The sequence below is a fragment of the Apiospora phragmitis genome (assembly GCF_038363925.1).
Source record: "Apiospora phragmitis strain CBS 135458 chromosome Unknown utg000006l:1.0-5683423.0:1.0-5690449.0, whole genome shotgun sequence".
Lineage (NCBI taxonomy): Eukaryota > Fungi > Ascomycota > Sordariomycetes > Amphisphaeriales > Apiosporaceae > Apiospora > Apiospora phragmitis.
This window is the reverse complement of record NW_027117404.1, coordinates 3,386,662-3,626,287: the sequence shown is the minus strand read 5'-3', so window position 1 is coordinate 3,626,287 and position 239,626 is coordinate 3,386,662. Positions and strand designations below refer to the sequence as shown.

Here is a 239,626-nt window from a genome sequence, read left to right as displayed (position 1 = left end):
ATTTGATATGTACATACCACGACCTATGCAGGGCAATATTCTGCGACATGGCGAATGACAGATAAGGAGCTTGGAGCTCCGACCGATTACTGATTACTCCAGGGCCTTTCCCCCCACGTTGGGTTGGCAAGCTCTGGAGCTCGAGCTTGAGCTTCCGGGGAGATGCTAGTTCCCATTAGAGTACTCCGTACTCCGTAGACCTTTGCAAAGACCTCTTGACGGCCCCGCAATATCCGGCCAACCTGGGTCACTTAGTAAGCAAAAAGACCCCATCAACGGCGCGGCTCGTCTTCTCCAATATAGCGGTTACGGGAACCGGATGACGAGCACAGTTGTCAGCCTCCGCCTCTCAAACAAAAAAACACATTCGTTGCGGAATTTCATTTGACAGCTGAAGTGGATCGCAAATGTGGCCATGCAGAGTGGAAGAGAGTAGAGCGGAGCCTCGAAAGTACAGAAGTACATGACGTATGTAGAATTGAGCATTTTGTTGTGGGGTATAGCGCACCCCAAATCGAACAGCACACTCATTTTCATGCAGTGTAGTTTTCTTGGTACGACTGAGGTAAAGGACATCGCATATGGGCAATATGGATCGGCGACCCAAAACATGCAGAGAGGTCCTGCCAGTCTGTGTCGCAGGCTAGCCGCCCGCTCCCAAGCGGTGTATTGATTAGATTGCGTTCCAGCGTGGCCGCTGCGATTGGGCCTGCTGGGTCGCCAAGGCGGGTAGAACAAGTCGCTCGCATGGAATGAGTTCACAACTTCAGCCCTACCGACAGACACAGACCCCAATCCCCCCTCATAAGCCATCCCCATTTCCATCGTGCGTGATCGCGGCACACGGGAGGCACACGGCGACACCGACAGTCGGACTCTAGGGGAACATTGGATATGCAGCCTTAGCAAACACCCACCACCAGCCACTCACCAGAACCCCGGACCCTACATGGAGATATGTCTTGCGATGTGGATATGGAGATGTAAGATAATTAGCCAGCCAAGTCTAGGCAGAACGTGGATGGTCATATGGGGCATTTGCTAGACCGCCAGATAGGCGCAGGTCCTCAAGCCGAACGACGGAAGCGAAAATGGGCGTCGCGGTCATGTCTGGAAGCAGTCGCCGTGGGAGTCATGCTGCTGGTCACCTGGAAGTATGTTGCGATGCACCCCAGTTGCCCCCTAACCTAGTAGGTTGAAAGTCGTAAGGGCGTCGGGACACCGAAGCTAACCCCATAGCTTGTGTTCTGCAGCAGTCCCTTGGGGCATTTGTCAAATGTACGTACGGCTTGGGACCGTCCCTTTGCTCTATCAAAGTACACTGCATGAGAAGGTTTCAGCGGGTTCACCGCATGGGCCGCCATTGGATCAAGCCCACCCCTCTCTTCCCGCCCGCCGCCAGTTTGGAAGTTGACCCAGGGGGAAGGGAATGTATGTATGTATGTACATGTTGCGCTGCTTACAGGACACCGCACCTGCGAAACATGAACGAACATTGTGGGGATGGGCAATACTCAGCACTCAAGTCCCAGCCCTACAAGGACAAAAAGTGAGTGCTGATTTGATCTGACCAACTTTACCGACCCGACGGTATGTATGTCCCGTCTGTGTCTTGGTTCCTAGTCGTAAGGCACAGTACATTCGACGATCTAGAAGGGGAAAAGTACCTGCTTCAGGTACATATTACGTACTGTGCACACATGCTGTAAGATGTCAATCCCAAGGCGATGGGATCATGATAATTGGTGACGCATTTCCATTGTCTTGGGTTAATTAACCCCAGTATCGTATGTAGCTATGGACCTGTTCCAGGTTCCTTGTATAAGGGACTTTTTGTTTCCCTATCTACATCCACCTATGCTGCGGCGACCGTATGGAGTAGCAATGGCACTCTGGTGATTTGGCTTTACGTACATGCGCATCCGACGGTCGTTGACCGGAAAAGAAAAATAACAGGGATCACGTGATAGTTCGTTTTCTCCTATGACAAATGCTGGTTTCTTCTCCTATCTACATTGCGCAGCGGGCCACCAGAATAGCATAGGAGCTGCCTGTCTGCCTGTAGAAGCGTCATTCGTCTAGGTCCAGATAATGCGCGATGGTACCATAGAGGGAGGACTGGACTAATTGATGGTGGGGGCCAGAAATAGCGATTTGGAGCCGAGAACAGAAATAGAGAAACCATTTCTTTCTCTGCCAATCAGCTGCTAGTGTATGGCGAATGGCGTCTTCACAAGTGCTGACAATTTATGAGGAAGATACTACCCAGCTTGTCGAATTAGCCCGCAATGGATAGTGCCGCCTTAAACCCCCTGTCCCTTGGTACTTTCACCATCAGCCAAGACTTAATACGGTGCACGGGACGGAAATAGGACATACTGAATCGATGGCATTCTGTAAGTCGTATGGAAGGACCGGATGGTTGGTATTTGTGAATAGACTCTTCGTTTGGTCACCTAGCAACATATACTATACTATTTCTTTGGACGAGGAATCCTAAATGACACACATGCTGTGCCACAGCCATCTCAAGTGATCTTCCATACATGCTTCCATGTGCGCCAAGCACGACCCTGAATCCCTCCAAGCACGAGTGAGCGTCTCCGCTTACGTCCGGATTCGTCCGCGAAACGCAACGCTCATTAGAGAGCCATATGTCAGCTAGATATAGGTGTACCATGATTAAGCCTAGTCTCAAAGAACCGTGCAGCTTTGGCGTGATGCCCTCATGTATGCATCCCAGGCCCCAGCTTGACAAGGGGAGATCCAAATCCTCGTACTCATCAGTGTGTCGCCCAATCCTCTTTCTCGACGGCCGGGCTTCCGGTGATCAACCTGTTTATCTGAAAACACTTCCCATTTTTTGTGTGTGATTATCCTCTTGCCTTTCGCGACTGGTCGTTCGGGTCCCTCGTACACTCGAGCTGCGGGACTCCAGGATATTGCATTGTGTTCACCCATGCCACGTTCAAGGGGGGTGCGTAGGACTTCTGCATAAGCCGTTTGGCGCCATGCAACCGGCCATACAAATACCTTGGGCTTGCGACAGCTCACACAAGAGCACGCGTTTTGGTATTAGCTTCCCAGGTGTGTTGATGTTGTAAGGTGAGAACCTTAATGCGTGTCGTCGAACGGAGCACTGGGACCAATCACCCGCTCGCAAAAGGGAGTTTGTGTCTTGTCTCCCTCGTGGGTGTCATCTGGGATAAGGCAGTTGCTCGATTAGATACATCATTTTGCGAGCTTTCCCTGTCAGCAATCCGGCACCTGCATACAGAGAGACGGGGGGGCTGGGTATGAGACGGTGGCACCGGGGATTGTTGAATATGGGAAAGACCAGGCGAAGTGCGAAATATGCACACACGCCTCCAGATCACTTATATATTGCGTGCCGAACATAGATAGCCTATAAGATGCAGATACTGGGCCACACGGGACATGCAAGCCGAGTCAGCGTAGATCCATTTGTCTGGAGGTGCTGAGTATACGCCTTATCTTGAAGCGCACCCATACAAACACTCCATCCCGGAGACTACAGCCGATGTCCCAGTTGCCCCAGGTCTGGAGGCTTGAGAAAGGCCGCTGCAGCTGGCAGAGTATGGCAACGTAACGTCCGAGCCTTTAGGGCTGTTGAGGCTCCGAGACGTGTTGGAAGGGTGGATGTCGAACAGCAGAATCTAGTTCATGTCTGCGCTGTTCGGGATTTTGTAACAAGCGATAAGCCTGGGGCTGGTTTCGAAGGATTATGCTTGGGATGAGATCCGATCGACGACGACAGCGGTGCAGCGTCAGGTGATCGGCCCTCTCAATAGCCACATTCGGTAATTGTCAATAGATTGGAAGCGTGGTGTGGTGGGTGTTTGCGTGTTGTGGTGCGTGGGAGTGTGTACGAAATAATACGCTCAAGCATCCCGCTATTGGCTACTGGCCGGGGTCTACGCTTTGGATTTTCAATGCCATGCTCGTGTACGGCTTCCCAACTTTGCGTTGCCAGGGGGAAAGCCATGGGACGAGGATTCTGTCTAGACCGGCACGGATGGCAGAAAAAGGATACATCCATAGACGTCAACCGAGAGAGGCACGTTTTAGCTTGTCAAATCTATGATCAATCTCAAGTGCAAGCTAGCTTGAACTGATGGGGTCGGGCTATCCGCCGTAGAGGCCGCGGTGGCTACCCAGAAGCGAACGCCTGTGTGATCCCATCGTTTATCTGCGGGCCTCTAGCCCAACTCGACTCCTATTGATTGAAGCGGCTCCTTACCGGTCGTCCAAGTATACGGGTATTTACTTCATTTTATTGCAAGGCTGAATCAATAAACCTGCTTGTGTTTTAGCCAAGATGTCGCAACTACACACATATATTGATAACATATAATGCACTGCAATAACAGCTGCCTGAATAGCAGGAAGCGCCCAATGTAAACCTAATTTATGCATCCATATGATGATGTGTAAATATAACCTAGGTGAAGGCGAATGAAGGCCAAAAGGGGTTTCGACTGTTTGGAATGTTGGCTGGCGCAGGCGAGGTGGTGGGCAGGCTTGGCGCCCGCCGAGGCACGCCGGAACACCGGTCGCCTGCGAACGCATGCAACTCTCGCCCGCTGTAGGTAAGGTTACATCTCAGGGTACCTTATGTATTCTATTTGGATCTGGGATGGGTGCTGAATAAGGTGCAGTCCATATCACGGAGACGCCTTCGAAATTAATACCACCCAGACTGCCCCGTCGTATCTTGAGAAACCAACTTCTTCGGGACAACTGGCAGTGCTGCAGTGGGTCAAATGCGAGAGCGACAGTGGAAATCCAGGGTGGCTGACCAATCAAGTTGTTTCAAGGCCTTGGATTTGAAAAGCCAGTCTTGCACCGTGCCAGCTGCACCAAGAAACTCTGAGTAAGGAATGTTATTGTGTACTCAACTTATCTCAGTTCTAGATCCCGGCCACACAGGTTGGATGGATGCGCTAAAACAGAGGCAGTACAGATCCCTGGAGAACGTGGACTTTAACCGCACTGTCCACCCCTACCTCACAATCGGGACTGGAAACTGGGACCTCTCCCGCTGAAGAAAGGCGGTCCCGTCCATGTCCATGTTCAACAGGCTATCTGGTGTGTTGACTGGGAGGGATGTATGGATGTATGCGGTCCGATTTGCCAGCCTTATGGTCTAGTCCTAGAGCAGCTCCCCAATCGAAATGAGAATCCCCGCTGGCCCCTCAAGTGCGCTTTGTAAGAACTCTACCAAAAATAGGCCACACAACTTCCCAAGCGCATTGCAAAGTGAGACAGGAGGTCTGGGGGGTGCTGTTCTTGACGGGGCAACTGAACTGCCCATACGAAAGTTCTGTGCTCCCGTCTTCGAGAAAACAGCAATCAACCCAATGGTCAAGTAAGTCAACGGTCAGCCGGCAGCTGGGGAATCATGTCGTCGCGCGGCTCCTGTCTGTCAGACATTCATTCTAGAAGAGAACTCTTACTTCACAGATTATGCGGGCAGAGGAACAGATGGAATTCAATAGTCAATCAGTATATGGGACGAACGATACTCTCCCGCGCCCCTCCCAATTCCAATCGCGCCCCGATCAACGAGTTTGGTTGCGGGCCCCTCTCGAGATGATACCTGTACGGGAGATATCCTCTCTCATCATGATAACGTATGTGTTTTGGGCAGGGCAGTGTAAATTAGCTCGCCGATTGCCTATTCTGGGGGATCCATCGCGATATGGATGCGACGTTCAAAGAACTGGATCATCCTGAGGCCGCGAGATCCAAACTCCTGCTGCCATTGGCCGTGTAAACGACAATGCCTGCCCATTGTCTCCGTCGTCGTCGATGAGCCTTGCGAATAAGAAATGTGTGAGGGGGGGCTCTCTGGAGTCTGGTTCAGCTAGCTGGAGACAACTCCAGTCCCGCTCGAGCAAAACTTCCGGATAGGGTTAAGACGGGTTTCTATACTAAGGCACGTACGCACCGTGGGATGGGATGGGAGCAATTCGATAGATACGGCGCAGGCATCCAGCATCCAGATACCTAGCCTTATGAGCCCACCCAGGCGGGACACAGGGACCAGGGGGGGCTTGCGGTGTAGGTACGTATCTTTGGAGTTCAGAATGGGGAAACTAAGGCACCTCGCCGCTTTAGATGGTGCTTTTTACGAGCGTATTCTCCAGGGTACTTCGGAGAAAGTGGCCTAAATACTTCGCTACAAGGGGGGTGTACCTCGCTACTGGGGGTACTTGCTTGTGTGCGCACCACCACCCTGGTCCCCTCACCCATGCAGCCTGTTTGCGAGGCGCCCTTCTTGGGACCACCTTAACGTTGCAGTAGCTGCCCCCGAAAAGGCGGGCTGGCATTTGGGACCTTTTGAGTCCTGTGTGACTGTACTGCGTATGTCTGTGTGTACTTGAGCTGTGTTGGTGGTAGGGGCATGGGTTCGAGAGAGTGTGTGCCTTGCTCCAGAGCAGGTACAGTACGTATCTTCTCTGGCGACGTACCGCATGGATGCACTTGTAGCAGCAGGGGTCTTTGCACCCTTCGAATCTGCATCGGCCTTCATCATGGCTCATGGCTGAAGGAAGCTGCTCCGGCTCAGTCAGTCAGTATATGTAGAGCCTCTTTCCCCTCCACATCATTGTCCTGCTGTTGATATCCAACTTCTTCCAAGAGTCCCACGTCTAGTACCAGACCAAACACTAGGTTGTCTCTCTATATATACTATATATTTCACAGCTGTTGACTTGGAACGTTGGCTTTCACTTCCAACACCTTCCTCGACAAGCTCGACTCATGTACACCATGTCCCAATCACAATATCCAGCATATGGGGCTGTTACAGCACCCAGGCAGTACTCGGCTCAGGGCACAAGCAGCGCCTTCTCTCCCTCCGCCAACCCGGACGAAGACTGGACCAAGATTTCAGATCTTGCCGAGCGCAGGCGGATACAGAACCGAATTGCCCAGCGCAACTACAGTATGTAGCCTTCGATTCATATATGTATAAGTCCCCCACAACCGGCCGCGTCTAACCTCCTGTGCAGGGAAGAAGCTCAAGAGACGCCTGGAAGACCTCGAGAGAAGGGCCGGCACCTCTGATGGCTCCTCCACCGGCTCCGAGAAGCAATCGCAAACTCCCAGCAGGACGACCAAGAAGCAAAGCAAGAACTCAAGGTCCAACGCCGCCCCGCACAAGGCAGCCCAGCCCGGGCCGCAGTTCACACCACCCATGCATCCCGACGACAATGACCTCCTGTTCCCGCCTTCGTATGATGAGCGGGAGCGGTCGCACACGCCCCCGTACATGACTTACTCCAACTACCCTCCTCCCCCGGAAGAGATGATGCTACCGCCCTACGGCACGGCCGCGCCGTACGCGCCCATCACCACAGCCGAGGGCTACTCCAGCTACATGGCCACGACGGTGCCGTGCACACTACCGTCCATGACCCACTTCAGCGACGCTATCAAGAGGGAGAGCTACCCCGGAGAGGAGTCCTTATATCCTTCCATGAACTACGGCTACGTGCCCTCCATGGAAGTCCCTGGTCATTACGACAACTCCAACCCTCATGTGAGTCATCACCATGAATTGCGCCGTCTTCCTGCTTTGTTGCACCGAGAACCACGTAGCTGATCGGGCGTTCGTGTTGTTTGTTCCAGACACCACCACTTTCCCATTCCTTCGAACACTCGACCAACTGCTCGGATGCGGGTTACGACTACCCAACCACACCCCTCTCTATGCCAGGCTCACCTGGGATGCCTCAACACTGAGAGGGAAGGGGAGTGGGGAGAAGAGGGAGGAAGAACCAAAAGCTGCAAAGAATTAGACGTGGAGGGCGTTCTCACGCGAGCATGACTTGATGTATTACACTGTTCCCTTTTGATCTCTACTACTGGTACAGGCGCTGGAGGCGCAATTGTTTTCTGCATGATATAGGGATTGGGAAGCCCAGATGACTTTCTGGATGAAAGGGACATCGACGGGCAAGCAAGGCGAATTCTGGAGGCATTTTCACAAAACTCATTGGATGTTTTATTTTAGCTTATATCGTTCTTCCTGTTAGGAGGCTTTCTCGTTGAACATATCTTTATACTCACTCATGGCACCGATCTGATCTATTGCTATTCCTTGATCTTCATGCCCCGGTGTCCCTCTTCCGTATCCCTCCATCTACGTACCTCGGATAGAGGCTATCTCTGATCTTGCTCGCTAGCTTACTGTGTTAGCTCCAGGATGTGGGTAGTGGTAAGTACATGTTAGTGGACTGGCTCTATTTGATCTAAGCCCGAGAGGTGTGGCCCGGAGACGGACGGCAATGGCCCACCTTGCAACTAGGCAACAAGACAGGCCGACCAGGCCGCAAGGCGATCTGAGATGTAATTCGGCTGTGATGTGCCCTTCCTACTGTATGTCACGTCCTTTGAACCTAGTGCTCGTGGGTCCTTCGCAGTATAGGCGAGCCAGTCAGGAGCCCAAGGTGCTGCGAGAGGTTCCAAATGAGGCGCAGCAGCACCGAGATCCGCGACTCCTCTTCCCAAGGGCCATGCAAGAGAGACTGTGTCCACGTGTGCGTATAAGATGTGCGTATGTCCGCGCGCTTGTGTGTGTGGGGGTGGGTGGTGTGGGTGTATTGGCTGTGTATATGTCTTGCCCGCAACCCCAAAGGTACCAACCAGCCAGTAGCAAGGAGTTGGCTGGCCCAGCACTTCGTCACCATCCCGTGTTTTCTCCCCCTCTAGCGGCAGTTGGGAGTTTGTTTGGGACCAAACAGAAACACGGGGGACGGGAGAAGGCCGACTAACTAAAAGCCTAGGCGACAGATTAGGGCCAGTTTCGCTCGGCGTCATGGCATACGCCGTAAGAAGCTTGGCCAAGCCCTACGGACGGCTGGCTCGTAAGGACAAACAAGCCCATCCATCCACCGCACATTGGGAAATAAAACACCTACTACTACTACTACTACTACTACTACTATGTATGTACAATAACAACAACAACCTTGTACTGGCTGGGCTGGGCTGGGCTACCAACGCCCCACGCGCCGATGGGACGGAACTGGAAAATAATAAGCGAAACCCGCAAGATCCATCTGATAGCTAAAGTTTCTAGCATCTTGGCACGACCGAACTCGAACTCCTCGGCGACTTTCCCTACTCCTTCAATGTTCTTCTTCCCCATTGGTGACTCTGACGACCCCTGTCCCCTGTCCCCTTTTGCCAAGCCCCCGCCTGCCCACCAAGGACTAAGCCTACCGGGCTGCCGTGTAGGATTCAAATGCTGGATCGTAGGACTTGTCTGCCACGGCTCGTGGTACCATGATTCGCCTGAGAATATACAATTGCGAAATGAGATGTGCAAGGCTAATTCCTTCAGACCGCGGCGCACGCGGTAGTGACTATGTGATAGAGAAGAGAACTGGTTTGCCAACAAAATACCTACAGGAATTCGGCACAGGCGATTCCCGGAAAAGCCCCTCTCCCTCCTCAACCTCAGCTCCGAGATCTACAATACAACGCTACAGCCCAACGTGGTAACTTCGTGCGGCACAGCACATACGATAACCGGACATACACGCAGCCAGCCCGTAGGGCCTCTTGGCCCTTGTTGATAAAAGTTTCTTACTCCGTACAGGAAAATGGATCTTGGACCCCGTTCAACCTGAATCATATGACCCGACCCATATATGATTTCTTTTTTCTTTCTTTGGTGCTATTTCGGGTCGAAAAGTACGTGTGTGCAGAATTAATGTGCGTGCCTGGTCAGGAGCCCGGTCTGAGCCCCGTTAGCGATCTGGTTCTAATGAGCCCATGGACGATCGTTCCATCACCCTAACCCATGCACAGCTCCTTACCATGGAGAGCAATGTCTTGCGTCCGGAAAGGGGCACGCAGGCTGTGGGTTACGTACTTACTGTACCTGACTGGATTGATCGGCCGGCGACTGGCGATGGACACCGCTGTGCTAGGAAGGAACCGATGGCAGTCTTCAGGGCAGACTTTCAACGAACCTCATCATAGCTCAGGACTAAGTATGCCGCGGCCTCTCTATTGTCGGCCGCCATGGCGTGCGTTTGCGCCTCTACGGAATGCTTCTGGAAGGTGTAGCGAGCAAGAAGCGAAAATCGCTAAACTAATGGATTAATTGCTTGTCCGAGTAGCCATACCTGCTCGCTTGGTGGGAACCCCGAACATTAGACAAAGCAAGAAGCGAGAGTCGCTTTTTGTTGCGATCCGAGGATCGTATATCGCGCCACTCGCAGGCACCCAGTTAACGCAGCAAAAGTGAGGACGTCTGGTGTCTATCCACAGCCAACCCTACCTGGTCGTCCCTCTAGCACGAGAAAGAGTATCTCTAAGCGCAACCGCCAAGGCGCGAGACCGAAAGGGGACATAACATTCTATACATGAGACCTTGCCTGGTGACTCGACACAACCAAAAGGGATGGTAGTGTAGGCAATTAACGCAAAACCCTTCATAAATGGCGAGTAGGCGCACTCTCGAATTCAATTGGAGGAATTACAGGCTCAGATGGGTTGGGTGCGGTGTAAAAAAAGAATCTCTCACGCATCGAGAAGTGTTTCTGTATGTTCTGTTGCATTATCTTCTGTAGGGCTGAAAATGAAAATGATGTAATGCATTTTGATCCATTTTTTCTTACGGTATTCCCCGGGCTGCACAGCACCGCATTTGATCTGTGATTGATGGACTGACGGACCAGGGAACCTTTCCTAATAAAGTCAGACACCAAACGACAAGAATAGAAACATACACGCGAAAAGAAAGGGCCAACTGAGGCTATGAAAGCAGTCTAGCTACTACTCCCCAGCCCGCCTTCTGATCGCTGATCACCACTCTAACCCCCAACCTTGGGCTCGGACTCCGAGACTCTGACGTCGCTCAATCCCGTCCGTGATGAGCAACGTGACCATGACCACAGACGAGAATTGTCTGTTCCTATTTGGCGGCGATGCGTGAGTTATGTCCCACTTTCTTTCCGAGGTCGCACCACTGCACTGCACTGCCGCCCAACGCATTGGCCTATCACGGCTGCGCGTGATGTTGTTGTTATTATTGTCTGTTCGACACACGCATCACCTAGTAACAAGAATGCACTGACCCATCACCGTCATTTCCCGGGGATTAGCCCATGGACCGCCGAGGCCTGGACCGCCTCCGATGACCGCGTCCGGGGCGGCAAGAGCCAGTCCTATCTCGACTGCCCGGCCGGCGCCGACAAGGCCGTGTTCCGCGGCACGCTGGACATCACGGCGCTGGGCGGGGCCGGGTTCGCCTCGCAGCGGACCGTCGACGACGACGGCGCACACGAGCCGCCGCCGCCGCCGCCGGCAGGGCCCTGGGACGTGTCGGCGTACGACGGCCTGCGGCTCCGGGTGCTGCGGGCGGGCGGCGACGGCAAGAAGTACACGCTGACGCTCAAGGACGAGGTGCTGCCCAAGCGGCCCGACGGCCGCGACCAGAGCACCGTCAGCTGGGAGTACGACTTCATCTCGCCCAAGGACGGCGACGGCGATGATGATAGCGAGGATCGGGAGCTGTATGTCCCCTGGAGCGACTTCAAGCCCACGTACCGCGGCAAGCCGAAGCTGGATGCCCCGGAGCTGGATCTGGCGAACGTGCGGAGGATCAGCTTGATGATGCGCAGGTAAGTCGCTCTTGCTAGCCCCTGTCTTAGACTCCTCCTAGGCCTCCGCCTCTGTCCCACTGCATTAGATGGAAACCAAATCGGCTCATATTTTCCCTTCTAGCTTCTTCGGGGAGCAGGAAGGTGCCTTTCGGTTGGAGGTCGCATACATAGCGGCCTTTAAGGAAGCCTCTCGTAATGCTGCGCGGCCTACGTCTATTGCCTCCTCCTCTTCCAGCACCGGCTATCCGGAGAAGGGTGGTGATGGTGTGCGGTCTGAGCCAAAATCATGGCTGGCTTGGATGTGTGGGCTATTCAAATGAGCATAAGAGGCGTGGCAGCATCAGAGGCATTCCATGATGGCTTCCTCTATAACAGCTCTTGTAGCTGTGGAACTATGGTACTGAGTAACTAATGCCGTGGAAGGGAATATCGGGTTTTAAGACTCTTAGCATTAATAACCATGAGCTGTGAGCATGTAGTTCAAGATTCGTATACAAATTCATATACCGTGCGTCCGCGATTAGATACCAGTACATCTAGTGCCTGAAGGGCTCTGTGCTACAAGATATTGCAATATTAGATATACAGAGCTCAGGGGCTTCGAAAATATGAAGCTCTGTCACTGTTTACATACCCAAATGGGTCTCATCATTAACACACTTGATTTTCGTTCTATTGTATATTGCCCTATTTGGTGGATGTCTTTCCTGAGAGGTGATCGATCAACGGACCGGGGTAGTAGCCACATACTATTTGTCTATATCAGAGTCACTTCGTAGTGTTGAGAGCCTGTATACCACCTTCCATTGATACCTTGACAAACTATCTGACCATGTTCGGAATATGGTCCTGATAGACCATGAAGCCCGCGAATGTATTGTAAGCCTGTATGCAACCATTTCAAGGGTTTACAGTAAGCTACGTGATCTGTCTGTAGATATTTGCCCGAACATTTGTTGGATGAGTCATCGGCAGACAGACATGAAGAGTCAATTTGCTGTGTTGGCCGCAGTCAGGGAAGGACTGCTTGCTCCATATGGCCACACCCGGAGAAATCATGTTTCAGCAAGCATGTTGAATGCAAGAGAAGGGACACGAAGTCAACTTGACGTCTGTCATCGTTCAATATCCACGCTCTCCCCCTTAAGGGCAAATTCTTGCGTATGTTTGATCAAGTGACAGAAACTACCTTCCCTTTTACTGTTTACACACCCAGACTTAGGGTGCCTGCGCCGGTTTCATGAACCGATACTGTTTCACTGCTATCCAGCTGAACATATGATGAAGGTCTAGAAACCCATTTCAGAACCCTGCTTTTCATAATTAGCATGGGAAGACTGAAGCCGTGGCGGTCTGCCTCTGTGGACACAGGGAGAGCATTTGACTGTAACTGGTTGCCATAGAATATCAAGTCACATAGTGTGTTCCCGGAGGACCTGCGCATGACCAACGATGACTGAGATATCGTGTGCAATACGAATATTACTCGCATTCAACATGATATTCTGGGGGTGGTTTCACGGCTAACTTGGATAAACAGCACATGGAATACGAGCGCGAGGTCTCCGGATACCAAAGCCTTTCTACTAGACCATGGATGCGAGTGTTATTTTGACAGTCCCGCAGAGAACTGAACGCATATGCAGGATTGGATTGCAAGCTTGGACCGATATGATAAACTCGGAATCCTTCAGGGTTACGGAAGTCGTTGCGAGCACATTGATTCTGCGTCCGACAGGGTAGGGTATGTATGGTAACTCCATGACCATTGACCTTTGTGTCAGCTGAGAGAGTTGATGGTGTCTTGAGACGCTCGGCAGACAGCCACAGAACGTCAAACTGGCTATGCATGATAATCAGATATTGAGATATCCCCTTAACAACTACTTGTGCTCCATATTGATAACATTGCTTATGCTAGATTTGTCCCAATATTGGTTCATCCTCTATGATAGGGCATGGTGTGCGAACCTATGACGTATGGCTTGCCCTGATGTAAATCACCGTAGAGTATGCACACCAAGCCCAGGCTTGAATATTATCTCGACAAGAGGCTAAGAGGCAGTCTGAACTTGCTAGTTATTCTATCTATTCCATCTTCACTCAGTCAAGTAGGTATCCTACGACACCAGGCTCTGGTCCCCATAGCGTCTACAGGGTCTTGAATCCGTCCTACATGCGTATGAACACTCCACAGCTTCCTGGCGAGCACATTTCAGGGCTATCAACCACCTATCCAGGCCCTGGGATACAGTTCAATTATAGTATGATGAAGTGCACCTCCGTGCGAATCAGTTTGAGGACCCTCCCCAGCTGTACTTTCTTGACATGAGGCAAGGAAGCACACAGTGGTCACTCTTGTGATACGCCGGCAGCGGATACATTTCCGGGACTGGTGACAAGTTCTATGTAGGCCACCTGGATAAGGGGGGCTGGGCTGAAGCCGTCTTGTCCTGCACATCATGAGTCGAGATTAGCGAATGATGAGATCTGACTGCTAAGACAGAAGGCTTTGGTACTGCATATCCCTGGCTCTTTGCTAGACTCATATAGAGCTGATGTTGCTCGTTGCTGAGATGTGACTATACCAGATACAGCAAAGACTGGTAATGCAATACTTTCACATACTCACGTGCATTGTGTTGCAGCTTACACAGAGCATTATTTTGTTCGATACTGTCGCCAGCTACTACTATATAACCCGCATAGGTGCGGTGTTATCTCCGCCGTTTCAATTGAGAGGAGCTTCAGGAAATAAGGTAGATGGGCCCCACCCATAATAATGAGATTGGCAGATTGGGGGGAGAGAGAATATGCCATTTAAAACTGTTTCATGGGAAATCATGGAAGCCAAGCTCTAGCCACAATCTGGTAAGGTTAAATAGCAAGGTAATCCGTGCCCTCCAACCCAGTTTCCTGGAATGGTGGCATCTAACCACCAAATAACATGCATAATGATACACGTGTACAAGTGCTGGCTGGCACACATAACCTAGTTATGTTAAGTAGAAAATCACAGCAGGCTGAGTGCTGAGCTGAGAGATGATGCACTTGGTCCACGTCTCGGCATCTACTAGACCAACCTAGACCTCGTGCCTCTTCCTGTTCCTGTCCATTACCGCCAAACCGGTCCGTTTCTGGCCCACCGTGGGTTCATCCGTCACCGGTTTTACCCCACCTCCCCTCATTTTGCAACGTCTCCTCCAAGATCGAAGATTTGAGCAACTGAACGAGAATGCCAGCATGTCTCCGTTACATTCACAATAGGAATCCCTCCTACAGCAAGGTATGCGTACACAACGCTGATTGTCAACTAGGAGATTGTATTGGAAAGGCGACCAATCCGTGGTACTTACCTACCTGCTACTGTGAAGGGTGCTTTTGCAGATGCTAAGTACCTGATAAGAGCGTTGTTGCGCTTGGATTGGCTCATCGTGCGACTTTCTCAGGAAGGAAAAATGAAAGGCAAACACGCCTAGTAGGGCCTCCTCCTATCTTCTGTACATAGACAATTGCGACTGTCCACAGACATCGTCTGTGCGAGACGATGACAGACCAGAAGACAGATGACACACAACTGTTTCTTGGGTGCTCTCGCGCAATGGATTGTTTCTCTATCCTCAGCTTTTGTTCCACCCATAGCATGTTGTACATGTTCGTCATAATAGAACAGGGGGCAAACCACCGCATGGAAACCAAGCCATGTCGGGTTGCACTAACAGAGAGGGAGATGAAGGCGGAAGGCCGATGAAGAACCTATTTATTTGAACAATCCGATCATGGATTACTTGTCCCGCACCGGGGGGGAAATCTCCATCCAGTCTTTTCTGAATTGGACCACCAATTCGAGATCTTTCTGGGACGAAAGAAACCAATGTTGCTTGTTGCCAATGTTCTAGTGTGCCCTGCGTGTGTCTTATTGTAGCATGCAAGACGAGATGCGCGAGTTGATTGCTAATAAATGCAGGTCTCGTTCCTTTTGAGCGAGGCACACCCGGCACCTTGCAAGCAAGTCGTCAAGTTTCATGCCTGCCACTTGTTGACCAGGGGCCCAACCATTGTCGTCATGTTCCAATGTTTGTGTCTGGGAGCGTGGCCCGTCAATCCTGTCTGTCTACCAGCCCCCTCATTCTGTCACTTTTTCCCCGCCTCTCTTTCGCGCTTAACTTGGAAGTATCAACTTAGTGAGGAGTTGGAAGCAGGCCAGCAAGTCAAGTAGGCATTGCACTGTATCGAGCCACCATATTTCTTCTGCTGGCTCGGGTATCTGCAGTCGCGAACCACGGCACGACATAAGAAGTAGCAGAATCTATAGTTCAGTAGAGCCTACTGCTATTTGCAGATTGGGCATCGTCGGACTGTTGCGAGACGGATTTGCAAACTTCCATGCAATTTCCCCCATCTCGGGCAGTGTAAACTCAGTTCGTCCGCGTCGTAGGTGTATGCGTCTTCTTGATTGCCCATTCAACTGTTCGAAGCACGCTGGATCTGCTGGGCTGGGCTTAATGAATGGTCTGCACCCAATCCTCAACTAAGAGGCACTGGGCGGATTTTAAATCAGGGGCACTACCACTACCAACTGTCCTACGTTCAAACCCAGCGTTTCTGCTAATCAAAAAAGTGGACAGAAGGGATTGATTACCAGACTTGTGCCCCCCATCCGCATCCATACAACAGTCAGCGGCAACTCCTCTACCGAAGCGAAACGATTCAACAGGCCTGTGGAATCAACCGCCCATCCATCCAATCCATACCGACACGCTGCTGGCTGCGCACTGCACACTGTCAGGCTGTTGCTAGTACCTACATACCCACCGGGTTCTGTCGGGTCCAGCAACGAGTCCAGGGGAAACAGAGAGAGAGAACAGAACAAATAAAGGGAAGAGGGAAAAAAAACCAAAACAGAAAATCGGATACGACTATACGTTGATTATTACATTACATCCTTCCACAATCAACCCTGGAGCAAGCAGATCCCAGACACAAGTCCACAGCAGCGACCGACAGGGTCAGGAAGCATAGCATCACGCAAAAAAAAAGTAGAGAAGGTTGTCCTTACGCTTAGCAGGTTACAGTAGGTAAAGTTGGTAGGCATCGATCGACCTGCCTGTCTGTCACTCAATTTGGGTTTCATCCTTTGGCTTTCGGGCCTTTGAATCTCAAACGCAATGTCCAGTTCGGCCACGGATTATCAACAACAACAGCCGTCGCATCATCCACATTCACATTCAACCTCCCACTCTCATCACCGCTCCGGCCAACCGTCGCGATCCCACTCTACTCGTTCTCGCCCAACCGCCACCACCTCCTCTGCCAATCCCGGTCCAACTCCACTTCGCTCCGCGTCGACCTCCAAAGCCAACAACGCCAACTCCTCTTCTCATCAAAGGGAAAGGGAAAGAGAAAGAGAAAGGGATCACCATCATTCCCACCACAGCCGCCACACCTCCAATTCTTCTGCACGCCCCGTCCAGGACATTCTCCCCCAGCACGATTATGAGCAGAGTAACGTAGCCCAACATTCAAAGCGACCATCGAGTAAAGATCGCCGCCCCCCAACTTCTCGAAGCTCCGATCCCAAAGGCGTCCACCGTCGCAGCAGCACGAGATCCAACAACTCGGCTCATCGCAACAACCACACCGACATGGCCGGCCCTACTGCTGTAGCCAACAACGGGGGGCCTGCTGCGGTACCCCCCGTCATGCAAGCCGCAGCCGACGCTCGCGCATCCGGATCGAAACAAAGGACGACTCGCACGTCCATTCCGACACAATCTGGCAAATGGATCCTGGGCAAGACGATTGGTGCCGGTAGTATGGGCAAGGTCAAGCTTGCCAGGAAGGAAGATGGTACCGAGCAGGTTAGTCTTTCCATATACCGTCATCGCTTCTCATCAGGGCACCTATCATTAACGTGTTTATCTCTTCCAGGTTGCCTGCAAGATCATTCCAAGAGGATCTACCGAGGAGAACCACCATAGCCGAGCCGACAAGGAGCGGGCAGACCAATCCAAGGAGATTCGAACCGCCCGCGAGGCCGCCATCGTCACCCTCCTCGACCACCCCAATATCTGTGGCTTGCGTGATGTTGTCCGTACCAATTATCACTGGTACATGCTTTTCGAGTATGTCAACGGCGGCCAGATGCTCGATTACATCATTTCACACGGCAAGTTAAAGGAGAAGCAAGCAAGGAAGTTCAGCCGACAAATCGCAAGTGCTCTTGATTACTGCCATCGCAACAGTATCGTCCACCGTGACTTGAAGATCGAGAACATTCTGATTCACAAGACCGGGGACATCAAAATCATTGATTTTGGCCTGAGCAACCTGTTCGCTCCTCGCGGCCACCTGAAGACGTTCTGCGGCAGTCTTTACTTCGCTGCCCCCGAGCTCCTACAAGCTCGCGCCTATACTGGACCCGAGGTTGACGTCTGGAGCTTCGGTATTGTTCTCTACGTATTAGTATGTGGAAAGGTTCCCTTCGACGACCAGAGCATGCCTGCTCTGCACGCCAAGATCAAGAAGGGTCTCGTCGACTATCCTAACTGGCTAGGCAACGATTGCCGGCACCTTCTCTCACGCATGCTCGTTACCGACCCCAAGCAGCGAGCAACCATGTTTGAGGTGATGAATCACCCATGGATGACCAAGGGCTTCGGCGGGCCGCCCGAAAACCACCTCCCAGCGCGTGAACCACTCACGCTCTCCCTTGGAGCCCGAGGTCATCAATGCCATGACGGGCTTTAATTTTGGTCCACCCGAGGTCATCAAGGCCCAGCTCACAAGGATGATAGAGTCCGAGGAGTACGCACGGGCCGTACAGTTGTTGCAAAAGGAGAAGGAAATGCCACCGGCGCCCAAGGACGTCGAGAAGAAGAGAGGATTTGGGTTCGACTTCTATAAGAGACGCAACTCGGCTAACAGCCGAGACAACCTTACGACACCGAGCGCCGAGGCACTTGCCCTCGGTAGTGACCCTCTCAATGCCTTCAGCCCCTTGATCTCTATATACTACCTAGTCAAAGAGAAGCAGGACCGGGATAGAGTGGATATTCAACCGAAATCCCACACACCCAAGAATGTGGCCGACTCTCCTATGCCGGAAATTGTTGCACCACAGCAAGCCCATACGAACACTGCCGCGTACGAGCTGCCGGGTGAAAAGGCGACAGGCGGCAGATCTCGACCGCGTGCAAGGACACACGGTGAAGACGACGCCCCTGACGAGTTCAAGAAAGCCCAACCCTCGCCAGCTCTTCCTACCCCGCCGCCACAGCCTGACGGTCAACTGGAAGTCCCGCACAAGAAGGAGAGCACTGCTGCTGGAATTTTGCGGCGGTTTAGTACAAGGCGCCGGAAAGAGCCGGAGCGCCTGGACAAGGACCGTTCCCACCCTCCCATTGTCCATGTTCACTCGCCAGCTGAACCCTCCACCCCGCGGAAGAGCTTCAGCATCAGGAGGTCGCGCCGCGATCGCGAGGACGTTCCGAGTCGCCTGCGATCTGGCAGCAGCCAACCGCAACACCGTGAGCTTCTGAGCCCCCCTTTGTCTGCCGGCGACTCGGGTAGCAAGAAGCTTGGGCGGTCCACGAGCGTCAACTCTGGCGACTTTAGGAGACGACTTGGATCCAACAGTAGGGTCGCCAAAGACCCCCCTCCGACCAGCGGCTCGGACCAATCCGCTCCGGCTGAGAAGCTGCCTGCTGACGCCAATGCTTCTCTCAGTACGCGTGGTGCTTCTTTAAGAGCGAAATCGCTTGGACATGCTCGAAGGGAGAGCATTCAGGCAAGAAGGCAGCGGAGAGAAGGGGCCCGCGCGGCCGAGGCAGGTGTTCCCGAAGAGACAGATGCCGATGTTGGCGAAGCCAGCGGTACGTCAGCTGAACGCTTGGACGATTCTGAACTGGCCAAACCGGTATTCCTCAAGGGGCTGTTCAGTGTTTCAACGACATCTTCCAAGTCGGTGCCGGCAATACGGACAGAACTCAAGCGGGTGCTGCGAGAACTAGGAGTGGATTATACAGAAATTCGCGGAGGCTTCAGCTGTCGACACACCCCTAGTATCGATCTAAACAAAGTAGCAGATGGCCCGATGAGCCCTGGTGCCAAATCGGACAACCGAAGGCGTTTCAGCTTCGGGCTGAGGAATGAGAGGGACCGCGACGAAATCCGGGACTTGGACCGTGTTCCCAACACCCCACGCACCCCTGGCCGGCATACAGACCGGAGCGACTCGAACTCGGAAATTTCGGAGACGGAGAGCAGCCACAGGGATCCCGGTGGCTCCTCACGCCGAGTGCCCGGCGAGACAACAACGCACGTCCAGAGTGACCTGGGTGGTAGCATGGTATTGGAGTTTGAAATCTTTATTGTCAAGGTCCCTCTACTGTCTTTGCATGGTCTCCAGTTCAAGCGGATGGCGGGCAACACGTGGCAATTCAAGAACATGGCCGACCATATTCTGAAAGAGATACGCCTATGAGGTGGAGGCAAGCATTGTATGAACCAAAAGGGGAAGCGAACCCCTTAAAAAGCTCGAGGTTGTTGGACGATGCCGCCATTGATTACCTTTTTCTCTGAGCCATCCGGCCGTGGTCTTTCTGCTATGCCCGGTCCGCAGTGGGGGGCAAGTTTGGGGCAGCGGCGGACCGGTGATCGTTTTGAATACTTCTCTACTAATTCACATCTTCTTTTCAAAGGGCACACACAGCAACAGTGGGGGGGGGGTTGTCTTGAGCGGACATGTAAGGTTAGAACGAAGCCTGGGAAAAGAGAAGGGGGCTGCACGTAAGAAGAGAGGCGAGGTGTTTCATGACCTTTTAACGTTTCCTAATAGCGATTACTAAGTACTAATGTATAAGTGCACCTCAAGCTATGGAATAACATATCTATTGTCTGGCTCTGCTATATTGACGTGAACTATAACCTGGAGTATATAACGGGGCCTTTCTGGCTCTTGCTTGTCTCTAAGTAGGTTATGTACGAGGTCTAACCCGTTTCCCATGACCTTGAACGGTCAACCCCCACTTTCCAAGATCCCTGATCACACACACACACATGAAAGGTCAGGCATTTTTGCTAGCTCCCGTTATCATCAGAATGGCTATTATCTCGGATAAACTATAGCGTATTGCGTCATATCCCTGATTTCCATTAAACAATTACCATACCAGAATGTCGCGACCGCTAGGCATATGTCTTGAGCAGTCTGGACAGCCCGAGATAATAGTAGTATATAGGCCATAATGTCTGAAATTCAGGCCGGAGAGCGGAGCAACTTCTACCCTAAGGTTGATACCTATGTAGAGGGTGACGGAAGCCCACTAGCAGCCCGGCTAGCAGGTACGTACAGCAGCCGCCACAGTGCAGTGCAGCCTGCCATGAGTGAGCCATTGAAGTACCTAACCTACTGAAGTAACCACTGCTACTGCTACCACTGTCAACCTACTGGGTTACAGTAAGGTTGTCCTCCCACTCCGACAGTACCAGTCTGGTGAGTCTCAAGTCCGGACTGGCAAATCAAATCCACCCGTCCCATCATAACGCCCATGCCCTGCGTCCCTAAGGTTAGCGGCCTAGGTTAGCAGCAGCAGCAACAGTCGCAGTAGCGAGTTGGACAACAGCAAGCAGCACCAGCTGGGTTGTTTCGTTTCTCATTGAACATTGACCATCCGCTAAAAGTTGTGTCTATCGACATATCACCGTCCTGCCTACCTACTCACTTACCCTTCCACCCCTCTTACCTCTGTCGGCACTCTGATAACCTGGACAACACCGCGCAAGATCTATTGGCTTCATCTGTCCACATTCCCGCCTCTCTTCTTGCCACCTTTCGAGCCAGTCAGCAATTGGCAAGTGAGCCGCCCGCATCGCATCGCACCTCCCACCCGCACTGCTGCACCGCACGGCACCGACCGCACTTACTTTGGCATCCGACCGCAATCCCGGTGCAAAGCCTCACAGCCTTCCCCTTTTGTCGGCGGCTCTCTCTCACCTACTAAAGCCATCGAGGATCGAATAATTGGCTTGGACTGCGTGGTATGTGCACCCCGAGACCCTTCCATCATTCCTGAAGGCAGCTTTGGTTAGGCCTTATGCATTCCCTTGAATGCTAAACTTACCGTGGCTGTGGAGTATCCACCGACTGACTATTGTCACGTTTTGCTTAGCATCCCAACCAAGTCTGTCCCAAACCGACCTCTTGACTCGCTGCGCTGTTCGACAACACGCTCGCATCATTCCAACCTCATCTCGTTGCACGACTACCATGCTACCGAATCCCAGCATGTACGCCCATCATCAATACAACCCTCATGCTGAGCAGTCATGGATGCATCAGCAGCAGGGCCACCAGCAGCAACAGCAGCAGCAGCACCAGGCTCAACAGCAAGCTGCCGCCGCCGCCGCCGCCGCCGCCGCCCAGCAGGGCCACTACGGTCGCATGGCCGGCGCGCACCTCAACGTCGCTGCCGCCGGTCAGAACTCGGCCGTTCATGTCCAGGATAATGGCATGGACAACGTCTCCGAGGACAATCGCCGAACCCTCAACTACGTTGCCGACCTCCTGAACGAGAGCACACGCGAGGCTGCACTACTGGAGCTCAGCAAGAAGCGCGAGCAGGTTCCTGAGTTGGCGCTGATACTCTGGCACTCCTTTGGCGTCATGACCTCCCTCACGCAGGAGATCATTTCTGTCTACACTCTTCTCAACCCATCCCAGCTTACCGCCGCCGCTTCCAACCGCGTCTGCAACGCTTTGGCCCTCTTACAGTGTGTAGCGTCGCACAATGACACCCGAACCTTGTTCCTGAAAGGTAAGAGCTCTTCGCGCTCCTCCCTACCAGAAACGATGCTAACTAGTTTGCAGCTCATATCCCGCTCTACCTTTATCCCTTCCTGAACACGACGTCCAAATCGCGCCCTTTTGAATACTTGCGCCTCACCTCTCTCGGCGTTATCGGCGCTTTGGTGAAGAACGATTCTACCGAGGTCATCAACTTCCTCCTGACCACCGAGATCATCCCGCTATGCCTTCGCATCATGGAGACGGGGTCCGAGCTGAGCAAGACAGTCGCCATCTTCATTGTGCAGAAGATTCTACTTGATGACAACGGCCTCAACTACATCTGCGCTACCTACGAGCGATTCTACGCTGTTGGCACCGTCCTAAGCAATATGGTTGCCCAGCTCGTTGAACAACAGACTGCACGCCTCCTGAAGCACGTTGTGCGTTGCTTCTTGCGACTTAGTGATAACGCCCGAGCCCGCGAGGCCCTTCGCCAATGCCTCCCGGAGCCATTACGTGATGCCACCTTCTCTTCTGTCTTGCGCGATGACGCCGCAACCAAGCGTTGCCTGGCCCAGCTGCTTATCAATCTCTCGGATAACGTCGTTGATAACGCAGGCGCCCACCCTGGCTTGTGAATGGCCACTGCTTTTTGCCATTGGCGTCAGATCTCCAGACTGGCGGCTGGTTGTCAACTGCCAATCCACTGATGACTACCACGGCATGGCATGTGTCTGATTTTTCTTGGTATACACCGTGTCATATTGCCTTTGGCACGGATTCGACGGAGTTTTCTTTGGGATCTGCATCAGAGAGAGAGAGCCTCTATACCCTTCCTACAAACATCATATACTCGCGTTCTGCACTGTACGGCGTTTAATGGTCTTGGATTCTGGTTGTTTCGTGGAACGAAGGGGATACCCCTTATACTAGGCGCGACGGGTACGAATGTATACTTTGTATTGTATCGAGATGACAAGGGGGACTTTGGGCTTCCGGCCGGGGATGGCTCAACGGTGAATCACCCCTTTTCGCATGGAAAAACGGCGTTTCTTGTTATGATTTCGGGAAAAAGATCTGAAGCGGGAAGAGATAGGGGCAGTGGAGAGCGGGAAAAAGAGCGGGAAAAGGGAGATGTGTGTACGAGCTTTCAAGCCACTGACTTCTTGTGTCGTATGAAAAGGAAAATGTGGGCTGCGGGCTATGGGGACGCGGGCGAGAGGGGCTTAGACGTGATTTTACAATGGGAGAGGACAGTTGTTGTCATGTCTTTGGAGGTGTTACCGCAGTTTTTTTTCTTTCTCGCATCAACTTCGATTTAGGCATTGCGACGGTTGATTGGATGGCGCCTTGGGGAGGTGTAGATAGGAGTTGGCCCCTTTTGCTTTAGGTTTTCTGCTAGAAAGATGGGGAGGGAGCGGACTGGCCTCATTGTATATGAACAACGCGAAAAAAAAGCTATGCATTCTACAACTACGTACTCTATTCTTCGGAAACTCAATGTGTGGTTTGGCCAGTTGTTCGTAAAGTCGTGAAGTCATTTTACACAATAGGGCTGAGGTATACGCGTACGTTAATGGCGAAAGGGCTGCGCCCCCCAGATTATGCCGTTTTCGCTATCAAGCGCATACAAATTCGGGATAAGGCAAGTCTTATCAGATAGATCGATCTGAGCAATGGGTATAGGAAGACATTGAACCTGGTATTGTTCTTAGATAACGTATGGGTATATTGGTTGTAAATGCCTGCCTAATCTCTCTGCGCTGAGTCCTAATTAACCATCCTCGTCTCCGTCGCTATCGTCGCCAAAGATGGCCTTGAGCACCTCATCCTGTGCGCGCTTGCCCTCGAGCGCTTCGTTCACACTGGCGTCCACCTCGATTCGTTCGGGTTCAGCCGTCGTCGTCGCCATCTTCACGCCTCGTGAAAGCTCCCCTTGTTCTTGTGGCTGCTGCGCCTGCTTGAGCAATTCATCCAGCGTCATGGCTGTCCCTGCCCCTGCCATTGTCGGGGCCGCTGCTGCCGCCGCCGTGTTTGCGGAAGTGGAGTAGAACGACGGCGTAGGATCCATAGAGGAAGGCATTCTGCTACCACTACCACCAGCACCGTACATGGCCGTCTCAAACGCCGACTGCTGCGGCGGTTCAGCCTTGGGTTCGCTGCCGTTCCCGCCCTCCCGGCTGGACATGGGCCGGCGGCCGGACGTTGAACCGCTTGCACAAGAGGCGCGTCGGGTAGAAATCCGTCGTCAACCGCGTCATGGCCCCGAACATGCCAAGACTGGCCGCCTCCTCGGCTGGGTCCGCGGGCGCTTTGGCCTTGGCAGGTTTGGACAGGAGATCTGCTGTGGCCGCCCCACCGGTTTCCGCCGATGTTGACCCCGTGGCCAGTTTTGAGGACGACGAAGACGAGGACGAGATGGTGAAGCGCGATGCCATCATGCCCGACATGGGCCGGAAGATGCGCGCGACGCTGTGGAACTCGCGCAGCTCGCGGAGGTAATCCTCGGGCCGCTGCCCCGGCGCCTTGGCCGGCAGCGCGGCGGCCTTGCTGTACCCAGCCACATGCTCGAGGTAGGCGCGGTACCGGCCGCGCTTGGCGTCGTCGTCAGCGTAAGGTGTATTCCCACCGCCGGCACCACCAGAAGCGCTGCGGGTGAGGGCCGCGATGGCCGTGTCCTTCTCGAGCGCGGGCACCTGCGCGGCGAGCTCGCGCTGCTTCTCCTCGGGCGTCATGGCGTAGCCCGCGGGGATCTCGCCCAGCGCCGGCGGCAGGTTGGTCTTGCCCGAGGCGGCGGCGAGGCGCTGGCGCGCGTCGGCCGACAGGAAGTCGAAGACGGACTTGCCGGGCAGCTGGGCCTCGCCGAGGAGGGCGGCGCGGGCTTGCGGGTCGAGCTTGGAGGCCCTGGCGGCATCCGCCGTCGAGAGGTACGACGACGCGCCGTCGTTGGCTGCGGCGCTGCCTTTGGGCTTTTTGGCGGATTTCCAGTCTGCCGGGATCTGGGGTGGTGGGTATTTGACGTCGGAGTTGATCATGGACGTGAGGGTGTCCGTGTCGGTGCCGAAGCTGAAGCCGGCCAGGGGTAACCGTCCGTCGTGGCATTTCCGTAGATTCTTGCCTACTTTTGATAATGCGTCCTTTCGCGTTATTAACACAGGAGCCGAGTGCAGGCTGGGATTCACTGCTGTGGTTGCTTTCTTCTTTTTCTTCTTGTCGCCCCCTATTACCCGGTTGTACGATATTCGAGGGCCGATTTCGTAGGGGTCTTCGTCATCCGACCCCGTGTCGTTTAAGATGCCTATTCCTATCCCACCACGACTGGGTTTCGTCTTCTTCTTCCCCACTCTCGGCCGCATTAAGGGACCATCTTCGTCTTCCTCGTCAGAGCTTCCCGCGCTCGGTCCTTTCCTTGTGCCCGCCGTAGCCATGGGAGCCAGCTTGGCTTCTCCTGCGTATCCCAGGCCTTTGCGATCGAGCTTCTTGACGAAAGCAATCATTCGTACGTTCTCGGGCGCGAAGAGGTAGGTTTCCGTGGCGCCGTCGTCGGCCCTGGCAGCACCGTTCTTGTTGGCGCCTACGTCCAGTCTCGCCTTGCGGCGGATCTTGGGTCCTATGCCCTGGCCTTCTTTCCAGCCCATCCTCTTCAGGAGTTTGATGCCCATAGTCTCGCCAGAGGAGCGGAACAAATCTGCGAACCCTCCTCCGGCGCCGCGACGCATGGCGCTGTCTTGTTCCGTCGACCCGAGCCCGGCGAAGCCGGCGGCCGTCTGTAGCCTTTGCGCCTCGGCCTGGTCCGCCAGATCCTCCTCGTCCATGAAATCCTCGGGCCTCTGCTGTTCTGGCCTAGCGGCGGCGCCATCTTTGTCTTTGTTGTGGCGGTTCGTGCGGGTCGAGACGAAGGCGGTCGGGGTCCAGCCCTCCTTGGAGCCGACCGTGTTGAAGTAGCCGGCGCTGAAGCCGCCGGTGAAGGCGCCGTGCAGGCGCTTCCGCCCCGCTCGTCCCTCACCTCCTGCTTCCAGACGGGAACGTAGGAGCCATCGTCGCGTACCTCCCGGTCGAGCGGCGGCAGCGGGGTGCCGAAGTGGACGTAGGGCGAGTGCTGGGTCTGGAGGTCGGCTTCGAAGGTTGCGCGCGGGCGTTTCGTGGACATGCCGACAGACCTGACAGCTTGATTTTCTGGCACACGCAATCGGGAGAACGTAATAATTGTGGAGGGAGAAACCCAACGAGCAGTGAGATTTTGGGAGGGTCGAGATATGACGTGGTGGTCGTCGCCGGGAATGCCGTCGACAAGTCAAATATTGGTAAGGTACGGAGTACATGTAGCTCGGAAAGTTGCGATAAGCTTTCTCAAAAGTGCTTATCGCGGGACCACCCCAAGCAGCAAGTGACGTGCCTGGCCAATGCGCTATTACACCCGCGACCAGCTTCTATGTCCCCAATCTCGCCACATGCAGGAATTGCCCCAACAGAGAGAGTTCCGGCAATTAGGTCTTATATGCAGGTTTTCTCTGATATAGCCGAGGGACCTATTAACATGGACGTACGTTCGCCCGATCTTGTTGCCCTTGGCGGTGCCAAGCCCTTGGGACTCCTCGCCACCACGTATTGGGCAACTTACATAACATGGTGAATTACATAAGAAGCGATCATCGAAGTATCTGGTTTCTCCTCACCCCCATCCTCGTATTTTCTTCTGGTACACCCACTGTCCCACTGTCTTTATCATTGTCATGCAGGGACCCCAACACTCTTACTTTCCAATTTCCCTTTACCATCGACCACGATGCTTCTATGCGAGAGAGTGGTGGCTCCGACGGAGCTTCTCGAAGCCATCCTCTTGTGCATGGACATGCGTACTCTCTTGACAGCTGCGCAGAGAGTTTGCCGAAGATGGCATCATCTAATCGAGGCTTCTCCCAGCCTACAAAAGGCATTGTTCTTCGAGCCAGACAATGCAGTGATCCCCACAAACCCGCTACGGAATCCTCTGTTGGCCGAGGTCTTCACAGTGTGGTTCGACTATGATGCCTCGACGACACTAGGGGCCAATGGGAGAAACCACCACTACTATAGGAACTTCAAGGCCAGCCCGTTTGCCAAGAACTTGGACCTTGTGCTGTACAAGAATTCCAGTTGGAAACGGATGCTTGTGCAGCAGCCTGCTGTGGTGTACCTGGGAGACTGGAGGCATACTTATGGCGAGACGGGCCACGATGAGAAGTTCCTTGTGCATGATTCGTTTCCACATGGTCTACGTATGGAGAGCTTATATTTCTTGACCTTTGAGCGCATGAAGGCGGGGGAATTTGCCAGCGTACGTATGCTTTGGGACTTCAAGCGGCATCTGCGCCTATCGCGGAGCAGAGCCCCGGGCACTACCCCGGCCCCGACAGCCCAGTTGTCCGGGTGCAAGTTAACTCCCGATGTTGTGATGGAATCCAGTGTCGGGGTCGGTTGGTCGGGGGGCGACAGTATGATGGCGGATTTCATGTGCGAAAGGAGTTCACCCTGAATCGTGACCAGGGTAAGAAAGATCTGATGTTGTTATTGGAAGAGCTAGCTAAACTTGATGAAGAACTGGGTAAGATGTAGCAGGATGATCATTAAAAAAGATATGGTCAAGGGAAGAAGAGGAGGGAGGGGCACTTAGCAGATGCAAAAGTAAACCGGGCGCAAGCACCACGGTCTACTAGGACCGACACAGCACACCAGACTGTCACGCCCCCTTCTGGGTCAGGCACATTGCCTAACCCATAGACAGGCCGATGACCACTGTGGCATCGGCGGTTGTCTTCCGGGTATTTAGTTGTTTACGCTTTTCCATCACGGTCCGGAGCAGTCGGAGGGAGGACATTGGTCTCCTGTTTTCTGTTACTTTGGGTGGGATTCGAACGTGGTGTCTTTTCTGGGATCAGTGGTTTTTCTTTTCTGTTGGTGGAAGACCTCACTACCATTACACCATATGGATGATGCGTGTAATGGCAACTGCTTGCTGGTGAAAGAACAGTGAGTTATTCTGCCTTATCAAGGGGAGCTTGGGTACCTGGAAGGCGGTTGCCTGGTGGGTGACCATCTACCATACCTAGGACTCCTAAGCTTAGTGCAGCTGTTTCTACTCGGCCTAGCAACCAATTCAAGTGTGCTTGATACATGGAAGGCAACGGACGTGTCCGTTTCGATCGTAACTCTGATATCGGCACACGATCTCAACAGCTCTGCGGATTATCTAGGTAGATCTTGGTTGTCACTGAAATAAAAGCAAGGAATAAACTGTATTCGCTACTACGGGCAGGGTTGGCTATCTCGGTCGTTGTGATACGCCTGATCCCATATGCGTCGTTGCTACCACTCCTGAGCCACCCCTATGACCTCCACGAGGAACTGACCAGCATGAAATGTACCCGTTTGTCACCGCCTGACTTCTCGGCGCTTTGGTTTGGGCCGCCCATACAGTTTGTAGTCGATCATCGCATCGCCGCACTTCATACTACCATTGTGCCACCCAGTAGCCGAATATGATGTCCCGTTCTTTTGTAGGATGATGTTCTTCAGGTCCTCGCTGCCAAACACGAGCCTCTTGTACTTCGAGCTAGCCTGTTGAGATATGTCTACGAAGCAGCTGTTTGACCGCACGATACCGTCGAGATTAGTAGGCTTGGTGATGGCCCAATTCCCATGGCCGGCCCAATGGGTATCGATCCAGTTCAGGATGGTGTTGCAGTCTTTCCCTTGTGCCGACTCTGCATCCGGAGGACGAGGGCCGTCTGCCAGATTTGTGGGATCGTCACATGTGGTGACCTTAGGCCCGGCCCGGTAGTCCTTGCCATTATGGGTATAGCCCTCGTGGACTAAGACATTTTTGTCGAGTTCATCGCCCATAAGGGCTGACGAGGCAGTGAAAAGCCAAGCGTATATGAAGGCCAGATGCAATTTCATGGTTGTAGGTAGCTAGCTGTGTTGCCGATTTTGCAGTGAGGAGGATTTTATAAGGGCTACAAGACAGTATTCACTGTGGTTGCTATTAGTACACTTTTTCTATCCCACAGGAGGCGTTGCTTGCTTATATGGAAGCAAAAGGCTCTCGTATCACATAGCACTACCAGTTCGCCTTCCTTGTTCTGATCTACCATCTTTTCTATTCCTTTCTTGCTCACAAATATCCTTGCTCGTCGTGTCAGGCTACCCCCTGACAAATGTTGGGGTGTAGCCAGTAGTGATTGGGAGGAAGACAAAGAGAACTAGGTGTACTCGATAAGCTTGCCGGCCAACAGCAAACCGTCAACAATGGAACTGAACGAAAAGTCGTGTATTAAATTAGGGGCTGCTACGATACTTAGCTATGAAGGATATTCCTAGTTTGGGACAATGGCCATGGTTGTTACATCACTAGGTATGCATCAAGAGCGTTCCTAGCAAGCACCACCACTACAAAGGGGCAGCTAGTCGCATGACGCTATAGCAACCATCATCCGCTCGCTTCCGTACCAGTTTGGTCATTATGACTTGAATAAACCTGGGATCCAAAGACTAATCCAAAGTGAACTATCTGAAACCTGGGAGGAGATGCCTACTGGCAATAAAAGCCACCGATGGCCCGCGAGCTTCTATTTCCCGCTTCCCTATTATAGATACACTATAGATACATATCAAGATGAAGATCATCATTACATACTCCGTGATAGCCACCGCCCTTTTCCTACCATTCTCCCACGCCCACCCGGAGAGGATCCAAGCCCGCGCCGACGACGATACCAAGGACAACGAAGAGCACATCCCCATCGCCAAAGAATGGCTCGACAACGACAACCGGCACGTCCCGCAGTGGCGCCCAGCACCCCCAGATCCCCACACCAAGCACCTCACCCTCTGCAAGACCAAGCCGCCCGCCGTCGCGGACCTCGACCCAGCCAAGGACGCCGGCGGCGCACCGCTGCCGAGCAAGGACAACTGCGACTTACTCCTGCGGCCGCTGGGCTCTACTTGGCTGTACTTCAGCAACTGGACGCTGGAGGACGCGGGGCCCTCTCCGCCGAAGCAGCCCTGGATCCACGCCGAGGCGAGCAAGTGCGTCTTCGTGGTGACGGGCTGGCACCCGCCCAAGGACCATGGCGGCAAGAAGCTCACAGTCGAGGTGGGCAACGACGATGTGAAGAACCTGGTGCGGGAGTCGCTGGACCGCCATGCCAAAAGCGCTGATGGTGATTATGATCGCGTGGGGACGAAGGGGAGTATGGACTGTGGGGGAACCCTCGTGGAGTGGCAGCTTAGGAAGATGGAGTGCCCGATGGGTAAACATTCGACCAGCCCTACCTGGTGTACCGAAAAGTAGTCATGTTCTGTATCATCACCACCACGTAGGCCCCGAACTTACCTCAATTGACTTCCTTGCAGTCGTACAAATCAGGCATCATCTCGAGTTGTTACAAAGAAAACAGATCACATCATCCCGAAATTGCTTGTTGATAGTGATGACTACTCAGTCCATATAAGTAGCCAAGTAGTGCAGAATCTATTGTAGCTGGTCTATATGCCACGCTCATGCATTTCCGTTTTAAAATGCAATGTCTAATTCTACACCTAGTGCTCCGGCCGAGACATAGGCGCAATGACACCCTGCTTGAGCATGACCCGAGGCTTCGTCGCCGCCTGGAACGTCTGCTTGGTGACCCATTCCGGACCCATAGGCAGGCGGAGAGATCGTTCGTACTGCATCTGGTTCTCGTAGGTATGCGGCAGATGAGAAGCGAGATATTTGTCATTCTGTTACTTGCGGTCAGTATTATTGCCTTCTGGTGGGATCTCCGACAGCATGGGGAGGAAGAGCTTGCCTTTTTCGTGCGTTTCTCGTTGATGATGACGTTCTTGAGCTTATTGTCCTTGCGGTCTGTCTTCTTCACGCCGGCCTGCTTCTCTAAGAACCGTCCCTGGTGGCGCTTCTGCTCCCGCTTCGAGACGCCCTCACCAACCCAACTGCCCCAGCCTGGCATGGTCTTGTCGATGGTCTTCTCGTCTTGTTCATCCTGGAGCACGTGCTTTTCTTCTTCAAAGTCCGCGACCACATCAAGACCGCCGAATGCTTTGTCGAGAAGCTCTTGCTCGGTGAAGCGGATTGGCATATGGTTTTCACCGTCGTCGGACGCATCGTCATCACCGGCCATGGTGGTTCGCTGCTTGGTCGTTGCAGGCTTTGGCCGAGCCTTGTTGTCGGGTTCAGGAGCACGAACAACGGCACTAGCGTCGAGATCCAGCACATCGGCGCCCGAATTTGCTTTGCCCTTCTTTTGCTTCTTGGAAACTTTCTCGACTGGAGCAGCAGACCACGCACCTTGGGTGGGTTTGATGACCTGTTCTCGAGTTGCAGAAGTTGCTACGTGCGCGGCTGCGTCGTTCTTTTCAGAAAGAATCTTCCCGAGCGCCTCTGCAACTTCCTCTTGCCTTGGCTTCTTCTCCTTTCTCTTTTTCATGGCGGTGATAGTGTTACCGTCGGCATCTGTAACAGGGCCACCGAATGTCTTCCTGCCAACCACACCTTCAGGTTCAGAAGCATCAGAGTCGTGATCTGAGCCATCTTCTTCCCGGAGCTGTTTGAGTATTTGTTTAGTCAACTCATCGTTCGCCTTTTTCTTTACCGCTTCGCTCTTCTGCATGAAGGCCATGTTCATGAGTTTAGACCCAGGCCCGTCGGTGGCATTTTCGGCAGCTTCGAGTTCCCGCAGGATGCGCTTTCGGTCGTCACCCTCCTCCGAGTCTGCCGAGTAGTCCGAGTCATCGTCGTCATCGCTTCCCTTGGTAGGTCGCCCATCGACACGGCGACGCAGCTCCTCGTTTCGCCGCGCCATATCGGCGATACCCGTCCGTACATCCTCGTCCCATGCAGCACGGCCATTTTTGTTGGCCATTTTGGCCCACTTGCTTTCTCTATGCCGAGCTCCCATTCTTTCTGTAGCACGTTGTCGCTCTTGGGCTTCCCTCTCCTCTTCCGAGTCGATCTCACCAGCGGCAACTCTGACCTCGTGTTCCTTCATGTCGTCCTTCTCGCGTTGCTTCCTGTGAATACGGTGGAATGTCTTCGACTTGATCTTCTTCAGGCGCTTGGCCCTCTTGTCCTCTCGGACTTGAGTTCACGTTCTTTGCGGCGTTCAATGATATTTTGCCTTGCGAGAGCTCGTCGTTCTTCGTCGTCGTCTGTCAGATTCGATTGACCCTTCTCTGCGCTCGGGCCCAGACCACTCTGTTCCATTATACCCAGAATCGTCTGCTCTAGCTCGTTGGTGGCCGCCTTCTGGTTTATCGGGTGGATTTGCGTATTGTCGAGCTTTGCCAGGCCAGTCTCGTTCTGAGCCAAAGGAAACATGAGATGGTCTGCACGCCGGTTTTGTTTCACTGTTTCAGTCCAGCGATCGAGCATCTTGTTGGTCTGCTCGTAAGCAACGGCGCGGTCTAGGCGGCCTTGAGCTCTCCGAGCCAGAGGCACATCCAGTTTCTGTGGTTTGCTTGATCGCTTCTCCTTGGTCAAAAGCCTGACGGACTGTTTCAATTGGGGGTCATTGATACCAGTGAGGCCGAGGTCCTTCAGGTCGATCTTGGACTTGGTTTGAGCTACTACCGGCTCCTCGTCATCGTCGTCTTGCGCGACTCCAGCAAATTTCGAAACGAAGTCTTTGACGCCGGCCCCATCGATATCGTCGTCTTCCTCATCCTCGGATGAATCCTGACCAGATTCGCTTTCATCAGAACCGGAGTCCTCGTCAGAATCGTCATCTGCCGCCTCGCCCTCCGGACCGTCATCGTCGGACATGGACATATCCAGAGCTTGCGCAAGATCGATTGCGTCCGAGCCAAGAGACTCATCGTCGCTGCCATCCTCCTCCTCCTCTCCCTTCTTCTTGCAGGCCTTTGCCTTGCTTCCGCCGAACGCGTACCCATCGAATCGTTCTTCGTCGCTTTCGCCGAACGCCTCATCCGACTCGATCTCCGAATCGTCATCCTCATTGCCGGTGACGCCGACTCTCCACTCGTTGCCGCTGCTGTCGCTCCCGTACTCGATTGCCTGGCCGTCTTCGTCGCGGGTAGCGCGGCGCACTTTCCGCGGCCTCTCGTCTTCGTCGTCATCATCTTCGTCGTCGTCTTCGTCGTTTTCTACAGCCTTGCCTGGCCCAAAGTCGACGTCGAGCCCCCTGTTCCGGGGAGTCCGCTTGGTTCGTTCGGCATGGTGGTCGGATGCAATAGCGAACGCATTCATGGCCGTGGTTCTCGACTTGGCCTTGGACCTGGGTCTCTTGTTACCAGCACCCTTGGTGGGCCCGGCGGCCATCAAAGGCCGGCCATGGGCTTCGCGACCTCCCATAGTGTACTAAGTAGGTCTTTCCACTTTGTGGTAACGAGAACCAGAAACAATCCGATAGACGTCAGAGCGCAGGATGATTGACTTTGAGTTTGCTGCTCGTCGTCGTCGTAATTGCCAGTCGAATGTCGAGCTGTTGTACTACATTGAGTATACGCAGACCAGGAACTTTTAGGCGGTCTCCCAACTTTTTTTCTGCCGGCTGTGGGTGGGGTGGAAGTTTGTAGCTTTCCCACTGTAAATGGACCCCTCCATCCCTGTGTCTCCACTCTAAGCCACTATCGATTAGCCATCAGAGATTCGAAAGGCCGACGGCCGACCCACCCCTGTCAGTCATCAATTCAATTCTTCGTCGTTGCCGGTTCCGAAAGAAATCGATGCACGCGCACCCGTTGATGCGGTCTCGACATAACACCACCACCTCCATCTCCTGAACCGGCAATCAACCCCCCACACATCCGACAATATGAAACCGCGCGGCAGCAAACCCAGACAGGTTTTCCGGTATGCGAAGGCGTTCCGCAAGCTGCCGCTGACAACCAAGGACGCCAACAAGGGCTTCTACAAGGGTACGAGAACGGGCTCGATGGGTCACCACACCAAGTTCGGAGGCTATGTGATCGATTGGCAGAAGGTGCGGACGTACGTGGTGCCTCCGGGGCTCGACTTGTTCAAGGTAAGGAATACATGAAGGCACGGGGAAGACAACTGGAGTGAACGAGCGGAGATACGATCGCTTGAATTGCGCAGTGCGGAGAAAGAGAGAATGAATGAATTCGGAGGCATGCTAATTCGAGTTTGCGCAATAGTTGAGCCCGTTCGTCACCCGCAGGGTGGAGGCGACTCGCGGCGAGTACAGCGGCTATGCAAAGGGTCCCAAGAGTCCTCAGTTCTACCTCGAGCGATGGAAGGAGCAGAATGGTCTGGACTAGACGGACACAAATTACCGTGGTGAAAGCGACGACTTCAATGACCAACGGACTTCAGCACACCAGCCGTAGCAGCTCAGAACTGGATAGACCGGCCATGATACCAACATAGCTGTTTTGCTAGAAGCAAAGATGGCTATGGTGGCAGTATAGGGGGCCCTCAACTCAAGTCATGCTCCCCCTGGGAACATATACAGATGTTCTGTCGTGGGAGAGGCCCTACTGATCTACGGAGAAGTACAGGGGGAATTCACGACTCTTGTATTCATATGAATTATATGTATATCAACTTGTAGAAACACGTCTCTCAACAACGCATATCTCTATGGTCTCACAACAGTATTTACGGTATACTCAAGGTCACAGTGGACTAACGAATCTTCATATTACCATGACCGTGGTCTGCGGACCATCCATCTTGACGAGATTGACAAAGTAACTATAATTCGAACGACAGGCTATTACTAGGATGATATACGCAGTACAATCTTAGGTGGAAATCTTGAACCGAATGGGGTATCGACACGTTTACTCCTTCCCAATCCTTTCCTATTATTACATTTGAGTCCCCTCCTATCTTTCTCGGCCTCCCCTGCTGTGCATTACGGACTCACTACAACCGCCTGTACTACTGGGCTTTGGGCAGATCTTCCTGAGCAGTGATAAACGACTCCAGATGCGGCCGCTCCTGTTGAGGTGTGGCGCCACCGCCGGCCATGGCCGGCGCCATTGATCTCAAACCATTACCGGCCTTCTCTACGAGAGGCGTGGGCTCCGCGCTGGTAGCAGCCGGGGTGGCTGGACTGGTCGCACGGGGAGTCCCGGCAGTAACGGGCTCGCCCTCTTCCATATCATCGACGGCAGCTACTTTCGGGCTCATCGATCGGGGAAGCTCGTACTCCGACTTTGACGGTTGGGACCGAGCCTCTTCGCTCGCAACACTCTTTATAGCTGCGATACTTGTAGTAGACGCCACCTCAAGACTCATTGGTCGCGGACTAGCAACCCGGGATAATTGGCCGTCCACATTGGATGTAAGGGTGATCATGCTCGCGGTTTCCGCTTCCTTATGGATACTGAAAGGTACCGCGATGCCTTCTACCATCGGTCGTTTTCCTGTGGCGCCAGTCGCAGGGGCCGGTGCGTAGTCAGGGTAAGAAGTCTGTTCCCAGAAGCGCTCTCGCCTTCTCCGGGCTGTTGCCCAGCAGTGCGTTTTGCCATCAGGGAGTCGAGAGCGGTAGCGGCTTCCTGGTCATCCGTTGAGTCCTGGCTATTGTAGCGCACCATACGGCGTCTCGACGTACTCCGACTAGATGCAAGGTTCTTCCTCATAGCGGTCACCTCCTCTTGATCTTTCAATTCCGAATGGGAACGAGCACCGCTACCCTCATCCTTAGTGGCGACCTTGGTATCCGGAACCTTGTCTGCCACCTGCTCCCGGTTCTTTGTCATTTCGTCATGCTTGGATCCCCATAGAGACCACAAGGCAAGACCCATGCTCTTGCGTCTTTTGCGCCCAGCATACTCATCGCCCTTCTTCCTACGACCAGCAAGAGCGCTGGGCGGCGGTAGTTCACCATCGAAGGTCTCGTAGCCAACGATCAACTCCTTGAGCCGGCCTTTGTGAATTTTGGTTTTGGTCGATGAGAAGCGGTTGTCCCATTGCCCGCGGGTCTCGAGCCACTTCCGCACCGGCCCTTCCTTAATGATACCAACATCATTGACGTTCACCTTACAAGCTGGTAGGTCCTCTTCAGCCTCAAGTGGTCTGATTCCGCCGTGGCGACTCACCCTCTGCCGGATCATGTGATGCTTGAAGGGTGGTAATTCATCACCAGCTTTTCCAACAGCTGGACCATTGGACGTTTCGCCCGCCTCGGTTTCTGTCCTGGTGGGGACCTTATCACCATCACTGTCGGAACCAGAATTAGTAATGAACGAGATATCGTCATCGTCAAGGATGTCAATCTCTGTTTTTTGGGCTCTTGCGAGAGCCCAGGCACCAAACTGAGCGATAGACCGGTACATGAACTTTGCCGGGCGCGTAAAACTAAGAGTAGGCGCAACGTGGCACAGGTCATCCCACACTTGAAGCTGTACATCTGTCGGCTTAAAACGCGACAGCTGCTCTCTCGCAGCGGCATTCAGGAGTTCATCACGGGGCGCGTATTTCTCGGGATTGGCGCACTTGTGAGCGAGATATATTTGTTCGTCACGAAGAACCTCACCACCTCCCACCATGATGAGTAATGGCGGTAGGCCGCCAAGCGTAGGCTGCATGACTGGGCTCACAAGTGGATGCGATAGCAGATTATTGGTGGTGTACATCTAAGTATGGTCAGAAATGTGCTTGGAATATGAGGGCAGAACATGAAAGCATACCTGGATTTGTTCCTTCAGTTCAACAATCTTTCCATCGATCTCAATGGAAAGGTAAACTGGTGGTGGGTCGACATCGTCTGGTAGAGCAGAACCACCAACTGCCTCCCCGTTCGCTTGCGTCCTTAGACCATCAAGATGACCAACGTCCTCGGGAACGCCATTCGTCTCAACTGAAGCTGACTTTTTCGTCTTATTGTGGCCCGACTTGGCTTGCTTTACAACTTGTTCCTTAAGAAGGGCACGCTCTTCAGGGTTCAAGGGGGGCCAAGCCTTGGAGGGCTTGTGATGAAAACCGTGCTGAGGAATATAATCGAAAGGGGACTCCATGGCGACACTCGGAAACGAGTGTGTCAGATCAACCCAGGGGCTGATGAGAACAGCGCCCGCTGGAAGGGGAAGGCCGCGGTCTCGCAGTGTGATAAGCATGCTCATAACCATGCCACCACCTGCGGAATCGCCAGCGAAGATGATCGTGCTGGGATCTTGGAGTGTGAGCAAGTACATATACGCTGCCAAGCAGTCATGGAGGCCACATGGAAAGGGGTATTGTGGCGACAAGCGATACTTTGGCGCAAACACTCGCGCCTTCAGTTTCCTGGCATGTCGTTGCATCTGATAGCGATGCTCGTCTACAGAGCCAAAGAAGTAAGCACCGCCGTGGACATAGAGCATGACTCTTTTGCCGGGATCCTCATTCTTCTTGCGCTCGTTATAGTCCGACTTCATCTCAATCCATTCAGCAGACAGAGGGCTTTCCATTTTGCGCCATTGCCACCATTTTGTTCCGCCAACCTGTCTGATGCCATCGGGACCTAACTGATTGGTAATGGCAACAGCAGCTTCTTCAATTTTCTCCTGAGGAATCTCGACTTCGTCGACCTTGACCCATTGCGGGTGTGGTACCCATTGCGCCGTAAAGGCTTGGAGCTCCTCGACAGTATGTTGCGATGCATATGCCAGAAATGATCGTATAAGATGCAAACCCTCGTCATAGGACAGGTGGGCAGTCGGTCGTTGCTTAAGGGGTTTCCGATTAAGGTACTGCAAACGCAAGTGATACAAGTCAGCCAAGGAGCCTCGATAGACACTTGAAGTATCGAGAGATACAAGCTACAGCAGAGATCGCCCGATAAGTATTCGCCTTATGGGGGCCAGGTATGACAGACTAGCCATTCCCGATATCTCTTGGCTTCTGCGCATCTTAGGCCACAACTACAGAGAATAGGTACACAAAGGATAAAATTGGGCCAGATATGCGGGTACACCAGCGAAGACAACGTACATGAGACAAGAAAGTCGAGAGGACTGTCGGCGTCACGGCCATGCCAACCGTCGCAGTGGTGAGAGGCATGTTTGCTGATTGGGCGGCGACAGCGACACGATGTAGCAACGCGCCGGTTAGAGTAGGTAGGACAACAAAAGAGAAGGAGGTACGGGAGCTCTTGGAGGGTCCAAAGGTTAAAGAGAGAGTCGCGACATCTCAGGAGAAAATGGGACCAGTCGCCCAAATCAGACGAAACAAGGAGCAACGAAAGATGGACCACATAGCCTAGGCCAAATCAAAGGGTCTAGGTCTCGATGCGACCATACTCGAGGCCCAAGACTTGGGGAGTTTCCGCCGGAATGGCACCCCAGCGCCCAGGGCAGAGGTGATGTCATTTTAAATATTAGGTGCAATATCGGGGGAACCAGAGGAAGCTGTCTTGGTACTAGTCAGGTAGGACCAGCCATCACTAGTTGTTCGTTCGCTTAATTGATTTGGTCGCTTCCTCTGCCAATAGGAGGCCCTACCACGGTATGCGCAGATCAGATCTATTGTCTAGGTATTGTAGATACTAAATGAATGGCAGGATGTTTTATTCTTGGTACATACGTAGATATAAGCAATGATTTGATAGCGACGAGTACACAAGATAATAAGGACAAAGACCCGACATCACGGCCGAGTACTCCACCGGCCTGTAATTTTAGAGACGTGCCATCTGAAAGGGGCAACTCTCTTAATTGCGATGCCAGACGGAGCCTTGGCGAATCTTAGTGCTGGAGATTACTGCGGACTCTGGCTGCCGCCCACAACCCCACATTGCACCGACTTCCAACCCAGTGGTACCTCGCTAGCGGTGACCGGCGGCAGGAAACACAAAATTTGAGAACCGCAACACTCGAGTCTTTACTGCCCCGCGATCCAGAGCCCCTCCATCACAGCGCATTCAGAGCACCAACCCTAGCGATCGCAAATATGGCCTCGTCTCAGTCCACACCGGCAACGCCTGGTAAGTATAATCTCCATTTTGCTTTTCTTCCTGAATCAAGATACGAAGACGGCGAAACGTGTTTTGCTGACAAGTGCCCTTATTTATTTTCCGTGAGCAGAAACACGGCAAGAGAACTTCGAGCAAGCCGTCGCCCTCTCCCTCAACCTCTGGCCCGCCCTGACCCTGGCCGTGCAAAACAAATGGAGCGAGAACGCCGGCGACGACCCCAAGGACGTGCGCGCCTGGTTTGTGGGCGCCATGATTGAGCTGTTCCCGGACTTCGTCAAGCTGGCCGAGTTCGAGACGGCCCACGGTGACAAGAAGAAGAAGCCCGCCGAGCTCGAGGAGCCCGACCTCGAAGACGTCGAGGGTCGCCTGCTGCAGGTTATGGAGGACGAGTTCACCGTCGTCGTGGACGACGACTCGAGCTACGAGGTCACCCAGCAGATTGTCGGCCTGCGCGCTGCGTGTATCAAGAGCCAGCACGCGACAATCGAAGAGGTCGAGCAATTGCGACAGCGATGGGTGAGCAAGAAGGGCCAGAAGGTCGCCGTGCAACAAGGACCGGAGCAGGACCAGGAAACCGACTCGGAAGAGGACGACTCGGAAGAGGACGGGGAGGATACCAACATGGACGAAGCCCCAGCATTGGTCTCGACAGCACCAAAAGAGAAACCACAGCCCGAAATTGACGAGGACGGATTCACCAAGGTCTCGAAGAAGAAGCGATGAGCTTCTGAAAGCAAGAAATCCTCAATTGCGACAATAAGCTGCAGCTAAGAACTTGTTCTCGACCAAAATTACGTGACGGTGCTGTGTGAAGGATATACAGAGAGCTACCGCGCCACTATCCTACTTCAACCCACCAACCGGACCTGATGTCACTCCCCGACGCCATATACCATATAAACGTGTCAAAATAAGGTCATAAGCCAGAATACCGAGCTACGAGTGTTTCCAGACTAGGAGCTCTACTCCCAGTCCTCTTCGTCACTATCCTCTTCCTCGCTGTCCTCTTCCTCGCTACTATCGTCCGCCTTGCGCGGTTCCTTGGGGCTATTGGGGGCTTGACTAGGGTTGCCCGAAGCTGCTCCAACGACATCATAGCTGGTATCACTGTCTGCCTGCGACTTCTCATCGTTCGATTTGCGGGGTTCGGATGGCTTAAGGAGGTCCTTGTTTGCCACTTTACCGGCTGGCGGGTGAATAGTCGTAGATGATTCGGTCGAGGCTGGTCTCGGGGGCTTATTGGTAGACTTGCTGGGCGCAGTTGACTCGTCATCCGAGGATTCCTCTTCAGAGGACTCCTCTTCCGAGTCTTCGTCCCAGCCCACCTCCTCCTCCGCGGAAGCAGCTAGTTACAGTGTTAGGATACCAAAAATTGACGAATCATGTACAAATACGTACCCTTTAGTAGATCGCGGCGGCGTGCCTCGGCCGTTTCAATGCTGTGCCTGAGGAAATAGTATCTCTTCCAGAAATCTGCGTAGGGCACCTGGTCCGGTACCAGCTTCTCCATAGTCGCTCGGAGTTCGGGGTACTTAGCGAGGTCACTGCTGATATCTTCGGTCTTCTTCTCGGCGTCGAAATCCTGGCCCCAGGGAGTGAACTCCGTACTTGTAGGGTCCTTTGTAAAACTGTCGGTGGTGGTGTGAATGACGTGCAGCTGCGCATCGTATCTCGAGGTGTGGATAACCCGCTTGCCCGAAGCGTCCTTGCTCTCGAAGAGCACCGTGTTGTTTCCTGTCCGTTGGCGGTGGCGGGTGTGATGCTAACAGCTTCCTTGAGGAAGTCGCGGAGGTTGGCACCGAACTTGAGCAGGGCTTCGTCGGCAGCGTCTTCGGCCTGCTGGATGTCCTTGAGCCGCTTGGCGCCTTCGGCCTTCAACCTCGCGATGAGCGATTCGTTCTCCTTGATGGCCTGCTCGGAGCTCATGTCCCTGGTATCGGTAGGTGTCGCATCGGCCTCCTTGTCCTTGGCGTCTTTGTTCGCCGCCGACGCTTCGTCCTCGGCGGGTTGGCCCGTGACAACGGACAGCGACCGCGTGCGGTTGATGAGAGAGGTTCGGAGATCGGCGGCGCCACGGGCGGCATCGACGCCGAGTGAGGTCAGTTCTTGCGATGCTTCCCTGTATACGGGCTCGACCTAGATAAGTTGCAAAGAGCGGGGGGCCTGTCAGTGACGAGCTCTCAGCCCCGAGAAGGGAGTCCGGCGGTGACGTACCTGCTTGACCACATTTCCAAGGAAGCCTCCGAGTCTAGAGCCCCACGCGCTCGTGGAGATGGCTTTGTAGGCTTCCTGTAAATCTTCGTTCAAGGTGTGCTGCGGCTGCTGCGGCTGCTGCTGCTCAGGCTTCTTGTCATCGGACGAAGACGACGACGACGGCTGGGCATTATCACGCAGGGCCTCCTCGGCGATGTGATCGTATTGCAGATCCATCGCGACGAACGGTAAGGCGTTCAAAGAGGCTCTCGAGATATAAAATGGGCGTCGGTGGATAACGAGCAGAGTCTCGCAGTCGGATTAAAGCTGTCACGCGGCTGATGCAATCGAACGAGAAGAAACGATTGATAGGGGGGGGTAGTCTCAAGGGTTGGCTATCCTCGTATCCACTATTGTCGCTTTTGCATGGCCTCCTTTGGCTCAGTGTCAGGGTCGCTAAGGCTTCCTACGCCATGCCAATTACGGGGAAGCGCCTCTGCTGCTTGTGGGTTAAGAAAGCGCACCTGGCACCTCCTCTCGCCTCGTGGGCTGGAGCATTCAATAATTGATATCCATCTGCTGAATCTGCTGAATTCCATTGCTCAATAGCGCCCTCCTAGATTGGATCTATTGGATACTGCATATTTTCCAAATATATAGACATTTTCTTGCGTAAATTTTACCTTGACTGTATCATTCGACCAAATATATGGAGGTCGGTAGGGACTTGCCGATGCAGCATCTCTGAGGAAGTGCGGGACGTGCCTACCTAACGTAGCGGTCATCCCAACGTAAATGAGCAGCTGTGATGCAACCAGTAGCCCGTATATCAGCTGCAGATCGGAAATATAAACGACGCCCTGAATGTCATTCATATCCGGCTATATCTGTGTTGGGGATCCTCAAATCTGGATAGAGGTATTTAATAAGGTTATGTCTGTCGTGAACTAGTAAGTAGCAATAGCCTAGGTAGGTAGGTATTCTTTGCGTCGAGATACGATATCCTACCTAGGTACTCCGTATAAGCGTCACATTCATCATACACCAGGTGCATTGTAAGCTTTGCAAGTCTCATTGAGTCTGCGTCATGCTTGTGTATTCGTAAACATGATGTAGTGGTAGCCCGCCCAGTTTGTGTTTTACCTGTTAGACTTGAGGAGGGTCCAGAATAATGACTGCGAATACTAGGCCAAGAGGCTCCAGACCATTCATTGCCTCGCAAGATTCAGCTATGTATTCAGTTAGCTAACCTAGAAAGTGACGACAGTAGATCTGGGCAAGGCATGCTTTTGGCCGAGTACCTATTTCTTACTCGGGTTGAACCCGAGTCAACCTCAGAGGCTCGCCCTTCGGGGTTTGCTAATAACTCCGAGTCCCCAGCTGTTGAAATAGGCTGCACGGAGCTATCATGCCGATCATTCGAGCAAAGACAGTACACGTTACCCTCTGAAAGTTTGTTAATTGATGGACACCGTTTCGGACTTCAGACGAAGTATCGACAGGCCATCTTTGTGTAGGAAGTACATCGACATCCTATTTAAAACATAAAAATATCGAGGAAATACCACCGTAAAATCACGCCGACTGTTATACGTTTCAGCACGATAGAGGTATTGCAGACGTATGAAATACCTGTACAAGGGCTCTCGCACAAGGATGCGATTTAAACAAACTTTCAGGGGGTAATGTGTAAGGTTAAGCGCTTATCCCCAAAACCGGTACGGATACCACCTGCCTCAATGCATGCCGTCAGATGCAGCAGGCTGTTATTGTTGGTCACTGGAGAGTCAACTATGGCGATTTGAGGTGAGGCCTGTACTACAAGGTCTCCAAGTAACATAGTCGGTCAGACGGTGGGCGGATTCAGGAGGACTCGACTTTGGGCGATCAACTGTCCGCTCCACACTCCATGGAGTGACCTACAGTACTGTATGTATATAAAGCCTCAGGGGTGACAGGGCGCCTGCCTTTGTATAGAGAGGTATAACACGTACATTTGTACTGAGAGATAGTGGCAAAATACGAATTGAAGGTGGTCTAGAACAGGATCATCAGAGCGTATGCACTGCTGGCACCTCCTTCCGACAACGTTCCGTAGTATCGATCTACTGCATGCAATTCAAAGGGCGTTCTCGGGTTTTGATCCCCAAGTTCAAATGAGGGGCTGAGGGGTTCAAAAGTAAAGTCCTATGGTACTTATTAAGAGAGTGGGGGTGGAACTGGCAACGGGAGATCAAATCTACTTTACCTATCTTATCGTAAGGGAAAGCGGCCAATAGCCGATATCCCCGAGCGGTATTACGCCGAAGATTCCGATGGGAAAGTTGTTGCACCGGCGGCCGACCGCCTTTGAGGGGACCTCAGGGCAAAAGGAAACCTTGCATAGAAGACGGGCAATGGGCGACAGGGGTTGGTCAGTGAGGTGAGTGGTGAGCCAGGTTCTGCAGGCTGTAAGCACTAGGAGCTTGCGCCGTCTCTCATTTAGTATGTATGGGCCACACCAGCCTCTCACTGTCACGGTGACTCTTTTTAATGCAAGTCGCTTAGAAATCAGAAACGGACCTTGCCTTCTGGCCCCCTCTCTCAATTTCTTCCGTCACTGGATCAACTCTCCCGTTAGATTCCAGTCCCTGTCCCATCCATAACGTGTGCAATTCGATCCGATTCTCTCCATATTGTTGCTGTTGTTTGTTCTCTGTCAAAGGCTTTTTACCACCTGTCCAGATTGACACCCCCTTCTGAACCAAGCAGGGGCGTGGCAGCAGTGAGAGGTGAGCTAAAGGCATATTGAACCGATTGATATACACTTGTTGCCAGAGAATCAGGCAGAAAGACTCACCATCAATCGTCTTACATACCCACTTCCGACCTTCTCCCTCCACCACTACCACCACCTTTCACTGCGGACCCCTAGAGGCGACTTTCCACATCCAACCGTGCCTCCTACAACTACGTAACCTCCACGACATCGACAAATCTCGTCATAGTCTTGGAATTGCCTACACGCATTAGCTTCTTCTGACCGCTTGTATAGGCTGCGGAGGAATAGTTTCTATCGCGCCCGTCTGCCACACTTAGTGCGCTACCATTACCCAACATAAGCAACACGGACTGCCACCCGTCAGATCACCTTGTCTATTTGCTTCCTCCGACAAGGGGAAATCCAAACTGCCCGTCATCTGATATAACCATTTTTTTGCTGTATCGAGTTGATCTGAGAAGCCTTCCGGCCGAATACCGACTATAGCAATGGCCTCCACCAGTACCCAGGGCTTGCCTCACAATTTCATTCTCACCCCGCAGCAGCAGAGCCTGTTGTATCGTGCGCTTACGTCGAACCAACCGGCCAATGGCTCGCCCCCAACTAATGCTTTATCCGTGTCGCCTACTGCCTTGAATCAGAACGGTCCGTCCAAGGCAGATAGTGTGCAGGAAAGTCCATATCAGGACTACGACTACGACTTTGGCTCTGGCCCAGACAGCAGCTTCGACTTTGACTTCGCCAACGGTGCTTCTGGGCAGATGATTGGAGACTTGCCCAATCAGTCCCCCGGGACTCCAATGATAGTTCCAAGGTTACAAGCCCGGAGAATGATAGTGCGGAGAAGAGAAGCTACCCGGACGAGGATGAAGGTGATAGAGAAGAGAATGGGAATAAGAGACGTGAAAGCGAGGGCAAAGTTCCCAAGAAGCCTGGCCGCAAGCCGCTTACCAATGAGCCGAGTTCAGTGAGTAGCCCGCAATACAACTCAAAAGCTCTCTTCTCTCTTTCCATAGTATTCCCTAGTCTAACAAAAAAATCAGAAAAGGAAAGCGCAAAACCGTGCCGCTCAGCGTGCCTTTCGTGAACGCAAGGAGCAGCATCTGAAGGATCTCGAAACCAAAGTAAAAGAACTTGAGGAAGCCTCCGCAACTACGAACAACGAGAACTCCCAGCTTCGTGCCCAAGTGGAGAAGATGACCATGGAGTTGAACGAGTACAAGAAGAGGGTGGCCGTGGCTCCCACTCCTCGCCTGTCAAGTGGAACATCCCCTAAGCATCACCAGCATGAGGTTTTCGGGGCAGGTCTCGTGAATACCATGAACGATGTCAATTTCCAATTTGAATTTCCTAAGTTTGGTCTGCTTCCTGGCCCCTCGGAAGTGACCAGTCCTACCACTGGTAGCAAAGCCCCAAAGAGGACTACTTCGACATCGTCAACTACGGCGAATGGTTACGCTGGGCAGTCCTCTCCTTCTACACAGGATCAAGCTACTCCGTCCTCGACCAAGAGCCGCGAGAACTCGACAAGTCAGCCCAAAGACGCAACGTCCAAGTATTCTAGCAACTCAAACCAGTCACCTTACGAGGTTGGCGGCAATGCGTCAAGGACAAGTCTGGACTCGGCCAGCTACAGCATTGGCGGCACTGCATCGACCTCCCCCTCGTCATCGCACTCGAATGGTGGGCCCAGTTCGTCATGCGGCACCTCACCTGAGCCATTCACACAGTCACCTCTTGGCTTCAAGCCTGTGGACACGCTGACTACTATCGGAGAGGAACAACCTGCGCTCGCCGTCGATAATGGCAATCGTGAGTATCCCAAGGAAGATGTTGAAAAGCTAGAGTACTGACATAGATTCACAGATGTGGGTGGTTTTGGGTCGTTTGACTTCAGCAACTTCGACTGGTTGGCCAATCAGAATGGTGGGCAATTCGATCCGCAGCTGTTTGGAGACTACCGCGAGCCGCAGGACAACATCTTGGCCAACACCACTTTTGATGACAGCTTCTTCAACGATGCCTTTGATGCGGACTTTATCACGCCCTACAACATGGCGCCAAGCCCCAAGGTCCCGAAGAAGAACATCTGTGCCGAGATTGATGCCAGGAAGGAAGACGAGGATACCATCGTTACGACTGAAAATGGCAAACTTATGACGTGCACCAACATCTGGTTAGTAACGCCACTGCGAATGCACCATACCATGATAGATGCCGAGCTAACGCGAAACAGGGAAAAACTACAAAACTGCCCGAAGGTGCAGTCCGGTGACATTGACCTTGACGGGCTCTGCTCGGATCTCCAGAAGAAGGCCAAATGCGGCGGTACCGGAGCAGTTGTCGACGAGACTGACTTCAAAGCAGTCATGAAGAAACATCTCGGCGGTGACGAATCTCAATGTCCCGGGAACGGGAATTGATTGTTGCTTCGCGGTTTCTTCGACGTCGGGACACTTTGAATTGTTCGAGTGGGAAAAAAAAGATACCACGCATTTTTACGGAGATCTGGTTTCGTGTCAACTGGGTTGTTGGCAGGCGTCCAAGGGGTTATTTATTTGTCGGCCAAGTTGTGATGATTAGTGGAAAAGACGGAGTATATCTGAACTGAAGTCCATGGGTCAGGTTAGCCAGGTGCTCAGAATCTGAATTGACGGTTTTCCTTTCATTGGGAGGGTATACAAACGGCGCTGGGACTACTTACTATACCTACTTCTTATGTAGGGGTGAGACTCTACTCTCTGTTCTCTTGGAACATGTTTGGTGGTGTGCAGGTTGGAATTCTGAAAGCTCTACATAATAGGGTTGCAGATTAGTAGAATAGCTATAGGATATGAATGATGAGTATACTGACGAAATGTTTAAGATTGCGCCCCAGCACTTGGTGACGTTGTGTCAATGAATGCGCTCTATGCACCGAGGATGGCATGTTCCTCGGGCGGCTTAGGCTTGTCCAGCTGGCCTAGCCTCCCCCCACCTGACCTGCTAAAAGAAAAGGTCAGCGGAGATCCTTGCCTGACGCATCATTCAAATTTCCAGCCAAATCCCGTCGACTGAAGGCCAAGGTGGAGACGACCGGAGACCAGCAGCATCCAATTGACGATTGGCTTAGGCATTACCACCACATTATTTCCATGCATCACTTTCTTCTGTCCTCGTGCAAATCGGTTGACAAGTCGATTGATTTTCCTCCTCACCTCACAAACTGTTCGAGTACGCTGCATCATTTCCTTGACAATGATTTCGCCCGTATCTCTCACTCTGAATCCCTGCGTATATGTAAAAAGCCAACAAACACCCATCCAAGCTGAGACCTTCCTGTCACGACCTTTTCGCCGGCGTTGGCTGTCAAGACCAAGTTACTGTACATACTAAAGACATGGAGGATCCAACTAACAAGTTGGTTGTATGTTTGCCGACTCATGTATTACCTCTTGCCTTTCGTCCACTTTACTAAGCCGAGTCAAAACACAGGATGAATTATGCTCGCTTCTTGATGAGTCCACTATTTTGTCAATATGTAGTGATTTCCATCTTAACGACCCAGAGCAGTTCCAACTAGCTCGGGACATCCTCCTCAGCATATCACGCGATGTCGAAGCAGAGGAGGCCACCGGCTTCAACCCCAGTGGCATTGGTGCTGATGAGGTTGTTGACATCAACAAACTCAACTTGGATGACACAGATGAGGCTGCGGCCGGTGTCACCGGAAGCGACGTCAAGAGCAGTGACGGGCTCACTACTACCACGGAGAGCTCGCAGGCTCAAAGTCTATTTTCGGCTTCTTCCTCCAAGGCATCTACCCTTGATGCATCGGAAACATTTCGTGTCGGCGTTTTCGATGGGTTGAAAGACGCAGAAAAAGAGGAACAGCTTCTGTCCATGTTCACCTCGCTCAAGCCCGTGGACGTGAGGTTGGCCCTGAAGAAGAATAAAGGCGACGCTAGCCTCGCCATCGACCATTTACTGAACATAGAGTGGCTGGAGCAGACTGGTCAGCGTGTTAAGGGGGTTGATGGTTTCTACACTCCAGATGAGACTGTTCCCCAGCGCAAGCGGAAGGGCAAGAAAAAGAAGGGAGGCGTTCGAGCTCCGGAAGGGAAAAGCTCGAGCCCCAGCTCGCCGACCTCTTCGGGTGAGGGCGCAAGTCTGAACGTGGCCAATTTGGATACTCAACTGCACCATGCCCAGAATATCGAATACTTGTCTGAACGGTTTACTCAGCCCGAATCCGATGTCTCAGCCATTTATCATCATCGTGGCGAATCTATGGGAGCTTCTGTCATTCAAATTATCGATAACTATCTTGCTCTCGGTATTCAGCCCAACTTTGGGCCACAGCTGTCTGCGTTTGAAGATCAACTCAAGAAGAAGTATTCATGGATACCCGCAGAGCATTTCCCTCCCATCATAGAGCTCACACCGACACGGGGTTACGCTGAGGATATCGTCGGGATCCTGGCCAGCTACTTTGAGAAACCCGAGTATCTCAAGTATGACATTTCTTACTCGGTTGCGTCCTCGGCGGCCGATGGCGAACTCGTTTCGAGCAACGGTGTGATCGACTTGAGAATAAAGCCCGTTAGTCCGACCGGCCAGACGACCCCTCTGACTGGAAGTTTCCCGGGCAACTTGAAGTCTGCCACGGCAAGCTCACAGAGTTTAGCCGCAATGCGTGATCATTCGTACAGCTCTGCGGCTGCGGCTTTCAGGAAGGGCCGGAGCGATCCGTTGTTCAGGTTGGCCGCCGGTTACTACTCGGAACGAGCCCGAGAACAAGCGGGCGCTCAACGCAGCGCAGCTAGCATCGAAGCAGGCTACCTTGTCGAACAGAACAGTACGGCCGATAAGATCGACCTTCATGGTCTCACAGTGCAAGACGGCGTAAGCATTGCTCTGCAGTGTGTACGGAAATGGTGGGAGCGCCTAGGGGAAGATAGAGCCCGAAAAGCCCGGGACGGGTTTACCGTGGTCACTGGGATAGGGAGACATAACAGTAACGGAAAATCCAGACTTCGGACCAACGTGTGTAAGGCACTCTTGGCCGATGGCTGGAAAGTTGAAGTCCTCACGGGGCAGTTTCTCGTTACTGGTCGAAAGCGCTAGTCGAGCATAGGTCTCGTCTTGTGTGTTTTATTTTTGAAGGCAAGAAGACAGGCATAGAAGACATTGATGTTAAAACGGCAAACACGTTGGAACGGCAAAGACACCAGGCATCATAAGGCGTTTAAAGAGTCGGTTAGACGGCCTCTTCCTGGCGCGATTCTAATGGGGCGGCTGCGGGAAGGGTTATAAGATCATGATAGAAAGTGTTTACTTCTACGAGATCATGTAGACCACGGTTTTGAATAATACGAGCTTGACGGTCATACATGGCTCGTATATTCGAAACGCCATAGGCCGGCCCTAAATCAATACAACCATGACCAGAACGCGAGATTACGGGTTCGAAAATAAGGAAGGAGTCTGTCAACTGAGGAGATTGGCGGAATACGTATAGACTATCTGCACCTTCCCCGCGGGGGAAATAGTGGAGGCTGATTGGCATGGCAGCCTTGAAGGGGTATAGTGAGTCTTGTCTTATCATTATTCTGCTCTATGGAAGTGCTTGGTGCCCTTTTCCGCCAGACGGAGTACCGGTGAAATGACCGGATTGGGGTCTGACTAGCATACAACGATATGGGCAATGGACCGGGTTTGACCGTTGTGATGATTGTTGATCCAAGCCCATGGCACCATATACCCCGCTGGTCGTTGCAATGGACTGCATTGGGCGATATGTATATTACGGTTCAATGGGTACCACGGGTAGCCATAGGGTGGACAGTCTCCTTCCTTTGCCTGTACACCGAAGCTGGTAGGCATCCCAAGCTTCAGTCGGAGTCCCGTGAGTCAGGATGGCGTTGGCAATGAATTTGTCTATGCTGTTTTTCTTACTTATCTCACCCATCATCGCCATTACGTTGCCGTCCACCTATGATGTCGTATGGGACCGCCCAGGCTTGAATCATTCAGCTGATTCTATGCCCGTTGGGGGTGGTGACATTGGTCTCAACACCTGGTCGGAAAATGGTGTGTGCCAGAAGACGAAAATGCCAACTTGAACTATCGGCTGTGGTTCTAACACTGTAGCAGGAACAATATTGTTCTACGTTGCCAAGAGTGGTACTTTCGATGAGAACAATGCGCTCCTCAAACTGGGACGTGTGAGGCTCACATTCGACCCGAACCCGTTTTCTGGGGATGGCCTCTTCGAACAAAGATTGTCCATCAACGATGGTCACGTCACCTACACTGGAAAAGATAACACCACCGCCAAGATATGGGTCGATGTGTTTAACCCTGTTATCCATCTTGAGGTTGATAGCCCACAGCCACTCTCGGTTAGCCTGGCTTATGAGAATTGGCGGTTTCAGGACCGGCAGATGGTGGGCGAAGAGCGCAACCAGGGCTCATGGGGTCTGTATACCTCGAAAGTTCCGAATGGCACGATTTATGCAGATTCCGTCAACTTCCACAAAGATGGCGTTCTCATGAGCCATCGTAACGAGAAGCTTGACCTGTGGAACTTCCAGGTAGCCCAGCAGAAGCTGGAAGATTATAAGGATAAGCTGTACAATCCAATGCGTAACAACGAGGTAAACTTAATATCTCCGGGCCAGTATTGCTTCAGACCACTAACCAGGAAGTAGTTTGGACTCTGGGTGCATTCTCCCGACTTGGAACCAGGAAACGTCACATCAGGGCATTATGTTAACACCACCTTCAAGGCTTGGAACTTGGTAGCCCCTGCCCCGAAGACATCGTTCAACATCGGCATTGCACTCTACCAAAATCAGACAGCGACTCATGATGAGTGGCTGGCCCAGCTGACAGGGATAGCCGGTAGTGCGATGAGCAATTCCCAGGATGACTCCATGACTTGGTGGCACGAGTACTGGGATCGTTCCTACATCATCATCAACGAAGACGCAGGCCCTGAGGACCCAGGCTTTCAAGTCGGCAAGAACTACCAGCTGTGGCGGTACATGATGGGATGCAACGCCTTTGGAGAGTGGCCCACGAAGTTCAACGGCGGCCTGTTCACATTCGACCCGTACCTGGTGAACCCATCGCGTGCCTGGACCCCTGACCACCGACGATGGGGCGGGGACATTCACGGCACAGAATCAGAGATTGCTATACTGGCCGCTCCTTCGGACTGGCGACTTTGATGTGATGAAGGCCCAGTTCGACTTCTACAAGCGGATCACTCCCAACGCTCTGATCAGGGGCCAGCACTACCACGACATCGATGCTGCCTACTTTCTTGAGCAGGGCGACAACACTGGGCTCTCCAACGTCTTTGAGTACCATGCTCAGTGGTATGATGACGAGAACCCCATTCCTGAGACCTTCGTTCTTCCCCGACGGAGATCTCTGGAACGTGTGGCTCAGCAACCTTCAAGAAACAGCCAAGTAAGGATCAAAATCCGCAGTATCAGTCATACTACTGTGTAACACTTCACTAACACCAATATAGCGAGTTTGCCGACATGATTTTACAAGCAAACATGTACACAGGCTTGGACGTTACCCCGTACTTGGAGTTCATTGAGTATCAGCTGGCTTGGTTCGACAAATACTATCGCAAAGAAGCCAACAAGCGCTCTCCTTGGCAGCTGGATGGGTACTACGGCAACGAGACGCTGATCCTCTACCCGGCATCGGCAGCCGAAACATACAAGGAGTCATACAACCCATCATCGACAACATCAGGCCTGCGCAAGCTCATCACAGACCTCCTGGCCGTCGACCAGTACAAGATCGAGAACCGGACTCACTACCTGCGGTACCTGGCGACGGTGCCGCCGACGCCCCTCCGCGAGCAGCAGGGCCACACCTGCATCGCGCCCGCCCTGGCCTACACGCGCATCCAGAACAGCGAGACGCCGCAGCTGTACCCGGTGTTCCCATGGGGCGAGTACGGCCTGGGCCGGCCGGATCTGATGCACGCCGTCAACACGTACCGGTACGACACGGAGACGCAGGCGGGCCACGGCAACAAAGGGTGGAACCAGGACGTCATCTGGCTGGCGCGCCTGGGACTCACGGCCAACGCGACGGCCATGACCGAGGACCGGTTCCACGACAGCGACGTCTGCAAGTTCCCGGCCTTCAAGGGGCCCAACTTCGACTGGACCCCCGACTTCAACCACTACGGCGCCGCCGCCCTCGGCCTGCACGAGCAGCTCGTCCAGACCTTCGTCGGCGACGATATCCGGCTCCTGGCCGCGTGGCCGGACCGCTGGAGCGCCCGGTTCAAGGTCTGGGCGCCGCGGAATACTACTTTGGAGGGCGTGATCGAGAAGGGGAATAAGATGGGGTCGTTGGTCGTGTTGCCAGAGAGCCGGACTAAGGATGTGATATATGGTCAAGATTAGGATATCTCGCTATCAGTGCCTGTCTGTATGCAAGACTAAACCACTGATCAGTGGCATCCATCCGTACAGATTACATATTATAGTCGCTTGAGTCGTTGCCTCTGGTGCTAATGCTCATCGAGTTAGTTGAGTTCGAAATGATAGCCACCTGATGTTGTGTTCGCCAATCCTGTGAGTTTTTTACATGCAAGCTACATCAATGCTGGTGGGCATTCTCTCTGGCTGGCACGTAATGAAGATAAATAGTACCAACTCACAGCCGTTCATGATCGGACGGTATACAAGAACACGCGCGAGTGAAGCCCGAGTACAGACGCTTGCTATGCCTTTCGGATACGATGAGCGGGATTATGAACAAAGCAGTTGTTGGACTCGGCCTTTGCTGCACGGGAAAGTGCGGAGCAAACGCCGCCAGCGGCCTAGCGGAGGCGAATGCGGCACAGAATCCCCCGCATAGGTAGGGCGTGCATCATCTAGATGCAAGCTAGCCGATAGGGGTATAGGGTGGGTGTCCTTGTTTTCCATAGGGCGTTAGACGAATGCACTACCACGCTTGGATGTATCCCACATCCATCCCACCGTGAATTGCGATAATCTCACGAAAGGGCGCAACTGTATTTCGGTACTAGGCATGACAAATCATGCTTGCATGTGTGTATTAAAGCAGCATCGAAGATAGATGGGTAAAGACAAGAATCGGCGGATGATGGGATTCTTATAATACCTTCCGTCCCGACTGTGCAGAAACATGCCAGATGCTATGCCTACTCTCTCTTCTTAAGTCCGTCATAAACGTCTATCTATTGGGTGCATTCTTCTACCTCGGCACATCCTCCTCGAGCTTAGAACAAACACGCTGTAAACCAAGCAGAACTGTTCGGAGCCCACAATCCAGTTTTCTCTAGTTACTAACCCTTTTATTCTTTGGACGAAGAGCCCGGACCAGAGAAAGACATGGCCACAGCCGTGGCGTCCGGAGCAGCAGGATGGCACGCCGGCGAGCGCGCGATCCATCAGACCCTCCTCGGCGACCGTGAGCGACCGCGTGACAACCCCACCTACCACGGCCTGGAGCCCTCGTACGGGTACCGCGTGCAGAGCTCGCCCCTCGTCGCCTTCGGCGCCCTGGACCGCGACGGTCGGCCGTGGACCACCATCTGGGGCGGCGAGGCCGGGTTCTGCCGGCCCGTCGCGCAGGGCGTGCTGGGCGTCCGCGGGGCCGCGGTGGATGCGCGATTCGACCCGGTACTGGGTGCGTTATTTGGGGGCGGGACCGGTGGCGAGGAAAACGAAAGAGGGGGATTCAGGATGGCGCCCTCGCGGACCTGCAGATGGCCTTCCAGGTCACGGAGAGCTTGGGAAACTGCCCCAAGTACTTGAACAAGAAGCGCATTGTGCCTGCCACACGTTCCACGGCCCCAGCTCGTAAGTCAGGGGCGGCTGGGCTTACCCCTATCGGATGAGGCAATCGAGCTCGTCCACAAGGCGGATTTGTTCTTCATCTCGAGCAAGCATGGCGCCGCCACCAAAAAAAAACAACGGGAGCGAGGCGGAGAGCATGGACACGAACCATCGCGGCGGCCCCGCGGGCCTCGTGCGCGTGTTCCGCAACGACGCCACCACGCTGGTCTACCCGGAGTACAGCGGCAACCGGCTCTGCCAGACCCTCGGCAACCTGCAGACGGACCCCGGCGTCGGCCTCGCCGTCCCGGACTTCGCGATGGGCGACGTCCTCTACCTCACGGGCCGCGCCTCCATCCTCGTGGGCGGCGAGGTGGCCGCGTACCTGCCGCGCACGAAGCTCGCCGTCCGCATTGACGTGCTGGAAGCCCGCTTCGTGAAAGGCGGCCTGCCCTTCCGCGGCTCCGTGATAGACTACTCGCCCTACAACCCGCCGGTCCGACGTCTCGCCACCGAGAAGACCCTTGCCGGAACCACGGCGGACGAAGCCGGCCTCGGCACCGCGCGGCTCGTGGCGCAGGAGGAGATCACGCCCACGATTTCGTGCTATGTATTCCAGCTATCCTTGTCTCCCAGCAGCTCTTCTGCCTCCTCCTCTTCAACGCAAGCGCCGCCCTTGTGGCAGCCGGGGCAGCACGTCACGCTCGACTTCAGCCCGGAACTCGACCATGGCTGGAGCCACATGCGGGACGACGACCCGCAGAGCCTGAATGACGACTTCGTGCGGACTTTCACCATCAGCAGTTCCACTGGTGCGCCGCCCTCTTCCGATCCACTTGCGCCTGTTGAGTTCGAAATCACGGCCCGCCGCCACGGCCCCGCGACACGACTACTCGCCAAGTGGAACCTGCGTGTGCCGCTCGAGCGGCCGGTCCTGGGTTTTGGCGGCGAGGAGGCGTTCCGGCTGCCGGTCCTTGCGCAAGCAGCAGAAAACAGTACAGAGAAGCCTGCGCAAAGGACAACGAGTGTTTTCGTAGCAGGGGGCGTGGGGATCACGCCGCTCATGGCGTAATAAAATCATCGTCAAACTCCGGCGGTGGCGACACACTGCTGCCAGTGGTGGTTCTCTGGAGTCTACGGCGTGAGGACTTGGCGCTTGCGGTCAAGGTCGCTGAGAAGGACCCTGCGCTGGGGGGAGACGGCACCACCACGCTCTTCGTGACAGGCTCCGCCGATAGTGGCAGTGATGGACAAGCCAATGATGAAGAACATAGACTCAAAATAGCGCGGCTAGAAGAGATGGGCGTGGTCGTCAAGATGAAGCGCATGGAGCAGGACGATGTCCTCAGCGCCGCCGCTGGCGGCAAGTCTGGGGATAACAAGAGACGGTTCTTCTGCTGTACGGGGCCGGAGCTGATGAAGAGGTTGTTGGAGTGGACCGAAGGGGAAGATGTGGTGTTTGAGAGTTTTCAGTATTGACATGATAGGGTGGAAAGGGGGTAGTACGAAACTAGAAGAGAGGAAAAAGGGGCAAGTATACCACCAAACTTCTGCAATTTGGTTAAATCACTCTCTTTGAAGCAAATTGCACGCACTGGCTAGTTACTTCTATTGTCTTTTTGGTTTTGGCATGAATCTGCATCTAAGTGTGGACATTGTCCAACTGGAGCCAATACTTGCTATACGCCAGTTACAAGTTGGCTCCGGAATGCATTCGCTGTGATCCCAAATCTATCCTGGTCCATCCCATATGCGTATACAAGAAGGACGCTAACTTTTTATAAGTATCATAACAACGTCCAATCGCTTTCATCTTCGTCGGCTTGGCTATCAGCGCCATCGTGTTCATCCTCTTCATTGGTGTCATTGCTTTTCCTGTCGTGGTTGGATGCAGTGTCCAGCGCGAGTTGGTCTACGAGGATTCGGAGCTCTCTAAGTTGATCAGCAAGTACGGCGGAGTCGTCCCTGCGGCCTTCCAGACTGGTTGTTCGTTCCAAGCGGCCATGATGGTTGCTGTGCTTCTGCCCATCCAGTAATGTTCCACTGTCGGTTTCTGAAGCTCCCGAGTTCACTTGGGGGTTACCCAGCTGTTGCCGGAGGGTGTCCCGCTCCCGTATGAGTCGCTGCATGTGGGAACTAGAGTCTCTCAACAGAACATCCTGCTCCACTAACCGATCCTTGAGTCTTTTCACATCGCTGTCGGTTCCCACCCCCTGTGCTAGCGCCATCTCCCGCCCGTTGGCGCAGTTTGCCAAGGCCTGTCGCAGTTTACCTTCGTAGTCTCGCAGCGCAGGGTAGTATGTCATCAATGCGCCCGGTAGCCTCCGCGCCGGCTCTACGACATAGCTGGTGACAGCCGAGGACACCCTGGACGATAAAGCCGGGAGTAGATGCGTGTCCTGGCTGGCTAGAGTGAGCATCTGCCCCGACAAATCGAGACAGAATTGTGTGTTGGACTGGATGGCCTGGGTCAGTGCATTGATACGCTCGGCCAGGTCTTGCTGCGATTCGTCGGGGTGTAGCGGCAGACGCCTGGAGTCAATAGGTACGGCATCATCTTCGAACCGGTCAGGGGGCAGAGAAATCGACGTGTAAATTTCCGGTACCAAGGATCGGCCGTGTGGACGGCTGCTCGGCGCAGGGTTCCTTGATGTGCGGTGGTGATTGGGTTTGGATGGGGAATCATAAGGGGAAGACATATGAAACGGCCTCCGATTCCGGGATGGGAAGACTTTGCTGTGTTCGCTCGGTGCGAGCTGCGTTTGTGGTGTTTTTCGATTCGTATTGAGAGGCGCAAGGGGTGATCTCATGAACCCATGCTCGTCAGTGCTTTCTTGGGTCACCGTGGTTGACGACAGGTCCAGGTCACTGATCTGACTATCTGACAGGAGCAGGCCGGGAGCATCATCGTCACCATTGGCCGAGGATGAGGCCCTCTGGCCCAGGAAGTTATCCATGCTGGTTTGCAATATACAGAGTGGGTTCTTGGTATGGGGATCGAGTTCCGAGTCCTAATCGCGAACCTGTGACGATTGACAGGTCTCCATCCCGAAGTGTTGCCGCGAAGTCGAGCAAGAGAAAGTGCCGGATATGACGTCCATCCAGGCGAATCTTCTTGCAAAAAGGCGAGTGGTCAGTAATTGATACGGAGAAGAATCTCGGCGAGTGAGGAAAAATAAAATATGAAGCAACACGCTTTTCTCCGGGCTCAGAGTTTGACAACCACCTGGGACCGTGTAAGTTGATAGGCTTGACGCGATATGAGGGAGTTGAGGCTCACAAGTCCACACCAGATTCCCACACACCCAGCTCATGCTTTGGCGGCAACTCCAGCACAGCACATATAGCCCCTCCATGGAGAACTGGCAGTTGCGTGGTTTCCCTTTGCAAGTCGCTTCCAAGGCAATGTGATTCCCTTTGGTAGCTGTTGCCTGTTCTGCAGGTCGCTCGTTGACCGAGCTACATACGGAGGCACCAACATTTAAGGTACGCGCACACATACCTAGGGACTGCACCAATGCACCGTAGCAGGCTAGGCTGGTTTAGATAAACCAATGAACCGCAGTTTAGGATTCTGCCGCCATTGGTATACGGAATAACGCCGCTCGGACGGTCCAGTACACTTCTAAATCGGAAGCAACGCTTCAGGTTTTCAACAGCTATCCCAGCGGCCATTCCATACCAAGTACACGTGAAAGGCTTTAGCAGGCGTTTATTCCAGTGTGTAGTTGTACTACGGTTGGCCTGAGCGTTGATTAGAGACAACCTTTTCTCCTACGGCAGGTTGCAGCTTAAGGTCAGGCGGCAGAAAGTGACGTTCCCTGCTGCACGCGACAGATGTCACGGTTTGGCCATTCTTGTCAATCATGGCAGTTCCTCCAAACTTTACAGTCGTCCAACAAAGACTACCTAAAGAGAGTGAATGATAAGTGGAGATGGGCTCAATTCCTATCAGCGCTATTGGTATTCCTGATTTGAACTCATTTCTAAGTGGCACAGTAAAATCTATGAGTTCAGCGTCCGCCGTGTATACTTTATATTAGAAATATTAGTCTAGGGTCATATCGTACTATAGGGCTTGTAACAGTTCATCTCGGTGAATCAAAGGCATCTATCAGCATCCCACTCGACGTCAGCCACATGATTCAAGATAGACTTCACCGCCCTTCGTACAGAAGCATTAGACAGCCTTCGCTCCCAAGACTACCCACGCAAACACGAAACTGAGGATCCGAAGTTCGTAAGCCGCTGGAAAATGATGTACACCATTCCAAAGAGGAAGTGGCTCAAGAGAAGAATTTGATTTGGTTACTATTGTTCTGAATCACGACTTCCAGACTCTGGAATTGTGCATACATCGACTGTAGTCTACTGCCAGCGACAGCAAATGGTTCTCGTCGCGGATCATGAATACAATACAACTAACAAGTATACATGACTTCCGGTCTCCCATTCAGCCTTCTAAACGCCAATGTGCATCTCTCAGTAAATCCAAGGATACAGATCGATTCGGGTCATCTTTATCAAAAAGTTGATTTTCCACCTCCACGACGTATTCAAGGATGTCAATTGCCTCTCGGATCCGTCTGTTAGCGAGGTATGCGCTTGCGAGGGCATATTCTGACGATAATCGATCGTGATCCTTTTCGTCAAGCGTTTTTTTCCTTATTTTTACTACGTACTCGAATATCTCAATCGCCTTTTCGGTCCGTTTATAGGAAAGGTATGCGTTTGCGAGCTCGTGTTCTGACGCTAATCGATCGTGGTCCGTTTCGTCGAGCTTTGTTCTTTGTATCTCAACTATACGCTCGAATATTTGAACCGCTTCTCTGGTCCGTCTGTCGGAGAGGTATGCGCGCGCGAGCATATATTCTGAAGCTAATCGATCGGGATCCTTTTCGTCGAGTGCCGATTTCCGTACCTCGACTATATGCTCGAGTATCTTAATAGCCTCTTGGATCCGATTACCGGCGAGGTATGCGCTCGCCAGCTCGTATTCTGACGTAAGTCGAGTGTGTTCGTTTTTATCGAGTATCGTTTCCCGTATCTTCACCACTTGTTCGAGTATCTCAATCGCCTCTTGAATCCGTCTATCGTCAAGGTATGCGCTTCCAAGAGCATGGTCTGATGCTAGTCGAACGAAGTCATTCGCCAAATAGGCCTTTCTCCATCGAACAACTTCCTCAAAGCATCGTATAGTATCCTTAAAATGCCGGCCTTCATTCAAGTATATTCCAACCTGATAAAACAAATCGAATCGCTCGTCCACGTAACACGCCTCACTATTATTTAAGAGCCGGAGGGCATGAGGGAGGTATGATTGCCATACCCGGCGGTTCGCGCGGTCGGGCCAGGGGAAGACCGACCTACGACGCTGGAGAGCCCGAATCGTCGTTTCCTTCTGGCGCGATGCTTCTGTGATCCATAGCTTCACCGCTGAATGTGCTAGACTGTGCATGTCGTACATTTCGTTATCTTCCCGGACAGCGAGAAAATTATGGCTACACAGGATGTTGATCGCACGACCTGTCTTTTCCTCCCTCATCGGTTCTAAGAGGAGCGAGCGCGGGATAGCCTTTGACTCAATACACGAAAGGAACGACAGTAGATTTGCCGCATCACTATCCGTATTCTGAATCTGTTCGAACGATGCGATGTACGCCGTTGCCAGCTCTTTCGGAATTCCTTGATACACCATCGTCTTATGTAAGTCGTTCCGGTTAGTATCGCGACATAAGTCTATGTAATCCCTCATTGAAAGTTGCCCGTTGTGATTAAAATGCGCCGCAGCTTGTACAATCGCCAAGGGTAAGTATGAAATTTGTCTTAGCAATTCGATCACTAGAGCCTCATCTTCGACTAACCGCGTCCGATGGAGCGAATTCTTTCATAAACTCACGGCTTCCGATATATCCATTTCAGACAGCTGGATCACGTTACCTTGTGCTACCCGTGAGCTCACCTCGATGGACCTGGTAGTGAACAGGATGAGACCGCCCTCGCTCTCTGGAAGAAACTGGTTGATGCCTGCTGTGCCGTCGATCGATCCGAATACCGTCTTTATATCGTCCGCATTATCGATTATGAGTAGCCATCGCCCGGCCTCATCCGAGCTGAGGTACCTTCGCACTGTGTCTTTCGGGTCTTTCTCGTCGATATTTATAGGTATACGAAGCTTTTTTCGGATCTCTAGGTATGCCTGCTCAAAACTGGTGTGACTGGCGACGGATACCCAGAAGATGGAACAGTCTGGCTGATAGTCCTTCACCCAATAGGCAAACTGCAGCGCTATCTCGGTCTTGCCAGCGCCGCCAAGTCCTACGATAGCAAGCTTCTGGCAGTCTTGGTAGATAAACAGTTTCTGCTGGAGCGCCTCGAGAATCGCACTCTGCCCAGTGAAATTGCAATTTTGGAGCAGCGGTATATAGTATTGAGGTACATCACCTATACACAATTATTAGCCTAAGTCCTGAATATAAGTAACATAACTTGGCCGCGGCTTGTATATTACCCTTGGTGCTGGTTGAGCTATCTTTGGTGGTGGAGGCTTGGCTTTGGTAGGCGCGCAAAGAGTTTTCTGGAGACTCGTTTCGAAAGTATTCATTCCCAGCAAAGTAATCTATATCCGCTATCGAGTCTTTCACCACTGGTAGCATTTTATTGGGGCGTTCAAAGGACGACAGCTGTAAACCCCTTGGGTGTCGTGTGACGTCGAATGAATCCAATATTCGAGTCTATTGGCTTCTTCCCCGTCTTCCGGGAGACTCCAAGTCCCTACTGGCTTGTTCAAGTTGTCAAGGTCATGATACGGCCAGGGGAGAGCGCGGAGGGCAAACTCATGCGTGGCGGAGAACATGATCGACCAGCTCCGGGGAGTCCTTTGGTCCATGAGGCGAACACAAAGGACAACATTGGACACCCATGGACTGCACTGCGGACCAGGAAACAACATCAGCTAGCGAGTGATTCGCTAATGCATCCTGATGGTTGGCACCAACGTGGTTTTCCAGGCTTTCTCTCACTGTAAACACCACATCTTCGTCACACATAAGACATTGCCACTCAAGTGGGTGATCTATCTGGAAGTGATCCTCCCACTATTTTCGAGTGACGAAAGTGAGGTGTGGTGCAGGACAGTGCTGTGCAATACAAGTGTATGGACACAGGTCCTTGATAAGATGTTGTCTAGAATGTGTAAGCTACATTTTGCCACTTATGATCAACCAGTAAGCCGTTCAGACTTACCTCCATGCGTTGGGGTCGGTAGTCACCTCGACGGGCAAAGATTGGTAACAACAAGGACATCTAGTGACCAACCGACTTGGGGCTTCCTTTGGGGGCTTAGGGAATTCGCCTTCGGCACCGATCGAAGAGATCTGCGATGGCGCGATCTTATGGGTATTCTTTCCAGACAGTGAAAACTTCATAGATTGTGTTGCTGTTGAGGGAACTGAGAGTTCACCGATATTTTGGCTGCCTCGTTCCTTGTCTTTCGACTTGGACCTAAGTGTCAGCTTTACGGTTGGGTCCTGGGTTTCCACTCTGGTGTCAACCAACTGCTCTTCCTCCGGAGCTTCGTTTGCCTGTACTTCTTGCTCCATTTTAGCATATTGCGACCTTTTCTGGGCCAACGAAAATCGAAGCCTTCTTCTCAAATTCGCTTCAATAAGTCGAGTTTGAACCTTACTCAGTTTCGAGCTCGCAAGGTTGCTCATCCTAGAAGCCGCAAGTTTATCCAAGATCGATACAATCTCCTCGTTTGAGTGTGGTTCGTTTGTCAAGCTTGAAGCTAAGGACTCGTCTGGTTCCGAAGCATTAAGTTCCTCAAATCGAGGCTGATCCGCACTCGGGCGAAGTAGGACAATACACTCAAGATGCTGTCTTAGGTCCTGGTAGTCGATGGGATCAAAGGATTCGTCAGCTCTTCGCCGACGTGACGCTTTTCCAGTACGGCGGATCGCCATCCCAATCATTGCTAGATTCTTGATGGATGAATCGACGTTGTTGAGCGTCTTGTTCGAGCCATGATTTGTTATCTCAAATACAACGTCCTCCAGGAAATTGGCAAGCATAATCAAGACGGCTTTTATCAACTCCAAATCATGTGGTCGGTGTTGGAATCTTTTGTCCAAGGAGAGGCCAGGCTTCGCCAAAGCGCCGACGCCGTCAGCCCACAACTTGAAGTCTGCTATGCGATATTGGAGAAGCTCCGCATCGTCGTCCGAGCTACAGATACCCATGATCTGGTCAAATTTAGCGAGGCAGATCTTACTCAGATCGGAGACCCAAGACGAAAACCGGTTCTCCGCCGTAAAATCCTTGGCTGGCTCCATATTGGCTGGCTATAGCTCTGGCGTGAGGTGAGGGTTAAGGGACCAAATCATTAAGTTACAAAGAGCCATTCGTGGTCTTGTCTTGGGGAGGAGCATAGCCCAACTGGCATATGTTGCTCGGCTCAAGTCAACAAAACCTGTACAGGTATATGTAGACGAACGAAAAGTCTTCAGAGAATAAGATAGGCAAGTCTTGCAAGATAAGCGTCAAGGTCGACTCTGTACTATTGGATGCTTTCATTGAACAAGAGCGGGGTCAGCCACAGCCTATATCCATCAACGGTATCGGTTCCCTTCTATACTGTTGCACATCAGACTATCACGCTGCTCACACAGACTAGAATCGAGAAATGCCGCATCCATCTGGCTCGGCCGTACTGATGAAATGGTCCTTGCCCATATCCGGGACTCTTCTCAGGTTGTGCACTCTCTCTCCATCGCGTTTGCCTGGACATGTTCGAAAAGAAGCTGGTAATATCGCTACAAGGCTGCACCTGATCAACGAAGGTCTTAACTCTCTTCCAGCTGATCAGATCGACCCTGAAATCGAAAAATCATGCAGAAGGATTTTGGGGACTTTGGCTGGTATTTACCGTGTAAGTGAAACAAGGGAAAGACTAATATTCCAACAATGGTTTCAAGACTCACTGATAATTGAACCGCTAGCGGTCACATGATGATCACCATGTCCACCTCACGAGCGACTGTGATGCTTTATTTTCAGCTAATACCGAACCTGGAACCTCATTGCTGAAGGCCGATCGCTTGGAAGCTTTCTTCAGTCAACCGGGGAAGAGTGGCCTCAAGCGCGCTTTGGAGGAGGATTGCACGCAGCTTCACAAAGATCTTTTTGTCGACGGGAATAGCCTTCCTTTGAACATCCAGAATCGATTATCAACGGACAGACTAGACAGTTTCAGCAATGAAACCTTTAGGGCACTTGAACACCACACCAAATGCGATCCAACTCTGCATGTCGATGAGGGAGACAGCCATAGCGACCAATCGCAGTGGCATCCAACGAGAATATGCCTAGCAAAGGAAAATTCCAAAATCCCAACATTCAACTTTCTGGTATCAACGATGGATATGGCTTACTGGCAAGACTTTCTGTTAGAAATGTGTGTGTTCGGCTTATTGATTCCTACACCACTGATCCTTAACTAACGTGGGCAAGATGGTCAGATGATAACTCCAACATTGAGTCTGAACCTATATGTAACCAAAGGTTCTGCTCAATTCTGGATCTTCAGTCAAACGTTCGAATACCAGTTGCTTTGGTACCGTCTAAAGGGCTTTCGAAGTTGAGAAGATACGGCTCTCTTGAACTAGCCCCCAGGCCCGGTCGTGGGGAGTCACTCTCCAGCGTGCTCAGATATTATGACCTCAAGATCAAAGACAAGCTTGTCTTAGCATATAACATTGCACGAGCTTATATGATGTTCTACGATTCGAAACTGAAGCGTATGAAGTGGACAAGCAGCAACATATATTTTATGCCAGTGGACAATGGTGGAGGCTCTTCGCCAGCCAGCATGCCCTTACGGGCATACCTATCGTTTCCATCTGGAAAAGACGATGCCGACGAGTCGCAGGAATTTATACGGGACGAATTGATGACTCACAGCTACCCTCGCATCTTCGACCTGGGTATATTGCTTCTCGAGATAGGACTTGGTGAAACCTTCCCCACGTTGCCGTGCGTAACCTATATGTCGCGAGTGAACAGCGACCATAGGTTGGCACGAAACCGTTTCAGAGAACTAAAAAGTACTGTATGGAAGGGTTTCGAGCACAAGTCTGTTTTCGACGAAGTTGTGAGCTTTTGCGTCGAGATCAAGCCTTCAACCCTGCATGAGAGGAGCAGTCGCCAAGCCATCACAGAGAGAACATCATCAACGGTACAGGGAACAATCAGGACGGGATCCTTGAGCGGAAACGTCTGATCTTCAACAAAGCCGTCCGCCCCTGGCCTGGTTGGTGAATGAGGGATTCGGAAACCCGGACAGGACGACATTATACATCAGAAGAAGGCATGAGAATAGACCATCAAATGAGTATCGCCAGGATCAGCCAACACAGCCATTAGCGGAATTCCATGCGGGGCGTAGTACACAATCTATACAGTGGCTTTCCAACCTTTGGAGAATTGGAACGAGTGTTGTGACAAAGGGCAGCCGGCGGCCTGTCATCGCAATCCTCGACACTGGATTGGATCCGGCCTTGCTACACTCAGAGTTTGGCGAGGATGCAACAAGTCGAATTGAGTTCAAGGACTTCGTAGACGGGTCAGGCATGGTCGACAACTGTGGCCATGGAACGTTCATGATCGGGCTGGCAATGAAGTGTGCTCCTTTTGCCACAATCGTTGTGGCTCGGATTGCAGCGAACTCGAAGGAGCTAGAAGGAAGGCAGCAATCAATTGCAAAGGTTTGAGAAGATCATGATCTGTAGAGTACTGGCGTTTTCAGAGGCTTCGACTAACCAAGATGTATGAGTAGGCTATCGAATGGGCTGCGGGCGGCAAACAGAAGGCCTATATCATCTCCATGTCTTTTGGATTTCCCAGGGCGGACATAGACATAGAAAATGCCATTCAAGAAGCGAACAAAACTCGAGGAAAATCCATAATCCTGTTGGCCAGTGCTGGGAACTCAGCATCCGACGTCGAATGTTTCCCTGCCCGGCTCGATTCTGTCATGTCCATTCACGCCACCGATCCCTATGGTTACTTCCTCAAGAGCAGTTCCATACATAGCGAATACGGCCCTGTAGCCCTGGGTACCTACGGAGACAGTTTACCTAGAGAATTTCTCTCTGGCGTATGCACAAAGTACCCCAATGCAATCGAGCCCGGCTCGTCAGTCGCCACAGCAGTCGCAGCGGGGATAAGTGCCACGTTTCTTTCATACGTCGATGCTCTTCCTGCACTAGGTAGTTTCTCAATCACTGAACGTGACAGCGCGAAACTGCAGCGTGTGTGGGAAACGAGAGGTATGGAGGCCTTGTTCAAACATATGAAAGCAAGGTGCACTAATCGTCAGTTATGGGTTGATCCAATTTCGTTCTGGAGGGATTGTGGAAGCCATGATGCAAGATATCGTGCAATTTTGGGATGTATGGAGGACTTCGACCGTTTGCGATAGCAGAGATAATGTTGAATGCATGACAGGGACCCGGTAACGGGTACTCAGAGATAATCGGAAGGGTGTATGGCGGTGGACTGGATGATGATGATGGGCGCTCTTTCGGAGACATCAATAGCCGCCAACCACTACTGAATTTTGATATTAGCAAAAGTCTTAGTATATCTATGCCGTCGCTGGTAACGTCGATATGCATCACTGATGCCAGATGGACGGTTGAAAAGTCCGTTTAGCCCCCACGCTGACCGGACTGGCTTCACGACGGCCTTGATTGGGTCATGCTGTCAAGGCTGTGTCACCGGGAGTATATAGATGTTTCGCCCCAGGCACCAGCGCGGACACACAACTTGCATTTCCTATATTACATCGATCTTTAACACAGGACTTACTATCATCAGATATCCGATCCTTCATAGCACAGGATCTAATCCGTCTGATAGATCGCCATGACGCAAAGGACCTGGTTCTTGCCACCCCACTTTAGCTTCTTGCCTGACGGAGAACTGGCACTTGGAACAGTGATCTCACATCCCAGCAGGCCAACCCGTATTCTCACCGCTCTGAGAAACGATGAATTCCCTGATATCGCATTGCCCAAGTCACTACCACCACCGAGACCGACCATCGCCACAACGGCGGCTCCAAGCGATCAATAGGTGGGAGTTTCTTCGCAAAGGTCGTCGACCTAGCCTCAGCGTCTGGGAGCGCCAACCTGTCCCATAGCCAGATCAAGTCATTGGGCAAGGTGGACCTCGAAATACGAATTTTCGAGAAGGGCTTGGCCGCGGATGCTCTTCAAAAGATTGTGGAGTTAGCCCCCGTGAAAAAACACATGAAGCAGAGCTTGTTCGGCAACCGTCCTTTCTACATTGTTTCTGGGCTGCGGGTAGCGAGAGACTCCTTTGAAGTGCTCTCCGAGACTACCTCAACCGCGTCAGCCTGGCAGATATGTCCCGGCCGGCTCCAGCTGAGCCCATACCTCTCGAAGTGGGAGCCGCCGCTACTGCGAGCCGCGAGAGAAGCAGGATGGATAGCTACAATACGGCACCTGGTGTCGTGTACACGTACCAAGTCCATGTGATCCGCGTGAAGCGCCATGAAACTGAGACGACGGAGCTGTTTTCGCACAGGACGGCCTTTCTCACGGGCGAGGGTGAAGACGAAGAGGATGAGGAACCGCAGGAGATGGAGTGTGTTGGGGTCAGTGCGGACGTGATGGGGAACGATATGGAGCTTGTGGTTACGTTCGACGAGCACTCGATCGGGAATGACCAGGAAACCTGCATCGTGTTCAAGGAAGACAACTAGTTTCTTCTTTGCATATCTACCTACCTCTTGAAACCACTGGGACTCTACTGTACCGCAGACAGATGATGAAACACGGTGTTCGTCTGTCCGGCCGAGAACACACCATCAAGATATATATCCACCAGATAGTTTGATAATGGTTGTAGGAAATAACTATTAATGTGTGTGCTTATAGGATTGGCTTCTCTCACCCAGATACCATGCATACCTAATTAGGACATACTTGATACTTGTCACCAATGATGAAGGACATTGAAGGTAGGCGAACCCTCTCGTTATAGCCTTGGGTAGAAAACAAAAGCTTCAAGCACTTGAATGGAATTGACGGGGCAAGTGGAAATCATGATGGTTAGAGTGCGATTAAAAATTGCCAGATGAAATGCTTTAATTTTTAGTAATAAGAGTTCTGTTAAGAGTAAGTTACTCAAGTCAATTCGTCACCAGACAACTACAAGGTGTCATAGTATAGTGGTCAGTACAACACGTTGTGGAAACACAACTGTTCCGTGTAGACCCCGGTTCGATTCCGGGTGACGCCATGTTTTTTGAGCTTTTTGCATGCTTATACAGTTTAACCTTTCCTCAGAGAAGCACAAGCAAGTACGGAGTACCTTTTATCAAGTTCCTTTACTCAACATGCCTCTATTAAGACCAACATGGGTTTCTTAATAATGAGTATAGGACTACTACAAGTATGCACCTCTATAGTGTTCTTGGCCTTGATGCCAAAACAATAACAACACAAAAAGCTCAGTAACCTATCTCTAAAACAACACGTGACATAAACGCAAATGCAAATCCCGCAATTCGTAAGTGAGTCGTTGGCTTTACGTCTTTTGCTGCGGTGATGCATCTCTGCATAATAACTCGGCAATTGTCTGTTTATCTCACCGACATAAAAATCCCGTGGAGCAGAAGGTGAACCTTGATAGTATAATTTGAAATCACCCTAATGCCGCCGCCGACAAAAGGAAGCTTTTCCCGGTGAATGGGCTGTTCTACACGGCGAAATGCAAAAATTTCTCGTCACAGGCCACAGGAAATGGAGGACTAACACCCCGCTATCGGGGCGACTTAGGAGAGCTACCTGCATGGGATATCACTCCACTTGAAAAGCTCCGGTGCTCCTCCCGAGATACATGGCGTTTTAGCGCTTGAGCACTCACTGGACGAAGGCAATGCGCCGAGAGGTTCACGTGGGGCTTTGTTTCGCGAGCGGAGGGCAGAGAGGGGACGTTGATGGGAATGGGCAAGCGAAGGGGGAAGGACAAAGTTGTAGTTGATATGGGCGCTGAACGGCAAACGGTTGCGATTGCGTTTCTGTCGAGCAATCTGGACCAGGTAAGGAAGGCCAGGGTAGCATTGGGACGGTATAAGTTGAGTGGCTAGCTTCAACAGATTACGGGTGCTTCTGCTCCAGTTCTGCTCCAGTCGCTATACCCAGCCAACCAAGATACCGCATACTGTAGTCGACGACCCCTTCTGCTGCGCTGCCCATACCCATTGCGTCCCGTCCCCAGAAGTTTCACTCCGTTTCAAGTCTTGTCCCGGCGCAATGCCTGCCTGGATACTCCGTACACAAGGGAATAGATCATCCGTATCCGCGTCTTGCATGCCGTTCGCCCGCATTCTCTAGGGTCATACGCCTCTTTGTCTGTTTTGTATCTTAACTAGCCCAGCAGGGGTTTTTTGGCCTGGACGCCACCAAACTGCAACGGGGTTTGGGAGGGGTTTCGCTGGCAAAGCGCAACGCCTGAAGGGCACCAGATCTGCAAACAGGATACTACCGTAATAGAGCAGACGAGTGACTAATAATATATGTCTCGTGTTTATTACAAGGCATGTCCAGAGCATATCTCCAAACTAAGTTGTGTACCTAAGGTAGGCATGGCAACTCAGTGACGTCCATGATACCTAGCTAGCCTCTATGTAGCTACGGCGCAGTTACTTAACCTTAGGCCGTAGCTTACCTAGGTATCTGATGACTGCTGCTAATAAGAGTTCGGAGCTGGAACTTACGGAGATACACCACACGCCGCACAGAAGGCTTCCAGGGCTCGAAGCAGCTTGGCAGTGATCAGTGAGGCAGGAGTCGTAACACGGTGGCACGCAGACCAACAACTTCCCCAGCGGCGAGACTCCCGTCTAGAACCCTCAATCGACCATTATCCATTGTACATACAGTGCGTGCATTGCTGATCGGTGAGCTGTGGCCAAACAAAGGCGTCGACCTGCCCACTGCCCACTGTCATCCGCAAATCCGCAATCCGCCCGTGTCCGCCGCCCGCCCACTTTCGCCTGCCTGGGTTTGGACCCATCCTCCCATCCTGATTCAGGCGCTGCCCTGCTTGATAAACGATAGTCTCGCAGTCTCTCGCTCGATCCCTCTTTCAGCAGACCTGACCTTCAGTTCCCAACAGCCGAACCCAGTGGAGAGACGACTTTCCCTTTGGCCATACATTTAATACCATCCATCATTTCCCTCGAACTAGTGGACTTTTGGTGACTCTTTTGCTCATCAACCACTGTGAATCCAACACATACCTACTTACTTACCTAACCTACCTTATACTTATCTTTGCGTTGGCATATACTCTTTCCCGACCGAAGGGTTCCCGATTGATTTTGCTCAGATCTTATCTTATCATCCACCCGCCCTTCCGATCAGAAGCAAACCAAAGATTCGTCATCGCTTGCCCCTCGTTGTCCAGGTTTACAACAAACACACTACGGCTTGGCTTCACTGCTAGCCAGCGCCCTAACAATCGCTGCAAACTGCCTGCCGCACTAGGTAGACAAAACCCATCCTTTCAGAACGCCATGGCTTCTGATTCCGGCCACCACACAACAACCTCGTCATCAACAGACTCTCCCGCCTCACCAACCACCAACATGTCGCTAGAGAACTACCATTTTCCCACGAGTCGTCTACAGACGGGCCACATCGAGCCCGGCAAGACGCCCTTAGTACTCGTCGCCTGCGGCAGCTTCTCGCCCATCACCTTCCTACATCTTCGCATGTTTTCGCTTGCACACGATTTTGTCAAGAGCAACACAAATTTCACCGTCATCGGCACCTACCTTTCGCCGGTCGGCGATGCCTACAAAAAGGTTGGGCTGGCTCCTGCACACCATCGCCTACGCATGGCAGAATTGGCTCTCCAGACGAGGACACAGACCACGGATTACTTGATGGTGGACCCATGGGAGGCTATGCACTCCGAATACATGTGAGTTGATCTGCCATCTATTGCCAATCATACGATGGCCAGCTACTGACTCGACCTTGGCGGACAAAAGGCCCACTGCCAAGGTATTAGATCACTTCGAGCATGAAGTCAACAACGTCCTCGGAGGCGTTGAGAATAGTAATGGCGAAAAGCAGCCCGTTCGCGTTGCTCTTCTGGCGGGCGCAGACTTGATTCAGACAATGAGCACGCCGGGCGTGTGGAGCCAAGACGATCTTGCCCATATTTTGGGCAAGTATGGCGCCTTCGTCATCGAGCGTGCTGGTACCGATATGCAAGAGGCTATGGGGACTCCGAAGGAGTGGGAGGACAACATCTACTCGATACCCCAGGTTGTCCCGAATGAGGTCTCGTCGACAAAAATCAGACTGCTATCTAAGCGTCGCATGAACATTGACTACCTCGTACCCACTGCTGTGGTCGATTACATTAAGGAGCATGGCCTGTACCAAGATGAGGATGGTAATACCACCGCCAATCTTAAGGACAAGGCATGAGAAGACTTGCAACAGCAACGGCAAGGATAGATACCCGGTTGCTTCGCTCGATTCGAGCCGCAGAATATTCCGCAGTCACCATGGGTAACTCGTGCTTCTGCGTGGATTAGAAGGTCCCAACTTGATTTGGCGTTTCGGAGGAGAGTTTCCTTCCAATGAGCTGCATCTGGTTCGCGAGAGTAATGCCCCGCCGCCCAAAAAGGCAGAGCCCTGAAATTTATGACGAAAACTACCAAAGTCAGATGTTTGTTGGAAAGCGAACGAGACGATACTGATCTATGGGGAAATAATCAAGGCCGAGGACGGATGAGGTGCGTTGATTCGCGATCGGAGTCACATGCGCACACAAAGTTACAGCTATATTTTTCTCTAAATCCTACAGCGTGGATAGAGATGGTATGGGACAGCAGACTTGTGTAGCAGTTCTTGTAGTTTTACTTTGACCTTATCCCGGCTTTTTGACACCCCTTTGCCCGCATACAGCATGCGAAAGAACCTCACGGGCTAGCCATAGCGTTATACCAAAGCGATGATATCAATACGGGACCATTCGATCTTGATCTCACATATGTACTTATGTTATATCCAATGCCACAAGGCATTTTGAGTATAGACAATAAACAAGATGAGCGACCAGGGACATCTCATGCGTTATACCTTCTTTGACCCGTGGATGCGGAACTTGTCTGACATTGCTGGAAAGGGGCTGTGCTGGTCAAGCCAGCATAACCCCTGAATATACCGAAGAAAGCTTGTACCGTGGGGGCGGTGGACTCACGAGAACACGCTGGCGCTGGAGCTCAGCCTTCGGATTACGCACATATGTCAGGTGGCTTGTTCCTGCTCACGGCATTTTTGAGGTTTACTTTATATTCGCTACTAAGCAAGCAGACCCTCCCCCTTTACCTAGAAAGCACTATCACATACTGGTTGTATCAGGGTTCCGTTGCTTGTTGCTCAGAGTCCAAGGCCCATCCATAAATATACTAATATCTAGACTGACTTGTTTAGTCACATGTACAACCCCCAATTCGTAGGTCCCAACAAATATACGTTCTCTTCGGGCTGTGTAACCGTGCCAGTGTTCGAAGATCGGACTTGGGAGAAGATCAGCACGATATGGACAACTCAAAGACGACGCATCCAAATTGGCTAGTATTGTTCGAATAACGAGCCACGCCTCCGCTGGTCTCCATTCCATGTCTTGTGGTTTTCCACATCCGAAAAGAATGAGCACGCCTCGCCTGGCTAATGCGGAGGAATTTCGTCAGCCCTCAAGGTCTGATCAGAACGGTGTTTTACCAAGCTGCCACCGGGCCACGAAGTGTAACATTGCATACATGTAATCTTTATGTGTATTTTGATCGAAGCCCTGGCCTTAGGTGGCCAGATGCTCCGAAACCCCAGATGCTGATGATATGAGTACAAGAATATGTACATCGTGCCTATATCCTACACCATCCCGGATTCGCTGGATGAAAATGGGTTTCCATGTGTTTTTTTATACAACCAACACGATCCGCTTACTTCCTCCGCTTCGCCAGTAAGGCGGGGTGGTTCAAGTTCGCTCGTGCAGCGGTACCCAGCTTGTGCACGGTCTGCCGCCTATCCCAGACGGTCGACCTGCCCTCTATCACCGAGACGATCTCCTCGGCCACCCTGTGCGCAAACATGGCACGTCCACTGCCCTTTGACTTCTTCTTGTTGACGGCGTCCAGAATCCACTGAATTGCCACACGCCTTCGTTGCCGGGCGGGCATGGGCTCAGGAACCTCGAGCGCATTACCACCACCGGCCATTCCCTTCATGCTCCGAATCCGCAGGAGCGGCGCCACGCTGTCGATGGCCAGAGTCATGTAGAGTACCGGATCCAACGGAAGTGTGTAGGCCGGCGGTGAGCCCGGAAGGAGCGGCCGAATAGGGGATACCTTCGGTGCCGATGATGTGCGGAGGAAGTTGAGGATCAAGGACATATCCTACAAAGAAAAAAGAGTCAGCTGTCTCAGGTTCTTATTCTCGTCCTGTTGCAACCGGCAATGGCTTGGCTCTGGAATAGCAGTGCTCTTACCCTCTGGGCTTTGCTGAGCTTGCCGTCCCGCATGAGTAGTTTGGTGACCTGATCTATCACCTCGGGATATCTCTTCTGCAGATGATCTTTTTTTCCAGGTAGCGCACTAAGCTTGCCAAACTTCAGCCCTACGTCCTCGTCGTACAGATCCTCTCCGGCCGCGATCTGCTCCAGCTTTGAAATGGCGTCCGCGTTCAGCCAATTCGGCGCGAAGTGCTCGGGAGGCGGAGGTGTGTATGATCTCTCGACCGAGCTTTGGCCGGCCATCGAGGGAGGCAGCGCGCCGCCAGAGCCCGACGGGGGCTCTCTCGAGGTGGTGTCGTCGGCCAATCCTCGCCGAGCGATGTGGAAGGGCGCAGCGGTTTTCCGTTCTGCATGCTGCAGGATTGATCGTGTGCGGATGGTGAGGGAGCGACATACCCCCCAGGGACTCAGCTTGGAAGCCATCTCGTCTCCCAATGCAGTCTTATGGCATTGGCTGCGAGAAACGTCTCGATATTCGATTTCCGAGCTTTGGGGCGATACTGCCGCTCTCGAATGCGCGATGCAACAAAATTGTTCGAGGCACCGTCGGAGATCGGGCAGGTTGTTCCGCAATTGGCGGTTGAAACCTCTGGACGCAGGACGGGCTGTGTGTGATATGCACTAAAACGAGCAAATCATGCTTAGCGGGGGCTTACCCTAAGACAGCCAGCCACGATCCGTCTAACACTTGCCGCTTGGATTCTGTACCTCGGTGGACCTCGGCATGTGCTTGCAATCAGTCCAGCGTCAGATGGTTTTCGGCCGGGTTGTCGATTAACGACCAGCCAGTCAATAGCTGAAAGACAAAGGAGTTGGAGTTGGAGTTGTCTCATGAAAATGACGATCCCAAGCAAGTAAATTACTAGAGAGCCACCTTCATTCAATCTACTCGTACGTTCCGACTTCACTTATTCCTATTTAATCCAATCCGACATTTTCCTTCTCGACTTCTTCCATCAAAAACGTCATTAGCGCCATCCCGGAATAGCTCATAGCGCCCATCAAGGTAGACCTCTCGCGACTCATTGATCCGACCCATCCCAGCAAATCGTCAAGATGGTCGCCGACGCCCTCATCTACCACCCCTCGGTGTCGCACTACCTCAAGTTCGTCGCGACGACGGCGGGTCGCGACAAGCTGCTGCGCACGCTGCAGTACTTCTCGCGCTTCTACGCGTGGTACCTGCTGCGGACCAACGGCACCAAGGGCGAGATCGCGCCCTTCGACGCCATCAAGAAGCAGTTCGGCCTCGCGCGCAAGCTGATGCGCGTGGGCAAGAACGTCGAGCACTTCAAGGCCGCCGCCACCGCCGCCGACTCCAAGGCCACCATGGACCCAGTGCTCCGCTACGCCGCCGTCGGCCGCCAGCTCGGCTACGCGGGCTACCTCACCTTCGACGCTGTCACCGTGCTCGACACGCTCGGCGTCCGCAAGTGGCAGGGCGCCCCGCGCGCCCAGCGCGAGGCCTTCCGCTGCTGGGCCATGGGCCTCATGTGCAGCGTCGCCGCCCAGGTCTACACCCTGTACCGCCTGCGCGAGCGCGAGGCCAAGGTGGATAAGAAGGAGGGCGAGGGTGTCGTAGAGGCCAAGCGCATCGCCATGTAAGTTTGATATCAGTTCCCTTGCCCCATTTGATGTTTCTCTGGTTAGAAAGACATCGTACTGATTAGACTCTGCAATAGTGAGCGATCCACCAGCCAGCTTCAGCTTCTCTCCGACCTGTGCGATTTGACTATCCCCACCTCTGCTCTGGCATGGACTAGCTTCGACGATGGCTTCGTGGGCCTGGCCGGTACTGTCAGCAGTTTGATTGGCGTCTACACACAATGGAAGAAGACAGCTTGATCTGTCCCGGGTGATGGTCTGGAGATGGTCCCACCAAGAAAAGTGATGGGCTGGCTATATGATGATCGCAATCGCTAGGGAATGTTGCTTTCGAGTCACGTTGCGATCCAAACTTATGAACCAGGGGCTACGCAGAGTTGATGGCTGTTATTGACTACAGTTATGCTGTTTGTACTAGTAGATGTTTACTGCGAGGTCAGAATCCTGTTGCAAGACTCCGTACTCAAAGCCGAGGCTTGATTCAGGTCTGAAGGGGGATATGGGCGCCAATGAATTTCTTGTATGTTCAATTTGACTTGATCTGTTGTGATAACTTCAGGTCTACTTTTGCCAATTTCCTACGCTTCAAAACTTACATACATGAGCTATTGTGGTGATTTTCATACCTAGACTTAGCCATCGCATTCAACGTCTCTCCTCCACATGGAGCTCTTACCTCCTGATACCCTCGTCCTTTGAGGGTTTTAAGATGAGTTTGCCGGCAAACTCGGTCACGTTGCGAACCGGCCCGCCAAAGAACCGGCATTACCTCCGCATTAGTGGGTCAGTATGGGGTATGGGGATAAATGTTCTCGAGAAACTAATGCTCCAGCCTCCAACACAGCATCACCAAGGCAGGATGGCGTGAGAATCAGTCGAGCAGTGGATCGCGGGTCTTCAGAACCCCGCAAACCACCATTCGTTGGTTGTATACTCGGTACTTAGCTGTACTGGAACGGCCCATTCCCGATGCGGAAGCCGATGTCTGATGATCGGAAAATGGGGTATGGGTATGGGGATATAAGGCATCATGTCATGAATATATGAGCTACGGCCCTTCTCGGAGTCCACTCAACTCGCGATAGGTTTGCCATGAGAAGGCCAGAAGGAGAATACTGTGCGTGACTGTGACGATGCTTGGCTTGTTGCTCTCAACCCTCGTCCTCGTGGGTGTCCCCTTGGCATCTACGGGCTCTTCCTCCGACTTTAGCCAGCATGATCCGAACCTGACCGTTCGGACAAGGACTGGCACGTTTGTCGGTGACTACAATGACACCTATCCGGACGTCAGACAGTTTAAGTATGTTCCCTATGCCAAGGTACGAGTTTCCACGTTCCTCTTACGATCCAAGGCACTGGCTTACATACATTTAAGCCCCCTGTCGGCTCTCTCAGGTGGGCATCACCTGAGCGCCTCGACTCCTCCAGCGAGGTGATTGATAGTACCACCTATGGCCCCTCGTGCGCACAATACGTGTCAGCGATCCCGTCAGTATGGGGCCTGAACATCACGGGCAACCTGATCGTGAACTACGGGCAGAGCCTCTTCGACGGGCGGGCGGCGCAGAACTCGGCCGAGGACTGCCTGAGCCTCGCCATCTGGACGCCCGCGAATGCGAGCGGCAACGGCGGCGGCGACGAAGATGACGGGAAGAAGAAGCTGCTGCCTGTTGTCATCTACTTGACGGGCGGCGGCGACCAGACCGGCGGCGTCAACATCCCGACACAGCTGCCGTCCCAGTGGGTCCACCGCTCGCAGCGGCACATTGTCGTGACGACCAACTACCGCGTCAACATCTTCAGCAACCCGCACGCCCACGTGCTCGACGGCAACGGCAACTTCGGCCGCCAGGACCAGCGCGCGGCCGTCGAGTGGGTGGCCGAGAACATCGCGGCCTTCGGGGGCGACCCGGCGCAGATGACGCTCTGGGGCCAGTCGGCCGGCGCCATCGCCGCCGACGGGTACCTGTTCGCGTTCCCCGAGGACCCGCTCGTGCGCGCGGCCATCACGAGCTCCGGGTCTGCGCTCGTGAACTTCGGGAGCCGCGACTACGCGGGCGCCAACTTCACGTTCGTGGCCAAGTCGCTGGGCTGCGACTTCGGCGATGTTACTGAAGCCAACAAGAAGAAGGAGCTCGAGTGTATGCGCCGCGTCCCCTTCCAGCGCATCAGCAACTTCGTCGGCCAGTACCAGGACAACTCGACGCTGGTGGACCCGTCGCAGCCGCCCATCACGTTCAGCAGCCAGCCGGACGAGAAGTGGGTGTTCGCCAACTACACGCAGCGCTACCTCGACGGCCAAGTGGCCCGGATCCCCGCCATCATCGGCACCACGGCGCGCGAGGGCTCGGCGCTCGCCTACGTGCCCATGGCGAGCTACACCGAGGGCCCCTCGGAGGCGACGGTGGTCCAGGGAACCCTACGATTCGTGTGCCCCGGCCACGCGTCGAGCGTGGCGCGCGACGGCCTGGGCCTCGCGACGCACCGCTACCACTGGGCGGGCGACTTCGCCAACCTCGGGCCTGTGCCCTGGCTCGGCGCGTACCACTACTCGGACCTGTACATGGTGTTCGGGTCGTACGGCATCGCGCCCGGCGAGGTCCCGCCGCTCGAGGTCGCGACCTCGGAGGCGATGCAGGACTACTTCCTCGACTTCGTCACGGATCCGGGGTCGCTGGCGGGCAAGGGTTGGCCGCAGTACCACGCGGGCGCCGAGGGGGGTGGGACGCTGGCGCAGTTCGGTGCGCACGGGAAGGCGGTTGAGCTCGTCACTGGGGACTCAGTCGAAGGGGCTTGCCATATTCCTGGGGTGGAATACAATACAAGGCCCTGAGCATTTCCCAACAACGAAACCACCGGGCTTGATGCAATGTACACAGATAAATTTCCAGCATTGGAACATCCACGGTCTATACCGCTCGCTTTATGAAAATAAGATGTGGTATCTCAGAAAACCTCCGATCCGCTTTCTTTTCTTCAAAGAAAGATGCCCTACAGCGCTGCCCATACAAGTATGCTAACATGCGGTGTCGATAACACAAGCCCAATCTCGAAAACTAGGCCTTGACTCCGTGGGCTAGGCTCTGAAGATGGCGCCTATAATGAAGCTGTAGCGATTTTGCGTTAGTAAGCTGATGATGATCACCAAGAAGCGGATGAAGTTAGGGGGCCATAAAATGAGGTGGTGCATGGGGATCGTAAACAAGACGGACTTGAACTTACACTATCCGCCGCGGCGCCTAGCGCATGAACGCCCGTCAGCTTGAGAAACCACCCGAGCTGGATCTTCTCGATGAACAAGCTGGCGTCCTCCTCCTTCACCTCGGGGTCCAGCAGGATCTCCCTAGGGAATGCGGGCTTCACCGTCGCAGTGCGGCCGATGCCGATCAAGTCGCAACCTCCGCCGGCCAGCGCGGCCTCCATGCCCCCCCCGCGACCGGAAGCCGCCCGTGACCATCAGCGGCACGTCGCCGCCGATCTCGCTGCGCACGGCGCTGGCAAACTCGAGGAAGAAGGCCTCGCGGGCTTTGGTGCGCTCCGACTTCTTCTGGGGCTGCTTCTGCTCATCTAGTAGTTGTATATTAGTATCGCACACATACCGACCACGCAAGAAACAGAACACGAGCGACTTACAATGGGATTCTCGTACGTGCCTCCGCTGACCTCGACAAAGTCCACGCCCGCCTTGGCGATGAGCCGGAGCTGCTCCAGGCAGGCCTTCAGCTCTTCGGGCGACTGATGGTCCCCCAGTTTAGCTTGATTCCGATGCAGAACTCTGGGGGCACCGCGGCACGCATGGCCTTGATGATCTCGACGACGATCTTGGCGCGCGCGTCGGGCGAGCCGCCGTAGGCGTCAGTGCGCTTGTTCGACTTCTCGGAGAGGAACTGCGCCAGCCTGGAAGACAGATTGGGTTTTGTTAGCCCGGTCTATGCTTTCTGATCTCCCTCTCCTGCTCTTCCATGGGGCAAAACTAAAACTGACAGGCATACACATACAGAGAGAGGTAACCCGATGGAGAAGGAAAAGGAGAAATGACTACTCACAGGTAGCCATGCGCAGCATGGATCTCAGCCCCCGCAAACCCCGCCTCAGCAGCCAGCTTTGCCGTCTCAGCGAAGCGGCCCACGACAAGCCGGATCTCTTCGACGGTCATCTCGCGCGGCGTACCAAGGACGAGGGCGCCGATGAGGCGGTCCAACAAGCCCGCGCCGAAGTCGAGGGGCACGGCGCTGGGCGCGATGGACGGGGCGAAGAGCCCCCGCGCGCCGGCGTTCCTGGGCGACTGGCGGCCCGGGTGGTTGATCTGGACGACGGTCGGGGTAGCGCCGTCCGGGTTGTTGCTGCACTACCGCGCCCAGCCCTTCCAGGCCTCGAGCAGGGCGGTGCGCTCCAGCGTGTGGTTGTAGGCGTCGTTGGCCTTGTCGCCGACGTACTGGGTGTCGACGTCCACATTGCCTATACACGGCGTGAGTATTAGTAAACATATATAAGTAGTCAGCCAGACCAATGATCAGAAGAATGGAGAGTTGGTTTCAACAAAATAGGTTGTCGTTATAGGATTAGGTAAGCGATGCTATATTGGATATGTACCCGTCAGCACCAACCCCCAGCCGCCCTTCGCCCATTCGCTGTAGACGGCGTTAGTTGCCTTACTGGGAAGTGCATCCTTGTCGGCTAGTCCTTCAGCAAGGGCGACTTTGGCCAGGCGATTTGGCAGTGTATGTAAGTCCGCATCTGAGCGTCAGGGGCTTCGCTATGGCCAGGTCGGACATGATTTTGCTTGATGGAAACAATTATTCCGTATGGCCTTTGCAGATTGGACCACAACTTCTCTACCTCGCTGTCTATGTACCTCGGTTGGCTCTTTATAGAGTGGATGAGTCGGTCAATGGGGTTCGGACACTTTCCCCTGGAGCAGCCATTTGCGCCGACTGTGGGGCATCTCGAAACATGGCACATTATTTCACGAGAAGTGCAGCGCTGGCTAGTGTCTTTGACAGGCCAGCCGGAGCCCTGTAGCAAATCTTATGTATTATACTTGGCTACTTCTTCTCACGCCTAAATGCCCAAGAAGCAAGCATAGGTTAGGATAGTAGTTTACTCGGTCCAAACGAAACGCTTGTCAAGTAATTAGCTAGTTTACAGGGCGGTGGAACATGACTCCGACGAGCCAGGATGTCTCCTGGGAGAGACGACAAGACACTATGAACCACGCCGCTTACTTTAAGCAGCGGGCTTGACGTTTCTGGCCTTTCGCTTTCGGCCTATCGAGAGCAGGTCAGATCACATCCATTACTCAACATCGTTTTCATGCTACTTACATTTGGTGGTAGTGCTGGCTTGAGCCGCGGTCGTGGTAGCTGTCAGAGTAGGCTGGGCCGTCACAGGGGTCAACGGGGCCTTGGTCGAAGTGGCCAAAGTCGTTGGTGCAGGGGCAACGGTAACAGTGCTGCTGGCGACCGGTTTGGCGGCAGCAGGAGCATCGGCTGAGCCAGCGGCGCTGCCCGAACCGATGGCAGTGGTCAACTCGCCGCTCTCGATATAAACACCGGAGAAGAAACTGTAGAAGCGAATCAGTAATAAGACCCTATATGTTTAGGGCCTCTTTTGTTGCTTACATGTCCTCGTTCGAATCGGTGAAACCGCTTCTGGCCAGCTCCAGAACACCCAGGTGCCAGTCGGCACCGTTGCTAGACGTGCTCGCCTTGACCGGCGCCACCGTCTGTTTCAGGGCGTCGGAGCCCGTGGAGTGCCAGAAGCCGACGGTGCCGGCGTCGAAGTCGATCTCGTAGGCCACGTTGTGCCAGACGCCGGCCTCCCAGGGGTGTCCCACTGCGACTTGCTGTCGACGAACCAGCGCAGGGCGGGGTCCGCGTCGCCCTGCGCGCCGCTGATCCAGCCGGCCTTCATCTCGGTGAAGTGGCTCTCGAAGAAGGCGATCTGGTGCTCCCGGTTGACCGAGGGCGCGTTGGTCTCGGCGCGCTTCATGCTGAAGTGGTAGTAGACCTTGCCCTTGTTGATGGCCGCCTTGGTCTGCGGGATCAGCTCGGTCCGGCGCATGGCGTCGCCGTTCCAGAATGCCGTGTCAGTCAGCGAGATCTTGACGCCCTGCTTGGACGCGCCGTCGGCCGGGTTCTTGAAGTCCGCCGACAGGTTGACGTACTCGGCTACCTCCCCCTTACCGTGGATGTAGTACTGGTACTCGCCGACTGGGTTCGAGAAGGACCACTTGTCGAGGTCGGCCGAGGAGGCATAGTCGTTGAAACGGCCATCCCAGAGCACAGTGCCAGCCGAGACGGCACTGGCAGCGAGCAAGACGGTGCCCGAAATCTGGGAAGTGAACAACATGGTTGTAAAAAGGTTGAAAAGAGTGGAAGTGGGAGAGAGACTTGCTCTGTAAAATGAATGACAACAAGCGACTCAGCCGCCGAGATAGAAACGAGTGTATGGTAAGAAGGGAGAAGTGCGAGAGTGCGACATGGAAGCAGAATCACAAGAACTCGACTGCAACGAAGTCCTCGCCGTTCTTTTATATGGCAGACGTATCATGGCTTTGGACGTTGTGCCCCACGAGCAGTGCAATTTGGCAGTTTCAGATACAACCCAGTCGGTTGACAGCGTGGGCGAGGATGGAATGATGAAGGGATCGTCTGGGTCGACGCCGACCCTTGCAGCCCCTGCTGTCGTTTGATATAAATTGGGTGCGGGTCCCCCATAACACATGCAACGGCAAAACCCCACCCCGAGCCTCGGATCCTCCCGATCGAGCGAACTCTTGTCTTGTCTTCGACCCGGCTGGCTGGGTTGCAGACAGATGCAACTCATTATCGAGTTGTCTTATAGGGGCCTATACCAATCATTCTCTGCCAAGTGATATGACATCTCCCAATACAGCCCCTTACCTACATACTTACAAGGTCTAATCTACGCTTTACAGAGTCTCAGGAAGTGTAGGAAGTATATGGCAAGGTACAGCGTAAGATGGGACATAATAGGCACATGTTGAGGCGACTAGGCCTTCTTCTGTTCGAGTTATGAGGGATAGGGGTTCTTCAGAGCAATATCTATGGGCGGCCTGACATATTGACCCACTTCCATATCACAATTAACACTTGCTCTCGAGGACTCAAGAGAATAGACAAACGCCGAAAGATGATTGATGATGCTCTCTATATACGAGGAACTTTTAGCCGCCTATAGCAATTCAATGCAGCGGCTTAGGGCAATGACAAAAATGCAAATCTAGCGCTGTCCTCTCCGAATGGCCATCGTCACACGGTGACAGACAAGGGTAGTTGTGCCGCTGTGACACTCGAGCTGTATCTACAAGACTGTAATGGAGTTAGCAAGAGGTGGTGAAATACTTTCATGATAGGGGAAGACTTACTCTGGTAGTTGTAGTACTTCTGCTGGTTGCCCTTCTTGTTGACATTCCATTCCTGTCGTCTCGCGGCGTTGTGCTCCACCTTACGGGCGCGCTTCTCTGCACGCTTGACTTCCTTCCTCTTCTCGTCCGTCACACCAACCATGCCAATACCACCCTGATCTCGGGGGATGACTGCGCTGCTTCGGCCACGTTCTTGATGAGCGACCTGGTTGTCGCCACTGGGCTCACCGGGCTCCACAGTGCTGCCTTCAAGCGCCAGTCGCTCGGCTCTCTCCTCGGGGGTGGGATAGCTGTGCAAGTTCTGGCGGTAGTATTTCTGCAAAGACCGGTGGCCTACGGCACGCCCAGAAGGCAGATGCAAGGATGTATCGTCATGAAAGATGGCGCGATGTTTGTGAGCATGTGAATGCCAGCCATCTGGTTGGTGGTGAGCGCGAGGGTCGGTAGAGGAGTGATGGGGGTGCTTATCAAGTCGCGCATATTGCTGCAGATGACCCTCAATCGGAACAGAGGTGATTTCATCGGAATCGCATGAAGATTCCGAACTGTCCGTCTCCCAACCTTCCTCAGTTTCTGTGATCTCATCGCCGTCCTCTCCAACTGCTTTGGCTGATCGTCTGGCTCCAAGCTTAACACCGCCAGGCTGCTTATCGCCATCAACGGATTCATCATCAGACGCTTCATCGTCGGAGTAGGTGCTTCGGAAATCGTAAAACTCTCCAATCTCGAGCTGCTCGTCTTCAGTGGTGTAGGGGATTTTGCAATGCCCTTTGTCTCTCATATGCGTCTGGACCGCAAAGGCATTGCTTCTCATCTTTCCGCAATATAAGCATTCGCAGAGCTCGTGGATGCGTTCCTGCAAGTTCTCGATCAAGCCCTCAAGGTTCACTAGGTACTCCTTCTCGGGTATGAAGCAGCCGTGAATCCTCTCCATGTGAGTTACGTTCAAAGGGACGGATGGTGACTCATAGTTGCAGAACAAGCACGACTTGAGTGTGACAGTAGGGACGGGGGTCGCTGCAGTAGAAGCAGCATCGTCGGCATTTTCTGATACGCGATGTCTCTCACGTTGTGCTTGGTCGGAGGGCTGCGGGTTAGAAGGCCGCTTGACGGGTGATGGCCTCTCGTCGACAGAACGCTCATTGAGCTTGGTCTTCTTCAAGTTCTCGACAACCTCGCTGAACTCATCCTCGGCGTCGGAGTCGACATCATCTTTCTCCACAGGTAGCGGCTCCCCAAGGGAGAAGGTTGAGCTCATGACGGAGCTAGCATCGTCGCCATTGACGCTCGGCCCCTTTCGCTGCATAGCCATCTCTCTTGCTTTGTGTTTTTGACTTCCCAGATGGTTCCGGTAGGAGTTCTCACTGAAGAAGTTCTTCTGGCAAACCTCACACAGTTGTTGGAAACCGGCCTTGTCAGCTTCGGCGGTAGTGGCAGCCCTGGCTTGCAGTACCTTCTCGGTAAATACTTCAGAGGAGATGGGAGGCAGAGAAGCAACACGACGCTTTAGGTTATACCGGCTATGAGAAGACTGGTCAGTCGATGTGATCAAACCAAAGAAAGACAGGGAGAGGGGTGCAGTTATACTTACTGCCAATCACTCTTCATATGACTCTTCTGAGTGTCAGCAAACCTGAAAGCCACCTGACAAGTGTTGCAGGTGTATTGGTGAGAGGAGGATGTATCGGGCTTCTCAGCAAGACCGTTTGAAGGCCTGCTCGAAGAGATTGTGGCCATGACTGCGCGAGGATGGTACAACCAACAAAGGGTCGTAACTAATTTTAACGCGATTGTAATGGATAATGGTGTAGGTGTAGGCGAACGGAGAATCGACCCGACAATCGAGATGGAGGTACTCTATGTATGTAGACTCTGGAGACAACCGGACCGGGCGGACAAGCGCTGAGGAGGGGTTATCAGGTGCCAAGGTCGCAGTGAAGAATTTGAAGTTAAGTGTTCTTTTATTCTGGCGCACGCGACAGCAATCGCGTTGTGTACGATTGTGGTGGAGGAAGTTGAAAGGTATGCAGAAGGTGAAAGTCCGCCACCGTTAAAGTGATGATGATAGTGGACTTCGCAATGCGCTCCTTCTGGCTTCTGTCGTACGGAGTACTTGCTGCACAATTTCCGATGTTAGTGACTGGGAGGAGCCACGGGCTAGGAGAGCCAATCTGGATATTTTCTCTTACCTTTCTTTTGATGCTTCTCTTATAATCGTTTCCTAGAAATAATGAAGTTCGTGAACTTCCTGACTGGACGGGGAAAGGGCTGAAGAAAAGTTCCTCAGAGCAAATCTCCAGGGCCTCTGATGGAGGGGTTAATCGTGTGGGTGGCGTTATCTAATGTGGTGGGGGTTTTGATCGAATCTCCAGTCATCAGGCAAAATTTCAGCAGGTACGTCAGGGCATGCAAAGTCCAGGGCTGAGCGCCAAGAAGAAAAACATAGGGGAAAGATGGAGAAGGTCGGCAGTCCATTGAATAGTAATAGTAGCAGCCCGGTAGTATACATTTACACATAGAGATGCATAGGAGGTACATATACGGAGAACACATGCATGCACCATTGACTAAGCGTTGTCGGCCTATGACTCCTGCTAACGGTTCTTTTACACATCATGTATTACTCATCCTGGAAATATGTCCAATGTCCTCCATGAAGCGCCACCCCTTTGTATTCACAGCAGTTGGAGAGGTCGAGGCCCCACGGTCTCCCCCACAAAGACAAAGCAACTCATGACATGCAGTTCAACGCTCGGGATCTACTAACCTAGCACTTTCAACTGCTTCGTAAAGTAGGTAGTAAGTAGACGAACACGAGTACTGGCTTGTTCCCGTCAGCTCACTGCATCGCCAACCATGTCGCTATTGTATTACATCGAAATGGAAAATATGAACAAGCAGCATGAAACGACATGACATGGCAGGCTCCCGATCAGACTGACTTGTGAACATGTGCATGGTCACTACCATGTAGATACTCTTGCAAAAGCTGACCCGATGCGATGGGCTTTTTGTCGAATGTTGATTGATGGAGGAATGGGGGCACGCTTCATACATACTGGAGGTAGTGGCCCCCTAACGGCGACACTGCTACATTTGGCGTATGTTGGCGTATGCCGCAGGTCCCGGCCGAAACCTAGACCTAGTGGACCATCCGTCGTTAGGGACTGGGAACCATTGCCCATCATTGCGTAGCACCCAGCACTCACCTCCTACCATTCATGCATCTATCCTGTGACGAGGCTGACATACCGAGCGTATCCTTTTGAATGATGGACTCGGGCCTTTTGTCCTTCTCCAACTAGATACCATCGAGACCCGAGACCTGGTTGATGAGACGCCGTCTAGAGCTTGCAACAGAAACACCTGTTCCGCTAGCTCGAGTCAGCCCGCCCCTACTGCTAACCTAGGGCCATCAACTCCCAGGAACCCATCGACTTTCTTCAGATCGGCCGGCATTCCGTACATCTTTCAACACGATCAACACGACCACCGACACATATGCGATTTGGTGTCCTCGACCGCATCAACAACCCCCTCGCCTTTTCTTCTCCGCGCAAACGAAGGCGAGGCATTTGCCGCGCATTGGCAGCCGGATTTCCGTGCGACTCGACCTCCATGTCATGACACACGACACGACAAGGATGCCCGACTGTGCTCACGGCCATGGCAGCCTCGAAGCAGACATTCTTGCCGCCTTGTGGGAGGAGATTCCCTTTTCGCGACTGCCCGTAGATGCCCCTGCAGAGCTGAAGGAGCTGGTCATCGATATCGAGAATCCCAAGCGAGTGTATGCCATATACCGCGCCAGTCGTCGGCACAACATCCAGCTGCTGGTCGAGAAGTTCATATACCAACTCCGATACGGCTGCGATTCCGACGATTGCCCGACTTCCACCTGCTTCAGCTGCCGCACACGCCTAGCTGGCAGAGCCCCCATACGGCGCTATAGTCCGACCAGTGCCAGGACGTTGGCCATTTACCTTGCCAGCCAGGACAACCCAGAGTCTCGACTTTGTCCTAACCTACAGGGTTCAAAGGGACCAGGCGATGCGATAAAATCCTTGATCTTTGGGCCTAAGCCAGGCGTTCGTTCGCCGGAGCGTGGGCAGCCCAAACCATTCAAGCACCACAGCAGTTATCATCGTACAAATACCGTGGAAGATGAAGAGAGGCCGAAAGCGCCCTCATCTCCTTCTAGCCCCAAAACAGCGGCGTGTTCGGGGTCTGCAGTGGAAGGCAACCAGGCAGACGGCGATGCAGTACCCCGCAAATCCTATAGCGGAACGCGGTCCCCAAACAATGTCGTGTCCCGAGTGACTATCAGCGAACGACCTATACGTAAGGATTATAGGTCATTTGCTGCAAATGTCTTTGGCACTGTGGCCTTTAAGATGTTGGAGTGGCTCACGCCTCAGAATCTCGGGGCTATATCAGAAAATGCAGCTCAAGTAACCAGAAGATCGACGGCAGCTGATCCCCAAAGAGAACTCCCCCAGCCGCGTGGACATGTTGGAAGGGCAGTTCGTGCCGTCAGGATCAACTTCGGTAGATTTCGAAGAGCCCCGTTACGATAAGTCAGGCTCTCCTCGCATTCCTCCACAGAGGCCGTTGCCGCCTGATGTTCGCCAGGCTCCCGGAAATTCGCTCGATGATGGAGACAAGGATTTAGACCGGAAACATCTACCAAACGGAGCGGCTAGTAACCAGTCGACTCGGCCAGGACATTCCAAGAAGAGATCAAGTGCCAGACTTCGAACCTCCACATCAGCCCGACCTCAGATCAAGGTCACGTCTGACCACTATTCCGAGCCGCATCCCGATCAGCCCTTATCTGGACTGAAATCACCTCGGGCCACTACAGGACAACTGGATCATCTACCCAACGGGTTCTCGGTCTCGGGTCCTGTTCTCTCTCGTCAAGCATCTTCGGAAAAGTTGGAACAGGAACCCGATAGCCCGAAAGCCACCGATACCAAGTGGGGTAATTCGGATCACCATGATAGGGAGGTTAACGACGTGCATCCAGCAGGGGGCGATGCTGTCAGTGAATCGAAACCTACTCGTGGTGCTTTGATGGATTCGGAGTCTTCCGATGCGAGTAATGGTGTCATTGAGGGCGAGCCTAGCATTGATGAAACCCTACCACAGTCACTACCGATCCTGCGCAACGATACGATAGACTTCATTTGTGATGTGCTTCAGGAGGATGGGACCACGGAGACGCACCTTCTTGAGCCTCCTTCCATAGAGAATTCCCTCAGACGGAGATTTAAACCTTTGAGGCGCAAAAGGGGAGCTGACGGTGCATATCACTCTAACCTTCGACTCGAGTGGAAACTGTTCATTGAACAGAGCATCTTCAATACTTTGAGTGATCCTTACGCCATACTCGAGTCGTTCGGCGAGCGCGATACCTTACTGGACTCACAAAGCCTCTGGTACTACATGCTGCGAATGACTCGAGTTGCTCCCAGCTTGGTATTGGATAGCCTTTGGATTGCTTCATCAAGTCTATTCGCTCCTCCTAGGGCCCTACAGTCGCCTCAATCTCCAACCGCCCAAGTCTTCCCAAGGCACCCCCGACCGCTTACGAACGACCAAGCCGGTGCGGTCTTATCCGTGTGTTTCCATGCTTTGGTGGCCCTTGCGCCACTCTTGGAAGATCCAAAGCAGCTCATGGACATGTCACGCATCAGATCTCACGGTCTAACAAGGTCAGGTTCGGGAGCTATTGCGTCTCAGCCAACCGCGTTATGTCTTCAGTATGAGGATGCGTTTTCAGATGACTTGGCACTGCGATTAGCGAGGCGGCTACTAACTGCTATACCTGCGCGGAGGTACTTCGATGAACTGTTGCAATTCGATCAAGACGAGGAAGAGACTGATGGCGAGCCGGACATACTTGACACGCTCCTTTCTCACATCGAAATATCTAACAGCTTCCCTCAAACTCTTCTGGAGTTTTCTGATACCGAAAGACAAATGCACGAGAAGCGAGTTCCCGTGTTGTTGCTTGACTGGGCGAGAACCATTATGATGAGCGAGTGGGAAGGCAGACCCGAGGTTGCTGGCAATGGCCCCTTTGGCGGCGCGCTCTCACTGTTCGAGGCCATGTGTAAGTTATTTGATGCCTCCCATCGCAACATGCACCTAGACTGACAAGATACAGATTCGAAGCGGAGGTCTCTCATGCTAGCTGACGCTGCTTTCCGCACGGAATACTTCGGTGATCGGCTGGATGCCATCAACATGCCAGTCTCGTGGCTGACCTGCAACTCTACCCGCCAAAAGGTCCATTTACTAGACTACCCCTACATATTCCACCCGTCATCTCTGGTGTCCTACTTTCGTGGCATAAACTTCTCCCGTATGAGTCGGGCTTATGAGGAATCACACTCCTTACAAAGTCGGATTCGCGCGATTGTAGAGCCGGACAGCTTAGTTACCGAGCCGCATCAGCGGAATGTTCTTCAAGACCTTCTCAGAGTCCCGTCCGCCAAGTTCCTTATCTTGGACATTGGCAGGCAAACCGTCATCAGAGATGCGTTTGACCAGTTGTGGCGGAGGGAAAGAGCGCGAGCTCATGAGACCTCTCAAAGTACATATTGGCGAGGATGCCGGAGAGGAAGGCTTCGACTCGGGTGGCGTCCAGCAGGAGTTTTTCCGTCTAGCGATGGCCGAGGCGTTGAATCCGGATTTCGGCGCCTTCGCTATTGATGACAGAACCCGCATGACCTGGTTCCAACCAGGTTCTCTCCAGCCTGATTGGAAGTTCGAGCTAGTTGGTCTCCTGATCTCTCTCGCCTTGCACAACGGCTTAACGCTGCCGATCACCTTTCCCAAGGCCTTGTACAGACGACTGCTTGGCGAGCCTGTCACGGAACTCCATCACATTGCCGATGGCTGGCCAGACCTCGCCAATGGTCTTACTACACTACTCGAGTGGGACGAGAAGGACGGTGCCGTCGAAGACGTCTTCGCACGCACCTATGAATTCTCCATCTCCATGTTCGGCCAGCCCGTCTCCCGGGAAATGGACGCATCCAGCACCGCCGAGTGGCCACAGTTCTCCAGCAGCGTGCCCGCGAGCGCGAACCCCGAGGACGCGCCCCTGGTCACGGGCGACAACCGCGAGGCGTACGTGAGCGACTACATCCGCTACCTGACGGACGTGAGCGTGGCGCCGCAGTTCGCGGCCTTTGCGCGCGGGTTCCGCACGTGCCCGCACCCCAAGTCGCTGCGCCTGCTGAACGCGCCGCTGCTGCAGTCGCTCGTCGAGGGCCAACAAGAAATCGACATCGGCGAGCTCAAGCGCGCGGCCCGATACGTCGGCTGGGACGCCTCGCACCGCACCGTGCGCGACTTCTGGAGCGTCGTCCGCCGTTACGACGACGGCATGCGCCGCAAGCTGCTCGAGTTCGTCACCGCCTCGGACCGCGTCCCCGTCGGCGGCATGCGCAACATCCAGTTCGTCGTCCAGCGCAACGGCGAGGAGGAGGGCGACGGCGGACACTTGCCTACGGCTTACACCTGCTACGGCACTCTCTTGCTGCCCGAGTACCGCGACAAAGAGGCCCTGGCCGAGAGGCTGCGGATGGCGCTGGAGAACGCGCAGGGGTTCGGTTTCGCGTAAAGAGAGTTGACGGGGAAGGGCCGGAGAGGCTTGATTGGTACGTTGTACGTGGTAGTATGGAGGGTCAGCTGGAGGGAGGAACTGGAACTTGGTCGCGTGATAAGATACATAGAGGGAACAGCTTTGGAGAGCGGTGGCGATATGGCCAGACGAACTGTCCGAGTAGAATCGAAGGTGGAACAAGGGGTGGATGGGCGTACACAGCGGGGAAAGAGCGTTTAGTTTCCAGGTAAAATAAGTGTCGTGGGGAAATTTCGTTTTCCTTTACTCATATATGGACTTGCTTCTCAGCGTATTTGCTATACAAATACAGTTAAATGCGGACTGCTGCTCTTTCTGATATGTATATGTATTGCTTAAAGCAGGCAGTGCTTTTGATAAATGCGTCTCAGAGAAATATACTCTTTCCATATTATACTGTCTTTCCTGGGTCCTCTGCATCTGGCATCTTCACGTAGTAAGCTTATGGCCAGTCTCTACCAGTCTCTACTCGTCATACTGTGTCGGCATCTTTTCACGCAAGGATTCAGCAACATAGCGCATTGGATCTAGTTATACCAGGGACATCATTTGCTTTTGTCTAAGCTCTCTTCAGGTATCATGACTGTACATGTACAGTGGTAGTCTATGAGTGGTACACAAGCCCCCTCGCCGTGCCTTTAAAGCTGCGCCGCGTTGATATGACCTGCCCCCGAAGGCTTCATTACTATTTTCTATGTCGTCCTTGGTCGTGATATGGCTTAGAAATCCTCTTCGCCAGACCCGCTAACAATGACGTTGTTAACCTTAAGGACCATGCGGCATAGCTGTGTAGCCAGCTGGAGTTGCTGCTTCTTGCCAATGAGAGGGTCGATAACAAAAGACTTCTTCATGTCGTTGCTACCCTTGTTCATGCAGTCAACACCCAGCTTGCCTCGGACTTCGTCGCCACCCTTAACCTGCTGAGACTTAACCTCGGCCAGAGTTGCAATGGGGTTCATTCCGCTGTTCTCGGCCAAAGTCATGGGCACAGTATCCAGGGCTTCAGCGAAAGCGCGCATCGAGTATTGCTCCAGGCCGGGGGTCTTGACCGCCGCGTCCTCGACTGCTAGTGAGCAGGCAATTTCAGCGGCGCCCCCACCGTATACGACTCTGTTATCTCTAACCAAGTTACGCACAACACAGAGGGCGTCGTGCAGAGATCGCTTAGCCTCGTCGATTATCTGTTTGGGAGTTAGCAGTCGACCTAAGTAAAATCGGGCAACTGGAAGCAACATACCATCTTGTTGCTGCCCCTGACGAAGATGGTGACAGCGCGGGTGTTGGCACACTCCTCGATTACCAGCATTTTCTCTCTTGTTGTACCAAAGGTCATCTCGCGGACAACACCAGCGGTTCCCAGCTTCTCCGGCTTCAAGTCCTCGAATCGCGGCACTATCCTTCCGTTTGTGGCGATAGCGATAAGCTCGATCTCAGGGCCACCAACCCATCTCACTGCAGGAAGTTCATTCTGCAGCAACAAATGGTTCGCCTCGTCATCGAAACCCCACTGGCAGATGGCCAAGTTTGCACCAGCATCCTTGATCTGCTGAATCATCTCGATAAACTTTTCACGCTCGTAGCTCTGGAGCTTCTTGAACTCTTCCACCGTACCGATATCGAGTCTGTGCTTGGTCTTAGGCTTGGGCGGCTCGAAGGCGCATGTCAGAATTGCGATCTTTGCGTCTCTGACTTCGGAAGGCATCTGGGGGTGGGAGAAATCCTTGTCCACAATCACACCCTTGACAAGAAGAGTATCCTCCAGAGCACCACCAACTTTACCGTCGACCTTGATCAGCTCGAAGTCCACGTCCTTTCGCTCGAAATCGGCAACGGACAGAACAGCGTCGACAGCGATGTTGGAGAACTGGTCATGTGCCTTGGACACAATTTTGCTTCCTAAACTTGTTCGTGCCACCTTGACGAGGTTCTCTGTGTCCGTCCGGCTAAACTCGATAGTGTCTGCTATCCGGTCCAACTCAGCAACTGCTATGTCGCAGGCCTGGTCGTATCCATCGGCGATTCGGATGGGGTGGATTCCCTTGTCGATGAGCTCGGCAGCCTGTTCCAACAGCGCACCCGCAAGCACAACGACACCGGTCGTACCGTCACCGATTTCGTCGTCTTGGGATTTCGAGAGCTCGACCAAGAGCTTGGCTATATGGTTGGAGATCTCCATCTGCTGCAAGATGGTGGCTCCATCGTTTGTGACTGTGATATCGCCGTCCGGGGAAATGAGAATCTTGTCCAGGCCTCGGGGACCCAGGGATGTCTTCACGACATTTGCGACGGTTCGTGCGGCGAGAATGTGGGACTTGACGGCCTCGTTTCCGTATTGGCGCTTCTTCTTGCCCTGACTGTGCACAGGATTTCATTAGAGATGTCCTCCTTCCATGGGTAGCGGGGGGTTACTTACTCTCGAACCACGATGAAAGGTCTACCCTGCTCATCTTTCATCACCGAAGCTGCAAATGACCTCCATCAGTATTCCAGAGCGGCGTAGTGGTGTTCACACAAGAGCTCGTACCATTTGACAAATCCAGATCTGAAGCTTCATATTAGCAAAGGGTCCTCCTATGGTGGGGTAAACAGTCAGGGAGAACGTACTCATCGCCATCTTGAAGAATCCCGGGGGGCTCGCAAGAGCTCAAACAGCTGACTGTAGGATTAAGGGACACGTCAGGAACGTAGCAGGGAATTTAAACTGCTACAAGTCGTGAATCGAAGCTGTTTGAACGAGGTCCTCTCTGCCTTACGACTTGCCCGCCAAAATCTCCAAATTCTAGCGGCCCGCCCAAGATTTCCGCGGGGTCGGATTAATGATTCCCCACCTTAGGAGCTACCTGTACCAGACCTACCTCTCACCAGCTATAGGCCTTAGGCAAAGTACCTACCTTGGAACTGCTCACAACGCGCTGATCTATCTCTCCCAGGCCTACACTCATGTGTATCCGTGTTTTATAGCAATGCATTACTGTTGGTATCCCGGTCTGTTGGCTACCTAAGCTGACAAGATTCGTTTGACCAAAATGTAGGGGTGTGAATGTTTCGAGGCTCGCATTTCAAGACGCACGGACAATGAATATAAAACAGCTGGTATATTGGGTGGTTATACATTCCCTTAAAGATGTTTAGAAACGGATAGCAGACTGGTGACATCACTGGCTCTGGGCGGCTTGATCCTAGCAGATCTGGCATGGTCGTTACACTCGAACCGCCTCGGTGCTCCCCTTCTTGAGTAACACATCAACCCGGCTTGACATGATAATGCGATGCCTAAATTGTACCAAGAGCCAGAGCCGTTCCAGTATATATCTCTTGCCCTCGCTTTGTATCCTGTGAATGTACTCGTAGATTCATAGCTCTTCCGTTCTACGGAGGACGTAAGAGCACCTTTCTTATGGGTATGGCACCAAAAATGGAACCGAAGCGTGTGCTGCCTTGACAGCTGCTTGGTAAGAGATGAAATATTGATATTTGATCCTTTCTTATGGTATTTCTCGGAAAACAGAGTGAGAGATGAAGTGCACTCACTGCCTTGCCTCTTGTTGCTGATCCAAACCCTCGGAGAGCTTGAATCGACCAGACCACTGTTGTGACCAGCTCATTTGGCTCGTCATGACGGTTGCCGGACAAGCTTTGGTTGCTAAACGAACCGATCTCGATGTTGGCCAAAAGATCCAACAAGTAAAACTTACAATCCCTTTAGCTGTCTGTCGCTGGTCTTGGCTTCATGCATCGAGAGATCGTGACACGCTTCGAACAATACGGAGGAATGCCCAGCGGAGATGAGCAACAGTCACAACACCTTGGCTTTTGCTCATGTACGTGGTTGGAGAAAGTGTAGAAAAGGCCTTGGCGGAGTTCAGCCTCCATACGCCTTATACACTGGCGACACAAGCCGTCCGACGTTGAGGACCGACAGCCGAATCGATGGCTTCTAGGGCCCACCCCTGTAACCCGGGCTGATTGGGCTAGGTAAGCTTAAAAGTGCAACCATGAGTCTGAGTCGGCGGGAGCCAAGTCTTTGGCGCAGCCTCATCTATCGGCAGCTGTGGTGATAGAAGGGCGCCACACACACTTGGTTCAAAATGAGACTCTTATCCCTCTGAAGTCTAAGAAATAGTTTAGTAGTGCCGCTGTTGCAGGGATAGAAGTTGCGACAACAAAAGCACACAAACGAATAGCACACCACCCGCCTAAGTGAAGAGCTAGAATGAATCAGCAAGGCGAAAGGCAGGAGACATCCGCAACAAGCTGGTTGCCCCGGTGTCTCCGTTAAGAGAAGCATCGCCAGAATGCGACTTAATACATATATTAATTTGCCTCACAAGGCAAGAACTCCGCGTTCTTAGCCAGCTTCGATACGTCACAGTTGCGACTCCAGATGCCAACTAGAAAAGTCATGTCTGATCCGGCAAGCTCTGCCGCCCGAGCTTCGGGTGGGGTTGTGCCGGGAATGCGCCGACCTTGCGGAACGCATTGAGCTGGGACCCGGTATTCATCAACTCGTTGCTGTGCGGCTGTGCCTGAAGATGTGTACAGCAGTGTAATAGAGATCATCTCTCACTAAGCTGGCCCCTAGTGCAGTTGTCCGCCAATATGTGCACGAATATTGCATTAGAGAAAGGCAGGGTCGGGAGTGAGACATGCAGGCATGACGACGCATCCAACAGCGCAATCTTATGTGCTGGCCCGCGCTCTTTGTCGCCGCAGAATGACAGTAAGTATTAAGCGCTGTACTGTAGTATTCGGGAGTAGGAACTTTAGGGTCCGGCCAACTCGACTGTACCTGCAGATCCCAAAGATAAGGTTCTTGGCCTATGCAGGAACGGAGCTTCAAAGTCGGTGGTGACATGGCATGTCCGTGTTACACAGCAAGTAGTGGTGAAATGGACAGAAATCTACAGGTCCAACTACAATATCGAGGTATAAATAGAATCAGACATGCTGCCAGACCGAGACCAATGCTTTCCGAAGGGGCTGTGATAAATGGAACGTAGCATAACCATTTCTTGGCCTTTTCCAGTGTTCGTTCCAGTTGCCCTACGAGTAGGGCACAGCAGGCCGTGTGCCGTGTCGTGGGGGGCTTGCAGAAAGCAAAGATGAAAAGTCGAGGCCAGTTTTATTTAGACCAATTCGTTTGGCGTTGTCTTGCTACTGGGCTCATCGCTGTTTTCGGATTTATAGCCTCTGCTTGAGTCTTGTTTGTAGGTATCGCAAACGAAAGGTTACGTTACAGACAGTCTAATAACGTGGAAGAAGTGCCTTGACTCTTGCGGTCAACTACTGTAGGTACCTAAGGAATCGCACAGCCGTCAAGCCGCTGCACCGGTTCGCTGCGAGCCAGCCGATGGTGGAATGGCTACCTGCATATTTATATAACTTTGCAGATGCGGTTCGGATTTATCGTTGGTCAGTCATGGTGTCGTGTTTGGTGGTGGTAAGGCCGCTGTGCAGGCCCCAGTGCCGGATTTGCAGAATGATTTGGATCAATAAGTCCATGGTTGGATGACTGATCTGATGATTGATGCGCTGAAATCAGGCGTTGGCGGTAGTCCGGCCGCAGACCGTCAGTTTTATTGTGTTCTCACTTCTGCATCCATTCTTTCTCCGGCAGTTCGTGGCTGTGTGCCAGTCAATTGGACCCTGTGCAGCCCCAAAAGAAGCAACTTATGGGGGACAAGTAATTGGGAATCCATGGGTGCTTCGAGTAGCAATTTAACTTGCACGGCTTGCACTGACTCAATGGGCGACAATCCCAAGTACATCATCCCTGCCCTCTTCTTCTCGTGTTGACTGGCTCATACACCAAATCGTCTTCTTGTTTCTTTAACGATTACCTATCTTATTTTATTCCCGGCCGTCTCTCGTGAGCCAATGGCATGGCGAACCGTCAACAAAGGGTCCAGCACGTCAACCCAGTGCCTTACTGTACTACATACATAAGCTTACTTCGTAGGTTAACCAGTAGATACCTAGTCAATTGATATGTAGGAGGTAAGTACAAAAATCTTATTCCACCGTTCGGTAGCGTGTAGTGCATACATACCTAGCAATGGATATAATCATTATCCGTCAATAGACTATTTCCCTACCATGGTCCATTGCGCCCTCATCTGCCATCTGAACTCGATCAGACGTTGCGCCGTATTGCCAGCTCGACAGTGGATATGCTTGAGATATGGCAGTTCGTGTTATCCCTTCTGGCTGCTGGTGCTACTGCTGGTGCCCCTCCGGGCCCGTTGTTGATCTCAGACAACGACCCTAGTCCTGCCTAGTCCGCCCAGTCCCTACTTCGCTAACGTCGCCTCATTCGTGCTTGCCATGCAGCCATCCCCACATGGACCTTGCCCGTTTAGACGCCGCTTGGCCCAGTACAATCCTCTTGCAATTTCCGATATGCCACCTGCTATTCAGGACCACAGACGGTGGGGGACAAGACAGAGCCAAGAGATGATATACCCCAGTCCATGACGATCGGCCCCCTATCAGGCCATGGGGACCACCCTGCTATGGTCTTCTTATAAAGGCCTTCCTCCAGAGATGATCTCTAGCCGGCTTCCATCCTGTCGTCAATCACCGGTTCTCCCACCCACCTCACACTCTTTTGTCGAAGTATCTTCTTCCAGTCACTCCTTTATCTAGACGCAAAGTCTAGATTTCAGAAAGAAGATCAATAACCACCGGTGACCATGCGTTTCTCTTTAGCCGCACATGCCCTCTACGGCGCCTCCATCGCCCTGGCTGCCCCGACCTTTAGCCTGGATGCCAGCCTGGCAGATCTCCAGGGCCAAATCAGGATGGACTCCAGCATATCATCGAGGAGCTTGCCGCCCCTCTGAAGCTGTCGGAGACCCCGGGCGCTCACACCATCAGCCTGGCAGACTTCAAGATGATGGAACTGAACGGCACCTTCCCCCACGCCGGCCATGGAGACCACGGCGGCCAGGCCCAGTCTTCTCAGCCCGATGCTATTTCGCAGATCTCCCAGGCCAAGGTTGCGCACCAGCCTGCTCAGTCGGACAAGCCTGCTCAGCCCAGTCCTTTCCAGTCCAAGTTCGCCACCCCCGACGCTGCCCAGCAGTGCGCGAACAACCCCAACATGCGCTTCGAGTGGCGCAATTACCAGGACACGGACCGCCGTGCCTTCGTCAAGGCCATCAAGTGCCTGATGGACAAGCCCCCATCCGGCAAGTTCGAGCCTGCCAAGAACAGATACGAGGATCTGGTCCGCGTTCACCAAAACTTTTCGCCCAACATTCACAACAACAACAAGTTCCTTCTCTGGCACCGTTACTTCCTCTGGACCTTTGAGCAGGTGCTCCGCGAGGAATGCAACTTCGACCGTGCCTTCCCCTTCTGGGACGAGACCAAGGATGCTGGTCACTTCGCCGATTTTGACATGTTCTCCCCCGACTACTTCGGCAGCCTGCCCGGTCCCACCGACGGTGCCGGCACGTGCATTCGCGATGGCGTAAGTCGATAACCCTTCCCCAGATATATACATGTATGGATGCGCGGAAAACTAAGTGATCTACCAGGCCTTTGCCAACACCACCCTGCACATCGGCCCCGGCACGGGCAACAGCAAGCACTGCCTGTCCCGCGCTGTGGACGAGACTGCCACTGCCAACTGCGACAAGACCTTCGAGGACTACTGCCTATCTAAGAAGACCTACCCTGAGTTCGAGAGCTGCTGGGAGTACGGCCCTCACGGCTATGGCCACAACGGTATTGGCTCTGTTATGGGTGATGTCCTGGGCTCCGTCGGTGACCCCGCCTTCTGGATGCACCACTCCTACATCGACCGCGTCTTCCGCGTCTGGCAGAACGTCGACCCAGAGCGCCGAACCACCATCAGCGGAACCATCGCTGACGGTTCCCCGCTCACCCTGGACACCCCTGTCGTCATGGGCGGTATCCGACCTGACGCCACGGTCCGCGATGTCCTCGATACCCTGAACGGTGCGATGTGCTACCGTTACCAGTACTAAGCCGGCTAGAGATTCGGACTAGATGACGGTGGGCGTTGGTGGAGACTTTGATTAGTTCTGGAGAGACTTTGTATATATTCGAGAAGAGAGAGGTTGATAGGAAAAAGGTGTTCGCCCCCGCGGCGTTCATATGGGCCCTTATTCACTCTGTTAGCATCGGACGGATAAGCTTGCCTCGGCGGCCTGCGCGGTTTGGATATACCCCATTCGTTTACGATCCTTTGAACAAAGAAAACAGTTCTTCTGTATTTACTACTATATGTAATTCTTATACCCTACAATTCACAGCATATCCGATGCTTCTTTGCTCTTGTGATTTTTATGTGCTGCCTGTACGGAGTACACCACGGCTCATGTGTAGTTACAACGATATGGCTCTTACACGTGGATGACGGATAACAAGGGGTTCGCTTGTCAGCTTGGCGTGTTACGTTGGGGCTGTGCCACCTCACGGGCCTTCTATGAATATTGAAGTATTTCCTCCTTTGCACTTTAGGCCAGCGATGAGTGAACTCGAGATAGTACATTTCAACAACCATTGCATTGGAACGCAGTCGCGCTCATCTATGCTAGCAACCATAAGGAGACTCTCAGTGAGACAGCAACCTAAGGGAGGCAAGGCAGAAGAAAACCAGGGGGGAAGGAAAAGAAGAGGAAGAACAAGAAAAAAGGAAGCTCACCGACTTCCCGGCCCACGATGCCGTGAGCGGGCAGTGTTCAGGCACTCTTGCTTCTGCTGGGCGTACGTACATATGCACATCATTATGTAGCGAGTATGAACTAAGAGAGGTACCTGTCATCGTCCCAAGTTCTGCCGGTGCAGGGATGGATGGGGCCCCCCGAAGTTTCATATCCCTTGCTGACAACCGCGACAAGCTTTTCTGCGAGGAACACTTCGCTAGCGGGAACCACTGTCTTAGTGTCTTCAGCCACCACTGAGCTTCCTCATTCGGCTGTCGGGCCCCCCAGGCTTCCCCTGAGTCCGGGCTGGGCGTACTGTAGCTGGGAAGTTAGCCAAGCTCTCTCCGCCACGCGGCTCGTTACTTGGCATCATTACATAACGGACGCTTTGGGGTTGCAAGCAGTTGAGGTCATCGTCAAGGGGTAGGGTAGTTGTGATGTCGGAAAACATGTTTATCGCGCTATATGCCTGAGCTGATATGCATACAATTGGCGTTGTCCATATCAATTAAAATGTGTAGGCCCGGCCCGCCGGCTGCCCATGCGCTGCAGAATCTCCCGCTTTCCATCTTTACATACCTACTACCTACTTATACAATGTGAGTACCAAACTGCGAGGTCGATAGGAAGCACCAGCAAATTGGGAATCTTGCTCTGGAATTACATACATAGATACTCGGCCGTGTCTACAGCAGCTCTGGGACCATGACTATGTCTACCTGTGGACACGTGCAAACCAAGATCATTGCCATATTGCCTAGTAGTACATGTAGAATAGGGGTCGTCTGATTACAACTACATAGTACCAAAATAAAGAACCGGGAAGAGAACACGGCGCATTCCGGACCTTTGCGCATAGATCGGCATATCCTTGTAGGCAAATCATCATTAAAACAAAACCCATAGCACTACCCTATAATTAGTATCGATTTGCAAACCACATAAGGGGGATCTGGGGTCGTCGGCGACGGAATAATTGACAACGGAATAACTGGTGACGGAATACTACCGGAATTGGTAATAACCACAGCCACTCAAGGCGTGTGAACTTCTGGAGCAACAAGTAGGCTTTAGAGTGTTGCTGGTATTATTACCTAATACTATGATACCCTCCCTACAAACATCGTGGGCGAAGGCATACGCACCCAAAGGAGTGCTCAAAATGAAAATGAAATATGGCCATTCATCTTCATCTCCACCTACTCTGCATTGCATGGAGCCAGAACATGTTCGCGACTAATGAAAATCTACCTGTCTAGTCGTTTTAGGAGGTCTCATCGTGTACATTGTGATCAACTGGTTCAACCTGTTTCTTGTCATCCCGCCGGGTTTGCTATCTCCCATCACAGCCCAAGAGCGCCGTTTGCAGGTTCTGAACCATGGCGACTCGCGTCTGCCGTGTGCGACACACTCTACCCTACGTGTGTTAGTTCGGCTCTGTTATTCTAGCAAAGATACCGGGAAGGGGAAAGTTGAACATGTGCATGTTGCGTCGTACATACAGGCCGCGCTAACTCCAGATGATAATCATAACAAAACTACTATAGCAGGACGCTCAAGCCGAAGTCCTTACCGAATCCGTCTTGGGCTCGATTGCTGATATCCAACTCGCGGTACGACGTCTTCGATATCTATCTTCCGTGATACAAAAAAAACATGGTATACTTTGAAAAGCTCAATTTTATCCCCGAAATATGGAATGATTGAATGATTAATTTGCACCGAGCAAGACCAAGTTGGCTACATTCATGACAGCCATAATGAGCCAGATGAGGACCGCCAGGACGCAGACCCACCAGTCGTTGGCCAGCTTGACCACCGACCCGACGCCCCTCTGGTCCACCGCCTGCTCCTCCTCGTCCGAAGCCTGCTGCAGCCCCTGGCGGCTGCGCGACGCATAGGCAGCCATGTTGCCGTCGCTGCCCTCGCGCTCGAACCGGGCCGCGCCGGTCGGCACCGTCATGTACTTGTCGAAGCAGGTGAACCAGATGAGCGGGGCCGTGATGAAGGGCAGCACGATGCTGAGCGCGACCTGGCTGCCCGTGAGGGCGTCGTTGAGCTTCTCGCGGCCCGCCGCGCCCGCGATGATGATGCTCGGCGTGATGCTGATGCTGCGCGTGATAAGGCGCCGCAGCCACGGCTTCATCCGCCACTTGAGCGCGCCCTCGCTGACCATCTGGCCCGAGATGGTGCACACGATCCCGCCGAGACGCCCGAGAAGAGCAGCGCGAGCGCGAACACGGTGCCCGCCCCGGGGCTGATGCTCGCCGACAACAGCCGGTGGATCCCGAAGATGTCGGCTTCGAGCGCGTCCGGGTTCTGGTAGAGGCTCGCGCCCGCCACGATCAGGATCGCGCTGTTGACGAACAACGCAAAGGTAAAGAGCGAGATGGCGCACTCGGCGTACGAGTACTTCAGCGAGTGCTGGATCGCCTGGAGACTGGGTATGTAGAACGTCTTGTTGCCCATCTTCCCATCCTGCAAACTGCTAGCCGCGGAGGCCGGTTCCGAGGAAGAAGGCCATTTTGGTCGTCGTATTCTCGCAAGCGACTTTGGACGATCCCCGAGCCAAGGTAGAGAGAATGTGGCATGACCGTTGCTCCAAGAATGCCACACGCCTGGTACAAGCCTTCCGAGTCGGTAACGCTGTTGTTTGGAAGGAAGCCTTTGAAAACCTCACCAGGTGTTGTATCTCTGATGAGGGACAGTTGAACACAGAAACAGATGACCACGGCCAGAACAAGTAACATCACGAAGAACTCGAAGCCTCGCAAGCCCTTCATCGAACCTTGAGGGCGATAGAAGATCAATATGATCATCACATCTATGATTGAGATGGCGCAACCGCCTACAAGGGGCAGCTTCGGGATGAGCAGATTCAAGGCTATAGCTGTGCCAATTACCTACTTGTTTATCAGACCGCAATATACTTGCTATCAAGTCCGAAAGGGGAAAACTTACCTCGGCGATATCCGTGGCGATAATGGCCGCTTCTGCCATGAAGTATAGGAAGTAGTTGAGCCATCGCGGGAGGTGTGCGCGACATGCCTCGGCGAGATTCAACCCCGTGACAGTGCCTAGCTTGATAGAGAGACTCTGTAGGAAGATGGCAAACAAGTTGCTCATCAGAATGACGAAAAGCAACCGGAAACGATACGAAGATCCGGCAGCAATATCGGTGGCATAATTTCCAGGGTCGACTGATGATTGGTTAGCTACAGTTTAGAGATGCCTCGCTGTTTCGTGAAAGTATAAGATGGGCAGTGAAAGTATAGACAAGTGCAGCCAGCTCTGCAACAACAAGCAAGCCCGTGAGTTGGATATAAGGATCAAACTTACTATACGCGACCGACACGAGGAAACCGGGTCCGACGAACTTGGCAAATGTCACAAGTACGTGCTTGACCCGTCCTAGAGGACTCTTCTCGCTGCCGCTCTCGACGGGCAACCCTGGGGGCGGGTTGCTGTCGTGAGGAGAGGAGTCCAACACCTGGGCATCCGAAGAAACTGTCCCAGGCGACTGACCAGTGGCGCCATGCCCACCGGCCAGATTGCGTCCACCGGCCTGCTTGGCGGCGTCGCCGGCGTCCGAGAGCGACGGCTCGGCGTGGGCAATGGATTGGCCCGTGTCGCTCACCATGCTGGAGTCGGAATCCCTCTGTGCGCGGGTGTTGACGATGCCGTTGAAGTCCTGGTTGGTCGTGAGGTCATTGGAGAAGGCGTTGGGGCTCTGGTTGTGGCCTTCGCCCTCATAAGGCTCGTCTGTCCGCGAAGTCTTGTTCATGGTGTGCACCGGGGCGACGCCTGAGAAGAGCAAGGGTCAGGTGGTGGTTCGATATATACATGCGGCTTGCGACTTCTGTGTGGGTATAGGCAGTGCCAAAGCCGACTCCTTTCTGGTTGCTGGGCGAATCGGCCTCTAGCTCGAGAGAAATTTGTCTCTCAGTGTCGCATTGGCGTGGTTCTTCAGGACTCTCTTCCTTTCTAATTGAATCCACAACGACGCCGTAATCTGTAATAAAAAACCGGTATACGGACCAAAGTGAAGCAAAGAAGATAAACAGAGAACTCTCAATTGCAATGAGATATTATATATGTATAACAACACTTAAGCTTTACCAAGGAATCTGGGTGTCATTCGAGTGATTCGTCGCTGTATCTTTTGACAGGGCCCGGGGTCGGCTTGGCTCTAGAGACTCACACGAATTCCAGGCCTTTCAGCCGCTAAGGAACTAAGGAACCCCCACTACCCCGGAGTTTGCAGCCCTGGCTACGGTTTCTCCCGTAAGTTCATATACATACGGCCGCGTATGACTGGGCGTCCGCCGTCGTTTCCCATCACGCGACGATAACAAGCAACGAACAATCTCCAGACCGAGGTTGCTTATTGCCTATATCATTTCTGGTTACAGAAAGAGAGAGAAGAAAAATCAACAAATCTCGATGTATTGTTGAAGCTGCAAAGGTGTCTATTTTATATGACCAATATATACCTACACCAAGTACGTGTTAGTCTTTAGGGTGCATCGGCACATCGAATGGGAGCATGATTGAGAAAGCCAAAGATCTAAGACCGGTAGGCACTCGGGCGAAGTCAAGCAATCAGACATGGCTCTTTCACCAAGCCACGCCCCTTTCCCAGCACATATCTCAGCGATATCGGAATCTTAGAATAGAACCTGTCAGTCTTAGTTCGGTATCTAAAGCAACTTGCGAGTGTTGAACTACGATTCTGGATTATTTTCTGTCTAACCACAACACTACTCATCACTGTAAGTCGTTGGAGCAAGTAACTACTACTTAGTTAAGCTCCCCAAGTGCAACTATACGATCACGATTGTCCCCCACAAAACGCCGTGCGAAAGTATGTATTCGTTCTCTCTCCACGACTCACCGACAACCTTGTGTGCCGTGCCCCGAGCCACTGTTGCACACCATCCTTTTTTCTTCTTCTCTCTCTCCATGGCCACTTTTGCCTTGCCTTGCCTTGCATCACCAGGAGCGCTCACCCACGCCCGCGCCCGCGCCCGAGCCCGTGATTGGAAAACCGGGCCAACGAGCGCAATGATCATCATAGCGGTTTGTAAAAGACCGAAGGTACTTTTTGCAGAGCTGGCTCCGCTTAGCGCGTCTTCTTGACCTCGCCCTTGCCGCCGGCGGCCCGCTGCCGCTCCCGCTTGGCGTAGATCTCGGCGGTGAAGGGGTTCTCGTAGGCGAGGGCGACCTTGTAGACGACGTAGACCCAAGCGGTGAGGAGCAGGCCGGCGGGCTTACCGAAGAGCAGCGCGGTGCCGAGGAAGCTGCAGGTGGACCCCCAGTACATGGGCGCATCGGTGACGTTGAAGGGGAAGCCCGTGACCATGGCGTCCATGAGGATGCCGAAGTAGTCGCCCAGGAAGGTGCCCGTGATGCCCAGCGCCCAGGTCGAGCTGAGCACGAGCACGTTGCCCGTCGCTATCAAGCCGTAGGCGAACCACTTGACCGCGGGCTCCTCCAGCAGCGGGTGCGATGGCTGCGCCCGCAGGGCGCGCTCGTACAGGAAGTCGCGGAACAGGCCCAGCGAAAAGATGGTGGCGGCGAGGGCATAGCACGCGGCCTGGGCGTTGCCGCCAAACGCTTTGGTCATGAAGCGGGTGTGGTATTCTCTCCGGGCCACGATGCTGAAAGACAGGGCAGCCGCGTTAGTATTCACAACATTTTCACCAGTCGTAAATGTAAAAGAGGGCATCTATCTACACTTACTTCCAAAATAAAGGGTTGAAGGCGATAGCACAGGCCGAGACTGAGAAGGCGCGTGTTAGTATATTACATTGCCAGACCCAGCAAGCTGGGAGCTACATTGAACCAACGGGCTCCGGGGCTTATGACGTACTAAGGAGACTCTGCTGGCCGAAGTCCACCAACTGGGCTGGCTCAATCGCGAAAGGCGCCATGGTAGCAAAGTGTTGTCGATTGAAAAATTGGTCTTCAGTAATATCTGGCACGATACAGTTGACCACAACTTAAAAACGACCGAGTGAAGTACAAGTAGGTACGTTTTTCAAGGGAACCGGACTGGTGGCTTTTGTTTGTTCTCTCATGTGAGTGTGGAAAGCCGAGCTTGTCCTTTGTTCCCCGGTAGGAGCTCCATAGCGTCATTCCGCATTTACCACCCCTCCCCTCCAATAGCCTCTAAAAACCCCTCGCTACCCAGGCTTCCGTCGGTTAAGTTGCCCGAAACATGGCGGTTAACCGGTGGCTTCGGCATCCAACGCCCATTCGGCTTGCAGTGTCGCATATATATCGCACGAGAAACAAAGCCCGCATACAGAGTGCTGGACAACTTATCAACGAATAAGGCCAATGGTCCTCATCGCTGGTTGGGAAGGAGTCTTCAAAATATCATCTCAGAATTCATCGATTTATATAGGTAGTACGTTGATGGGATTTCTGAAAAAGGGAAATCCCGGGTATTTTGCTCGCCAATTCGCCATGCCCTGTCAAACAAAAAAAGAGCAAAGTACGTATCCATCATGCACCCTAATCAATACCTAGCATCGCACAGCCACCAAGGTTACCTTCGTGTTCTCGTCTTCTTGGTTGTTTGTGTTGTGTCCTCTTCCTCCTCGTCTTGGCCCTTCTTAAGGTCTTCGTCGAGACCCCACTCCTCTTTATCGTACCAATCCTCGCCGTCCGACATGTCGCGGTTGGGCCCTGAATGTGCTTCATACTTTGACCACTGGAAAACAGTTTTCCTAAGTCTGTCGGCCCGGAGTAGGCCTTCATACAACCGCTTTGCGCCGCGGCATACTTCTTCCTGCTTCTGCACCCAAAGCTGCAGAAGCCGCCGCACATCGTCCGCCTCAGCTTCTGGTATACCCAGGTCTCGATCAGGGTGAGCCGAGCGTGGCGCAATGAATATAGGATGAATAAACATCTCATCAAGCCCGTCCGAGGTCGTCGAAGTCGTACTTTCAGCCATACGATTTACATCCTTCCCATTGAGCAGAGCTTTTTGGAGAAGGTTGCCGTTACTGGAATCGCCATTCGTCACAGGTCCGCCCCGAGTATCTGACATCTTCGAGTCTGGCCGTGAGCCACCATCCTCTCCTTGGTGCGGAATTCCCGTAGGCGGCCGAGAGTCTTCGTCGGTTTCTGGTGGCCTTTTCGCATTATCGCCAACTTCGTCAGCGGCCTTGTTACCGTTGGTTTTGGGAGTGGGAGGACCATCCCCATCGACCATCGAGGTATCCGCATCTGCATCGCTCTCCTCGTTACGCGAGCCCATGCCGTCTTTGTTCGCGGACGGTGTCTCTCCATCTACTGAGGGCTGTCCATTTGTGCTTGCCCCGCCTAGTGCTCTTTCCAGCATCAGCTGCGCGGTCTCGGAAGATACCGAAGCTTTAGACGTGCCGTTGGTGAGGTAGTCGTCGCGATACATATCGAGATCGTTGGGCCCAATCATGAGCTCACAGGGAACCCACACATGGTCGCCCGTGAGTTTGGTAAGGAGATGTTTCACTTTCCATAGCGCTGCATTTTCCTTATGCATTATGTTGCAAGCTTGTGTTGTGAGATCGGTTAATGTCTTGGAGGTATAAGGGCGAGAAAGCGTCGGGTGTGAGGAGAGATCGGTCACTGAGGTAAGAGGTGCGAGTATAGCTGTGAGGGTCGACATTAGTGACACGCTGGTTACACGCGAGGACTTAGGTCGACGAACTTTCTAGCCTTACGCTAGCATAAGGATTGAATTGAAATGCCGAGGCCATTATTTCTTGCATTCGCTCTTCGTAATCTTCGTCGTCGCTTTCAGGCTCGTAGCCTTCTTCGTCGACCAAGGGTGGGTTTCGGTTAATGATGGCCCTTTCGTAGCCGCCATGGTTGACAATCTAAAGGCAGGTGATTAGAGGCATGCGGTGATGAGGCACTCCTGACAGGGACTTACCTCTCTGTAGACTTCAGGGCCGGATGGGGGCGCGAGCTGGCCTTCGTGAACAAATCTAGCACGCTTCTTTAACTTCTGGCCTCGGTTGCCATGGTGGTCAATTTCTTCGTCTGAGTCGGATTCTGCAGGGCGTACCGGAGCGCATTAGCCACTGGCTTCCGAAGGTGTTGATCGGTGCATTATTTACCATATGCTTTCCGCTTGATCGCCTTCTTCATCGCTATAACAGTCTCGGCGAAGAGAACCTGCTGGGAGGAGGCCATGGTAAGCAGCGATGCGGCCGATACCGCGATACACAATCGGATCGCTACTTGGACAAGACGGCTACGCTGGGGCCAATCTGTGTAATAGCCGTCGAAAAGCTAGAGTCGCGGTAACAATAGAGGCTCGACGGAATCGTAGTTCGTCGGGGGGGGGGGTGGTGAAGAAACGATCGGTCGCTGCAACACCTGATTTTCTCGTCGGCTAAGGAAGGAATAAGAAGCAACAGGTTTTCGGAGCTTCTACGAGGAAACAGGATCGGAGATGCTGTTTATTTGAACTAGGTAAGTCTAACAGGGTGAGAATAGGCATGAATGTATAAGAGGCACCATTTCTTTCGAAGTCAACAAGAGCGGATTGAAAGGCATTTGGAGGGTGAACGAGAGGCGATCCGAGGCGGGAGAGAGGGTGGCAGACTTTCGTAATAGGCTGGGAACAAGGCTGCGCTGCGCCGGTGCTGCTAATACAGATGATCAAATGGGTTTAATGTGCCTTTCCCGGAAAAAGGTACCTGGGAGGTAAGCGCATGGGAGCTGCAGCGCCAGACCAGCGCCAGACCACTGTCAAACAACCGATAAAAGATAAGGGTGAGCCGCCCCATAATTGTGAAAACGCTCCCGACTTCGCGCCTTCAATTCGACATGCTGACATGATAACCTTAGGTACAGTGCTAAAAGAGGCACTGGGCACCCCAAACCCAGAGATAAGAGGGGCACACCTGTAGCTGCCCTGGATCTCGGTCGCTGCATCCGCCGAGACGCCGGCCAACTAACTCCCTGCGACTTGTGAGGTCACTTGCTGCATGAAGGTAGGTATCTCAAGTTGTTGATAATGCATCGATCAATAACGACTTCCTGTATGCCGGAAAAGTAGATTTGGAGCCGTACTTGACATATATATTGACTGTACGTTGTGTTCATGGGTGACTGCATTTACATATGTTTGTATGTTGGTATAGTGGGCAGATCACTGAAAATTAAAGTCTTGGGGTGCTAGGTACCCAAAAACACCAATTCGAGATGCAAGCTGATTGTTGCTGAACCGCCTCAGTGACCACCTATCCTCGACGTTCCCAAACCCTCCCATTCCACCATGACCGGCAAGTCTTCCATGCGAAGCGCGACAAGAAAAGAGTGAAGCAATGGATGACTATCCCGCCGGGAGTCTCGACCATAATGCCCCGTTGCTGGTTGTATCGGGGCTGGGCACTGGTGCAACGAAACCCTTGCTCGCTGACCCAGACTTGAAGGAGCGAGGCACCCTGATACGATCAGAGTTACCTTTAATAGACGGTCGCGAGGCCAAGGCGATATTGCATTGCATTCAGGAGGCGGATGCGACCAGCTGGCCATGGAACCCGACCGAGACCACCAAGAAGTACAGGTTCAAGATCAAGACGATCGGCAGGGTATGTCATATATGAAGCCTTCCACCCAGCCTCAGAGCTCGGAAACCTAACTAGGTATTAGGAATTCCTTCTCCCGCCGCGACGCGCACGTCTACCGGAAGACTACGAGGCCCCTCTATCGCCCCCTGTCTTGCATTCGCCCTTCTCTCCGCTCAGCCCAGGCTCGACGTTGTACCCGGACGGTCTTATAGATGCTAGGTGGCTAGCGAAGCACCAGGAGTTTATCCCAAGCATATGCTTGTCCTTCTACAGTCTGACATCGGATCCTTCGTTGGCCACTCTCAACGATAATCAGTTGAAGACCGACATCAACGCTGTCAAGCATGCCCTTAGCCAGTCAGGCCACAAGACCCGCCTGGCTGTGGTCATCCTCAGCGACCAGGCGCCAGGCGCCATGGAGCCCTTCCAGGAAAGACTCGAGAACATTAGACGAAGTACTGGCTTGGACCCGAAAACATCTCTGTTCGTGCTTCCTACGAAACGATCCGAGGCTGAGCTGGAAGTGGCTGCAGACAGTGTCCTGAGTTCTGTCTTTATGCAAGCAACCGAATATTACCGCGATCTTAGTCGTCGTACGAGGAAGAAGAGGGGACGAGGCGTTGCACCCCAGCCCACCATACCTCCCACCAGTGGCACTTCACACACTTTATCGCTCCAAGGCTGGAACGTCCGATATGATTTCAAAGCAGCCGTGTTTGCTGAGTTTCGTCAGGATATGGAAGCCGCTCTTCGCTCATATGAGCAAGCTTACGAGTCCCTCTTTGGAACCGACGTGCTTGAAACCGTGCCTAGCTGGAGTCCGAGGTTCAATGACGGTCGCTTACTGGCCGATGTTATTGCTGTTCGCATCTTGCGGTGTCTCTTTTGGACCGGACAAAGCACTGCTGGAGTCCGGAGATGGCAAGCCCATCGGTATAAGTTGTCGGATTTCTTAGACCAAAGGGGTCGCGGTACGCAAAACTATGGCTGGCAAGCCTGGGAATCGCGATGGGCAGAAGTCATGGCCCAACTGGTTGAGAAGGCCAAGTTTCCAGAACTCGAACCATCCAGCCTTAATCTTTTCCGGCCTCCTGAGAAGGCTCTATCCGCCGAGAGACTCCAGCCTTGGGAGATGTTACACCATCCAGGATATTGGTACCGTATTTCCGCTCGGCATACACTTGACCGCCGGAAATTGGCATACTCTATCCTGAAGATGCCCGGAAGCCACCAGACCCGTCCGCTGCGTCAAGAATGTCGGTGAACACTTACACCTCTTATGATACATACATGTGCCCAGAACCATATGAAGAATATCCCCTCGAGGGGCAGGGGACAGTTCACGCCCAGAAAGTACTAACTCACCTCTATCTCGCTATTGGAGAATTTCAAAAAAGAAAGCAAAAGCGTCTCGCTGTAGAAGTTGCACTCGAAAGTTCAGTAGAACTAGAGCGTATTGGAGCCTGGAAACAATTGCTGGAATTCCTCACACCACTGTGGCGGACCATTTCCTTTCGGTCAGAGAGCTGGTGGAACCTCACCGAGGCGCTCAGCTGGATATTACGGAATGCGGCCGCTCGTGCCGGCCAAGCGGATTTGGTACTCGCTATTGATTGGGAACTAATGAATTCACGTATGTCTCCTCCTTCGTCTTCTTGCATACGAAGTTGAGTTGCTAACGGCATCTTCAGGATACAACCGGCGGCCCCAATGGCAATATGATATAAACAAATCACTTGAAGGTGTGGAAGTCGAGGAAGCTCCAGAACTCTCATTAAACGATGATGCTATCACCTCGTTTCTCGAATCTTCATTTGTCTTCAAGCACGGCGAAGGGAGAGCTGGCCAAACATGCCCAGCCCAGCTTGCTATCACCTCCAAAGCATTTTCTGGTAGCACACCGGTTGTCCTTGATGAGATCCGTGTCGAATTCGAAGGCAGCCTGCGAGCGCTGCATCTGGAACATGAATCATCAAGTCCAAAACAGACGAGTTCGGAGCCTAGAGGAATGGTTGTGACTTCCCCCCCCTTGACGGAAACGAAGCTGGATGTTGCTACCTTGCCCGGTGACGATGTGGAAGAAGATTCATCATCCCCCTCATATCATGGTGCTCCAGGGTCATGATGATCTCACCATAGCACCAGGTCAGACACGAGTGTTTGAGGTAGACGTACCTCTACGCGAAGCTGGAGAGGGGAAAGCTACGTCTGTGCGTGTCACGTTGGCCCCTGAAGCGTTCACGCTCAACTATACTATGAAACTTCGGGAGGACAATTCAACCGGTGTGTGGTATGTTGCGCCTGCGAAGCGGCGAGTCACAAGGCCGAATCCACTTAGCATCAAGGTCTTGCCGCGACCGCCCAAGATGGAAGTTAAATTTGTGAACGTTCTGAAGCAATATTACGCTGGTGAGCCCATCCACGTCGAAGTTCAACTTATCAACGAGGAAGATGTGGATGCCAACACCAAGCTCGATGTGCACCTCTATGGACAGGATGTACCGCACTTCAAGGCTCACGCTGAAGACGGGTCAGAAGACTTGAGCAGTGCGGGCGAAGGTGAAGAGGCTAAACTTGACGGTCCAGCCATCGGAACGATCGAGGCTTCCAAGTCCGCAAAAGCCACCGTGATCATCGATCCTATCAATCGGCCCACCGCTTACGATCTTACCATCAAGGCATGGTATACACTTGTCACTGATCCCGGCACCCATATTGTCCAGATTGTGGCTTTCCAACTGAACATAGTCAACCCGTTTGAAGCAAGTTATGACCTGGTGCCTCGACTGCACAGCGATCCATGGCCTAGCGTTTTTGACTATGAAGCTATCAAGGAGTTGGATGATAACGATGGCAGCTTCAGCCGCCCCCGTGGTCTGGCACAAAAGTGGTGTCTTATCACGCGCTTCGGCTCCTTTGCAACAGAAGATCTTCGTGTCGTCGACCTTGACCTACAAGTGAAAGGCACTCAAGGAGATGTCGTATGTTCCGCGTCTAAAAACCAAACTCTACCGGAGGATGGCATTTTGATGGCACCGAAAATTATGGATGAAGCACGCTTCGACCTCGTAGCCCAGAAGCTGAGCTTAGATGACCGTAACCCGTCAACGGCAGACCTGGAGTTCATGGTCCGATGGCGGCGCACATCGGCCGACCCGGCCTCGACGCCAAACGCCACCACCTTCCTCCTCGACCCCTTTTACGTCACCGTGGCCGAGCCACGAGTCTTAGCCTCGGTATATTACTCGGTGGCCTCGTCCCCCTCGTCGTCCAAATCCACCACGCCCTCCACGCCGTCCCTCTCGTCGACGTCCCCGCAGATCATCATCCTCGATATCACGATTGAGAACCCATCGTCGCACTTCCTCACCTTCGGCCTCACCATGGAACCGTCGGACGAGTTCGCCTTCAGCGGTGCCAAGACGACTTCGCTCAACGTGCTCCCAGTGGCGCGCCGCACCGTGACGTACCGGCTGCTGCCGGTCGTCGAGGGCGGTAGTTGGATCAAGCCACAGATTGTGGTTCGCGATAAGTACTTCCAGAAGGTCCTCAAAATCATCCCGACAGAAGGCATGAAACGGCAGGGCGACAGTATAATGATCTGGGTCCCGGGACAGGATGCAGACGATGAAAAGGGTGAGGAGACTAGTGAAGAATAGAAGGGAGATGGATTATCGTGTGAAAGGCGCCAACCATGATCGAGCAAGCACACTGTCTATCACGTTCTATGTAATATGGGCACCTCGGTGGGAGTTGGAGAGTAGGTGTTCTGCGCCACATAGATAGTTGACATGATACGTTAATGAGATCCAGTTTGATGCATGGGGACTCCTGGGACTCCTGGCTACTAAACTCCATACATGCTTACAAGTTGCGCAGGTTTGCGCGGCGCAATCATGAGTTAGGTGGCATGCTCTCTCCTATCGAAGTACTGTTTTTCTTAACGGCGAGACTTCACACTTATTACGGCTTGATGCGTCACCGACAACTACTCGCAGGCCTTCCATACGGACAACTGCAGTGTATTCTAAGGGTTTCAGTGTTTAAGTAGGGTTAGTGGAATATTCGAGCCTTTTAATACCAGGTCTGGGATCAGTTATGGAGTGGATATTCACTCACAACTCTACCCCTTCTCAAAGTCCCTCAGATGCAGTTTGGGAGGAATGCCATAGTTACTAAGAGCAGTGGTATTCTCTAGAACGGGAGTAGTCAGACCGACGCCAGATTCAGCCTCGAGATGTTAGTATGCGACCTAAAAGTTCTTACGTACAGAAATTGGCGTCGGAAATAATAGGGCAGCATGCACTGAGGCCAGAATAGATAGGCTCTCAAGGTACTCGTTCTGCTGGACTTGGGCTATGAAGGGCCCTGCAGAAGGGGTGCGGATGTTATCTTGACCAATATGGAATTCTTCAGGTCCTTCGGTAGGAAACGGCAGTCCAAGGCGGTAACACCATTAATAGCCATCGCGGCCGATGCCGGACAGCAGCAGGAGGCAAAGAGCAACGATTCCCTTCTTTCGCAGCAACCACCGAATCGGCAGTCCAATGGCAGCGACCCTGGCATAACGGGCCCGACTTTCCGCCAAGTATGCTGGGAGTCCAATGGCTCGAGCGGCCCAGCCTCTCCCTCCGAAGCCGCCAGGGGCGGAGAACGCTCTCCTTTCGACAATCGGCGAGAGGGGCTTTTTGCGGTCAACAACAAGCTCCTTGCCAAAAACCAAGAAAGCACCAACAGTAACAACAACTTACGTGTGACCCGAAGCCCGGGCCTCGAAATCCAACCCAAGGTCTACTACGGACCCCTAGGGGGCCATGATTCCGGCCAGCCGTCGCCCCTATCTCTGGCCACCCCGGAAAAGCAAGATGCCGCGACATTCTCGAGCGGCGAAGTAGAAGACCGAGAGCCACGGAGCCGGCAAATCCTCGCCGAGAGCCTCGCTACGTGGACGCATGCGCCCAAGCCTTCGCTGGGCCGCCGGGGGGCCATCTACGTCAGCCCGAACCGGCAAAGACACGAGAAATCGCCATCGACATCCGTCGACGCGGCAAATGGGCGCCATAGCTTCGACGACGACGAGGACGGACTAGAGAGAGAACTTGACTTGGGATTCTCCCAAGTCCGTATTTCTCGGGGACAACATGAAGCGCTGGGAAGCGTTGTTGGCTCGGGAGGCGGCGGCGCTGCGTGGAAGTATTACTACTACGGAAGAAGAAGAGCCTCCCGAGGCAGCGGCCACCCCATTAGCGGAGCAGCAAAAACGGCGAGACGAAGCAGAAGAAGAGGAAGAAAACGACAGAGAACCGGAACCGTCGGGTATAGGGAACAGGGCGAATGAAGAAGCCGTCGAGGCCGTGAGGAGGCTGGGCCGGGGCGAGTTCCAGGCCATGTTTAGCGACTTCGAGCGCGCTCACATGAGGAGCGCGACCCAGCAAATCCAGCGGCAGCGAACTAGGTCGCCCAATGCGGGGGAGGAATCAGACCCGTCCGAAGAGTCCGGATCTTTGAGGCACAGGTCACGATCGATATGAACAAGACAGTGACAGTGATGTACTCTCTTTATAGGGCTGCAACTTTCCTATTGGGTATTAAGACAGCTGATCCCAAGAGACATCTATTTCTATAGGAAACCCCAACCTACAAAACCGGCCACCTAACATCCTACTCAAATTTGCTGTATGGTATATTATCCCATCAAAACGCTGGCTCTCAATAATCACCGTGCGAGTCTCGCTCCTAGAGACCACGCATATTCACCCATCCGTACCCATCGTCAAAACTCGTGGCTTCTTCATCCCCAGAACCCTCCTCCGTTACTCGACGGCGTACCAACGGACGCGGAGGAAACCGAGGCCGCCGCGAGCTCGTCGGCCTCAGCGGCCTCGCGCCCACGCTTGTTCGCTCGCCGGCCCGCGCGGCTGTTGCTGCTGTTTTTGTTTTGGTGGTTGGTCTCTGCTGCGGTCTCGGCCTGCTCACGCGCCTCGATGAGCATCCTTTCCCAGCACTCGTTGCACATTCCGTCGTTCCACTCGACGACGTGCTTGTCCTCGTCGCCGCCGGGGCCTAGGCACCCCTTGAACAGGCGCCGGCACGGGTCGCAGCGCAGGAACCCCCAGCAGTCGCAGCCGTTCCAGCGCTGGTAGAGCTCCTTGCACATGGGGCTAGTTCGTGGTAGGAAGAGGTAGAAGTGGTGGTGGTGGTGGTTGTAAAAGTGAGCGTCTAGGCCGGGGTCGTTCGACTTTGTGTCGCTTCAGTGAATGATGATGGCCGATATGCACATACACATGTGTATATACAAATGCTAAATGTCTGCTGGAGCAGTGTGGGATGTATATGTATGTATATACTGTATGGTGGCCGTATATAGTCGATAGCCGCCCACAACGGCAGGGTGCGAGTTGTTCAGACGACAAGTTATACGTTTTCTCAAGCAATGTAGTCGTTCTCCGTTCCAATGCGCCCTTCCTCTCACAGGATCTCTTCTTCGGCCTTGCTTCAGCGAAGAGGACCTGGAACAAGTCTTCCCTGGCTGTCTAGTAACAGCGCTGATCACCCACAAAGCAATTCAATGCTTCCTTATAGCTTTGGCATTGGAATGAAGATCCGCTTCACTTGCTTCCACGATGCGGAAGCGTTTCCTTGGAGCTGATTGCTGGCTGATAAAGGATGCTGCCCTCTCTCTGTCTCTGTCTCTCTCTCTGTCTCTCGGTCCCCCAGACAGCGACAACTGTGCGGAAAGATAGTAATATATATCAGAGCGCGCAGTACCCACTTACACGCGGGCAGATATCTGGCCAAGGTCGGGAATCGGCCGATGACCCATCAAGGACCGAAAGAGAGAAAAAATTGATAGACCGCCAGGCCTGCCAGCCCTGCATATATCATGCAAGAGGACGTGCGACCCCAGGAAAGAATCACCGGAACAATACGAGGGAACCGACCCAGCGATATAATTTGGTTTCCCTTGGTGCCATTGGACGGTCATATGTTTCTCTCCCCTTCAACAAACCTGCTCTGCTGCTTGCCCTGGGCCAGTCGGGGAGGTTGTCGGCCCACCTTGGCTTGGCTTTCTTTTTTCCTTCTGTTGAGGTCCTAGGAATTCTACCGAACGAGGGAACCAAAGTCCAAAGGACCCTGATAAAGCAGGGGTTTCGGTCGCACTTGTACGGCTGCGTCACGTCATCTTGCTTTCGCGCTCCTCCTTAGCTCGGGGGATCGAGATCTTCAGGGTCCCCTCCAGTCTTCCTCCCTGACCGACCCCGGCCAAATGCTGATCCGAGCCACCTCCGAGTCACACAAGCCGTTCCGTTCAGCCTCAATAGGGAAGATGAAGGCATAATCGTGTTGAAATTTTATTTAATGACAAAAACGCAGTAATGCGCATAGGCAAGTATAAAAATCGTGTAGAGACGACTGCCTGGGTTGCGATGTTAGATTTGATGCCGTAGAAACCCCTTTCCTTGGTTCCCGCCAGCCACTATATAAGAAACCTTCATACCCTGATTGGCAAGCTGGCAGGGGCCACTTTGACAGGACGCTAAAGTCGGTAGTGCTCGGTCGGTGTGTTCCTAGTTGTTTTGCTTTGTGTGGGAACCTCGACCTGCCTGCCGGCTTCAAGGCTTTCAGATCGCACCTCCAATTGTTCAAGGCAGAAGCTCGACAGGCTACTTACTGACACGTAGATACCGGCTTCTAGAACTGCCAATCAATCAATGTGGTTGGAAGATGGACTTCTCTAGACTGATAAGGAAGCAGGTACAATAGCAACGAGAAGGGATGTGGGTTCAAGGTGACCTCGTCACGACCTCCGAAGACGACGGAGTGGCGAATACGGCGCCGTCGTCGTCGGTCGAAAGAGATCGGTGGCCACAACAACCATCATCATGTTTCTGTTAAGCCTACGAAGGCACCCGCCTTCGACGGAAAGAAGATACGTATTGATTGTTAGATGTTCGCACCTTTCCTGCCGCTTGGTTAACAACCACTCCATGCCAGCCTTGTTATTGTTCGGTATTTGGAGATCAAAAGCACGCCGCTGATCTTTTCCTCTGCCTTTAGACATGCTGCGAGCCTTAGTTCGAAGGTTAGAGTCCTGGAGACCCTTGTAGCGTCAGCCTTGGGGGGTTCTGCTCAGACACTGGAGCGACCGGTCTGCGCAAGGAGCCTCGTAAGATAAATTGTGTGGAGGGGCCTATGGAATGTCCGCTGTGCCATGTTGAACAGACTCTCCCTTGGTGGCCGGGAAATACAGGCCATATAATTCTCCCGATTGGGACTGTCAGTTCTGTGTTGACCAAGTCACCGTAGCTAGAAGAAAGATATTGTCCATTCACAGACTAGGTTCCCGCGGAGGAGAGCGACATGCAGGAAACCAGCGTAACCTAAACCATTCGTAAAGGTAATAGGAAGGCTTGAAGGCGGATATCCTTTGATCAGGGTATATGACATACTCCCACCGGTGTGTTGAATTCCCAAGAGGCGGTGACTGTCCCAGGGCAGGTTGCGTTTTCACTGCCACCAATACGGGCCCCCCAGGTCAAATAGCACAAGTCCCACGACGGTGCCACGTAGTGTAGGCGCAGAAGGCTTTACACCCCTATATCGCACTGTTAATACTAGAGTGAGCCAGGCAATTGCATGCGTGATGTTGGAGCTCTTCGGGAGAGGGGAGAGCATTCGGGCCCGAATTGATCCTTCTGGAGCTACAGAACACCATGCTGAGTCACACAAGGTATGCCAGACCAATGCTTGCTTAGTGACAACGATTCTGTGCTCCAACATACCGTTACTAACAGTACAACGTAGCCTACTTCGCCATTGGTTTCGCTGCATCTATACGGAGGCCACTCCTGCTGTCGTGGCAGGCGTCAGCTGAAGAGCAGCTACTGCTTGCTGCTGCACGACCAGGGTGGCGACGCTGGGCACCAGGATATCCTGACATTGACTAATGTGGAACATCTTTATAATCTCCCATTGGACGGCACTGCATGAAAAGAGGTAAGAAATCTTGGGGTACAGGCCTGGATGGTGGGCTGGTGGTTTGTGTGGGAGGTGTGGGAACATATGGGCATTTAGATATATATCATCAGCAGAAAGGGGGTGGTGTGTCAGGATTTCCCATCAATCATGTTATCAACTCCGGTCCAGGCCTGCTACTGTGCCTTCTCCTGATTCACGAGTATTCTAGCCAGGAGCTTTTGCTGCGGGGAACACAAGCTGCCGCAAATGGGGTATGAACGTCCGCTCGAGATGGTCAATCCTGCAAGTCACCCATTACGTCAATGTTGGGATGAGTTCCAGGTCATCGGCAGAATCGAAAGGCACCACCGCCGCGGTCTGGAAGGAGCAGTTTGATACCGAAATATTCCCGCCAGGAGTGACGGCGCTCCGCTCGAGGGAGAATGACGCCAGGAGTTGTGTACGGATATAGACACAATGAGCATGCACCGTGCTTATTGGCCTGGCTGTTCATGGCGTCGCTTCAATAACCATCGTATCGGGTAGTAAGACAGCCGAAAATGGTAGCTCGTAGCGTCGCTTGCAGGGGAATGCAAACGCATGTCAGCAAAGATCCAACAGAGGTGCGTCATTTGCAACCCTTGGTCAATATGAATTGGTACCTATTTGGAGAATATGACCACAGCATTCCAAGTAAAACAGCAAACGAAGGAGGTTGTGTATGCGTATGCGTACGCAGTATACATGGTATAATGAGTGAGCGTTGGCTTCTCCGCAAGGGAAAGAAGTACGTTGAGACGTTGTTTGCAGCCTTCAAGCCATGTGAGAATGATCGCTGGCCTTCTTCTCCTGATATGGAGGTTCTGGCTGTATGAATTCCGCTCTCGTTAGTTGGTTGGTTGGTCAGCTGTGGTCAGCAAATTCGCTCGTGGTCAGCAAACTCCTTGCAGCATGCTTTGCTGCCGGGTTTGGAAAGCCGATGATTGATTCTAGAATAACAAATACTCCGTAGTCGCCCAATTTCCTTCCGAAGAAGCAGGGGCTGAGCAAGGGAGATCCCGTCTGCCATCCAAACTTGCCCATATGTCGGACAAGAACTCGAGGCCGCGTGGGGGTCATGGGCTTTGGTCAGCCGAGAACATCGACGCTGGTCTCACCCCTTCACATCATAAGGATGTACTTGTCTTATTGGTATGTTCCGAAATGGTCCGACCGACACCGGCTTGGGGGTCATTACCTGTATATCTTTGGGCGGAATACGCAGGTCCCAGTTGGGGCAACAGACACTTATTACAAACCGGCTTCACCGCCTCAAAGCGACGTGATATAGTGTGGCCTTCCACGGAAATCCGCCTTCGAGAATACTTGGACAATGTCAATGCAGGCGAAGATGCGATGGGGCTGGTCGTGGCAGACTCTGATTATCCATTGCGCCTGGTAGGTCCAGGAAGATTGAATGCCTGAACGACAAAGAATACTGCATAGTTCGGGGCAAAGTAGAGGAGTGGGTGGTGCCAGATCGTCGGAAACAGGCCTGTGCGGCCCAGGTTGTAATACCTAGTAAACTAAATGTCCCAATAGATCGGGTTAAGTTAGGCCTATTTGGGAGTTTCGGGGGGAGTAGGTAAGCAGTATCCTGCCTACTTAGCTAGGGGCACTGCCCAATATGGGTGCTGCTTAGGGAGTAAGCACATATATAGTAGTACATGTTCATTATGGCGGACATCACTCCGCTGAACTACTATTGCTCTTCGAGATGCCTGTGCGGGTGGAACCGTGCAAGTAACAAGCATCGGTTGAAAATGCTTTGCAGTCACGCGATCATACAGTGCATCTATATTGGTTTTCATATGCCAGTAGATGCCGCATATACTGGTTTTGATAGGCTGTGAGTCGAAGGGGAGGCTATATGTCAGCTGACACAGTCTCCAATGGGGGTAACCAGAGTCCAGCTCGGTCGGTATCCATGTCCCACCCCTTGATACGTCCTACTTGCTGACCAAGACGTCCGTGGATGAGTGAACAGTGACGATTGGGTGTTTGGAGTTGTCGCCGATATGACGTGGCAGCAAATCGCCGAATTAGAATTACCTTTCGTCTATACCGAACCCAACCTCAAATGAGTGGTTTCGTTATGTGCCTCCATACAGGACACTGGTTAGGAAGTAGTCAAGGCAGAGACGTCAGGACGTCGTTGTCGTTGTACCAGGTATACCAAGGCTAACAACACCACCCCGCTTGCCCCGCGACACCCCCGTATTTCTGAGACTGCGGGGGATTTGCAGAAGGAAGATCTGGGAGAATGGGATGGGAAGGAACGGAGCCTCCTCCCTTATGCGGTGTAGTTTCTGGCGGTTATGGAGAATGGTGGGCATACGTGGTAAGATTGATAGGGGCTGTTGATGCTGGGCGCATCATTCGCACACCCTCAGACTTGTGAGAAGTCGACAAGAGGGCACAGCCTCGCCTGATGGGATGCAAAATGATCGGCAGTGGCATCCCCAACTCGACCAAGATGAGGGATGATGCTGATCGGATTGCCTTGCTTCTTCTTCGGAGGAGACTGCCGTGTCTGGCAAGTTGGGGTGGCGGCGTGCAGATGCGACCACGATACGCAACGTCTCAGAATACCAGAATCCTACTACGTCAGAGCAACGCAAGAAGTGCATCGTCAATCGTCCGAGGCATTATCATAATCCGACGAGTCGAAGCTGAAGTGCGCCGCTTCTGGTCAGCAAGAAGCTGGATGCAGCTGCACACGGACATCGGAAGTTGGTTGGATGATTCGAAGGCCTACAGATTTATCTCATTGGAGCACACTCGCCAAAATTGACGTTGATCTTCGGTCTCAGTGCAGGGCTTATGTTTATGCTTATGTTAGAGGATTTGCATCCGTTCATGATTTGCTTTAGGTGGGAAACGTGGAGGCCACGAGTTTCTGGCTTGATACATACATACATACATAGTAGAGGAAAGAGAGATCAAGTCGACATCGGTCAGTCGATGCATTCACCGCTTCTTTTTTTTTTTTGATCACGTTCACTTATCGCTAGTATCACATCCTCGGAAAATCCATTTTAGCTGTATGATTTTCTCAGCACAAACATTTGGTCCCTGTGGCCGTATCCAAGCGACTCACTCAAACCGTCGACGTCACCCAGGCCCGGACTGGTAACAGTCCAGATATATTCCGTCAACTCCGAAGTGAGTATCAAGTAAAAGAGGGAAAATTGAACACATGAGCACCCGCTTGAAGCTTGATAGGTACACTTGGCCTCTCTCCTGCCCGTGCATGCATATACTGCACGCCGCGACGGCCTCTTTTCTCATCTTCTCCAACCCTGTCCTCTTGGTTAGAGGAGGCGACCAGTGGCTCCTTCCTCCAATGTATTCCGACACAGCCCGTCGAATGGTCGTTAATAAAGGCAAGTGGCGTTCAATGGTTTGGGCTGCTACGCATCACGCTGTGTGTACCTAAAAATGAGTGGTTGAAGGAACGCTGGCTCGGTAACTTCATGTATTTCCCTTCCCTCCCAAGTCTCGCATCCAGGTGGCCTATACGATGATTGATAGGCCTGGGCCTGGAATGATCTGTCAGAGTGCATTGCGTCCGTCCCGCTGGTGCGTAAGTAAAGTAGGGAGGGTGTGGTAAGCAGTCTTTTTGTTCTTTCCTTTTTCCCTTCTCTCACCCAACCCTGGTACATCTGACCCCAACTTTGAGGCTAACCCCCACTCAACATTCCAGCATCTCTTCGACGGCCTCCCACCACTTCTCCCCCCTTCTCCGGAATTGTGCAGCAATCAGCTGGCTTCCATGACTGTCAAATCCTCCCGGGTTCGAACGGGACGTCGAGAATCTCCTATATATTTACGTACACGTATGTACATGAGAGGCATGGCACCAGGAGGCTATTCAACCCCTGCATCCCGAGAGTACCCATGTCCACTGCTGAGAACATGTCCTTTGCTCAGCTATGCGGCAAGGATTACAATGCCAATGGCTCCAGGAGAACCGAGGACGGAATCTCCTGCGCGCGTATCCTGGGCATGGTCTATTCCCGGTGGCGTATACACATGTAAGCAAGATGGTGAGCCCATGCACAATACGATACATTCATCTCACTCTCCTCCCTTTGCCCGTCTTTACGTAATCGAGGTCACTTATTATATTCCTGCTTCCGTTTGGGTATATATACGCTTTGATCTTCTCTCTTTTCCTGCCCAGAAACCCACAAGATCTTATCATCTTTCCTGCTCGGATCATCATTCTTCTATAGCCAACCCCTGTCACCCCTTTATCGAATTTTTTGAAGTTCCAAGTCCCTGTCAGCCCTAAAAGCAAGTTATTTGTACGGTGTAGGATACCACAACTACAGCCAAACTTGTCACCATGGCACCTCATAATGATATGCCGTCCCCTGCTGGCAGCTACACGACGGGCTTTAACAAGCTAACGCTACGGCCGAGTGCTACATCGGCCCTCAAACTGGGTACATATACCCCCACCGAGTCCCAGTCATCACTGAGCAGTTCTTTTGAGAGCGCACTCGACGATGACATTCGCATGGAGCGACCGCTGCTTCCCGGCGTGTACGTGCCGACCATGTGCTTCTTTGAGCCGGCTACCGAAAACGTGGATACTGCCGCCATCTCAAGTCACGCCGTGCGACTGGCACATGCTGGTGTGACTGGACTGGCCACTCAGGGGTCCAATGGTGAAGCGGTACATCTGACGCACCGCGAGCGAAGTCTCGTCACTTCCACAACCCGAAAGGCCCTGGATGATGCCGGATTCTCGCACATGCCCATCATTGTCGGCTGTGGCGCACAGAGCACACGTGAAACTATTCAGTACTGTGCCGAGGCTTGGGAAGCAGGCGGTGACTATGCCTTGGTTTTGCCCCCGTCGTACTATGCTCCGCTCTTTGCCCCGTCGTCTGAGACAATCCTGGAGTACTTCACGACGGTGGCTGATGCATCGCCGATGCCGTTGATTATCTACAATTTCCCAGGCGGTGCCAGCGGCCTAGATCTCTCATCTGACATCATCCTGAAGCTGGCGCAACACCCCAAGATTGTCGGGGCCAAGTTCACATGTGGTAACACGGGCAAGTTAAACCGTGTAGCAGCGGCGACGCGAAAGATGGTCAAGAATTATGATCCCGAAGGCCCGAGTTCTTGGTTCTCGCAGGCTCAGCAGACTTCACGATGCAGTCGTTGGTGGCCGGCGGACACGGCATCCTAGCAGGCTTGGCCAATATCGCACCGAAAGCTTGTCTCAAGACTATTGACTTGTACAAGACAGGAGACTATGAGGAGGCCCAGAAGATGCAGGACATCGTTTCGCAAGGCGACTGGACAGCCATCCAAGGGGGCGTAGTTGGAGTCAAAGCGGGACTCGAGTCGTGGATGGGATATGGTGGCTATGCGCGTAGCCCGCTGCCTAAACCAACTGCCGAACAGACCGAGAAATGGAAGCAAGGTTTCAAGGATCTGGTGTTGCTGGAGAAATCAATCTCGTGATATCGGATCGTCTGTGTTTTGTGGTAGGAGACGAGCCACAGCCCACAACCTCGACAGACGAGATACCCCTATCTGAAGCTGGGTGGAATGTTTAATCTCCATATTCCCGTTTGAGAATCGGCAGATAAGCAGGTTTGTCGCATATTCCTCGGAGGAAATATGGGAAGTCAAGGAGTCAAATATTGCATGGCGTCCGGAGAAGGTATCGACTCGATTTGGCCTGTCCTCCCTTGCGGCAGGACAGTTGCTGTATGTATGACATGAGCTTGGTTTTACCGCCAGTAGCCTTTGGTGGCAATCCCCTAGGTCTCTTACACGCACGCAAACATGCTGAAATAAATTATTGTTTTATCTCTAACCTCCTACCTATTGGGGCTATCGACTACCCAGACATATCGGTAACGGTTTCGAAGCGCGTCCTTGTGAAGAAGAAGAACACATGACTATCCCGGACTGCCCTGTTTGGTTATCGGCCGTTTCGGCAAGGAAAATTTATAAAACATGAACGTTGGATCCGGGACCTTGACTTAAGTGAGTCACCTCTAACCACCGTTCAAAGTGCGTATCTCCCTTTGAGACACCATCATTGGTGGCTATCAGAGGAACGAAACGGCATTGCCAACCACGAGTACCCTGTGACAACTTGAACTTATTAGACCTCCGATGAGTGCAGACAAGGAGGTAGACCATGGCACCCAATGCTTTCCATGGCCCTATCATATAATACCTTACGCCCGTAGAGTTTTTCGCAAGCGGCGTGGCCATGCTCATCTCGGAGAGGTACTGTTGGCGATGATGACGAACGGTCGGAAGTCCTGAGACACACCTACCCTTAATCATCCTATGGCTATCCAAATCAACAACTTACGATACCACGCACGGCAGGCTGGGTAGCATCAACAAAGCAGCTCATCCATCCAGCATCCCGCACACTGCAGGCAAGAAAACCGCCCTTGCCTGATCGCAATGCTGTGCTTGTTCCCGTCGGTGCAGCCTTGTTTTCTTGATTTGGGGGCCAGTTGCGGAAGCGGTCAGAAGAGGAAGGTGAGGACCGCACCCGCGTCGTGATCTCATGGGGAGCACACTACTGCAACCTTGTATTTACACGACATGTGTCCCGACACGAGAGAGGTTGTCCATGTTGGTACGACGTCAAGCCTCGCTTGTCGGCGGCTGTGTAACGAGGAGGGAAAAGACCACGCAAGTAACCTTGTCGGTAAGGCCAAGCTCTCTCTCCTCGTTGCACAACAGCTTTTTTTTTGTTCCACGGCAGCTCCTTGGTGTTCTTTCCAGCAGGCTATTGCGATCCCTAAAGCTTGGAATCTTTGGATGTCAGTTTTCCTTTTTTGGGTGGGTGTGTTCGGAGATAGTTCCTGGCAGAGAAGCAGTCAGCACTAACCCGACGATATACATGGTGGATAGCAAGAGCAGGAGGATGAGCTAGGACTTCCGCCCCCTGGGTTTATCCTGGCGGCTCGGAAAGTAGGCACTTTACACCAATCACCATCTGATGATGACACAAGCAAGTCGTCGCGACAAATCTACAAATGCGGAAATTATGGTAATTACTCGGATTCCAATGCCTGCCAGCTTGTTCGATCACACACATGATCACCGCTCTTTGCAGGAATCGGATAGATCACAAAACCCATGTACAGTCGAAGCAACTACTCGGATATTTTTATTAACCCATGGTGTTACCGAAAATGATGGGATGCATAGCATGTTGGGAGGCCCTTGTCCATACCAATGTTGCTATTCACGCCTGCTCCTATAGCCGTGGCGGCTACTTGGCTTGATGTCCGATGGCACGGACTAAGGATGCAGTATTCAAGGCACCAACATATCACGAGGACCCTATATATTGTGTCTCGTTTCCCGCGGCACCAGTAGTTTTTGTACTTATACCGTCACCTGTCTCAGCCTGATCTGTACCGTTGAGGCTAATCAGGAGACTGTGTTCTGGCCAAGCAAAAGCCTCCCTAGAGCGGTGTAAACAACAGTGACCCGACGACATAAAGTTGACCTCAACCGGCTCCTACCAGCTTCAGAAGAATGCTCATCACCGACCACTCCTATTTCGCCATGGCTCTGGCAAGTTATGTCATTCCAGCTGTAGCCCAAGGGCAACCCGTCCCAGTCATTGGTCTTGCCACCGGTATCAACCCAATCACTGGGGAACGACCAGCTAGAAAGAATGTCAATGATCTACAAGCTGCAGGGGGCCCAGCATGGTAAGCATGAAGAGCTGCTGATACCAAGCCGCGGTCCTGGACGTACTGACGAGAAAACGAGGGACCTGTACATCTTGGGCCTCTCTGAGCTACAAAATAAGTCTGAAAGCGACCCTTTATCTTATTTTCAGATATCCGGTATGTTCTACTTCCCCAGGCCCAAGGTATAAGCTAGGGTTTGCGTTAAGAATGACCAGGTATCCACGGGAGACCTTTCATTCCCTGGAACGGTGTCGAGAATTTCACTGTCAGCGAGAATGACACGATGGGGTTTTGTCCACACGAGTAAGATTCAAGGAAGCGCCATTTCATTGAATTCGTGACTACCGTGAACTGACAGAGAAATATAGAATACTCTATTTACCGCATGGCACCGGCCCTTTACGGCTTTGTACGAGGTAAGTGAGTGATGCCCCTGGAAGTAGACAACACGGTTGGCTAAAAGGGCACGTCCAGCAAACACTTGGAGACCATGTACAAGTATTAGCATCGCAGTATGACGACAGTTCGTCGGCCTCCTACAAGGCGGCGGCCAAGAGCTTTCGAATACCGTACTGGGACTGGGCGGCCGACTACAGGTTACCAGCATCGGTCATCGATCAACGAATCACAGTAACTATACCCCGCGGAAGCCACTGACAGGAATAGGATACTGCTGACATGAGCATCCAAGGTCAATGGTCCTCGCGGAGAAATGGATATACCAAACCCGCTATATAGCTACAGATGGCAGCAATTTCCCTTGAATACTGATCCCAAATACTTCCCAATTTGGACTATGAAAAAAGCTGCTGGTTCTGGAACGAGACCAAGCGGGAGCCAGACGAGAACGGAAGAAACCAGTACGATGTCATCAATAACGCCCTTGCCAGCGCTGCCCTCCAAGACCAAGTGGTAGGTTTCCAATACTCCAGGCTTTGCCTTCGTCCTCGGCCCATCGATTCATGCCTAGACCCCAGCTAATGAGAAGAAGTATCGCGTCTTTACTTCAGCGAAAGATTACGAGACCATGGCTTCTACGCAGGATAAGGGTGCTTCCTTTGAGGGGCCCCATGACAACGTTCACATGGACATTGGCGCCATAATGTACCAAACGGATTACTCGGCTTTTGATCCCATCTTGTAAGACATCCTGCTTCTTTTATTGCCCTCCCCATCTAGCAATTAGTCTACCACCACCACTCCTTCCCCCGTACCTCGAGGAGAACCTGGTTTGACGTTCTGCCCGTATACTACCAGCTGGCTGCACCACGCCAACGTCGACCGCCTCTTCGCCCTATGGCAGGCCGTTTACTACAACAACACGTACCAGACGCAGTCGCGTACAATGGACGGGGGGTTGTACGCGACACCGCCCGGCAATGTGACGGGTGACAGCCCGCTGAAGCCCTTCTACCGAGGGGACGACCCGACCAGCTTCCACACGGGCAAGACGGCGGCCGCCATCACGACCTTCGGCTACACGTACCCGAGATCGACGACTGGTCGCTCACGCGCGAGGAGACGCGCAAGCAGGTCATCACACAGGTCAACCAGCTCTACAGCAACGGCACCAACGGGTTAGTCTCAGCGCAGCAGCGTGGTGGTGGTGCCAGTGCTGCTCATCGTCGTGCGCGCCGCGGCCAACAGGCCACGAAGAAGAAGGAGTACTATGCGCAGATATCCGTCGAGCGCTCCGAGCTGCAGCTGCCGTGCACCCTCTCCGTCATGCTGGGCGATGACAAGGCAGGCCAGATGTCGCTGCTGTCCATGCCCACGTCGGGGATCACGCATGCCGAGGTGCCGCTTACGAGAGCCGTGGGCCGCGCCCTAGCGTCGGATACGGCTGCTAAGAATAACAACGTCTTGGCCAGTGATGCCGCATTTGTCGCGGCGAGGCTGGGCCAGCTGTTCCGCATGGAGATACGTAAGGTACGTGCGTGTGCTGCCAGTTCCCGTTGTTTGCTTGTTTTTCCTCTCAGTTTCCGCAGGCCACACAGCACGTATATGCAGTCGACCGCGTCCACAAGAACGCCCCGGTGAACTTTTTTCCCTTTTCTCGCCACGTGGCGAGATGCATGCGGACGGAAACGAATGCGAGCAGAGATGCTGTGTTACGACCTACCCACGGGCCGTGTCCGTCTGTCTTCGTGTGTACCTCGTGGAACTTGGATATCAGAGCTAACCACGTTGTTGCTTGTTTGCTTTGAACACACAGGCCGATGGTACCGTGATCCCTATCGAGTCGGTTCCAAGCCTCTCAGTCCAGGTTGAGGGCGAAGATGTCGTCGTGGCGTCTCACATCGAAGAATTCCCGAAGTACGGAGCGGTCACAAGGTTGCCTGGGGTCGGACTCGGGAAGTTGGCCCGAAGGGATGCCGCCACCCGTCTGTGATAAGCCGTTTTGTGCATGGGTTCATGGGCGGCCTTGGCCTGTGCTATGGAGCCATGTAGAGGACCTTCTTTTGCCGCCGGGGGTTTCCTGTTTCTGTTTCGAGCATTTTCCTTTCTGTCACGTTTATGTTCTGTCTCTCTCTTTACCCGCTCCTTCAAAGCCTTGAAGTGTGTTATCCGACGGAGGTAATGAGTAACGAGCTCTGGCCGCTCTACGAGCGAGTCAATATTGGAGGGGCAAATTGAATTCAGGTTACGGTGAATGGCATGTTGTCGGTGTCTGTCCATAGTAGTTCTTGCTGTGTGCGATTCGTTGCCCTGGAGCCCATGAGGGCCCTCGACTGAGAGACATTTCATTTTTACATCTTATTACTGCGCGACAAAAATCCCCGAATAGGTAGTACGTTTAAACACCCAAAAGTCATGGTGTCGGCCAGAATTATTAGCCTTTGTGCAGAACAGGGTACTATATCCTCTTGTTCATCTTCTGCGTGAGGCTTATACGATTTCCGTATCGTTTTCCTGAACAGTTTATACCAGAATAATAATGATGATGATAGTATAGATCTCTCAGTTCGTTATTTATATTCTCATCTCTCATGAAAGCACCAGGTATGTACAAGTAATCATTAACCACGCTGGACGAAAACCCACGTCGCCTCCCATCACCCCCGGTCCCTTCGGACAGCAGTTGATGATACTAGTCGCTCACTTTGCGTCACTCTTCCGTGGTAGTGAGCCCGCTTCACTCTTCCGCGGAGAGCCCACTTCACTCTCATCCGCCAGCTCTGCAGTGGGGACAGGATCTCCCTCCAGCTCGAAGATGGCCCCCGGCTCTCTCTTCCCCCTGTTGTGATCGCAGTAGCTGGGACCTCAAACCGTGCCCCTTCACCGTCCAACTCGCCCGGCGTCCTCTCGAGGGCCCGGCCGCCTAATTCTGAAGTCTTGGTGGGCGAGGTTGGGTCGTCCGTGGAAGTCGACCTCCTGTTCGCCCCGGCCCCGGCTGCCGCTGCCGTTACTGCCGCCGCTTCATCTGTGCTGCCTTTCCTCTCGGCCTCGTCCATCTTCTCGCTCTGCTTCTGCCGCTGCCGCCTCCGCTTCGTGCTATACACCAGCGCCGCCGCCACGGCGATGACGGCCAGCCCCCCGACCCCGGCGCCGATGCCCACACCGGCCTTGCCGCCCGTGGACAGGGCCTCGCGCGCGGCGCCGCTGAGCGGTTGGTGGCCGCCGCGGTCGGCGCCCGCGCTGGGCGTGAACGTCACGAAGGCCGTCGAGACGACGGTGGACAGCGTGACGGTGGCGGAGCCGGCCAGGGTGTGGGCGAAGTCCGTGCCGCAGCACGTCGTGTTCCCGTTCCCGCAGCAGTACACGTTCTGCTCGTTGGGGCAGTAGTTCAGGATGGCGGCGCCGCTGGAGGATCCGCCGGCCTATATATATCAAAGATAGTGAGTTAGAATCAAGTACCAAAACTTTCACCCGCGTCCTTGACTTCGTTTCGTGGGCAAATGTGTCCTTCTCATCTATAGGAGGAGGCGCTGGTCATGAGACTTACGGATGAATTTGTACATATATCCACGCATGCACTGCTCTTCCACGACTGGTCGGTGCAGTAGCCGCGCCGCGTCTTGCCGTCGGATTGTCCGATGCACAAGCCGCCCTCGGTGCAGGTATCGCGGCTGCCACCGCTGCGGGGGTCGCCGCTGTTCCCGTTGGTGTTGGTGCTGTTGGTCGGGCAGCACATGGAGGCGCCGCCAGAGAAGTTACAGGGCATGTACGAGCCGTCGGAGGCCGCGGTGCCGTCGGGGGCGTAGCATGTTGTCGAGAACTGCTGGCCGAACACTGAGGGGGACGACACGGATGGGTATGAGGACGAAGAAGGAGGCAAGTAGTAAGGGGAGCGGTAAGGATATACCAAATAGTGGACGAGACATGATGACTACCTACTTGGATTAGGACGTCGTCGATCTCCAATGTCCGTGTAGAAATCGTCACCGGCCACTACCACAGCTAGCAACAAGATGGGAGAGCCGGAAGTGGAAGGGAAAGATCTGGGAAAACAAGAGACAACTCAAGACAGAGGTTAGGCCCAAGCTCGGAAAGGAGGCGACGAAAACGATGGCGCGACTCACGTAAGTCAGAAGCCTATTGCTTGGGGAAGTCCATGGAAAACAGGCTCAGCTCCTGAGCGAAACTTCAGTGGTCATGATCGATGAGCACGGTTCCAAAAGAGCCAAGACATAAATGGGAGCCATCAGAACAAGCCAAGCGTTTGGATATATGATACATAGGTATATCCATATGCAGCACTCAACGTACGGGTGAGTAGAGTGTCGTGTCCCGTCCCAACATGAAATTCGAGCCCCCCCATATCGGCAACTATTGCAGCTTTCTTATCGTCGATGCTTCTCGACGAAGGAAATAAGGGTGGCCGGTATGTCGGCAGCTTTTTACTTTGGCATCCGGACCTAAACCGGAACCTAATGCTTGTCTTAGACCTAGCGACAGGCTTGGCTTTAGATCCCTTGCTGCTAATATTGGCCCGCCCTGAGTGAGGTTAATGGCTGGTTTCCACGGTGATATACGTAGCTGTCTTGTAATGTTTGGCGACGGCGATGTGGGTTGGGTAGGGGTTAGCATATCGTGAAATGTGCCTTTCTCTCCTTCTAGCTTGGATCAGTGTGCTGGGCATTCTGTATACACGTTAGGTTCCCAACTACCGAAGCTCAAGGGATCGAGGGCACTGAGGAAACCGTATGATCCAACCGAGAACGTGTAGTAGTGCAAATTCTAAAGATATCTGAGTTGGCCTGGAGTCCTGGATGACATCATGCGGCTGACAGGGCAAGCTTCGCCCTTTTACAATACTCAACGTTTCTGGAGTAGCAGGACGCAGTTACCGAAGGTAACATGGCTAGCCATTTCACCGACCAACTCACATCATTGGGAAGCCTCAGGTAAACAACAAAATAATGAAGTGGGTTTATTGCTGTCTCAGATACACCCATCACTCAGCTACCGGACGCATAACTCCCAAGTAGAAGTCGCGAGCCTTCCTCCCCGCGTAAAGAGGCCCATCCCACCTTGCGTGATTGGTAGTCGTAGGTACACCAAGCATCCTTAAGCACCGCCGTCGCGCTTGGCATACTCTTCCTCCATGCGCTCCTCGTACTCGCGGTCCGCTTGCGATTCCGTCTCCGTCTTCTCGCGCGTGGTGCCTGCGCCCGTGTTGACGCCTGCGCCCGTCGCCTGGGTTTGCTCTGGCTGCTGACGGGACTCGGCGCGAGCGGCGTTGTTCAAAGCGGCCTCGCGGGGTCCCATGGCCGAGGGTTCATTTTGGTCGATGGAGGACATGATTTGTGTAGTTGAGTGAGAAAGTTGAGGATGCAATATCAATTTGTTAGGAGATAATATGTTGATAGTCTGCGGAGAAGTAAGAAGATAATGTGGCTGGTGACAAGATAAGTCTTATGTAGTCGGTAGTGCGTCGCAAACTTGACGAAGCTTTTGCCACCATGCGAATTGCTCGTTAAGCCGGCCTCACCCGAGAGGCAGCCAATCATGGACAAATCACGGCGGTTTTGGTCTTTTCCTTTCTAGAAAAACAAGCAGGCCTCAAATGTGGACTCAACAAATCGTATGTGTTATTATTGTATTATTGAAATCTGCATCTACGATAAAGTTATCGTCCGGCTCGCTCATTGGCTTGCCGGGTTTCTGGGATGGGTGATTAGGTATGCATCGGAAAGGCGGTTTGGACGTGACAAAATACACATGACGAAGAAATCATAATGAAAGTCCGTCGCTGACTGTCATGTGAACTATACTTCGATATAACTAAAATCACGACTACATTTCTATTCTTTGTTTTCGTCGTTCCCGTCGTACCATCTTGCTTTGTTATCTTTTCAACTTTCCTCTCAAGGGGAAGAGTATTTATACCCATACTTGTCCTTGCACTCCTGCAGGTACTTGCGCTCCTCGTCGAACTTCTGGCGCGCCTCGGGGTCCTTGGCGAGCTTCTCGAGCAGCGGCCCGTTGTTGAAGGCGGCCTCGTTGGGCACGGCGAAGCCGCACTTCACCGCCGGCCGCGCGAGGCAGCGGTCGAGCCATGCCTTGACGTGCGGGAACATCTCGACGTCGACGCCGGAGAAGACGCACATGGCGGCCCAGCCGAGCATGCTGATGTCGGCGATGGAGAACTTGCCACGACCGGCGCCCACGACGAAGTCGCGGTCGCTGAGGCGTCGGTCGAGGACGCCGTACAGCCGCTCGCTCTCGCCGACGTAGCGCTGGGCGCCGTAGGGGTTGGGCTCCTTGGCGAACTTGAACATGTGGTTGGCCTGGCCCTGCATGGGGCCGAGCCCGCCGTGCTGCCAGGCCATCCACTGCTCGCAGACCGAGTAGTCGTCGCTGTCGGCGGGGAAGCTCAGCCGGTGTTCCGGGTCGTAGCGGCGCGCGAGGTAGGACAGGATGGCGAGGCCCTCGAAGACGGCGAAGCCGCCCCGGTCGTGGTCCACGATGGCGGGGATCCGACCGTTGGGGCAGATGGCCGTGAACCACGGCTCCTTCTGCGTGTTCTTCATGATATTGACCGACTGCCACGTGTACTCGAGGCCGTAGGCCTCCTTGAGCTCCTCGAGCAGGATGGACGCCTTGTAGCCATTAGGCGTGCCTGTTCCACCGTTAGTAAATGCTTATACATATGTGCAAAAACCACACATATGAGGTAACTTCCCCGCTTTCACAGGTACCACCAAATGAGGGGCAGCCAGGGCAAGGAGCAAGCGCCAGGAGCTCAAGCACGATTGGGACAAGACGAAGTTCAGGGAGAGCATACCAAACGTCAACAACTCAATGCCTTTCTTGGCAATGAGACCGGTGGGTTCGCTGTCAGCCATGATCTCGTTGGCTTCTTCCGTCGGCTGGTTTGTTGTAGTACTGTTGGAGTATGCCGCCCTCTGCGAATGGCGTTTCGAGATAGGATCCGGGGATATCTTGTCATACCACTTGGCTGGCCTCTTTACACAACTTGCGGCTCCGAAGTTACGACGGCAAGGTAGAGCTAGGGAGAGGAAGGGCGCGTGGTGCGTATACACGAAAAGAGGTTGAGTTGACTATGCTGAAAGATCGAGCTCGCAAAAGACTACGTACGGGAACGCCGGCCATGATTTTATACTGTACTGTACGCTTTTCTAGAGCATCATTCTACATGCATACGCACACTCTATCTGTCGAGATGCAGTAAACTGGATGCAACCAAAAAACCGATTGGTAATCAACGCTCTGTCGTCAGTGACTACCCAGGGCCCCACGGATATGGTGGAAGCACACGTCAAGGATTTCTAAGCAATAGAAGTCTACACGTTACCCCCTCAAAGCTCAGTAAACAACGGGTATATTTTACAATCCAGACCGGGTATTACTTACTTATATAAGATACGTGCTCAATAAGGGCCGTTGTGAATTAAAAGACTTTCTAGACTTTCAGGTGGTAACGTGTATACAATAATGTATGACATACCCGGGTGGAGTATAAGCAACCAGGTTGATAGCTCTCCACAGCAAGCTTAAGCAAGCTTGAAGCTCGACGACGTGTCCCGCTTCACTTGGCACCCACTTATACTTAGTATTTCTAAGCATGCATGTGTCATTCACGAGACGTCGTTTTCTTCTTCTTCGTAAGTATACACTTCAATTCATGTCAAGCCGAAAAGATGCCATCATCATACAGGGGCAACAAAGCCGTATCGTATCGTCAAGTTCCTAGAGCCCGAATTTTTCAATGTCCCAACAAACCCCCAGTGCCCATACACAATCTCAAAAGGAAAGGAAAAGATAGAACAATCAAAAAGTCATTTTGGGTATTAACTGTGTCAATCTTGTCGTAGCAGCTTTCCTCACTAACCCGCCCGAGTCGCAACAATCTCGACAGAACCTGGCGACTTGCGGAGTTCGATAATGCCGTCATCCGGCAATGTGCGGTATCTAGATAAGGTAAGGAGGCATCCTCAGAAGAGGAGTAGATAAAGGTGGTATGAAATTGTTTACCAGTAGCCGCCACCAGCTCCACCCCCGCCGATAATCATCACGAGGGTAGGCACCTTCACGCGGTGGGTAGGGTGCATCACGAGGAGGGAAATCGCGGGGCGGACGATCGTACGGGCGTCCGTTAACGTAAGGGTCAGGGGGCGGACCATAGTCGCGGCGGTACGGGTCCTCGTATGGGCCCCACGAGGGGGATAGTCGTCCATGGGGGGACCACGACGCGGGGGCGAACGGCCGTAGCGTCGCTCATCGTAGTATTCGCCACGCCCACGAGGACTGCGATCACGGTAGCCGTCACGGTAATCATCCCGTCGAGGGCTGTATCCGCGGTCTCCATAGCCGCGGGGAGGACCACGTCGATAATCGTCACCGGGCGGCCCACCATTGTGAGGGCCGCGTCCTCGTGGGGATCGCGATCGGCCGCGGTCACGGCCGGGAACCTCGGCTTGGATCTAGCTCTCCGTCAGTGTGTTTTCGAGGCGTGCAGAGGAGCTCGGCTAATTACATCGGCAATGCAGGTAACGCGTTGTCCCTTGAATTCGCGGCTGTCGAGCTTCTCCACGGCAGTTCTCAGATCGGCGGCATTCTCAAACTCGACAAAGCTATGAGGTGTTAGTCCGTCATGATTTCCGGTGAGTATTTGATATGGGAGCTTACCCTCGGCCATTGCCTTCGCGGCCTGTTTCCGAATAGACGACGTCAAGGCTAGATTGACGAGCAAAATCTTTCAGATCCTATAGCCAGAATCCAAGTAAGTGGAAGTCCCGGAGCGGAGAGCAGTCATATCAAGCGATGAGCGGGCAGGCGACTTGTCTCGGTCATCCAGTAAAAGCACGGATGGTCCAGATAGGCGTTATGTATCCAACGAAAGAGGTCCTTTTCTCAGGCGCCTTGGCCAGAAATCATCGGACCCAATCCAGAAGAACTTGTCCAAGGGGGAGATTCTGCAACAGCGACTGGCTAGCCGTGATGATGGTTCAAGACTGTAGAGCGAGGATGTCCTACTCCTTGCTTGCATGGCGAAACCCACAAACGGCAAGGTCAGGCAGGGTCCAAGGAATGGTAGGAGCCAGAAGAAGACTATGATCCAGGGAAAAACTTGTGTGGAACGGAGAGTATAGACGGAAGATAATAACAGACCTGCCAGCTGGTATCATTGGGGAGTCCCGTGATCTGCATTCGGTACGCGGTACGGCGCGGTCGAGGGGCGGTTCTCTCATGGGTGCCGAAGCCAGGTTCGCGGTGTCGAGAGCCTCGGGCAAATTGGACTGTCAAGCGCTCGCCCATAAAATCGGATCCGTCTTGAGGATAGCGAACTAGATTAGCCAGGGAACAGTTGATCGGATGACAGCAGGTCAGGAAACACGTTGGCCAGGAGGAGTCCAAGACGTACGGAAGGCTATGCGCAAAAGATATCATATGTTAGTCGAAAAGAAAACTTCCGTTTGTCATCTGGGTTGATAGAAAGGGTAGTAGTAGACTCACCAGGTACGACGTCGCGCGCGTCCATGGCATCTTTATACTCGATGAAGCCGAAGCCGTTCATGAGCTTGATTTCGGTAATCTCGCCAGTGCCGTGAGTCGCAAAGTGACTCTCCACATCCTGCTTGGTGACTGGACAACGAAAATGCCCGAGTTAGCAATGTATAGAAAACGAAATGCGCCGACAATGATACAGCAGACAGCAAAAGCTGCGAGGTAGAACATGATTGCGACATAGCATTGGACAGATAGAGAGGAAAACAAGCCGTAGCCGAGAGAGCAGGAAGAAGCTTACCTCCCTTGGGCAAGTTGCCCAGGTACAGTCGGGTTGCCGACACCTCGGTCATGATTGCAATTGATGAGGGTGACGGAGGGAAAGAGTGTCAACTCGGGCGTTGGGGGTTGATAAGTTGAGGAAACACGACTAAGTTTGGCCGACAAGTGAGGCCCAAGAAGAGGGGAAAAGCCGGCGGCGCAATGGATGGTCCAAGTTGGTAAAAATCCGAAGAGGGACAAGGCTGAGAGAAATGACCTCAAACCGGGTACTGTTTGTAAACCTTCTGCTGTGTACACAATGAAAGATGCGATACAGAAGTGAGCACCGCAAGGCTTGCCGTCCGGAATACTCGAGGATTAATAGTTGTTTTGTATGGGCGGGTGGTGGGAGTATGACTGAAACAGGCAGGCGAAAAACAAAGAGAGAGATAGCTCTCTTTTTTTTTTTTTTTGAAGCTTGCTACAGCTTCAGAATGTGCAGGGTCCGGTCTGTTCCCGTGTCGTATGTATGTATCGATACAATCAAGAAGCAGGCGTCGTCACAGCTGCAGCCGAACAGCCACTGGTTGGGGCGATGAGGCGTGGTGTAGATGTTGTTGGATCTACGAGCGCGCTGTCGTGCTTCAAGTTGGGGAAGGATGGAGGCAGAGAGAGTCAAGTGTCATTGAAGGTCGGTCAAAGGCAAGAAAGTGCGGGTGGAGGGTGTGGCAGGTGGAGACTCCAGAATTGAGGAGATAAACCCGCCCAGGGAATGGGCCTAGCAAGGAAGCCCAGCCCAGTCTAATCCAGCCCCAGTCCAGCCGAACCGAGATACTTAGATCACATACCGTAGCAGAAAAGGCTGGATCTAATCAACGATGTTAGACCAACCGTGTTATAACTATTCACTGGAATAAACGCCTGGCAAACCCTTTGACGTGTGTTTGGTATGAAACCAACGCTGGAATAGCTGGTTTCAAAAGTCTTTCAACGTTGATTTCGACTTAGACGTGTATTGGACGGTCCAAGGGGCGTTATTCCGTATCTCAACGATAGCAGAATCCTGAACTCAGGTGTAGTTCAATAGTTTATTTAAACCAGCCTAGCCTGCTATGGTAGCTTGGACTTTCTTAGCTACGGGCAGACGGGGATGCTGCAGCGGCTGTAATGTAGCATGTGCCGACGGCATCATTTTATGCAGACGGCTCACGGTCGACTCCTCCATAGTCTCTAGAATACTCTGAAGTATAGAATCACGTATACTATTTACTTGTTTTCCTCCTTACCAAACGTGCAAAAAGAGCTGACTGCCTCGGTGTTCTGGATGGACAAGAGTCGTTTTACTTCCCGGCACGGAACACAATGTGATCGATCAAGCGCACGTTCCGCCACTCGTATAGCATACAGTACATGAGCACATTGATGATGAACCAACACAATTTCGAATACACCATTTGATACGTGCATCCAAGGGATTCTGCAACAGGCAGATACAAAGTTTGTAGCCCCTACCAGACCTACTGGATGAAGAGAAAAGAAAAGGGAAAACCAGCCATTGTCTTCATGTGATACAAACGCCAATGCTATGCTATGCGTGCTATTACTATGCTGACAGGAACTTATTACCCCCTTGCAGAACAGCAGCGACGCAAAAAAGCGCCACTGTCCATGGGGAATACCCTAGGCTCTCTTATTCTGGAAAGAGCACATCGATTATTTCGTCCAAAATGGTAAACACCAGATGAGTACTGAGCGAGATGTGTTAGCCGGTCCCATACACTAAGTGAGAGGGTTCATGGTGTCGGTGTATGCATGACTTACTTTAACCGAGGATTGTTCAGAGTAGCAAATATCCTCCTGCTTGCTGCCTGCGCATTGATCCTGCCCACCACGCTCCCTGCCAGATCGGGGACTAACGTGGCCAGCATCAGGCCTGCCTCCCTCCGCGTCTTTGCCTTCTCACTCGACGTTCTAGACTGCTTGTTGCGGTTCATCTGGCCCCCTGGCCACATGCTGTCCCTCACTAACCCAATATACTTGAGTATCGCATCCTCTTGCACCAGGAATTTTACATTGTCGCGGACTTTGCGTTCGATAGTGCCACCAAGTAGTTGGTGGAGAACCACGACTACGGCGCGGCCACGAAGCCAATTATTGCCTCGATTGAGTTCAAAAACTTCTAGGAATATATCGCAAATGGGCTTGATAAAGGGCTCAAGTTCCTTGTTCTCGAAGGCGTTAAGCTCCGCTTCTGCCTCGGCCGCAGTCATAGCATCCTCTTGGATGTTGGGTGGGAGTTGCGCCGTGTTGAGCTGGCTTGTTGCCGCTGCTATCAAATTCTGACCGGCTACCGAAAGCTGATCCAATACTGGGATGTTACCCAGTATGTCTTCCATGCCATCCGTGACCGAGTCGTAAAGCCTCGTGATCATGTCTTTCTTATCTTCTCGGGTCATGAGATCTTCGCCTTGCTGAATCACGCTCTGGGAGAGAAAAGCACGAAGATCCCTGCTGCGGCACACTTCGGGAAGTCGAAGGAGTTCCTGCATGTAGTGTTCAAGAGCCTGTTGACGCTTCCGCAGGAATTCACTCTGCAGCTTCATGATGACACGCCGATGGGGAAAGTCCAGATTCCGTACAGAAGGGTACCGGTGTCTCAGTCGCTGGTGTAGGTCGTGGAATTCACTGTAGCGTCTCGTGACAACCCATGTAGCGGCGGGCATCTTCTCTCCGGCTACTCTTTGTACCTCCACAACGTACATGGCAAACTCCTTGCCATCGGGCTCTCGACCAACCTGTATGGCTTTGATTCTGATAGAAGAGCGCCCGTACAGACTGTTGTCGCTTTCCTGGATAACATACTGCTGCCTTTGCAGTTCCTTCCGCTTCAGCTCTCTCTGCAAACTCGCTTTCGATTTGCGTAGAATCCTAAGTTCTGCAGTGTTATTTGTCAACTCGGCCTTCTTGGTAAGCGAGTCTATGACCGCTTCCTGCGCGACCAGTCGATCAATGTCATTAGTCAATACAGTGATAGCTTCTGCTAGGCCCAGATCACCAGGAGCCGCTTCATGAACCTCGTCTTCGACATTGGCCAGATTTTCATCATCCGTTTCAGCTTGATCGTCGGATAGAAACTTGTCTTCGTCGCCGAACAAGTCGTTGTCTACAAAAACCCCAATACGAGAAGCGGGGCTCACGAGCCCCAAAGATGAGAGGCTAGGCTTCTCAACTTCTTTACCCGATGTTTGTCGCGGTAACTCGACCGAGCCTCTGACATAATCACTATCGTTATTTGAAAACACACTCAACGTCCCGTCATCGTTACCGAACAAGGACTGGCGAAGATCTTCGGCCGTTTTGGGGCGGTTCCCATCCTCCATGATGGTATTTAGAACTTCCTCCATGGCCTGAACAACCTGGTTGTCGGGCGGTGTGTTGGCCTGATCACGATCAAGACTTTGTACGCTTTGTACGGAGTCCACCATAGGATCATGCTCATAGTCGTCATCATCAAACAAGGGCGAGTTTGCGTTCTCATCGAGCGACCGACGCTGACCGTTGAGGGGATCAGGACTATGGCTGCCATTAACGGCCGATGATCGTAGGTCTGTAGCCGATAGACCGCGCTTGAATTGAGAATTTGTCGCATTAAGTTTTGGGTTTAACTTCGAGACAGGCGCAGGTTTGAGCCCATAAGACTGAGAAGCCCGCGAAAGAGGCGGGTGTGATGGTCCAGCGGATGTTGAAGCAGGAACATGTGGAACTGATTGGGCCCTCGTCGCCGCCTCTTCTGATGCCAAACACTTGTACCACAGATCGGACTTCTTGAAGCCTTGGAAATACTTCGACCGCATTTCCTCCAGAACCACGCTCTGGGCTCGCAGTACAGCGCGTCGTGCTTGGTGATATTGCGCGGGAGTTGCTTTCTTCCCTGCTTGCAGGAAAGCCCGGATTTCTTTCCTCGAAGAATCCGGGACACACAGTTCAGGCTTTGAAAGATACGCTTGATCTATCTGAGCTAGATCTGTGCGGTCTGAATCCGTCCATGGCGATAGCTGGGAGGGAAGCTGTTCATCCTCCGGACCGTCATCCTCCAAGGGGTTGCGGAAGCCGTCCACGACGAGCCAGAACTGCACCAGAGGCATCATACGCTGTCTGTCCATATATTCCATGAAGTACGAAAGCCCGGAGGGGTCACGAAGCAAGTCGGCGAGTGATGCGTTCTCTAGCCTCGAGGCGCCTGGCGCAGGAGCGGGGTTCGTAAACACCGGTACGTCCTTTCTGTCACCACCGGCGGCAAGATGCTGAACCCTTTGGTCCAGTAGCCTTTTCCCCATTTCTAAGCGGCGTATGTAGACCTGGTCTTGGTCATCTTGCTGCGAGTCCCTCTTCAATTGGCTAGTAACCTCACTCCTGAACCTCCGGGCGTCGGACAAGTTGTTGATCTTGCGGATTGTGCGAATGAACTTCTCAAATTTCCGTTCGCCATCCCCGGGCAGCAGACGCGGGAACTGGGTGGACTTGGATGCCTTGGGGGCTGGAGAAGCATGCGTATCGAGGGCGGCCCGCAATTTGCGTACGGTCGACCGATCTTGCAGCATGCTGCGTCCATAGTTTTCCATGATTTGGTTCCACGTATCAGGCTCAGACAACATGGTAATTACTGGCGAAAGAACAGCACATGCCACGATCTCACGTATGATACTTGATACTGCTCTGCTGTTAAGTATATTTGAGGGAGTATCTTGGGCAGTACTCGAGCAATCGTTTTGCGCAGGTGTTCTTGTTGTATCATCTTGGTATCCGAATACACCATGCTTGCAGCTGGGTGCAGTCTGCCCTCATTATACTTGGCCGCAATGGCGAGATCCAACTCTTCTGACTCGGTAACATCGCGATTCAATTTGCGCCCCCTAACAGCTCTCTCTGCATCGTTGAAGTCTCGAAAATGCGCTATGAGGATCGGAACGACCCGGCTTATAACAACCTCGACTAGGTCTGTATCGAACAGGCGGTCGCGAAGATCCGCGATCACCAATCTCGCGGTCTTGTCTACTTCGTTGGCAAACACCGGGTTCTTGCTGATGTGGGAGTACCATGACTGCACAAAATCGCGGATGATCAGAGAGAGCAGGTCGTCCAGAGCATGCGATATCTTGCGCGAGTCGGGGTACAAAGGCACCGGCGTATAGATCTGGCGGACTCGCAAAGATGACGTCTCTCTTCTCCAGGAAACCGGGCCAGCGAAGTTAACAGAATTCGGTCGTGACGAGTGGTGACTTAATCTATAGACGGACCCCTTGGAGGTAAGCAGAATGAGCAGGAGGGAGCTCAGGAAAGTAGTGACGCAACCAGCAACAAAGGCATAACCCGCCCAGCGGAGCATGGGAACCCAATAGGTGGCATATCCCCATGCGAAGAAGCAGACGGTTCCGGCAAGGGCGACATCTCTCCCACTAAGGGCCATCATCCAATTTCATGTGCCGCAGCCTCTAGCTCATAGCTATTGATGAGGGTTTGTTGGCAGAATGGGGTGCTTTGTTTGAAGGGAGCCCTGGATTCCATGGTTAGGTAGGGTGAGGTGGGCAGTAAGTGGGTGCTTATCGATAGCTCCCAGCTCCAGCCAGCACTCATCAAACTACCAGGTACCTAGGGTGGGACGCAAGCCCGCCCATGTTAGGGCAGACTGTCTGTGCCTAAGGTACATGTAGCTAGGCCTCCTGCATCCTAGGGGCAATCATGATTCTTCAGCTTTGTCCCTTGAGTTTTTGTTGGTAGCATGCCTTTGCATGCCGGTACTGCCCAAAACGAAAAGGGAGGAAGAGGTAAAAAGAAAAGCAATTGCAGTCTAAATGATTGTTAACAGATGAGGTATCGCGCCGCAAGGGGACAATTTAGAATCAGCTTAGCATCAGAATGGCTACAGTAGCACTCCTAAACCATTTCATCGAGCCGCGCATTCATTGGGTATCGCTTGTTCTTTATTAACTTCATAGGATATCATAAAGCTCGGAATTGTATCTTTACATGCCCAGGGTATGAGGGCCTTGTCCAACGGGGCTTTGCTGGACGTAACGCTCGCTCACAGCACTGAACTCCGTCGCCTCCTGCTCTCGGTTGTCTACCAGCACCGCAATATCACATTCCTGATCACATCTCGAAACTGCCATCTTGGTCTTAGCAGAACACGGCACGAAATTCACGCAGCATCACGTGCGATAGGTCACCGAACTTGCCATGCATCGGGAAAGCGCATATCACCAGCCTGATCAAGACTCCTGTCGCCTAACCTATGTAGGAGGGCCCGCGTAATGCTTGTGTCCCCAAGCAACGTACCAGACACCCGAGATAATCGTGAAAGCAACAAAAACCACCGAAGCGTAGTTCATCGTCGCCGCCTCTACTGGAATGGTGGACGGCATGCAAAAGAGCGGAATAGCCAGGAGAGACCAGCCTGCGAGTATCAGCATGGGGGGTCCGAGTCGGGATTGATTTACTTACAGATGGAGACAATGTTGGCAAAGAGTCCAAATGAGCCAAGGTAGAAGCTGCCTGTGCGGACTGCTTTACGTCCTTCAAGCAGGCTGACCACGATGGGAGTGGCATAGGCTGTCGTAAGTGCAATGACGCCAACACCAGAGAATGCATTGAATGCGGCTGTGGATCCAAAGTAAAGGAGTCCAAGGAGAATTTGAATAACCATGCTCAGCATCATAGCGTTGAGGGGGACGTCGAGCTTGGGGGAAATCTTTCTCCACAGATTCGATCCCGGAATAGCCCCGTCACGAGCAAATGCCCACGTGGCTCGGGAGGCGGCAGTGGTGCAACCGATACCACATATAAGAGCCAAGACCAGCAGTGGGATCAAGAGACCAAAAGCTCCCCCGGCAGACCCAACTGCACTTTTGATGATGGCAGGCACAGGTTGACCGGATTGGAGAGCGATCAGCAGCTGAATGTCGGGAAGAACAAATACCAGAGGTATCATGAACAGCAAGCCGGCGAAGGTATTAATGATGACAGTCAGAACCATGGCCTTGGGAACCTGGGTTGCGGGCTGTCGGACTTCCTCGCACATTCTGTCACCATCAGCGTATGCCATTGGCAAACCAGCGTCGGAGGATATAAACTTACGAGATAATCATTCCCGTGGAAGAGGTTGCATAGGCCGCATGGAGAAGTCCAACCATGAACGACCAGCCAGGCGTCCAACCCGAATTGGCCTCAAAGTGAGTAAAGACGAACTTGGCATCACGGCGGCCTTCCTTAGCAAGAGCAAGAACGCAAACCATGATTGCAATAACACCAGCCAATGTCCAAAAAATAGCAAATGTCTGCGGCCGTTAGCATATGGAGGCTATAGCGCCCAGCCGGATCGGTTAAGCTTACATCAAGGATCGGGAGCCATCTGTTCCCCAATGACGATACAGCGTTGCACAGCAGCGTGATTGCCAGGAAAACAAGGAACACCTGGTAGGCCTCACCAGCGAAGACGGGGGTTCCGTCGGCTGTCTCGAACACATTGACACAAGCAACCAAAAACAGCGCTGTTCCGAAGTTGACTGAAAGGGTGATGGTAATGTTGCCGACAACATAAAGCCAACCGCAGATCCAGGAAGCGATCTTTCGCCATGAAGGACTAGCCATCATGTAGGCCTGGTAATATACGCCGCCGGCGGTTGGGTAGACGCTTGTGATTTCGCCGAGAGAAGAGGCGACGCAGATGATGATTAAGGATACTGCGACCCATCCCCAAATGATATCGACAGGGCCACCGCCGTTCAAGGGATAGAACATAGTGGTTGCTAGACCGTACGGGATGGATGCAAGAACGAAGGACATGAATGCTACCTGTAGCGTTGACCGATTCCGTAACATTTCCGGTTTGTAACCCAGCGCTGCGAGCACCTCATCAGCGGAGCTGGAATCCGTCTCGATCATAGGCTGCGCCATGTCGGCGGTTTTGAGGTTGTCGCGTTTCGTTTCCATGGTGGGCAACTGTGGAATTCGGCTTCTCTGAAGGAAGAGTAATATGAGGGAGGGCTCAAAAGAGGGTTAATAGATTCGAACGGCGGACCATGCGGTTTCAAGGGCAAAGAATGACAGCCACGGTCGGCATATAGGATATAGGATAGTGAATAAGAACGGGAGAGAGAGAGAAAGGGAGTTGGTTCCTGAGACTAAAAAGAGGCTTCACGGCGGAGGGTAGAGCGGGTTAAGCGGGCCAAGATAAAAGTCTCGATGAGTACGCGATGGAGGAGGCCCGGCGGAACTCCATCCTGACATCACACCCCATGGGATTCCATGGGCCATCGCTCCAACCCAAAAAGAGATTGCAGATGAGCCAGGCAGGGCCCTGCCAATGCCTTTTTGGAAGGAGAGACAGGATAGGGTGCGCAAAGCTTGGCACCTAAAAGTGCGCTTCAATGCTGCATCAATCTTGCGGCCAGGATTCCCCCTACCGTAGCAACGGCGTATGCACGCGACAACCCCGACCTGCCACCCTCCGATTGATACCTAGGTATGTGAATAACCTGGAGAACCTGACAGTGATACCACAACGATCAGGTTGGCAGATATGATCTGACCCAAATGCCCATGGTGTGTAACCCTATAGATCCAACGTCATCAAAGACAGCAGCTCCATGCGAATACCTGCCGACAATGGGGCGAATGTACGGGGCAGGCGGCAAACGGGTGGTCGGCAGTACGTGAACCAGAGAACCGGAATAGACTTCTCGTAATCGATACCATGTTTCGTCGGGAACTGTTACACTGCAGCGCGTGAGCAGCGCATACTGCATGCTGCAGGGCCCCATAGTAAAAATTTGATGGTCAAAATCCCGCAGGCATCGTTCAAGAGAAACCACACCAGCATGCTGGCATGTTCCCGAAACGGATGTAGTCGCCACAGTAGTCAGCATTAACGAGTCGTAGCAAGACCGGGGTGGCTGCCCGGAGAAGACACCTTCTCCGGTCTTCTGTTGCCTGGCAGTTCAATCGGTACAGGTCATTGGACAAAGGGCAATGGATAGGGGAGGCTTCGCCGCCGAAATACCACCATTAGTTAACTTTAGTCTATATTCTAGAGACCACTCTCAGCTTTATCTTCCACTAAAGCTCTTCGGTGACCAATAGGGCCAATCCTAGCATGCATGTCGATGGTCTCATGCAATTCCCCCAGGGTGCCAAGCGGGCTAGCGGGGCTGGTAGAAATATTAAATTCGTGGTCCCTATGGCCGCTTATCTATGCCATCTTGGGTCATCTCGGATCGCAGGCCACTACGCAGGCTGTGCCTTACATACTGTAGTCGCCCAGGCCAGACCCAGGCCCTTACGGCTGAAGCCTGCTTGATCCTATTAAATGGCTAGCGTTTTACTAGGGATGCAGATTTGGTGCGATGCCTTCAAGTGATACCGCGATCAAGGGTCTCTCTCAGTCTCGAACGCGTCGAATACGTCGAACGCTTACTACAAAAGCTGTGAGCACTCCCTGAAACCATGGCTTAGCTGCATGCAAGCATTAGATTGCGCACATCAAGACACAGAAGTGCTACTGATGGTTTCCGTTTCTTGTTAGAAGGGAGTCCTAATGGTCCAGCTTAGTGCATCCGGGGAGATGCCGTCGAGGAGAGACAGGGAGCTTTAGGGGGTTCACCATGGAGGGTCTTCCAAACGGCGGAATAGCGCCACGAACTTCTGCCCCTTGTTTCGCTCCACCTTCTTGCCCTCCTCAGTCTCCGTTGTCATGATCTTAACGCATTCGTCCGACTCCTGCTCTGCTTCGGGAACCCTTTCAAAGGACGGGTGAAGCTCGAGGTGGTGGACCATCCAGTTATGCAAGTCCTCCACGTCGGTAATGGTATACACGATACCCCCCGGCCTCAAAACAAATGCATACTCTGAGTTGAGCGTAGTCGAGACGATTCTCGCCTTATGCTTCCGTGCCTTGAAGTGCGGGTCTGGAAAGCAGATGAATATTTTCGACAATTGGCCTTTCTTGAAGAAGTTTGGCAGAAACTTCATTGTGTTGGCCCGGAGACAGCCGACGTTTTGGAACTCGTTGGAGTCTTGATGCTGCGCGCGCAAGGATCGGATACGCTCCTGTACAAATTCCGTCACCTGCGTTCGAATCTCCATCCCTAGTACGAGCTTGTCGGGCAGCTTTGGCGCCAGAGCCACGAGAAGGCCTCCGAATCCGCAGCCGATGTCCAGAATTTCGACATCTTGGCGCAATCTCTTCGGTTGTCGCTGTGCTATTTGGTCGTCGTTGTTCGAGGCTGTAGCTTCGGGTAGCTCTTCTGGGTCGGTCTTATAAGCCGGGAAGAATGGCGCCCAGTCCATGTGTTGGGGCGAGATGGGACTGGATACAAGTTAACCATGAACACGACATGGGCGATATGTATTTTCATACTATTCCAGTTGGTGATCTGAGAAAGGGTTTGCGTGCGCGCGCTGCCGATAGAATTTCTTCCTGGGCATCTCGGTTGCTCCATCTTGTTGTGAGCGCGCCAGGCGGTAGTCCGCACGCTTCTGCTTTTTATTCGGAGCTCCAGGCATCTTGGACGAGTCGCGAAATGTAGTGCCTATGCAGTCTTCGTGATCGAAAAGGTTTGCGTATCGACAATGGAGTAGAGCCTCATTCGGAGTTTGGAAAATAAATTGGTGGGTAAGGAGCGCGTCGGTGAACGGAATGCTGTACGTGCCGTGCCGCCGATCCCAAGCTTTGACGTAACCTACACATTACATAAGGTTCATGTCCGGACACATGTGGCTGGTCAGCCATTGTGGGGACGGAAGGAACGAGCCAACCAACGTCGACTGCCGGCTTGCTGCTGACGAGCACGGTACCTACTAGGCTACTACCCAAAGATGGGCATTTGAGCCTCGGTTCCCCGGCCACTTGCATTTTCGCATGGGCCGTGATTGCGGCCAACCATCAACCAACTATATTTTAATCAATGTCGTCTACTCCGCAAGCCACATCAACTAAGCCAGACGATCCAATACAGCTTTGTTTCGTCTCGTGCGATTATCAAAGTCCGGGGACGTGATAAGTCTGCCAAGCTACCGCTGATATGCCTATCCGCGAGGAACTTGTGACCTCAGCGGTCAACTGTGAGTGCGCCCAACGCCCAGACGCGACCGATGGGCTCTGTCTAATCATCCAACGCGCACAGTTTTGCAAGACCCCAATGTCGCCGCGTCTCCGGTTGAGAACAAACTCTCGTTCCTCCGCTCCAAGAACTTAACGCAAGAAGAGATAGAAGCTTCTCTCGCGCGAGTCGGCATACCACATCCGAGTCAACCCGTCGCAGCCCCATCGCAGGCCGTCGCCGGGCCTGTACAGCATCAACAACAGCCATATTATAACGCCTCTTATCCATCTGCTGCTCCTTATGGCTGGCAACCTCCACCTCCCCCGCCTCCTAAGCGGGATTGGCGGGACTGGTTCATCATGGCGACTGTGGTAGGAGGTGTTGGGTATGGGCTCTATGCTATATCAAAGGTAGCTACCTCTGAATAATTCGAAAGCGGTTTTCGTCAACCCTAAGCTGACTTAACTCCAAAAGCGTTATATATATCCGTTGGTAGTACCACCTACGCCTGAAAAGCTGGAGCAGGATAAGGCTACCGTCGACGAACAGTTCGAAAAGGCCTTCGCGACTCTGGAGCAGCTCTCGAAAGACACCGAGTCACTGAAAGCATCTGAACAAGACCGGACCGAGAAGCTTGATAAGGTTCTCGTAGATCTCGAAGAGTTCATGTCTGAAACCAAATCTGGAAAACGGCGCCAAGAGGACGAAACGGATAGATTACGGAGCGAGTTGGAATCACTGAAGGATGCTATACCCAAGAGCATGTCTGCAAACAAGGACTTCACGGATGAACGGCTACGCGAGATTGCCAATGAGGTGAAGAGCCTGAAGTCGCTCATCGGTCAGCGCTTGTCGTCTGCACCCGCCGCCTCGTCCACAAGCACCACCAACAGCTATCTCCAATCTGCCAAGAGCAATGCACCTTCTACCTCGACCGCAACGCCCGGGGATGAGCCAGAGACAAAGAGCAACGGGGAGGCTAAAGACGGAACCAACGGTGAGACACCATCCGCACCGGGCAGACAGGACTATATGTCCTCTCTGGGTGGCCGTTCAAGTCCATTCGCTAGTGGCATGCCGGCAGGGAAAGCAGCAATCCCAGCTTGGCAGTTGGCTATGGCAAACCAGGGCTCAAGCGATGCAGACAACACATCTCAGCAGGGAGCAAGCAGCAGCTCCTAGGTTAAACAGTTGAGCCCCTTGCATGTATTCTAGTGTAACAACCAGTAACGAAGTTGTGGGAATATTGTAGTATGCATATATGGTAAGCGATCGATACGAGTAGCAGGCTCCGACTGATCCCTAGTCGCTCTTCTCTATCATGGGGAGATTATGATGAGTGGTCATGATCTCTTCCCCCTATACAGCTCTACTGGGCAGAAGTAGAAGTTTAATATCATCGAGACTCACTGCGACCTGGCGCTCCTTCTAATGAGAATAAGACATCATACCGCGGTTTTGAAATAATATTATTGTGATTCGTTGAGAATGGCAAAGCTCTTGTCATCGAGGTGATAGATAAGATTGGATTGTTTATTTGACAGGCTCCATGCCTGTACTTTTGATAATGAATGCATCTCCGGGAATGCATTTCCACTCCTCGAGCCCGAGGGTCCCTAGAACCTGGCAATAACTCTATCTAGTCGAACAACGCTTCTTCTTTCACAACACGGACCAGGCGTGGTTTGTCTTTGGAGGCGTTAGTGGCAGGGTTAAGGTTTGCGCCGACGAGTCCAGTCATGCGAGTCAATAAAGGTCGTGACATTGAAGGCTGTCAAATCATGATTTAGAGCTCTTTTTTATCAACAAGATCCAGGTAGTTACCAGGTTCACAATAGACCCTATGTCTTTTCAGTAGCTGTCGATACAGTTCTTGGAATGAGCAAAATGATTTTAGATCGGCTTCTTTCTAGGTCGAGATATCTTTGGAGAATATAACCTCACAACATTCGGTCATCCACATCGGAACGAGAGAATACTTTCACCCCAATTGATTCACCATATGCAACACAGAAGCGTTTGGATGTCCCTACCAATTCCGAAGATTCAGTTTCCATCTCTGCAACAGATAAGCATCGAACAAGCATGGCTGAATCCGCCACCTTCTCCATGGCAAACTGCTCCAACTTGCTCCAGAATGGCGCCGTTATCGAGGCTAATGCCGACATCTCTGGCGTCGGGGTAGTCAGCGCCTTCATTCTGAGCGCTTACCTGACCTTCACCGCAGTCCTAGTTGCTTACCTGTTTGGTCTTGTGGATTCGGAGCTCTTGAGCCCTGTCGACCGCCGCGTCTTCCACATCCGTCCCTATCTTTCCCGATCCACCATCGCTGCCACTGGCGCTAGACCCCATGGAAGCGGGCAGCAGCAGCACGAACAGCGGGCACCCAGCAAGTTCAGGGCAAAAGCCGAGGCCTGTCTCCGCACAGCGGTCCTCGCCCTGAGTGACCAGCAGATCGTGACGGGCATCGCCATCATGGGCGCCGGCTTCCAGGGGCTTCGTGCGCGCGCCCTCTCGGCCTATCACTACCAGATCGTGCTGTACCTGGCGTGGATGTCGAGCAGCGTGCACCTGACGGCCATCACCGTGCTCGCGTCGTACCTGAAGCGCCACCGCGGCGTGCTGGCCTGGCGGCTAACCGGCATGCTCGTCCTCTTCGCCATGCTCGTCGTCGGCCTCGTCCCCACCATCAGCAACGACTGGGGCATCTTCTGGTGGCCCGGCATCGACAGCGACAAGACGGGCTGGGCGATCCCGGCCCGCTGTTTCTGGGGAAACCTCAGGGGCGGAACCGTGAGCCCGGACGCGCCGATCGGCTTCATCATCCTGAGTGTCAGCTATCTATGGAAGATGGGCCAGTTGTTCTCGTCATCTCGCGGCGCCTATCACCGATGGGTTCGCGGGCCGGTAGAGAGGTGTATGGTGCATGCCTGCGGTTTGCAGCTGAGAGATGCAGCATACATGGCGGATCCTCGTGGTTTTGGCTATGGACGTTTCGGCTGCTACTAGCTCTAGCACTCCCGGTTATGGTGATGTTTGAAGTTGTGTCCTCCTTCGCTGCATCTCTTTGGCTGTCTCTGATGGGCTTGATTTTCGGTACGATTCAGGTCCTGATCCCTCGAGGTCAGATGCAGCCCATGACCCAGTCGCAGGAGGGCACCTGGGGCTTTGGACAGCTTGTGCCCCTAATTCTCTTGATCCAGCCACTGGGCATGGTTCTCGAACATGTTTGGACGAGAGAGCCCCACGACGAAGATGCACTGGAGCTGGTGCGGTACACGAGAACGCTCCCTGGGTCCAGCGACACTCAAAGTGAGCCGAAGAGGGAACTCTCCCAGGAAGAACAACACAACCAATACTGCTTCCAACAAGTTCTTCTGACGCAGATATCGAAACATCCAAAATCGCCGGCTTGGCCTCAGGAGCACACCATCGTCAAAGACTTCCTTTTCTCCAGCAAGCTTTTCGCATTTCTTGTTTGGCTGGTGCAGGCGGCCGTTGTCACGATTTGCACCGTGGTATTCCACTTCGACTCCCTGACCATCGGCAATGAGCGTGCCAGTAACTGGGAGTTTATTCTCGATGCGATTGCAGCGTTTATCGGGTTTGGCGTTTTGACAACTCTGGTTTTGTCTCCATATAGCCGCACCGGCCGGGTGCCCCGGAGGTTATAGGGGCGGCATACTGACGACCGTCAGGGTCAGCACCTGAGGATGCAATGCCACCAACATAGCGGGAATGCTAGGACTAGTATAAGATTAAGCACGTAGCGACACATTAGCCATTTAGAAGGGGAAACTGCTCCCTCTTCGGGTAGAGGGACGCTTCAAGTCAACAGGGAGTGCATTCACCCGGTACCAACTGCCACTAAGCGACTTTCGGGGTTTATTCCTTCTTGTTCTAGTGTTTATTCCTCACTATTCCAGTGGTTATTCCTCGTTATCCTAGTGTCTTAAGAGGAATGGACCTACCGTTTATTCGAGGAGTTGTCATTATTCCCTCCTGAGACATCTCGATTATCCCAAAAAGAGTAATACTAACGCCGAGAGTCGGTAGCTATGAGCCGGCAAACATGCCTTCTCGTTCAGACGTACAACAAGCTGACTATCAGCGATCAGTCTCGGTCGAACATCTCTTCGCCGAGTCAGTAAAGATGTGTACGGACATGCCGACAGAGCGCATGGAACGGCTAGCTAGCTCCAACCGATGATATTGACAGACCATTGGCAGTACGTCTACGCTCAATAAGGGGTTTCCGGATGAGCGTCACCATTCCTCTCCTCGCAAAGGCTAGGGCAACGAGCCGGCAGAGCTAATGGCCCGGTTGGTTCACGACGGATCGATGGAAAGAAGAATGCAGACACCAGTACCTTGATACAGCGTAACACCTGGCCGAGGGTTTCGCCTCAAGCACGATACCACGTGCTAATGCTACACGAGGAAACTCGGACGGTTTGCGAAAGCTGCTCGGGAGATGACCTTATGGGGAATATTCGAAATCGATTCGAAAATGGCATGTTGTGAATGTGCCACTCGATTTGTAGTAGATGCAAGATGTAGTTTAGGAGGTACATACCTACATGTAGGTTAGTACGCCACCCATAAGCGGATGGGAAATTGGATAAAAACGCATCACGCCGCATGTTTCATAACGAAGGATAGAACTTCCCATGGGATGGAACAACTGATAATTTTGCTACTTACTTACTCATGCAGAGGCATCCAAACATAAGATTAATGAAAGCTGCTTTCACAACTGGTGATAACTAAGCCGAGGCCGACGAACAGGCAGGGAGGGAAAAGACGATGAAGGCCCCAATACAACATTACCACCTAGCGGTGTCGGGTGGTTTAGCATCGATCTATTCCCGTTGGCCCCGGCTGCGGGCGAGGCCGGACAACTGAAAATTAAGGCGATTGGCTTGTTTCCCCCTTTAGCTCTGGAGTCTGCACTCTGGAACAATGAACGACCAGTCTTGCCATGGAATATGTCATGGATTCGTCTTAGAAGAAAAGACCCCAGACGGCGATCCATTTCGGTACTTATTCCGCGACTCTTGCCGCTTTGAGCCAAAGTCGCGAAATTCGAGCAAGTGCCGATCTCCATTCATCTTCAACGTCTTTCCATCGAACCTACGATCTATCCACACCGACATGCGACATGGACCAGCCTACCAGGTCCTAAACTGCACCATCATGCCCTCTACCCACGCCTTCCATGATGGCAAGGCATAGCATAGCAACAGCAACATTATCACCATACTGTATGATGAACAATGGATACGTGTAATGTATAAAGTATGCACAAAATAAAACAAATGAAACACTTTCCCGCTCTCGAACCCCGAAACCAACCCAAGAAGACCCGTCGGAGAGAAAGACGGCCGATCTTGTCTTCAACCGATGCGACCAGTCTCGCTCCTTTCAGAACTAACACAGCGCCGATTGAACAATCGCTACCTACGCTACGCATCTTCTGTTCGTCTCAGGTGTCATTCGTCTGGACGTTGCTCGTATTAGGTAGGCGAGCCGATTAGCAATGAATGACTCGGGTGCTTCGCCGCTGCCGTTCACCTAGCCGGCTCTAGAACAAACACATGGATGATGGATTGTCCCAACAATCATCCCATCATCTTTCGAATTCTCGGCTTCGCAAGAGGTCCATAAAGACGGTTACATACAATGGTAGTAGTACGGTATGTCCTCGACCAAAGTGCCCCCATGGTCCATGGAACCATGGGTCAATGACATCCCTCATACCGTGTACGATAGCGAGCCTAGTCCAGCCGAGTGGTCCGCGTGGTCGGTTCGCTACCGATTAGCGTCATCCTCGCCTTTGCCCCAAGACATGCCTCCGGAGCTATTCCTTGCTTGGAGGGGCTTGCCTTCACAAGTCCCATTCATTGGCACCATGTAATGGCATTAACACCATCAACCTTCCGTGACTATGTAATGGAACATCCCTGGTGTGGGCGTTCGATTACACTTCCATCAAACTGGCGGTAGGTACGGGATCCATTTGGGCCGGGTTTTCCTCTTGTTCCCTCCCTTTTTTGGTCCTCTCCTTCACGAGAAAAGATAGGTTACACCTTGCACTCTTTAATCTGTGTTCGCTCTGAGTTGTTGTACGGGGCAAGACTCCTTTGCTTCTCCATAATCTGTTCTTAGCTTAACTACACCGGCATACCTAGGTACTGCCTCGGCCTCTACTACCTTCAGCTTATACTTAAACCGGGGCACGAGTTCTAGTGGCATTGGCATACTTCTACCGTCTAGGATACACCTCCTCAGGAACCATTGCCCTGCGGAATCTCACGGAAATCTTATTCGAAGTCATCACCCTTTCGCGGCACTGTTAGCACCATGGCAGAACAGAAGCCAAAGAGTGGTGTCACGAAGGCAACGAAGGCAGCGACGGCACGTCTTCAGCTGTTCTGGACTGTGCTGCCGCAAATCCCTTCTGTCATCCGGGTCGTGTTATTGCATGTCCTTAAAATGTCAGAACCGTCCCGCTACCTAGGTCTGAGAGAGAACGTGATAGTCTCGTTTATACGCAGCCTCTTGGATCAGCCAAAACCGCAGCCTATATCGAAGACACAGCGCATGTCACTTCGAGATCCGGGAATCAAAGGTCGGATATGGGTCAGCAAGGTGTCGTCACAGGTTCCGCCAGAGGAGAGTATCCGAGATGTTCTCGTTGCTGCTATTGACTCGTCAAAGGGTCAATTCGTTGTTAGCGATGGGAAATGCAGAGTTCCGGATATTATTCCGGTCGAGGCGGAGTGGACAGGTTACCGTGCGGCCGCGACGCCCAGCTCCGAGCTACCAGCAATACCCGAGGAGAAGAAATACGGCGAAATGATGAAGGAGTGCAGCAGTGATGTCACGATACTATACTTCCATGGTGGCGCCTACTACCTAATGGACCCGGCGTCCCATCGGCCAACGACGAAGAGGCTAGCAAAGTTGACTGGTGGGAGAGTATACTCCGTCCGATACCGACTTGCGCCCCAAGATCCATTCCCTTCAGCGCTACTGGATGCTCTCGTCTCTTATTTGGCACTCCTCTACCCGCCTCCTGGAGCTGTTCATGCGGCTGTTGATGCCTCCAATATCGTATTCAGCGGCGACAGGTAAGGTAGCCCATGCCTGCTTCCATACTACTTGCTAACGGTCATAGCGCTGGAGGAAATCTGAGTCTAGCTCTTCTGCAGACAGTCCTTGAAATCCGGCGCATGGGCCTCAAGGTCACCTGGTTTGGACACGAAAGAGAGGTTCCCCTGCCGGCCGGGGTAGCCGCCAACTCACCATGGCTAGATATTGTCCAGAGCATGCCATCATGGACGGCAAATCAGAAGTGGGACTATTTACCTCGGCCGCGAGATCTCGCAGATATCAAGCAGCCGAAAGATGCCATCTGGCCTGCTCAGCCACCACGGAAACACCTCTATATTGATGACGATTTTCTCCTCCATCCATTGGCTTGCTTACACTTGAATGCTTCCTGGAGGGGGCGCCGCCTATCTACGTGTGCTGCGGCTGGGAATGCCTAGCAGACGAGGATAAGTGGCTTGTGTCTAAGCTGGTCAAGGATGGTGTCGCCGTCGTCTTTGAGGAATACGAGGCGATGCCGCACGTGTTTGCCGCCATTCTGGAAAAAGCGCCACAGTCTGCCCGGTGTTTCGACGGATGGGCGAAGTTTATCAGCCAGGCTTGTCGAAGTCCTCAAGAGATCCAGTCGAGTTTCACCACGATCAAAGCCAAGACCTTGAAGGAGGTCAACATCAACGTCAAGAACCTGAGTCCTTTCACCGAGGAGGATCTCCGGAAGTTCGCGTACGAAAGGGTCGGGCGAAAGTCTTCGTTCCCGAACACGCCTGCGAAGTTATAAAGGAGCCTGGTTGCTAGTACGTCAGGGGATGAAGAATCCCTGGCATCGGTTGCGTAGGCCAGGCTGGAGGAGTTTTGGAGTAATATTGGTACTTGAAGTCGCACATGAATAACCTGATGCATACATCTTGGGGCGTAAGGTGTGCATAGATGATACGAAACGCAAGTACTCCGTATAGCACAAATTGATACCCACATCAAGCATATGCGGAGACTATCTGGTTTCATATCTATTTATACAGGCATTTATTTATATAATATAATGATGTGATCTGTTTTTGACAGATCATATTCGATTCCATAAATCAAAAGTGACCAGCGGTTTCCCCCGAAGTCCCCTAACCCAGCGGCTTGGAGGCGCGCCCGATCCCCGGTCCGTTAGCGCCGAGTCTGAGCGTTGGCTGCCAATCGACTGCAACTATCTCGGAAATTTATTTCCATTGAACCTTCGGGCCTCCACGTTGCTGTCTGTCGTCTTTTCGCATAGTCGCATCTGTAAGACCCAAAAGCATATCAAAGTGCAATTGCCATTGAGTCGATTGCTCGGTCGTGACCTCGGATGCGCTCTGTCTGGTAAAACACACGGGTCCGATGCAGCACCTGGGAAGCAAACAACAGTGCAGGAAATACGGGAATTGACGGGGTTAACAAATATTGAGAATTACACAAGCACCAGGTACTAGGTTAACTACCACAAAGTTTCGGAGAAAATGGAGCGACACAAGAAGTCCGTGAGCCTCATCTCATCCACCATCAAATCCTTTTTCGACCGGTCGGAGCCGTATCGCATCTTCCACGGGTCCACCAACTCGACGCGGCCGGCGCACCTGAAAAAGGCCGCCCGCCTCGTCGACATCTCGTCGCTGCGCAATGTCCTCCAGGTCGACAAGGCCAAGCGCACCGCGCTCGTCGAGCCCAACGTGCCCATGGACCGCCTCGTCGAGGCCACCCTGCCGCACGGCCTCATCCCGCCCGTCGTCATGGAGTTCCCCGGCATCACGGCCGGCGGCGGCTACGCGGGCACCGCCGGCGAGAGCAGCAGCTTCCGCTGGGGCTACTTCGACGAGACGGTCAAGGGCGTCGAGATGGTCCTCCCTGATGGCCAGGTCGTGAACGTGGCCAACCCGGGGCACCCCGATGTGTCCGAGCTCGCCGCGGGCAATGCGGCCAAGGACCAGTACGCCGACCTCTTCAAGGGCGCCGCCGGGTCTGTCGGCACCCTGGGCGTGACCACGCTCCTGGAGCTGCAGCTGATCGAGGCCAAGCGCTACCTGCGCACGACGTACCGCCGCACGACGAGCGTCGCCGAGGCCATCCGCGTCGTCCAGGAGGAGTGCGCGAAGCCCGAGAACGACTACGTGGACGGCATCCTCTTCTCCAAGGACCACGGCGTCGTCGTGAGCGGCACGCTGACGGACGAACCGCCGCCGCCGGGCCAGCAGCCGCAGACCTTCAGCGCGGCGTGGGACCCCCGGTTCTACCTGCACGTGCAGGACGTGACGCGGGCGCTGCCCTCGTCGTCGGCGTCCGACTCGGCCAGCCCCGCCACCGCGCTGACGACGGGCCGCGTCACGGAGCACATCCCGCTCGCCGAGTACCTGTTCCGGTACGACCGCGGCGGCTTCTGGGTCGGCGCGGCCGCTTTTGATTATTTCCGCCCCGTGCCCTTCACCCGCTTCTTCCGCTGGTTCCTCGACGACTTCCTCCACACCCGCATGCTCTACCGCGCCCTGCACGCCAGCGGCGAGAGCGCCAAGTTCTTCGTCCAGGACCTCGCGCTGCCCTACGAGACGGCTGAGGCCTTCGTCGACTACGTGGACGACTCGCTCGGCATCTGGCCCCTGTGGCTCTGCCCCCTCAAGACCCCTGCGGGCCCCACGTTCCACCCGCACCTGCGCCATACCCAGCAGCAGAAGCAGGAAGAAGGAGGAGGAGCCCAGTCATCGCCCGCCTACGGCGAGATGCTCAACATCGGCGTCTGGGGCTGGGGCCCCTCGGACCGCGCCGCCTTCGTGTCAGCGAACCGCGCCCTCGAGTCCAAGCTGCAGGAGCTCGGCGGCATGAAGTGGCTGTACGCGCACACGTACTACGAGCGGTCCGAGTTCTGGGGCGAAGGCGAGAACGGCAACGGCGCCTACGGCCCGATCCGGACGTGGTACGAGGCCCTCCGTCGCAAGTACCAGGCGACGGCGGCGAACCTGCCCGACGTCTACGACAAGGTCCGCGTCAAGGACGCGCCCGAGGAGGGCGGCTGGAAGGGCGCCGTCAAGAAGACGTGGCCCCTCGGCGGGCTCGTCGGCATCGTCCGCAGCATCCAGAGCGGCGACTACTGGCTCCACCGCAAGGCGACCTGGAAGTGGACGAAAGGCGGAGAGGAGGAGGAGCAGAAGCAGAAGACCTTGTAAAAATATCAAGAACGAGATGCAATAGATGTATATATGTGTACAATCAAAAAGCAATGCGAGGATCCGCTGGTATGGTTGGTGCCATAAGCATGTATATATACCAGCATTGGGGCATCAGAGCACGACAGATGTCACTAATCCCTCTCAAAGCAAGTGTGACGCATCCAACTATAGTCACATGCATTCTTATCTAACTCATCGCAGGTGGTCGGACATTGGTAGTGTAAAAGTCTATTTATCTGGCTCGAAGCAATGCTTGCAAGAATAGTTGCCTTATAGAAAGCCCCCTGGTATATACAAGCCTCTAGGGTGGCCGAGATATTATAGTCTCGGCATTATTAAAATTTCGACGTTTCTTTCTTTGGACGTCTACTTTCGTTGCATCGTTTCCTCCACTCGTGACTGGTGGTATTCCCTCATGAGAGCACCATTATGTTGTGATCCGACGATATCATTGTCCTTTAGAGACAAGACAACATCGCATGGCCACGTTCGCCACCTCGGTGGCTGCGTCGAATCAATATCAAAGGTCTATGTTATTGTCAAGATCTTATTCCTTGACTGCGTAGAACCGCTTGAACATGTCATCGACCTTCTCGAGGTAATATGTTCCGGGGACAATCGTGGAAATATCACCCTTGGGAGTGAAGTCCTTCTGGAGGTGGGCCTGGTGGCGCAAGTCGCAGAACTATAGGTTCAGTTAGCACAATGTTGTTCAATAGTCAACGGTGAAATAATTCATCAACTTACAGCTTCGTACTCCTTGGGGCTGAGAGATCGTCGCGAAGCCAGCTTGTTAGGGATGTCCAAAACCTTGGAGATCTGCTCGGTACTGCCGTTGATACGGAACGATGTGAAACTTGATGCCAGACCGGAACCGTAGCTGAACAAACCGATGCGCTTGCCCTGAAGGGTAGCACTTTCGACGTTGCCGACCAAGCTTGCCAGACTGCTCCAGACACTGGCGCAGTACATGTTTCCGCACATAGTCGCAATGTTGATAGCAGACTGGACACGCTCGGCGAAGCGCTTCTTGGTCAGGCCCATGAAAGTCTTCTCCACGACCTTGTCCGTGAGAGACTTCTCATAGGGCATGTCGCGAAGCTCACCAGGGACCTCGGCAAAGGCCGGGCTGTCGGGGTTGGCAAGGTAGTCATGGTACAAGAGACGGGCGTAGGACTTCTGGACCTGCTTGCAGGTAGGAGAGTGGAAAGCCAGGTAGTCAAAGCGATCCAGGGCAGTCTTGGTAGAGTCAGTGGCAGCGTGGCCATTGCCGTTGGTGCCCTGGAGCTTGGCTTCGCGCTCGCCATAAGCCTTGTAGGCGGCATCCAGAGCCTGGAAGTAGCAGTTGACCGAGTAGTGGCCATCGACGTAGGGGTACTCGCTGGTCAGGTCAGGCTTGTAGAAATCGTAGACATGAGACATGTAGGATCCGCGCAGACCGGGCTCAGCGACAATCGGGGCGTTGGGGCCAACCAGCATAGCGACACAGCCAGCACCACCCGTGGGGCGCGCATTGCCCTTGGCATAAAGGGCGATGTCACCAGCGACAACAATAGCGTCACGACCATCCCAGCCGGAAGATTCGACCCAGTTAAGGGCGTTGAAGAAGGCATTGGTACCGCCGTAGCAAGCGTTTACGGTATCGACACCCTCGATGTTGGTGTTGCTGCCGAAGAGCTGCATCAAAACCGACTTGACCGACTTGGACTTGTCGAGAATGGTCTCGGTGCCGACCTCGAGGCGGCCAATGCTGTTGACGTCGACATTGTAGTTCTTGAGGAGCTTCGAGGTAGCGGTAAGAGCGAGCGAGTAGATGTCTAAGGTAACACACAAACATCGCGTCAGTTCAGTGAAAACCAGCAGCGAGGCGCAGTACAGGAGGACAAATAGATTGGAACATACCCTCTCGGTCGTCGCAGAAGGTCATTTTAGTCTGACCAAGACCAATAGTGTACTTGCCAGCGCTGGCGCCATCGTGCTTCTCGAGCTCAGTCTGTTCGACATACTGTGGGGAGAAGGTTGTGTCAATTTAGGGGTCCATGCGACTTCGGCAGGTGAGGGGGAGGGGCAAATCCATGGTGTTTTCTTTTTTTTCCTGGTTGAGCAACAACAAAGCTGTCGAGCCCATGCTCCCAAGGGCTGCTATGCGCCATGCGGCCGGGAAACCGAAGCAACTATAGAGAAGAAATCAAAGCATTGGCTCTGCAAAACGTACCTGGCTGGGGAAGTACAATTCAATGGCCTTGATGCCAATGTTCTGGGGGCGGGCGGCCATGACTGCGACGGATATGGGTGCAGGAAGAACGAGCAGGTGTAGGTTTGTCGAGAAGAACGGGGACTCTCTAGGAGTTGTTGATGTTGCCTTTTATGAACAGACAGCGTCGGATCTAGAGAAACAGAGAGAAGGGTGTCAGCAAAAATGGTCGCCGGGGATTGAGAAGGCTTTCACCGCCCATTTCCCGTGCTTGCAATAAATATCTGGTACGCATGCCTGGGAGGTGTTGGTGGGGATCAACATCTGCATGGGAGGAGAGGGTCGGGTTTAACTCAAAAAAGGCTGTGGCTTGGCGTGGCCACTCGGGGTCCGACCTACATACGTCTACAGCCTTGTATGTTCCGTGCAGTCTTACAGTCGGGTAGTAGTGAGGGTGGGAGTGAGAGTGAGAGTCGGTAAGAGAAGGATCAGGGAAGGACTGAGGAAGGAAGAGGGAAAGATATGGGTATAAATTCGACCGCTTGATTTGTAGTGAGAGGGGGGAGAGAGAGGCCGGGAGGAGCAGATTTATTATTACCTACTTGTAGGTATTTACCTATTCCACACGTAGGGTGGTACCTTGAAGACTGCTGGCTTCCTGCTACGACTACTGCTTTGCCTTGAACTCATCTCAAGTTCTTTTTTGCACTACAGTGCCTACCGTTCATCACAATAATACAAGTGACATGAGACGGACCCGTCCTACCCTCTGTTTTAGTCCTAGCCGGGCCGTTGAGTGCCATCTTTGTGAATCGCTACCTTCTAAGTTCTGCCTACTAAATACCAACCAACATTCGACGACGTGGTTGCCAGGGTGGGATCCGTAACGGCGATTTCCAGAGGGGGGAAATTTCCAGAGGGGGAAATTTCCAGAGAGGGAAGTGCCCGTCCCGCTCTGGGTTTTTCTCCTTTCGCAAGCAGCCCGCCGGGTGGTCTACATACCTACATGGAAACGCAGAAAGCGTGATGAATTATCGGTGGCCGAGATTCGACCGTCCCACAATTCCACACCAAAAACCCCTGGCAGATTCTAGGCTTATCGCGCTATCGCCCAATGATCCCCTGCTTCTTATTCCAACAAGGACTAGACAGCAGGACAAACAGCTGTAACCCTGCTTCTCTAGCCCGTATCTGAAGCCCATCAAAATCACAATCTCTCTCCACGCACCGCGCTTGCCATGGAGACGAAGGGGACAGGTAGGCTAGTTGGACGATATAGGAGAAACTTGTTGGGCTCTCTCACACGGTACACCATCCGTATAGAACTGATGCGGAAACGTGCGTCTATAGATGCGCTTTCAGCCGAACCAAAGCCGCCCTGACAGAACACTCGTGTCTACCTATATGCGTGTTCAAGGTAATCGACCTGAGCAACAAGTAACACACCTAAGCATAATGAATGAGCTATAGTTGCCAAGATCACCAAAGCGATGAGGGGTATCTCACCCTCCCACCTCAACCAGGTATCCTATACAACTCATGTCAAGCAGGGCATACTTACACGGTGGCACCGCCTTTGAGATACCACTTAACCAACCTTAAGATTTGATGCATCCACGTCTCCAAAGTCTCCTTTTTACTTCCTTAAGGACAGGCCTGTCCCTTCGATGGGTATCTATACCGACTGGCACCTGCATAACTGCCTCCAATGGTATGGTCATGGAAGTAAGCTCGTCTATCGTCCTGTGTAATACTCTGGCATCGGACAAGATGGTTTACATGGTTTGCAATGAGCGAGTAATGTGCCATGAGGGCCCGAGCGCCATGCAGGAACGCTGCGTGGAAGCTTGCATGTTGGCAGGTTACCTACCCGGCGGAGCCACTCACAAACACGTCAAGTTGCGGCTCGAAGGCCTTGTGCTACGGAAACAAAACCCGGAAATTGTGTCCAGTATTGGTTTCAAGCGAAAGAGCAGCTCTGGCTGATCTGAGCTCGAGTCACAAAAAACGGCAATGTCGTTACACCACGGTGGGATGCCTCGGATCGGATGCCCTGAGTTCTAGGTCTCTGCCAACATATCCTTGTTAACGAACCGCTTGAACGGCCGCTTAACAATATAGCGAATGCGCCCACCGATAAGTATCGGTAGGCTCGTCACAGTCAGTAATTAGGTAGAGTACGTGCGTATCTATCACCCCCGTTAATGCGCTGTCACCCCGACTCGGGTCCATAAGCTGACGGGCAGCAGAAGTCGGGTCCGCGAGCTGATTGGCAACAAAGCGGATACTACCGAACTCGATTACTGCCATTCCACACTCCACGTGGTCTCGCCCTTTCTGAAAGGAACTACCTCAACCCCAGCGTCTTTGATAGACTCGGGGATGGTAGCATTGCCCTTTTTGACCAGAATATGCTTGGTAGCCTTCTCGATCCCGTAGAACTCCCGACCCCATTCACTCAGGAAGCCCCGGAGAAGCTCCTCTGTGACCTGCTCGTCTTTGATGTCGCCTCTTTCGATGGCCTCTTCGAGCGAGCTGAGCACATACTGGCATGCAAATGGCTGTGTGAACACGCCTGCAGCTGCATTTCCTGTCCCCTTCTTGGCACTGATATCGTGGGCTATTCCTGACTTAGTATGATATTGTTCATGGCAGATCACTGTGGGCAGCAACTTACGAGCCGAGTCGGTTCCTAGGAAGAACTTGCCATTGCTGTTCACTAGGGCATCAAGCAGCTTCTTCCTGTCTTCCGGGGTCTGCGATTGTATTAGTCAACAGGCCCGTGTTAGTTAGCTGCATGTTGAGGCTCACCTTGGCCACCGGCTTGCAGAAACAGTAGACATTTCCAGCCCAGTCGTCAACCAAGAGGGAGAGGTGATGGGCCGTAATGGTAGCAACTACCGTCTCGCCACAGCTTCGAACAGCCTCAACGGCATCGGCTGTTGTTGTGTGCTCCAATACAATTTTCCTAGCGACGTTAGAGTTGCAACCGAGTCATGAACCAAGGAGTAAAAGGCATGCTCATATGCTTACAGTTTGGGAAAGCGTCGATGAAGGTCCTTCAGGGTGGGGATGAACTTGCTCTCAGCGTTCAGGATTGTCACGTCCTTCTTATCACTGGGGACCTCGCCGTGGAGATTGAGTACCATTCCGACTTCTTGCATGGCCTCAAAAACCGGGTAGAAGGGCTTATAGCTGACGACACCTGAAGAACTATTCGTGGTAACACCTGCAGGGTAGGACTAGTAATTACATATAAGCATTGGGTTACAGGAGCGTTTGAGCAAGGGTGTACCTTTATGCCCGCTATGCCGGCCTTCTTTGCTTCACGAACAACATCGGGGGTGATGGTTTCGTGCAAGTAAAGAGTCATCAGGTAGTTGATGCTCGAATCCACATCTTGCAGGCGCTTCTTGTACTCCAATGCGGCGGCAACAGTGGTGACAGGCGGCGCCTAAAACAGACATTGATATTAGAGGTTGTCTCCCATGAATGGATGTTTGAGTCACCTGGTCTTGCGAATATGTGGTTGTATAGAACTTACGAGATTGGGCATGACATATACAGTATCGACCCCGCCATTACGGATCGTGGGGACAACGGCTTTCAGCATGTCACCGTCCCTCAAGTGGACGTGCATGTCCGCCGCAGCCGGTAAGGTGTATGAGTCCTTCATTATTGGTATGGGTGCTTGTATATTATGAGTATACTGAAACGGGGTAAGGAAAGAATACAAGAATAGACCTTGAATCGGCCGTACTTACTTAAGGTATACTATGCGTTGCCCTAAAAGGTTTGCCCGATTCAAGCTGCATCCACGATTTTCTCCGCTGAAACTTTCCGACCTCCAAAAGAACGTAACCTACCTTATTAATTGATACAAGCCTGTGGCCTAACCTACCTACCTAGCTTCAACTATTCGGAACCTGATCCATTTGGTCTCCATTACTACAGCTCCTTCTGGTTTAGAATTCAATTAATCAATCATGCTCTTTGGACATGCAGTCTACCTGGTTGCGACTCTGTACAGCAACATACTCCTTCAATTTATAATCACGTGATTTCGTGGTGGAAGTCGTGCGGATTAGGACCCCTCCGCGCGCCGCTTTCCGTCGCAATCATGATGTGCTTAGATTCCTGATTGAATTGATATCCTAACCTTTTGTGCCTCCGGACCCCCTTTGTCTCGCAGAACACAGATCATGCATACAAACTCCTTTGCTTACAGACATTATATCACTTCGCTCCTAAACAAAGAGAAGAGAAGAAGAAACTGAGCGCCCCTATGCACCATTCTTGACTTTTGCGCAAAGTTGATGACATCATCGAGCGATGGCTGGCAGGAAACGTGCAGCGCCTGGGGCTGCCAGGTCTACGAGGTCGACGCGCACAACTTGCGCTTCCAGCAGCCGTGAGGCGGTGCCTGAAGTGTACCGTCAGATGCTTTCCGATGCAGAAGTCCGGCCCAATGTAACTGTTGAGTCTCCCGGACGACCGGCGAAGCGACGGAAACCTGGCGAAAAGCGCAAGCCGGCGCATCCACCGAAACCATCAGCCCCTGTCCCACAAAGCTCCAGGACCACTGAGAGTGATGAGGAGGAGGAGGAAGATATAGAGTTTGAAGATGTCGGTTTACCGATACCGACTATCCAGACCATCATGCGCGACACCGACGAGGAGCAAGATGATGACGAGGACGACGAGCTCGAATTCGAAAACATAAATTTCTCCCTCACCGAATCGAAAGCTGCTCAGGTAGACAACGAGCCAAAAGAAATACAGCTGGACCTGACTGCGCGCGCCAATGCTACGCCCCGACGGATAGCGGACAAGCGGAAACCCGTTAACAAAATAGAGAAGGATCGCCGGGTTGAGATACACAAAACGCATCTTCTCTGCTTGCTATCACATGTTGCGCGGAGGAACAGGTGGTGTAATGATGCCCAGGTACAACGGACAATGAAGAAGCTCCTTACTAATAAGATGCTTACCTATTTGAAACCCGGGTCAAACCTGTCACAATTTGGTCAGACGAACTCGCTTAAAGAAGGACTGAGCCAGCTGGAAGAAGTGTTCACGACAGAGTACACGATTACAGAGCGAGGAATGCGTCGTGCTCTCTGGGCCGATAGCGAAGAACAACTGAAAAATGTACGTCCCATGGCGCGACGACTCCATGAGCGCACACGCTAACGGTGACATGTATTAGTATCAACCTCCAGATGATGCAGAGACGAGTATTCAAAGGTCAGATTTTCGCGAGGCTGCTGAATCATTGAAGGGATCGCGTGATGTTGGAGCACAGCTATACTGTGCACTACTTCGGAGCGCTGGCATTGAGGCCAGACTTGTCTGCTCCCTCCAGCCCCTTTCTTTTGCTGCTGGCGGCCCCTTTATGTCGAAGGTCCCCAGGTCGAAGAAATACCCGTCTGCTGAAGAACGACTTGCACGCCAACCGAAGTATGACAGTAGCTTCGAAAGCCCGGGGATCAACAAAAATGTCCCTGTCCCATCTGCGCTCCGTCGCTTGGGCCACCCAAACGCGACAGCGTGGAATTTTTCCTCGATGGCTACTGCGAGTACCCCGCGACCTGTACAGGAGACAACCAAGAAGATCCGTGAATGCCCGTTTCCCATCTACTGGGTTGAAGTGTTGGACAAGGCACACCAGAAATGGCAGCCTGTAGACCCCCTTGTGACGCATTCGTTCTGGAAGCCAAAGATGCTTGAGCCACCAGCCAATGAACGAGATAACTGCATGAGGTACGTGGTGGGATTCGAAGCTGATGGCTCGGCCGTAGACGTTACGCGCCGCTACGCCAAAGCTTACAATGCCAAAACCCGGAAAATGCGCATCGAGAGCGTTGCTGGCAATGGGGACAGGTGGTGGCGCAAAGCGCTCAAGGCGTACAGTCGAGGCTATACAACGGACATGGACCAGATCGAGAGCAACGAATTAGCGGCGGCAGAGGCAAGGGAACCCATGCCTCGAAATGTGGCAGATTTCAAAGACCACCCTATCTATGCGCTCGAGAGACATCTACGACGAAACGAAGTTCTAGTCCCCGGGGCGCACGCCGCCGGGACAGTAGGTGCCGGTAGTAAAGGCCCTCTGGAGAGGATCTATCGTCGGAAAGATGTGCGCGTCGCTCGCACGAGGGAGAAGTGGTACCGCATGGGACGAGAAGTACCGGGGGATGAGATACCTGTTAAGTTCTTGCCAAAGCCGACGAAGAAGCAGATGGACGCCTTCGGTGACGAAGGGGACGCGGACGAAGGCGGCGAAGTGGGCACGCCGATCTTCACTATAGAACAAACGAAACTTTACGAGCCACCGCCGGTCGTGAACGGTGTCATACCGAAGAACCGCTTCAGGAATTTGGACGTTTACGTGCCCAGCATGGTCCCGAAAGGGGGTGCCTACGTGGCGGACGATCTAGCGACCCACGCCGCCCATGTCCTCGGCATAGATTACGCGCCGGCATTGACGGGATTTCAATTCAGGGGCAGGAAGGGCACAGCAGTTTTATATGGAGCCGTCGTGGCCGCGGAACATGAGGAGGCGGTCCGGGCGGTGATCGGAGGCCTCAGAGACGTGGAAGCCGATATGGAGCGCGAACGGAGGACGCGCGAGGTACTCCAGATGTGGAAACGATTCTTGATGAACCTGCGTGTGCGGCAAAGGATATGGGCAGGCGTGGAGGAAGGCGGAGAGGATGAGATGGATCAGGACGAGGTGGAGAAGATCGCCGAAGAGGAGGCCTGCAAGGCAGAAGAACACGCGGAGGAGTCGGAGGCTGAGGGGAGGATTCATCGTCGGCGACGACGATGACTTCGGTGGAGGAGGATTCCTTTGAAAGATAGCGTGCCGAGACTCACGCCCTTCCATTTCCGGGGGCATGGTCTCTTGGCTGACCTGACCGCCCAATCCATTTTCAACCCAACCACTATCCGCGCGTTCCACAAGTTGCCCCGCGGATGTTGCCCCGCGGATGTCAGCTCACGTCAGTCAAGGCATTTTGTCGTCGTGCAGCTTCTACACCGATCTCATGTATGACGAGATAGATATACTGCTTGTAGTGTAAGCCCTAAGTAACGAATTGCAGAGTCGTGAACGTCACTGCGGCAAGGGCGGTCTGCGTTATTGGGTGCATACGAATCCCCAAGCAGCCAAGACTCGTGGCTGGTCTGGGCCCAATCTCAATCTCGGCTGCTGCCTAATTGTGCTACCTAGTCTGAAACGCTGGCCGATCTCCGGGCTAATAATGTTGGTATGTTTGCAGCCGAATGCGAATTGAATGCGAGCTACGTTAATGTTCAGAGAGGAGAAGATGGAAATCAGTATCAACCGGTTGCCGGCAAGTTGCATACATCCACGTACATCGCTTGGGGTTCATACGTCGGGCCTATAAATAGATCCTCGGAAAAGTATACCGGGCCGTTGAGTAGTGTTACCAACACTGGTGAATTAGGCTAAGTTCACTTGTACATAACTGACCGAGCAAATAGGTTCATAACAAAGTACATGTAAGCGAGGCTGCAGGATATCGTAAGTAAACAGAAAGGAACCAAGCTGTGTTATGCATGTCGTATGCAGTCCACTGCAGCGCAGCACGGATGATGATACGCATCTCGACTCATGAGGGTTCTAGCTTCTATCTAGCAGTTCTTCAGTGGTTCTTGGGGGTCCTCCCGAGTCCCCAGGCACCCCATGCCTGGTTTTTAAACAGTCGATTCCCGAGCCCGAGACCCGCCCGAGATTTGGACAGAACTCCATATTTCTCCCAAAACCCATCCTTCCAAGCCTTCCCAACCCCATTTTCCCTCAGCGACTTGCGGACTTACCTTCCTCCTCTGGTAGGCACTGCGCGCGGCGCGGCGACGCTGCATCACCCGTGCTCCCCATGTCCCTGGTGGGCTATTCGTCTCATGTAACCAAACAGCCAAATTGTGTAAGTATTGTACAGTAAGTTCATGTTTGTTTGTGTTTGTATAGTTCCCGTGTAACAACATCAATTGCGACTCTTTTTCCCTCATCTTCTCACTCTCTTTGTTTGCTGCTATCCGAGAAGAAGCTGCATTCCACGCCAAGCAGCTTCTACATTGGCAGCACGACCGTACGACCGTCAGCACCACAGCCACTCTCGGCGCAAAAAGTCTTGACGTAACTACATTTTGAAGGCGAATATCGAATACGGGCGTCGTCATTGAATGGCTACAGTGACCTTTTCCCAATCTTCTTCTTCCTATTTCTTGCCTGGTATGGCTTCCAGCTCGGTTATCTAGAGGTCGACATCCCGTCAATTCCCATCCGACGGCCAGGCTGACCGTTGTTTGTCGCGGCGCCTCATTTCGTTGGCCGTATCTCCGAAAGTCGACCGTTCTCTCCGAACCAGCACCATGGCGTTTCTCAGTCAGATCTGGACCTTGACGTCCAAGAACCTCAAAATCGTATTAGTACGACATCCATTTGCCACAGTAATAAGGGCTTTCGTGCTGCCTATCCTCCTGGCTGCATTCCTAAGCTTCGCCCGTAATCTATTCGTTCCTCCGGCCGTATACGGTATCCAGGATACTCACAATGTGCGATCGCTCCCGGAGGCATTGGACTACACCAGCGGCACAGACAGGGAGATTGTTGTCCTGGTGAACAACGGGCATGCTGGAGGTGACATCGATCGGGTGATTGACCAGGTTGCCGATGTGGTAACAGGCGCTGGAAAAAACGCCACAAGGTTGTCGGACCCGGCAGACATCGGCTTTGTCTGCAAAAGTAGTCTACGCGCAGTGACAGGCTGCTATGGTGCCGTGGTCTTCGAATCATCGCCTAGCGAAGGCGCGAGGAATATCTGGAACTACACACTCAGAGCAGATGGTGCTCTTGGCGGAAAGATTGACACCACAAAAGATACCAACGATGCCGAGATATACACCTTGCCGTTGCAGAAGGCCGTCGACTCAGCAATTGGGGGGCTCAATGGACGTCCTCTGCCTGCCGAGACTAGGGAATATGCTTTTACCTCGATGACCCAGGGGAGCGCTCAGAGCAAGTCCGGCAACTCTACCAGCAGGCCCTTGTCAATTTCCTAGCTGTTGCCTTCATTGCGACCATCATTGGCGTTTGCTACCACATGACGGGTTTCATGGCCACCGAGCGTGAGATTGGCATGTCCCAGCTGCTTGATGCGATGATGCCAACCAAGCGCCTCTGGGAAGCTCAAGTTGCTAGATTGCTTTCTCACCATATTGCTTTCACAGCTGTATATCTTCCTGGTTGGATTATTGCTGCCATCATCATCGGGCGCGGTGTTTTCGCTTCGTCTAATGTTGGTGTGCTGATTGTCCATTTCCTCCTTTCCGGCCTGGCTCTGGCATCCATGTCAACCTTCGGCTCAGCCTTTTTTAAAAGGTCACAGCTGTCTGGTGTAGTGAGCACAATTGCATACATTCTTCTGGCCATCCTTGCGCAGGCGCTCACAGCACCCAACAGCGCCGTAGTCATTGTCTTGAGCTTGCTGTTCACGCCTTGCAATTTTGTATGGTTCCTTACGTATGTGGCCCGCTACCAGAAGCATTCTTGGCCCACAGACTTGGTGCACTCCCCTCCTGATAGTCCCTGGGAACTCCCCGGCATTGTGTTCTGGGTCTTCCTGGTTATACAAATATTTTGCTACCCTGTATTGGGTGCTTACCTGGAAAGGGTCTTGCATGGCACAACGACTAAGGGCCGGACCATCCTTCGCGGGCAAGACGCTGCCAATGCACCCCAAGCGGCTGTTCGTCTCGAGAAGTTCACCAAAATATACAAGCCCAGCGCTCTACGGCGGCTGTTCAGCTTCATTTCCCCTCCTCGTGAGGATGTCGTTGCAGTAAATGAACTAACCCTGAGCGCTGAGAGAGGCCAAATACTGGCCCTCCTTGGTGCAAACGGGTCAGGAAAGAGTACGACGTTGGATTCTATTGCTGGAATCAGCAAGCTATCAAGCGGTAACATTACTATAGATGGTACGGGCGGCCTGGGAATCGCACCTCAGAAGAACGTGCTCTGGGACGAGCTTACAGTCTTTGAGCACATTCATATTTTCAACCGTTTGAAGGCTCCTGGGAATAAGTCATCCAAGGCAGAAATCAAAGAACTGGTTCACTCTGTCGACCTTGGTCTCAAGATCAAGGCCATGTCTAAGACCTTGTCCGGCGGGCAAAAACGAAAATTGCAGCTGGGCATGATGTTAACGGGAGGGTCTGCCGTATGTTGTGTCGATGAGGTCTCATCAGGGATTGACCCCTTATCGCGACGCAAAGTCTGGGACATTCTCCTCGCCGAGCGAGGTAAACGTACCATAATCATGACGACACATTTCCTGGACGAGGCAGATCTCCTCGCAGATCAGCTCGCGATCCTCTCGAAAGGCACGTTGCGCGCTCAGGGTTCTTCTGTAGAGCTCAAGGACCGACTGGGAGCCGGGTACCGCATCCATGTTTTCAATGCCCAAGATGTCAAGAATCCTCCTGAAGTCGAGGGCGTCACCAGAAAGGTTGGTTTCGATAACATCAGCTACATCGCTCAGTCTTCGGCTGCCGCGGCGGAAGTGATCCGTACTTTGGAGGCAGCGGGTATAAGTGACTACAAATACTCTGGGCCAACAATCGAGGATGTCTTTCTGCAGGTAGCCGAAGAGGTTCACGGCGAAGACTTTTCCAAGCTGCAAGCATCAGCAGAAGGCGTAACTGACGACAAGCAAGTGAGCTCGGAGAATGTTCAAGCAGTCGAAGGCCCTGAAAAAGACAGCCTAGCACTGCTTTCTGGCAAGCCAATCGGGTTTGGCCGCCAGTTCACTGTTCTATTCAAGAAAAGAATTACAATTCTCAAGACAAACTGGTTTCCGTACTTCGCAGCCTTCTTCATTCCCATTGTGGCAGCAGGATTGGTTATGCTCTTCATCAAGGGACAGAGTCAAATCGGTTGCACTCCATCAGACCAGAGCTCGTCAAGTTCGGATGATACATTTCAGGATTTGTATGATAACATCACCCTCGTCGTTGGGCCGGCTGCCCGGACGACTGAACAGGAACTCACAAGGCTACTTGCCCCCATCCTGTTTCCCCACGTCCCTGCAAGCCTTTTGGCGGCGGCGGCGGGCTCAGGCTCAGATGGCAATGGCTCTACTGCATTGAGCTTCCTTGACAAACTCATCACCGTCGACTCCCTGGACGACTTCAATGACAATATCGAGCAGCATCGTAAGAATGTGACGCCAGGTGGTTATTGGCTTGGCGATTCCAACTCTCCGCCTACCCTTGCCTACTTGGCTGAATTTGTCGACTTGTACAGCTCAGTGGCGACTCAAAATCTCCAGAACATCATGCTTGTCAACACTACTATTGCTACCACTTTCAAGCCTTTCGACAGCCCTTTCGCTCCAGGGATGGGCAACTCACTTCAGGTCCTTGTCTACATGTGCCTGGCTTTGTCTGCATTCCCTGCCTTCTTCGGGCTTTACCCCAATATTGAGCGGCGGCATAACGTTCGAGGTCTACAATACTCAAATGGTGTTCGTTCGCTGCCGCTATGGGTGGCATACCTGGCGTTCGACTTTGCCATCGTCTTGGTGTCCACAGCATTCGTCATTATTATTTTCGCAACACTCTCCAGTGTTTGGTACCATGTTGGATACTGTAAGTCGAATCTCTATGAAGCTGTGATTTCTCTGTACTCAATGCTAACTATTCCTCAGTATTCCTCATCTTTATGCTGTACGGTCTGGCCTCCACACTCTTCGCCTATGTCATATCGCTGTTCTGCAAGACTCAGCTATCCGCATATGCCTTCGCTGCGGCTATTCAAGTAGTCGGGTTCCTGATTTACTTGATCGCGTACCTTTGCGTAATCACATACGCTCCTGCCAACAAGATTGATGAGGATATTAACCTAGCACACTTCATCATTTCCGCCTTTATCCCGATAGGCTCTATCGTTCGTACGCTGTTCATCGCGCTGAACCTATTTTCGGCTGCTTGCGATGGATTCCAGCTGGCACCCAATCCGGCAGCCATAACTGTCTATGGAGGACCGATCTTGTACCTCATCATTCAGTCTTTCATCTTATTTGGTATTCTGATTTGGTACGACAGTGGGGCTGGACTTAGCATCTTCCACAAATTCACACGGAAACCCATTGACGCGAAGGCTGATGAGACAATGTCTGATGATGAGGTCGCAAATGAGCTAACGCGTGTGACAACCTCATCTCGAGAGTCGGATGGGCTGCAGGTTGTGCATCTGACGAAGACGTTCAAGAAGAACACAGCTGTGGACAACGTCACTTTTGGGGTGCAACACAGTGAAGTATTCGCGCTCCTTGGTCCCAACGGTGCTGGCAAGTCTACCACCATCTCTCTTATCCGGGGTGATATCCAGCCAAGCCGCAGCGGCGGCGATATCTTCGTCGAGAATGTTTCCGTTAGCAGGAAGCGCGCGGCAGCTCGGGCCAACCTGGGTGTATGCCCGCAGTTTGACGCAATCGATTCCATGACCGTGCTTGAACATTTGCGTTTCTATGCCAACATCAGGGGTATCCCCGACGTTGAGCACAACGTCCGAAATGTGCTCCGAGCGGTCGGCCTAGAGGCATTCTCGACCCGCCAGGCCCACGCTCTGTCAGGGGGCAACAAGCGCAAACTATCGCTGGGCATTGCGCTGATGGGCAATCCGTCGGTTGTCCTACTCGACGAACCCTCATCCGGTCTCGATGCAGCGGCGAAACGAATCATGTGGAAGACACTAGCCAGCATCGTGCCTGGTCGGTCGATCCTCCTAACCACACACAGCATGGAAGAGGCCGACGCCCTTGCTAATCGCGCCGGTATCCTTGCCAAACGCATGCTGGCCATGGGTCCAGTTGAGAATCTGCGTCAACGTTTCGGCGACGCGCTCTATGTGCACCTGGTTAGTCGCACAGCACCACACTCGACCCCAGAAGAGATGGAGCGTGTCAAAGACTGGGTCAAGAGGACGTACCCTGGCGCCGATGTGGAAGAGAAGACGTATCACGGACAATTGCGTTTCTCCGTTCCCGCGAGCGCCGTGCTCGCCGATAAAGGAGACACCAACAAAGGAGATCAGAGGAGCGCCGTTGGCCACCTGATCATCAAGCTAGAAGAGCAGAAGGAGAGCCTCGGCATCGAACACTACAGCGTCAGCCCTACTACGCTAGACCAGGTGTTCCTGACCATTGTAGGCAAGCACAACGTCAAGGAGGAGGGCCATGAAGAGACCAAGCCGAAGAGCTGGTGGCGGTGCGGATTCTGATCTTGATCTTGAGCCGCCCAACTCTGGCGCCATACTAATATCGTCTCGACCGGGTGGGGGGCTGATGTATATATCAACAGTATCACTAGTGCATTAGACCTAGATCTATTATCAAGTATTTATAGTACTAATAGAATAAGCACTGTCACCGGTGCCATTCCTCCCTTTATCCAATCCATCGTCCATACCTAGCCATCTCGTTGTCCTCCCGCATTCTTTCCATGTCCTCTTCTCGCAAGCATACCAGCACGGCGATCTCTCCATCGGGCCGCCTCGGCATCAGGTACACCAGGCTCTCCCACGAGTCGTCAATAAATACCGGTCGCTGTACCACCGCTGGCCTGCCCAGTCCTCCTCCGAAGTCGAAGTCGTAGCACGACTCCTTGGCCCACGAACTCAAATTCACGCCCATCGACGGGTCCAGGCCGCCGCCACCGCTACTGCCACTACTACCAGCCCTACTTCTGGCGAGCTTGGCGACATGCGCGCGGATGCCGTCGTGCACTTCGTCGGGCCCCAGGCGGGCACGCAGCTCGGCGGCGACGGCGCCGGGGGGCTTGCTCAGCAGCGACGCTACGCGGGATGTGCTGGATACTTTGAACGCGGCGTCGCCCGGGTATGTGGGCGGAAGGCCGGCCACGTAGCGGCGTGCGTCGACGGTGCGGGTCAGCGTCGTGGTGGACGATGACTCTGAGGAGGGGATGATAGTGATAGGCGCGGGAGGCGGGATCGCGTGATGGACTGCCAGAGGAGGGCGCTTAGGGCGTCGTCGGTCGATATGAAGGGGATTCGTTCTCCTCGTTCTTCTTCTGCCGAGGGCATCGTGGCCGAGGCGGCGGCTTTGAGGGTTTGTAGTGCTGGGCCGGAAAAGATGAAGGTGGACCAGCGTAATGCTGCTGCTGCTTGCGGGGTCGGTTGTTGTTCTTCTCCTGGACGATCTGCCGCTGTCCCGGCCGGTGATGGGTTCCCTTGGTCGTCCTGGTCCTCTACTAAGTCGGCGGTGGACTCTTCTGATCGCACTGCAGTTGTACCATCCCCAGGCGGCCTCTTCAGAAGTTCCTCGTCGGGATAATGGAGGAGAGGTAGCAGTATGTCGCGCCTCGGCATGTTGCCCGTTGCGAGCTCCTCGGTGCTGAACGGTTCTCCGCGACACGCCTTCGCCAGTAGACGGATTATCTGTGTCTGGCCCGCCATGTCCATGCAGCTGTGCAGGCCGTTTATGACGAGCAGGAGGCCGCCCGGGATCAGGTTTGCTTGTAGCAAGAACACGGGCGCTGCTGGTCCGGTGGTGGTGCCGGTGGAATGGCGAAACGTACCACACGGGGCGAGCATCGTCTCGTCCAATAGCGAGGCGGGAATACCGCCGCCGCCGCCTCCTGACTTGAAGTACTCCGTAAATGTATGCGGGAAGTCTCGTCGCAGATCCTTCATCGTAATCAGGGGGGCTTCTCTGTAGGGCCTGATCCTGAAGATGCCGCCGTCATCTCTGATAACGTGGCCCGCTATCCAGGGAAAGTCGCGTGTTAGTTGTTCTAAGCCATGTTGTAAGTGTGTGAGAATTATCTCCTTGTTGTCCTGTTCATCGCAAGGGAATCCAAAGCAAATTGATGTATATATATGGCTGTGTCTCGGGTGTTGGCCGAATATGTCCAGACACACATCTAATGCCTCGGATGTCATCGTTGTGCTCGTTACCTAACTAACAACGACTTGCGATCATTGCAGGTTCATGCTATAAAGGCGAGTATCTTTTGTCAGGAGTCTAGCAAATGATGGATGACGGATTCTTAGTGCAAATCAAATGTAAGGAAGTCATTTATTCGAATAGCGGTGCCGAAACGGTCCCGAGTGGGCCGGTGCCGGCTCCGATTAGCTTAGTGCAACGTCATGGAGGTCCAGAAGGAATAAAAGTTGAAGTAAACTGAATTGGTATTTATCACTACTTCAAACCCTTACTTAATGGTAAGGAAATTTGATACAACAGCCTGCCCTAGTCTTGGACAGAAACTACATTACGTGTATGCTAACCAGGCTATTTCAGCTGCTTCCACCTTTTGATGATGAGATCAGCGCATTTCTCGCCAATTCCGTATGCGGGCATCTGAGTGTGGAAACCACCGAGAATCGGAATGATGCTAGCATCCGCCACTCGAAGGTTCTTGACTCCCTTTACCACCAGCTGCTCATCAACCACGGCATTGGGATTGTCCTTCTTGCCCATTGCGCAAGTACCAGATGCGTGATAGCCTGTCAGAAAATCACAGTGTCAGATGGGTTGATCCCGTAGGTATATGTCGGAAGGGAGGAGGAACGAAAACTTACACGTTGTCGCATGATCCTTCACATAGGGGATCCAGTCCTCTCTGGTCTTGTTCGTATGATGGGTCAGCTCCAGCGGCCACGACCCCTTCACAATGTCGCGGGTGCCCTTGCCCTCCATGACGATCTCGTTGCCGAGGCGGCAGGCCTCGGCCAGGACCTCAAGGTCGAGGGGGTGTCGAGGTCGAGGGGGTGGCTCAGGTAGCCGCAGTCGACCTCGGGCTTGTCCAGGGGGTCGGCGCTGCGCAGCCGGACCGAGCCGCGCGACTGGGCGCCGAAGAGCTCCGCGATCATGCTGAAGGCGTGCTCGCCGTCGACGGGGAACTGGTCGTACTGCTTGGGCCCGCCGTAGCACTCGGTGTTGAAGAACTCGACGTGCGGCTGGCGCGGCGTCAGGCCCATGGGGTCGCGCCCGGGCCGCCGCGGCGCCGCGTTCCAGACGGCCGAGTCGGCGAGGCGGTCGTCGAGGCGCGCGTACGCGAAGGCGCCGAAGGGGAAGGTCGACAGGAACCCCGACCACTCATCCTTCCACAGCTGGTACGTCGTCTTGAAGGCGTCGCCGTGGTAGACCAGGTGGTCGTTGGTCAGCCCGGCCCGGTCCGTCTCGTAGAACATGAAGACGAGGAGGTGGTCCATGAGGTTGCGCCCGACGCCCGGCAGGTCCACGAGCGTCGAGATGCCCAGGGGCGCGAGGTCGTGCCGCGCGCCGATCCTGGAGCGGTTGAGGATGTTGGGGCTGCAGTAGGCGCCGCCGCTCACGATGACCTCCTTCTTGGCCCGAGAGCCGGGCGGCGGTGCCGTCCGGCTTGATGACCCGCACACCTGTTGCCTGCAGCTCGCCGGCTGAGTTCGTCTCGAGTATGACTTTGTCGACGTGCGTCTCCACCAGGATGATGATGTTGTGCCTCTGGTTGTTCTTGGTGATAAAGTCGGCCCCAGTGGTACGAATACCTTGATGGACGGTGCGTGGAGGATGCCCGCACCCCTGAGGGTTCTCCCCATGCGAGAACATGTCATGGTCCAGGGGCATGCCCTTCGAGACCATGGACTTGAGGATGAGGTCCGAGATGGGTGCCAGGTCGTGCGGCTCATTATGCAAGGGACCATGGGCGAAAGCACTCCCTTCCAGAAAGAAGCCTGGTCAGAGTACGCGATCGGAGTCGTAGTACTGTTTCTTCGGTACTTTGCCCGTTGGAGAGCCGTCGGGTTGGCAAGGGGATGATGTCTTCGCCGTCTTCTCGCTAGTCTTCTGGACGGTAAGCAATTCGCTCCAGTCACGTATTTCAGAACTCGATACTCATATGTTACCTTGGTCTAGGCTGAACTATGCATGCTGGAACTGATCGGTACCTAACCCCGGCTCTTGCTCTCCGAGCCTCTTACTCCGCACCCGAAAGCTCAGGGGCTCGTTCATCTGGCTGACAAGTAGATCCTGTTCCCCTCCGATTGCAGGCGAAAACGGAACAAACATAGGCATCCCGGACGAGGTGGGAGCCAGCCTGAGTCCAGAAGAGATTGCCAAGCTAGCGGCGGGCTCCAAATACTTACTGGCTGGGTGGTGCTTCTACGTCACCCTCATCTGGTGCCTGAAGAGAACTATGCTCTGCTTCTTCCACCGTATCACGTAAGTTCTCCCCCTCTGCCAATAGCGTTTGGAGGCTGTGCTGACCCAAGAGGGGTTAGCGAGGGGCCGCGTCTCCAGAGATTCGTCAAACTGCTCGGTCTTCTCTGTGTGCTTGCTTATATCGTCATGCTGGCCGTGATTCTGGGCCACTGCCAGCCTGTCCGGAAGAATTGGCAGGTCTATCCTAACCCAGGTGTAAGTCGGGCAACCTACACATTTCTAAAAACGCCTTCCCTTGCCAGAATGAATCTAACGGGCCCATCCAGGACTCATGTACTCTGGCGGTAGCCAATTACCTGACTTTGGTCGTTCTCCACGTTAGGTACGTAAGCCTCTTTCTTGCATGTCGGCCTTATTAGGCCGGACAGTCTTGTTGTACGCTTTGAGTACTAATGCCATATTGTTGCAGCACTGACGCTATGATCGTGGCAACCCCTCTCCCCTTGCTCTGGAAGGTCAAGCTCACGAGTGGGTGCAAGGTCGCGGTCGGCCTCCTCCTCTGCTCCGGCGTCTTCATCATGATTGCCACCATCCTGCGCTGCGTCATGTCGCTGCACGACATCCAAGGCATCAAGATCAGCACCATCTGGACTATCCGGGAAACTGTAAGTGAAACACCGCGATGTCCACAATAAATTCTTCCCTGTTGTCTTTTATCAGGGTACACGAACATATATCGGCACAGACATAGAGGACTGACCTTGTTTTCCTTCCCCCATAGTTCATCGGCATCATCGCAGTCAACGCCGCCGCCATCAAGCCGCTCTTCTCGCAGTCCAAGTGGATGAAGACGACGCTGATGCGGAGCAAAGACGGCCTGCACAGCTCCCAGAGCGGCGGCAGCCGGTCGGCCGCCCGCGCCTACTTCTCTTTCGGGCGCGGTACTACCGGCAGTGGCGCCGGCGGCGACGGCGGCGACGGCAATAACCGCTACGGGCCTTACGCTGCGACGGCGGCGGCGAGCCTGACGCACTCGATGAGCGCGTTCGGCGGGGGCCACCACTGGCCCGGCAAGGGTCTGGGAAGGGGCAGCGGCCTGACGCGCACGTCTACGCGGAACTCGAGCGAGGAGATGATTGTGCCGCCCGGCTTCGAGGCCACCGAGATCATCCCCGACGTGGAGAGGGGCATAGGGCCCGCGCACAAGCCTCACCATCATCCTCATACCCACCAACATGGCCGCCGACAGTCTGCTGGGGGCGGCATCATGGTTACTACCACGTACCATGTTGAGTAGATGGATCGCATTAGTGGGAAGTGAGCTTCCTGTATAGGAGCCCGGATTTGTTATGATTGACGCTCGAAAATGTTTCCTCTACAGCCGCAACATAGCGGCTTTTTCTCTTGTGTATACTTAGCGTTATGGTTGGAAAAGCTTTGTAGATTGGATCCCTGTATATAATTGTTTGATAGTACGCTGTGGAATTGTCAGTGCCTGCTACTTGTTCCTCAATAAACCCCCCAAAATAATTCAATCCGCTCGACTGTCACCAGCTTTTGCTACCCCAAGTTTGGTGCTGGGATCGCGCTTCATGAAGGTTCCACTCATAGCTCCTTGGTCTTTCAGCTTGCCGACGTCGTAAAATCCATGCACTTTGTACAAGAAGTTCCCCTCGACGGATGCCTCGATCCAACCAGGAAGAGCCAGCTGATCGGCCAGGTCACAGCCCCATTGCAACATCAAGCTGCCAGCGCCCTTCCTTCTGTATTCGGGGTGGGTAAAGCAGATATGGAGATCTAGATTGTTCACCGCTAAGCTAAGGCAGTTCATCCGAACAGGTAGGAATGGAGCCCGGTAAGAAAAAGGGAGAAGGAAGACAAGAAGAGCAAGAGGGGACAAGTCCATTCATCGCTCGCCCACTCACTCGCGGGGGGTTAGGTAGGTAAAACTTACGCAAGAACCCATCCGGATTAGCCGCCTTCCGCGCCGCGTTCATCTCGTCAATGACGCTCTGCGCCTTCGCCAGCGCCTCCGTGTCCCCGCGCTCAGTGAGCCACGGCATCGGCGCGTCGTCGGACGCCCGGGCCGCCGCGCCGTTCAGGTAGACGCGCCAGTTACTGGCAGCGGCGAGCTTCCCTTTCCCACCGCCGTCCGGGCCAGCGTCGCGGACCAGGATCCAGACGTCGTGGACGTTGGTGCGCATATCCTCGCGGGCCCGCTCGGCCACGCGCGGCAGGTCGGCCTCGGACCGGCAGCCCATGAACTTCTCGCGGATGAAGGCGGGGAAGCAGTCGTACTGGAGCCGCGCGACCTCGTCCATGTCGTCCGCGGTCGCGCGCGTCAGGGTGAAGCGCTCTTGTTCCTGCGGTGCCATGTTGATTGGTTGGTTGCGTGCGCAAACACAAAAAGAGAGAGACAGATGATCGAATCCAATGATACGTTTCTCCTGACCGTTATAGGCTGGCTGATGGTGAGTGAGACGACTGTATACGCATCTATACCATGTGTAACAGAGCGGGGGGTTCACAGCCGTGTTCTCTCATGGGTAGATATAGAATACTACCCGGTTTCACTGGACAGCCCCGCTGTCTGCGAGCTGAACGCAAGCGAGGTAGCAACCATGCCTTGCAGCCATCCCTATTGGCTGCCACTATCACTTTCTCGTATGGTGTGACTCAGCGACTGCAGGACGAGCAGTTGGAGGTTGATTGCACTCCATACCAAGTTACGCGGCCCGGGGGTTTGGGTTGCAAGCGTCCCAGTATCCCGCGGGGTCTCGGCTCGTAGAGGTCCTAGCATCCCGCTGGATTCGAGTAGAGATTGGCACCCAATATGCCGTCACATGCCATTGAGGGGTCACATTGCTGCATCTGCTGCCCAACAGCTTGGCAACAACATACTCCTAGATGTTATGTAATGTGTTTTTTTTCACTGCAAAATAGTAGCATGAGATTTGCGCTGCAGTAAAGATAGAACCGAAAAAAAAAGTGCAAAAGATTGGGCCCATCCGGAATTCGAATCCGGGTCACGTGCATATAGTGAAACCCAAAGCACGTATACTGCCACTATACTAATGGGCCGTTAAAGAATTCTTGATTTACTAGTAATTATGATAGCCTTCCAGTTCACAACTGGTCTGGGAATTACACACTCAAGAGTCAACACTCGATGAGTACGCAATATGTTGCTCTGAATACTTTCAATTTGGTAGATGGCCCAATAGATTATCGGGTTCCATAATCCGTTGCAGTGTGAGGCAATAAAAATCACAAGGGCTGGGGCGAGTACATTCAAAGGCATCAAGGGAGTCCTCATTTTCTCAGTACCACCATTTTGAAAACGAAACAAAAAAGAAGAAGGCTGTCATGCGTAGAGATATGCCGGCTTAGTTGAACATCAAATCCTTTTATGAATTTGAGGCAAGTTTTGCCATTGTGAGCAAACATCCGCTTAGCAGCTTGTGAGCTTTGCAAACGATTTGCTGGCGCGTTGATGCGGATGAATGCAGACAAATTTTTAGTAGCTGCCTCTGCGAACAACCTTATGGCACAACTAAACACGGCATTGCAAAAAAGATAGGGTATTTATTGTTTTTGTATTATTTCTGGAACCGAGTATTAAACGTTACCCCTCCATCATGACGAGCACCCCATCTCAAATCAACCAACTTCTGGTCCACCTCTCCATCCCATAGAAATATCTTAGTTTCTGTCTCAAATATTCTGATTCCTCTCGTTGAGGGCCTGGTGATTGCGCCCGTCCGGCGGGCCGTCCACCCTCTTGCGCTGGTGCTGCCGCCCGAACGCGGGCTTGAACGTCTCCGGGTCGAGGTGCTCCGGGTGCGTGTGCTTGCGCTGCCCGCCGGCCGCCTCGAGCGCCTCCTTGCTGGCGCGCGTCTTGCCCGCCGGGTCGAGGTCCGGCCGCTGGTAGCCGGCTTCGGTGTCGCGCTGGGCCGCCGCCGTGGCGTGTGTGCCGGAGGCTGAGCGTGAGCTGTAGAGGTATAGGGCTGGCAGTGTGACACCGATGAGGGCTATGCCGCTATAGGATCCATGAAAAACCCAAGGTTAGCTGCTTGAGAAATATAAGATGGCATAGCTACATATCTATGCGCGAAGGGTAGAGAACGGAGTTGAGGAGGAGAGTCTTTGTGAGTGACGGGGCAGTCATGAATGTCACTTACATGGCTCGGTTGTTTCCACCCTGGCTCGGCGGTGGCTTGTGTTGTGAAGAGTAAGTCCTGCCCGTCCTGCACGCGTCAACTCGTGATGCCTGGCTTTTCCGTCCTAAAGTACGAGTTGCAGAACGAGTCGCAGTTTGTAGTAATTTTGAAGACATGGTTGGTTGTAGAAGAGGTTAATATTTGTAAATGTTTCCCGTTGTGTAAAAATACATGCTGTCTTCACCTTTGACGCACCAACTGGAAGTCGCCCTGTATTAATACCAAGAATACTTTCCGTGTCCATGCCGAGATATGTATGAAGTCATTCATCCATCTCGCTTCCCTTTCCATCCAGCAACGCCCAAATGCCATGGTGTTGTTAGTACCTGTAAGCGGATCAGCGAAGTCCAAGTTTTGGCGCGATCTGGCAGAGTCGATGACGAGTAGTAAAATGAAACCATCGATCTCAGGGTCTCTTCCGCCTAATAAACCCACGCTAGTGAAGCACGCTTATGCATCTGTCCATGTCGCGGACGAAACACTGTGGACAATACAAACGACATGAAGTAGATAATTCCAATGACGGCTTATAAGGCGGCTCCGTTCTGTGGGCATCTTCATGTTCAGGCGCGCATTGAGACCGACGAATTACAAACAGCCATTGGCAGGTCGCTCTCATGAGAAGATGGTAGCAAAAATGTCAGAAGATGAGGAAAGCCATGTGGCTTTACTCCGTGTTCGTTTCATTGCGGGTTGGGGTTATATCCCAGTACCTACAGCTCGGATCTCACTACATATAACAAAATCACAAGAATCGTACCGTGGAGGAGGCGCTTATAGGCCTAACCCCTATCCGTGGTACTTGTAACCAGTGGAGGAAAACGGTTTATTATGTACAAAGTAACAAGGTAGTCGTGCAAACTGTACATTCTTCTCGGCAATCCGTCATTGCCACATGCATCTATCGCTTACTGGCCGGGGGCAACGAGCTTGCCTTGCGCGCGGGTATCGGCCTTCCAGCCGCCAGCCAAGGCAGATCCGCCATTCTCCGCCGCAAACTTCTGCATCCGCGCCTCCAGCTCGGGCCGGAAATGGCGGATAAGGCCTTGGATGGGCCATGCGAAAGCCTCGCCAAGAGCTGTAAAATAATTAGTGCCTATTTCGACTCGAGTAAAGGAGAGTAACTTACCGCAGATTGTGTGGCCTTCGACTTGCTTGGTCAGCTCTTGCAGCATGTCAATCTCGCGCTCGCGGCCCTGACCCTTCTCGAACCGCTGCATAATCTGCTCGGTCCACTTGCTGCCCTCGCGGCACGGCGTACATTGACCGCAAGACTCGTGACGGTAGAAGTGACTTAACCGAGAAATAGCTCGGACGACGTCGGTGCTCTTGTCCATGACAATGACAGCCGCAGTACCAAGACCAGACTGGCTGTCCTTGAGGGCATCGAAGTCCATCAGTTGTTCATCACAGATGCTCTTGGGAAGAATGGGCGTAGAAGAGCCACCAGGGATGATGGCGAGTAGGTTATCCCAGCCGCCACGAACGCCGCCACAGTGCTTCTCAATAAGCTCACGGAGAGGAATGCTCATCTCCTCCTCGACGGTGACGGGGTTGTTAACGTGGCCGGAAATGCAGAACAGCTTGGTGCCCTGGTTGCGCTCACGGCCAAAACCGGCGAACCAGTTACCACCTCGTCGGCAGATAGTGGGGGCAACAGCGATGGTCTCGACGTTGGCCACGGTAGACGGGCAGCCAAAGACACCGACAGCAGCTGGGAATGGCGGCTTGAGGCGGGGCTTGCCAGGCTTGCCCTCCAGTGACTCGATCAGCGAGGTCTCCTCGCCACAGACGTAGGCACCAGCACCTCGGTGGAGGTAGATGTCAAAGTCGTATCCGGAACCGCAGGCATTCTTTCCAATCAGACCGTCGGCGTAGGCTTCGTTGATGGCGTGCTGCAGGACGGCGGCTTCCTGGACGAACTCGCCTCGGATGTAGATGTAGGCAGCGGTGGCGTTCATGGCGCGGCCAGCGACGAGGCAGCCCTCGAGAAGCTTGTGGGGGTCCTTTCGCATGATTTCACGGTCCTTGCAAGTACCGGGCTCGCCTTCGTCGGCGTTGACAACCAAGTACCGCGGCTTCGTATCCTTATCCCAATCCTTGAAGTTCATGAAAGACTGCAATTGCCAAGATGGTTAGACACGTCCAAGCCGGTTTTCTCCCTTGAACAGGAGCCTAGCATAGCACATACCCATTTCAAGCCGGAAGGAAAGCCAGCTCCTCCTCGGCCACGCAGACCAGAGGCCTTGACCTCGCTGATGATCCACTCGTGTCCCTTCAGTATAATCTCCTTGGTCTTGTGCCAGTCGCCCATCTTCTTGGCCGACTTCAGATCCGGGGGGTAACGGCCGTAGAGGTTCTGGAAGATGCGGTCCTGGTCCTTCAGACCGCCGTAGGTACGCTTCGGTGCACCATCTTGGACGGTCGCAAACTTTCGGGTCTGGGAGGGCGTTGTCGAGACGGCGGAACGGGCAATTCGGCTGCAGGTAGGTAGAGCGGCGCGCGACAAAGCCTTTGCAGAGGCCGCCGAGGGCGCCGTAGTCCTGGACAGCATCGTGAGGGGTTGTTGTCGCTCGATTGAGCCGGGAGAGTAGAGAGTTCAATGACAATGGGCGAGGCTCCTTCAAATCCTCATTAGAGAGATGGTCGTTGAATTCGCCTCTGGGACACTTTCGGAAATGCTTTAGCCGTGATTGGCTCAACGACCTTCCGGTGGGAACCATCCATGAGCAGTCGAAGCTTGGACCACAGAATGCTGACCTCATCTATGCCTCATGCATTTTTGGGCCTTTACTCTTTCCCTTAGTCATCCTCGTTTATGCGGGTTACCAGGTTAACCTGACCAGTCGGCAGTCAATCAATTCGATTGGATCAGGTTGGTCAATGGCTGGCATAACTCGATATGCCCTTGCCTGCATAACCTCGACCTCGGTCTGTAAGCGGTCACAAAGCTTTCGAGAGCTGGTCTGTCTAGCATTGTGATACTATCCCCCCATCGACAACAGATAGCCGCCTCCGCCATGTCGTCTTCGAACAAACGGCACTCTATGATGCCCAGGGCCGGGCAGCTCCCAAAAGCCCCTGTCAATCTCTCGTCCTCTGTAGTCATCCACGACAATGCCGTCCTGACCGGAAACCACACCATCAATATCAGCAGCGAGACCGTCATCCACCCGCGCAACAAGCTCGATTCGTCTCATGGTCGCGTCACCATCGGCCGTCGCTGCATCATCCACGAGCGCGTCGTAATCGGCGCGCCTTCTTCTGATCCTACAAAAGGCGAATTCGGCGTCACGCTCGAGGACTACGTCACCGTCGAGGTTGCTGCTGTCATCGAGTCTGGATGCACCACCATCGGCGAGGGATGTCTGATAGGAGTAGGCGCGAGAATAGGAAGGGGCGCAAAGCTTGGAAAGGTGTGTGGTGTCACCCCTACGATCCGGTATTTGGAAGCGACTAATAGTTCTGCCAGCACTGTACAATCACGGCGAGGAGTGTGATCCAGCCAGGAGAGCAGTTGCCCGATTACACGGTACTCTATTCGAACGGCACACGACGTACTGACAGACGAGGCGTTACCGAGTTGAAGAACAAGGCGCAAGCGCGCCAGATCGACGTCATGAGAAGGTTGATACCAACCAACATCAATCGCTTCAAAGAATGAGGTATTCCTGGAGAGGCCTCTGTAATATCGCCTGTGTTCCATCTATAATCTGAACCGCAACTCAAACTGCTCTTTGCCAATAGACTTGGCCGACACACATGGCCTGTTGTCATATGGAATAGGGGAAATCTGCTATTGGTAGTCCTTTATGGGGAGAGGACTACAAGCAGCTCTCATATCATTCTAATGATTGTCCGGCTATGAACCACTTCCAGGGGAGGGTGTGACATGCGTCGACTACGTCGCATCGTCCCGATCTTTCTCTCTACACGAAACCAATATCGTTTGGCTTGGTGTGAGACATTTACTGCGCAGTCTACGCTCACTCGGACTATGGAATCCTAGCCATATATAGCATTATTATGCTTCAGAATGTCGGGCAGCATTGTGGCCACCATGCCCCTGCATAACGGCCAGAAGCGCTTTGGAGGGTTTCCGCTGTCTGACCCGCTTTGGCTTGCAATATGTGGACAGTCGGCAGTTATCAAAGAAAAAAAGCATTGGCTCCAGCCCGGTGGTCAACAGCTTGTCGGGGCATGACTGACTTATTATCTTCGTGCTCAAGAAGCCGGTGCAATGTCTGATAAGGGGCATGCCCGCCATGTTCTGGAAATCGAACAAATGCTTCCCCGATTATCTGGTCGTTCTTCATACGAGGTACCGAAGAGGGGATTGCCCTCTCATAAGTTTGAGAGGAATCTCCAAAGGGTAGGCACCTCCCCTCCCTGAACACAGTGGATAGCATTAGGATGGCTGCGAAATAAGGGTGTTGCCCAGCGTGCAAGGAGAAGAAAGATCAAGTGCACTGCCAAGCAGGAGGCTCGCGCTCGCAACATAGGGGCAACTGGGGCCGGCGGGCACCTTCCTCATCCTTACCCTGACGGCATCAATATATTCATATATAAGGAACTCAAGCATGTGTTTGAGTCTCCGCGCACTGAAATCGGTTTGAAGCTGTAGGCCAGTGGTTCATTCGATTCTCGTCACCGGCAGCAGATTCATGGTATGTTTGTGTCGTTTGTATTGGCATTTGGCAAGTCTCGGGATTGCTCGGCTGTGGTCATAATCTCATTAACATAAGCCGTCTTACTGGCGCACCAAGTGATTCACCCAGTGAACCTCGGCCCTCAGCTGGAGATGCGTCCGGGATCGTGTACGCCTGCGTTTGCTCGCAAGCTACCTTCTGCTAGCCGCGTAGTGATGCGGTTGGTAGTGATTAAACAGAAGGGCGATGTTCAGGTCAGGTGTGCCATTGACCTCCTTCCCCCAGGCCCCTGAGTTGGAGTGAGATGTACCTCTTGATTGGGTTGCAGTTGTCCTCTATAGTCCTATCGACTTTCAATGTGGGACATGAGTAGTCGCCACCCATTGTATGTTGGAGCATGCAGTATTGGAGTTGCTTAGTTGACTCCGGACGTGAATTGTAGAAATCACGATTGGCTCTTGTGCTGAATAGATACAACCTCGTTTTCTACGGGATTGTTCCTTCTTAGAAGCCACTGCCAAGTACCTTACCTATGTTCTCAGAACTCCGACGATTCTCTCGTCTTTCAATCCCAAATGCTTCAACATCAACAGTCACAGTGTCTATCTCACACAGCGGACCATAAGCATCCCCATTCCCTTCTGCAGTACAAACAGACTCCTTTATTGGCATCAAGCAATCCCATTGGCAATCAGTCGCTAAACCCGAGCACTATCCAGCCAGACCAGCCATCCGAAGGCCATTCCATGGGAGCGAGCGGACGCGCATAGATCAAAATACATGCTCAGGGGTATCCTCGTGATCAACAGCTCGTGCCCCTTTTCTGCCGTATGGACTTATGTGACTGCGCATTTCTATATCAATGAGCACGACTCAAACGTCAGATCTGTACGAACTTTGTTTATTTATCTTGTGAGCTGGGTCCCCTGGATATCATCTTTCCACGAGTCGGCCACCTCTTTCGCGCTCGCAATACTGAACAAATGTATATGGCTTCATGATTGTCCCGAGACTAAACTTGGCCCTCTACATGTGTCTATCTAGCCAAATAACCAGGACTTTTGCGTTGTAGTCATGCACTGCAGCCCACTGCTATAGATCCAAATACACTGTCACGTATGGGTATCGATAATATGAATTACCCATTACAGCCAAGACAGGAAATCCCAACAATTGCTCACTGTCCTGCCGGTTCAGGAACGTTCAAATTAAGTCTCACCTGATCATCCCCTACGACCTGCCGCTGGTTGGACACTTCCGAGGCGAGAATAACAGCCTCCACGTAACAATATAGGCCAGTCCATTGCCTGCTACCTTCCAGGACTTCTCCGATACAACTATCTCACATATAAATCCTATGTTGGGGGTTTCTCTTCGCTGGCAGACAGATGAGGCAGAAGAAGTAAGCATACCGATATGTTGCCGCCACCGCAAGGGCCCAAAGATGGTAGACAGCAACTAAGCCAAATGAAGCTGAGATATGTCTCGGATTCCCATGGCTCGTAGGTGCATCCGACTGGATGTCGGGACAATTCAATCTGAGACCTACCTATCTGGCGCGCGTTCCAAACTGATGCTGCTCGCTGCGTGTATCACTAACCCACCACCCTATCCAAAATTGAAGCATGCGGTTTCGCGGGGAACATTTACCGGATCGACAAGAGATTCTCCTCCCCAAAGCCTCCGGGACGAATGAAGCAAGACGTCGGCCTCCTGGTCTCCAGGCGATGCTGCCTAACCACCCAACCCCCGGGTCTCAGGGAAGAGCGCAACATCCTGCGGGCTTCGGGAGATCGACCCCAAAAAAAGCAAGCATACCATGGTAGGAGTTTGTGGCCCCCCCGTTTGGGCTTGCGACATACGGACAGATCTGCCACGTCGTCACAACATCTCAGAGGCTCTTATTCTCCTCACTGTGGTTTCCCTCGGGTATCGTTCCGGTCGAGATCATAGGCTTTTGACAAGCCAAACATCATCATCGACCCGCCTCGTGGCGTTCCACAAGGCTAAGTTCAGAACATAAGGAACAGGAGACACAATGACTGCAGTGGCCCCAGGAGCAGAACAAGGCGAAAAAGCGAAGAGGCGAGGACGCGAAGAGGAAGGAGAGGGGCGTGAGCGGGAAGGAGGAGAAACCCCCTCTCTCTGCCGCCCGTGCTGCAAGTAATTTTGTGTCTTCATCTTCCAGCGTATGTCTATCATTACGCAAGATGAGGGGATCTACGTAGATGCTGTCGTTTTCTTCTTTCGCGCCAAGGGGGGGAATGCGATCTTCTGGTAACACGACATCGTTACCCTTGAGCTTGTGCAGCAACCGCCCTCTCAAGCCTCGATCGAGTACTAAGGACAGCCCCTTATTCTTACCTGCATAGTAGCAAGATCGCAACGCCCGTTGAACCCATTCGACGGGCATGTTCGTTACTAGTGCATTATGGCTTTCTTTTTCCTAGCGGCCGGGGATCGATCCCGGTGTGCATCCACATGCAATGGTGATCGGCGTATGTGTTCGAACCCCTTATGGCACATAGGGCCTTTTTGGAGGAAGACCAGGAATAATGGTTCGGGAGATAAAATTGATTTAAATTGATCTGTTATTGTTTATATTTTATTTTACACTTTCCGCGTCCGTCTTTTCCGTATATTATTTGAGTTCGTGGCCGGTTCTTTTCCGACGCTGCTAGGTACTCATGAGCTGGTAAGCTTATTATTGCTTCTCTCCCTCCCCCATACATGTTTCTGCCGGTTTGCTTCCCCGGATTCACCTGACCACGCTATATAACCTTGCTCGGTCACCCGTCAGCTGACGGGCCAGTGGCTTTCTGCGTACCTTGCATGGCGGAAAGGGGGGGGGGATGACGGTCTCGTGTGCCCTGTGCGTCGATTATACATCAGCAATTGAAATGCAATATGCCACACCAAAGCACCGATATTGTCTCATTCCTCCAGAGGGGTTTTGTCACCTCTGGCGGTTCCTGCAGGGTCAGGTATGCTGGCATGGCCCCCCCGAAAACGTCTTACCTCGCTCCTCAACGAGGTGAGTAGGAGGCTCGAAGTGTAGAACCCTATACCACAGCGGGCAGGAGCGGGGAGCTTGCTCAGCTCACATACCTACATGTAAGCAGGTAGGTACGCAGTAGACAGGGGTACTTGGCTGCTGACGCTCACATGCTGCTCATGTGACAAGCTTCAAAACCAAGCCACCACGATGCTGTCGACTACCACGACGCCTTCCGTTGGCTAGCGTACCGACAAAACCGCCTCCCCTGACGAAAGGGCCGCTGAGCGTTCGGATATCTACGGCCGTGACTCCGCTGCCGAATGCAAGTGATTTAGCGATCTTTTCTTTCAATTGCACGAGTCCCAGCTTTATTTGAGAAATACTCCCCTAACTGGGCGTAACAAGGGAGCCCACGAGCCTGAGAAAAGGAAAAAAGAAAAAGAAAAGTTCGAGGCGTCGTCCAGCTGCCGTCTTGCTCTTCTCCCCCAACGTACGTGATGAGTTGCTTGTGACAAAAACGCTAACACCCTGCCCATTGCATTGCATTACCCCTACCGTTCGTTGCTTGCGGCATGGCGTAGCTTCTCATTCTTTCTTACCCCAGAAACTCTCTTTCGTCGTCTGCAGGTGAGGGAAAAAGAGGGCCCTCCTTCCACCCAGGCTTTGGCGTTGGAGCACATGAGAAAAAGGAGGAATCGCGCCCTCTCAGGTAAGCAGGAATGAAAGCCACCGGGCTAGGGGGAGAAGCGATACGAGAGTTTAGGAAGCAGGCGATGCTTCCAGCTGTAGCTTCTTCCTGCGAAAGTTGTTACCCGGCAAAGTGTTTCCTAGCGACAATCACATCACCGCTTCGCTCGCTCGCTCGTTCTATTTCCATTCCCATTCCCGTGCTATGTCATTGACTTGATCTCATCCGCCCCCGACCGAGCCGAGCACGCCGAAGATGAACGACTGTATACATCCGCCTGCTTGATAGAGATCCAGTACCCGTAGACGCGATCTGCTGGGCGCGGGTAACAAGTCCACATATCTCATAAGCGTAGGAGCTAACAGAGACAGAAAATGGAGCCATTGATCGAAGACGGAAGCTCGAGTAAAGAAGGGAGGCAGACGAACTAAAATAAAAATAATAAGCGATCAATACAATAAATTCAACTACCATTCTTTTTTTTCCCGTAATTGTACCACTATTAAACCTAGTTATGTAACGTAGAACACGCAAGGTGGCTTGTATTATCCACCGGAGAACTTGGAGTAGCAGCAAAGATCAGGAATGGATGCAGATCAAAATCCAAGGAAGAACAAGATAATGAAACTACACACTCTAGCCAGCTACATAATGAAAGTTGTGTGTTCAAAGCGGGAAAGACAGAGAGCAAGCAAACAGGTCGTACGTACTATTACGAAACCCCCCTACGCATGTCTGGGCAATGCATGATGACGGCGTGATGTTCCAATGAGCCTCAAAAGTCTCAGGTCGTCCGGCAGATAGGCCTGGACTCTACAGCCGCAAAATGCAACGCGACCACACACACTCATACAGCAGCCGGATAGTCTCCCCGTTGCCGATCATGTTTCTTGTTTCTGCCCATCACAACTCATGCCTACTTACATAGAGAACACAGCATATCCAGCAAGAGAAATACATACCGGCTCTCATACGAAACACACGGTTGAGTTGGGCTTGTCTGATTCGCACGGAACCTGTCTGTAGGTTAGGTAGGCACTCGGATACAACATCGCCAATTTGCACTACCACATAGCATTGGTAGCGAACCATTGGGGGCTGGTTAGGTGCAGGTTCCGCGAAATTACCTGGGCCGCTACGTAATCAATAGCAAAGAATGTAGGTACATTGCATATGATAACCGTGCATTGCCACCAGAATAGGTAGTAACCTAGCAAGAAGCTTCGGTCCAGTCGCGGGGGCATATTCTTCATCTTCAATTCATTGTCGGAACACACGCCGCCGCTAGCCAAGTCTGGCACACGTGGTTTCAACTCGTCAATACCCAGACCAGGAAATAAGAAAAATCCCTTTTGTCTATTAGCAGGCACATCCAATCCGCATGTATCATTTGACCGGGGTGCTGACTAGCTATGGGCTTGACAGGCCAAGAGCTAGAAGGGTGGCTAGAAGGGCTGCCCCCAACGGAAGCACCTGTATATCCCCGATGGGGTGTACGAGTCTACGAGATACCATGATGGAAGGCGATACTCCGTACAGTTTAACGAAATAGAGTTTTGTGTGGCCAAGAACATACTGAGATCAGCATGCGATATGCAGGGCGTGAAGAGGTTTGTTAAACACACACACATACACACACAGAGAAGGCATGAAGCTTTACCCCTCAGGAAACCCCTCATTGCCGAGCGCCACACTTGCACATGTGGTTTCGTCACGCGTGGGGGAAAGGATTTTTTTTTCGACCTGTAGCACGCGCTCGCTGTAATCCCTCCCCCTTCATTAAAAAAGGTTTTATGTTACTCACAAAACCCGGCGTGCATGAATGAATAGAACGAACAAGCAGGTCAGACGAACCTGCAGTATCCATTTGTCATCTCTCGGCGGCTTTCTGGAGACCTAGCCCCCTGCGGCTTGAATGTGATGCGTATACCTCAGCCTCGAGCCCAAGGTGGGCCTTGTGTGCCTGGCTGGACCTGGAGAAAGTGTGTACAACTACAGTATGTGTGTGTGTCGGTACCACTGTGAGAGAGTGATTCAATCGCCATGCGCTGGCGGGCAGATGACAGCAGTTTGGGCGGTGCAAGGTCCGAACTGCAGTGGCTGGGCCTGCCGTATCGGGTCTGGGCTGCCAAGAGGGCCGTAGAAGCCTTCTAGAAGGATGTGGGGGAAAGAGCGGGGGAGCGCCCTAAATTCAATCGTCTGGACTTATTGGAACAATCAATCAGAATCGAGCAAGCTAGACACTAGAAAAGAACCGAGGGGCCGGACCACAGGTGAACCGGCAATGCTGGGGGTGGTTCCCTAGGCCCGGTAAGTAGGCTAGTTGGCTAGGCAAGCAGCCCACACACACGCCCACTGCCAAATAACTCCAAAACCTCCCAAGTACTGTAGTACCGAGCCATGCCGACATGGTAGGTGAAAAAGGACCGACCAGCATGGGCATTTCTTACCACATTGCGGACCGAGGATGGATAGGATGCTGGAGTAGGCGAAATCAAGGAAATAATCGGGATGTTCAGGCACAGCAGATACATCGTTGCGTAAACGGTTGCAGTTGATCAACCAATCATGAGCATCAGATTTCACCTCAAACAAACTTCATCGAGTTCTTTGCATATAATCCTCACCAGTGAGATAAGTGGACGAATAGGATGGATGGCCCTACGGCACCCCAAAAGGCCTGGGAGCTGTGGCCCAATGAGCTTGCAGTGTTTGCACCTTTCTGACACTTTGGCCTAGTCGGATGTTGAAGCGAAAAGTCACCAGCGTAGTGAAGCCTTTCGCAGCGACCAACCACAAGCCAGATAGATACATGCCCTCTTACTGGACAATGGGAAAATAAGTGGCCGTTACAGAGCCCGATTCAGAACCCGATTTCCACACTTTAACAATCCTCCGACGTAGCACCAAATTCACTGCTGGCCGGCTCCAGTCCCTCACGTCAGCGCCACATATCGAATCAATATATGATGACAGACGGAGGTGATTGAGATTGAAGATGGTGTGTCGGTGGTCCTGTTTCCGTCCGTTGCGCATGGATACGAGCCATGGCGGTGTCAAGCAATATCTTTATATCGAGATGAAACTTTCGATCTGGGTCAACGACCGAACGAAATGGGGCTGGGCTTCCAGCCATCCGTCGCTGGACCGATCGCCGCGCGGCCATCCAGATGAGCTGTTTCGCGCAGAGAAAAATATGCTAAAAACGTGATACGGTGAAGTAAATTAAGCGACGCGATCATGGAGACACTTCGGAGAGCCACTCACGGTCCCCGAGTCGGTCCCTCCTCCTTGCGTTTGGTGGCAGACCGATCCGCTTGGCAGCAGCCGATTTTCCGCGCCTATCCCGCTGGCGACGGTGCGGATGCCCTACAGACATCCAGCGCATACATGCCGATGTGTGCACCATGATGGAATGAGAAGTGATAGTATCAAGCGCAAACCATGGGCGGCATAGGGTATTCTGGGGTGAGCAAGGTCAATTGCTGTAAACAGCCGGTGCGGTCCCCTCCCACCCCGGATGCGGACTATCATCAAGGTGCAGCATCTTGTTGAAAGTCGGTGTAGAGATAAAATAGTCTTTCAGCATTCAGCGATTTTTTCTATTCGTGCAAGACCGGAGCAAGATGATTAAAGGGTATCATTGCTGGCAAGTTGCAGCTTCGGACTTTCATGGCCATTGCCAATTCACGACTGCATGCATATATGGCATAGCGTGGCGCACATACATCTACATACGTACCTCATACCCTACATACTTACCTCACACCATGCATCCTGCGGCAGATTACTACATAGGTTAATAAGTAAATCGACCAAGGCCTAACCAAGCATACTGAAGATGAAGCCCCCTTCACCATATCTTCATACAGGCTACCTACATACGCGTTGCCGCCCAACGTATGTGGTTGAAAATTCCCGACGGACCAGAATGACCTCCTCCCTGTTTCAACAACCCCTCACTCAGTGACTGAGTGAGTCACAACAACTCATCAATGGAGAGCGCGGGTGACAGACTGAGACTGGACACGGGGTAGTAAAGTTGGAGGAGGAAATTCCGCGAAGCTGCCCCTCACCACACCTGACACTGAACCCCCATGCAGCTGAGGTACTGTACATGTAGTATTAGACCTTCACACAAGCATTGATAAAGCTACATGCCCAGACCATGAGTGGTGGATGACGCTCCGAGCGTGTCGCCGGCGCGTCAAACCACCATCGTCATTACAGCTGGTTGCCTTGGATAGCATGCAGCTATTGATATCGCATCATGTACCTATGCGGCGCAGGTGGCAGGTAGGCCCTTTTCTGCCGGGGGGTGAGGTAACGAGGGATAATTGCTTCCTTGGGATGTGGAATCCAACTCCCTGAAGGGTATAGGCCACTTCATGCGTGCCTCTTTATGGCGCGCATGTTTCGTGATCAGGATGGATTTGCCCGTAAAGGGTGGGTATAGTCTGGCCTGGATAGAGAACACGCAAGGCGGTGAACTCTTTCGTCCTCATGCTATTAGTAACATACGCTTTTAGTAACGAATACTTATTAGGCTGCCTGACTCTGCGAGGATAGACGACGGCAGATCGAGACTCTCGTCGGCCAATGTGGATAACATTGACAGCCGGCATAACATTTTGGCGGGCGACAGGGAAGAAGATCGTCTTATCGATCAACACCAGACAAGATGCATGTAATTCGTACGTGGTATGTAGAGGGCAAAAGCAGGCTCCACCTGTTTGTTCTAGATTCTAATGATCGTTATTTGGGACTGGGCTGTGCTGTGCTATGCTGCCTAGGATAATGCACATTGTCACGCTGTCGTCGCTTTGTCTGCACATATTTAGCATGCCCCGCTAATGGCTATATTGGAGAACGCCATCTGATGTTGATTGACAGTCCAGCAGTGAGCTCACTCACTGGCAAGAACTGGAGCAGTCAGCGGTCAGATTTGTGTCCTGATGGAGCTCAAGCAGGCATCATCCTGCGGAGAGGCGACATGGGCGCGCGGCATTTCGCATAGTCTTTCCACAAGGAGTAGTTGCAGTATACTCTTCTTGCTACTAGCAAATGAAACTCGGGATTGACATCAACTTGTATACCGATCCTTTAATTTGCACCGGCAGGTGACCGCCAAGAGTTACGATCAACGCTTGCTGGTGTACGTGTATAGTCCACTTAGCAGTAGTAATAAGAATAGCAATATACCGAGTTGTATGCTTAATTGGTGATTGTACAGGATGCTGGCGGGGGCCACTGCCAACTTCTGCCCTTCTGAGTGCTTACTAGGCTGGATGGAGGGACTTACAGCCAACAGCAAATCAGCAAGAGGTCCACTTTGGTGTATAGAGCATTGATGCCGATCAGGGTCTTGGAGCTCCTAGCTCTCGACTGAATCTGGGTAGTCTGCATGGTCCATCACATCTCGTGGGCGAATTGACCAACATAGCTGAGCTGCTAGCCTAAGGCGCGCGAAGTAAAGGGAGGCATGGCCGCCGCGCTTACTTGCTGAACCGATGCAATGCGGTGACCAGAAGGTCGTCATCACCGGACTGAGAGTGATTTTTTTTGTTGAGGGAACAGACAAGCCAACACCAGACCCGGCGCGGCACACGTACAAACAGATTCAACCCCACGATGGTTTACTAACCTACTACCTACATACCTACACTGCATCTACTGCTGCTGACTGAACTCCTCATCATCCTGCCCGGGGATCTCCCCACGTGCTGCCCAGCAAGCAAGCAAGCACCGGGCAAAGGAAGTTCCTATGGTTCTTTTATTTTGTGCAAAACGGAACTCTGGCCCTTGCTTTGCTAGCCATTCCTTGCTTGCAGGGCGCTGAGAGTCTGTCTACTTGCCCACCAAGTCTGAGACATGCGGCAACGCAGCCGCTCTTCGTTGTTGTAGCCGTTTGCGGGGAGGGAGGCTTGCCCATGGGGTAAAAATGTACCTAGCCCAACTCTAACCCCCTCGTTCCCCCTAGACTGTGGACAATGCCCAAGAAAAAAGAGAGATAGAGAAAAATAAGTACGCCAATAAACATGAATGGCTTGCCCTGTTTCGGTGCCGTGCTAGTATCTACCTATGTTTGTTTGCGTATCCAGACGCTCAACCTGGTGGAATGACTACGGCTTGTCACGAGCCTCTCACATGTTTGCGTTTTCGGGCACATAAGCACGCATGCATAAGCACGCATGTACGGATGGTAAGGAATACATAGTTGCTGTACCCAACGAAATCTAGATTCCCCAGGAGCAGCCTTCAACCGTGATACGAAAACCTTAAGTGAGATACAGGTACAGTTCGGATGGTATTCACTACAACGTCTGCATAGACTTCGATGGTGCCATGGACAGTCAGCAGAAGAAACCACTAGCACAAAGAACGATTGGTCGTAATGGAATGCCTCTATTTTCGTCCAATCGCCCAAGGGGGTTTCAGCATTGAGTGTGGCTGTCAACTCGTGTCAGGCAGGGGCAGTCACAAGCAATCGGAACGAGTCAAGGTGATGATGGGAGTGCCATATGACAATTTTAATCTTGTTTTGATGTAGCTTTATCGAATTTTTCTATGTTTTTGATCATAGGTGCTTGCCTTTTTTTTAATCCATCCTCCTTCCACCTGAGCTGCTTGCGCACCTCCTGCGTCTGCGCACCGAGTAAAGTCTAGCAACTCTTTGATGTGAGATGCCTCCATAAATATGCTTTCTTGTTCCGGCTGACCTAGGGTTGCCCCTGTATTCCTTTGTCGAGAATAGACACTACCATTCTTTCGATGTGAAGCCCAGCTACCGTTCCATGTAGCTTCCAAAACCCAAAAATTCCCAATCGGCGGGCAGAAAACCTAAAAAGAAGAAAACAGACATGGTATCATTTGAATTAGAGAACGCCGTTGTGTGCCCTTGATGACGAGCCAATTCCCACCGGCATCGGCGGTGAGCTGGCCAACTGATGGACGCCGTCGTCCACCAAGCTATGTCTCGTGCGTATGTGTGTGTGTGTGTGTGTGCGCGTGGTAGCCGCTTACCACCACGATAAAAAGTAATGCTTGTTGTGATTAGGGCCATATGATGTAAAATGCTGTGCCATAGAGCCGCATTAATAAAACGCCACCCGTTATGCATGCAAGTATCTTCAGAAATCAACCACCTCGCAATGCAGTAATGTAGTAAGTATAACAATGTACAAGGCAGTCAAGCCTGCCGTAAAGTGTGTGCCGCAGTCGTTTGCGGTCTTTCGTGTTGGGGTGCGGAAGTGTTGGACAAATTACCATCCTTGGGCGTGGTAGCCGCCAACGGCATCACGTTCCAGATACTGGTTCCAGCTAGTCGCGTTGGGCTCTTCCTTGGTCTCCTCGGGTTTCAAGCAGACCTTCTCGGGATATTGCTTCAGGTTGGCCACATCATGGGATGTGTGCCGCCTCTTGAGCACAGCGTTGGCAGTAGATGTCTTTTGCTGGCGCTCCCAGAGTAGCTGTCGGCGGAGCGACTCCGTCAACTCATGATGCAGCATGTTGCGTCTCGTAGTTCGGGGCGACAGCGCCGATTGGCGTTGGTTGGCATGAGCACTGGTCATGATAGGCTGGGCAGTGCTGCGGGGGATTTCCGTGATAGGTCTCAGCGGGGTCCGGCGCATGCCACCTTTCATTTCTAAACCACTATCGTCTGAATCGTTCGGGGACGTGGCCTTCACTGTGGGGATGTTCTGGACAGTCCGCGCACGTTGGAGAGCCGAAGTAGATTGCGAGGCAATGGCGGCACCTAAGCCGCCACGGGGGCGCTGATCTTGTCCGGCAGCGAACATCAAGCTGAGGTTGGATCGATGAGAAGTCAGGTTGGGCTTGGAAGGGACACGCTTGAAAGTGACTGGGTCATCCATGCTCTCTTTGCCACCCTCCTCGATAGAGTCCTCCCATTCCGAATCATCTTCGTCGTCATCGATAGCACTCTCGTCAATGTAACTGTCCGATTGCTCATCGCTAGACTGAGTTTGAATAGTGCGCATGCTAACCTGGTTGCTGAAGGAGGTCTGTTTCTTCTGGGCATTTAACAGGGAGTTGGGGCGTGCAGAGTGCATGGCGCTCTTCAAGGATGGGCTCGGATCCTCAGCAGACCCAGACGATGCACCAAGCTGGAACATCTTGGGCTTCCCTTGAGAAGCAAGAGGCTTGTGTTGCATCAAGCTCTGTGGAGAAGACTCGTCACCCGAAGAGCCACCGAGGGCAAATTTGGCGGGTTGCTTCTTAAGCTGGACCGGGCGGTATGCTGGAGCAGCTTGAGGTTCGGGGATCGCGCTGAGGGCGAGTTGCTTCATTGATTCCTGGCTACGAAGCTGCAGGGTGGGGATAGAGACTTGAGAAGGGGAAAAACCGCGGATAACAGTGGTGCGACTCGGGGTACGGTCGCTATTGCTGGATGCGACGCCAGATGACGATAATGAAGCAGACACGGCGGAAGGTGTCTCCACAGACGAATGGCACATGGGCTCAGTTGCCGGTGTGGTGGGCGTGTCGGGTGTTTGTTGAACATCCGGGGATGAATAGGCTGTCTGTGAGTCGTCCGACTCGGGCTCGAGGGACGGCGAGGACAACTCGGCTAAAGGTGCCAGATTGGGCTCCTTATCTTGAATTATAGAGACGACCATCTTCTCCAGGTGGTCGGAAGTGATGTGGCGCTCACGGCCGCGACTTCGGTTGCTCGCGCTCGAGTCTTGTCGCAGAATCCTGGGTCGGGATATCTCCATGGGTTCGGATTCGGAGCTGAATTCAATGGCCTCCTCGTCTTCAGCGATAGAGTCCACACTGCCGGATAATTGAGGGACCTCTGGTATCCGTAGATCGGGGATGTCCTTGGGTACTGTTGAGCTGGGGATGGGTGTAGACTTTGCTTGTCGAAGCTTGCTCTCAGTAGTGTCGCAGCAAAAGGTCTCACGGTTCCAGAGTCTCCAGCTGAGGTTCTCTAACCGCCGGCCTTGCTCGACGGAGTCTGCGCATCTAGAGAAGACTGTCGAGAAGAGTTAGTGTCAAGCCGGGCTGCACCAGTACCGAGGGAGTCAACGTACCTGTCCACATGTTGAAGAGGTTTTGAGCATTTGCAGTGTCGACCTTGTGAATGACATTCGGGTCCACAGTCAGGACCAATCCTTCAGGTCTGCCAGGCATGATGATGATGATGCTGGATGCTTCCCGCGTAATGGAAGCAGCTGTGTGAGAAAAGAGCGCGGGAATCGTGATGTTGGTAGCGCGACTTCGATCGCGGACGTCAGGCGAGAAGCGCTTCTCAAGCGGTCAATGGGGTGTCATAAGTACAAATCGGCACCTCGAGAGTAACAGAGACGTATGAGGAGTCGTGCGTTGTCGTCGAGAGAGCCGTGTTCCAGAGGACGTGAAGACGCAAGCGGTGGTGATGTAAGTGGGACCCCGGCAATGTAGAAGGTAGCAGGACTACGTTATGCTGCGGTGCTTGGTGGTGGTGGTAGAGTCGTCGTAGTGGGCAGCTGTGTAAAATACTGATTCCCACTTGTAGAGTCGACACAGGGTTATGTTTGTTGCAGCTGGCGCTATGTCAATATCGTGAAAGGCAGAGGAAGAATCTGCGGAGGAGGAGTGGGTTGACATGTACATATGTATGAGGATGTTATGCTGGTGGTGCGTCTGGTCTGGTCCTTCTGATATGAGAGGGAGAGCGGAGGGGAAGTGGAGTGGCCAGCAGGACAAGGGTGTCCAGTGAATGGGAGAGGAACCCAGAAGGCGCGGTGTGAAGTACCGGAGTACATCGTGGTACGTACCCCTGTGCCAAAGTAACGAGTCGCGCCTTTTTTTTTTTCCTTCTTCTTTTCCTCCCATTCCTTGGCGTTCAGTCTCTCCCTGGCGGTCGGATGGGCTTTGAGCACTGGTGAAGAGAGAGTACGTAGCTACTTTGGCCTGGATACCTCCCTAAGCCTGACCGAGTGGGTATCCTGGGGTCTCTCTTCGGGCTGTTTGTGGGTGGTGGTCCATGGTTTCCAGGGGCCCATGTAGTACCTTTTTTCCAACCTGAACTTTGGGCAGAGGCGTCCTTGTACTGCCGTACCATTTTTTTTTTGCCTTCCCTCAAACTGTCTGCCCCCTTCCCACTGATCTCATGTGGCCCCCGTTACTGAATTCTCCACGTTAGAACGGCCCTGACCCAGTGGTCGGCGGTCTACGGCCAGACTCTCCAACTCTCCAACAGCGAGCGACTTGGCTGGACTTAGGCACTTTCTCTCTACGGTTAGGCACATTACTTAGCGCGCTTTCTAGTCTGGAAGCGGCAGTATCTTCCATATGAGGCATTTCCCATGGGCTTCTCAGTCATCGGGACTTGTCCGGTGAATTGTGCGTTTCGAAGCCGGACTCTCTTCCCGGCGTCTGACTCTCTTTTCTGTGACCAGATTTTCTGATCGCGCAACCAGGCCGCCGTCTAGCTCTGTCTGTCGCCTCATCGCTTGCTGGTCGTCAAAGCCGGTGGGTAAGTGTCCACTCTATTTCACAAAAATCAAGGTGCCAATTGGAAAACCATGTCAAAAAAAAGTCCAGCCTCGTTCTACAAGAGAGGCAGTGTTGCATGCGATTAGAACACGAGCGACGGCAAGCCGAATGGGCCACGATAATGGCGATAATGACGATAGAGCGTTTGAGTATTCTGGTGAGTCTAGATGACCCATCTTCTTCCCAGTTCTCGGCTCCAGCATTTGTAAGAAGAGGAGAGGGATACGAACAACCAAAAGGCCATGGCACGGCCGGCAGTTCCACTACACAACTGTGATTGATAGTATTATCTGTCTGCCTTGATGTATGTAAATATTACTGGGCATCATGACTTCTTGGTCCACCTACGATCGAATACGCAATATCTTGATCCTGCAATTGTCGCTTTGTTTCACTGTCCTGATATTATCTGGAACGATCGATCGTCCTTAGTTTCCTAGAATAGTTCGCGCCAGGCATTGTTGCCCCGTGATGCGTGTGGCCGTCGCTCGTTAACCCAAGACGTAAAACCTCTCTACATGCTTGACTTGTAAATGAAGCAAATCGTCGTGTGCTGCATCGTCATGCCGTCTCAAGACAGCGGAACCTTGAACCTATTACCACAAATGCACTTGGACACGGCTACTGACTGGTTGATAGTCTGATGTTGAAAGTACGGTTCTCTGCTTTTCTACCGGGGCACGGGATCCAACGGGTGCCAATTGCTGACTCCGACAACGAATTTCAACATGGTCATGGTTGCCTGTCACTGAGCATTCATTCTGCTGTTGGGTGATGGGAGTCCCCGAAATTCAGGTTTCTGCCTCACTGAAGGCCCCTTGTGATGAGTTGCAAACTCAAGCGCTCATGTAAAAGGGGGAGAGCTTTATTCGAAATCATTTGTTTGATACCATTGAGTCATCCGTGTAAGTAAGTCCACGTCCATTGGTAGCAATCATTGCCATTGAGGAGTCATGAGAGGTAACTTACATACCTTTTGAGCAATGAGTGGTCGAGACTATTCCTGGCACATGCGTAACGGCTTAATCGATGGCCAACTATCATTCTTTACTTTAGCTTCTGCATGGGGGGCCGCAAACGCAAAATAGACGAGGTCCGACACGTACCAACGCTGCGAGCGAGCAGACACGTGCGTAGTCAAAGCAACGACAGGCAAATACGGTGGTGTCGAGATAGAACACCACGGAGGGGAGGGGGCTAGGACACCGTTGCGATCCTGTCAGTCCTGACTGACACTTGATAATTCCGGTTGATGCGTTGTCGCTGGTTGTTCCCGTGAGCATGGCCTAAAAAAGCAATGCTCGACATCCGGGATCTGGTGGCCTGCCAGTAATTGGCTCCTCCGCATGAAGAACATGGTCAGCTGAGCGCTCTCAGCCTCACAACCTGGCATGCCTCGGTGGCCAGGCCTCTAGGCGCCCCCGCGCTCGTCGAGCCCAGGTCTCCAGCGAGCAGATAACGCGATACATTCATTATTCAATGCTTTCAATTACATACTGTCGGTTACAGACTTATAACAGCTTGTATATGCCGGAGAAGGTGGAAAACCCCGCTCGCTCAGGCTACTGGCTGTCCCAGTCGGTAATCACCGTCCGCGGCAAAGACGAGGTCACGGTCACAGTCACAGTCAGTCACAGTTGAAAGAAGACTTTTGGGCGCCCTCGCTCCACATTATCACCAGCTGCGTAGCGGTTACTCCCGCGGTCCATTGAAGACTTCAAGTGCTTATGCCGTCTTGCACCCGAGGTACCAACGCCCTCGTGATCTTGAGAAGGCATCTTGCCGTGCCTCTCTGCTCACGAATGATGGGACACTACGTTTCCGACGAGCCGCGTTGCTGTCGCAAGTGCTACAATGCGGCACCACGCAGCTACTACATTTCTACTCAACATTCCTCAGGGTTTTGGGCCGTGGTGGCAATCACGGGGGAAAGCTTTTAGCCAATCCAACGCATAGCCAACCCCACGCTCGCCAATTGGGAAGTGATAACACATACCCGTGCGGACGCCGCACCCGGGCTTTTAATCACACCTCTCCATCACACAGTCTCCTCATCAAGACAAAATGCACGATCAACAGGGGGGCTGTCCCCAAACGGGCCATATACACGGCGCGTTTATCTCCCACCGTACCGGAGAAGCGCGGAGTTTCTTGGTGGGAGGTTGTTATCAAAACCACTAACACCACATCCCCATCGTATCTAGGTTCAGATGTTATTGGTTACGTATCACCGCTCTTAAGTTCTCCTCATCGGGCGCACACCAAAAAGGACTCCCATAGCTGCCAAGTCGGATATGCTCTATATACGCGCGGTGGCGCCTACGCTCCTTCATTCGATTTCTGTTTTCGATCCCTGTCGAGTTTCGGCACTGAACGAGCGCGACTTGATTCCCAGTACCTTGGGTTGCTGCAATTTCCAGCAGCGTGGTGAGGTGGATACGGATTTAGCCCTGGTCACACTTACTACGACGAGTATTGAAAAAACAGTCGAACCAGGCTCGTGTGTACGATTTCAAACGAATTAGAAGACGCTTGGTCATAACCTAGATTCCCATCCGCGCAAGCTGGCGGGGCCTGCGGGAGATCACGGGAAATTCAGATTCCTGTTAACAAAGCAATGGATGCCCAAGTAAGTAGTAGAAGCAGCTGTTAATCTCGCATTGGCTCCCATGGTATCAGCGGTCGTACGGCCAGTATGCCCAATCCGGCAGGCGGTTCTACTATCGTGGTGGAATCTCCGGGCAGCCTTGTCCAGTGCTCCTTATTATTAGTCCTTCTGGAAGGTGTGTGGCAGGCCTTCCATCGGTCCCCATCGCCCCCAGGTGTCGGGATCGTCTCACAATCCCAAGGTCGGCGGTACTTTCTGGCTCTTGTTTGTTAGCGAACTCCGAACCCTGTCAGAACGCACACCGAGTCGACTTTATCAGTTAGGCCAAAGATGATGGGGGTTGTCGTGGTCTGTGTCAAGGAGCACGAGGGTTTGGGAAAAACGTGGTTGATGTGCACCACCACAACACCAGAAACACTTACGACCCCTGAATCCCACGGTGCCATGCCCTGCGATGTCTGATGTCGGTTATATGGCATGTATCAGCCAGTCTTCGACTTCTGCTGATCGCTGACTGCTTAGGTACCCTTATCCATTCTACAAGTCAAGTACATCTACACATAAGGCGCCGATAAAGGGTGGAATTAGGCAAGCAAACTGTTTGCAGGAGATGATCCTGCAGTTGGGGCTTGCCGTCCCGCTCCGTCGGAAGGTCTTGCGTTGTGCTCCCATGTTTTCGTTTGTTTTTTTATAGAATAATACCCATTTTATCTTTCTGCTGCCGCCCCTTTCAAGGTACCCTTCCCGTCTCGTACGAAAAAGGTCCTTTTGCGGCAGTATCAAAAGTCGTGTTTGCAACGAACCGTCCGCATCGCAAAGCGCACGTGGATTACTGTTTGATTGCCTTGCCTTCGAAGGATGGAGGACCTGTTACCGCGCCCCCACGCATGGTAGTCGGGTCCTTTTGGGTGCAAGCTGGGATTAAGCACAGCGCCGAGTAAAGTAAGCTGCGTAGTAACCTGCCCTTTTGGAGAAAGCCACACTCTTCTACACTTTTATCTCGAGAGGTCTCGTACAACATTTATATTTTACATAGGCACGAAGTAGGCACATGCAACCGGATACGAAGGACGAACGAAGGGTGTCAGTGACAATCATCGGTCTATATCCGTGATTTTCTCCTAGCCGACAATTGATTAACAACTGATTGACATGGCTCCGCCCAATCACTCCGACCATGCAGGGCTGCAGCAAAGCGAAGAGGCTGCGATCCGCGACAACAGGCCTTGGACCATCTGATCTACGTGCTTGCCCTACATGCGTGCGCAAGACGATTCGCCATTTACCTTACCTTCTAAATTAAGCAGTATAGTCAATGTTAATCACTGGCGGTAAAGATATATGTAGGTATGTGTGTACATGAGAATTCTTTTTGTTGTCCGTGATCAACAAAAATGCTCGTCGCAGACAAAATGAGACCCAAGATGCATGCAGTACATGCCACCGCTCGTCATCGGCAAAATGTGACTGATGCTGAGAATCAACACATGACGTGGGGATCTCGCATCCCGCGTGGAAATGATTTCCCTTACCTCCGTCATCTATCAAGATTTCGTGACCGCTGCCCCGGCAGCCCCTTCCCCGGAGCGAGAGAGGACGGTAACCCCAGCTAGTGTGGGGGACTGGAGAGAAGGGGTAAGTGTCAGTGACCGGGAAGGCAACGAAGAAGATTGGTGTCAGCAGTATCGTGTACAAAGACGGCTTTAAAAGTCTCCCTTATTAATAATATTGCCATTGATTTAAGAAGAAATATATTGATGTACGGGGAAATGCAAGCCATTGCAGGGGTTCTTTCCCAATTGCCACATGCAAGTATTTCGACCATGGCTTGAGCTCAATAGCGAATTACCTTATTCTCAGGAGGGATAAGAATTATCGTGGCGTTAGTGCGGGTAGCTGGCGGGGGTATTGAACAAGTACGTACCGAAAAGCCAACGCTTTTATCAAGCCCCGATCTGACTTTCGTTTCTGGTCGGCCTTCTTGCTTCTTTTTATGCATATGGGTTTCGTCCGTGTTTGCTGCCCCAGTGAGGAGATAATCAAATCACCCTGCTCTGGCCTAAAGTGGTTCTGTTCTGGAAAATCTCGCGTCCCGTCTGGGGCGCTCATCAGAACGATCCCAGGGGTTCCCCAGAGCCACAAGAGCTTCGACTTCATCGTCGGTACCAGGCTGGCGGTGTTGCCCAGGTCATGTGACACGTGTGGAACCCTCCTCCCCTCCTTGTTCATATCCCCCCCGGCGGCAGCCCACAGGTGAACTCCGAAAAGCTAGCGACGCCAGCTGGTCAGTGTTACTGCTGCATCACCGCGGAAGGCTTCCAGCGGCACACTGCATCCGAAAGGGGGCATGATCGTCTAAAATGTCGACTAACACGCTGCAACCCGCTTTGTTCGCATCGCAACAACGTACTGTAACCTGCCTACAGGATTCTCGCAATAGCTCAGGGCTCTCTTCCGATGAGCTCTGTCGATGCTCGACTCTTGCGACGAGGCTCAAGCATTGCATCCTCCTCCATCGTGGCAGCTGTAACGGATTTCGAAGCCTCAAGATCGTCACATTTACTAAGCACATGATGATTGTCACCCCGTACACTCATTTCGCAATGTTTGCGCAGATAGGTAGATTTACTTCAGCCTCAAAACTAAGTCCGTACATGGATGATATTATTGATTTATCAATGCGAAGGGAGGAACTGCAAGGTTACCGGAGTGGTTGTTGGTCACAAATCATATTGGGTCCAGACTGCTGGTAACCAATGCTTCTTCTTGGCTCGGGCAGCAACGCCCTGAAGCCCAGCCCTTTTCGAGGCCCCCGTGACGCCACCGACGGTTTCATGCGCGATGTTTGATGATGTTTGATTGTGTTGCAGTCGTTCCTTGCTGAAGCAGAAAAGACAGACCTAGCCAATAGTTACTTTTGCGTCATACCACTCTCAATCCTAACCCGTCGTGCTCGCCTAGCTTTCCCTCTGGTGGATAGGGAAAAAGGAGGGAAGGGCTGAAGCTAAGATGCAATCAGCCATCATCGGCTTTTCATTGCGCACTTCCCCATCCAATGGCAGACTCGACGTATCGCAAGCGGCCGGTGTTTGTGCACGCCGTCCGATACATCACTTCAGGGATCACGCTGGTTCGTCATGGGCGTGCAACAGCACACACCACCCTCAAGTCGACGATGACTTCTTTCCCATGGAGTTTCTTTTCGGGCTCATCTTACAGTAAATGCCCCCCGTCCATCTTTGCATTTGAGGCGGATTTCTGATTGGTGCGGGATGGGGATACTCGGTCAGCAAGACCGTCGCCCATTTCCTATTCGGGCATCCGAAGTCCTGCAACCCGGCGTGACCCGGGTATAGTCCAGCCCAGCGTCAATTCAGATGATAGGTCCTCAAGCTGCGGCACACAACTTGTCAATGGCCAAACACCGTTTGGGGTTTGGGGAGATAAGCGAAACAGCATACATAGTCGAAACTGCCCACCGGATACGTTTCCGGCCACACTGACCTTTCTTTGTCTGCAAGTCCAGAATAGGAAATATTCTCGAAGTCATATATCACAAGGAGGTTGGAGTGTTTCATACTATATTCTAATTATTTAGGACCATCCCCAATGCATAACATGGAGTGTTTCTGGCTCTGCTATATCAAGGAGGCTCTCCGGATGGGAAAAGTATTTGGTTTTGGTTTTGCTCACTTGTCATTTGTAACAGTCATACTACGAATTGCTGTGCCGCGCAAGAACTCGTGTTGTGTGGCAGTCGTTCCCAGCATTATGACAAGGGACGGGGCCTACCGCCCCCACCTTCTGGGACAGCCAAATCATATTTCATAGGCGATAATAATGCGAGTACGATAGAGCCCAGGTAAGCATATCTCAAAGAGGAATATGCTTGTTCGACCTGCAATATCCCGACTGACCGGTAACATCCACAGTCTAAATGACAACAACGTGAGGGAAGGATTCTTTGGCAGGATTGTACTAGGTATGTACGGAGTATCCTGGTATGGCATGCAACGTATGCATGCGCTTCTCTTTGTGTAAGATCTCGGTATTGTTGGGCACATGCGATCTCTGTTCGGCGAGCCCAGCCAGCCTTGGTAAGCCGGTTATTAGAACCCGCTGGGCCGGGCTATGCCTCGTACGATGCTCGGCTTGCGCAGGTACGGTGGTGCGGGTGCCCGGTCGACTATCCGGTTAGATTAAAGCTTCTTGGACATTCTCGTCTCCATCATCGGATGAGCTGAGCTGAATTGTAAGAATATTGCCGGCTCCCCTTGCGGATGGATGGGAATAACTTAATCCATCTTGGCTACACGCAGCGATAAAGGCCTTTTTGTGAGATTTGACTAGGTTATGGAGAGATCACCTCCCGCTTTTGTCCATCCATCCAGACCTTGACAACTGCCAACATTCTACCGCAGGGGACGGCTATTGTGAGCCTGGCGGTTGGTGGTTTATCCGCAATACGGCATTCCTCCTCTCGCCATTTTCAGAGGTCATCCAGCCCGACACGGCATTCACTGTCGGTATGTGTTCCCGTCAGCTGTGGGCACCTGGTGAAATGCTGCGAAACAAGAAGCCCCACGTGCGTGCGCCTCTTGGGTTAGCCAATGTTGTATTGCCCAGAGAATGAGGAGAACCTTGTCTTGGAATGCCGACATATCTCCTTCTCCAGATTCGTCAAGTATCCATTCTATGGGGGTAGTTGGTGCATGAAGGGTCGTCTAGGTTACTAACAAAGAAACCCGCTTATTAGCGAGCCGTTTAGGCAGAGTACGCAATCGGTAATTCGTTCTTGTTTCTTTCGCTTCCCGGTTTCTTGATTCTTGATTCGCCGCCTTGCTGTCAAAAATGCTGGTTGCATACACCTGACACTACTGCTGCGCCGATCGGCATTATCTCTGGAGAATTCCAAATGCCCCCAGTTGTGGTAACGGCGAAGGAGAGTCATGGGCCAATGGCTTAATGACTCGGATGCATAACCCAGTTTCAATTTTCCGATCCAGAATTGCATGGGGAGCCGCGAGACGCGCACACCTTTTCCTTCTCATTACGAGCATCCGACCTAAAACAGGTCGGTCCAGATGTTTTTTATTTTTATTTTTGTTGAAAGTGGAGAGCGAGTCGCAATTCGCCCGCCTCTCATGAAAGGGGCGGGGGAGGGGGAGACCCTGGAATTCTGAATTGGTTCTAGACTCTAGCTAAGCCCGTCGTCGTCCAGCCAGAGCCGACGGTCTCTGTGATCATCATACACTCCTTCGGCGGTAAATCATTGGGAAGCGCTTGTGGATTGGTCTGCGCTGTTCCTACCTATTCTGGTATGTTCACGCGCGATAGCTATCCTATGTAGAGGTCGGAGTGGGTATCAGTCAGGGTCCAAGACATACAGGCACCCCAAGCACCCGACACCCGAGCGACACCGCATTGCCGCTTCAGCTCACATGAGCTGAGGGTATGGGCGTTACGGTGCTCCAACGCCGGCGACATCTAGACATCCAGCATGCCGAAGGTCCGGGTGACCTGCGATAACTGCATGCCGAGGATACTGACACTCGTAAGTTGTGATGGGCCTAGAAGGTATGGCTGATGTTTCAAAGTCTCATTGCCGATATCGTAAGACTGTTCGCAGCAATCCCAAGCGGGAAGCTGTTTCGTTGTAGTCAGAAGACGATTTGCTCATCAGTACCCTCGTCTACTACGTGGGTATGTTACGAGGCTGATGCCAGCATCTCCTCTCTCGCGAGGCTCAGGATCTCAAGGAACCCCCGCGCGGCCAGTCTTAAAAGATGAATCGTTCATCAAACTCCCTTTCTCGGTGATTACATTCGGCCCTTATCACCCCCCGCATTTCGAAACTTGGGAAGGTGCTTCTCTATGCAATCGCAATCCTCGCCCCTACTGTCCTCACAAGCGTGAGGCATATGATTCCGATCCAGCGCCCACAGCAGGACCAGGCTACGATATATCACGAGGTATGCAGTCCAGGCACAGGTTAGGTAGCACCTACCTAAGGCACCAGTACTGCTGTTCTCCGCCTGCACCGCCGCTCGCATGTATCTATAGTCCATGACTACCCCGACTATAGCTTGAGCATTAAGCCGCGACATGGCCGACCAGACTGTTCTGTTGTTATGAATGCACCATTCGCAGGCCAATTGCTGGGCTATTATCTTATCTAATGTCTTCGGCCTTATTATCCAGGGCATTCGGCTGAATTCTTACCCCCTAAGCTGGTAGGCCTAGGTAGTACGATCTTCGGTCTCAGGGACCTGCCTGTTAGTGCAAGGGCACCGGAGTTGGTCCTGGAGGGATATGGGGCCCCACAGTCTTGTCTAGCCCGTTGACTGTCTTGGAAGTTGGGACGTGGGAATGGAATTGGAACAGCTGCTTTTCGAATTACTTGCTTGGCCCAACAACCTTCTACAGCATTGGATCTTATGTTAGCATCAGACACTAAATAGAACCGATAGAGCCGGCAATAGTCACGATGTAATCTTCCAGGCCACACAATGGTACACAGAACAAGAAAAGCGACCAGTCCAGCCATGGCAGTGAACCAATCTTTCTTGGTCATGTGTGTGCTTTGTTCCCCGCCTGAGACTCTCCATATCCAGTCTTTGCAGAAGGCAGGTAAATCGCACAAGCCCATGCCCATGTCAAAAGATCAGGTACCTTGGTAGGATGTCGACGTAGAAACCACGCCATAAGCGGTGAATGGCATGGTTCTAATGGCGTTCTATGTTTTACGGCGGACTGAAGCCGTCTTAAGGGAATGGCCCGATTCGCATCGTTGCCAAGGTAGGTAGTTTTTGCCTGGGGCAACTTGATTCCCCAGACTCTTGTGTAGGAGGTTGGTGGTTTCTCCGCATATCCATGCCTCCCGATGGATTCTCCGGCAAAAAGGGAGACGCAGCGAGGAAACCATCGTCGGGTCTGGATACCTGTACTGTCTCAACCCACCTGAGGCTATCTTCGGACATAATCCCATCGTACACAAGGTATCATCAAGTTTCGTTAAGAGTCATTTCATGTAAAAGGGAGGGCGAAAATCAGATAAAATCTAGATAAATTATTCAGCCCATTATTAATCCGTTCTATCCCTACCTGTATAGCCCTATTGTCCAAGATGGTGGAGGAGAGCATACTATTTGTCTCAAGATATATAGTAATAAATACATTAGCTGATAATGGGTCGACGTAACTTTGCGGCGATAGTAACCAGCTGACACTCCCGACAGAAGTGTAAATGCGCCCCTTGGATATGTGAGTGATACTTGATACTTGTTTGTTGGCACGCCGATGGGGATGATGAGCCACCGTTGCTCGAGGAAACGGTCATGCCATGTCATGTCATGAACAACACCGCCGGCATTCTCATAAACCATAATCTGGCCTTCCGAGTCAACACAATCTGATAATAGAAACGAAGCAAGGCAGATCGGCAGCTCTCCAACGGTTCAGCCCTGACTGCACCTGCAGGTGAGAGCGGGAAAGCGAAGTCAGGTGCGCATGGGTTATTATGTCATCATCCTACGGCACGACGTCAAAGGAATGATATTCGAGGTCGACGGGCCAATGAGCGCCCAAGGTTCCGAAAATAGCAGCATCATCCGCCTAGTGTATGATATACCCAACCGGCTCACTATAAGGTTTCCGTTCTTCAGCGCCTATATTCAAGGTGACCCCAAAGGACGATGGAATGCACAGTTGGTTGTACTTGCTCAACATGCGAATTGTCACGGAGTCCTGTCAGCGTTGCAGCAAGCTGAAGGCTGTCTTGCTTTTGTTCGGTCCCCGTGGTCTTGGACGATTTGGGTCAGCATGCACTGCAACACGCCTAGCTATATCTCCTCTCTTTATGGGGTAAGAAATGTTCATATTGGGATATCGTGAGGCCCTCGTGCCACATGCAGTGGTAGGAGGACACGACGCCTGTGTCTCCTCATTTGGAGACAAAGACAGGAAAGGAATGTGGTTGTGACCTGATCTAGATTGGGAAAAACCCCCAACTTCTGCCCAGCATTCTCGGGCGCAAACGACGGAGATCGTCATGCAACTCTGGGAGACTGGCCCGGAACCAGGATGCGGTGTCCTTTGTTTTCTTCAGCTCCGTACTGGGCAGGACAAGAAGGAGGGTTGCATTGTCCCTTAAGCACGAAGCGACTGGATTGGATGCGGCCCAGACCTCTGGGTCTCTGCTGTGGTAGGTATGGCACGCATTCTGCATGCCCCCCAGAAGGCATGTAAGCTGCGAATGGCAGTGGAGAAAGGAGGGTTCAGATGATGAGCTGCATATTTCGTGATTACGACCCTTGAAGTGCCCAGACTGTTTGCTCCTCATCTTGCTATCTGCTCTGTCTGTGATAAGATGCCATTCTTAAAACCTGTCAGCTCATTCGTTGCGTGTTACTTGCCATTACGGGATTTGAATTCTTTTTTTTTTCCTTCTGTTTTTATTACCCCTCTCCCTGGGATCCTATTCGTTTGTCTTTACCCATCCGGTGGGATTTCTTTCCCATGGTCATACGCGCACGCAAGAAACAAGGCCAACGGCCGCCCAGCCCGCACACCCCGTTCGCTTTTGGTGGTTGATGGCCGCATGCCCTGCGTTTATTCGGTCGCTTGCGGTGCCAGGCAGGCAGGCTGCAGTAGTAGAGACTGCAAGGTGGCGGCGGGGAAGGACCCGAAGTACAGGCATTTTGCGATACATCAATACAGATTGAATGATTGACTATTGGACCGCATACCTACATACACGCAGACATACATGTATGTATATATGTACTTTGCTTTTTGTATGTGTGTGTGACACACGGAGGTGCGATGCGGTGACTGTCACCCATACAGACAGGAAGCCATCATCGTCATCGCCGATATACCCCACGAAAAGGACTGAGACCCGGTAAGACGATGGATCAGGCGGTCAGAGAAGAACATCTTGGCCGCTATGCGATTGAATAGAGTACTTTCCTTTCTGGTTCTGACTACTTCCTTATTTTCAGGTAGAGGATAACACAGCAGCGCAAGGCTGCTGTACGGGATGATCGTGAATATACACTGCGTTATGTAGGCGCATTCAGACATACATAGACACACACGAGAAGATCTAGACGACGATGGGGGATGACAAGACGGGGCGGGCGGGAACACGACACAAGACAGGATCGAATACCAACGAATGGCACGCCGCGGTGATTGTGTCTTGTGATGTTGTCAATCCCACGCGGGCTTACTCAAAACTGAGCGCCACCCCTCCGCCTTCTGCGCCCCTCCCTCCGGGGAAGGTGCTCGCCCGTACCGTAGCGTCGCGTTTGAATCACAGGAAGGAAGAACCAAAAATCGGGATTGGCCAGAATGTTATTTCGGAAATTCGAGGCCCTGGTCGCCAAATGTGAGATAGAATCCAAGTTTGTGATGATGCTTATGTGAGATATGAGCAGATTGAAGGCACACACCCGCCCTCATGTGGTGTAGTTACTGCTGTCCACTGTAACAAGCCAACCCCGCTGATCTACCGTCCGTCCCTCCCTGAGGTAAGTAAGTCCCTGACCTTTCCCCCCGCCGCCCCTGGGCCTGATGCCACCACCGCCGACAGCAACATCCCCAGATACATACACTCTACCCCCTGAAAGTTTGTTAAATTCATACCCTTGTGCGAGAGCCCTGGTACAGGTATTTCATGCGTCTACAATACCTCTATCGTGCTGAAACGTATAACAGCTGTTCAGTTGCGGTATATCTTTTACGGTGGTATTATTCTCTGTTTTTTATGTTTCAAATGGGACGCTCGATGTACTCCCTACACAAATATGGCCTGTCGATACTTCATCTGAAGTCCGAAACGGTATCCATCAATTAACAAACTTTCAGGGGGTAACGTGTACAGCTGCTTACGGCTTACCACCCCCACATTCTACCGGGTGCTTGGTTTCTGGTTTCGGTGCATCTATTGTTAATATATTAATAACGTGATAATGAGACCACCGTTAATCACAAGCCTAACCACCACCACCCATTCCCCCGTCTCCCCATCACACCATCACACATCAAAACGGGGGTTACCTAGGACTTTTAATGCTTCGTCTTCGCGAAATGGGATGATTGCTTCAATAGCCATGCTCACTTGGTGGGTGGCATTAGTCCCTCCCTCTCTCCTTTCTTTCACCGTCTTCCCCCCTTAAATCCCACCCACCTGAATTGGGGGGAGCTGACAGGAAGAGTTCCCCGACTCCATTCGAGAGGCGCCAAGTGGCAGTTTTGTCTCAGATGCTCTTTTCCGAGAGTGCATGAGCGACGCCGTGTGGGTGCTTTGCAGGCTGGTCGAGATTCCCGTCCTAGTATTGAAGGACACTCCAAGACTCGACAGTAGATATCAAAACCCGTCGTAACGTTGGGCCAATTAGGGCGCATTGATCCATTCGGCGAGCCACATAACCTAATTGACCTTGCTGAATGCCTCCCTAAGATGAGAAGCGAGGTCTTGGGTTAGGTATGAGTAAGGACTGCGACTGTGCTGATGCTGCCTTGCTGCACTTTGTGTGTCGTCAATATCGGGAATAGATAGAAACGTTGTACATAGCTAGGTGACATTCGGGCGTGCTGTGCTGTGCTGTGCTTTGCTGTACTCTACTGGTCCAACCAAATTACACGATGGCATTGTTACTCGGTCACGGGTGCAAATGGGAAATGGTGAGCTGTGAGATCACCGGTTGAGCCATCGAGATTCCTACGAGCAAATCATCGCACACACAGCAATCGGCTGAGACACACGCGCCACGCAAATCGATCCAGGGGAGACGTGTCAATCCATCCTCCCAAGTCAGGTCCTAACCGTCTCGATGCCGAACCTATTCGTTTGCTTAGAGAAGCCAGTTGACTTACAAAAGTGCCTCTGGCGGTTTATCGGATGTTATGATGTCATTTGGCTCCGTGTCTTTTTCTGGGGTACCCCAAAGGTCCGAACCACAGAAAACATGGTCGTAGTGGGCAGATGGAGTTCAATGTCACCGTCTGACGCTTTGGGATAGATACTTCACCAAAAATGGAAGTGGAAAAAGATTCAAGCGGGCCATGATGTTTGTTTGGTCAAGTGACCCACGTTGCCGAGTCAGTCAATGCAGAATACCTCGTCACCTCGAGAGAAACTCGTCACAGGCGCGTCGCGACTCGCGAGAGCTTCATCCGCTGTGCCGCTGAGAAACAGTTGTGCAAGCTTGTTGGGAGGAGATCTGCAACGCTGGAGTATCTTGGCTTGGGGCCTTGCTCCTGCTTGCTTCCTTGCTCCCTTCCCCAGAAAAGTCAAGAGTGGGATCGAAACGATAGATGTTCCCCAGCAGATGACGAGTTAGCCCCCGCGACCCTTATGCTTGATGTACAGATGGCCAGAAAGATACTTTGGTTTGGAGTGAATAATCACATCGAATGATTGCGGTGCTGATTTTATCGTTATTATCGTTTGAATATATGTCCCCCCACAGCTTCCAATTCGGACAGTGGGCCGTGGAAGTTACGGGGAAATCGCACGCAGTCAGCTTTCAAGGGGGCCCATCTCATCGACCCTTGCGGAACACATTGCGAAAGTACAGTATTGGCACTTTGATTACGATCTATCCGCCTGTGCTCTCCCATAGTAGCCCAGGCTCGGCAGCTTGCGTGTTGGATCGGACCTCCAGAGGGGTCCAGCCAGGGAAAGCAGCGCCATCGGCGTGAGTGACACCGCCATCCACTGTTCTTCTAGCATATACTACCTGCTTCTTAGGGGGTGACGAGTGGTGATGCAGAAGGAAGAGCGTTGCTACAGCTGGACGGAATCCATCTCCTTGACGGCGAAGAATCGCCCATCGCTGTGATAATGTGCAACCTGGAGAGCTGGTCATCGTATATCGGGAGCTGAGTGGCTGTAACCTGGCCTCCTTTCATAAGTTGCCACAGGAAGAAAAAACGGATTCCTCGGGGCCCCGGAGCGAACGCCCTGGCTGTCTCCTCGTCAAACGTCGCAGGCACTCATTGGATACGTGATACTGGCAACGGTTGAGAGGTGCACAAGGGGGTTCCCTCTGGGAGATTGGGAGGCTCCCGTCTGTACGGACCCGTGGAATCTTGGAAATCTTGAAAATGCGTGACTGAAAGTACGGGCCGATGGTGGTGGTGCTTGTGCTCCTACACCGTAATCCTCTATTGCAGACATCTACCTATCTTGTGAATGTTCATGTCGTCATTCCAGAGTGCGTACGTGTCCGTCAACACTTTGCTCCAGTTTGTGCCTCACTTATTCACGCGAACAAGGTGGTAATCTCCCATTCTAGTCCCTAGAAAACTCTCAAACGCCGAACAATAGCACCGGCACTTTCCACCAGTTACGCAGCTCGATTTCTGATGCAGGTCTTGGATTAGCTGGCAGCCCCAATGCCTCGGAGAGAAGTTATTGACGAGAGGGGGCCTTTATTAAGAAATGGTAAGCCGAATCGGCTTGTGGGTGGAGAGCAAGGGCACTCCCTTCACGATCCGAGCCGCTATACGCCTCTCCGCGGAGAAAATTGCGGGTGGGGAGAAGACGCCCCTTAGTGTTTCTCAAATACAGCCAGGAGCTGGCTTCCTTTGCTTCACTTGACCAGCGCCCAGGTCGCACAGGGCTGAATCATCCTTGTGCAACTGCGGTGTCAGTGGCCAATGCCGTGGGCAAGCAAGCGACCAGTATGGTGGCACATGCCCGAGGCCTCGTATATCTCACAGCAAATGCAAACCGCATCGAAGCGGTCAACCGCCACGCCCCGAAGGAAAATGGAAGCCCCCAATATGCGTAGAAGAAGCTGGGTCTGCTGCCAGTCTACATGCCTACACCGCTATGGCTCACGATATATCTAGCATGAACATGGGCCTCCGCGCAGCAACCGGCAGGCAACAGGTTATAATAGATGCGAGATCACGGTGGCGCGCCCCCATCTACTTTCACGGCTCGAGAAGCTTCACTCCTGAACTATGGGCCAGCGAATGTGGCAGGGAAGAGGGGACTACGTTACTGCGCGGCTGACGTGCTGTTGTGAAGTGGCGCTCTCTGCAACACAGGGCAGGCGTCTGCAAAACGTGGTATGCAACGAACTGTGTGCAGTTGGTCATGTCAAGTACGCCTTCCCTGAGTAAAATAGAGATAAAATGCTAGATAAATTCGCGTAAAATGATCCTCGAGATTTTCTCCCATAGGCATTTTCTCACTGGTAGGAAGACCCGAGTCAACGTAAGTTCATATCTCACTCACCCCATGGGGTGATGCAGCTAGTGAGCGAGCTCTCTCTATTCTCGTGGGATGGATATTCGGGATGAGTGATGCGCAAAGAGCTGGCAGCAACACCATCATCACGCCAACGACGCCAAGATGAACCTCCCGACGTGAGAGTTCTGGGAGGGAAGTGCCAACTCATCCTGCTTACCCCCTTTTTGACATCGAACGATGTGGCGACCACGCTGATGGGAAAGGAGTCTCGCGTGAGATGATGGAGGGCCCCCAATCCAAGTTCCGCGGGGGCGCCTATCAACCGCAGTTCCCGGGGCAGTGGATGGCTGACTGAGCTGCACAGGGAAGGCAGATGAACATATGACTGTTACATGTAATCCAGTGGACCATTTCTCGGGCCGTGCCTTAGGCTCCAATGATTACATGGTGATGTTTGGGGGCCTCAGGTATCACGCAGATACCTTCTATGAGGATGACTGCCATTTACTAAAAGCTTGGGAAATTAATCTTACGTGAACATCGGGTTTTGGTCAGACGCGTGGGCGAAGGGGGTAAGTAAGCCCCGGCCGGTGGTTCACAATCCTTCTCCCATGACATTCCCCATGAGACCCGTCATATTGAGAAACCGGCACCGCGGGAATGAGATACTCAAGGATAGGTAATCTAGTCGGAGGCGCGACTCGGAGATCAGTCGATGCCGTAAGCGTGGGGACACCACTCCCGAGCTATCGTTTGAAGCCCGGCCAATGGAGAAAGGATCCGACACTGAGTCGGCGCTGAGGATTGGAGAGCAATATTCTCTCATCGAAGGAGTAAAATTACGCAAAAGAGTTTATGGTCTGCTCATCTGACCGCCTCGAGTAGGTCCTTCTCTGTGTGTGTCTGTCTGTATCTCTAAGGTGGTAAAATAGTTTTCACGTTGGTGGCCAGCAAAACTATACGCGGCCCGCCCGTAGTAGATTAGGTAGCGAGGGGAAAAGAGGGACTGAGAGTCTGGAATACAAATTACCGTGGACGATCAGCCAGGGAGGCCAACTAGTAAGCGGTGTACCCCAGATCATGGTGGGAAAGCACAGATGGGGTACTTTTCCGCTGGGCCTTTGAACTTCAAATGCATGTGTGAAAGATAAATCCTTTTTTTTCTTCTTTTATCGCTGGATTATTCGGTCTCCTTTTCTCGCCTCCACCCTAACTTACCTGAGGACGTCCTGGGAGAAAGATGCCAGCCACAGCTGCAGTCATCTCATTCTGCAACGTAAAGGAAATTGCCGTGACCGCACCGGCAAGCCACGCGGGATACGGGACCGAAGATCGTTGCCTTCTCACGACGTTGGCACTGTTACACTATCCTAGCGAAGGGAGGTATATCCCATTGTTTGGGTTTCCCAGGGGGTCCTGGTTTCTTCCCCAGAACCGCCATTGACAGGCCCGAACAGGGCAACTGGGGCATGTTAGATGTCCAAAATAGGCCATTGGTTGCCCGTGGATAAAGTGGACGGTTGAATTGTCCCGCTCACCGCGGCTTGCGGGAGGGCTGCAGGAGGTGTAGGGAGTTGTTGATGGTGTGTGGTGAGTCGCCAGAATAGCAGGCCAATTTAACCTGACGGGGCTGGGCATGTGATGGGTGGTATTTGCTCGCTACACTGAAGATTACCTACATATGGCGGTCACCAACGCGATCGCCGAGGTGCTTGCAGTATGTGGCTGACAGAGGTGGCAGATAATTGAAGCCTTGCTGGGGACTGACTGCATCGGCCCCTTTACCAACAAATACAAGAGGGATTCCTTGGACATCTATATATCTGTGCATGTTACTCCAACGACCATCTACAAGAGTAGGGATCTCGCAGGAGCAGACCTTACGAGAGGCGTGATTGGGCTCTAGAGTTGTAAGCATCCTCTTCTGTTGGGGCAGTCACCTCCAATCCACGAACCGTTCCGCCGTCCCGCGGCACCGTTGGATGATGCTAGGTACAATACAATAGATCATCCCTGGAATCATGGCGTCGCATCTGTACCCCAGGTTTTCTCATTTGGCTTCTACCGCCGTCAGTCGTCCAAGCAGGCACACAGGCAAAGTGCGTAGGGTCCAATGTTGCATTGATGTTCGCGCGCCGTCAATCACCAAAAGAAAACCCAATGCATTGGGAAGTAACCACCACCCTCCCCTGTTGCCGAATTTCATCATGCCGTCACGGAGCACACCATCACGCGCACACATCTAAGAGGCAACAGGGGGCCGGCAGGAGGGGAATTCCCCAAAACGGACACACCCTCCCAAAGCGCTGCTTAAAGTCCCTCGCAGACCCCGACCAGTCGGTATGCGGCGCTTAAGCGGCTGCGACGCTATGCTGCTCACCGGTGAAGCCACCGCCATGGGTTCGGTTCGGAGGTGGTGTGGTCTTGTTCGCTACCGGCATGACACCACCCACTTCCCCGGAGGAAGAAGAGGGGGGAGGGGGCGGAAGCTGCTTACTTGCATCAATACATACCAGGTGCAGACTGTTGTGTACTTGCTTACCTCTTATGGATATTGATCGATTGATTCAATGCCTGTCGACAGCCAATCTGAAAGTACCCAGGGAAAACGTGGGGTAAAACGTGACAGCACCCAAACCAGTAACGACCGCGCCAACTCACCAACTCACCTGCCGGGGTTGCATCTTTTTCTGTCACGCGCGCGCCTCTTTGAAACGTCCCCCAACTGTAAGCGAACGACTCGGCCTCTCTTTCGACAATGGATTCTGCTGGATTTGCCAGCAAAGCAACTAACTTAACTGCCTTTGCCTCTGCTCCTCATCCCTTCCCCCCGAGCCGTGGGGGTGAGCCATGGTGGGTTTCCCAAGGGAGAAGATAGGCTTGCGTGCGCGGGTTGTTGTTTTCTTTTTGCAGTTGGGGGATGAATACGGCCTCCAGGAAGCAACTCCAGTGTACGTATGGTCAGATAGAATTTTGCTCACGTGGGACCCTTTTCCTCGGCAAAAATTGGTCGTTTGACTTCTGCCACGAAGGATTCTTTGCGGCCCGCGTCCCGCTGTCCGAAGGTATAGCGACGTGCTGCTATAGGGAAGGGATTACTGCAGAGCCAGGTATTTATCTCTACCTACGCCGCACAATTACAGGCAACTGTATATGGTTTCGCCGCCAGCTGCCAAAACACATACTATCTTTGAGTGTAGTCAGCCATCGAATTTTGTTGAGATTTCTATAGGTAGCTGAATTAGGGGCACTGTGGTATGAATCAAGGTGAAGAAGGAGCGGCCAGCCGATGAACTATGCTAATTACGTACGGCCAGTCAATCCTCAGTGACGCGAGTGGGCCTGGCTAGAATCCTGCCCCAGGTATTGTGATTAGATTTGCTACGTGGCTTAGGTAGTATCACAGGCTTATTGTAGGAACTCCAGGGCACTTGCACCAAATTCCCATGCGGATATGGCGACAAATAATACGGCAGAATATGTGGCGCCTCAAAATGAACTCCTTTTTGGCTTCAGTCCTATATGACATGGCTCAAGATATCGCGTTCGGTGGCATTGAGGGAAGTCTTCTAAGATATGGTTGGCCTGAAGTCCTATCTTGCCTGCGAACCAACACGAGTGCGATACACAAGCCTACATAGGTTGATCGCACTGCTATGGTCACGGCCACCCTCTACCAAGGACCGTATGCCCTCCTTGTAGATCTCCTATGGACCATGAAGGGTGTTAGTATCCCAGGACGCACAGTGCCTTTAAGACGCTTTGCATATACCGATATACACTAACAAAATGCATGTGTATTGAGTTCATGAAGGCCGATATGAGAAGAGCAAAGATACCTTTCAAGCAATGGTTGCCATGTATGTTAGTACGAGTACTTTCGAGTTCACCACGGGGCCTGGATGACAATCAAGCCCCTATTCAGAATAAGTCTACGTGTATGATATATGCCTGCGTTCGTCGATTGCCATGCAAAACTATCGTAATCAGGCATCTCCAGCCTCTGCCGAGGACTAGTCCGTTCTGTTTCGACTCGAACTGCAGCCATCTCGGTCAAGCTTTCGGGCACCTCTGAAGCGGCCGGCCTTGGAGATGTACTAGTATGTAGATACATAGGCCCTCCTCCCTAGGCGCAACGCAACATAACGTCGCCATGAATGGCGATGGCGCTTCTTGAAAGACCCAAGACGAGTGAATAAAAATTCGTAGTCGGTCACATGAGATCAAACTGATTATCGGAGACCCCGGACGAGTGGCTCAAGCGAGCAGATCCTGGCAAGGCAACGGCTGCGGAAGGCCTCCGAATCCGGAAAAAGAAAGGGGCAAAAGCACTCCGTGTATCGCCCGCGGTGTTGGGCGGCCGGGAGGCAGGCGACCAGCAATCCCGGTCACGACATGCCTGCCTCTCAGCTTGGAGCACGGAGATGTAAGAGTGCGGTTGGCCGCTGTGAGTCTAGACTCACCCGTGTCAGGATGGGCAGTGCAGTTTTGCAGTCTTGTTTCGTTCGAGACTTGTGAATCAAATTCAAATAAGTGCCTATCCACTGTACCATGGCGAACTGACAGGTCCTGTGACCAAAATTCATGCGGGCAGGTTGCACTTACACGACATCTATCTGCACATGCAAGCATGTATGTAAGGTCCCTGCCGAATTGTACATAAAGGCGGCCAGGGGTGTTTACTACTACATCGGATGGACTAGGAACCCAAAGCTGCAGATCAAACCCACTGCAAGTCCCCAAAATAGCCACTGTCATTTTTCTTCTTCCTTTGTATCTGAATTCGCAGGACAGATTCCAAGGCTCGTTTATCTAAGCGAGCAACCATATGCCATAACACACATGAATAGAAGAATTAAATGCCCGTGTGTGACTAGAATTTATCGATATTTAATATCGGCAGCAGGTTTTCCCTTGCTGGTTGATTCGGCCTACCCGCTGTTGGCCCCTGTGCAATGAACCCGTAGCGCCTGTAGTGGGGCCCCGGGGCAGCAGGCTGGAGATCCCTAGCGCCGTCTTCGGTGATACAAACCATGGGACTGGTTAATGATCCTATCGCGACGTCCGTTGACCATAGCAGCCGTGACATCAAACCCGAGCGGAGCGGAGAAGCAAAATCTTGTAGAGTGGCTCCCATGGCAACCAGGGAAGGAAATAGGAAATTAATAAAACAAGCATTTTCTGGTATGTATTGTTTGCTCAAGCCTCAGACGGGACTGCAAGGAAGCGAATCCACATGACGTGAATAGGTACCGAGCAGAGGGGATGAGATTAGCGAGTTCGCCATGCGCCATACCGACAATAACAGGCACTGACTACTGTACATATTTGTTGATGCACCATGCCGAGCTTCACATTTCCATTCATCAGGAAACTCTGTAATCGAAACTCATAATCATGTATTCCAGCACCAGGAAGCATACTGCATCATAGTAGGTAAGTGCTTCACACAAGTGAAGTAGGCCTAGAACTACCCAATATATATGCTTGCATGGTTGTTGCCTTTAAGGTATGTCGAGATCAACGTCCTCGTCTTTTATCAATATCGTATAGAAAAGGATTATATAAAATACTATAAAATCATTATTTCGATTTATTTCACCGATAAAAAGGCCTGTCATGAACAGGACCCCCTGGCGCAGACGCAGAGAGGGGATATCAAACATAGCGTTGGACCGGGCCTTGCCTGTTTCCCATTTCCATTCCGCCGCTGCAATCACTACGAACGATCATGGGAACGAAAAAGGACCTGGCACTAGACCGGGCAGCAAGACCAAGGTAGCACCAATTCTTTAAACTAGACCCCTGAACTCCCACGTTACGTGTTACCCGCTAGACGGGCGCCCCGGCATTGTTCTTCCGGCGGCGCATCAGTTTACCAGATCCTGACTCGTTGCGCCGTAGCCCTGCTAGCCGATGCCCATTTCGGACGGTAAGGGAAGAAAAGAGCACATGGATTTCTCCCGATTGGGACAGCCAAGCCGATCGTCGCCCCGGGTGCTTGGTGTAACAAGAAATTAGGTATTTTTTGAAACGGTAGTGGGGGTGCGTCACCACCACCATACCTCTTTTCTCATCCTTCTAGAAGCCAACATGGAAATGGAAAGTGATTGACAGGGTTGCTGTGTGTTACCTATGCCGACCAAAGCCACAACATTATCCATCAGTGCCCGATGGTTTCAAGACAGTCATGAACATGTGGGCGCCCATCTCTATCACCAAGTTCGTCAACGCCATCCCCGCCTAGCGTACCCTTCTTAGAGCCATACTGGAAGCTCACGGCCACCAACGTCACAATGCAGCTTGCTCGCAGGAAGCCAAGAGGGTAACGAATGCCGACAGCACCTCAGCGCGTACTCCGTATCTGCAGGTCACACGGCTCTCTAGGACCTACATAGTGCTACATGGCGCATATAATCTCGTTTCTACTGACCTTCGAGAAAGATCAATACGACCGGAAGCTCTGTGTTACTGGTAGGTGACATACAGATGGCATGGGTCACGGTAGCCCCGAGGGGCTCGTGTTATTAGTTAGGCGTCAAGCGCACAGGAAATGTCTGTGCCATGTCCGTTTGGCCGTCTACTGACAGGGTCTCGCGGCGCATATCAAATTTCTGATATTGTCGCAATTCCATGCCTCCAATGTACACCGAGTATGGCATGTACATGAAGGCATCCCAGAAAAGAAAAAAAGATCTTGCTACAACACAGCTTCAAGCCCAAGGACAAGACCCCGGGTAGGGGTCGGCGTCGGCATGAATTTCGGATGAACTGCGCCCTATTCAACCTGATCGGATGATGCCTTATCTGACGCTTCTGGCATGAAGCGTACATAGTAAGGAAGAGTCATGTAAGAAGCATCAGTGACAAGAGCCACATACCATGTGCCTGGTCTGCGAAACGACCGTTCAACACGAGCCAGACCTGCCAGGCAGCGTGATGCAATGTCGACTTGTCGAGGAAACGTACGGCATCGCTAGTAAGTAAATGACTGACTTACGTACAAACCCGGTCAGGGCAAGGTCGAGTTAGTAATGATTTCCCCAGACTCCACAATAATGCCGGCCGAGCAAGTTGGGATAGCATCATGTGGTTGGGCGAAAGGAGTACGGAGTATTGTTTAGCCATGCTTTGCAAGGGAATCATGGAAAGACCGGGGTCTGTAACCTGCAAAATTCACGACGTATTATCGATGTGATTTATATACAAATATTTTTATTGAATTTATCTCCTTTCCCCAGCATGTCGATTTGGAATTAGTTAATATATCCATTCGCACGAAATATTAAACCAAAACTGCTAGCTTGCTACCTGTACATTCTCCACGTAAGCTGCAACTATCCGCCACAATCCAAGGCGGCTCAGTGGGTGAGCAAGCCGTGACATCTTCCCCAGGCTTCCTCCACAAATCCAGAATCTTCGGTATCAGTGATTTTGATATCATGCCCGCGATCCATACAGGAGAAGCTCGTATTGCCGATAACCTTGCGTCGACGGGACATACAGAGTCGCATGGATCAAATCGCGCTTTGCATATCCCGCTCGCTTCAACACGGTAGGCTGATATGGTCTCCGATTGGGAAGGTACATGCAGATCAATATCGATCTCAAGATTGTATCTATGCAAGTCAATCTGTATCAGGGTAAGCTTACAGCGAAACCGGCGACTGGGTTTGCGCTTGCTTGCGTAAGTAGTAGCCAAGAGAACAATCCGGTTTGACTCGTAACTCCTGTGCGCTCGTGCAGTCTCATGACTCTTCCATCCTGTACTGACAACTACATACTACTGCAGTGCTGGCATGGTTCGCTTGCTACGACTTCCCTTCTCAGTGACGCCACCTGTGTGACTCGTGGGGGGATGTGCGTAACCGGCCATCAGCCTTGTGGTAGTCATCAGATGCGTGAGTGCGATGCATGGTAAACAGGACAACGGCAAACTGGGTTTACTCATTCAATAGAAGTACCGCCCAGCCTGTCATATCTCGAAAGATTCTTTCATTGAATACCCCCGCTCCCACCCTGCGGTACAATTACTCCATAGGTGGTATTGTAAACCGCCGTGTGACAATTCTGTCTCGTCTCCTCCCGTTAAAGACGACCAGACTACAAATCATTGCCGCGAGAGTGCCTATTCGACGGACTAAATATAATACTGATAAAAGAGCCTGTCATAAGACCGCGGGACAGATCCCGACTAACGAAACGTCGCAGAGACAAGGATCTGCTTCCTGGTAGGACTCTGCCGATGCTCATCGAGATACAAAAATTTGTATGCTTCTGGTACGCCGGCGGGCAACCAGCCAGGGTGAGGTACCCTATGCCCTGTCAGGCGGGACAAGATACGCGATGGCGGCTAACATCCCCGGGGTACACTTCAATAATTTCAGCATTTTTGTAAGGGGATACAAACTAATCGCACCAACCAACGACCACCATGTTTGCTGGGCTTGCGAAGCAGACAGTGAACAGGACGAGAGTTGCCATATAAAACACGGACCCTGGTATCCCCCCCCAAAAGTCATAGCAGTTCAGGTGATTGCAGTAACTTGACTCGTGAAATGACTCCAACCTGATATGACATATCATCATCCCGCAACATAGTGGCCCACTGACTGCAGCTGTTGTTGATCAGCAGTTAGGGAACTTGGAAGTTTGGAGGATATAGCATCATACAACAGTTAAGACTCTCCGAGCTATTTGTTACTAGAAACGAATTCGGTGTCCGTTACCCCACGATTCCACTTCTTCCCCAACTGCTAGAAAAGAGGGGGTCCAAAATGACGAACGGCTCCCGGATAAAAGTCCAAGTTTTCTGGTTTCTTTTTCAACGTTTCCCCCAAAATCATCGACACCCCCGGGAAATATTGGGAAAGCAGGGCCGGAGAACAGATATTATATTCCCCAAGAAGCAACGGAATAGTAGCCCGTCATGTTCCGTAACAGCCCGTGGCATCAATGTTCCCCCGTATCTTTCCCTAAAGTGTACTTCACATTGTGCTATAGTTCACAGAGGAGTCGGGTATATATTTAGCTAGAGTACCTCATGTGATTCTTGTCCGTTGCCTGTCGCAGCGTGGGGCCCGAGACATGTATGTAAATATAAGGCAAAGTGCAGCAGGGATATCACCGAAAATCAAACACGGACAAACAAACATGAACAGGCTCAAAATAATATTAAAAATCCGAGAACATGTTAATTATCGATAAATTCCGAAATATTATCTCGATGTCCGCGGTGTTGGTGGTCCATGAACAAGAGGAAGAAACAGGTCGTCGATCCCGGTACTTGAGCTTGGTTGGACCAGGACCGACCAGCCACCTTCGTCTCTCTTTTACCCCCTTTCGCAGAGACAGATCCCGACTTGCTGGAAGCGAATAACTTGACAAGTTTTCCTCTCCGAAACACCCACCAGTGCCAAATTCTCCTATCCTGGATAGCGAATTGAGTTGTGTTATGTCTGATATGCAAGGAACAAAGGTATGTGTGTGTGTGGTGTGCGTGACCACTATGTAGGTTGTGTGCCAAATGACCGTCGCATATTAGCCGCCATGATTTGTGTGACGTAGCCCACCTACCGGTCCGGCGTCTGCCACACGCCCGGGCTTCAGCACGATCACGGTGAGCCTACCAGAATACCAGAATGTCATATCATATCGTTCAAAAAGCATCAGTAATGTTTTGGGACTTGTCGAGTGGCGTTGGGCAGGTGCCGTTGGTGCTCCTATTCATTGAGGTAATGTTACACTTATTACCCCATGCTTATCAGGAGATATTGGTACCGACGTGCGGTAAACGCCTTGGAAGGCATGTACCTAGGTAAGCCCCTTTTCTCTCGGGGCGCAGCCCGTGCAGGGACATCGTGATAGAAAATGTGATGAAGCCATCCATCCACCACATCAGTCCTTCTTCTTCGCCTCGCCACCCCCGACGCGCTGGTACTTGCGCTTGTCCTTACGGCTCATCCTCCTCTTATCTCGGGTGCCCTTGCCGCCCTCCCAGAAGCCTCGGCCCTTCTTGCCGATGACGCTCCGCCCGCAGAACCCGCACGCCTCCACGGCGTAGTTCTGCTCCCGGTTGCACCAGCCGCATATCATCCGGTTGGCCCACTCGTTGAGGTGGTCCTCGGCCTCGTCATGACACTTGTCGCACGAGTGGACTTTGCTGCAACAGGAGAACCGGAACCAGCGGAAGGAGCGCTTATAATGGGCACACGACCCGTTGTTGGGAAGCGGATCGCCGATGTGGAGACCCAGCTTCTCCTGTCGTCGTTTCGGACCCATCGTGGGCGGCAGTGCAGCGCCGTGGCTGATGGCGAGGAATTTGACTTCGGGGATCTTGAACGAGAATTTGCCATGACATTCGCGGCAGACGTTGGTGGTGACGTCGCCCCGGACCGATACTAGCCCGGGGCTTGCAGTAGAGCACCGTCCACACGTGGGAACCATTGTACTATAGAAATATCAGTAAGCCAAACGGGCTTTCCCTTCTATGAGAGCTTGAAGCTTACCTGGGTAACATGTCCGCCGCCGTGCAGCCGGACACGTCAATGAAACCAGCACGGGTAGAATTCTGGTGTACCATCTCCTGACGGAATGTTGCCCTGAACGGTGTCGCACATTTCTTGCAGCTGCTCGTCTTCTCTGCATTTGGCTGCAAGCCGGTGACCTCGTTGATGGTTCGACACCGCTCACACTTGACGTTGATGCTGAGAATCGACACTTGCAGCAGCTCAATGCCATGCAGTTCGATGAACGGGAACGAAATAGAGGTTCCGCGTTCCTGTGGGTGCGTATCTACCGGCTTCTTCACCCTTTCCGAGGAAACAATCACCACGCCACCGTCAGATTCACCCTCCTCCGAATCCCACGACTCCAGGTCATCGGAATCCGATTCCTCTGATTCGCCAACAATGACCCATTCCGGAGGCCGCGGTATGTGTTGGATGTGGCTTTTGTCATCTTTGCCATCCTGGTTAGGTAGTGCCTTTTCTTTCCCTTTATCCACCGGGGCTTTCTCAACTGTAGGCTTGCTAGGTGCTGGAGGCTTGGCAGCCTTAGCTAGAACATGCATGTTCTGCGCAAGATAGTTCAAATGCGACATGAGGGACATTTGATTTTGCTGAGCAGCTCGGGTAGCAAATGCTTCCTCCACTACCTCGGCATCCTCGGATTCCACATCGTTGAGTAATATTCTGAGTTTCTGCAGAGGGTACAGTAAAGGTATAATCATCTGGACAGATTGGACTGCCCGGAGCCTCGAGGGCAGATCATGGCGGCGTTTCGGCTCCAGGGGCAAAGTGTAAACCACTCCATCCGCGGATTTGTGGAACAGGGTCAAGCGTCCCATTCGCGCGTCAAGTTGCCTGGTCTCCTGAGCACGCCTGGATTTGGCTCGGGCGATCTGGTCTTTCGTAAATGACTCCTCTGGGAACGTAGGGTCTGTGAGGTTTCGACGGGGGTTCCGTAGTTGGAGCCGGTTCAGCCACGGTGCTTGTTGGCGTTGCTGAGTATTCCATGTGCCTCGTGTCCTTGAACGAGACCAGTTTCACAGTATCAGTTTGCTTCTCCGATAGAAAAGCTTCGAGTTCTTTGTCGAGAGCGTTTGTGAGCGCTAGGAGTGTGGTGCCAGGCTTCTTCTCGTCAACCAGTTTGTCCCATCCTCTCTCGATGTTGACACTGAACCCCCGGGGTATGTCCCTATTCCGCACACGCAGAGCCGGGTTTCGATCTGGATATGATTCGGGGATCTGCAGTTCGCATTCCAAATAGTCCAACTCAAAGGGAAAGTCCGGGTCTGAGGGCTTAAGTTGGAACTGCACATTTGTAGTGCCATTCTGGAGGCTCGATATCCGTGGCGAGAACCTCCGCTTCAGTTGCTCGATCTGATAATTCCGTGGATCCAGAGTCTGTGATTGGGGAATAGGTTTAGGCACAACACGTTCTGCACGTGGTTGCGAGACCGCTTGCTGGCCATCGACTGCCCCCTGCGGGAGATTATTGGTGGAGAACATGGCAGATGCAAGGCAGAGAGGGTGTGCGTAAATAGTTTCCAGGTCGTAGAGTACAGTGAAATTGTAACAACTGGCTAGTTGTGCTTGTACCTGCAGCGTATCTGCTGAGTTGCTGGGGTGCCCGAAGGATCGTTGGTCCAGATATCGATCCTTCCAGTGTTACAACAGGTTGAATTGGTGGCAACAGAAGCATAGAGGATGTACTTAAGTAAGTTTCCCAGCAGCTCACCATTCGATGCGTGAGTCACTCAGGAAAATCAGTATCATTGGAGGTCGCGATGTGAGGATTATTCATACACTGGTTGTTCATTCCCAGCTGACGTTATTGGCCACTACTTGGTTCCGAGGGTCTGTGCTTGACTTCGGCGAGGCTCGGTGTGGGTTGTCCGGCCGTAGGGCTGGGGCCCGGCCTGGATGATTCATTCTGGATCATTCCAATTCATCTTGGTTCATTCGTGGATAGTGCAGGACTTTGAGACAAGCAGCAAGAGCTCCCACTCAGCCGAATTACGACCTCCGTACCGGTGTCCCTTGTGCTTTACCTGCTTATCGACGGCCTAACCCTACACACAACTCTGCCTCGGTCGCACTGCTGAAGGACTTACCCGACTTACCTAGGCACTTTTGGGCATGGCAGATTGATTCTATCTAGGCGAGGGCAATATGGGCGGCGACATGTGTCTTCACTTCATCCCTACCTTGAATCAGGCTAGGTGAGCCAACCATCAGGCCTGTATAGCACTGCGGTTATCACTTGCGCCCGACGACGGTGAGGAATGCAGATGACTGGTTCTGCATGATAATTAACTGCCGGCGGGTTGCGAGTTGACGACGGGACGACCGCCCGATGATTTGTCGTCTCACGCGCACCAATCTCGGGACCCGGGCATCCGTTCAGTGACAGGCCAGCGATAAGGTGAAGGACATTGATCGAGCACCTGGGGCACACAGAAACACCCAACCCCACCCTGCAGCTCCCCATCACACAACAAACGATGGCGCCCGTGGATGCGCAACAGCGCCGCGCAAGCAACACTGGTATCGCCTGTAGCTCTGAACCCGTTTTTCGACTGTCGCCATCAAAGGTGCTGACCTACGGTGTATATCTTTCACTAGGTCTACAGGCCAATGAGTAAAGGCTCAAGAATCATGACCGAAGGGAACTCCACAGGGTGATTGCCGGCATCGTCACCCTTCACGCGGCATCTGGTGTCTTCTGGAGTCATCGTCGTGGCGGCCGCTACTCTGAATCCAGCGCTGTATTACGAATGCGGCGAACATGGTCGACCCGCCGTCCCTATTCATTTTCCGGTCAATCAAGGTAGTGACAGTTAAACGGTGCGACTTACTTCCTTTATCATGTTTAATCAATTCGAATAATCATTTATTCTTTTATGTCTCTTAATCTCGATGCCGTTTGTCGACTTCACCGGTGCCCCCCTCGAGATAAAAGGTGTGGCCAGAAACATTCCTCGCGATATCATTGCATGTCTAAAGTCTGCCAACTCATCGTTGGCTTTTCAGATGACCTTAGTTTATATGCAAGTCAAGTCAGGCCCCCCAGCTTCCTCGGGGGCGGTGAAGTTCACTTACATAACGCAAGCGGGCGGGGGAGGAAGCCGACGCCTAAACTGGCAAACTGGGCATGCCCGACCTACCCCCTACGGCCCATACCCTCCCTACTACCGTTTTACCTGTACACGGGGTAAAAGGTGGGGGGAATGGACGGGACGGCGTCCACCCCCCAGGCTGCCCCCAGCCCAGCCCACTGCGTTGTCCATGTCTCACAGGCACATGTGATGGGCGAGCTTTCCTGTTCAAACCCAAGTAGCAGGTAAAAGTAGCTTAATTACCTGCTCAAGCGATCGTGTGAACCGATGACGCAGACCCTGACGATCTGGTTCACTGCCTCTTACGAGATTCAGACTGAGTCAATTGAGCCTTCTTCACCATGCGGTCTGTTTGTTGGCACCTTGCCGTTGGTAATGCTGAGCTGGCGGCCGGAACGTGAGCCTGTTGGGTTGGTGTGTTCAGGTCAGAATTCCAGCCGGTTGGTTTTTGTTTTCATCTCATGTGTTTGTACCCCAGGAGGCTTGGATACTTGGAGTTACCCAGGCATTTTTCAGGAAACGATCAAATGATACTATTTATTCTTATATTATCTCGCTCATATCTTTGTGACAAACTGGATTATATTATTTTTATTGTTAGGTTTCTTGATTTTGCATGATCTGCAGCCCCCACGTACATCTGGCAAGCATATCACGATGGTACTACTCAACATTCGTCGTTTGCTATTCGTATTCCCTATGCTGTTTCCGATGCGCGGCACTCACCTGGAATGAGTCACCTCCCCAGAATAGCATTACTTGCAATAAAGGGGCTTGGTGACATTTCTAATCAAGCCGTACTACCGTCGGCCTCGTTTCGCCGGGGCTTTCGGGTGGCTTACCAGGAGGGCTGTGCCGTGGCTCACAACCGACCAATTTATATTAGCCATCGTCGCGAAATAAAAGAACAAATCCCCAACAAAGCTCATAGGACAGCAAAAGAATAAGTGAAGGCCACATGCAGGTCTCGTCGCCATAGACGGTCAGCCAAGCGAGGTCTTGCTTTGCACATGGTCTGTCAGGCTGACCTAGTGACGACGAAAGTCAGCCTCCTGGCTATTGGCATCTCATCTAGTAAACAAGCCCTACTTGTCTCTCATTATCATCCCATCAGCGATCAGCCTCGGGCGTGGGGGAGAGTCTCGATGCATCACAGAATTAACGATCCCCCATGGCAACCCAACGTTCCTCATTACATAAGACGCAGCCTCCAGGTCACGAATTTAATGTGACGGCCACGCCTTCCCCGTTATCTTGTCCCCTTGCAAGTCTTCTGGGGGCTTTAATGAAGCCCTATGCCAAAGAGGGTTCTCGGGGAGGCCATGCGCTGAATGCAGTTGAGATATTCAGTCGACTGATAGAAACAATGCTTACCCCGGAACCCCAAGAAATATAGGTTTGCAGATGATCATTTCCATGCACACAGCGAGAGCCACCCTCGGGGGCTAGCATTTTTGGACCTCGGGAGTACTCATGAGCAGCGTGTGGCTGTTGGGCCGAAGATATGTCTCGGGTGCATATGACATCCTCCCCTTGAAGTTCGCTTGCCATAGGGAAATCACTACATTAGATGAAGTATCGTGATGCCGGCTCGTTATGATCGAACTCTTCGAAACATTAAAATTTCAGTACTCGCAGCTATATTACTTGGGTATGGCGTATGAGGAGGCTTCGTCGATGCCTCGTAGCTGGAGAGAACGTAACCCTCCATCCTCTTCCAATCTCACCTGAGGCGAGGCTCCGCCATGTTGCAGTGATATCTTGCCATAGGACATGCATCATAAGGCATATCCGTCTAGTATGCTACGTTCGTCGAGGGTAATATAGCGTGACCTGCCGCACCATTCAATGCCGTGGATATCATATTGGCGTCTAGGATAGCACCATCATTGTGGATGGCGCATCTGCGCAAGAAAGGGCAGTCTTGCGTTCCTCATCTTTCTTCTTTAAGAAGCGTGTAGATAGAGCAGTTGCATGTCTAACAGCAACATCGACACTTTCTTACAGAGAAAAATACTAGCTTGGTGGATACGTGATCTTGATGCTTGATATAGTGGTTGAGATGTAGCACGACCTGTAAACGCGTTGCGGATCATGCTGACAATGAGAAAAGGCACCACTTATGATGCAGGACGAGGGGAACTGCGTAGAAGATATGTCTAGAGCCCTTCTGTGTCGGCAAACGTACGACAATCTCTCGTTTACTCAAGCACTTCTCTGCGCAATCAGAGGCTCGGCGAAAGGCAAGAAGAGCTAGGGATACGATAGGAAAAACGACTGAGTAGCTGGATATGAATCAATTGGAGGCAAGAGGACTGCAGCCTTTAGATAGAACTGCCCAATCCATGAGGCGAATTATCCAAATAAAGCCAGCCCTGAGCTGGCCTCGAAGATCACGGGCTTCCCATCGAAAGGTGGCATCAAGTCCAAGGCGGTAACGCGTGGACTCGGCCACAGGGTTTGGATGGTACTTCCCAAGAGCGACCTATGTATGCATCTTGGTGTCTGTTAAGGAGCTCGTATATTTAAGTTGCCAATGTCAAATAGGGGCAACTCGTATATTTTGTCCGGGAAGCGTCGCCGACCAAATTGCCTTCCAGCTGTATCTATATTCACAATATGCACCGCCCACAGCAGACTCATGCAGAGGATTCTGCACCAAACTCGGTTCAATGAATACGGCACTCGAAGGAAAAAGGGGGACGCTGCCCATACCCATCAGTCCTGTGTACATACTACAATCGTGGAAAAGCCGACTCCGTGTTCGATGGGCCGGACTGGCAACGAACTTGAGCCTGTATGAACTTGAGTAGCTTTAAGTGATACAGGTCGATTACAATTGACACTTTTGAATGTGTGCCACTCTGGTTGGATGCGGGTCATGTAGAACTCATCCATACCGGCGCAGATGGCTTCTGGCAATCGCATTCGGGAAGCTATATCTAATTTACACATGAGCGTGAACATGGGCCTGGAGCCATTCAACTACTGCGAATAGGTTATTCCAAGACAGAGATACGTAGTTAGCCATCAATCAGGAACACTGAGATGCTTTTGAGTGTTGAGTGTGCTGTTATGGTTATGTTCGTTCAGTATATTGACGGTCTTTCACACGATTTCCTACTGTGCTGAAGACCTCAGCCTCGATCACTCTTTCTCTTCGTCGAAAATAGATTGCTCCTCTGCCTGCTTGGCGACTTTTAAGCTCAGCAGTCATTCCGTTACCTGCTTTCTGTCCCTCGATGAGTAGATATTAGTAGATATCACACCCCGAGGGCTAGTGTGATGCAGGAGCAGCTTTTAGCAAACGAGTGAATCACAGCTAATGCACGCGAGTTCAAGTAAACCACCCTTTTTGCCATTCCGGATAGCTATCCGGGATTTTGTTATAACTACAAGACCTGATTCTTCTCATAATGATCTATAATATAATAGCACCGGTGAGCGCTGTGAACATAGGTCCCATGGATCTAAATTAGTGAACGGCTACCACTGACAGTGTCCGCCAAGACACAGTCCCAGGAAGGGTCGTCAGTCCTGCAGACATTCCGTCCTCTGGACTCAAGGACACAAGCTTGCGGAGATGGAAAATACCATCATCGTGGAAAATACTATGACAGACAAGAGGCAACCCCTCTTCTCTTGATCGTCGCATCCGAGCTGGGTCACAACCCTTGCCTCCTCGCTGTCTCGGGGGCGGTAACGGCCAGGAAACCAATGCAAAACACCGTGGAATGCTCGTAGCCTGCCAACAACACTCTGCAAAAAGCCGAGCACGTATCACCGCCTAAACAACACCCGCATGAAGGGCGGGACCTCCCAGCGCTTCCAGGATTCAGGAGACAACGGTGAGCGGGTCGGGGATCTCCAGCCGCAGCCCGTACTGGTCTAGCACCTAACCCGCCGGGTGCGTAAGTCCATTGCGCAAACCCACCAGGTCGCAGCTCGGCGGAGGTAAGTCATCATTGCGACTACGGCTCCGGCGGCGCTCTAACCTACCTCTTGCCCTACTCAGGGGTGCCGCCCGGCATGCGTGCGGTATATTCAGCTACACCTCGTCGTATTTTGTTTCAGGCCGAGAGGCCTCCCCACGGGAGGGCAGGCTAGGAATACTACTCGCTTATTCATCATCCTGGTGTGCCAGCAGGTACGCGTATGTTCGCAGCCAAGTGTGAAGGGAACAAGCTCACGGCAGGTTACAAGAGGTTAAGGTTAAAGATGATCGCTCGCTTCGCAGCAATCAGACTGCTGATGGTGGAGATGGAAGAAAGGGATCGCCGTAACAAGGACCAGGTAAACACGCATGATCTTGAGCAGGACCCGGGACGCGGACCGCGGGCCATTGCTGAGAGCTATATTGAATCAGTCTTATAGTTTGCGCCTCCCCTTGCCCTCCGCCCGCTGCTTGTCACCAATGGTGGTGATAAGTATAGTGGGCGGCCGCACTCGATGTCACGCAAAGTAGGGGGGTGCGGGGGGCTTCTTTTTCTTCTAGAAAAGCGGTGTGGCCAGGGTGCTGATGTGGCATGGATGCCTCCTCCGTAGTGCTATTTTCGAGTCCGTCTGAGACGGCTCCCCCAGGCGGCGGCTGAAGAGAGACCGGTGCATTTACGCACGCCCTTTTAGCACGCCAGCAAGACGTCAAAAGCCCTGCCAGACGAGCTGTAACCCAAACAGGGAATAATCTATGGAACATCAGATAACCCACGGGCGTAGGGAGCGTTTGATACTGCTGAGTGCAGTCGCATTCTGTGTGAACTGTTGTTTAGGAGCCCACTCTGCGAGGAGGGGGAGGAGGCCCCCCGCCGTAAAAGAAAAAAGCAACACCTTCTCCATATACATCCCTGCATTTCTTAAGTTATGTAGGGAATGGATTATCGAGAGTGGGAAAGGGGGAAACCGAAGACGAAAGAACGTTTCCTTCGCTCGGCACATGGGAGGGTGTGGTCGTGCTCAAGCCTCCAATACATATGGCAGTTCAGTCTATCCACCATGAATAGCTACGAGAGAGAGTCCACAGAGGCTGCGACGATGACCATGCGTAGGATGACGGGCATGAAACGCGTAACCCGGAAAATTTATCCGCTCGTTTGACGCCTGTCTATCGGATATCCGTCTGGCTGTCTGTCTATTGGTGTTACTTAGCACAACCACTGGCGCTTGGACAGCGTGTTCCTGTACCCTCTCTCCTACATATGTATCAACACCGCAGGTTCATCAAAGTCGGTGAGATGCGCCGCAGGTGCGGGTGCTCGTTCGTTTATGTGCTGCAGTAGTATTAGTGCAAGATAATGCGCCACCGCCTCGGGTCTCCGTCCCGTTGGTTGATGGCTGTCTACCACTGCCAGACGGAGAGCTGGAGTCCTTGGACGGAAGAAGCTTAGAAGACTGATTCAAGAATCATGCGAGCAGGGATTGACGCGTTGTGTTATGTGAGTGGATACGAAAAGAGCCCGAGCGTATTCCATGTATTTGTATTATGATCAATGCGGGCTGTCCTTCTTCACCACCGATGTTGGACGTCTTTCGACAGTATCTGAAGATACAGCGGCGAAAGGGTTAAGCAGTTGCTATGACGACAAAGCATGCGGTCTCATACTCGTCAGTTGGACAGCTGCGCCGCGCCTGCAACGCGCTTCTAGGGCTTATTTGACGCGCTCTACCGCAGCAGTGTCGGTCGTACGTGTGTGAGCAACTGCGACAAGGGTGCCAATGCTCGACAAGGGGTGTTAGTGCAGGGGTTCGGGACACTGGTGGACTCACGGATGATCACCCGAGAGCCGCAGAGTGGCTTCCACGAATAGCCTGTCGTGCTGAAGCTGAGGATCAGAGAATACATGCCTCTGCAGGCCAAGAGCCCAAAGAAAACCAGGACATAGCATCTCTTCTGTCCAATTGGTGATTCCAAAGCGCCAGAAACCTTTAGTTGCACGTAGGTCCAAAGGGGCGGTCAAAAGGATACCATGTGTGGACTGGTCATTCCTGTCTACGCCAATTTCGAACCTCCTCTTGCAGCAGACAACGATGCTCAGATATGAAGGTGCTGAGGTACGAGAGTATGGGGGTTCTTCTCGGGGTTCTGCTCGGGGCCCGAGCGAAATCTACTTCCGCGAGCCCGTTCGCTTCAACGTTGGTTAACTTGTGGGAATCGTAGGCATCCGATCTGTCTGCAATACCCGGTAGGGATGCGATATCTATTCGGCCATGGCGCCAAAACTAGGACAAGGTCAGCACCAGTCCGATGGGAAGCGTGCTGATTCGACACCACTTGATGCTAGACCTTACTGACTTGACGTGACGTGGGTTGGTATCGCAAGATGGCCCATTCGATCCTGCCGTTTAGCGAGGGAGCCAAGATCCCCCAGCTATGAACGTACACCGGCATTGGCTCAATCTCAGACGCATCCTCGCTTGGACATGTGACCAGTGATACAGATCCCTCCAGTGCCCGCCAGGAAACGTATCATTCTTCACTCACCTACCTCTCGTGCCCATTAGGTTTCCAAAGAGGGAAGCCTCCTCGTCTTTTCCGTGGATCACTCCTGCATGACGTGGATGCATGACAGGGAAACCATAGAAAGCCCATTGAGCTGGCGAACATGCGAATATTGTGAGGCTGGTTGAGATCATGCCATGATTTGGCATGTCGACCTCTAATGTTGTTTATCCACCGACACCCGCACATTACACGGGCCTTTGCGATTGGGCCATGAAGATAATCCTACCGATGGGCAAACTCCTATTTTAGTCGTGAATGCGATGGAGTTGTAAGGCGAGCCAGCTCTGCTTTGCAGCAGTCCATGCTCGTCTCATTGCGTTACTGAAACAAGCAAGGTCGCTGAAGTAAGCTGTGAACGGGTATCCCGACTGTTGGAAGGGTTAACAACTGATCCTTCAGTCCACTGGACAGGCAGGCTGTGCACTGGTCCCGCCAGCCTGGCCGTCAGATCTCCTTCGGTTCTGTCCGCATAGTCCCCCACACACAGCGACGAACACTAGGTTAATGTGTTTGATGTGCGATGAGCCTCGCCGAGCTCGGTAAGAACAAGCCTAGTCTGAGATAGGGCAGGGGACGATGTGCAGCAGAAGCACAGGGATGGCTGGATGATTGTGGCAGAACAGATAGCGCAAGAATTTCATATTTGCTGTTATTGCCTATGCACCCATGGTGGCAGACATATGCTAGATGACATGACGTCTTTGGCGAAGAGGCTAGCTTCAGGGAGTCGTAAAAGCAGTGCAAGATTGACACGAGTCTCCGTCGACGAAATGCCAGTCGGAATGCATTTCCCTTCGAACCGGACTCGATAGTCTTCACTGCACCAAGCCTTGACCTTCTCTGGCCAAGCTTGATACGGAAGGCTTCCAGAAGCTGACAACGAAGTGATGATCGCAACATTGCTTGAGCGGTAAGCATGCTGCAATTGGCATGGCATGATCAGCCTGGAAAATAGTGTAGAAAGTTGGTGGGCCGGGTCCGCGCTACTGGTCTGGAAAGATGATTCTAGTTGCTCCAAGAGAGGTTAGAAGGGAGAAGCACCACTTATCTGGCCTTGTGAATATGGCACTATCAGATCAGCGTCGACGTCTTCTGCTCGACTGTTGTTGGCTTGTCGTTGGAAAGGAGGTGCGCTCTCCATGGCCAAGCATGTCCTTCGAGCAAACATGGACAAAATGACATCAGTAGATGCTTGAAGGCGTGCTGACGCAAGTGTCCTGCCGTCAAAACAATGGCAAAATACATAGGCCAACGGGCCGTTGCATTCATAACAATGCTTGAGGAGCGTGCCCCAAGGCTGGCAAGGGCCAGCTCGCGTCCTATCCCATACTCTGGTGTGTGCTGGCTTCTGGTACTGGGATGGAAGCGCGGGTCACGGGAGCGGGCAACTAACCCAAGCAGACCCTGGCGTCATGGTCGCAAGTTGTCCCCAGTAAGGAGCTGCCAGACGGCACGGACTTGTGGTCACGTTTGAGGCAGAATCATGGGCGATGCCAAATATAGTAGGGTGGTGGAGTGATTCGAGAAGTGTTCTAGGGCCAAAGTCAAGGCGTCTCCGAGATTGACGAGATGAATTGATATCATAAGCTCATGGGCATAAAAGGAGAAATGAAGGGGGCTCTCTGACCCATGAGAGGGGTGCCACAGCGGGAGGAGGCAGTCTTTCCACGGACCATGGGTTGACCAATTTCATGCTGTCTGTCAATCCCCAAGTTCTTGCTATCCCCGTTCAGGCCGGCATGGGCCTGCAAAGAGCAAAGCCACCTACTAGTCGGGCGGCCGTGCCGTGACACACGCGATTGATCAAGATGAAGCGTTGGTGACCCCTTCAACTCCAAGCAAAGCAAAGCAGAGGGTAAAGACATGGGTGATAGTCGCTCTGACCTAGGTCCTAGGTGTGGAAAACAAGCACATACAAACCCCCATAATAACCGACTGTGAGAACCAAAGCAGCAACCTGGCCGAGAGAGGGCGCAGCAAAACTATTTGTCTCGCGCCCCTTGGCGTGCATCGGGGCCGTGTTTCCACAGCTTCTCTGCCCCCTTGTTTCCTTCTCGAATTATTCTGGAAGCCTACTGCATCGCGTTAGGCCCAATTTTGTGCCTGTTTGAGATTCATGCGACGAACGGCGCATTGACGGGCAATCGATGTCATCCTGCACAACCGAAAACAACGTCTGCCTTCACTGATTGGCCCTCTAGCCAAATTACATAGAGTCAAAAGCAACTACGGCCTTTAATTTGGCCAACTTGTACCACTACTGCTGCTACTGCTGCTACTGCTTTCTCAACTTACTGTATGGCCCTCCTCCAAGCTACCCAAGCAGCCCAAGCAACCTAATCCACCACTCACCCAGTCTGGTGCGCTAGGGTCTCGTATTCCTTTCAGGAGATGGCCGTAAGAGAAAATGGGGGGGCTTGGAAGCAGTCCCGCCGTTTCCGCCTGCAAAATGTGATAAAAGTGTGCCTTCGTACCTGCTCAATATTGGTTAGGCCAGCGGGCTTCGGGGCGGACAGGCAGTCAACTGGACTGGTACAGTTGATTGATGCTTGTCGACTGCTAGCGTAGATCGTTCATTTGCTGGATCTCGGATGGGCTCTCCAGAGTCCAGGAAAAGAAGGGGGCCGGCAGCTGTACAGTGACATGACATTACATACGCCTAGTAGTATGTAACGTGAAGCGTTAGGTCACGGACTAAAAGAAGTAGGTGAAGGCCTCAGCCCTGTCCTGTAGTTGAGTTGGGAGATGAATTAGCAAATGAACAATCTTTTGGATGGATGGCTTCATGTCATAATCGCTTCAGCCACCCGAAAGTCGCCTGGTACTGAGTTTTTGGGTATACTGGAATTTGGGGGCTTTTCTTTTTCCCCTCCTTTCCCATGACCAGTAACATGTCCATTCTCGGCATTTTCATTTCAAATGTGTAATATCGCAAATTGCTATATCTGAGCAGTCAAACGCTCTTCTTGTTCCATGCATTGCATTTGACGGCATCCGGAATCGCTGGTCCAGGCAAGTATTATATGCAGGTCTTGGGAAGTATGTCGGCATAAAGCACTGTGCCACTTAATTCGGCTTGCTCGTAACGCTGTCATTGCCGTTTCTGGGAATAGAAGGGAAGAAAATGTGATAGTAGCTGCTGGGTTTTGGGCGGTAATCTCCTGAGGCCCACGGCATCGTCACCCTTACGGTCGTCGATCTCAGAGTACATTCCGCTGCAAACTGGCGGTGCACCATGCTTGCTGTATCATGCAGCTGGTTGGAGGTTTATAGGACTGGAGATATGTACATGTTCCACCCCAATTCCGGCCACTGGGCATTCGCGCCGGTTCCTATTGGACTCTGACCCCAAGTCCAGAGACATGAGCTTGGATTGGATTTGCTAGAGCAGAGGTGGATGGAATCCAAGAAGCACTGTCGGTCAAGAGCTGTGACCAACGGCAGTCTGCTTTGGCTCGAGGGGGTGGGTGCAGATCTTCTTACAGCCCAATATCACCGAAACCCCTGAACATAATTCCAAGGAAAGCCTAGGGGGCCACGATTGTCAGGCTTCTCTTGGCAGGATAGCACTTGGATACTTGTTACTTGCGTGGGAAGCGATGATGATGGCCCCAAGGGTAGGGTACATTTAAGGCCAACAGGGGAAGGATTTTCCTCCCAAGCTTTTCGGTAGTAGGGAGTAAGGACACACCGACATACAGTACATACATACCCAGACCTACGGAACTGCTGGTCCTAGCATGGAACATTGAACAACCCGAAGAAGGCCCAGTGGAAGCTCTCCCTACATTGTACATACAGTATAGTAGGTCATGGCCTACTGGCGAACGATGCCCCATCGGGGCTACACTTGGCATCTACTCGGGATTCTCTAGGCCGAAATGATTGCGAATTGAGTCAATCAAATCGGGACTTGCACGATGTTTCCGTTGCAAACGATCGTCATCAGCAAAACACGGTCTGATGTTCGTACAGCAGCCAGTTTTTGACGTATTGCACATTATTATACTCATTCTAATACCCCACCCGCAAAACAGTGCTAAGACCGGGCCGGGTAGGTGTTGGCCATGCCAACGTATTTCAGGTACCCGAGTTCCTGCAGAGAGCGCGCCCCAGAAATGCATCCACGGTGAGGTCCCCACCCGGCCAGCTCACCTAACCAGCTAAGTTTCTGGCCTGGTTAGTCCTGAACAGTAAGTCTTCGAATGTACATGTATCAGGAGGAAAGCTGCCATCTTGGACGACTGTTCACGGACTGACTGGTCTCGAGTCGCACTGCCGGCACTGGGCATCAACCTTGTACGGATATGTCAATTTATATTCCCGGGCAGTACATGAATGTGCCCATTCTGGATCTGGTGGGTGTTGAAGTATGTAGTCGCAGATATCAATATCAGACCTGTAGATGGATGCCTACGCACGACACATATGAAAACCTTCAGGGCAGCTAATCTGCCAGGCCTACCTCATTGTACAGTGATAGTACAAGTACGGTGTACCTAAGCCCAATAGGCCCTCACTGACCAAATTGGCTGATTGATTGAATGCAGTACGTACCCTTTGGCTGCCGGGGTCTTGCTTTCCTTTACCAGGGCCCCCAGTTCGTTTCAACAAGCAACGCTCTGTCCACCCGACCTTCACTTGGAATGACTGAGGTCTGGTTAGAATACATCACCTCCTGTACTGTACAGGGATTGAAGTACCTAAAGCCCGCGACCCCCCCCAAAGAAGCAACAGGGCCCAGCTGCGAACCGATTTTCCCAGTCCCAAATCATCCTGATTTTTTGTCGATGTCACATCCATCACATAATTTTCTTTTTTCGACAACCTCGATCTCTTGAAGTGCAGCGGTGCCCTCTTCCTACCAACGTTGTTAATTCTCACATCCGACTCTCGACCGTTAACTTGCCCTCCTCTCCCTCTACTGTTCGCAACTTGGTCCTGCACCTGGCTATAACTTCTAGAAAAAAAAGGTATGTCCGGACCACTCCCTGCCCTGTTCTTAGCGTTTGCCTTGCAGTTGCTGTATGCTGCCCCGTGCTGTTTGCTTCGACAACATCCTGTATGTATCTATCTACAAGATACCCTCTACCCAACGAGCAGGAGTCGCGTCTATGTTGGTCGGCCCTCGACGACGGCAAACCTCTATTGTCTGGTCTGCGCATGGCTCACTTCGATGGGCCCTGCCATTGCGGGATTGTCTGTCATCAAGGCTCCCAACCACATACGATCGCAAACCGCTGGGCGTATCCAATTTGTCCCCCTACCCAGGGCTGTGTCACTGATGCCCCCGAAATAAACCACAAACACCTCGCCT

The 239,626-nt window shown here is 52.7% G+C and overlaps 67 protein-coding genes across 67 annotated transcripts; 33 read left to right on the top strand and 34 right to left on the bottom strand.

Moving 5' to 3' along the window:
* Positions 1-6,795: 6,795 nt before the first annotated feature.
* Positions 6,796-7,770, top strand: PG994_006376 (uncharacterized protein; the record flags this gene model as incomplete). Its single annotated transcript, XM_066857785.1, has 3 exons — positions 6,796-6,970; positions 7,038-7,567; positions 7,657-7,770. 3 exons carry the CDS (start codon positions 6,796-6,798, stop codon positions 7,768-7,770), a joined length of 819 nt encoding a protein of 272 aa, XP_066717054.1.
* Positions 7,771-10,927: 3,157 nt separating this feature from the next.
* On the top strand, positions 10,928-11,965 carry PG994_006375 (uncharacterized protein; the record flags this gene model as incomplete). The annotated part of the gene is made up of 3 exons (XM_066857784.1): positions 10,928-10,971; positions 11,100-11,663; positions 11,767-11,965. 3 exons carry the CDS (start codon positions 10,928-10,930, stop codon positions 11,963-11,965), a joined length of 807 nt encoding a protein of 268 aa, XP_066717053.1.
* Positions 11,966-16,813: 4,848 nt separating this feature from the next.
* On the top strand, positions 16,814-20,130 carry PG994_006374 (uncharacterized protein; the record flags this gene model as incomplete). The annotated part of the gene is made up of 3 exons (XM_066857783.1): positions 16,814-17,506; positions 17,577-18,272; positions 18,334-20,130. The coding sequence occupies 3 exons, from the start codon at positions 16,814-16,816 to the stop codon at positions 20,128-20,130; spliced, it is 3,186 nt and encodes a 1,061-aa protein (XP_066717052.1).
* Positions 20,131-21,915: 1,785 nt separating this feature from the next.
* On the top strand, positions 21,916-23,072 carry PG994_006373 (cell differentiation protein rcd1 protein; the record flags this gene model as incomplete). The annotated part of the gene is made up of 2 exons (XM_066857782.1): positions 21,916-22,462; positions 22,516-23,072. The coding sequence occupies 2 exons, from the start codon at positions 21,916-21,918 to the stop codon at positions 23,070-23,072; spliced, it is 1,104 nt and encodes a 367-aa protein (XP_066717051.1).
* A 1,136-nt stretch (positions 23,073-24,208) lies between these two features.
* Positions 24,209-24,547, bottom strand: PG994_006372 (uncharacterized protein; the record flags this gene model as incomplete). The annotated part of the gene is made up of 1 exon (XM_066857781.1): positions 24,209-24,547. One exon carries the CDS (start codon positions 24,545-24,547, stop codon positions 24,209-24,211), a length of 339 nt encoding a protein of 112 aa, XP_066717050.1.
* A 31-nt stretch (positions 24,548-24,578) lies between these two features.
* On the bottom strand, positions 24,579-26,584 carry PG994_006371 (uncharacterized protein; the record flags this gene model as incomplete). Its single annotated transcript, XM_066857780.1, has 2 exons — positions 24,579-26,417; positions 26,483-26,584. The coding sequence occupies 2 exons, from the start codon at positions 26,582-26,584 to the stop codon at positions 24,579-24,581; spliced, it is 1,941 nt and encodes a 646-aa protein (XP_066717049.1).
* Positions 26,585-27,220: 636 nt separating this feature from the next.
* PG994_006370 (uncharacterized protein) lies at positions 27,221-27,949 on the top strand (the record flags this gene model as incomplete). The annotated part of the gene is made up of 1 exon (XM_066857779.1): positions 27,221-27,949. One exon carries the CDS (start codon positions 27,221-27,223, stop codon positions 27,947-27,949), a length of 729 nt encoding a protein of 242 aa, XP_066717048.1.
* An 896-nt stretch (positions 27,950-28,845) lies between these two features.
* On the bottom strand, positions 28,846-29,373 carry PG994_006369 (uncharacterized protein; the record flags this gene model as incomplete). Its single annotated transcript, XM_066857778.1, has 1 exon — positions 28,846-29,373. The coding sequence occupies one exon, from the start codon at positions 29,371-29,373 to the stop codon at positions 28,846-28,848; it is 528 nt and encodes a 175-aa protein (XP_066717047.1).
* A 715-nt stretch (positions 29,374-30,088) lies between these two features.
* Positions 30,089-30,766, top strand: PG994_006368 (uncharacterized protein; the record flags this gene model as incomplete). Its single annotated transcript, XM_066857777.1, has 1 exon — positions 30,089-30,766. One exon carries the CDS (start codon positions 30,089-30,091, stop codon positions 30,764-30,766), a length of 678 nt encoding a protein of 225 aa, XP_066717046.1.
* Positions 30,767-31,014: 248 nt separating this feature from the next.
* On the bottom strand, positions 31,015-33,784 carry PG994_006367 (uncharacterized protein; the record flags this gene model as incomplete). Its single annotated transcript, XM_066857776.1, is given in 3 exon segments — positions 31,015-31,197; positions 31,296-32,551; positions 32,563-33,784. The coding sequence occupies 3 exon segments, from the start codon at positions 33,782-33,784 to the stop codon at positions 31,015-31,017; spliced, it is 2,661 nt and encodes an 886-aa protein (XP_066717045.1).
* A 463-nt stretch (positions 33,785-34,247) lies between these two features.
* PG994_006366 (mitochondrial 54S ribosomal protein mL41) lies at positions 34,248-34,713 on the top strand (the record flags this gene model as incomplete). Its single annotated transcript, XM_066857775.1, has 2 exons — positions 34,248-34,457; positions 34,591-34,713. The coding sequence occupies 2 exons, from the start codon at positions 34,248-34,250 to the stop codon at positions 34,711-34,713; spliced, it is 333 nt and encodes a 110-aa protein (XP_066717044.1).
* Positions 34,714-35,338: 625 nt separating this feature from the next.
* On the bottom strand, positions 35,339-38,443 carry PG994_006365 (lipase/esterase; the record flags this gene model as incomplete). The annotated part of the gene is made up of 4 exons (XM_066857774.1): positions 35,339-35,958; positions 36,015-37,038; positions 37,093-38,133; positions 38,375-38,443. 4 exons carry the CDS (start codon positions 38,441-38,443, stop codon positions 35,339-35,341), a joined length of 2,754 nt encoding a protein of 917 aa, XP_066717043.1.
* Positions 38,444-39,331: 888 nt separating this feature from the next.
* PG994_006364 (Pre-rRNA-processing protein TSR2-domain-containing protein) lies at positions 39,332-40,079 on the top strand (the record flags this gene model as incomplete). The annotated part of the gene is made up of 2 exons (XM_066857773.1): positions 39,332-39,365; positions 39,466-40,079. 2 exons carry the CDS (start codon positions 39,332-39,334, stop codon positions 40,077-40,079), a joined length of 648 nt encoding a protein of 215 aa, XP_066717042.1.
* Positions 40,080-40,318: 239 nt separating this feature from the next.
* PG994_006363 (uncharacterized protein) lies at positions 40,319-41,786 on the bottom strand (the record flags this gene model as incomplete). Its single annotated transcript, XM_066857772.1, has 4 exons — positions 40,319-40,701; positions 40,755-41,067; positions 41,124-41,492; positions 41,571-41,786. The coding sequence occupies 4 exons, from the start codon at positions 41,784-41,786 to the stop codon at positions 40,319-40,321; spliced, it is 1,281 nt and encodes a 426-aa protein (XP_066717041.1).
* Positions 41,787-44,798: 3,012 nt separating this feature from the next.
* Positions 44,799-46,733, top strand: PG994_006362 (bZIP transcription factor; the record flags this gene model as incomplete). The annotated part of the gene is made up of 5 exons (XM_066857771.1): positions 44,799-45,057; positions 45,096-45,277; positions 45,354-46,122; positions 46,177-46,486; positions 46,547-46,733. 5 exons carry the CDS (start codon positions 44,799-44,801, stop codon positions 46,731-46,733), a joined length of 1,707 nt encoding a protein of 568 aa, XP_066717040.1.
* Positions 46,734-47,689: 956 nt separating this feature from the next.
* PG994_006361 (uncharacterized protein) lies at positions 47,690-49,416 on the top strand (the record flags this gene model as incomplete). Its single annotated transcript, XM_066857770.1, has 2 exons — positions 47,690-47,716; positions 47,863-49,416. 2 exons carry the CDS (start codon positions 47,690-47,692, stop codon positions 49,414-49,416), a joined length of 1,581 nt encoding a protein of 526 aa, XP_066717039.1.
* Positions 49,417-50,219: 803 nt separating this feature from the next.
* Positions 50,220-52,733, top strand: PG994_006360 (uncharacterized protein; the record flags this gene model as incomplete). Its single annotated transcript, XM_066857769.1, has 5 exons — positions 50,220-50,382; positions 50,446-50,948; positions 51,003-51,413; positions 51,478-51,674; positions 51,833-52,733. 5 exons carry the CDS (start codon positions 50,220-50,222, stop codon positions 52,731-52,733), a joined length of 2,175 nt encoding a protein of 724 aa, XP_066717038.1.
* A 954-nt stretch (positions 52,734-53,687) lies between these two features.
* Positions 53,688-54,113, top strand: PG994_006359 (uncharacterized protein; the record flags this gene model as incomplete). Its single annotated transcript, XM_066857768.1, has 1 exon — positions 53,688-54,113. The coding sequence occupies one exon, from the start codon at positions 53,688-53,690 to the stop codon at positions 54,111-54,113; it is 426 nt and encodes a 141-aa protein (XP_066717037.1).
* Positions 54,114-54,246: 133 nt separating this feature from the next.
* PG994_006358 (uncharacterized protein) lies at positions 54,247-55,613 on the top strand (the record flags this gene model as incomplete). The annotated part of the gene is made up of 2 exons (XM_066857767.1): positions 54,247-55,202; positions 55,268-55,613. The coding sequence occupies 2 exons, from the start codon at positions 54,247-54,249 to the stop codon at positions 55,611-55,613; spliced, it is 1,302 nt and encodes a 433-aa protein (XP_066717036.1).
* A 308-nt stretch (positions 55,614-55,921) lies between these two features.
* Positions 55,922-57,091, bottom strand: PG994_006357 (uncharacterized protein; the record flags this gene model as incomplete). The annotated part of the gene is made up of 1 exon (XM_066857766.1): positions 55,922-57,091. The coding sequence occupies one exon, from the start codon at positions 57,089-57,091 to the stop codon at positions 55,922-55,924; it is 1,170 nt and encodes a 389-aa protein (XP_066717035.1).
* A 4,140-nt stretch (positions 57,092-61,231) lies between these two features.
* PG994_006356 (uncharacterized protein) lies at positions 61,232-62,467 on the bottom strand (the record flags this gene model as incomplete). The annotated part of the gene is made up of 2 exons (XM_066857765.1): positions 61,232-61,319; positions 61,380-62,467. 2 exons carry the CDS (start codon positions 62,465-62,467, stop codon positions 61,232-61,234), a joined length of 1,176 nt encoding a protein of 391 aa, XP_066717034.1.
* Positions 62,468-63,193: 726 nt separating this feature from the next.
* Positions 63,194-65,613, top strand: PG994_006355 (uncharacterized protein; the record flags this gene model as incomplete). The annotated part of the gene is made up of 5 exons (XM_066857764.1): positions 63,194-63,590; positions 63,645-63,747; positions 63,807-64,368; positions 64,595-64,897; positions 64,969-65,613. Coding segments are annotated over 5 exons (2,010 nt in total), but the record flags the coding sequence as incomplete, so codon positions are not given.
* Positions 65,614-66,561: 948 nt separating this feature from the next.
* Positions 66,562-66,921, top strand: PG994_006354 (uncharacterized protein; the record flags this gene model as incomplete). The annotated part of the gene is made up of 1 exon (XM_066857763.1): positions 66,562-66,921. The coding sequence occupies one exon, from the start codon at positions 66,562-66,564 to the stop codon at positions 66,919-66,921; it is 360 nt and encodes a 119-aa protein (XP_066717032.1).
* A 2,892-nt stretch (positions 66,922-69,813) lies between these two features.
* Positions 69,814-70,666, top strand: PG994_006353 (nicotinamide/nicotinic acid mononucleotide adenylyltransferase; the record flags this gene model as incomplete). The annotated part of the gene is made up of 2 exons (XM_066857762.1): positions 69,814-70,151; positions 70,222-70,666. The coding sequence occupies 2 exons, from the start codon at positions 69,814-69,816 to the stop codon at positions 70,664-70,666; spliced, it is 783 nt and encodes a 260-aa protein (XP_066717031.1).
* Positions 70,667-72,189: 1,523 nt separating this feature from the next.
* PG994_006352 (uncharacterized protein) lies at positions 72,190-73,181 on the bottom strand (the record flags this gene model as incomplete). Its single annotated transcript, XM_066857761.1, has 2 exons — positions 72,190-72,642; positions 72,735-73,181. 2 exons carry the CDS (start codon positions 73,179-73,181, stop codon positions 72,190-72,192), a joined length of 900 nt encoding a protein of 299 aa, XP_066717030.1.
* Positions 73,182-73,814: 633 nt separating this feature from the next.
* Positions 73,815-74,603, top strand: PG994_006351 (response to dsRNA; the record flags this gene model as incomplete). Its single annotated transcript, XM_066857760.1, has 2 exons — positions 73,815-74,359; positions 74,441-74,603. The coding sequence occupies 2 exons, from the start codon at positions 73,815-73,817 to the stop codon at positions 74,601-74,603; spliced, it is 708 nt and encodes a 235-aa protein (XP_066717029.1).
* An 893-nt stretch (positions 74,604-75,496) lies between these two features.
* Positions 75,497-77,196, top strand: PG994_006350 (uncharacterized protein; the record flags this gene model as incomplete). Its single annotated transcript, XM_066857759.1, has 2 exons — positions 75,497-75,682; positions 75,739-77,196. The coding sequence occupies 2 exons, from the start codon at positions 75,497-75,499 to the stop codon at positions 77,194-77,196; spliced, it is 1,644 nt and encodes a 547-aa protein (XP_066717028.1).
* Positions 77,197-77,706: 510 nt separating this feature from the next.
* Positions 77,707-78,850, bottom strand: PG994_006349 (uncharacterized protein; the record flags this gene model as incomplete). The annotated part of the gene is made up of 5 exons (XM_066857758.1): positions 77,707-77,925; positions 77,997-78,098; positions 78,149-78,260; positions 78,410-78,711; positions 78,800-78,850. 5 exons carry the CDS (start codon positions 78,848-78,850, stop codon positions 77,707-77,709), a joined length of 786 nt encoding a protein of 261 aa, XP_066717027.1.
* Positions 78,851-80,093: 1,243 nt separating this feature from the next.
* On the bottom strand, positions 80,094-80,714 carry PG994_006348 (uncharacterized protein; the record flags this gene model as incomplete). Its single annotated transcript, XM_066857757.1, has 1 exon — positions 80,094-80,714. The coding sequence occupies one exon, from the start codon at positions 80,712-80,714 to the stop codon at positions 80,094-80,096; it is 621 nt and encodes a 206-aa protein (XP_066717026.1).
* Positions 80,715-81,689: 975 nt separating this feature from the next.
* PG994_006347 (c2h2 type zinc finger containing protein) lies at positions 81,690-83,490 on the bottom strand (the record flags this gene model as incomplete). The annotated part of the gene is made up of 3 exons (XM_066857756.1): positions 81,690-81,697; positions 81,754-83,273; positions 83,345-83,490. 3 exons carry the CDS (start codon positions 83,488-83,490, stop codon positions 81,690-81,692), a joined length of 1,674 nt encoding a protein of 557 aa, XP_066717025.1.
* Positions 83,491-85,376: 1,886 nt separating this feature from the next.
* PG994_006346 (uncharacterized protein) lies at positions 85,377-89,389 on the top strand (the record flags this gene model as incomplete). Its single annotated transcript, XM_066857755.1, is given in 4 exon segments — positions 85,377-86,204; positions 86,227-87,871; positions 87,926-88,301; positions 88,312-89,389. 4 exon segments carry the CDS (start codon positions 85,377-85,379, stop codon positions 89,387-89,389), a joined length of 3,927 nt encoding a protein of 1,308 aa, XP_066717024.1.
* A 740-nt stretch (positions 89,390-90,129) lies between these two features.
* PG994_006345 (chaperonin Cpn60/TCP-1 family) lies at positions 90,130-92,042 on the bottom strand (the record flags this gene model as incomplete). Its single annotated transcript, XM_066857754.1, has 5 exons — positions 92,015-92,042; positions 91,935-91,952; positions 91,824-91,872; positions 90,648-91,764; positions 90,130-90,591 (listed from the first exon to the last, which is right to left on the bottom strand). The coding sequence occupies exons 1-5, from the start codon at positions 92,022-92,024 to the stop codon at positions 90,130-90,132; spliced, it is 1,656 nt and encodes a 551-aa protein (XP_066717023.1). The 5' UTR covers positions 92,025-92,042.
* A 4,060-nt stretch (positions 92,043-96,102) lies between these two features.
* Positions 96,103-97,404, top strand: PG994_006344 (uncharacterized protein; the record flags this gene model as incomplete). Its single annotated transcript, XM_066857753.1, has 3 exons — positions 96,103-96,177; positions 96,234-96,884; positions 96,952-97,404. The coding sequence occupies 3 exons, from the start codon at positions 96,103-96,105 to the stop codon at positions 97,402-97,404; spliced, it is 1,179 nt and encodes a 392-aa protein (XP_066717022.1).
* A 2,392-nt stretch (positions 97,405-99,796) lies between these two features.
* PG994_006343 (uncharacterized protein) lies at positions 99,797-101,869 on the bottom strand (the record flags this gene model as incomplete). The annotated part of the gene is made up of 4 exons (XM_066857752.1): positions 99,797-100,525; positions 100,572-100,988; positions 101,047-101,285; positions 101,425-101,869. 4 exons carry the CDS (start codon positions 101,867-101,869, stop codon positions 99,797-99,799), a joined length of 1,830 nt encoding a protein of 609 aa, XP_066717021.1.
* Positions 101,870-103,207: 1,338 nt separating this feature from the next.
* Positions 103,208-104,018, bottom strand: PG994_006342 (phospholipid methyltransferase; the record flags this gene model as incomplete). The annotated part of the gene is made up of 3 exons (XM_066857751.1): positions 103,208-103,745; positions 103,828-103,867; positions 103,958-104,018. The coding sequence occupies 3 exons, from the start codon at positions 104,016-104,018 to the stop codon at positions 103,208-103,210; spliced, it is 639 nt and encodes a 212-aa protein (XP_066717020.1).
* A 620-nt stretch (positions 104,019-104,638) lies between these two features.
* On the bottom strand, positions 104,639-106,272 carry PG994_006341 (uncharacterized protein; the record flags this gene model as incomplete). The annotated part of the gene is made up of 4 exons (XM_066857750.1): positions 104,639-105,726; positions 105,785-105,953; positions 106,010-106,131; positions 106,197-106,272. The coding sequence occupies 4 exons, from the start codon at positions 106,270-106,272 to the stop codon at positions 104,639-104,641; spliced, it is 1,455 nt and encodes a 484-aa protein (XP_066717019.1).
* A 1,139-nt stretch (positions 106,273-107,411) lies between these two features.
* PG994_006340 (trafficking protein particle complex subunit 12) lies at positions 107,412-111,316 on the top strand (the record flags this gene model as incomplete). The annotated part of the gene is made up of 5 exons (XM_066857749.1): positions 107,412-107,678; positions 107,740-108,895; positions 108,958-109,290; positions 109,349-109,671; positions 109,775-111,316. 5 exons carry the CDS (start codon positions 107,412-107,414, stop codon positions 111,314-111,316), a joined length of 3,621 nt encoding a protein of 1,206 aa, XP_066717018.1.
* A 743-nt stretch (positions 111,317-112,059) lies between these two features.
* On the top strand, positions 112,060-113,188 carry PG994_006339 (uncharacterized protein; the record flags this gene model as incomplete). Its single annotated transcript, XM_066857748.1, has 2 exons — positions 112,060-112,776; positions 112,832-113,188. 2 exons carry the CDS (start codon positions 112,060-112,062, stop codon positions 113,186-113,188), a joined length of 1,074 nt encoding a protein of 357 aa, XP_066717017.1.
* Positions 113,189-113,448: 260 nt separating this feature from the next.
* PG994_006338 (uncharacterized protein) lies at positions 113,449-113,814 on the bottom strand (the record flags this gene model as incomplete). The annotated part of the gene is made up of 1 exon (XM_066857747.1): positions 113,449-113,814. The coding sequence occupies one exon, from the start codon at positions 113,812-113,814 to the stop codon at positions 113,449-113,451; it is 366 nt and encodes a 121-aa protein (XP_066717016.1).
* A 7,191-nt stretch (positions 113,815-121,005) lies between these two features.
* On the top strand, positions 121,006-122,138 carry PG994_006337 (uncharacterized protein; the record flags this gene model as incomplete). Its single annotated transcript, XM_066857746.1, is given in 2 exon segments — positions 121,006-121,789; positions 121,807-122,138. The coding sequence occupies 2 exon segments, from the start codon at positions 121,006-121,008 to the stop codon at positions 122,136-122,138; spliced, it is 1,116 nt and encodes a 371-aa protein (XP_066717015.1).
* Positions 122,139-124,193: 2,055 nt separating this feature from the next.
* Positions 124,194-126,746, top strand: PG994_006336 (uncharacterized protein; the record flags this gene model as incomplete). The annotated part of the gene is given in 9 exon segments (XM_066857745.1): positions 124,194-124,372; positions 124,401-124,510; positions 124,570-124,657; positions 124,879-124,984; positions 125,180-125,266; positions 125,325-125,494; positions 125,612-125,899; positions 125,917-126,283; positions 126,570-126,746. 9 exon segments carry the CDS (start codon positions 124,194-124,196, stop codon positions 126,744-126,746), a joined length of 1,572 nt encoding a protein of 523 aa, XP_066717014.1.
* Positions 126,747-127,410: 664 nt separating this feature from the next.
* On the bottom strand, positions 127,411-129,116 carry PG994_006335 (uncharacterized protein; the record flags this gene model as incomplete). The annotated part of the gene is made up of 3 exons (XM_066857744.1): positions 127,411-128,175; positions 128,301-128,587; positions 129,065-129,116. The coding sequence occupies 3 exons, from the start codon at positions 129,114-129,116 to the stop codon at positions 127,411-127,413; spliced, it is 1,104 nt and encodes a 367-aa protein (XP_066717013.1).
* A 749-nt stretch (positions 129,117-129,865) lies between these two features.
* On the bottom strand, positions 129,866-130,099 carry PG994_006334 (uncharacterized protein; the record flags this gene model as incomplete). The annotated part of the gene is made up of 1 exon (XM_066857743.1): positions 129,866-130,099. One exon carries the CDS (start codon positions 130,097-130,099, stop codon positions 129,866-129,868), a length of 234 nt encoding a protein of 77 aa, XP_066717012.1.
* Positions 130,100-130,665: 566 nt separating this feature from the next.
* Positions 130,666-131,914, bottom strand: PG994_006333 (uncharacterized protein; the record flags this gene model as incomplete). Its single annotated transcript, XM_066857742.1, has 3 exons — positions 130,666-131,420; positions 131,586-131,706; positions 131,900-131,914. 3 exons carry the CDS (start codon positions 131,912-131,914, stop codon positions 130,666-130,668), a joined length of 891 nt encoding a protein of 296 aa, XP_066717011.1.
* Positions 131,915-132,792: 878 nt separating this feature from the next.
* Positions 132,793-134,622, bottom strand: PG994_006332 (uncharacterized protein; the record flags this gene model as incomplete). Its single annotated transcript, XM_066857741.1, has 6 exons — positions 132,793-133,245; positions 133,299-133,395; positions 133,451-133,527; positions 133,934-134,109; positions 134,279-134,407; positions 134,571-134,622. The coding sequence occupies 6 exons, from the start codon at positions 134,620-134,622 to the stop codon at positions 132,793-132,795; spliced, it is 984 nt and encodes a 327-aa protein (XP_066717010.1).
* Positions 134,623-136,220: 1,598 nt separating this feature from the next.
* On the bottom strand, positions 136,221-139,997 carry PG994_006331 (uncharacterized protein; the record flags this gene model as incomplete). Its single annotated transcript, XM_066857740.1, has 3 exons — positions 136,221-136,278; positions 136,352-139,173; positions 139,287-139,997. The coding sequence occupies 3 exons, from the start codon at positions 139,995-139,997 to the stop codon at positions 136,221-136,223; spliced, it is 3,591 nt and encodes a 1,196-aa protein (XP_066717009.1).
* Positions 139,998-140,820: 823 nt separating this feature from the next.
* Positions 140,821-142,519, bottom strand: PG994_006330 (amino-acid permease C15C4.04c; the record flags this gene model as incomplete). Its single annotated transcript, XM_066857739.1, has 4 exons — positions 140,821-140,984; positions 141,032-141,609; positions 141,665-141,864; positions 141,920-142,519. 4 exons carry the CDS (start codon positions 142,517-142,519, stop codon positions 140,821-140,823), a joined length of 1,542 nt encoding a protein of 513 aa, XP_066717008.1.
* A 1,665-nt stretch (positions 142,520-144,184) lies between these two features.
* Positions 144,185-145,090, bottom strand: PG994_006329 (m7G tRNA methyltransferase; the record flags this gene model as incomplete). Its single annotated transcript, XM_066857738.1, has 2 exons — positions 144,185-144,893; positions 144,945-145,090. The coding sequence occupies 2 exons, from the start codon at positions 145,088-145,090 to the stop codon at positions 144,185-144,187; spliced, it is 855 nt and encodes a 284-aa protein (XP_066717007.1).
* A 518-nt stretch (positions 145,091-145,608) lies between these two features.
* On the top strand, positions 145,609-146,811 carry PG994_006328 (uncharacterized protein; the record flags this gene model as incomplete). The annotated part of the gene is made up of 3 exons (XM_066857737.1): positions 145,609-145,648; positions 145,711-146,039; positions 146,104-146,811. 3 exons carry the CDS (start codon positions 145,609-145,611, stop codon positions 146,809-146,811), a joined length of 1,077 nt encoding a protein of 358 aa, XP_066717006.1.
* A 903-nt stretch (positions 146,812-147,714) lies between these two features.
* Positions 147,715-149,303, top strand: PG994_006327 (uncharacterized protein; the record flags this gene model as incomplete). Its single annotated transcript, XM_066857736.1, has 2 exons — positions 147,715-148,546; positions 148,645-149,303. 2 exons carry the CDS (start codon positions 147,715-147,717, stop codon positions 149,301-149,303), a joined length of 1,491 nt encoding a protein of 496 aa, XP_066717005.1.
* Positions 149,304-151,992: 2,689 nt separating this feature from the next.
* PG994_006326 (uncharacterized protein) lies at positions 151,993-153,520 on the top strand (the record flags this gene model as incomplete). The annotated part of the gene is made up of 3 exons (XM_066857735.1): positions 151,993-152,762; positions 152,810-153,159; positions 153,186-153,520. 3 exons carry the CDS (start codon positions 151,993-151,995, stop codon positions 153,518-153,520), a joined length of 1,455 nt encoding a protein of 484 aa, XP_066717004.1.
* A 709-nt stretch (positions 153,521-154,229) lies between these two features.
* On the top strand, positions 154,230-155,924 carry PG994_006325 (Delta(24)-sterol reductase; the record flags this gene model as incomplete). Its single annotated transcript, XM_066857734.1, has 1 exon — positions 154,230-155,924. The coding sequence occupies one exon, from the start codon at positions 154,230-154,232 to the stop codon at positions 155,922-155,924; it is 1,695 nt and encodes a 564-aa protein (XP_066717003.1).
* Positions 155,925-156,474: 550 nt separating this feature from the next.
* On the bottom strand, positions 156,475-158,202 carry PG994_006324 (hydroxymethylglutaryl-CoA synthase; the record flags this gene model as incomplete). The annotated part of the gene is made up of 4 exons (XM_066857733.1): positions 156,475-156,612; positions 156,675-157,744; positions 157,830-157,932; positions 158,143-158,202. 4 exons carry the CDS (start codon positions 158,200-158,202, stop codon positions 156,475-156,477), a joined length of 1,371 nt encoding a protein of 456 aa, XP_066717002.1.
* A 2,219-nt stretch (positions 158,203-160,421) lies between these two features.
* On the bottom strand, positions 160,422-161,797 carry PG994_006323 (Metallo-dependent hydrolase; the record flags this gene model as incomplete). Its single annotated transcript, XM_066857732.1, has 6 exons — positions 160,422-160,741; positions 160,799-160,877; positions 160,933-161,089; positions 161,155-161,363; positions 161,417-161,575; positions 161,666-161,797. 6 exons carry the CDS (start codon positions 161,795-161,797, stop codon positions 160,422-160,424), a joined length of 1,056 nt encoding a protein of 351 aa, XP_066717001.1.
* Positions 161,798-162,453: 656 nt separating this feature from the next.
* PG994_006322 (homocitrate synthase) lies at positions 162,454-164,953 on the top strand (the record flags this gene model as incomplete). Its single annotated transcript, XM_066857731.1, has 2 exons — positions 162,454-163,272; positions 163,331-164,953. The coding sequence occupies 2 exons, from the start codon at positions 162,454-162,456 to the stop codon at positions 164,951-164,953; spliced, it is 2,442 nt and encodes an 813-aa protein (XP_066717000.1).
* A 1,568-nt stretch (positions 164,954-166,521) lies between these two features.
* PG994_006321 (ABC transporter) lies at positions 166,522-171,430 on the top strand (the record flags this gene model as incomplete). Its single annotated transcript, XM_066857730.1, has 3 exons — positions 166,522-167,104; positions 167,155-169,797; positions 169,857-171,430. 3 exons carry the CDS (start codon positions 166,522-166,524, stop codon positions 171,428-171,430), a joined length of 4,800 nt encoding a protein of 1,599 aa, XP_066716999.1.
* A 166-nt stretch (positions 171,431-171,596) lies between these two features.
* PG994_006320 (uncharacterized protein) lies at positions 171,597-172,861 on the bottom strand (the record flags this gene model as incomplete). Its single annotated transcript, XM_066857729.1, has 2 exons — positions 171,597-172,408; positions 172,462-172,861. 2 exons carry the CDS (start codon positions 172,859-172,861, stop codon positions 171,597-171,599), a joined length of 1,212 nt encoding a protein of 403 aa, XP_066716998.1.
* Positions 172,862-173,462: 601 nt separating this feature from the next.
* Positions 173,463-174,794, bottom strand: PG994_006319 (alcohol oxidase; the record flags this gene model as incomplete). The annotated part of the gene is made up of 4 exons (XM_066857728.1): positions 173,463-173,677; positions 173,753-173,909; positions 173,966-174,571; positions 174,615-174,794. The coding sequence occupies 4 exons, from the start codon at positions 174,792-174,794 to the stop codon at positions 173,463-173,465; spliced, it is 1,158 nt and encodes a 385-aa protein (XP_066716997.1).
* A 705-nt stretch (positions 174,795-175,499) lies between these two features.
* Positions 175,500-176,610, top strand: PG994_006318 (uncharacterized protein; the record flags this gene model as incomplete). Its single annotated transcript, XM_066857727.1, has 4 exons — positions 175,500-175,568; positions 175,616-175,695; positions 175,783-175,978; positions 176,095-176,610. 4 exons carry the CDS (start codon positions 175,500-175,502, stop codon positions 176,608-176,610), a joined length of 861 nt encoding a protein of 286 aa, XP_066716996.1.
* A 234-nt stretch (positions 176,611-176,844) lies between these two features.
* Positions 176,845-177,688, bottom strand: PG994_006317 (acyl-CoA N-acyltransferase; the record flags this gene model as incomplete). The annotated part of the gene is made up of 2 exons (XM_066857726.1): positions 176,845-177,110; positions 177,268-177,688. 2 exons carry the CDS (start codon positions 177,686-177,688, stop codon positions 176,845-176,847), a joined length of 687 nt encoding a protein of 228 aa, XP_066716995.1.
* Positions 177,689-179,027: 1,339 nt separating this feature from the next.
* PG994_006316 (uncharacterized protein) lies at positions 179,028-179,649 on the bottom strand (the record flags this gene model as incomplete). The annotated part of the gene is made up of 2 exons (XM_066857725.1): positions 179,028-179,352; positions 179,495-179,649. The coding sequence occupies 2 exons, from the start codon at positions 179,647-179,649 to the stop codon at positions 179,028-179,030; spliced, it is 480 nt and encodes a 159-aa protein (XP_066716994.1).
* A 792-nt stretch (positions 179,650-180,441) lies between these two features.
* Positions 180,442-182,087, bottom strand: PG994_006315 (NADH-ubiquinone oxidoreductase 51 kDa subunit; the record flags this gene model as incomplete). Its single annotated transcript, XM_066857724.1, has 3 exons — positions 180,442-180,611; positions 180,663-181,650; positions 181,725-182,087. 3 exons carry the CDS (start codon positions 182,085-182,087, stop codon positions 180,442-180,444), a joined length of 1,521 nt encoding a protein of 506 aa, XP_066716993.1.
* A 466-nt stretch (positions 182,088-182,553) lies between these two features.
* Positions 182,554-183,197, top strand: PG994_006314 (trimeric-like protein; the record flags this gene model as incomplete). Its single annotated transcript, XM_066857723.1, has 2 exons — positions 182,554-182,949; positions 182,997-183,197. The coding sequence occupies 2 exons, from the start codon at positions 182,554-182,556 to the stop codon at positions 183,195-183,197; spliced, it is 597 nt and encodes a 198-aa protein (XP_066716992.1).
* An 11,933-nt stretch (positions 183,198-195,130) lies between these two features.
* PG994_006313 (uncharacterized protein) lies at positions 195,131-197,024 on the bottom strand (the record flags this gene model as incomplete). The annotated part of the gene is made up of 2 exons (XM_066857722.1): positions 195,131-196,866; positions 196,925-197,024. 2 exons carry the CDS (start codon positions 197,022-197,024, stop codon positions 195,131-195,133), a joined length of 1,836 nt encoding a protein of 611 aa, XP_066716991.1.
* A 15,561-nt stretch (positions 197,025-212,585) lies between these two features.
* Positions 212,586-212,855, bottom strand: PG994_006312 (uncharacterized protein; the record flags this gene model as incomplete). The annotated part of the gene is made up of 1 exon (XM_066857721.1): positions 212,586-212,855. The coding sequence occupies one exon, from the start codon at positions 212,853-212,855 to the stop codon at positions 212,586-212,588; it is 270 nt and encodes an 89-aa protein (XP_066716990.1).
* An 11,231-nt stretch (positions 212,856-224,086) lies between these two features.
* Positions 224,087-226,200, bottom strand: PG994_006311 (uncharacterized protein; the record flags this gene model as incomplete). The annotated part of the gene is made up of 3 exons (XM_066857720.1): positions 224,087-224,639; positions 224,698-225,611; positions 225,676-226,200. 3 exons carry the CDS (start codon positions 226,198-226,200, stop codon positions 224,087-224,089), a joined length of 1,992 nt encoding a protein of 663 aa, XP_066716989.1.
* A 5,412-nt stretch (positions 226,201-231,612) lies between these two features.
* Positions 231,613-232,184, top strand: PG994_006310 (uncharacterized protein; the record flags this gene model as incomplete). Its single annotated transcript, XM_066857719.1, has 2 exons — positions 231,613-231,658; positions 232,006-232,184. 2 exons carry the CDS (start codon positions 231,613-231,615, stop codon positions 232,182-232,184), a joined length of 225 nt encoding a protein of 74 aa, XP_066716988.1.
* Between the last annotated feature and the right edge of the window lie 7,442 nt (positions 232,185-239,626).